General features: G+C 47.8%; 18 protein-coding genes across 28 annotated transcripts; 7 read left to right on the top strand and 11 right to left on the bottom strand.

Annotated features, from left to right (window-relative positions):
• The first annotated feature begins 16,811 nt into the window (after positions 1-16,811).
• On the top strand, positions 16,812-21,502 carry TESK1 (testis associated actin remodelling kinase 1). 2 transcript variants are annotated; one of them, XM_063082281.1, is made up of 10 exons: positions 16,812-17,307; positions 17,446-17,567; positions 17,701-17,749; positions 18,285-18,431; positions 18,766-18,848; positions 19,018-19,108; positions 19,374-19,457; positions 19,610-19,699; positions 19,841-19,955; positions 20,324-21,502. In XM_063082281.1, exons 1-10 carry the CDS (start codon positions 17,089-17,091, stop codon positions 21,208-21,210), a joined length of 1,887 nt encoding a protein of 628 aa, XP_062938351.1. In that variant the 5' UTR covers positions 16,812-17,088; the 3' UTR covers positions 21,211-21,502. The 2 variants fall into 2 exon arrangements, with proteins under 2 accessions (XP_062938351.1, XP_062938352.1); XM_063082282.1 differs by lacking the exons at positions 16,812-17,307; positions 17,446-17,567; positions 17,701-17,749 and adding an exon at positions 17,756-17,847.
• Positions 21,503-23,292: 1,790 nt separating this feature from the next.
• CD72 (CD72 molecule) lies at positions 23,293-28,626 on the bottom strand. The gene is made up of 7 exons (XM_063081686.1): positions 28,539-28,626; positions 28,312-28,413; positions 27,728-27,799; positions 27,152-27,232; positions 26,479-26,814; positions 23,664-23,809; positions 23,293-23,424 (listed from the first exon to the last, which is right to left on the bottom strand). The coding sequence occupies exons 1-7, from the start codon at positions 28,624-28,626 to the stop codon at positions 23,293-23,295; spliced, it is 957 nt and encodes a 318-aa protein (XP_062937756.1).
• Positions 28,627-39,409: 10,783 nt separating this feature from the next.
• Positions 39,410-52,732, bottom strand: SIT1 (signaling threshold regulating transmembrane adaptor 1). The gene is made up of 5 exons (XM_063082470.1): positions 52,514-52,732; positions 40,629-40,764; positions 40,485-40,543; positions 40,314-40,375; positions 39,410-40,228 (listed from the first exon to the last, which is right to left on the bottom strand). Exons 1-5 carry the CDS (start codon positions 52,521-52,523, stop codon positions 39,995-39,997), a joined length of 501 nt encoding a protein of 166 aa, XP_062938540.1. The 5' UTR covers positions 52,524-52,732; the 3' UTR covers positions 39,410-39,994.
• Positions 52,733-53,306: 574 nt separating this feature from the next.
• Positions 53,307-55,758, top strand: CCDC107 (coiled-coil domain containing 107). Its single transcript, XM_063082513.1, has 6 exons — positions 53,307-53,468; positions 53,558-53,709; positions 54,998-55,058; positions 55,148-55,238; positions 55,338-55,447; positions 55,531-55,758. Exons 1-6 carry the CDS (start codon positions 53,363-53,365, stop codon positions 55,728-55,730), a joined length of 720 nt encoding a protein of 239 aa, XP_062938583.1. The 5' UTR covers positions 53,307-53,362; the 3' UTR covers positions 55,731-55,758.
• A 598-nt stretch (positions 55,759-56,356) lies between these two features.
• On the bottom strand, positions 56,357-59,593 carry ARHGEF39 (Rho guanine nucleotide exchange factor 39). Its single transcript, XM_063082634.1, has 9 exons — positions 59,456-59,593; positions 59,155-59,249; positions 58,768-58,888; positions 58,385-58,503; positions 57,761-57,831; positions 57,404-57,532; positions 57,020-57,249; positions 56,697-56,785; positions 56,357-56,410 (listed from the first exon to the last, which is right to left on the bottom strand). The coding sequence occupies exons 1-9, from the start codon at positions 59,591-59,593 to the stop codon at positions 56,395-56,397; spliced, it is 1,008 nt and encodes a 335-aa protein (XP_062938704.1). The 3' UTR covers positions 56,357-56,394.
• Positions 59,594-63,723: 4,130 nt separating this feature from the next.
• Positions 63,724-69,909, top strand: CA9 (carbonic anhydrase 9). Its single transcript, XM_063082398.1, has 11 exons — positions 63,724-64,159; positions 65,153-65,182; positions 65,381-65,551; positions 65,695-65,837; positions 65,927-66,019; positions 67,352-67,418; positions 68,285-68,442; positions 68,647-68,791; positions 68,930-68,956; positions 69,422-69,503; positions 69,700-69,909. Exons 1-11 carry the CDS (start codon positions 63,739-63,741, stop codon positions 69,764-69,766), a joined length of 1,404 nt encoding a protein of 467 aa, XP_062938468.1. The 5' UTR covers positions 63,724-63,738; the 3' UTR covers positions 69,767-69,909.
• Positions 69,910-70,862: 953 nt separating this feature from the next.
• On the bottom strand, positions 70,863-78,549 carry TPM2 (tropomyosin 2). Of its 2 annotated transcripts, none has more exons than XM_063081614.1 (9): positions 78,264-78,549; positions 77,695-77,820; positions 74,672-74,805; positions 74,457-74,574; positions 74,294-74,364; positions 73,750-73,825; positions 73,508-73,570; positions 73,266-73,335; positions 70,863-71,012 (listed from the first exon to the last, which is right to left on the bottom strand). In XM_063081614.1, exons 1-9 carry the CDS (start codon positions 78,375-78,377, stop codon positions 70,930-70,932), a joined length of 855 nt encoding a protein of 284 aa, XP_062937684.1. In that variant the 5' UTR covers positions 78,378-78,549; the 3' UTR covers positions 70,863-70,929. The 2 variants fall into 2 exon arrangements, with proteins under 2 accessions (XP_062937684.1, XP_062937683.1); XM_063081613.1 differs by lacking the exon at positions 70,863-71,012 and adding an exon at positions 71,817-72,141 and having other exon boundaries at positions 78,264-78,543.
• Positions 78,550-83,955: 5,406 nt separating this feature from the next.
• On the bottom strand, positions 83,956-118,060 carry TLN1 (talin 1). 2 transcript variants are annotated; one of them, XM_063081504.1, is made up of 57 exons: positions 117,742-118,058; positions 110,057-110,224; positions 109,722-109,819; positions 109,329-109,458; positions 109,070-109,222; positions 108,688-108,830; positions 108,463-108,590; positions 107,691-107,751; positions 106,951-107,055; positions 106,463-106,618; positions 105,612-105,713; positions 105,356-105,432; positions 104,965-105,145; positions 104,670-104,783; positions 104,449-104,557; positions 104,030-104,238; positions 103,771-103,869; positions 102,578-102,745; positions 102,093-102,387; positions 101,356-101,522; positions 100,359-100,487; positions 100,064-100,180; positions 99,860-99,973; positions 99,521-99,655; positions 98,627-98,755; positions 98,346-98,448; positions 97,981-98,189; positions 97,467-97,586; positions 97,060-97,257; positions 96,726-96,865; positions 96,454-96,547; positions 96,266-96,355; positions 96,029-96,151; positions 94,585-94,728; positions 93,936-94,097; positions 93,562-93,702; positions 93,286-93,467; positions 92,962-93,094; positions 92,620-92,721; positions 92,365-92,535; positions 92,130-92,279; positions 91,932-92,033; positions 91,733-91,852; positions 90,834-90,980; positions 90,497-90,663; positions 90,151-90,334; positions 89,935-90,060; positions 89,720-89,836; positions 86,817-87,002; positions 86,589-86,696; positions 85,992-86,097; positions 85,673-85,797; positions 85,438-85,563; positions 85,242-85,304; positions 84,947-85,129; positions 84,667-84,795; positions 83,956-84,538 (listed from the first exon to the last, which is right to left on the bottom strand). In XM_063081504.1, exons 2-57 carry the CDS (start codon positions 110,184-110,186, stop codon positions 84,413-84,415), a joined length of 7,626 nt encoding a protein of 2,541 aa, XP_062937574.1. In that variant the 5' UTR covers positions 110,187-110,224; positions 117,742-118,058; the 3' UTR covers positions 83,956-84,412. The 2 variants fall into 2 exon arrangements, 1 of the variants encoding a protein (XP_062937574.1); XR_010022095.1 differs by lacking the exons at positions 83,956-84,538; positions 84,667-84,795; positions 84,947-85,129; ... (3 more) ...; positions 85,992-86,097; positions 86,589-86,696 and adding an exon at positions 87,138-87,283 and having other exon boundaries at positions 86,912-87,002; positions 117,742-118,060.
• A 160-nt stretch (positions 118,061-118,220) lies between these two features.
• Positions 118,221-122,289, top strand: CREB3 (cAMP responsive element binding protein 3). Its single transcript, XM_063081508.1, has 9 exons — positions 118,221-118,579; positions 118,675-118,822; positions 118,899-118,966; positions 119,082-119,171; positions 120,372-120,478; positions 120,590-120,658; positions 121,329-121,413; positions 121,510-121,594; positions 121,669-122,289. Exons 1-9 carry the CDS (start codon positions 118,445-118,447, stop codon positions 122,001-122,003), a joined length of 1,122 nt encoding a protein of 373 aa, XP_062937578.1. The 5' UTR covers positions 118,221-118,444; the 3' UTR covers positions 122,004-122,289.
• Positions 121,721-134,023, bottom strand: GBA2 (glucosylceramidase beta 2). Its single transcript, XM_063081505.1, has 17 exons — positions 133,168-134,023; positions 129,762-129,853; positions 129,438-129,553; positions 126,723-126,941; positions 126,154-126,393; positions 125,814-125,916; positions 125,497-125,650; positions 125,280-125,405; positions 124,908-125,080; positions 124,568-124,672; positions 124,266-124,373; positions 124,013-124,164; positions 123,788-123,894; positions 123,498-123,640; positions 123,303-123,418; positions 123,014-123,205; positions 121,721-122,715 (listed from the first exon to the last, which is right to left on the bottom strand). The coding sequence occupies exons 1-17, from the start codon at positions 133,533-133,535 to the stop codon at positions 122,449-122,451; spliced, it is 2,781 nt and encodes a 926-aa protein (XP_062937575.1). The 5' UTR covers positions 133,536-134,023; the 3' UTR covers positions 121,721-122,448.
• On the top strand, positions 133,902-137,824 carry RGP1 (RGP1 homolog, RAB6A GEF complex partner 1). 2 transcript variants are annotated; one of them, XM_063081506.1, is made up of 9 exons: positions 133,902-134,002; positions 134,503-134,637; positions 135,017-135,153; positions 135,412-135,495; positions 135,593-135,742; positions 136,009-136,155; positions 136,368-136,495; positions 136,700-136,889; positions 137,412-137,824. In XM_063081506.1, exons 1-9 carry the CDS (start codon positions 133,986-133,988, stop codon positions 137,633-137,635), a joined length of 1,212 nt encoding a protein of 403 aa, XP_062937576.1. In that variant the 5' UTR covers positions 133,902-133,985; the 3' UTR covers positions 137,636-137,824. The 2 variants fall into 2 exon arrangements, with proteins under 2 accessions (XP_062937576.1, XP_062937577.1); XM_063081507.1 differs by lacking the exon at positions 133,902-134,002 and adding an exon at positions 134,078-134,211.
• Positions 137,825-137,869: 45 nt separating this feature from the next.
• On the bottom strand, positions 137,870-138,871 carry MSMP (microseminoprotein, prostate associated). The gene is made up of 3 exons (XM_063081509.1): positions 138,742-138,871; positions 138,414-138,522; positions 137,870-138,050 (listed from the first exon to the last, which is right to left on the bottom strand). The coding sequence occupies exons 1-3, from the start codon at positions 138,869-138,871 to the stop codon at positions 137,870-137,872; spliced, it is 420 nt and encodes a 139-aa protein (XP_062937579.1).
• Positions 138,872-170,280: 31,409 nt separating this feature from the next.
• On the top strand, positions 170,281-188,222 carry NPR2 (natriuretic peptide receptor 2). Of its 2 annotated transcripts, XM_063081949.1 has the most exons (22): positions 170,281-171,742; positions 172,576-172,781; positions 178,496-178,609; positions 178,915-179,050; positions 179,292-179,386; positions 179,605-179,737; positions 179,968-180,052; positions 180,515-180,635; positions 180,798-180,872; positions 181,077-181,154; positions 181,381-181,485; positions 181,610-181,681; positions 183,883-184,042; positions 184,223-184,378; positions 184,458-184,626; positions 184,785-184,931; positions 185,427-185,550; positions 185,716-185,784; positions 187,056-187,230; positions 187,302-187,400; positions 187,667-187,758; positions 187,884-188,222. In XM_063081949.1, exons 1-22 carry the CDS (start codon positions 171,076-171,078, stop codon positions 187,947-187,949), a joined length of 3,144 nt encoding a protein of 1,047 aa, XP_062938019.1. In that variant the 5' UTR covers positions 170,281-171,075; the 3' UTR covers positions 187,950-188,222. The 2 variants fall into 2 exon arrangements, with proteins under 2 accessions (XP_062938019.1, XP_062938020.1); XM_063081950.1 differs by lacking the exon at positions 180,798-180,872.
• Positions 188,223-188,432: 210 nt separating this feature from the next.
• On the bottom strand, positions 188,433-190,613 carry SPAG8 (sperm associated antigen 8). The gene is made up of 7 exons (XM_063081685.1): positions 190,576-190,613; positions 189,647-190,472; positions 189,350-189,524; positions 189,109-189,154; positions 188,910-189,024; positions 188,725-188,787; positions 188,433-188,612 (listed from the first exon to the last, which is right to left on the bottom strand). The coding sequence occupies exons 1-7, from the start codon at positions 190,611-190,613 to the stop codon at positions 188,433-188,435; spliced, it is 1,443 nt and encodes a 480-aa protein (XP_062937755.1).
• An 846-nt stretch (positions 190,614-191,459) lies between these two features.
• Positions 191,460-193,761, bottom strand: HINT2 (histidine triad nucleotide binding protein 2). Of its 2 annotated transcripts, none has more exons than XM_063081951.1 (5): positions 193,635-193,761; positions 192,124-192,264; positions 191,923-192,027; positions 191,762-191,834; positions 191,460-191,641 (listed from the first exon to the last, which is right to left on the bottom strand). In XM_063081951.1, exons 1-5 carry the CDS (start codon positions 193,713-193,715, stop codon positions 191,550-191,552), a joined length of 492 nt encoding a protein of 163 aa, XP_062938021.1. In that variant the 5' UTR covers positions 193,716-193,761; the 3' UTR covers positions 191,460-191,549. The 2 variants fall into 2 exon arrangements, with proteins under 2 accessions (XP_062938021.1, XP_062938022.1); XM_063081952.1 differs by having other exon boundaries at positions 191,574-191,652.
• Positions 193,762-196,805: 3,044 nt separating this feature from the next.
• Positions 196,806-205,484, bottom strand: FAM221B (family with sequence similarity 221 member B). Of its 2 annotated transcripts, none has more exons than XM_063082607.1 (7): positions 204,868-205,484; positions 202,596-202,748; positions 202,309-202,452; positions 197,967-198,077; positions 197,552-197,749; positions 197,243-197,362; positions 196,806-196,874 (listed from the first exon to the last, which is right to left on the bottom strand). In XM_063082607.1, the coding sequence occupies exons 2-7, from the start codon at positions 202,726-202,728 to the stop codon at positions 196,837-196,839; spliced, it is 744 nt and encodes a 247-aa protein (XP_062938677.1). In that variant the 5' UTR covers positions 202,729-202,748; positions 204,868-205,484; the 3' UTR covers positions 196,806-196,836. The 2 variants fall into 2 exon arrangements, with proteins under 2 accessions (XP_062938677.1, XP_062938678.1); XM_063082608.1 differs by having other exon boundaries at positions 197,676-197,749.
• Positions 205,485-205,783: 299 nt separating this feature from the next.
• Positions 205,784-230,379, top strand: TMEM8B (transmembrane protein 8B). Of its 4 annotated transcripts, XM_063082064.1 has the most exons (14): positions 205,784-205,803; positions 206,319-206,397; positions 211,003-211,192; positions 211,569-211,776; positions 218,115-218,248; positions 218,581-218,849; positions 219,571-219,896; positions 222,901-222,994; positions 223,170-223,293; positions 223,375-223,517; positions 223,767-223,945; positions 228,825-228,971; positions 229,137-229,253; positions 229,514-230,379. In XM_063082064.1, exons 7-14 carry the CDS (start codon positions 219,618-219,620, stop codon positions 229,847-229,849), a joined length of 1,419 nt encoding a protein of 472 aa, XP_062938134.1. In that variant the 5' UTR covers positions 205,784-205,803; positions 206,319-206,397; positions 211,003-211,192; positions 211,569-211,776; positions 218,115-218,248; positions 218,581-218,849; positions 219,571-219,617; the 3' UTR covers positions 229,850-230,379. The 4 variants fall into 4 exon arrangements, with proteins under 4 accessions (XP_062938134.1, XP_062938132.1, XP_062938133.1 ...); XM_063082062.1 differs by having other exon boundaries at positions 205,795-206,397; XM_063082063.1 differs by having other exon boundaries at positions 205,795-206,397; positions 229,474-229,741.
• Positions 230,380-234,347: 3,968 nt separating this feature from the next.
• On the bottom strand, positions 234,348-235,325 carry LOC134365585 (olfactory receptor 13C7-like). The gene has a single exon (XM_063081684.1). The coding sequence runs from the start codon at positions 235,323-235,325 to the stop codon at positions 234,348-234,350; it is 978 nt and encodes a 325-aa protein (XP_062937754.1).
• Between the last annotated feature and the right edge of the window lie 6,548 nt (positions 235,326-241,873).

Here is a 241,873-nt window from a genome sequence, read left to right as displayed (position 1 = left end):
CCCAGCAGAGTACAAGCTGACCAGAAAGGTGGATCCCCGGAGAAGCCCAAGACCCGAGGCAACCACACACACAAGACACTAGAGGCCAACTGAGCAGTCACGGCGGGAGCCATACCAAATTAGCAACCACAGCAACATCCTAGTTAGTCATTAGTCTCAAACCGGTGGACTGTGAAACCCCCTGCCACAATGAATAAACACCAAAAAAAAGACACCAGAAATACAAAAAATCAAGAAAGTACACCACCAAAAGTTAATAAATCTCATACTCTAGATCCTATAGAACAAGAAGCCCTTGAAATAACTGACAAGGAATTTCGAGTGATAATTCTAAGGAAACTGAATGAGATACAAGAAAACTCAGCTAGACATCATGATGAAATGAGGAAAAGTATACAGGATCTGAAAGAGGAAATATACAAGGAAATCAATGTCCTGAAAAAAAATGTAGCAGAACTTGCTGAACTGAAGAAATTATTCAGCGAAATAAAAAACACAACGGAGAGTTTAACCAGCAGGCTTGTCGAAGTTGAAGAGAGAACCTCTGAACTTGAAGATGGGCTGTTTGAAATAACACAAGCAGACAAAAAGAAAGAAAAAAGAATCAAGGACATGGAAGAAAATCTGAGAGAGATATCAGACAACCTCAAGCGCTCAAATATCCGAGTCATGGGTATTCCAGAAGGGGAGGAAAATGGAGATTCCATTGAAAACATATTCAACAAAATAGTGGCAGAAAACTTCCCAGGTATAGGAAAAATCACAAATCTTCAGATCCAGGAAGCTCAACGATCTCCAAACGTATTCAACCCAAAAAGGCCTTCTCCAAGACATGTCATAGTCAAATTGGCAAAACTCAGAGACAAAGAGAGAATCTTAAAAGCTGCAAGAGAGAAGCGTCAAATCACCTATAAGGGAGCCCCAATCAGGTTAACATCAGACTTCTCATCACAAACCCTAAAAGCTAGAAAGGAATGGGATGATATTTTCAAAATACTAAAAGACAAAGATTGCCAGCCAAGAATACTCTACCCTGCAAGGCTATCCTTCCGAAATGAGGGGCAAATAGTATATTTCTCAGACAAACAAAAACTGCGGGAGTTCACTACCACAAGACCACCCTTACAAGAAATCCTCAAGGGAGTACTGGGTTTGGTTCCCGAAAAATAACTACCACTGCCATAAAAACCTAAGAAAAATCTAAACCCGCTAGTACAATAAAAATGGCATTCATGAAGAGAAAACAAGCTAACAAAAACACTATCTACAACCTAAGGAACCAACAAACAAAGAAACCAAACAGTAAATCAGAAAGCAAGGAACAAAAGACACCTAAGACAACCAAACAACCAATAAAATGCTAGGAATAAATCAACACCTTTCAATAACAACTCTTAATGTTAAAGGCTTAAATTCCCCAATTAAAAGACACAGACTGGCTGACTGGATCAAAAAGCAGGACCCAACTATATGCTGCCTACAAGAGACCCACCTCACCCATAAAGATTCACACAGACTAAGAGTGAAAGGATGGAAAAAGATTTACCATGCAAACAGAAAAGAAAAACGAGCAGGAGTGGCTATTCTTATATCTGACAAAATAGACTTTAAACTAAAAACCATAAAAAGAGACAATGAGGGACACTACTTAATGATAAAAGGACTGATCCATCAAGAAGACATAACAATCATAAATATGTACGCACCCAATGTTGGAGCAGCCAGATTTATAAAACAAACTCTATTAGACCTAAAGAAGGAAATAGACACTAATACCATAATAGCAGGGGACCTGAACACTCCACTGTCAATATTAGACAGATCATCTAGGCAAAGAATCAGTAGAGAAACACAAGATCTAAACAAGACTCTAGACCAATTGGAATTGGCAGATATCTACAGAACATTCCACCCAACAACCTCAGAATATTCATTCTTCTCATCAGCACATGGATCATTCTCCAGGATAGATCACATATTAGGTCACAAATCAAGTCTCAATAAATTCAAAAAAATTGGAATTATCCCATGTATCTTCTCAGACCACAATGGATTAAAACTAGAAATTAATAACAAACAAAACTCTGGAAACTATGCAAACACATGGAAATTAAACAGCATTCTACTTAATGACATATGGGTCCAAGAAGAAATCAAGCAGGAAATCAAAAAGTTTATTGAAACTAATGAAAACAATGATACATCATACCAAAACCTGTGGGATACTGCAAAAGCAGTATTGAGGGGAAAATTTATTGCATTAAATGCTCACTTCAGAAGAATGGAAAGATGGCAAGTGAACAACCTAACACTTCACCTTAAAGAACTAGAAAAACAAGAACAATCCAATCCTAAAGTTAGCAGACGGAAAGAAATCATTAAGATCAGAGCAGAACTGAATGAAATTGAAAACCAAAAAACAATTCAAAAGATCAACGAATCAAAAAGTTGGTTTTTTGAAAAGATAAATAAAATTGACAAACCATTAGCATGGCTAACAAAAAAAAGAAGAGAGAAGACTCAAATAACAAAAATTAGAAATGAAAAAGGCGATATTACAACTGATTCATCTGAAATACAAGGAATCATTCGAGACTACTATAAACAACTATACGCCAACAAATTTGAAAATCTGGAGGAAATGGATAAATTTCTGGACACACACAAGCTCCCAAAACTGAACCGTGAAGACGTAGAAAATTTGAACAGACCAATAACAATAAAGGAGATTGAAGCTGTTATCAGAAGGCTCCCAACAAAGAAAAGCCCAGGACCAGATGGATTCACAGCAGAATTTTACCAAACATTCAAAGAGGAATTGACACCGATTCTTTACAAACTATTCCAAAAGATTGAAACGGACGCAAATCTCCCAAACTCATTCTATGAAGCAAACATCATCCTGATACCGAAACCAGGTAAAGATATAACCAAAAAAGAAAACTACAGGCCGATATCCTTGATGAATATAGATGCAAAAATCCTCACTAAAATACTAGCAAACAGAATACAGCAACACATACGAAAAATTATTCATCATGATCAAGTGGGATTCATCCCAGGGATGCAAGGTTGGTTCAACATACGCAAATCAATAAATGTGATACACCATATTAATAAACTCAAACACCAGGACCATATGATCATCTCTATAGATGCTGAAAAAGCATTTGATAAAGTTCAGCACTCATTCATGACAAAGACCCTCTATAAGTTAGGTATAGAGGGAAAGTATCTCAACATAATTAAAGCCATATATGACAAACCCACTGCCAATATCATCCTGAATGGGGAAAAGCTGAAAGCTTTTCCTTTAAGAACAGGCACTAGACAAGGATGCCCACTCTCACCACTCCTATTCAACATAGTGTTGGAAGTACTAGCCAGAGCAATCAGAGAAGAGAAGGAAATAAAGGGCATCCAGATTGGAAAAGATGAAGTCAAACTGTCCCTGTTTGCAGATGACATGATCCTATATATCGAACAGCCTAAAACCTCTACAAAAAAACTCTTGGAATTGATAAATGATTTCAGCACAGTAGCAGGATACAAAATCAACACACAAAAATCAGTAGCATTTCTTTTCTCCAATAGTGAACATGCAGAAGGAGAAATCAAGAAAGCCTGCCCATTTACAATAGCCACCAAAAAAATAAAATACTTAGGAATTGAGTTAACCAAGGAGGTGAAAAATCTCTATAATGAGAACTACAAACCACTGCTGAGAGAAATTAGAGAGGATACAAGAAGATGGAAAGATATTCCATGCTCTTGGATTGGAAGAATCAACATAGTGAAAATGTCCATACTACCCAAAGTGATATACAAATTCAATGCAATCCCCATCAAAATTCCAAAGACATTTTTCTCAGAAATGGAAAAAACTATTCAGACATTTATATGGAACAATAAAAGACCACGAATAGCCAAAGCAATGCTCAGCAAAAAAAATAAAGCTGGAGGCATAACACTACCTGACTTTAAGCTATACTACAAAGCTATAATAACCAAAACAGTATGGTACTGGCATAAAAACAGACACACTGACCAATGGAATAGAATAGAGAATCCAGAAATCAACCCACACACTTACTGCCATCTGATCTTTGACAAAGGCACCAAGCCTATTCACTGGGGAAGGGACTGCCTCTTCAGCAAGTGGTGTTGGGATAACTGGATATCGATATGCAGGAGAATGAAACTAGATCCATACCTCTCACCGTATACTAAAATCAACTCAAAATGGATTAAGGATTTAAATATACACCCTGAGACAATAAAACTTCTTAAAGAAAACATAGGGGAAACACTTCAGGAAATAGGACTGGGCACAGACTTCATGAATACGACCCCAAAAGCACGGGCAACCAAAGGAAAAATAAACAAATGGGATTATATCAAACTAAAAAGCTTCTGCACAGCAAAAGAAACAATTAAAAGAGTTAAAAGACAACCAACAGAGTGGGAGAAAATATTTGCAAAATATACATCTGACAAAGGATTAATATCCAGAATATATAAGGAACTCAAACAACTTTACAAGAAGAAAACAAGCAACCCAATTAAAAAATGGGCAAAAGAGCTAAGTAGGCATTTCTCTAAGGAAGATATCCAAATGGCCAACAGACATATGAAAAAATGCTCAACATCACTCAGCATCCGGGAAATGCAAATCAAAACCACATTGAGATACCATCTAACCCCAGTTAGGATGGCTAAAATCCAAAAGACTATGAACGATAAATGCTGGCGAGGCTGCGGAGAAAAAGGAACTCTCATACATTGTTGGTGGGACTGCAAAATGGTGCAGCCTCTATGGAAAATGGTATGGAGGTTCCTTAAACAATTGCAAATAGATCTACCATACGACCCAGCCATCCCACTGCTGGGAATATACCCAGAGGAATGGAAATCATCAAGTCGAAGGTATACCTGTTCCCCAATGTTCATCGCAGCACTCTTTACAATAGCCAAGAGATGGAACCAGCCCAAATGCCCATCATCAGATGAGTGGATACGGAAAATGTGGTACATCTACACAATGGAATACTACTCAGCTATAAAAACGAATGAAATACTGCCATTTGCAACAACATGGATGGACCTTGAGAGAATTATATTAAGTGAAACAAGTCAGGCACAGAAAGAGAAATACCACATGTTCTCACTTATTGGAGGGAGCTAAACATTAATATATAAATTCACACACACACATACACACACACACACACAAATCGGGGGGGGGAGGGAAGAAGATATAACAACCACAATTACTTGAAGTTGATACAACAAGCAAACAGAAAGGACATTGTTGGGGGGGAGGGGGGGGAGGGAGAAGGGAGGGAGGTTTTGGTGATGGGGAGCATTAATCAGCTACAATGTATATCGACAAAATAAAATTTTAAAAAATAAATAAATAAATAAATAAATAAATAAATAAATAAATAAATAAATAAAAGTAAAAAAAAAAAAAAAAAAAAAAAAAAAAAACTAAAGGGCCGACCCCGTGGTGCACTCGAGAGAGTGTGGCGCTGGGAGCGCAGCAGCGCTCCCGCCGCGGGTTCAGACCCTATATAGGGATGGCCGCTGCGCTCACTGGCTGAGCGTGGTGCGGCCGGTCACAGAAAAGACAAAAAAATAAAATAAAAATAAAAATAAAAATAATAAATAAAGATGCAACAAAACTTCATAAAAAGGAAAGCACGGGAAGGATAAACACGGGTTTCAGGTGCTTTCCTTGAGACAAAATGGATTGGAAAGGGGGAACTGTATGGCTAGATAGGTTATTGTCAAAATTTCAGTTTCTATGTGGGATTGTGGTTTCATAAATGCTTATTATCACTCATTATAACAAATAAAGCATGGACCAGTGATGAGAGTGTGTCATAAACCAAAGATTATGATAACCCAACACTATGTGTTTGAGGTCCAAAGAGGTGGGAGTGGGGGTGGAGGGAATCCAAGTAGAAATAATCGAGAACAGTAGGATATGGCTGGATCGAAGGAGTGGCACAGTCTCTTTTGGCCTTTTTAGACGTATAACATTCTTCAAATCCACAAGGGTCGGTATTCATTTATTCACCCTACTAACATATTAAATCTCTCTGCTGGGCAATAACCTTATGGTGGATATGGAAATGAACAGATGAATAAGACATAATTCCTGACCACAATGATTTTACAATTTTAAAGACAAGACAGAGCTACAGAGAAAGGAATAATAAAATAAAAGCCACAATGGAGATTTAAACAAAAACAACTGACCTTACAACAGGCCACAAAGAAAAATCTCAATTCTAACAAGCACAAATTAGCCACATTTTCTCACACAAACACAATAAACCTGTAAATGAAAAATGTAAAAATTAGGTTGAAAAACAACACAGACATTTTTAAATGTCCTCTTACCTATTGGGGCAAAGAAAAATATTGCAGTTACACACCATCATTTATAAATAACATGAAAATTCAACCAAAGCTGAAGTCAGAGGTCATTTTTAGCCTCAAATGCATACAGCAGTCCCCACTTATCCTCAGGGATCTGTTCCAAGACCCCCAGTGGATGTTTGAAGCCATGGGTAGCACTGAATCCTGTATACACTTTTTCTTTATACGTGTATACCTGTGATAAAGTTCAATTTATAAATTAGGCACCATAAGAGATTAACAATAACTAAAAATAAAATAGAACAATTATACTGTATTAAAAGTTATATGAGTGTGGTCTCTCTCTCACAAAATACCTTATTATACAGTACTCACCCTTCCTTTGATGCAGTGAGATGATACAATGCCTATGTGATGAGATGAAGTGAGATGAATGTCGGAGGCATGGTGACATGGCCTTAGGCTGCTATTAATCTTCGGATGATAAGTCAGAAAGAGGATCATTGTCTCCTTCAGGTGATCCTGGATCACTAAGCCATGACGATGTCAATGGTTGGCTGTTAGGAACACAGGAAGTCGATGACTAAGGGTCAGTAATGTATACAGCCCCTTAGATACATGGGATAAAGGGATGATTCATCCAGGACTGGATGGAGCAAGACATGCCGGCATGAGATTTCACCATGCTACTCAGAACAGAGAGAGATTTAAAACTTAAAAACTGTTTATTTCTGGGATTTTCCATTTAATATTTTCAAACCCTGGTTGACTGCGGGTAACTGAGATCACAAAAAGTGAGACCATGGGTAAGGAGGGACTGCTCTACTGGCATTGTGATTAAGAAGGTTGATCCCGGCTCCATCCCTTACTAGCTGTACAACCTTGGGCAAATTAGTAAGCCTCTCTGTCTCTTTTTCCCTCATCTATAAAATGGGAATAGTGATAATGTAAGGATGAACTTAAATGGTATATGTAAACCAAAACGGTTGCTGGCCCCTAATGCACTGTCAATGTTATTATTAAACAAGTGTCTAGTGGGAGCTGTTTCGTTCTAAGAAACAGTTGCCTACTCTTGCTGGCCAAAGTGGAGACAGAGGGCCAAGAGTGGAAGGAAGAGAGGATATCTTTGGGATGAACAGACTTCATGGGTATCCAGGGAAGGAACTATAGCCTGCTGTACAGCCCGGCCTCGTGAAAACTGGAATTGAGAACTTGAGTGCTAACAAGAGCTAAGGCTCTTCACTCTCACCCCAGGGCCATGTGCTTCTCTCTACTCATCTGCTCACTCCTCTGTCTGTCGCTGTCTCTGTCTGTCTGTCTCTTTCTCCTTCTCAAATGGATTTGTCACTATTAGTTTCTACTCCCTCACAACTTTGGTGTACAAGTGGCTCATCAGGAAATCTCTGCGCCCACCCCCACCACTTCTCCACCATCTCTACAACAGTGATGTCTTAAGCAGAGTGTGCTTCAGAATTACCCACAGTGACTTTCCAAAATATCCGTGCCTAGTGTTTTTGCAAATTATTCTGGGAATCGGGCCCTGACATCTGTATTTTTAAATCTTTTTAATGTGTAAGAAAAAAATCAAACCTATAGAAAAGTTCCAAAATATAAACATCACTAAGATTTACCAATTGTTAACATTTTGCAACTCAGAAGTATAGTCTTCCATGTGTCCAGGAAGAAAGGAGAAGCAGATACATGTGCGCAGGGAGGGGGTGGCATGTGGTGTAGACTGTGATGGCTTCTGCAGAATATGCTGCCGACAGCCTGGCTAGGCAAACAGGTCTAAAACCAACTAGCCAACTGACTAAGTTAATTAGCTAATAACTAAGCAGTCAACTCAAAAAGCTAGAAAAAGAGGAACATGATAAAGCTGAGGAAAACAGGAGAAACTTATGAAGCTCATGACAGAAACCAGTAAATCAGAAAACAGAAAGACGATGGAACTGATTATTATCAGAGCGATTTAAAACATCGAAATGAGCAATCTGCTGGCAAAGCTAGCCAAGAGAAAGACGATACAAACCCCCTAATGGCATGAGGAAGTGGCTAAAACAGGCAGGTGGGAATTTTTTCTTAATTGTAAAAGAATACTAAGTGAAACTATATAATTAAACTAGAAAGCCTCTGTGAGACTGACTATTGTCTAGGAGAATATAAATCAAATGTAACCCAAAATGATATGGTACACCTGAACAAAATAACCACAGAAGGAATTGAAAAAGTGGTCAAATACATGCCGCCTACCAAAAGACCCACATTCCATTTAATTTACAAAATTAGCATAAACTTAATTCAAGACCTAACAAATTCAAGGCCTAACAGACCTCACACAAGTTGCACAGATGAAAAATCCTAAATAAATAAAACATCCAACCAACAATAGCAACAGGAGGATGACTGCTGTCATTGTCCTCTTTCCTCCAGCCCATGGCAGATTCCCTCTTTCTGAGATCTTCCAAGACAGCACATTTTGAGTGATTTCTGCCAAAGGTTCAGGATGAGGGGAGTGTGGGCAAATGTTCAGCTCTTTATCACCCCCGAATTCAATACCACCCCAATAAGGGCAGATATATCATGTCTCTATCCTATTCATGACTGTATCCCCAGCATCGAGCACAAATGTCTGGCGCATAGTATGAACTAAACAAGTCTAGCAATATTGTCAAAGAATAATATACATTAAGACTAGTGGGATTTATTTCAGATTTCAACAATTATTGAATAGAAAATCTATTAATGCATTTAACATATGAATAAACCACAGGAAATAAAAGCCATTTGGTCACTCTGACATATACTGGGAAAATACTTTACAAATTTAAATATCCACTTATAATTCTTTTTTTTTTTTTTTTTAAAGATGACCAGTAAGGGGATCTTAACCCTTGACTTGGTGTCATCAGCACCACGCTCAGCCATCCCTATATGGGATCCAAGCCTGTGGCCTTGGTGTTATCAGCACCGCACTCTCCTGAATGAGCCACAGGCCGGCCCTATAATTCTTTTTTAAAAAATGATTTTTAGTAAACTAGGAATAGAAACATGTTAAAGAATATTTTAAAAGAATACTTAAAATGAATATTTAAAATAAGCCAATATCCAGGAGAAAAACCACAGCTAGGACTGGCAAATAGATCTCACCTTTTGTACCAAATCCAATTGACTGTGGTCACTTATGGGAATGTTACTGGGGGGTTTCTGAAATAGGGTCATGGCTTAGCAGGAAAAAATGCTAAGAATAATTAATTACGTTTGTCATGGATGCTTGCATGTAGAGGTGACAGTCCTTCACTTCATAAAAGAACCAAGAAAAGATCACTATCACCTTTATTACACAACATTATTCTAGATAATGCATGAAACAAAAATAAGAACATAAATATTAGAAAGGAAGAAAAAAATTATCATCTGCCTGACTACAAAATTCTGAGAAGCAGGTGGCAAACAAGGAGAACTGATGAGTACTGTAAGATGGCTTATTAAATGAAAAATATATTCAAATATCAATAGCTTTATTAGCCAGCATTACCAGTTAGATGGCACATTGGAAGACATCCACTTCTGGCATTATGGCAGAATAGGTGTTCAGAGAATTATCTAAAGCAGTCAAGAATATGTTGTACAGGTCATTGAGGTGTTGGTGGTCTCATACAGAGAAGGGAGTCTTCAAGAACACAACTTCCCCTTAAAAACAACACAAACAAAACAAAAACAATAAAATGTGATTGGGGCTGGAAGGACAGGCAGCATGAAGGAGAGGAGCTATTCTGAGAGCACCCCTTGCTTTGGTGATATTATACCAATAAATGTGCATGGAGGACAATTTGTCCCTAAGGGGTGATAGCAGTCATATCATAAGAGGGGCAGCCCCTGCCATGAAAACACAGCAATTGTCATCTCCTTTAGCCCTAGGATTTGACAATGGCCTCTCCTAAGGAGCTATAACAGTCAGGGAGTGGACTGAATCTTAGGCCAGGGGTGCGGTGGGATAACTGAAGCTGGTATTCCCATGCTAAATTATAATGCTTAAAGAGGGGACTGGGTAGTCCTGGTAGTGGTAACCCCAGTCTACAGCAGAATCAGAAACAAATCCTCCCTGGAGGAAAACTTCCCCAATTTAGACATACAAGACTCCCACAAATTAAAATCAAACAATCACTTCACAATCAAAGATTACCTTACCAAAAAAGCAAGCCACCATGCATGCATGAAGCAGCAGAAACCTCAAACAATAGATTTAGAGCTCCCAAGAACGAAAGATATTACAATGGTAAGATGCAGAATATAGAACCATTTGTATAAAATGTTTTAAGAAATAAAGGTCATAATCACAAACATACACAAGCCCCAAGAAATTATCAGGAATAAATAGGCAAATTTTGAGGGGGAAAAGATCCTTCTAGGAATAAAATGTTGAAATAAATTGAATGCAAGGGTAAAACAGCAGATCAGACTCAGATGAAGAAAGAATTACTTAGGGCCGGCCCGTGGCTCACTCGGGAGAGTGTGGTGCTGATAACACCAAGGCCACGGGTTCGGATCCCATACACGGATGGCCGGTTAGCTCATTGGGTGAACATGTTGCTGACAACACCAAGTCAAGGGTTAAGATCCCCTTACCGGTCATCTTTGAAAAAAAAAAAAAGAAAGAATTACTTAACTGGAAAACAAATCAAAAAAATAACTCAGAATGCAGCAAGGAGATAGAAGGATATAGAAGATACAAAAACGAAATGATGTTAACAGACATGAAGGGAAGAATGAAAAGTTCTAACACATATCTAACCAGAGTCCCAAATAAAGAGAATAGAATTAAGGACAGGCAACATACAAAGTGAGAAGGGGTGTACATCTGCTAGAACTCAGGTCCAAAACATTGTAGTGAAACTGAAAAATACCAAAGGCAAAGAAAAGGTCTTAAAAAAGCAATAGAAACTTCCATTTCCAGTATTGTAGTTTAACTAATTAGCTTGACTAATGCTCTCACTGAAAAATGAAAATGCTGATAAACTAGTTATAAAATAAAGTTATAACTGGTAAGATAATTATAAAATATCATAAAATATTTTTTAATGCATAGATGAGCTTTTAAGAAGTAGGAGACCACACAGATGAACCTGAAGCACATTAGGATAAGTTGATAAGTGAAACAAGCCACACATAGAAGAACAAATATTACATGATGCCACTTAGATGAGGAACCTAAAACAGTCAAACTCATAGAAGCAGAGAGGAGAATGGTGATAACCAGGAGCTGGAGAAAGAGAGAAAGGGGAAGGTGTTAGTCAAAGGGTACAAAGTTTCAGTTATGCAAGAAGAATAAGTCCTAGAGATCTACTATACAACATAGTACTTATAATTAACAATATTGTATTGCATACTTAAAAATTTGCTAGAGAGTAGATCTTTTCTTTTTCTCTCCCTTATGATCTTCTAAGATGCTAATAAACTAAAAGAGGATAGATCTGATGTTAAGTGTTATCACTAAATAAATTAAATAAATAAATAGTGCAGGAGGAAACTTTTGGAGGTGATGGATGTGTATATAGCATTGATTGTGATGATGGTTTCATTGGTGTATACTTTCCTCCAAATTCATCAAGTCGCATACAAGAAATATGTATAGATTTTTGTATGCTGATCATACCTCAATAAAGTGGTTTTTTTAAAAAGCAGGAAAATCATCAGAAGCCAAAGTCTAGGCAAAGAATGGAAGCCAGTTTTGTCTCAATGGTGTTTGCAAGTCACATGAACTTTAGGTTCATTTTCACAGATTCATGAAGTACAGAAAAAAGGAGAAAAAACTCAGTGGCCACCCAAGGTGGAAAGTCTAATAGAAAACTTCCTGCATAAATCTGGCATGCTCAATGACCTGCCTCTTAGTCTTAAGGTGAAGTAGAAATTAACCTGCACCCATCCCCTTTGTCAGGGGACTACAAGGAAAACTGCCTATCTCAAAACTTGGAAGTGGAAAAGAGGGGCATATCTCTCCTGAAAATACATAATTACAAGCTGGCTCGTACATGATTTTGCAGATGGAATTTACTCTACCTGAGCAGTATGAAGTACTATCAAGATAAAATTTCAGTTTAAAGTAATTCTAAACTGGTAATGTACCTAAGGACCCTGGAAAATGTAAACAAAAATCCTCGCTGGAAGAACCCAGCTTCAATTCAAGGCAAAAAAAAAGAATTCCAATAGATAAAAAAAAATTGCAGAACATACAAGGAAGCAAGCACATCACATATGTGTTAAATTATGAGTTCATAATTGTACTAAAAATAAGCCCTTATTGGTCAACTTTGGAAGATGCTAGGGAACAAACTCCTTACTTTGAAAGCTAGTAAAATAAAAGAAAAACAATCAAACTTTTATCCTGCCTTTCCTGTGAAATACAGCTCTGGTTAACAAATAGTTAATGTGGAAACGTTTCTCTTTATAGAAGTATTCTACCTAATTTAAAAGAAAGGAATGATAGAATAGGAATGTTATTTCCTAACTCTTCTATTAATGAACCCAGATCAGTGATTCTCAATCAGGGACAATGTTGCCCCTTCTCCCAGGGGACAATTGGCAATGTCCAGAGGCATTTTTGTTTGTCACATGAGGAAGATAGGCTGCTACTGGCACCCAGTCGGTAGAGGTTAGGGAGGCTGCTAAACATCCTACAATGCACAGGACTGCCTCCTACAATAAAGAATTATCCAGCCCCAAATGTCAATAGTGCCAGGGTTGAGAAATCTGGGTGTAGACAATGATCACCATAAATTACTAACATCACAAAAATACCCACCATTGTATACCTCCTGATAGAAGTACTAAAACCAAATATAAATTAGTTTTACCAAAATAACCAAATCTAAATCTGATTAAGCCTCTAAACACCAATTTCCATGAAATAGAGGGGACTGTGGGACATGCTAAATTACACCAGAAGGAGCTCAGCAAAATTCAGACTTTGAGAAACTCCATAAGACAAATGACCTGGTTTCTAAGAAAAAAAGTAAGGGAAAAAAGATGAAGGATGGACTTAAAGACTTAAAAAGATTTAAAAGACATATCAGCTGCAAAATATGGACCTTATTTAGATTTTGATTCAAATAAACAATTTTTAAAAACCAAACATAAGACAACAACAGGGAAAATGTGAACAACTGGATACTTGGTGATACTAAGGAATTACTGTTCTTATTTTAGGTGTGACAATGATGCTGTGATTTTGTTTTAAAAAAGAATCCTGAGGGCCGAGCCCGTGGCGCACTCGGTAGAGTGCTGCGCTGGGAGCGCGGCGACCGGTGCACTCACTGGCTGAGTGCCGGTCACGAAAACGACAAAAAAAAATAAGTAAATAAAATAATTTAAAAAAAAAAAAAAAAAAAGAATCCTGAGGCCGGCCCGTGGCTCACTTGGGAGAGTGTGGTGCTGACAACACCAAGTCAAGGGTTAAGATCCCCTTACCGGTCATCTTTAAAAGTAAAATAAAATAAAATAAAAAATAATCCTTATCTTTTAGAGATAGCATAATGAAATATTTACTAATGAAATGGTATAATGTCAGAAATATGCACCAAATAATTGGGTGGGGGGAGTGGACAGTGGTATAGATGAGACAAGACTGGCCATAAAGAGCTCATTGAAAAATCACTGACATAGAAGGTGCATAAAAGCAGGTACTTTCACCTTGACCAGGTCACATATGGCAATGGTACAACTGAGACATGGGTAAGTGATTCTGCAATATGTGTCATCCATAAAATCGATTTACTAACCCAAGGTAAATAAGGCATCATTATCCTATTTTCTGGTTTTTTTATATACATATGTGTGTGACATCTTCCATCACAAAAAGTTTTAAAAACAGCAACAACAAAAGGATCCTCTAATAGCTTAATTCAACGGACATTTAAAACTACTTATTTTAGCAGACATCCCCCCCGTACTGTTTAATGCTGTTCTTTACTCCACTTTTACTAAACTCTCAATTCCTTGGATTCCATGGTACCACACTCTTCAGATTCTCTTTCTACTTTTCAGCTTGTTTCTTCTCAGTCTCTTTCATGGACTTCTCTTGCTCTTACCCACCCTTTAATGTTGGTGTTCCCTGGGACTCCATTGTCAGCCTATGTCTCCCTCTATATATCCTACCTGGATGATGGCATCACCCCTTTCCTTATGACAATCATCTATCTTCCACCCACCCCAACCTTTCCTCCTCCAGGATTTTTTATTTTGGTTGATGTCACCCAGTCATCTAAGCTAGAAACTTAAAAACTATCCTAGCTGATGCACTTTCTCTCCATAGGGATGACTGATTTCGGATACTATCAATCAGCAAGACTTCCCATGTTACCTCCCATATTAGTTGAGTGTTTCCTCTTCTTTATTATCCCTATACCAGTTCAGTCCCTCATCCTCTCCTGACTGACCCACTCCTAATTAGTCTCCCTGCCTCCATAGAACCACCACAATGGTCTTTCTAAGACAGACAATAGCTCTTCCGCTTGGAATTACTATCACCAACTACAGTAATTCTCAAACTTGGATAAAGCATCAGAAATCAGTATTGATTCTCAAAATGAGGCATAAATTCCTAGTATTTATAAATCTTTTACAACTAAAGAAAACAAATTCACAAATTAAATACTTGTAGATGTTAACGTGAACTTAATGTGATGAATGAACGTGCACAGAGAGACCAAATGCCTCTGGAAAAATGAACATGATGCACGTGCCTCAGGCAGAGGTTGTTCTCAGATGGGCCTGTCTCCACTGGTTCTGGAAGGACTGAATGTCTCCCGTTCTTCTCTCTTCTAACTTGTGCCATACCTTCCCTTGTACGGTGCACAGCATCTCGACCCTAACGCATCATTTACTAGTTAAGACCGCCTTTATCCTTTTCTCACTAGCCCTTGACAAGTAAATATACTTCTTTGTTCCAACTCTCATAAACGCGTGACAGGACTCACGCAATGCGGACTATGCTTATATTAATTTTCTTTTTAGCTTATCACAGAAATAAAAATACAGCACTTTAAAACTCCTGAAGAGAACTCAGCCTTGCTCCCTCCAGCTCGCTCAGCCTGTCTCCGCTCCCGAGGCCCGCAGCTTCCACTCCCGCCGCTCTCCATTCCGCCGCTAGGTGGCAGGGCGGCTCACCGACCCCCGAAACCGCTGGCCCGGGAGCCGACCTCCGGCATCCAGTGACGTCACCCACCCGTGGCGATGATTGGCTATTTCGCCGTTGACCCGGGGGGGAGGAGCCAGCGGCAGAACCCGAAGCGTCGGGTACAGCGGCCTCATAGTGTCTCGAGACTGTGCGTGCGCATTCACGACCTCGCGCCACCTGCGGCTCCTCCTCCGGCCTGAGGGGGCAGACCGGGTTCTTAAGTGATGGAGGGCGGAACCTGCTGAGAGGGGTCACACTGATAAGGGCTGGGCCACACTCAGGGGAGGAGTCACCTTGAAAGGTGGGGTCACAATGACTGTTGGAGTCACTCTGAGAGGCGGGGTCTCACTGCGTGGGAGGGACACAGAGGAGGGGGTACAGAACTGAGGGATTCTGGTACACACTGATGGTGGCAATGTCATACTGAGGAAAGTCCCCCAGAAGGGGAGGAGTCTCACTGAGGAAAAGGGGGGTCTTAGAGGGAAAACGTTCCTTGAGGGGACGGGGTCTTGCTGAGGGGTGGGGTCTCGCGTAAGGAGGGGCTTCCCTGCAGGTGGAGGCCTCTCTCTAAAGAGAGAGGGTCATTTGCACAAAATAGAGGGGGGTCCGGGTGGGTGGTTATGGGCGGAGGCACTGCAATCTGCACTTTATTCGGGGCAGGTGGGATGGAGTGAGGAGTCGGGGCCAAGCCAGGGATGGGCCGGCAAAGGGCTTCCTACAGCCGTCGGGTGTCATAGCCGTCCAGGAAGGCAGGAGGTGTTTGAGCGTCCAGAGGTTTAAGGTGTAGGGGTCCAAGAGAGCTGGTAAATGAGCAGGCTGGCCTGGGGCGCAGGCCGACAAGGTGGACAGGCTGCTGGGCTACCTCCGACTGCAGCTGGGCCTGGGCTTCCCAGGCCCGGGGCGGCTTCCTGAGCCCCGCCTTCAACGGACTGTGACCTGAGTTCTCCGGGGGCATCTAAAAGACGTTTAGAGCTTCACGTACGAACAATCAGCCCTTAACTCCCGTCGGTTATTCAAGCGCGGGCCTGAACTTATTTGACCCCGGCGCCCCGGACTCGCTCGCCTGGGGCGTCGGGGCCTCCGGTGGGGTGCGTACCTGAGGGGGCGTGGCCGCTGCCCGGAGGCCGGGCTCGAAGGAGTTAAGCCGAGGCCCGGCCCCGCCCCGCCCCCGGCAGGCCGCCGAGCCTGAGCCCCAGCGGCTGAGCGGAGCAGCCGCCGCCCGCCCGCCTCCGCCCGCGGGGAGCCCGCCCGCCCGCCCGCCGGCGCCCGGGAGCGCCGCGGCCGCCACCTCCCGGCAGCGGCCCAGGCCCAGGCCCTGCGCAGAACGGAGTGGAGCGGCGTCCACCCCGGCCCAGCAAACCGGCGCGGCGGGGGTGGGCCCAGGACCTTCCGCGGATCTTCCATTCTCAGGGCGGGAGCGGGAGTCCCGGTGCCCCGGATCGGGCTGGGCCCGCGCCCATGGCGAGCGCGGCCTGCCCGGGCCCTGGGGACCCTGCCATGTGAGGCAGGCTCGGGCTGGGGGCCCGGCCATGGCCGGGGAACGGCCCCCACTGCGGGGCCCTGGGCCGGGGCCCGGAGAGGCGCCGGGGGAGGGGCCCCCGGGGCCGGGGGGCGCGGGCGGAGGCCCAGGCCGGGGCCGCCCCTCCTCCTACCGGGCTCTCCGCAGCGCCGTGTCCAGCCTGGCGCGTGTGGACGATTTCCACTGCGCCGAGAAGATCGGGGCCGGCTTCTTCTCTGAGGTCTACAAGGTAGGACCCGCAGAGAGGGCAGAGGGGCGGGACCGAGTTTTCGACCGGAGGCTGTAGCTAGGGGACTCGGCTCGCTCGAGGGGAAGAAGGCCGAGACCCGGGCCTGACCTGCCAGGCACTCGCCCCTGCCGCCCCCAGGTTCGGCACCGACAGTCAGGGCAAGTCATGGTGCTGAAGATGAACAGGCTCCCCAGTAACCGGGGCAACACGCTACGGGAGGTGCAGCTGATGAACCGGCTCCGGCACCCTAACATCCTAAGGTGAACGGCCCAGCCTCTTGCTGGGCAGCTTGCTGCACGGGAGGGAAAGGGAGAGATCCCGCGGGAAAAGTGGGAACTGAGGGGGGGCCTGGGCTCTTACAGCTAACCCTCCTATCTTCCCTGTCTCTTCCAGGTTTATGGGTGTCTGTGTGCACCAGGGGCAGCTGCACGCTCTTACAGAGGTGAGGATAGGCCAGGAATGGGGCAACCCCACCACCACCAAGGAGAAAGGGGGTCAGCAGGCCTGGTGGATCTACTGAAGAATTATGAGAGGCAGCAGGTCCTCCTCCCTGGGGAGGCTTACCTGAACTTCCCTTTGGGCAAACCTCATATAAGAGGCCTCAGCTGGTCTCATTCTCTGTATCCCCTAGAACAGTGCTAACTAGTAGAACTTTCTGCAGTGATGGAAATGTTCTATATCTGTGCTGTCCAATACAGTAGCCACTAACCACATGTAGCTAGGCTAGAGCATTGGAAATGTGGCCAATGTGCTGGGGAACTGAATGTTTAATTATATTTAAATTTAAATAGTTGCACACAGCTATTGGCTACTGTATTGGACAGGACAGCCCTAGAATATAAATGGAGAACTCTAGAGCACAGAATCACCCTTCTGACCTTTGCGATCCTCCTGAGTGATCCTTGGCTTATAAGTGGAAGACCTGGAATACAGACTGAAGCCTTGACATTCATTCCCCTTCTCCTCCTATGCCCTAGTATATGAATGGGGGGACCCTGGAACAGCTGGTCAGCTCTCCAGAACCCCTGTCCTGGCCTGTCCGGCTCCGCCTAGCTCTGGACATTGCTCGAGGCCTGCGGTACCTACATGCCAAAGGTGTATTCCACCGAGACCTCACATCCAAGGTAGGCTGGCCAGATGGGTGAGGGCATGAAAGTGGGGGTTGAGACTATTAGGTTGTAACTGGCCCATGAATGTTGGAATATAGATAACAGATTATATTAGGATGTTGGAGTGGCAAGGCATTGCCGGGGGACTGCAGTGAGGGAAGTGCCCTAAGGGATTGGTATCACACTGGTTTGGAGTGTTAGATTATGTTGCAATACTGGGATGCATTGAGAATTGGGAGATCAGAGAGGGCTGGGGTTATGCTGGAGTGACAGGGCATTGGGGCCGTATATCAGGAGACCAGAGAGCAAAAGGTGATGTGTTTCTGGGGATGCTGTATGTGTGTGTCAGAACTGTCTGGTCCGACGGGAAGACCAAGGCTTCACAGCTGTCGTGGGTGACTTCGGGCTGGCTGAAAAGATTCCTGTGTATAGGTGAGGTGAATACCCCTGTTCCCCCCAAATGTCCTGGGTTTCCCCCCAGTTTTATCTGAGTAAATCCCCCAGGGACGTTTCCCTTGGAGTGGGGAGGGAGCTCACCTCATCCCCTTTTGCCTGGGGGGGATGCCTGAATGGGATGTTTCTAACCACCCTGCCCCTGCAGGGAAGGGGCAAGGAAGGAGCCATTGGCTGTGGTGGGTTCCCCATACTGGATGGCTCCAGAAGTGTTGCGGGGTGAGCTGTATGATGAGAAGGTAAGACATCAGTCCTTCAGATCCCCAAGGCCTTCCACAAGACCCTTGAGATACTCTCATAAGGCCCCATCCCAACAACAACCCTACCAGATATTCAAGAGCCCTCAAGATCCCCCTAGGCCCTCACAGGCACCTTCCAACACATGAAAACTGTCTGATCCCTCCACCCCACCCACCCCCAACTAATTCTGACATATTCTAGCAAAATTCTGAAATGACAACTGTCGATTTCTCCCCCCTAAACATTATTATCTCCTACCCTCAGGCTGATGTCTTTGCCTTTGGGATTGTCCTCTGTGAGCTCATCGCCCGAGTACCTGCGGACCCTGACTACCTACCCCGTACAGAGGTAAACGTCTCTAGGTTTTAAAAGGAAGGAGAACTCTGTACTAGGTGGCTCATAACCAAGGAAGGTTCTCTGCAGGTTGAGGTCCTGATTGGGGGGCGGAAAGAGAACCCAAGGAAGGCTGACTTGGAGGCCCCTCCTCTCTGTCCCCACAGGACTTTGGCCTGGATGTGCCTGCTTTCCGAACCCTGGTAGGGGATGACTGCCCACTGCCTTTCCTGCTCCTGGCCATCCACTGCTGCAGCGTAAGAGCCTCACTCTCTGCCCCTGTCCCCACCCCATCCATGAACTGACAAGGATGCCCTATGGGTCCCAGGTGACAGGAGGAAAACTCAGGAACCCTCTTTCCGAGCACTGAATGAAACTGCCCTGTCTCTGCCCATCAGATGGAACCCAGTGCCCGTGCCCCCTTCACCGAAATCACCCAGCACCTGGAATGGATCCTGGAGCAGCTGCCTGAGCTAGCCCCTCTCACCAGGACTTCCCTGACCCACAATCAGGGTAAGTGAGCATGACCTTGACCCAACTGAAGTCCTTTTGCCTCTCTCCTCCTTAGAACTCAGAGAATTATCTGGGGGAGGCTAAGTATATTTATTAGTAGAGAAGGCTGAGCGTTGGGGTGGGGTGGGGTGGGGTAGGGTGGGAGGACATGTCAAAGAAGGTAGTTTTCTAATGCTGGAGCCTGAGGGAGGGGAGAAAGGAAAGGAGAGGGGAAAAGGGCCTGGAAGTGATATTCCTTCTTTCCAAAGCACCCTGTGGGACTCCCTTTTCTAAGCTCTAGTCCCACCAGTCTCCTGGAGAATAATGAGGCCCTCAATAAGTTATGATCAAATGCTGAGAACAGTGATCACAGACTTCTTTGTCTACAGGGTCTGTTCCAAGAAGGGGTCCCTCTGCCACACTTCCCAGGCCAGACCCCCGGCTCTCCCGAAGCCGGTCAGACCTCTTCCTGCCCCCATCACCAGAATCACCCCCCAACTGGGGGGACAATCTGACTCGAGTCAACCCCTTCTCACTACGGGAAGACCTCAGGGGTGGCAAGATCAAGCTTCTGGACACACCCAGCAAGCCAGTCATCCCCCTGCCCCTTGTAGCACCATCACTACTGCCCTCTACCCAGCTGCCCTTGGTGACTACTCCAGAGATGCTGGTCCAGCCTGGGACACCTGCCCGCCGCTGTCGCTCACTACCCTCGTCCCCTGAGCTCCCCCGACGTATGGAGACAGCACTGCCAGGTCCTGGCCCTCCACCTGTGGGGCCCTCGGCTGAAGAGAAGATGGAGTGTGAGGGCAGCAGCCCTGAGCCAGAACCCCCAGGACCATCTCCCCGGCTGCCCCTGGCTGTGGCCACAGACAACTTCATCAGCACTTGTTCCTCGGCCTCCCAACCCTGGTCCCCTAGATCAGTACCTCCCCTCAACAACAACCCCCCAGCTGTGGTGGTAAACTCCCCACAAGGTTGGGCTGGGGAGCCCTGGAACCGGGCCCAACATAGCCTACCCCGGGCGGCAGCCCTGGAACGGACAGAACCCTCGCCACCCACTTCAGTTCCTCGGGAGCCCGATGAGGGGCTGCCCTGTCCTGGCTGCTGCCTGGGCCCCTTCAGCTTCGGCTTTCTGTCCATGTGCCCCCGCCCCACACCAGCTGTTGCCCGCTACCGCAACCTGAACTGTGAGGCGGGCAGTCTCCTCTGCCACCGAGGGCACCATGCCAAGCCACCCACGCCCAGCCTGCAGCTGCCTGGGGCACGCTCTTAGCAGTGGGGCCTGCAACTCTGGCCTTCAGGACACCCCATGAGGACAGAGCGCACTTGCTGGACAGTGCCAGCCCCAGATGGGCTGACTGACTTCTCTCCCCAACTTTTCTCCCCGTATATGGGAGCCTCAGCATGGACTCGAGAGACAGAGCACTTCCTGTCCAATCCCTGGGCTCGCTCTTCTGTGGGGATCACTGAACCAGTCACAGCATTGCTGACACACAAGACTAACACGTGCAAATTATTTAAAAATATTTCAATAAAACTGCCTGGCTGGCTCCGGGCTGCCCCTATCCACTCAGCCCATGCGCCCTCCTCCCCCCATTCCCATTCCACTATGGGAGGTTCTTGGGGGAGGCCAAAGTCCCTTATAGAGGCTTCTTCACCCTTTTCCCAGGAGCAGTCCAGTCTCTGGGACAGGGCTTCATGCAGGCAGCAGGCTGGCTAGAAGTGTCAGGCATGGATCAGCCCTTGGCTGGGCACTGCCCAGAGTGAGGGACTCCTGGGGGGAGATGATCTTAGGACCTGTAGACCACAGGTTAGGTCTGAGGGATGCAGGTACTTGCTGGTATGAGTATCTGAAAGAGTAAAGCATCGGTGAGCTCCACAGTTGATTGTCACTAAACCTTCATCCAGCTCACCCCTTCTCCCCAATTCTCTGAACAGCCACATCACCAGCCTCCCTTCAGTTCTGAGCTTTACCTGCTCCTCCCTCTGTCCAACCCGCCTTTACACAAACAGCCAAGCCACCAGAGGCTGTGGACATGACTGTCTTCCCCAGGAACAAGTTTTCCCTCAGACTCTCAGCCGCTGCTGTGAGTCTCTCTGTCCCAGGACTCCCCATGCCTCAGCCCATCCCTCACACTTACCTGGTTCAGTGCAAAGGGTGGTCCCCATCTGGAAACCTGAAAGCTTCCATCTCACAGATGCAGGGAAGAAGACTTGTACACATCTCTTGTTTCACTTCTAACCATGACCACCTTTTTTGTACCTTGGCACATTTTGAGCTTTGATTATAAATAAACTTAGAGTAGTGAAGTAGAACTGGGATACGCTCAAGACCCCTCCTCGCCCATCCTTTTTTCTTTCCCCTTGCCCTGGATAGAACCTAACCCAAGTCCTAACTCACCTTGCCTGCCTAAAACCATGTCTGGGCATGGCTCAGGGACAAATGTCTGGACTCCAACTAGAAAAACCTTTAGGGCCAGGGGAGGGAACATTCACCTGAAGTCTTAAAGATGAAAATTCCAGTTAGGGAACATAAAGAGGTGGCCACCCTGTTTCAGGGTCCCTGGGGGTTGATCCTTAAAGCTACCCCACTGCTCCCTTGCTCACTTCCCTGGGGCAGCTCTAGTGCCCCAAGTGGCCCCAACTAAGAAAGTACAACCTCAGTTTGGGCAGCCTTGTCAAGGGATGGGGAGTTAGAATGCCCGTGTTCTTCGTCAGCTGTGAATTCCTAGCTAAATCCTCAGCTTCTCCCTCTGAAAGATGACATAGGTCCCAACCTAGTAATTATTTTTTTAAAGTATGTGCCAGAGACTTCTAGGTACTGGGGATAGAATAGAGCATAAGACTGCCCTAAAGAGTTATTAAGCAGAGGACAAATAGGCAATTACAATATTGATTTATGGAAGAGTTTTGGGAGCAGGACCTGGGGAGGAAATCTCATTACTATGTCTTTTTGGAGGGATCATGGAATTGAAAATACCCAAAAGTCCTAACAAACTTACCTAGAGTATTTTGTATTATCAATCCACTTCCAGCTCTTATTATAGCTGAAGCTAATCCAATATGTATCATCTGAACCAACATGTGAAGACAACTCACTTAACCTGCTGGAAAAATGCTGAGGGAAGATTCGAAGAGACCATAGGTGGGTGGAGAGTGATGAGAAATATGGAAGAAAATAAACACGCTAGGGAGGACTATGAGCTTTGGCAAGAGGGCTGTGTCCATCTTTGGTACATGCCAGCTCATCGGTAACTTGTCCCTGCATCCATCAGGTGCCACCCTGCAGATGCAGTCTCACCCTTTAGTTCACCTCCCAGCTGGGTAAGAATTTCTGCCAGCCATTGGAGGGGAGTCATTCTGTGGGCTGTTCTGGTGCTAAGGAACCAGCCCCTACAATCCAGCCCACCAGGTATGGCACCTCTCTGCCTGAGAGGCTACGAGAGTCAAAGAACCTGTTGAGCAGCCCAGAGAGCTGATCAGCAAGCTGAGATGAGACATAGATTAAAGTAGAGATAGTTTATAAGTTTCAGCTCTCACGCCAACTCCAGTCAGTTGGTAGGGGCCACCTGGAGCACTGTGCTGAGAAGATGCAGAGGCTGTTTCCAAGCACAGTGGTAAAGAGTATTGTGATTGATTATTGGTATCTGCAATGTGTGCAATTGATGACATACATCCCTTTACCTAACAGTACCCACTTCAGTCTATAGATAAGGCTATGCTTACTGAATATTGAAAATTTTCACTGACTGTGGCCAGGTTGGAGGACAGAGATCGACAATAGGTTTGGCTCTCCTCCCAATTTTTCTGAGTAAGTGAGAAGTAAAAGCATCTCTTCTGGCTCAGTATCCATCCCACTGGACAGCAGGTGTCTAAAAGGCAGAAAGAATGTGACAGCAGCAACACTTGGGATGAAAGTGACTACTCAGCAATCTGGTTGCTTACAATATTCCCTTAGGTCTAATCTCGGCACCTTCATAGACTTCTGGTACTGATCTTTGCAATCTTTCTTTCCTTTGCCTCCCCTGAAAGTGCCATAGCTGTGTATGTTAGTAAACGGCTTTAACATTCACCAACATTACTTCTTAACAATCTGGGAAGTTTATTTTAATTGGGCCCAACTTCTGAATGATTGTAGTCCACCCCAACATTTTGGCTAACCTCACCTGGGCCCCCATAACTGTTCCATAGGCCTCTCATTCATCTCCTACCCTCCCTACAGCATTCCCCACTGCACATCCGAGGCGTCCCCACACTCCTTCAGCCTCTGGCTACCTCCTTCCCTCGCCACTCTTCCATGAGCAGACAACCTTGGTTCCTGTTTTGCTGAAATTGTGAACGACCTCCATTTCCCTCCTGTCCACTTCAAAATTTCTGTCTCTTCTCTGTTCCTCTTTTCCTGACTATCCATAGGAAATAAACATCCCTCTCTCCTTAACATCCCACAGCTCAGTCTGCACTCCTGATCCCAGCCCACCTCCCTCCATTGCTTTGTTCCATCAGTCCCTATCTCCGTCACTCAAAAACCATTCCCTCTCCACTACCTCCCTCTCTTCTGTCTACGTTTTCCTATGTTTCTGCCCAGCTACGCCCTTGAGCTACTGTCCAATGGCAACTTAAAGGAATAAAAAGAAGTTGGTGTGGCCAAATCGAAGAGGGTGAGGCGATTAGTAGCACACCGAAAGTAGGCAGGGGCCTTGGAAGCCATGTTAAGTTTTTTTTTTTTTTTTTTATCATGAGGAAGAGAAAATCAATGTAGGGCTTTACATAGAAGAATTTTGTTCACTAGCTATATACCAAGTGCTGGAACACATAATAGGTACATAATTGTTTGTGTAATTATTTAACTGGAATGAAATGATCAGATTTTTGTTTTTAAAGGGTTACCCTGGCTCCAACATGAAGAATGGACTTGGGGTGGGGGGGGGATAGGAAAAACATTCAGAAAGCTGTTGCAGTTAGCTTGCAAAAGATGGGGATGGGCAAAAATACACATGAATGTATAGACTTAGTGATGGAAAATGGAGGGAATTCCTCTCTGATGGAGCAGGAGAGGACATGTGCTGAAAGTGAGGGGGGAGGTGGTGGGGAAGGAATTATTATGGAGAACAAGCCGACCACTGCAGAGGTTGCCAGGCAGTGCTGAGAGACTTGAGTTCCAATGGCATCATGCAGAATGACTGCATGACTTGTCACACTTTGGTGCAGGCCTGGGCAAAATGGGCAGTTGGGTTCATCCAGAGTTGAGATTTTTTTTGTGTGTGTGTGTGTGTGTGACCGGTAAGGGGATCGCAACTCTCGGCACAGTGTGGTCAGCACCACGCTCAGCCATTGAGCGCACCAGCCATCCCTATACAGGATCCGAACCCACGGTCTCGGCGCCGCACTCTCCCGAGTGAGCCACGGGGCCGGCCCAAGAGTTGAGATTTTGCCAGTCAGGTGCACCAGGACAATGGAACAAAGGAGTGAGTGGTTGAAATGATGGACCCCAGAACCCATGATGAGTAGGGAGAGAAGTGAGGACAGGAGACGGCTGATGGGAAGGGTGGAAACAGGGGAGTCAGCAGGTTGGAGGCCTCAATGAGGTTGAAGAAGAAGTGCGGGGAAGCTGGAGGAGTGGGTAGCTGTGATCAGAGTGGAAGTCTGAAACTGTCCTTTCAGTGCAGGAGCAGCTTGGGATGCTGAGGTCTAGGGAGCAGCTGTGGGAATGGGTGGCAACACTGGATTGGAACTGAGAGTCATAGAGAATAAAAAGGTTAAGGAAAGGAGGGCTGGGGTGTCTGCACGTAATCTTGCTGTCTTAAGCCTGCAGGGAGCTTCCAGATGCCCCCTGAGCTACATAGAGCCTAACCCCAACCACAGTCCATAAACACTCCAGTCCCCTCAGGCCTGGTACCCTACCTAGAACCTTAGCCTACTTTGGCCCAGCATTTCCCCTGTTATGTGTCCCCTTCTCCCATCTCTACCTGCTGACTGGGCTCCTGCTTTCAAAATGGATGGACACCCCATCCTAGTTCCCTAAACCACAACACCCCACCCATCTCATTGTCAGTGCCGTACATGCTTAAGACCTTCAGCTGCCTTGCCCCACTACCAGATTGCACCTCGTGTCAGTCAGTAATTCTTAACCTTCTGGGGGATCTCAGACGTAGTGAGAATTCATGCAAGCTGTGGACTGTGTCTTTAGAAATATGTGCAAACAACCAACTTCACATCCAAATTCAGGTGGTTCCCAGATCCTGAAACCTGAGTTTGCCATACTGCTTTGGACAGTGTGATTTGGATTGTGGGCTGCCTCCTCTTCTCTCCCCGGGGTCTGCCTTAAAGGTAGGTGAGTCCCCTAAACCCAGCATGCAGCTCCATCCTTCTCCCTGTTGGCCAGGGCTACACAGCTCAGGTCAGCCACCACTCTGGTTCACTGCCCTTTCCTGAATGACTCACTGGCCCCTGAGAGACAGACAGACCCCTGCCACTAGTGCCCCTCACTTCAATACATCCCTCAAGCCCACCCTCCCATCTCTCCTTTACCCGGAGCAGATACCTTGTGAAGGGCATGTGAAAAAGCACTTCAGTGTGTCCTGCATGCTGTTCAGCCTCTGCTCCAAGTCCCTCCTCTGCACCTCTTCACTTCGCAAGATCTCCTTTGCCTCGTCTCTGTCTGACTGGCAGGCCTGCAACTGCCCTTTGGCAGCCTGGTGATCCTTCTGTTCCACCTGAATTGCTTCCTGGCTCTGGGCCAGCTCTCTCCTGGACCCCTGCAGAGCCTCTTCCCTCTGCCCCAGCTGCGTTATCGTCAGGTGGAGCTGCTGCCTCAGGCTGCTGTTAGTGGCTTCCAGAATGCTGCTCACCTGCTGGAGCTGCTGAGATGCCTGCAAATCTGTTTGGCCATAAAGAGAGATTTGGAGGGCATCTTCTCCAGCCATGCCCTGGTCTCCCGAGCCTGCAGCATCAGCCCTTTTTCTGCTTCTTGCAACGTTTCACATAACACACTGAAATATAAAATCTGACTGCCTAAAGATTAAGGAGGTGCCAGATTAGGTAAAGACAATTTAGGAAGACAGGGCACTCTAAAACAGACCTGGCTGGAAACTAGACCAAAACCTAAGGATGTGGTAGTAGTGACTATGGGCCCTGCTGAGGAAAGGCAGCTTTGGGGGAGAGGAGGGAGAAAGTTGTTTGGGGTAAGTAGGAATTGGGGGGGCAGCTATACTCACAGCGCACTCCCAGGCAGATGGTGGCCACCCCTAACAGCAGGCAGGAGAGGAGCAGGCCGAGCAGGAGGTATTGCAAGCAGGCTGCACGGCCTTCGGCGGGACAGTGGGATAAGGACCAGTCAGGCCCAGGAAGGAATTTGTACACTGAGGAGATGGCCGAGTGGGGGAGACTCCTGGGGAAAGCTTTCCTAAGAGGACGACGGTGCGGAGTTGAGGCAAGCATGGGGTGTTTTGCAGGTAGGGGAGGAAGGGTGTTCCAGAGTAAGGGCTGGGAATTGTGACCGGTAAGGAAGATTGAGGGTATTACCTGGGAGGAGAGGGAACTAAATCTCAGACGGAGAGAGGGGAAGGATGGGGAGGTATGTGAACTGGAACCATCCGAGGGGGCTGGGGGTGCGATCTGGGTCGGCACATCGGAATCATCTGGGCATGGGAGAGCCGGGACGTTCCGAAGGGCTGCGCCCGGGGCTCATATCCGGGCAAGAATTGCACGCCGCGGGGCCCAGCACCTCCCCAGCCCGGGCCGCCGCGTGGGGCAGCTGGTGGCGCGCGGGGTGGGGCGCGGACAGTACTCACAGGGCAGGATCCGCCCGGCAGCCGGTGGCGTCACGGAGCTCCAGGACGCGGTTGGCTGCTCTGACTTGATCCCTGCGGAAGGGCAGCGTCCAGCTGAAGACGGGAAGCCCCGGGTAAGACCCGTTCTGCCCACGGCCGCCCCCGCCCCCACCACGCGGAGACCCTCCGTCTGCCCCAGTTGCCCTCTCCGACCGCTCCGGGACCCTACTCTCCGGAGTTCCTCATCTCCCCCGGGAGCCCTCGATTCCCTGCTGGGCCTCCCTTTATCATTTCCTCTGGGACCCCTTATCTGCTGGCCCCAGACCCCCTCCCTGACTGCCCTCGTCCCTCTCCCATGGTTCCCCATTCCCCGTTAGGACGCGTCAGCCCTGCCTGATTCCCCCTCCCCAGCCCTCGTCTCCACTGGGGTCTCCACCCTGCCCATCGTTCTTCCTCCCCGGCTCCCACTCATCCTGTTCTCACTCCACTCTCTCCTGAGGACCGTCCTCCTCCTTTCCCCAAGGGCATTGTCTTCCCAAGAATACTGTGGACTCCGCAGCTCCAGACAGCCCCCCACAAACACATGTCCCCAGGGCCCACCATACCTGCTTTGTCCCTTAGTCCAGAGGAATCCAAGCTCAAGGGCCCGCCTGGCCCTGGGGGCACTTGTATGTTCTCATAGGTGAGTTCCCCATCGTCGTCAGCCTCTGGGTCCGGAGAGAGAAAAGGCACCAAGGTGGGAGTCAGGAGTGGGATCTGTGGGGTGAGGGGTGAGGTCACAAGGGAGGACGGGGATGCAGGATTGAGGAGACGCCTGCTCTGCCACATCCACCTTTACCCAGTCCCAACTGGCTGGAGACGCTCTTCCTCAGGGGAGCCTTCACAAACCGCAGGTCTGCATAGGTGACAGCCTCAGCCATGGTCCTGAGCACTTCTGTCCCCACCCGTTGCCCCCCTCATCCACCGGCCCCAAGCCTCCCTAGCCACTCTCTTCTCTGTCCCTTCACACTCTTAGGCTCTGTGTTCCCTTCTGACTGCTCAGCTTAGTGCTTCGCTCTATGACTTCCAGTCACGAAAGAGGAAGATGTCTCAGACAGATGGGCTCAGTGAAGCAAAAGGCATCCCTGGGCCTGGGCCAGAGGAGCAGGGGAGGGAGTGTGGTCCAGAGCTCAGAGGCAAGGGCTGGGCCTGTCCTGGTGACCTGCCAGTGCTCCCCTTCATGCATCCAAGACCCACTTTGGCAATGCCAGCCTCCAGCGCCATCCTCCTGGTTATCCACCCTCACGTGCCCCATCCTCCCCTCCTGACTGTGCCGTCCACTGGGGCTTATCAATGTGCAGTCAGATCTCCTTGTGTCCAACTGACCTCAGAAGATCTCCCCAGCTCGAGGGTGAGGCTCCATGCCCCCCATCAGAGTGGGGGGTCCTAGCATGGAGCCCTAGCTCCTCATCCTCCTGGGGTTTCCAATAGGTACGGGTTCCCAGAAATGGTTCCCTGATTTGGTGGCTCCTCAAATGGGGCTGTCTCCCCATCAGCTTGGAGGCTTTTGGGGTGGACCCAGCTCCCCTCCTGCTTAGCCCCACAGAACTGCCAAGAGTGAGGCTCCCACACACTGGGAGGATCTTACTCAAAAGCCCTTCCTGGATGTGGCAGCCAGCCCTTTGGAGGATGCAAAGGACCTGGGACCAAACCGTTTCTTCTCCGCAAGCATCCCCAGACTCCTTCTTCGCAGCCTGTCCCTGGTCCCTCCACCCTTGTTGACTTACTGATCACACCTGTGGCCATCAGCCCCTTCCTCTTCCCGCCCCACCCCTGCCAGCCTCATGGTGTCCCCTGTGTCCCCACACATGAGCCGAATCCAGCAAGCAGAGCCCAGGAGGCAGAGGCTCTGGACTAGGCCTGGGCTGGGGGTGTGAGTGAGGAAGAGCCACAGCTGGCACACCTCTGGGAAAGGCTGCAGCTGCGGCACCACCGCCCCCTCATGCGCTGTGGGGGGGGCCAGGGAGCAGGCGGGCAGGGGAGTTGCACAAGGATTAAGAAGGGCTCCAGCTTCCTAGACAGAAGTGAGGCAAGGACAGAGCAGAGCCAGATGCTGAGCGTGCAGACTGGGCCAGCTGAGGCTTTGATATTGTCTTGGTTTGGTTTTGGTTTTCCTCCTACTTTTCTAGTAAAGTTCCTCCTTTAAAAAGCCCCAACATTGCCCCTTTACACCCAGGGGCACTTGTCGGGGAGAACCCAGGGACTGAGAGGCCCCCATGGGTGGTGAGGGCCTGGCTGATGAAGGAGAGCAGGAACTCCAGGGAGGGGTGAAGGGGGCTGCTGAGCAATGGTGCCTGAAGGTTCTCCCTAAGGCTCTTTTACCAGGAGGTGACCCCTTACAGGAACCCCAAAAGGGCCTATATCCAGGGATGGGAAGGAGCTGGGACAAGACAAGGTATGGAGGTGGGAAAGCCCCACCCCCTTGCAGGTGACTTCTGCCCCCTCAGAAACCCCTCCTGCAGCTGCGTGGAGAAAAAAGGAAGAGGGAAATGTCCTCACTGCGCACTAACAGCTGGTATGATGGGCGGTGTGTGGTGGGTGCTGTGAGGGGCCCTAGAGCTGTGCCCACCGGCACCGCCCAGCCTGCCCCAGAGAAGGTGACCACTGAGGCAGAGGAGCACATTTGTCACCTGAGGAACGTGGCTGAGGAGGGGCGAGTACGTGGGTGTGTGTGCGTGTGCACATGCACCTCCAGGACTTTGTGGTCTGGTAGGGGTGTCTGTGTGAGGTGAGCGTCTGTGTCAAAGCCTGCCGGGAGGCTGACACACGAAGGAGTCTGTGGGCTAAAGGGTACCTATGATAGCTGTTACCTTTTTCCACGGCAGGGAGTGATGGGCCATTTTCAGAAAAGTCTTCAAAGGTTATGGCAACACATTCACAAGCATTTCCTTTTTAAGGCTCACTGTTTTCTAAGGTGTCTCTGCAGCTGTTAACGGTTCCTGCTTGATTAAAGTTTCCAGTGACACAGTACCCTCCCCCCAGGCCTGACCCTGTCAGGTCCTCCCCCAGATACAGACAGTGGTGTGTGTTGGTGACTCCCTGGGGGCCTCAGGGGCCTGTGAGAGTGAGTGGGAGTATACAGGGCAGCTGGTGGAAGGGATGGGTGGGGACAGCAGGGTACTTGTACATGCGGTGTACGGGGGTAGGGGTGGGCGGTGAGTGAGTAAATCATTTGCAGGAATTCCATAAACTGTAGATCATGTGCCAGTTTTCAGAACCAATACACAGGTGAACATTGACCTGGATACCAAAACCAAGCTTCCAGTATGCACTCAAAAAACAAACAAACAGGGCCGGCCTGTGGCTCACTCGGGAGAGTGTGGTGCTGATAACACCAAGGCCACGGGTTCGGATCCCGTATAGGGATGGCCGGTTGGCTCACTGGCTGTGCGTGGTGCTGACACCACCAAGGCAAGGGTTAAGATCCCTTTACCGGTTATCTTTAAAAAGAAAAAAAAATTAAAAATATTTTCCCCTGTCTATTCTTTGAGATACTAATTGGAGTTATATTAACTATACCCTTTAATTTGGGGAGAACTGAGTTTTTTATATTTTACCTTCCCATCCAAGGATATGGTTTATTTTCTGTTTGTCTTGATCTCACTTTATATCTCTTAATAATATTGTATAACTTTCTTCTTAAGAGTACTATGTGTTTATTGGTTAAATCTGTGTACCAAGAGTGGTCTCAGTGCCAAACCGCCAGGATTCAGTTCCAAACTCTAAGATGTTCCTGGTTAGTGATCTGTCGTAGATCACTTAATCTCTCTGTTCCTCAATGTTCTCTTCTGTAAAATAAGAATAATAGTAGTAATCTATCTCAAGAGGGTGTTGTGAGGGTTGACTGAATTAATACAAAGTGCTTAGAATGGTGCATGGCGTTATAGTGGCTATAATTATCATCCTAAGAATTTTATACTTTTTTAACTGTAAATTGAAATTGCTCCCATTTTCAATTTGAGATGCTTATTGCTAGAGTAGAAAAAAAATTAGTTTAGTTTTATTTATCTTGTATCCAGTCAACTCTCCAAATTGTATTGTCTTGTGACTAGAGTTTTTTACTAGTCTTTTGGATTTTTTGGTAATATAATCATATCAACAGTGAAAAAAGATAACTTTATAATTTCTTTTCAGATGATCATAATTCATTCTTTTCCTGCATTTGTCTTGTCTTACTCACAAAACTTCCAAGATATGTTAAATAATAAGAATAATAGCAGGCATCTGTCTAAATTTTTATTTTAATTGAAGTGATTTTAGTGTTTCAACATTGAGAACAATATTTGCTGTTAGGTTTTAGTAAATAGTCTTCATTATATTTAAGCAGGTTTCCTCTTTTTCTTTTTTTCACTTGGAGTTTTTATTAGGAGTGGTATCAGGTTATACTGGCTTTGTATGTTAAATGGCATAGAAATTATTCTTTAAGGTTAGATAAAACTCAACTCTGGCGCCAGTCTTTTCCAAAAGTGGATTTCTCATCATCTTTCTACTTCAGTCTTTTCTAAGTTAAGTTGAGCTATTAAGCTTTCCTCTCTCTCTTAGGCAAATTTTGATAATTTATATTTTTCCTAAAATCTGTCCATTTCTTAAAAATTTCTTTTAAATTTTCAAATTGATTGCTGAGGAATTTTAAGTTGTACTTTTTAATAATTCTTTAATTTTTTCTTATATCTATAAGGATGTTTTCTTTCTCATAACCAATCTTGTCTATTTTTACTCTCTTTCCTTTCTTTTATTGGGCTTGCAAAAGGCTTATCTATTTTATTAATCCTTTAAAGAACAATTTTTAAAATTCACCATTTTCATTTAGTGAACACAGTAATTTTGTTCTTTTTTTCAACCAGCTTTATTTCATTGTAATTTAGATATAATAAAATTGATCGGTTTTGGGGGGTTTTTTTTGTTTGTTTGTTTTTGTTTTTTTAAGATGACCGGTAGGGCCGAGCCCGTGGCGCACTCGGGAGAGTGCGGCGCTGGGAGCGCAGCGACGCTCCCACCGCGGGTTCGGATCCTATATAGGAATGGCCGGTGAGCTCACTGGCTGAATACTGGTCACGAAAAAGACAAAAAAAAAAAAAAGATGACTGGTAAGGGGATCTTAACCCTTGACTTGGTGGTGTCAGCACCACACTCTCCCAAGTGAGCCAACCGGGCCATCCCTATATAGGATCCAAACCTGTGGCCTTGGTGTTATCAGCACGGCACTCTCCCAAGTGAGCCACGGACCGGCCCTAAAATTGATCAGTTTTAAGTGTAAAATCCTATGAGTTGTGAGAGATGTATTCAGTCCTGTAACCACCATCCAATCAAGATACAGAACATTCCTATCACCCCAAAGTTTCCCTCCTACCCCTTTGTGGTATCAAACAAATTCCCTCTGTTTGATACCAGTGTGACCTCTATTATGTTTATTTGCCTGGTGTCTCTTTCCCACATCTTTATTTTGAAACTTTCTTATCAGTTTGCTTTAAGTGTGTTTCTCTTAAGTAGTACGTACCTGAATTTATTTATAACAAAGACTGTCAGTCTTTTAATGGAGGAATCCAGTCCACTTCTACTTACTGTAATGTGATGTATTTGACTATTATTTCCATTTCACTTGTTTTTAAAATTTTTAACATTGTTGTTAACTCTTCTTTATCTTTGCTGGATTGAATGAATTGCTATTCATTCCATTTTCCCCCTCATTAATTTGGAGTTTGTCATTCTGTTAATAGTTACCATACCTGTCCCTGCTCTCAGACACATGTCTCTTCTGGTTTATGTAAACAGAATAAAGCTATTTCCACAATACTCTAATTATCCTCTGCTTCCTCCCCACCCCAATAATATGTGATCTTTAGATTACTCTTACTTCCCTTTCTTCCTCCCCTTTTTCCTCCCCTCCCCCCCAGCCCTTAGATATCTGGAACACTTTTACCTTCCCCTTGTCCCCTTCACCTGATTCCAGAGGCTTATTCCTATAATTTAGTTCTTATTAGAATTTCCCTTACGGTTTGCTACATCTGTTTCAAGAGTCCTTATTTAGCATTTATATTATACATGATAAATATATCTATCTATATACAGAGATAGATATAGATGTAAATATATAGATCATGGTTCGTTGCTCCCCACTGCTTTCTTTCCTTTTCTCTTCATCTTCCCCTATCTTGAAGTCTCTGTTCTGATTCATTTGTTGTTTCATTAGAGTATTTTCTCAAAAGTATTTCTCAGATGTGACTTCTGTAAATCTTCAAATGTCTTTCTTCCCTTCTTGGCTGGGTCTAAGTTGCAGGCCTTTTCTTCCATGAGCCCACATTCAATGTTGCTGTCTTTTAACTTCCAGGGTTGCAGATGAGAAGAAAGTGTTTGCTTTCTGCCTGAAAGTGTGTAAGATTTCTTATATCCTTTGAGTTTTGGAATTTTTGCCTGTATACAGCTGAGTGTGTATCTTTTCCTATAGGTTGGGTCTGGAACTTACGTCTTTCTTCAGCTCAGAGAAATTTCATTTATTATTTAATTATCATCTCTCCTCTCCTGTTCCTTTTTCTCCTGGAACCCACAGCATTTGCAGGTTGTCTCCTGGGTCTATTCTGATCTCCCATATTTCACCACAGGATTTGCATCTCTATATTTTTGTTACATGTTTTGAGATATTTCTTCTATTTAATTTTTTAGATCCATTTTTGGGTTTCAGCATTGACTAGCCTCTCCTTTGATTCATCTATGAATTTTTTAGTTCTGATATCACATTTTCTAGTTCAAGGAAATCTTTTGTGTTTGAGCTTCACACATATCTCCTCCAGGCACTCATTTTTTCTGTCAAGGATTCATCTGTCTCTGCCAGCAGGTCTCTCTACTCTCTGGTTTATCTGCATTCTCCTGGCCTCAAAGACTGAGAAATTTAATCCACCATTAGTTTTGGGGGAGTGTGAAGGAGATCCAGCAAAGTCATTGATTGTCTTTGGGAAGCATGCTGTTTCTGGGATTTGCTGTCTTCCTGAAAGTCCTTGCTCTTGGCCCTGAGGCTGTTTTCCAGATCTCATCTGCCAGGAGTTCAGTACAGCCCACTTAACTCCTAGTGCATAGCTGGAGTTGTCAGAGGGGTTGTGAAAGAGAGAGCCTCAAAGGGTTGCCATATGCACAGAATCTCCTCTCTGAGTAGCATAAGTATTATTGACAAATACAATGATAATCACCAAAAGACTTAGAAACAGAAGCCATTAATAGTAAGTTGCTTCTGGGAACTACGACTGGGAGTAGGAAAGAGGTGGAGGAAGAGAGCCTTTTACTTCTAGGATTTCTCAACCTCAGCACTGTTAACTTTTGGGGTGGAAAATGATCTGTGCATTGTAGGATGTTTAGCAGCATCCCTGGCCTCTTCCCACTAGCACCTCTTTCCCCGTTGTGACAACCAAAAATGTTTCCAGACATGCCCCCAAATGTCCCCTGAGGGGCAAAGTCATCCCTGGCTGAGAAGAACTGTTTTATACCCTTTGGTTCTATTTGAAATATTTTTTACCACGTGCACCCACTATTTCTATAATTAAACATTTAACAGAGGTCATAAGACAGAGGAGGAAATATGAAGCTGTTGTGAGGAAGCAGAAAAATGAAGTAGAAAACATGCAAAAAAAAAGGACAGGGAAACAAGTTAGCAAAATGGGAAGAAATTTGGATTAAATAAAAAAAGCAGAGATTGAGTATCTGAGTCACAGGACTGGAGTAGCAGGAGCGTGAAGACCCACACACTGCTGTCACTGAGGTCTCCAGCACTGCAGAAATCCCAGATCCAATAACAGTGTGCAGGGGTCCAGTCATACTAGCCACTGTTCTGGGATTCCCATTTCATTAGGCCTCCTAATTGTCCCAAGTGTCCTTACAATAAACACTCCTTCACTTAGAGTCTATTCCTTACAAACAAAGGCCTCATAGACTTAGTGCCCAATTGAAGAGATGGGTCCCCCACTGTGTGCTGTCAATACTATGTTCACTTCTTAGCTCCACACTTTAATAGGGATTCTGATCAATCAAAGCAATGGGACTGATGAGTAGGCTGCACATAAGGTTTGTAAAAGAATTGTAGAAGGAACTTTAGAAAGCTTTTCCTGGGAAGAAAAAAAAAAGTCTCAGGCTATCCGTGAAGGCTGCCTCTCACCTCCTCCAAAGAATGATTGTATGATTGTAGCTCAGGAGGCAGAATCAGGGAGAAAAGTAACATGGAGGCAGATTTTGGTTCCAAGTAAAAAAAGTTCTATCAATAAGAAAGACTGGAAACGAGTGCTTGGTAAGGTAGTGAGATCCCCACCTCTGGAAGTGTTCGAGAAGAGACTCGTAGGGTGGTTCCTGTAGTGGGTATAAATTTGGGCCACATCTGTCAGCCTCCTTCCAGCTATATAATTCTAGAAATGTATAAGCTAGGAAAGAGACCAGTTTAACCCACACATTAAGCAGAAGTATCTTAGGGCCAAATTGCATGATGGAGCATTTAAGTCAGAGGAGTGCGGCTCATGGAGGAACTGGGCAATAAATGAATGTATTTATTGCAGGTTCAGTGTTTTCAGCTGGCCCTAGTCTGCTGGTCTTTCCCCACAGAATTAGTCAGAACTCGTGGTTGCAAGAGATAGAGAACCTAACTTTGATTTAGGCAAAAAAGGGAATTTATTAACTTACATAATGGAAAAATTCAGAAGGCAGATTTAGCTCCGGGCATGGCTGAATGCAAAGTTTCAAATGAAGTGGTTCAAATCATACCCCGCTACAGTCACACGTGAAAACATGAAAAATAAAATCGTTTTACACAAACAATTTACAAGCGGCAGTTCTGGCGCAGTCATGTCACCCTGCTCCAGACAGGACGAGTCCGCTGCGTTCCGCGAAGTCGGGAGACAGAGGCTGGGGAGCGGCGGGGCGGGAAGCTTCGCACCGCTCGAGGGGTAGACCTGGGGCGCTTCGAACCGTCGGGACTACAACTCCCAGGATGCCGTAGAGCAGGCAGTCTACGCCTGCGCAGAGGTGGTGGCGGCGCCGCGTCTCGCCAGGTGGGGGCGCTGTAGGCTGAGTCCCAGTCGGGCGGAGGTGGCGAGGGACGTGGGTCCCGGCCGGCAGAGCGAATCTGGGTGCAGAGGTCTACGGCCTGGGGTGGGAGCGTTTGAGCCCTCGGCTCTGGTTCCTGGCTCGTCCCAGTGGGTTGGTGGGACCCAACCCCCGCCGCTTCCAGGGCAAACCTCTCACGTCCCCCTGGCGCGGACACCCGGAGCCGTCTTCAGAAGCACAGCAGCCCTCAGAACCCCATCCCGCCGCCGGTGGTTCCCCGCATCCGGTGTCCTCCCCCAGAACCACCGTCCCTCCCACACAGCCCCAGCTGCCTGCCCTTAACCGCGACTTGGGCGTCTCCTGGGAAGGCCCAGTTTGAGGTCCTCAGAGACCCAGGAACCCGGCGACATTGGGGTTTTTCGGGGGTGAGGGGGGTCCATTATCACCGGGACCACCAGACCAGAATCAGGAGTACAGTTCCCTGCTCTGTGGTTTTCTCTGGGATTCTAAGTGGCAAAGAGACGCCTGGAAGTGAAAGCCTCAGCTTCCCCTTTCTCCTGCCCCTCAACCCTCAGAAAGGCCTGTCAAGCCGGACCTGCCTCTACAGAGGCCCTAGGACGAGATGGCCTAGACCTCAGGCTTAGAGTGAAGTATTTTTTTCCTGTCTCCCATGCAAAGCTGAAGCTAAGAGAGGGTTCGCCAGGTTGGAGCTATTGCCAGAACGAGGAATGGGTCGTAGACGGGCTACAGGAGAGGTGGGCAAGGCCAGGGAGGGAAGGGCAGCCAATGCAGTGTGAGGACTAAGGGGTGTGAGTGTGTGTGTTATTGCCAGGGTGATGGAGGTGATGAGCTGAACCAGTTTGGAGCTATGTTGTGTTATTGTGATGGGGTTTGGGGGTGGGGGGTGTTTCAGGCTCCAATCAGAAAGATGGAGGGTGTGTGATAGGTGGGGCCTTTTTAAAATAAAACCTCGTAAATATCTTTCTAATCCATCCCTTCCTCTCCATCCCCACTGCCACTGCCACCATTTTCTCTCACTTAGATTTTGCAGCAGCTTCCTAAAGGCCCTGCCTGACTCCAGTCCTGCAGGCCTGCAAATGAACACAGCAGCCAGTGGAGTTAAAGCCCATATCTGACTGTGTTCATCCCTTGCTTAAAAACTGGCAGTGCGTGGTGCTGATAATACCAAGGTCAATGGTTCAGGTCCTGCACCAGCCAAAAAACAAAAACAAACAAACAAGCCAAAAACCCTGAAATGACTCCTCACCTGCAGGATAAAGTCCAAACTCCACAGCACGGCTTACAGGCCCAGTGTGATCTGACTTCTGTCCACCCCTCCAGCCTCATCCTGCCATTCCCCCATTTCACTATAACTGCCAGCCAGGCTGAAGCCACTTCCAGCAGCTCCTCCAAACAAGCCTCCCCTTAGCCTTGTGATTCCCTCTGCCTGAAACTTTCTCTGTCCTTCAGTTCTGGCAGTTCCTACTATGTGCTGTGTCCCTGCTTACAAGTCACTTCACCTATGGCTCCTATAGAGGATCCTATATTTCTGTTCTTTTAATAATAACCAGCATTCCTGAGCACTCACTGTATTCTAAGTGCTTTACATATGGTAATTCACTTGAACCTCACAACAACCTTTTTTTTGAAATAGACACAATGAATATCCTTCCCATATTACAGATTCAGAGACTGAGGGCCAGTAGCTCAAGAACACACAGCTGGTATGTAGTAGATCTTGAATTTGAACTCGGGCAGGCTGGCTCTCAAGCCCACAGTTCTTTTTTTTTTTTTTTTTTTTTTTTGTGACCGGTTAGGGGATTGTAACCTTTGGCTTGGTGTTGTCCCCACCGCACTCAGCCAGTGAGCGCACCGGCCATCCCTATATAGGATCCGAACCCGCGGCCTCGGCGCTCCCAGCGCCACACTCTCCCGAGTGAGCCACGGGTCCAGCCCTCAAGCCCACAGTTCTGATCCCTATGCTAACCTGCCTACTGTGTAGAATGTTATACAGTGTAGGAAGCTGGGGTTAAGAATTAAACAGGTGATGGGGGAACAGGCAGGGCAGATTGGATAGGGATTAAAACAAAAGTGGTGACAAGCAAAGCTGTTGCCAGGATTGTAGGTGACAATTGAGAGAGTGAAGTGGAGATGGAGTAGACTGTTGCCATAGTGATGGTGTGAAGAGAAGGCCAGTAGAGGTAAACAGATGACAGAGTGAAGACAGGACTGCTGATGCTAAAACAGGGTGTATAGCAGAGACCCATGGGGGACAGGGGGGAAGATTGATGGGGGAACCAACGGAGGGGCTAGACTGTCAAGTTGTAGGGGGGTAGTGGCACAGTTATAGAGGTCATGGGTAGAGTAGTTCAGGAGCTGGTGAGCTTGCAGACCCTGGGGGGGAGGGGTGTGGTGGCTCTGAGTGCAAATCCTGGGGCTGTTCTAGCAGCATCAACAACAGCGGGGAAGCTGGGCTCCAGCCCTCCACTCCTAGTACCTGCCTCTGCAGTGTTGGTGCAGCAGCCCCTCCTGGCCTCTCTTCCCCCAGAAGCTAGGCACCCCCAGAAGTGCTCTGTGCAGAGACAAAGCTCACACCCCACCTGGGAGGCCTGTTGCAGGTCTGCAGCCCTCCAAGTAAAGTTTAAACACTTTTTGAGAAGTTTTATTTGAAAACTTGGGGACATGACAGAGACAGCAGGATGGAGACTGTATTTTCCTGCCAGAGTTCTCAGGTCAGAAGCCAGGCTTGGACCCCTTAGGTCCTTCTGTCCCAGGACCCCTCCTCTAGCCTGTGGGCTCCCAAAGACCATACCCACCCGCATCCTCTCTGGCTCTTGCCCCTCCCCCACTGCCCACTTCCTTCACCTGAGGAGACACTGAAGTGTCGGGGGAAGACTGTGAGGGAGGGGACGGAGGAGGATCTGGTTAAACTCCGGAAGGAGGAGGAAGTGAGAAGCTGGGAGTCTGGGGGCTGAGAGGAGCAGAGAGTAAAGAGAGGTGGGGAGGGGGCCACTGCCTTTGCATCCAGCATCCTCAAGAAACGGAGCCTGTTGGTCCCCTGAGATGTCTCCTCGCAGCTCAGATAGGAAGTTCAGAGTAGGTCACGTCCTGGGTGGCAATGGCTCCCCGTCTTTTGGGTTGAGAAACAGTCATGCCTCAGACAGGGTAGCAGTAACCCTGCCGCAGGGGAGGCTGGGGCAGCGCATGCCCCACCACACCGCGCCCTGGGCCTCAGCTGGCTGCAGGCTGGCTGTTGGCGTAGGCCTGATCTGGGAAGGAAGCCCGGGCTCTGCGGGTCTGGGCGCACACAGAGGCGTAGAGCTCCGGATTGGGGCCCGATGCCTGGGGCTTTGGCTCAGAATCCAGCACCACCTCCGAGTACTTGATGGGGGTCCCAGGGTTTGGGACCCGGCCTTGAGGAGGCCGCAGCTGCAGGCTGGTATAGCACATCACCTCCTCTGCAGCCTGGAGATGCAAGGCTGTTAAAAGTTCACCGGACCCTCGTAAAAGCCCCCATTTTCTTCCCTCCCCTGTTCTTCAGCTGACTCACCCTCGTAGGTCCTCCAGTGGTTGGATCCTGCTGGTCTGGCCTTGGTTCTTGAGACAGTCGACCTGGGATAGGGAACAGGGATCTGATCAGCTTCTTGTTCCTCCTCCTGCATACCCCCATCTCACCTACTCAGGACCTGGCCTCTGTGCCCTCCCTGCTGCAGCTCCCTACCTGTCTGTAGATAATGCAGGTTCCCATACAGGGGCACCTCTTCCACAGACCCTCCAGAGCTGCAACACAGAGTTTAGGGGATGAGTGGTGACTTCTTGTTAGAGGGAACTCTCCACCTACCCATCTCTGTTGTCCCTCACTCACCTCCCTAGCCCTGGATGGCTCCTGCGCCGGCCACTGGTCCACTGGGACAAGTGTGCAGCCAGCGAGATGAGAAACAGCAGCGTCACAACCCCTAAGAGGGCCCACAGTCCCCAGGCTTGGGTTATGGAGGGGATTCCTGTAGATGCGAGAGGAGAGGGGGAGGGGGTGTTACTGCCCAGCCCAACCCCCATGGGGCCACATGACCTCTCCCCTAGGAGCCCCTGCCCCGCCCAGCTCACCATGCACTAGTAGATCAGTGCAGTTGTCACCTCTGGTCATGACTGCCGATGTGAGAGCTGAGTCCACAAGCACACTGCCCTGAGCTGAGGGTCAGCCCGGTTCATGGCCTGACAGCTGCCACAGCCCCCCTTACTCCCACCTCTCCTGGGGCCTGGCCCCCAGCTCATCAATACTGGTGGTGGCAAAGTCACTGGTTTCCGGGGAGGAAGGGGGATGAGCGCAAGAACAAAGACCCCGCCCTGTGCCTGCACCTGCGCCACTCTGGCAGCTCTGAGCTTCCTCCAACCCTCTGTAGCCTTGTGCCCCTTTCCATCTGAGAGAAGAGAAGCAGGTCATGTACTGTGCCATGTGCAGATGAACCCATGAAGACTCCAAGGGGAGGCAGAAGTGGCAGGACCAACAGGAACACAAGCACCCCTTCTGCCACAGGATGCCCACCCTTTCTCTCCAACTCTTAGTCCTATAAAGGAGGATGTAGTCCTCAATGAGCATGCTACACAGTGGAGTGGTGTGGGCACGCCTTGGTTCTTGAGACAGCCGACCTGGGACAGGGAACAGGAATCAGGGTACCCATGCCTCTGCCACGCCCGAAGGCTGACCTGAGAGGAAGTGTGGTCATTAGTATTACTAACACTACAGTTTAGGGGATAGAGGAAGGCAGATTTCCTGCCTCCCAACCTCTTCATCCAAACGGTCCCTAAGAACTCTCACTGTCAAAAGTTAATCGCATTAGAGAAATCTCTGCCCCGACTGTCCTGGGAAACTGAGTCCTATCTCTCTTTGCACTCGTTCACTTCAGGGAGTGAAGTGCCTGCTGAGCCTTGACACAGCCCCATCACATGGGGGGCTATTGATGTGGGAAGAGGGATTTTCAATTCTGAACATAAACCCTAGGACAGAGGTCTGAGATGTGTTTTGTCCAGCCAATAAAACACTTTTTTTTTTTTTTAAATTTTATTACGTCGATATACATTGTGGCTGATTATTGTTGCCCATCACCAAAACCTCCCTCCCTCCTCTCTCCCCCCCTCCCCCCAACAATGTCCTTTCTGTTTGCTTGTCGTATCAACTTCAAGTAATTGTGGTTGTTATATCTTCTTCCCCCCCGTTTTCTTTTTTTGTGTGTGTGTGTGCGTGTGTGTGTGTGAATTATATATTAATTTTTAGCTCCCACCAATAAGTGAGAACATGTGGTATTTCTCTTTCTGTGCCTGACTTGTTTCACTTAATATAATTCTCTCAAGGTCCATCCATGTTGTTGCAAATGGCAGTATTTCATTCGTTTTTATAGCTGAATAGTATTCCATTGTGTAGATATACCACATTTTCCGTATCCACTCATTTGATGATGGACATTTGGGCTGGTTCCAACTCTTGGCTATTGTAAAGAGTGCTGCGATGAACATTGGGGAACAGGTATACCTTGGACTTGATGATTTCCATTCCTCTGGGTATATTCCCAACAGTGGGATACTGGGTCGTATGGTAGATCTATCTGCAATTGTTTGAGGAACCTCCATACCATTTTTCATAGAGGCTGCACCATTTTGCAGTCCCACCAACAATGGATGAGAGTTCCTTTTTCTCCGCAACCTCGCCAGCATTTATCGTTCAGAGTCTTTTGGATTTTAGCCATCCTAACTGGGGTTAGATGGTATCTCAGTGTGGTTTTGATTTGCATTTCCCGGATGCTGAGTGATGTTGAGCATTTTTCACATGTCTGTTGGCCATTTGTATATCTTCCTTAGAGAAATGCCTACTTAGCTCTTTTGCCCATTTTTAATTGGGTTGCTTGTTTTTTTCTTGTAAAGTTGTTTGAGTTCCTTATATATTCTGGATATAAATCCTTTCTTAGATGTATATTTTGCGAATATTTTCTCCCACTATGTTGGTTGTCTTTTAACTCTGTTAATTGTTTCTTTTTTTTTTTTCAATGTTCTTTTTTTTTCTTTTTTCTTTTGGATTTCTTTTTTTTTTTTAATTTTATTTTGTCGATATACATTGTAGCTGATTATTGCTCCCCATCACCAAAACCTCCCTCCCTTCTCCCTCCCCTCCTCCCCCCCAACAATGTCCTTTCTGTTTGCTTGTTGTATCAACTTCAAATAATTGTGGTTGTTATATCTTCTTCCCCCCCCCCCGTTTGTGTGTGTGTGTGTGTGTATGTGTGTGTGTGAATTTATATATTAATTTTTAGCTCCCTCCAATAAGTGAGAACATGTGGTATTTCTCTTTCTGTGCCTGACTTGTTTCACTTAATATAATTCTCTCAAGGTCCATCCATGTTGTTGCAAATGGCAGTATTTCATCCGTTTTTATAGCTGAGTAGTATTCCATTGTGTAGATGTACCACATTTTCCATATCCACTCATCTGATGATGGGCATTTGGGCTGGTTCCAACTCTTGGCTATTGTAAAGAGTGCTGCGATGAACATTGGGGAACAGGTATACCTTCGACTTGATGATTTCCATTCCTCTGGGTATATTCCCAACAGTGGGATGGCTGGGTCGTATAGTAGATCTATTTGCAATTGTTTAAGGAACCTCCATACCATTTTCCATAGAGGCTGCACCATTTTGCAGTCCCACCAACAATGTATGAGAGTTCCTTTTTCTCCGCAGCCTCGCCAGCATTTATCGTTCATAGTCTTTTGGATTTTAGCCATCCTAACTGGGGTTAGATGGTATCTCAGTGTGGTTTTGATTTGCATTTCCCGGATGCTGAGTGATGTTGAGCATTTTTTCATATGTCTGTTGGCCATTTGGATATCTTCCTTAGAGAAATGCCTACTTAGCTCTTTTGCCCATTTTTTAATTGGGTTGCTTGTTTTCTTCTTGTAAAGTTGTTTGAGTTCCTTATATATTCTGGATATTAATCCTTTGTCAGATGTATATTTTGCAAATATTTTCTCCCACTCTGTTGGTTGTCTTTTAACTCTTTTAATTGTTTCTTTTGCTGTGCAGAAGCTTTTTAATTTGATATAATCCCATTTGTTTATTTTTCCTTTGGTTGCCCGTGCTTTTGGGGTCGTATTCATGAAGTCTGTGCCCAGTCCTATTTCCTGAAGTGTTTCTCCTATGTTTTCTTTAAGAAGTTTAACTGTTTCAGGGTGTATATTTAAATGCTTAATCCATTTTGAGTTGATTTTAGTATATGGTGAGAGGTATGGATCTAGTTTCATTCTCCTGCATATGGATATCCAGTTCTCCCAGCACCATTTGCTGAAGAGGCAGTCCCTTCCCCAGTGAATAGGCTTGGTGCCTTTGTCAAAGATCAGATGGCAGTAAGTGTGTGGGTTGATTTCTGGATTCTCTATTCTATTCCATTGGTCAGTGTGTCTGTTTTTATGCCAGTACCATACTGTTTTGGTTATAATAGCTTTGTAGTATAGCTAAAAGTCAGGTAGTGTTATGCCTCCAACTTTATTTTTTTTGCTCAGCATTGCTTTGGCTATGCGTAGTCTTTTATCATTCCATATAAATGTCTGGATAGTTTTTTCCATTTCTGAGAAAAATGTCTTTGGAATTTTGATGGGGATTGCATTGAATTTGTATATCACTTTGGGTAGTATGGACATTTTCACTATGTTGATTCTTCCAATCCAAGAGTATGGGATATCTTTCCATCTTCTTGTATCCTCTCTAATTTCTCTCAGCAGTGGTTTGTAGTTCTCATTATAGAGATTTTTCACCTCCTTGGTTAACTCAATTCCTAAGTATTTTATTTTTTTGGTGGCTATTGTAAATGGGCAGGCTTTCTTGATTTCTCGTTCTGCATGTTCACTATTGGAGAATAGCAATGCTACTGATTTTTGCGTGTTGATTTTGTATCCTGCTACTGTGCTGAAATCATTTATCAATTCCAAAACTTTTTTTGTAGAGGTTTAAGGCTGTTTGATATATAGGATCATGTCATCTGCAAACAGGGACAGTTTGACTTCATCTTTTCCAATCTGGATGCCCTTTATTTCCTTCTCATCTCTGATTGCTCTGGCTAATAGTTCCAACACTATGTTGAATAGGAGTGGTGAGAGTGGGCATCCTTGTCTAGTCCCTGTTCTTAAAGGAAAAGCTTTCAGCATTTTCCCATTCAGGATGATATTGGCAGTGGGTTTGTCATATATGGCTTTAATTATGTTGAGATACTTTCCCTCTATACCTAACTTATAGAGGGTCTTTGTCGTGAATGAATGCTGAACTTTATCAAATGCTTTTTCAGCATCTATAGAGATGGTCCTTGTGTTTGACTTTATTAATATGGTGTATCACATTTATTGATTTGCGTATGTTGAACCAACCTTGCATCCCTGGGATGAATCCCACTTGATCGTGGTGAATAATTTTACGTATGTGTTGCTGTATTCTGTTTGCTAGTATTTTAGTGAGGATTTTTGCATCTATATTCACCAAGGATATCGGCCTGTAGTTTTCTTGTTTGGTTATATCTTTACCTGGTTTTGGTATCAGGATGATGTTTGCTTCATAGAATGAGTTTGGGAGATTTGCGTCCGTTTCAACCTTTTGGAATAGTTTGTAAAGAAGCGGTGTCAATTCCTTTTTGATGTTTGGTAAAATTCTGCTGTGAATCCATCTGGTCCTGGGCTTTTCTTTGTTGGGAGCCTTCTGATAACAGCTTCAATCTCCTTTATTGTTATTGGTCTGTTCAAATTTTCTACGTCTTCATGGTTCAGTTTTGGGAGCTTGTGTGTGTCCAGAAATTTATCCATTTCCTCCAGATTTTCAAATTTGTTGGCATATAGTTGTTTACAGTAGTCTCGAATGATTCCTTGTATTTCAGATGAATCAGTTGTAATATCGCCTTTTTCATTTCTAATTGTTGTTATTTGAGTCTTCTCTCTTCTTTTTTTTGTTAGTCATGCTAATGGTTTGTCAATTTTATTTATCTTTTCAAAAAACCAACTTTTTGATTCATTGATCTTTTGAATTGTTTTTTGGGTTTCAATTTCATTCAGTTCTGCTCTGATCTTAATGATTTCTTTCTGTCTGCTAACTTTAGGTTTGGATTGTTCTTGTTTTTCTAGTTCTTTAAGGTGAAGTGTGAGGTTGTTCACTTGCCATCTTTCCATTCTTCTGAGGTGAGCATTTAATGCAATAAATTTCCCCCTTAATACTGCTTTTGCAGTATCCCACAGGTTTTGGTATGATGTATCATTATTTTCATTAGTTTCAATAAATTTTTTGATTTCCTGCTTGATTTCTTCTTGGACCCATATGTCATTAAGTAGAATGCTGTTTAATTTCCAGATGTTTGTATAGTTTCCAGAGTTTCGTTTGTTATTAATTTCTAGTTTTAATCCATTGTGGTCTGAGAAAATACATGGGATAATTCCAATTTTTTTGAATTTATTGAGACTTGATTTGTGACCTAATATGTGATCTATCCTGGAGAATGATCCATGTGCTGATGAGAAGAATGAATATTTTGAGGTTGTTGGATGGAATGTTCTGTAGATATCTGCCAATTCCAATTGGTCTAGCGTATTGTTTAGATCTTGTGTTTCTCTGCTGATTCTTTGCCTAGATGATCTGTCTAATATTGACAGTGGGGTGTTCAGGTCCCCTGCTATTATGGTATTAGTGTCTATTTCCTTCTTTAGGTCTAATAGAGTTTGTTTTATAAATCTGGCTGCTCCAACATTGGGTGCGTACATATTTATGATTGTTATGTCTTCTTGATGGATCAGTCCTTTTATGATTAAGTAGTGTCCCTCATTGTCTCTTTTTATGGTTTTTAGTTTAAAGTCTATTTTGTCAGATATAAGAATAGCTACTCCAGCTCATTTTTCTTTTCTGTTTCCATGGTAAATCTTTTTCCATCCTTTCACTCTTAGTCTATGTGAATCTTTATGGGTGAGGTGGGTCTCTTGTAGGCAGCATATAGTTGGGTCCTGCTTTTTGATCCAGTCAGCCAGTCTTTATCTTTTGATTGGGAAATATAAGCCTTTTACATTAAGAGTTGTTATTGAAAGCTGCTGATTTATTCCTAGCAATTTATTGGTTGTTTGGTTGTCTTAGGTGTCTTTTGTTCCTTGCTTTCTGATTTACTGTTTGGTTTCTGTGTTTGTTGGTTCCTTAGGTTGTAGATAGCGTTTTTGGTTGATTGTTTTCCCTTCATAAATGCCATTTTTATTATACTAGTGGGTTTTGATTTTTCTTGGGTTTTTATGGCAATGGTAGTTATTTTTCAGGAACCAAACCCAGTACTCCCTTGAGGATTTCTTGTAACGGTGGTCGTGTGTTAGTGAACTCCTGCAGTTTTTGTTTGTCTGAGAAATATACTATTTGCCCTTCATTTCGGAAGGATAGCCTTGCAGGGTAAAGTATTCTTGGCTGGCAATCTTTGTCTTTTAGTATTTTGAATATATCATCCTATTCCTTTCTGGCTTTTAGGGTTTGTGATGAAAAGTCTAATGTTAGCCTGATTGGGGCTCCCTTATAGGTGATTTGACGCTTCTCTCTTGCAGCTTTTAAGATTCTCTCTTTGTCTTTCAGTTAGGCCAATTTGACTATAACATGTCTTGGAGAAGGCCTTTTTGGGTTGAATACGTTTGGAGATCGTTGAGCTACCTGGATCTGAAGATCTGTGATTTTTCCTATACCTGGGAAGTTTTCTGCCACTATTTTCTTGAATATGTTTTCAATGCAATCTCCTTTTTCCTCCCCTTCTGGAATACCCATGACTCGGATATTTGAGCACTTAAGGTTGTCTAATATCTCTCTCAGATTTTCTTCAATGTCTTTGATTCTTTTTTCTTTCTTTTTCTCTGCTTGTGTTATTTCAAACAGCCCATCTTCAAGTTCAGAGGTTCTCTCTTCAACTTCGACAAGCCTGCTGGTTAAACTCTCTCCGTTGTGTTTTTTATTTCGCTGAATAACTTCTTCAGTTCAGCAAGTTCTGTTACATTTTTTTTCAGGACATCAATTTCCTTGTACATTTCCTCTTTCAGGTCCTGTATACTTTTCCTCATTTCATCATGATGTCTAGCTGAGTTTTCTTGTATCTCATTCAGTTTCCTTAGAATTATCACTCGAAATTCCTTGTCAGTCATTTCAAGGGCTTCTTGTTCTATAGGATCTAGAGTTTGAGATTTATTAACTTTTGGTGGTGTACTTTCTTGATTTTTTGTATTTCTGGTATCTTTTTTTTGATGTTTATTCATTGTGGCAGGGGGTTTCACAGTCCACCTGTTTGAGACTATTGACTAACTAAGATGTTGCTGTGGTTGCCAATTTGGTATGGCTACCTCCGTGACTGCTCAGTTGGCCGTTAGTGCCTTGTGTTTATGGTTGCCTCGGGTCTTGGGCCTCTCCAGGGAGCCACCTTTCTGGTCAGCTTGGACTCTGCTGGGCTGCTGGATCACGTACCACAGTGTGTGTGATCTCTCTTGAGCTTTCACTTCCCGTGCAGGACTTCTCCCTGTTCCGTGTGCTCTGGCCCGGGCTGTTGGATCATGCAGTGGTGACCCCACAGGGTGTGTGGTTTCTGTCGAGTCTCCGCCTCCCTGGCCACATGTCTCCCCTCTCTGTGCGCACTGGGCTGGGCTGGGACGTGTCTTCTGCAACCCTCGTCTATCAGCTGGGCCTTCAAGACCCTACTCGGCACTGCCTCGCCCAGGAAGTCTACCAGGTTTCTGCTAGGCACAGACGACCGGTCGCTCTGGGTGCCTTTGTAGCGCTGTGTAGATCTTTCTCGGGACTTATCACCTTCCTCCTGGTATCGCGGTTATTTGTGTACTTGTCTTATCTCCCACACCAGAGCGTGAGCTCCTGGGGGAGGAGCCTGCAGCACACAGTTCACCTTTGTATCCCCCCGGCCCGGACGATTCCAGTGCCCGCCTGTAGTCAGCTCTCCAGCAGGTTCAAGCGGACTTGGGAACTCTCCTACCACACTATTCCCAACCAGAAATTGGTTAGGCGTTTTTCCGAACTGGTGGCAGCAGAGATGGTATCTGCCTCCCAGTAACAGCAAGTTTACTGGGGGCCGGAGTCCAGGGTGTGGTGGAGTGACAGTCGGCCCCGCCCGTACTTCCTTGCCCTCCCGACACTGGCTGGGGACGCCCCACGCCACCAGCCCCGCCAGAGAACCGCGGAGGGAGTGGGAGGGGAGGCCAGCCTGCAGGCCCCGGGAAGCCCCACGCCCGGGCAAGCAAGTGGGAAGGCTCAGTGAGGAGCCGAGCCGAGCCGGGCCAGAGCTGCCACACCTGAGAAAATGGAGGCAGCCCCAGGGCGGTGAGTGGCCTGGTGATGCAGGTGGAAGCCGGGTGGGCGTCAGCCCCCCGAGCAGGGCCGGGCCAGGGGTCACTCACAGGGCTGTGCCAGGTCAGGCACTCACTCTCTGCCTCTGGTTTGTCGCCTTCCCCGTTCTCGGTTCCTGCCGCCTTGGGCTGCTTGCTAGGTCCCGCGGTGCGGCTCGGGCGCTCCCAGGAATCTTCTTTTATGCCGGCCTGAAACCTCGAATCATGAATAGGGCAGCTGGCCGCCTTCAGCGCGGCCCCGGCCTCCGGGATCCTGTCTGCATCCACAGCAGCCCTGGCGCCGTGTTCCCTCTTTAGAGACTTGCTTTTGCAGCTACGAAACAGTTCTTTTTCTGCTCCATACTTCAAAGCTGTTGCCTGTAAATGAGGCAGCCTCTCCTGCCGAGGGCATAGTGGCAGTCAGCCCTCACAACCGGCCACCAGCAGCGGTCCTCCCTTAAGAGATGGCGAGAGGAAGGTCCACAAGTTTCCCGGCTGCCTGAGGCCCAGTGGCCGCCTTTTCCACCTCAGCTACTCCGCACCAACCACCGCAGCCACCGCCATCTTGAAACCCTCCAATAAAACACTTTTTAAAAATTTAAATGTATGGCAGTGTGTATCAAGAATGGGGAGAAGTCCTTTTTAAAAATAAAATCAACTGAGGACCGGCCTGTGGCTCACTCAGGAGAGTGCAGTGCTGATAACACCAAGGCCACGGGTTCGGATCCCTATATAGGGATGGCCGGTTAGCTCACTGGCTGAGTGTGGTGCTGACAACACCAGGCCAAGGGTTAAGATCCCCTTACCGGTCATCTTTTTTTAAAAAAAAAAAAAAGATCCCCTTACTGGTCCAAAAAAAAAAAATGAAATCAACTGACAACCAGTCTCCTTTTCTTTTGGCAGCTGGCTGGTATGGGGATCAGAACACTTGACCTTGGTATTATCAGCACAATGCTCTACTGAGTGAGCTAACCAGCCAGCCAGCCAGCCCCCCCCCCAGCCAGCCCCCCCCCCGCCCCCCCCCCCCCCGTCTCCTTTTTCCATATTCCAGCAATTCTTTTTTTGTTTGTTTGTTTTGTTTCTCTTTTTTGTGACCGGTAAGGGGATCGCATCCCTATATAGGATATCGGCCATCCCTATATAGGATCCGAACCCGCGGCGAGAGCACAGCGGTGCTCCTAGCGCCCCTGCGCTCCCAGCGCCACTCTCCTGAGTGAGCCATGGGGTCGGCCCCATATTCCAGCAATTCTGGAATAAAATACTCCTCTCTGAAAAATCTTTTGTAGATCTTAGTCCTAAACTGCTGTTGTCACTAATGAGTTTGAATAACATGTAAGCTTCAAATTAACACATTTTTATTAGCTATTTTTAAAAAAACATTGTAACATACGTGAATGTTAATCTGGAGAACTCCCAGTTATACAATAGGCCCTTGACAGAGACAGATTAATCTATATGTCTTTATATCTAGAATTAGTTTGTAACAGTTTGGAATTGTCAAATTTACATTGGGAACAATTTCGTCTCTAACCCCAATAATAACTACATATTTCTGCGTTTAACCAGTATACTTAAAATAAACAATAACAACACAGTGATTATAAAGTAAAAGAAACTGAACTTGAGTTACTGTAATTCTGTCATTCTAAGTGAACACTCGGAAGCTTTTAATTTATATTTAAATTTTCTCTAATTTATTGTGAAATGGGATTTCTGTGAATCTTTATCAAACTTATCTTTATGTTTAAAACTTTTCCTATTTGTACATCTATTGCCTCATGTGAAAAAAACTTTTTGAAATGAAATTTAATGAAACTTCCTTTAATCAATTGTGCATGAAGATTCACAAATCTGGTTTTATTCTCTGTTGAATATGAATGTGCAAAGATTACTTTTGACAAACTTGCAGAGGTTAAGGATCAAAAAATGAAATTGTAACACTATTCATCACTCAGACAGATCAATATATAGATATGTTTTTGGCCCTTTTTCTCAAAAAATACAATAATGTACTTAAGAAGTATTAATCCATTACCTATTGCTTTCTTGTTCTGTAGTATTTAATCAAAAAAATTTAACTATATATTTTTTTATACTGGTATGATTATATCTACAGAGTTCAATAAAAGAAAATATTCACTGAGTTTCTTTTCTAGCTCTTACTATTTGTTTCATTTCATGATTATTACTGAAAATTATTGTCATATAGAAGAGAAATTTTAAAAAATGATCCACTCTAGATCAAATATGTTAAGTATGCCACTGAATCGACACTTGAAAATTGAGAGATTTCCAATTTAAAAAATCCTGATTTGTCGATTCTTTTGAAAAAAAATCAGAAGATCTGGCAATAGTGGGCCCGAGTTCTCTAAAGGCAACAGTAGGTTGGAGGGCCACGTATCCTATTATTCCTGGCCTGAACCCCTTCTTTACATAGACTATGCCAACTGGCTGTTTGGACTACCCTGCTCTGCGTACCCAGGCTGCCTCCACAGTCAGCTAGACTATGACAACTCCCCTGGGGCGAGTCTCTCCCTGCTTGCCCTTCCCCCTCCCTTTCTGGAAAAACAAGATACAACCTCATTTCATTAATTTATTTAACATACATGTACCGATTGCTTGCTTATGTGTCAAGCTCTGGAGATAGAAATGTAAGTGAAACTTGGTTCTTTTCCTCAGAGACCTCTTGGCCTAGTTGGGAAGACAGCTGTGTGTATCCGAGACAATTAAAAGACAATGTGGAACAGAGGGAGGCATGCCTGTCTGCCTGAAGAAGTCGTGGCAGGCAGTGGGGACAGGCAGAAAAGTGTTGGACTCTCCACTCTGCCTCTTGCGTGATTAATAGCTTACTTAAACTTCTGAATCGTAGTTTCCTCATTCTTTAAAAGAGCTTAATTATATTTACCTTTTGGGTATTGAACATTTGAACATTCATTAACTTCATTCAACAACGATCCATTGAGTGCCAGGTGCTGTGCTAGGCTCAGGGAGTAAAACGGTAAGGAAAAAGAGACGTGGTCCCTGCTCTCGTGGAATTTCAGTGTAGTGGTATTGAAGAAAGTAAAACAGTTGCACTACGGAATAAATTAGAAGTTAAGGGTTCTGAATGAAGGCAACACACAAGCTGAGAAGTGAAGGCTGTGTCGAAATTAACTGTGCACAAAGGGAATGTCGGCGGAACGTCCAGGAGAGAGGGTCAATACAATTTCAACTGCCTGGCTCATAGTAGCTGCTCAAGGCAAAATCACTAATAGCTAGGCACGGTTCTCAGCACTTAGATTACTTAGATTATGCCATATAATCACTATAGAGACTCGAGGTACATAGAATTCTCACCTCCATTCCTCAGAGTGAAAACTGAGGCACAAGGAGAAATTAAGTAAACTTACCCCAAGTCATCTGTTCTCGAGTACTGGAGGCAGGATTCTAGGAGTCCATACGAGTATTCCATTGTGTACCATGCTACACAATAAATGGTGGCTATCCTGGCACTGGCCACCTGGAGAGGACAGTAAAAGACAAGAGAAAGTTGTCTGGCCGGTGGGGTTTGTCAGAAGTGAGCTTCCCACGCAACACCAAAGTTACAGAGCACAAAAGCAGCCGCGCCGAGAATGAGCCCCGTGTGGTTAGTGCGTGAAGCAGCGCACTGCCTGCGTGACTAGGACAGCTGACGGATGACCCCCCCCGCGCCACGCCGCTCAGCGGCCAATGCTTCTTAGCGGGCTCAGCAGTGGAAGACGGGGAAGGTCTACGTGCGCGCGCACGTGGCACTCTCTGCCTCAGGTCCGGGGACTTTCCCCTAGGCGGAAAGGCAAGGAACCAGTCCCCCGTGTGTAGCCTAGGAAACAGGCCTTCAGCACGAACTGCGGAGGAGTGCAAGTCCCTCTCATTTTAAAGGTCTCCGAAGAATCTTGTCTTTGGGTTAGGGCGAGAAAGCTGATGATGTGAGATCTAAAAATAAATCACCTTTAGTCATAATTTTCTAAGACTGTAGGGTTCTGAACGCACTCAGGCTAATAGAATAGCCAAATAGATAAGAAAAAACTAATTTTATAAAGCCAGACTGAGACGGGCTTATGCAAAACACTTTGACCCCGCCCCGCACTGAACGGGCGTGGCCTCCCTGAGAGGCCTGGTAGGAGACCAGCTCCGCGGCGCGGCTGCGCGTGCGCGCTGGGGCGGGAGGCCTGAGCTGGGACGCCTCGGCCCTGTGCGGTCCGTCTGTGTGTGCACCAGCAATGGCGGGCGCGGTCTCTCTTTCGGTTGTTTTGGGGCTGCTACTTGGGCTTGCTCTGCACGGGGTCCTCGGAGACCGCCCCAGTCCTGACCTCTGGGCACACCCAGGTATCAGCGAGGGCTGCTGGGCGGAGGCTGGGACTGCCCACGGGTCCGGGCCCCGGCTCTGCTCACCCGCCTCTTCCCTCCCTTCGCAGGGGACCCCGCCCAGGTCGGCCTTGGGGCCACGGAACCCCGGCGGCGGCCGCCGCCTAAGGACCAACGCGAGCGGACCCGGGCCGGGGCGCTGCCTTTGGGGGCGCTGTACACCGCGGCCGTCGTGGCTTTTGTGCTGTACAAGTGTTTGCAGGTGCGGGACGGCCGGGGGTGGGGGTGCCCTCAGTCTGAACCCACCATGGGGGCGCCTTCGTACCAGCAACTAGTCGCATTTTCCCGTCTGTAAAATGGAGACAAGTAGTTCCTTAGCTTTCCAACAGTATGGGGTTATTTTGAGGACCCAGCGAGGTAGTGGAAGTGAAGGGCGCTTGGTGAATTGTAAGTAAGTTATGACCATCACATTCAATCACCCCACAATGCAATGAAAGGCGATACCTTGCTTGAGGTCACCTAGAGTTGGTAACTGGTGGAGTTGGGGTTTGAACCCAGCCAGTGTCCATACTATAAAAGTGCAGTTCCCGGTGAGGAAAGTTTTAGCACAAGGTGTGGCAGCTACAGTGTTACTAGAGTTCAAGACCCTAAGCAGTCTCATTTTTTTCTTGGGAAGGGGGCCCTGAAAGGTAAGCTGACAGTACATTTTGATGGACTGAAACTGTTTAAATGAAAAGTAGTATCTCCCAGGACTGTATCTTCAGTCCTGTCACTTACTTGCATTAGGAAATAGGGGACTGAATCGATTTGGAAATATGAAACTAGAAGAGATAATAATGATCCCAAGTGGACTTGACAGGCTAGGATAAGGGACTGAATTTAATGATGAAATTTAGCAAGGAGAGATTAGCATCAGCATCTATAAAAGAGACTCAGGCATTTCTGTTGGCTAATAAATTCATTATATGATGTTACATCCTACTTCCCAAATCAATTACAGGGACAAGGTATTGTGCTTTATCTGCTGATCAGAACACTTCTGGAGAATCTTATTCTTATTAGGACACTGCTTTAAGAGTATTACATGCTTGCTTAGTAAAGCAACCAGAGAAAACCGTGTGAAATGAGCACTGACCAAAAAGATTGAAGATATTAAACCAGAAGACATGGGGAAGGGGATGGGAATATGGCCATTGTCGTCATATTCCTGAGGGGCTATCATGTTGAAGACACTTTATTTTGGAAGGCTCTAATCAGCAACGTGGAAAGAAGATAGATGAAGGACAAATTCTGACATTTTATACGAACCATGTAACAACCAGAGCTTTATCAGGCTGGAAAGAGTTGCTCATTCCTGGAGGGTTTCAGCAGACTCAATGATATGTGGGGCATATTGACAAACTGGTTCATGTCCTGGGTGAGGAGCTGGGCTAGAAGTGATTGTGATTCTCTATCTCAAACTATGTTCTTCTCCTTACTGGCTTTGGAGATCGAGGTGATGGAGCAGAACCGTACTGCTGCAGTATTGCCCTTTCCTTCTTCCACAACAGGGGAAAGATGAGGCTGCAGTTCTCCAAAAGGAGGCAGGCAAGAAGGAATCATTGCAGTCAGGTGGGTTTAGCAGAAGTCTGTGCTTGCTGGGGGGAGATTAGAGGTCAGCAGAAGGTAAGTATTGCACCCCTTTTCTCCCTTATCCCCAGAGCAACATCTGGCCCAGTTGACACAACAGGTGGCACAGACAGAGCAGCATCTGAACAATTTGATGGCCCAGCTGGACCCCCTTTTTGAGCGGTGAGGAGAGCAACAACCCTGTAAATTTGTGGGGAGCTTATGGTAGGTGGGAGGAATGGGAGCACAGATTGGGCAGCCCCTGAGTGAACATTTCTGCAGAGTGACTACTCTGGCTGGAGCCCAGCAGGAGCTTCTGAACATGAAGCTACAGACTGTTCACCAGCTGCTACACGATAGCAAGACCGACAAGGGTGCGATTCCAGAACCAGGTAAAGGTTTGGGAGGTGAAAGTCTGATGGAGGTGGGGACAAAGTCTCTGAAACTGGAACATGTCTCATCTTTCCCCTCACAGAGGCCAGTCTACCCTTTCCTGAGGACTTATGTATAGAGGAAGTTGAGGAGGAGGCTGGTGACATTCAGGCCTGGAGCAAAGAGACACAGAACCTAGCTCCTTCCTGGGAGGTGGAGCAGGGGCTAAGGAGAAGATGCAGCAAGGCTGCGGCAAAGGGCCCCCAGTCACAGCCTTGGCCGGGAAGGAGGGACAACAGCTGAGGGTTTAGTAAAACAAAGTCCATTCTTATGACTGGATGCTCCTGTGTGCTTTTTCCATCCCAGCTGGTAGTACACACACCCACACTAGGTGCCTAAGGACAACTGGGCCTTCTTGAAAAGCTTCCCTTATTAGGACAAAGAGGCTGCTGTCTAGTGTAAGAGCAGAGAAAATAGAGGGAGCTCCAGTTCTTTTCCTTGTATTACTGAAGTCACCAGTATGCCAGCCTTTAGGGCACAAAAATCCCTCTACTCATATCAAAACTGAGACAGAAAGCTCTTTCAAAAAAACCCCACGAAACTTTATTAAAATCCAGTGGGAAAATAAATTATAGAAACTATACACAACATAAAAATAACCACGCTTACGAAGCTGCAGGCTTAACAAACGACTAGCCATAGATACAGCACCAAGCTTACCGTTCCCAAATCCCCTCATCTCTGTTAGAGAAGCTGGTTCAGACAAGGTTCAATTAGGTCAGACTTGGTTTCCTTATTCTTAAGAGCTGGTCACATGACCAAGAGTAGCTTGGTCTTAGGCAAACACAAAATGACCCTCATCAAATCATGGTTCTGTGTTTTGTTTAGTACCGAAAAAGATTCCTTTGCACTCCTGGCTCTAATCCATCCCTGAAGTATCCCGAATTCTGGAATTTTTAAGATTCCTCTACTTCTTCTGGCTGCTGTGGAGAGAAGACAGTTCAGGCACTAACACGAGTACTCTAGTCAGACAAAATCACCCACATCATTGGGAGGGGAGTCCTGGGCAGATGTAGGACATGAGATAGGATCAGAACTGTTCATTTCTGGGGCTGGCCAATTAGCTTAGTTGGTTAGAGCATAGTGCTGATAACATCAAGTTCTGGGGTTCAATCCCTGTACCAGCCAGCCACCAAAAATAAAAAATAAAAAACCTCATTCCCAGTTTGTGGGCCTCATCTCAGCACTCTCCCTGAGAAGCACATTTACCTGATAGCTGAAGTCAGACTGAGGTACCAGCGTGACAGCTCCTCCTGGTCTGTGGACATAAGCAGTAGCTTCTCATGAGGGAAGGACAGCTAGAGAAAGACCACCTCTTAGTTATGGCTCAGAAAGTTCCAGGCTAGGTAATTCAGGAATGAGATGAGAACTAGGTATGAAGCTCAAGCCCCAACTATCCTCTCTTAATGTAGACAGTTCCATTCCAATGAAAAGAGACCCAGGAGCTAACAAGGAGCTAAACCGGTCTATAACATTTAAGGTATATTTTTGGCCTCTCCTAACCTTACCTAGGGTTCCCACCTATTACTTACGCTGAGCAATCCACCACAGGGGCCTCCTGAGTGGCCAAAGACCCTGTGGAGTTGACACTGGGCCATGGGGTAGAGGGCCCTGCAGACAAAGGTGCCACTCTGCAGCAGGTGCAATGGAGGTCGAGGCTTGGCCATGAGGAGCACATCAGAGAAGAGGAAGAACATACGAGGCTGAGGCTCCCCATGGGGAGGCACCACCAACAGCCAGCCCTGGCGTAGGAACCACCGCCCTGGGGGAATGGGAGAGCTGTCACTCTGGGCAGCTCCAGGATCCATGGGAATGGAAGGAAAGGCAGGCTGAGAAAACAGGGTGTGTGCTGGCCCTATAGAGAAAAAGGGTAAGAAAGCAGCAGTTGAGGATTGAGGGGGAAGTACACAGCCTACCTGAGGTAAGCCCCTTTGCCTGGCGTCCACTGAGCAGAGCCTGGACACGCCGGAGGTGCTGATCGTTCTTCTGTTTCTGACCAATGATGTAGACTCTCTGGGCAGTCTCACTTATAAGCCGGGCAGCCCCTAGAAGAACATTCCCCACCTCACTCCCATCACAGACTTTGGGTGACTGGTGGTGGTGAAAGGCTATTCTGGAGGGGATCAGGGTCAGGGGCTAAGTTCATGAAGAAAAGGCAGAGCAATAGGGACGCTGTATACATGTCATTGGAAGATAGGAACATACCAGACACTGTTGGAGGTCAGAACCAGAAGGGAAAACTCTGCCTGAGTTACAGAGGAGCAAGAACCTACGTGTGAGCTGTTGGTGGTCAGGGCGGTTGGGACTTGTGTTTTCAGCCAAAGCAACGACGAGATTCTCATACCTAGAAGTGCACAGTGGGAAGTCTATGAGGGGAAGTAGAGCTGGGCAAAATTTCCTCTGCCTGACACGCACATCACCCCTGACCCATACTTCAGTTGCAAGGCCAGGAGAGAACTGCTTCTGGCTGTTGTATCCCCCTTTCATCTCAAACTCACAACACATGGCCCTCTTCCATCCCACACTGAAGAGTCAATGGCAGACTGACTGTAGGTGAAAGTTAACCCAAGGAGGATGCTACAGACAGCCAGGCTATCAGCTAGGCCGGCCCGTCATCTCAACAAACTTTTCTAGACATTCTGTCTCAGGCCCCCTTGCCTCAATGTAAAGTTCTACAGTCCCAATGTAAAGTTCTACAGTCCCAATTAAGGGCCTGAGGCTGAAGAACCCTAGGTACTCCAGTGAACTCACATTTACTCTTGAAAAAGGTTTTTAGGAGCAATATGACCCAGGGGAGAGGAAGGGGACTGGGATAGACACCATGGCATCTTGCAAAGCTGAGGGCAGCAGTCAGAAAGACCCGAGATGTTGGTTTGAGTCAAGGAGAGTTCACGCACTGCTGGAGCCGCTGCAGAGGCAGAGGGAGCAGGTCTTGGAGCTGAAGGCCCCCAAACTCAGGGCGGCCTTCCTGAAGCTGCACGAACCTCCGGAAGCGTTTGTTTTTCTTTAGGTTCTCCTGGAGTGAGGGGGAAAGGGCTTGCAGCAGGGAGAGAAGCCTCTCCTTTTATTGCATTTATCTGTGTACATCCCCAGCCTCAGTAAGATGTATGCTACTGAGAGAAACCCTGTCCCCCTACATGGACCTTAGCACACAGCTGGGCACCCAGAAGGTTCTATAAGTGCAGGAACTTTATGAATGAAGTTTGGGCCTCCAGATGAAGAGATAATGTAAGGGGCAAGAGAGAAAGAGGGGGCTGATTTGAGGTCATCTCCAGGTTACCTGCAGGGTGGTCCAGGACCTCTCTGCGTTGGCAGCAAATTGGGTGTAGAGCTCCAGGTGGGGGCAGAAGCTCTCTAGCCCTTGTCCCCAGTGCCCTCCTTCCAGGTAGGGAAGCAGCTCTCTGTATGGGTGAGAACAATAAAAGGCAGCCCACGAACTACTCAAGCACCACCTCATTTAATTACTCATCACCCTTCCACGGAGATAGTTCTACTATTACCCCATTTTACAGATGGAGGAGCCGGGGCAGGTTAAGGCAGTGGGCCAAGGCCCCAGGTGAGGTAATTGGCAGACTCCGAATATAAACCTGAGGCTCTCCGACTCCGTGCACTGCCAGAGGCCAGGGCTCTCCCTCCTCCCCTCCCTTACCGCGCCCCTTCCACTCACTGGCTGGCGCCGTAGATGAGCTCCCAGGGCCCAAACAGGGCCTGGCGCTCTGGTGGTGGCACAGTCCCCTTGGCTTTCAGGATCCCCAAGAAGTACTGCGTATGGAAAGAACAGTGGTATCTGAGTCTGGAGGAAGCGGAGGCCAATGCCAAGACGCGGCCAGAAACTGTAGAAGTCTACCCGAGCTCCCTACATGCAGGCGGACAGTCCAAGACCCACCATACTTGGGGTTACCGACCACGCAGAGACCCTCCACACTCGAGTCCCCGCCCCAAACGGGGAGGGTGCGCCCGGCCCGCACCGTGGCCACCAGCCCCAGCTGTTCATGGTAGCGCCGCTCGCTCTCCAGCAGCTCCCGAGCGGTGCGGAGGCGTTTCCGCTCCCAACGGGCTCGCTGCTCTTGCACCGGGCAGCGAGCGCCAGAGCCCGGGCTCTCCATGCTGGGTTGAGTCCACGCTTCCGGCTGCAGCCCGCCGGAGATTCAAATCCCAACCGCTCCGGGGCGGGGCCGCGCGGCGGGGAGCGCGCAGGACGGAGCATGCGCGGAGGCCGGCCGGACCAGCTGGGTCTCCTCCCACTTGGCTGCGCCGCACCGACAGGGCGAGTGTGCGGACCTCCTCTGAGTGGCGCTAAGTTGGGGCAGCAGCCTGGGCTTTGGGTCGTAGACTTGGGATGCAAACACTGGCCTCAGTGTCCTATCTGTAGAATTGGGAAGGGGGCGGTACTTACGGTACATATTCTGCTCTGGTACCACGCCAGATGCGAGGGAAGTCAGTCATTCCCAATGCTTTCAGTACCAGGAACCCTCATGGATCACAAGGTTTGAAATATTGTGGCTCCTGGACAAAAATTTATAGGTTTTAAGTTACTAACTCGTTTTCTGTGGACTTTATTGAAGGGTCTTTTGCAGGGAGTGAGATGATGAGATGTACATTTTATAAAGATCGTACTGGTTAGCTGGACTCAGCAAGACCCATTAGGAAGCAGTTGCAGTCATCCAGGTTAGAGGTGAGGCAGTATGGGCTAGGATGAAAAATGTGAATGAAAAGCTTAGAATGTAGAATGCGTAGGGCTTGATGATTGAATGTCACAGGTAAAGGAAAAGATGAAAGCAAAGATAGCACCAGGTTTCTGGTGGAGGGTGGTGTTATTCACTGAAGGAGGAGGAAGAGGAGGTTTGTGGAGAAGACAAATTTTGCCTCGGACCTGTTGAACTTGAGACACTTGTGGGACATCAAAGTGGGGATGTCTTGTCCTCTAAGCAGGTAGTTATGGGTTGATGTGGGGGAGAGAGTCCAGCCTGGGGATACTGGGCTGTCATCAATTTATAGAAACCATGGGAGTAGATTAAACTGCCTACAAAGAGTATGAGGAGGGATAAGGGCAGAAGGCATGAAGGTCTCCAACACAGACTCATCCCATCTCATCCTGGCATCCACTTCAGTTCCACTATGCTGATGGCAAACTAAATGGCGGCCTCCATAAAGACATGTCCATGTCCCTGCCAACAGGACACCTTGACTTCAGACTTCTGGCCTCCAGAACTGTGAGAGTAAATTCATGTTGTGTTATACCACCCAGTTTGTGGTAATTTGTTAAAGCAGTCCTAAGAAACCAATGCAGATGGTGAGATGGGCCAGAACTACAGCAGGTCAGTTTCAAGGCCCCATAAGGGCTTTGACCTGTCTTTGCTCCCAATCCATAGCTGGGAGAAGGCTTTTTCACGTTCTACCACACCAATGAATAGCTCCCTCTTCTGCAACCCTGGGGTAAGCAGACACACGTTTTAGTGACACAGCTCCTCAGTGTGTGAAGACACAGAACTCAATGACCAAAGACTTGGCCTTAAACAATCACAGAAATGTCCTGAACCTGGCAGGGGTGCCCCAGTTGGTTAATCCTGAGCTCATTCTGTTCCAACCTGGGGAGACTCAGGAAACAAGAACTCTGGGAGCTCAAATCTGTTTTAGGGTTTGGCAGAATCCCAGTTGTAAAGGCATGATCTAGGTTCAGAGTCCACATTCTACACCCAGTTCACACAGAGAGACAGAAAGCTAAAGACAGAGAGCCATAAGGAATAGCATTTGGAAAATTAGTGAGCTGTAACAGCAAGCGAGCCACACCTACAGGCAGATGTGTGCTCCAAAATACTTAGAGAAAGCCCTGCTGGCAGGGAGAAATCCACAGAAATGCAGGGACATAGAGAGTGCTGCAGAGAAGTGTACAAAGAGATCCTGACAGATCTGAAAAAGAAAAAGACTGAAATGTTCAGAACATTTGGAAAGAGGACAAATGAATCAAACCTGAGATTGGTGTTGGAGAAAGATGCCCAGCCACACAGCCTCCAGACTCCAGTTAGCATGGCACTTCTGTCCTCTATGTTCCCATGACCTCTTCCACCTCAACTAGATTAGTCATTGCCACATTCTATCCTGTACATGTCCATCCATTTCAGACATAACCATGTATCTTCCATGTGTCGGAGTCCACACAAGGTGCTGACAACACAGCTGACCAGGACAACCGGCTGACCACCCAGAGTACACACTGGGTCAAACCACCATGGATGGCTCTGAATTAGGCTCTAGAAATGGCAACCTAGATTCTTAGGCTGACTACCTCCTAAGATAACTGCTTGGAAGACAGCTGCTATTCAGCCATACAAGTTTTGGTTACAATATGACAGTCACTCTTCTGAGGCGGATCATTTGGGGTGCCATAAAAATGTGATGTTATTGACAATGCTCTCCCTGAGGGCAGGGAAGACATCTTAAGTCAATGTGAAATTTCTCAAGCACGTGGCAAGTTGATCTGAGAGAGAAAATGCTCAGTAATGGCTGTTGAATAAAAGACTGGCTCAATCAAATACGGACCCTGCCCTTATGAAGCACAAGGCTGCTAGAGCAGATAAAGTGTCATAAATCACCCTAATATGAGTTAGATGGTGCAAGGCTATCATAGAGGGCAGACAAAGAACTGTCGTGGCTCAGAGGCACCAGAGATCTCTTCTGGACTGGTGGTAGATTGGTTAGGAAAGACTTCCTGGAGAAGGTTGCCTTTGAGCTGAGCCTTGGAGAATAATAGGAATTTAGACAGGGGAGATAATAAAACTACTTAACTATTTAGCACAATAGCAGGTGCACAAGCACCAATCTGTCAGTTGAAGCTGGCTGAGGCACTCAAGTGGGGTCCTGGAGACCCTGCTGTGCCAGGCATTTCCTCTTTAGATAAATGCTCATGAAGTGTGGAGGGTCTCCAGGGAGGAGCTGGGATAGCAAGGGCACTCTGGAGCTAGGGGCCATGGCTGTATGCCAACAGGATTAGAAATATTTCAATATACTTAGGGCTGGCCCGTGGCTCACTTGGGAGAGTGTGGTGTTAATAATACCAATGCCACGGGTTCAGATCCCTATATACTGATGGCCGGTTAGCTCACTTGGAAGAGCGTGGTGCTGTCAACACAAAGTCAAGGGTGAAGATCCCATTACCGGTCATCTTTAAAAAAAAAAAAAAAGAAGAAGAAGAAATGTTTCAATATACTTAATTACCCTATACAACAATACTGGTGTATGCCTACCAAATATTAGCCCCAGACCTGGACCTGAAATGGCTTTATTCTATTCTGGTTTGTCGAAGCCATAGGGCGTCACTAGACTGGGAACTCCTCAGAGAAAGGACTACATCTTGTTCAACTCCATACTCCTAGTCCACAGCCTAGTGCCTGATATATGGTAGGTGCTAAATAAATATTTGTTGAATGCAAGGGTGAATGGCATTTCAGGCACTGAGAACTAGATTAACAAAGGTGGCAAAAAGGTTTAGAGAAAAAATAGTTTCATTTCTCTGGAGTATGAGGGAGAGTAGTAGGAGATAAGATGGAAAGATCTCTTGAGTAAGGATTTGAAGGGACTTAGAAATCAAATAGAAGGACAAGATGGGTGTACTTTGGTAGGTGGTCAGGAGCCAGTGAAAGTTTTTGAGCAGGGAAGTAATATGATGAAAAATAAATTTAGTTAAAACCATCAGAGTCCCTCTCATACATATACTCAGATTTCCATTCATACTCAAATTTGCCTCCCACATACCCATCTATCTACTCACCCTCAGGTTTCCCCAGCAGCTTACCCTACCCCTTTACCTGCTCTCTGGCCGGGCCAGGGATGTATACAAAGGATGCTTTCCCCCTCAGCCAGAGGACGTAGGCCCTAGCTCCCGTCTTTCCCCTTCCCTGCCTAGAGCTGGGAAGCAGGCCAGGTTTAGATGAGGCTGGCTGGCAAGCAGCTGGGTGGAGCCAGGGAGATGCTGTATGGTGCCAGGTGGAGCCTTGGGTTCCAAGCTGAGCCCGTGACCTCGATAACCTTCTGCATACATCAGCCCCCCACTCCACACCCATCCAGGCTTTGGTATCGGGGAGGGGGCACAGAGCCAGACAGACCTGTGGGACTTTGGCTCCATCTCTACAGAAGGGCACTCTGTGAGTCAGCCAGCTCCCCTCCAGGCTTGCTCCTCCCCCACCTGGCTCCTGTTTCCAATGCACGTACAGCCCGTACACACTGTGTCTTGGGACACCCCACAGTCAGCCTCATGGCTCCCCTGTGCCCCAGCCCCTGGCTCCCTCTGTTAATCCCAGCCCCTGCCCCAGGCCCCACTGTGCAGCTGCTGCTGTTGCTGTTGCTTTTGGTGCCTGCCCATCCCCAGAGCCTGTCCCAGATGCAAGAGGATCCCCACATAGGAGGAGATTCATCTGGGGATGATGATCCACTGAGCAAGGAGGATTTGCCCAGTGAAGAAGATCCACCTGGAGAGAAGGATCTACCTGGAGAGGATTATCCACCTGGAGAGGAAGAACTACCTGGAGGGGAGGATCCACCTGGAAAGAAGGATCCATCTGAAGTTAAGATTGAACCAGGAGAAAAGGACTCTCTGAAGTTAGAAGATCTACCTACTGTGGAGGCTCCCAGAAATACTCAAGGCCCCCAGAATAATGCCCACAGAGACAAAAAAGGTAAGTGGTCATCAGCCCTCCGAATCTAGGCTACAGGTGGTTTGCGCCTCCCCTCTCCATACCCCAGCCCAGGCAGGGATTATTCAGGGAAGAAGAGGAGCCCATACTCTGACTGTAGCCCTTTCTAGGGGCTCTCATACCACTAGACCACCCTCCTTTTTCAGAGCTAGAAGGGGATGGATGGAGAGAGAGATAAAAGGGGCACAGATGGAGAGAAGTGAGCTGGAAAAGATGAGAAAGAAGAAAGGGGGAGGCTGGAGAAGAGAAAGAGATGAGGAATGTGCACAGAGAAAAAATAGGTGGAGAGGGAGAGAAAGAAGAGTGTGAAGGGAAGAGAAGAGGAAAGATTGCGGGGGAGAGGATGGGTACCAGAAGAAGAGCAGAAGGGCTCGTAGAGATAACCTCATCTCGTGCTTGTCAGTTAGCTCAGTTGGTTAGAGCGTGGTGCTGATAACACCAAGGTCCAGGGTTTGATCCCTATACCAGCCAGTAGCCAAAAAAACAACAAAAACCAATATCATCATCTCATCTTCAGTCTACATTGAGGAAATCGAGACTTAGCAAGAAGAAAACAGCAGGTAGAGAAACCTGGTTATCCCGACTCCCAAGCCAGGAACTTCGGGAAAGGAGTTGGAAACCAGAAAGGGCAGAGGGATGACTGGGAGGGAGGGATGAGTAAGGGAGAAAGGAAAGCTGGTCTACTGATCTAACCCTACCCCCCACTCACTTTACACACCCTACGACAGTGGTTGCCAACTGGCATATCCTGGGCCAGTAGCGCTGCTGTTCCGCCCACCCAGCTGCGGTGTTATGTTTGGTTGCAGTCCACTGTGCTTTACGCCTGCCCTGCTTCAGGCATTTCTCTTACCTGCTGTGCCCTGTAAAGCATCCGAGTTTGTCAACCCCTGTTGGTGAGGGGGATCCACCTTGTCCCGGCCCCTGGGAAGGGACTGGGCTCTAAGATCGGCCTGTTCATTTTTTTCCTTTATGCAGGGGATGACCACAGTCATTGGAGCTATGGAGGTGAGACACCCACCCCCTGCACAGACCCGCACGTCTGCGGGTCCCGGACACCGCCCGCTGCCTATTCCCGCCCACATCTCTGATTTCTATTTCCCGTTCTGATGCCTCCTGACTCCACCCCCTCACCTTTTCTACCCGGGATCCCTGAAAGTTCCTGACCAAGTCATGAGACTTCCTCACCATACTCTCCCACCCCAGGCGACCCGCCCTGGCCCCAGGTGTCCCCAGCCTGTGCGGGCCGCTTTCAGTCCCCGGTTGATATCCGCCGCGAGCTCGCCGCATTTTGCCCAGCCCTGCGACCCCTGCAACTCCTGGGTTTTGAGCTCCCACCACTCCCAGAACTGCGCTTGCACAACAATGGCCACACTGGTGAGGGGGACTCCGGGTAGAGCCTCAGGTAAGGGGCGGGGCGGGGCCGATGGAAAGGGGGCGGTCTGGGAGGTGCCTCGGGGTTAGGCTGCCCTCCCCTACCCGGCGAGGCAGGTGCAGCTCACCCGCCTCTCCTCCCGCAGTGCAGCTGACTCTGCCTCCCGGGCTAGAGATGGCTCTGGGTCCCGGGCGGGAGTACCGGGCCCTGCAGTTGCATCTGCACTGGGGGGCTGCGGGCCGCCCAGGCTCGGAGCACACTGTTGACGGCCACCGTTTCCCTGCCGAGGTGAGCACGGAGTTGTCCAAGGAGGGACGAAGGGGCGGGGCGGGGCGGGGCCGGAGAACTGGACACTCTTACCCCCGTGTCCTCTCCAGATCCACGTGGTTCACCTCAGTACCGCATTTGCCAAAGTTGAGGAGGCCTTGAGGCGCCCAGGAGGCCTGGCCGTGCTGGCCGCCTTTCTGCAGGTACCAGACATGGGCACCCCCCACTCTCTGCTTCCTCACACCCTGGGCTCAGTGTATCTTGTCCTGAGATCCATCCCAGCACACTCACCCGGGCCCCTGGCTGTCATCCTTCACTCATTAGTTCCTTAGCTCAAATCCCACTATGAACCTGTCGCTGGGCCCCCAAAAGGATTCAGAAGCTGCGAGTCCTTGCCTCCAAGGAGCCCACAGCCAGTGGGGCAGGCTGACAGGATAGACATAGGAAGGACACAGAGTAAAAGAGATGGTCACAGAGAAGGTGAAACTTGAAGCCTTCACTACAGGGGAAGAGAAGGAAATGTTCCATGCAGAGGGAACAGAATGTGCAAAGGCTCACAATGTGGCCCATTCAGAAACGGCAGATGCAGTACACTGGACATCAGGATGACTCATCATTTCCCCTTTGTGAAATGCAGTATTTGGTGACCTCTTTGGACCTGTAATGGTCAAGGATACATACACAATGATTAGAGGAGGCCAGCAAAGTGAAGGGAATGGTGAGATACCTGATAGGCTCACCCACTGATTCCTTAATACCAACCTCTCAGGACAGAGTTCAGAGAAGTGCCTCAGAAATAGCATGTCAGGGCCGGCCCCATAGCGCACTTGGGAGAATGGCCAGTGCACTCACTGGCTGAGTGTGGTGAGGGCGACACCACACCAAGGGTTGCGATCCCCTTACCGGTCACAAAAAGACAAAAAAAAAAAAAAAAAAGAAAAGAAAAGAAATAGCATGTCAGGACCTTACTCCAAAAGTCAAACACATGATTTATTAAGGTGAATGCAGAACTAACAAGAATACGAAGGTGTTTTATGGTTTTCTGGAGGGAGACCATGGAGTGTGTGTGGAGGTAGTGATGAGAAAGACTGTAAAAGTCAGTGGGACCCAGGTCATTCAGGGCCTAGTGTCCTAGTAAAGTGGCCCCTCTTCCTCCTCTGCCTCCAGTTTGCCATTGAAATCCAGTCCACCAAGCTTGTTAGTTTGCAAAGCAAGATTAAATAGACTTTGAGTAGGGCCGAGCCCGTGGCGCACTCGGGAGAGTGGGGCGCTGGGAGCGCCGTGACGCTCCCGCCGCGGGTTCGGATCCTATATAGGACTGGCCAGTGCACTCACTGGCTGAGTGCCAGTCACGAAAAAGACAAAAAAAAAAAAAAAAAAAATAGACTTTGAGTAATAATAGAAAAAAAATTTTGTTCTCCAGCATTCTCAGAGCTGAGGAATGGGGGAGGACTATGGGACCCCACCTCATCTTCAAGCCCCCAGTCATGGGCCTAGATACATGTATTAGTCTGTCTCGCACTGTTATCTTCCAGGAGGGTCCAGAAGAAAACAGCGCCTATGAGCAGTTGCTGTCACATTTGGAAGAAATCCGTGAGGAAGGTCAGTTTGTTGGTCTGGCCACTACCTTCTATACTCCAGTTCATGAAGAATTGCCCTTCGGACCCTCAGGTCTGAGGATGGAGATAGGTTCCCTCCCTTGTGGGAGGGGATTGAGGTGTGAACTGGCTCTGATCTTGATAATAACTGTGAACCTGACGGGGGTAAACAGCACAGGCCAACTACTGCTCACAGGCTTTTTGGTTAAAAACCAAGCAAAAAACAAAATTAGACAAAAAAAAAAAAAAAAAAGATAAAAAATTGGTGTTTGGAACTTTCAGGGGGGTTGAGTCTGGAGAGCTAAATTTTTTCTGAGAACTATTTCTCTTTCATGAGCACCAAATATTTTAAATTTGTAAATAATTTTGTTGGAAATCTTTCTCTTTTCAGTGACTCCTCACTGGAAAGTCATTTTAAATCTTGCTGTCCTGGACTTTTAGATTTTTGCTGCACTAGCAAGAACTGTGCCTTTGTAGTTTTTGTGTCTGTTTTTTATAGTAATAAATATCTATATTTATTTCCAAGTGATTCAGCTCATTTTTCCTTTTTAATTCACTCTGGGCTCTGTGGCCCAGCACATTATGACAGCCTGCAAAGCAAGAGTGAAGACTCAGGGGAGGACCTGAGTAGCATTTCTCTCTCTCTGTAAGGTCTCTCACAGTTGCACCAAAGCCCTTGACTTTCTTTTGAGTTATGTCTTGTACTGAGTTCTGGGAAGGGACCACAGTTAGTGAAGAAGTGGTTCCAGGGAGTTGAGTTAACTTGGCTTCTGGGAGATGAAACTGTATGCCTATACCCTGAAGACTCACAGGGTGGGGAGGGGTGGGGCGGCAATCTAGGTGAGACCCCAACACACATCCTCTCCACAGGCTCAGAGACTTGGGTCCCAGGATTGGACATATCTGCTCTGCTACCCTCTGACCTCAGCCGCTACTTCCAATATGAGGGGTCGCTGACCACACCACCCTGTGCCCAGGGGGTCATCTGGACCGTGTTCAACCAGACAGTGAGGCTGAGTGCTAAGCAGGTGAGGCTGCGGCATGGTGTTGACATAGGGTGAGGGGAAAGTGGATGTAGGATGAGACAAGAGAGAATCAAAGAGATCAAGGCACTGTGATAGGGATGTGGGGAGAGGAGGGTGGAGCTCAGAGGTGCTGGCTGAGTAGGCCTGGGACCCTTTTGTTTCCTCTTACTCCACGAGCCCACCCGCACTGTTTACTGACCTTACTAGCTCCACATCCTCTATGGCTCTCTGTGGGGATCCGGTGGCTCTCGGCTGCAGCTGAACTTCCGAGCGACACAGCCTTTGAATGGGCGGATGATTGAGGCCTCATTCCCTGCTGGAGTGGACGACAGCCCTAGGACCGTTGAGTCAGGTGCAGCTTTATCTGTGTCCCATATTGCTATGACCCCCCAGCCACAGGTCCCTCATCTTCCCATGTGTCTTCCTTTGTGTCAGTCTCTGTAACTGGTGGTCACAGTCCCCAGCTCTAATGTCTCCTTTTTCTTTTCAGTCCACCTGAATTCCTGCCTTGCTGCTGGTGAGTCTGTGCACCTCCTCTTGCTCCTGATGCTTGGGGCACACTTGGCACTGTTCATTCCCAGGGGCTAATCAGGACCACCTCTGCTCCCTCTCCTTTTCTGCAGAAAAGACTCCCAACCCCAGTATGATACAGAGTCAGATAGACTCCGATCGATCAGGAGGATTCCTTCCCCTCCTCGCCCCTACTGTCCCCAGGGCTTAGTTGACCAGAATGAAGCTCCAGAAATCTCCTGCATCTCCCTCCAAGAAACCTTTTACTCAGCTTTTGGGGAGGGAAAATGGTGCTTAGCTTACCCCTTCTTATGTATCCACCCCAACTCTTGGCTGGCTTCTTCTGAAGATTGAGGCACTGGGGGCTGCCTGAGAACTCAGGGCAGGGGTGGGGAGACACTAAAGCAAGCTTTGAGGGAGGCTGTGGACCCCTCTTCACTCCCTGAGGAGTCCTCTCCTCTCTCTCTCCCAGGTGACATCCTGGCCCTGGTGTTCGGCCTCCTCTTTGCTGTCACCAGCATCGCCTTTCTTGTACAGATGAGAAGGCAGCACAGGTATTATACTGACTCTCTCCCTCAGGCATAACCTCCCTCCCCGTCCACCCCACGTTGAGCCCGGAACACCAAGTTTCACTCAAATGAACTCATTCTGGGCCAGTTTTTTTTTTTTTTTTTTTTTGGCAGCTGGCCAGTACTGGGGTCCAAACACTTGACTGGGCCAGTTTTCTGATTAGGCTTCCCTGTTGTGCAGACACAGAAGTGGGACCAAAAGGGGTGCTGGCTACTGCCCAGCAGAGGTTGCCGAGACTGGAGCCTAGAGGCCTGGAACTTGGAGAATGTGCAGAGAAACCAGCTACAGGAATCTGAGGGGGAGCTGGAAACTTTGTTCTGTCCTGCCCATTATACCACTTCCTTTTTAACTGCCAAAGAATTTTTTTAAAATAAAATATTTTTAATAAAATATGTGGAAGTCACCTTTGTTCCCCAAACCAGAAGAGCAATGTATTAATTTCCTATTGCTGCTGTAACAAATTACCACAAACTTAGTGGTAATGAAAATTTATTCCCTTATAGTTCTGGAGGTCAGAAATCCAAAATGAATCTCATGGGCTCAGGTCTAGGTGTTGGTAGGGCTGGTTCCTTCTGGACCCTCTGAGGGTAGAATGCTTCCTTGCCTTTTTCAGATTCTCAAAGCCACCTGCATTCCTTGGCTTGTGACCCCTTCTTTGCATCAGTCTAAGTTCTTGCTTCCATTATCATATCTCCAACTACTGCCTTTGACCTTCTTGCCACCCTCTTATAAGGACCCTTGTGGTTACATTGGGCCTACCCAGATAACATCCTCATCTCAAAATCTTAGCTTAAACACTAAGTCCCCTTCTCATGTAAGATAACATCTCACAGGATTAGAATGTGGACTTTGGGCAAGGGACATTATTCTGCCTACCACTGATATTATCAGGAAGGGGACAAAAATGACTGATACTGTTGGAATGGCCTGTGTGTGTGTATAGCAGCATATGGGCGGGGGGGGGGGGTAGGGCAGGCTGCAGCCTCTAGGTTCAAAATCCCATTGAAGCTTTTGGCTTTCATACTGCTCAAGGAACCTCTGTGCTGTTTCTTGTACTTTTGTCTTCAGAATGCACTGTCTGGCCCTCTTGCCTGTTGGAGTAGGGCAGAGCTGCGGGTGGCAGCTGCTCCACCTTGCGGGGAGCAGAGGGCCAGGGTATTCCCCTAGACCTGTCTGCTTCACACAGCCTGTTCACACCCCTCCTCAATAAGCCCAGCACCCCCACCCCACAGCTCTCACTGAAAAGGAGTTCCTGTTGCAGAGCAAGGACCCAGACCCTGCTCATCCAGGGCTCCTTCCACCTCCATTGCAAACACCCAGGAAAGGCTTAAAAGGCCCTGTGATACTGGTAACATCAGTTTTATTGGGTTGAGGCAGCAACTACAGCCTGGCTGGGGGCAGAGCTGGCCATCACAGGTTGTTGAGTTCCAGAAGGGTCTGGTCCAGGGTCTGGTGAATCTCCACATTTTCCTCCTTGGCACTGGCCAAGGTCTCTGTGAGGGGAAGCAGCAGGTGAGGAACGGGAAGCAGCAGGTGAGGAACGGGAAGGAAGGCAGGAGGGGGGAGACACGACGAGGTATGGACAGAGGAAGGTGACATATAGACATGGAATGGGTTAGGAGACACAGGAAGACATAAACATTCAGGGACCTAGGGGCACCATGGCAGGGGCAAATGGATGGACTGACTAGGACAAGGGGAACAACACAGACATGGAAACCTCACTCAAGGCCTCGGGTCATAGAGGTGGGATGGGGAGGCCTGAGTCATAAACTATTTACCCTCCTTCTTTAGAAGGTTTAAGAAAACTGTAAACAGAAGGAAAGACAAAGGCTGAGCCAGGAAAGGGGGGGCCAGACAGACAGACTTGAGGCAGAAAACAGACCTTCAGCTGCAGTGAAAGCCCCATTTTGCTGATCTCCAGTGTTTTTCCAAACTTCATTCCAGACCTTTCACAAGCTTCTTGCCCTCCCCTGCACCTCGCCACCCCACTTCCCTTCCAGTCATTCTGTTAGGTCCTGGAACCCCAGCTCAGCACTCCAAGGTCAGTGGCGGGTGCCAGTGCGGGTCATGGCGCTAGATAGGGTCACCCATGCCCACATGCAGCAGTGACAGTCAGAGTGGCAGACTGAGAGTGCCATGCAGAAGGGTTTCAGTGTTTGTGGGTGGGCTCAGTGAGGGGGATGGGGTGTCACAAGATTGGGGTTGTCAGTAAGAGCCAGGGTCTCAGGAGTGAACCAGTGCTCATGATGAACATGCTCTCTGGGGGAATGTGGGGCAGGAAAACAGCACGGAGACCAAATTCAGAGTTTATTAAGCAGCAGAGAGGTGGAGGCCAGCAGGTGGAGAGGGGTGTAGATAGAAGGGTGAAGCCAGAGGCAGAGTGGGCAGCGGGTAGGATGGTGGCTCTCCCTAGGCTGCTGCCAGCATGGCTGTGTGATGTTGTCAATGTTTGCTCCTCTGGCCTGTCCCTCTCCCCACTGAGAGAATGGAAAGGAGAGGAAAGACGGGGGCTGAGGCCGCCACACTGGTGTGGGGCTCAGAGGGAGGTGATGTCGTTGAGTGCGTTGTCTAGCTCCTCGCTGATGGCCTTGTACTTCATCTTCTGTGCATAGACTTCATCTGAGGAGTCCAGGGGAGGAGGACCAGGTGGGAGTGTGGGGAGAGGGAATGGAGGGAAAGAGGAAAGGAAGGAGAGAGGGTAACGGAAAGAGAAAAAGAATCACAGAGGTGAAAAAAGTGACAGAGAAAGGACAGAGAACAGGCCGGACAGCTGGCAGGCTCCTTCCTTCTCCCCTCTCTACTTCTGTCTCTTTTTCACCCATCTCTGTACTCCAAGTTGGTTCGTCTCCCAGGAGCTCCTGCCTCTGGATTGGGGACACAGTGCTTTGGACAAGCAGGAGTGCTTGCTCAAGGGGGAGAAGGGGGGTGCTTGATCAAGAAAGGTCTAGGGCCGAGCCCGTGGCGCACTCGGGAGAGTGCAGCGCTGGGAGCGCAGCGACGCTCCCGCCACGGGTTCGGATCCTATATAGGAATGGCCGGTGCACTCACTGGCTGAGCACCGGTCACAAAAAAAAAAAAAAAAAAAAAAAAGGTCTAAAGTCCTAAAGTTGGAGATAAAATTGGTGCTTGCCTGAGAAGGCTGGAAGCAAGAGATGTGGGAATTATGAAAGTTCAAAGGTTATCATAGAATAAAAAGGAAAGGCAAATTTAGGCACAATATTGTTGATAACAGAAATAGCCGTGGACTAGCAAATATCAGGATGTTTGGATCTAGTTTAAAATAGTATTTTCCATTAATGTCATGTAAACCTAGATGTTAAACCAATAGCTCTCTATTTAATAAAGAAGTCTCTGTGATATAACTCTGTTGTATTGCACTTGGAGACAGAATAAGCTAGATCAGTGCTACTCAAGGTGTGGTCCGAGGACCAGCAGCATCGGCATTAAGCCCAAAGTCAGCAATCACTCTGAGGTAAGGCCCAGGAATCTGTGTTTTTAAAACTCTCCAGGGGATTCTCATGTGTGCTCAAGTTTGAGAAGCACTGGCATTGATGCGTCATAGCCAGCAACAACTACTTGAATTGTAGGCATAGCCCACCCCAGTTTGTGGAGCCCTAGGTGGTCCAACCCCGGTTTATCGGTGGCAAGTGTAATGGGATAAGAAGATAAGGGGCAGACTGCTAGTCAAAGGGGTGTGGACCTACTTAAAAACATTTGGGGGTATGAGGGAGTATCCCTTTTACCTTCCAGGTCGTCGATGGTTTTCTCCAACTTTGCCACAGACCTTTCGGCAAACTCTGCTCGGGTCTCAGCCTGCGAGCAAAGGCAGAATGGGGCAAATGGCAAATAATTAGGCCCTCCCAGAGGCTGTCGCCTAAATCGAACTTCTCTCCCATCCCTATCCCCAAATTCCCTGCCACAGGCAGTCTCTGGTGGGGATTAGGGTGGTGTGAGGGGAGACTGGGAACTGGAAGAGGGCTCTCACCTCTTTCAGCTTCTCCTCCAGCAGTTTGATCTCCTCTTCGTATTTATCCTCCTTGGTGGAATACTTTTAGGGACATACACACGCCATCAGTACATGGCCTTCACGAATCCTTCTTTCTTTACTAAGCCCCACAGGCTCCTCATGATCTTGCCTCTGATGAGCACCCGCCCCCTCCCTGCCTGAGCCTGTCACCTCCCTCCCCTGCAGGACCCCATCCTCACTGTCCCTCTACCCCCCTCTACCTTGTCCGCTTGGGCCTCCAGGGATTTCAAGTTGTTGGTAACAATTTTCAGCTCCTCCTCTAGGTCCCCACATTTACTGTAGGGGTTGTGTGGCAGGGTGGGGTGTGAGGGTACAGTGAGGTGTGACAGTGGAGAAGGCACAGGGGGGAGGGGCGGAGGAGAGAAGAGAAGAGCAAAGTGGTGAGAGTGACAGCAGGTGGAGTTTGGCAGCAGCAGGCCCTTCCCGACCTCCAGCAGGGGAGAGAGAGCAGCCCAAGATGCTGAGATGGAGGGGAGAGTGAGCTGAGGGAAGGCGCCATTGCCCAGAAAGGTCTCGAGAGGTCACTACCTCTTCCTCTGAGGCCATCAGGGACTTGAGGGCCTGGTCCATAGTTCGGAGTTCCTCCTCCAACTGCCTGGCTCGGCTGGAGGCAGCAGGCAGGGGTCAGAGGACAGGACATGTCCTTGTGGCCCCAAACCTGGGAAAGTGCCTCCCCGCTGCACAGAGTGTCCCATAGCCACCGGCTCACATCGAGTCTCACTTGCCACCCTGGGGCATCTTTACCTCTCGGCCACTTCAGCTCTCTCTTCTGAGCGCTCCAGCTCTCCTTCCAGGATCACCAGCTTCCTGGCCACCTTGGGGGAAGTGGGAGCAAAAAGTAGATCAGCGGTGAACGACCTGGGGTGTCTGGGGCTTGGGAGGAAAGGAAGTGGGGCAGGGCTGTCACCTCCTCATATTTTCGGTCTGAATCCTCAGCGATGTGCTTCGCCTCCTTCAGCTGCATCTCCTGCAGCTCCATCTTTTCCTCATCCTTCATGGCCCGGTTTTCGATGACCTTCATTCCTCTGAGAGGCAGGGAGAGGGGTGAGTGTGAGGTCAGAACCTGCAGAGACAGGCTCCCCTCACCACTCCCTGACCCTCTACCCCAGGGCCCCTGCCCACCTCTCACTCTCATCAGCTGCCTTCTCGGCCTCCTCCAGCTTTTGCAGGGCTGTAGCCAGGCGTTCCTGTGCCCGGTCCAGCTCCTCCTCTACCAGCTGGATGCGGCGGTTCAGGGAGGCAACATCTGCCTCAGCCTGTGGTCAGAAGTCAGAGGTCAAAAAGGCTTTGTCTGACTTGGATGAGGATCAGAGACGCTCCAGAGGATGGTAAGATTCTTCTCACAAAGAACTACGCTTTCTGGCTTCCAGACTTTCAACCCATTTCTCCCTCAACCATCATCAGCCTAAACTCTGTGCTCCAGCCAAAAACATGCATTCCTTGACAAGCTCCACTCCCCTGATACAGGACCTCTTCTGGCACTGTGCATGGTTCTCCTGATGGCTATCTGCATGTAGGTCCCTCTGTCCCCTGTGAGAGCATCCCAAGTGCTGGGACGAGGTCTTGGGCAGCCTTGATTCCTACAGCAGAGCCTGGCCCAGGTAAGGGGGTGGGGAAGAATCAGGCCAACGTACTTCACTGCTGCTAAGAATAGCCAATCACAGAATCAAGCTCAGTGATGTTACTGGCTGCCAGGCAGACTCCCAGCAAAGGACCCAAGGGGCAAGCCAGGCCTATAGGGGCCATCCATGGTTGTAGCAAGGGGCTCCCTGCCAAGGCCAGGAGACAGTTGAGGGTAGTACTGGGGCAGTGTGAGGGATGGATACTCAGCTCCTGGCCTTGCAATACGGAGGGAAAACAATGGACATTTTGGAAAAGGTCCATTAAAACAAGACAGGCTCCTGAAAAGAATGAGAGAAGCAGTGCACTTTCATGTTTAAGAGCATCGGCTCTGAATCAGGCTGTTGTCTTTGAGTCATGGCTCAGCCACTCAACACTTGTGTGACCTTGGGCAACTTATTTAGCCTCTCTAAGCCTCAGTTTCCTCCTTCATAAATTATAGTTAACAATAACAGTTCCTGTTCTGAAATAATGCAGTGCTACTCAGTTAATCAACAGGACCATAGGGAAGGCTCATAAAACTAAACAGATTCCCTATCTCCATGCTAGATCCACTGAGCTGAGATCTCCAAGGCAGGGACTTGGGAATCTTCCTTTTTTTTTTTTTAAACTCCTAAGTGATTCTGATGACAACCCAAGTTTGGGAAATAGTACAATAATATGCAGAAAGCACCGCGCACATTGCCTGCACAGAGCCCACACTCCATAATGTTAGATTTTCCCTGTCTCTCCATCAAAGACAAGGACACAGAGACCCTGAGATGTAAGACTGGAAAAGAGAAAGGAGCAGTGTAGGGGAAAGAGTGAGTGGAGGCAGAGGAGCTAGGTGACAGACAGCACTGGGGGCAGAGGGTGTAGAAAGCAGGTCGTGAGTGGCACTGCAGGGCAGAAGAAGTACAGCACCATATATAGAAAGTGGATTATAGCTTGTCCTCCAGGTGCCTTTAGCACCTGGAGCTTGGCCACCTAGAGTGACAAGAGCCCATCACGGGCACAGGGCCAGATGACTCAGTGTGGAAGGATTGTGGGGACAGCAGTGGGGGTTGGGAAGAATAACTCTGGGGGACTTTTGGGGACTACCCTAGAGAGAGATGAGACTCTGTAAAAGGAAAACTCTCTTCATGGTGGTGGGGTGACAAATGACTCTGGAAAGTCAGGGAAGTCCCAGGGTCCTCATCAGGGGACTGATATTTGCCATTTCCTGCTCCTCAAGCTCTTCCTAGTTATGGATGCTGCTCTCTAACCATGGGACAGGCACTTCTGTCCCATTGGACAAGTGGGAAGCAAGAGAGAAGGGAGCAACTAAAGCACTGTGTAGGTTAAGTGCTGTGTTCAACGTCACGTGATAAGTTGGGGCAGTGATTCCTATCTACCCGGCACTGCTGTCCTGCTTCCCCAGCTCTGTCCCTGTTCCCCCCTCCTCCCCTCCAGTCCCACCCAGCTCCTTGGGTTTCCAGTCCTGACTCCAGCTGCACTGGGCCCTGGTTATTTATAGAGTGTCAGATGCCCAGGGTTGTCTTTGCTAGCAGCTGCAGGTCACTTCCCTCCCAAGTGCCAGGGCTGGTGGAGAACCAAAACTGCAGGCTGGAGGTCAGAGAAGCCTAGCCCTGGGGGGTTGGAGAACATGGAGAATGGTCAACACAAACAGTTAATGTCATTTTTGATGTTCAGAGCATGCTTTGTGTGAATCCCCCTATACACCCCAACTACAGGCTCATCTTAAAACAATCCTAGATAGAAGGCAGATGGGGAAACTAAGGCAGAGAATGGTGAAAGTACCATGTCCAAAGACCATTCTCCTACCTTAAGGTGGGGGTTGGGAATGGCAGGAAGTGAAGCAGTCTGGTTGGGTGTGGGGTTGTGGGGTGGGCAGAGAGATCTCAGGGTAAGCAGAAACTTCCAAGGTGGCTGCTTTGGCACTTGTGGCCCTGTCCCTCTGCCCTGTGGCCTGGCATGGTCTTGAGGCTGACAGCTTAATGAGGGTAAATGAGGAGCCATTAGAACCTGAGCTGGAGCCCCAGTGCACAGCAGGGCACACAGAAGCCAGGGATCAAGGCCAGGGAATTTCTAGTGGCCCACAGGGGTGCAATTCAAGTCAGGGCCTCATCTTTAGATCCCTCTCCCTCCTCCTGCCCACTAACACCTCACACCCCCACCCCCACCACCCCAATGTAGTTGCAGTCTCCTCTCCATTTTCAGCAGGAAGATTCACTGAGGTAGGTAGTAAATTCTTATACTACCCACCCCCACAATGACTCACTGCTTGATCACTGTACATTCTAAGAGCTGGAACCAAATGAAATTACAAGGCTAAGTCCTGCGGGGGAAGAGGTACGTGGTTTTGATTTATCCACTGCCTTGGATTATTTATGTCAACTTGCCCTAAACTGGCCTGCGGTTACTGAGAAGAAACCATTTCTGTCCTGGTGCTGGGGATATCAGGGTCCCCTTCTTCCCTCATCCCTGTGCCCTGGGTCCCTCCCCCATTCACTAACTCCTCGTACTGTCCCCCTAAATCCACTCACGTCGGTGGCCTTCTTCTCGGCCTGCTCCAGTTTCTCTTGGGCATCCTTCACTGATTCAGAATACTTTTCCACCTCATCCTCTGTCCCCTTCAGCTTCTTCTGGAGGGCCTGCTGCTCCTCCTCCAGCTGGGAGAGAGGAGACTCGGTCAGCCAGGACTGGGTAGGGGCCCAGGCCCAGGCCCAGAAAGGAGGCAGGGGTGTGCATAGGGGAGTACTAAGAGATATTTGGAGACCGTTGGGGAGAAAGAGGGGTAACAGAGGAGGGACAGTCCAGTCAGGGTTGTTGGGGGAATCCTGTGTGCGTAGAGAGGAAGTTTCAAGCCCCAAGGAGCAGGACCCATCATTGCTCTGCAAGGGCACGAACACTAGGGAACATCTCACCCACCAGGCTGTGGTGGGTGATCTGAAGTGTGGCTCTGGCTAGGGCCCGAAGGGTGCTGTGAAGGACCATCCCTATGCTGGGTGGTTGAGAGCACTGGAGAGCAGGCCCAAGGCTGGGGGACCCAGGGCAGGAGCGCATCCCACCCTTGGTGGGGGAGGGGAGGATGCACAGGACCCAGGGCCCCCACCTGCTTGCAGCGGTCCTCCGCTTGCTTCTTGTCGGCTTCAGCCTGCTCGGCACGGTCGATGGCATTCTCCTTGTCCAGCTTCAGCATCTGCATCTTCTTCTTGATGGCGTCCATGGCTGCGGTGGGGGGCGGGCCTGCCGGCGGGCGGTAAGGACAGGCGAACTGGGCTGGCTTCGCGGCCTGGGCGTACGGGTGGCGGGTGAGGAGGACCGAGCGGGACTGGGATGTCCCAGACGCGCGGGCGCCTAAAAGGCAGGGAGGGACCGGGCGGAGCCGAGGACCAGGACCCTCCTCCACCTCGGCCCAAACCTTGTAGGGGCAGAAGCACTGCCCGGCCGGGGGCGCGGCCGCCCCCCGCGCCCACCCCCTCTGGTCCGCTCCCCTTGGGGTCCCGCCCCCCTCTCCCCACCCCCGTCCATCCAGCCGTCGGAAGGGAAAGCAGCAGACAATCGGCTGGAGAAACCCTGGCGCTGCGGAGGGGAGGGGACCCTCGGGCTGGGGGCTCCGCGCTGAGTGACAGCCGGGCTCAGTGGCAGCTGCGGCTGGGGCCCCTGGGGCTATTTCGGGGCGTGAGCTCACGCCAGCTGCCCGGGCGCAGGGACCGGCTTGCCCCCCTCCCCCCCAGCTGCAGCAGCCGCTGCCCTTAATTTAGAAGTTTCCTGTAAATACCCCCGGATTAAATGTCTCTTGGGAGGCGGAGCTCCTCTGCGGTTCCAGTGCCTCAGTTTACCCTGAGTCCCAGACTAGGTCTGCGTTACCGACGTGGTGGGGGCGGCGGAGTCTCACCGGGGGCGTGGGGAAACTGAGGCAGGAGGGGAGCCCAGAGCCCGGGTCGCAGGCGGAGCGCGGCCCGGCTTGCTTGCCCCGACGGAGGGCGGGCCTGACCTCTCTTCCCCTCGCTTCTCCTCCCAGCCCCAGCCCCCGAAGCCACGGCCTCTCCTCTGCCCGCTCTCGGCGGCGGGCGACCCAGCGCCTTGCCCGCCTGCCCCGCCCCCACGTGCCCCGCATATTTTCCACGCGGCTACTGCCCGGCTGGACGTGGCGCGCTCCCCGCCCCCACTACCACCCGGGACCGGTCCCTCTCCGCCCCTCCCCGGCCCCTCCGCGCTGCGACAGCCCGGCCGCTCCCCCAAGCCCGCTCTCGCCTCTCCCGCTTTCCCCCGCACCCCCTCCCCTCCCTCCCCTCCCCCCAGCGGACTCTCCTCCCTCCCCCAGTGGGCCAGCTTTACGCCGAATTTCTTTTCTGCCCTTTTTTGGGATGTTTTCCCGTGGGGAGGCGGGGCCGGGCTGGGGCTGGCAGGCAGGGGCGACGGGAAGAGTTACTGAGCTGCCGGGCGGCGGGAACGCGGGTCGAGGTGCCCCCTCCGACCCAGGCCGCAAGAGACAGCTCCCGGGGCCGGGGCCTCGGGTCGGGAAGTCTGAGCGCCGGGAGCCAAGCGGCTTGTGCTTACTTTTCCTTGGGGTGGGGTGGGGGGACAGGAAGTGGAGAGCCGCCCCGGAGGAGGAGGGGAGGAGAAACGAGGCGGAGGAAGCCGGAGAGCGGTTCGCTTCGCTCCCCAGGCGCAGATGGGCCGGGTGGTGGCCTGGATTTTGCTGGTGGGCTGGGTACCGTGGGAACCATGGGCCGCGGGGAGGAGGCGCAGAAATGCATTCAGATCTGCTTAGCTGCCTACTTACTAGACATGGAACAAACCTGACCTGACCTCGCGGTGCTCACTACAATCCATCTCCCCGTGTTCCCCAAACTCCGTGAAAAGACACCTCATCCACCCAGTAGCCTACGCTAGATACCTGAGGATATCCCCTGTGCTTCACTTCTCACATCCACTTAATCCTGGAGATGCTACTTCCTACAAATTAGGTTCCTTCTGGAAATCGACCTTGGGCTTGCCTTGGACAGCTCCTTATGCTACCTCCAACCTATGTCAGGTTACCTCTGTTGTCTTATTCTTAGTTCCCCAACTCATTCATTCATTCAACTGGCCTTAGACATTGCTGCCAAAGATCTTTATAAAGTTGATGCGAATAGGATCTAAAATCCTCCATAACCCCTCCTTATTCCCTCCCCCTTTGAGGATTAAAAATCCACATTTCTTAATATGGTATACAAGGTCTTTGTTTGGGCCCCTGCCTACCTCTCTAGCCTCATTTCCTTTCATTTCCAGCCTGACTCCCAATACTCAGACTTTCACTTCAGGCTGTATTCATTCTTACTGAGCTATGTGCAGGAGCTGCAAACAGCCATACTTTTCTTAAAGCTTCGACATTTTATGCATTCTGTTCCCTTTCCCTAAAATGCCCTTCCCTGGGCTGATTCCTGGTGGCCTTTAAGACTCAGAGCAAGTGTCAGCTTTTCTGGGAAGTCTTCCCTGGCCACTACCCCTCCCACCCTCTCCACCTAACAAGCTCCTGTTGTTCTCATCTTAGTCCCATGTTATAACTGTTCTCCTACCTGTTTGTCTTCTCCTCTGGTCTGTGAGTCCTCTAGAATAAGGGACTATTGTTTTCAATTCTGAATCACCAATGCCTAGTACAGCACCAGGCATAGAGTTGGCACTCAATAAACATTTTTCAGATGAAAAATATACCAGGTTCCAGGTACACAAATATACTATATGGTGTGGATCTGGAGGAACTCATGGTTTAGTGCAGCAGTTCTCAAACTTTTTGGTCTCAGAATCCCTTACACTCTTAAAAATTGTTGAAGACACCAATCGGTCTTTTTTGAAGTGGATTATATCTATCAATACTTGCCATATTAAAATGGAAACTGAGAAAAATTTTAAGTATTTATTAATTCATTAAAATAAGAAAAATAACCCTACATGTATGTACCATCAATTATATTTCAATTAAAAATAAATAAAAATAACAAAAATAAACCCATTGCACATTAACCATGTTAATATAAATAATGTTTTAAATAAAAATAACTATATTCACCCTTCCCAAATTAGTTGAGAGTATGGCAATGATTTTACATTTTTTGCAAATCTTTTTAAAATCTAGCTTAATAGGGGGCAGCTGGAGTCTCAAACTCTGCTTCTGCATTCCATCTGTTGCTATATGTTGGTTTGTTTTGAAGTACTGTACGTGAAGAAAAGCCTCACTCAGGTATATTGGAAGAGAGAGATGTATTTTCATAACCTTTTCTGATAATTGTGGATATTCTTCTTTGATTCTACACCCAAACTTGACAAATGGTAATTTCTTTTCTTTTTTAAAAATTTTTGTTGACAAATGGTAATTTCTCAAGGATTAGTTGCAACGTGGAGCCTGAAAACATATTAATGACCTTTTTGTACCCTGCTACGTTAAAATCCATTAGGCTGTATTACACCTTGATGAGATCTTTTACTCATGTGTAATTTTGCAACATCATGCATTAGTCATTTGAAAAATATTGCTTCAGTGAGCTATGCAGACCTTCCAAATATTGATGCACTCACTATACATTATCAAAAAAATCACATTCCTTAATATCATAATTGGTTTCAACGGAAAAGTCGTTAAGTTTTAAATTTTGGAAAAGCTGTGAAGCTCATGGTGGCAGATAAAAGTTTTCCAAAATTCAAATTTTCACTTGAAAGCTTGAGTTATATCATTGTCAACAAATACTATCAGCTTCTTCCCTGAAGTGACAGACTCACTTTGTTTCTTTTCGAGACAGTCTGCCACATACTCAAGTCTGATAACCATGGTTTGTCTGTTAGTCATACATTCAAGTAAATGTGGTGTTCCATGAAAAAAGCAACTAATTCAGCTTGCAACTCAAAGAATGGTCTAGTGGTTTCCTCAAGGAAATCACCATACTTTGGTGTGCAGCAGAAATGCTTTATGCATACTTCCCAGTTCATCAGACAGAATATTGAAAGGACTTTTTACTCAAGGATTAAGTTTTAATACAATTAATGAGTTTTTACTTACTTCATCAAGGACATTCTTAAGTGAAGACAGCATTTGTTTCTTAAATTGCTAATGAATGAATGGTGGTGAATAATACAGTGACTATTTTGGGGAGACTGCCTTGATTTGTGCTAAGACAGTTTTACACCAATATTTTTGCAAATGTTGACGCTTTGAAAAAGGAAAATAATGTCTTGGTATTATTATAAAAATAATTTTGACCTACGGGCACGTCTTGGGGATCCCTAGGGCTCTGAGACATTTGAAGAACGGCTGTTTTAATGGGTGTTAGAGCCTCTCCTTAGAAGGCTCCCTAGGCATCACTAGAGATATGTGATTGGTCACAGTTCCCGAGGACAAGTCAGGGAAGTGGAAGCAGCTGTCCTGGGCTCGCGGCTGGAGGAATTCAAACAGAGCCTGGACTACCACTTGTCAGAGAGGTTGTAGAAGGGATTTTATCTCTGAGGTCCTCAACTCACAATGCTGACATTGAATCTGGGGTTAGGGGGCCACAGCAGTATGTACTGGAGTTGCCAGTCCTCTGCGTCAGAGAAGTGATAATACATCTTGATTTTCCAGTGCTTAGCACGGGCATGACTTAGTAAATATTGAGTGAATAAATCACAGGCGACAGGAGCGATGGTAGGAAGTTGGCACCATCCCATAAGGGCTGCCCTGGGGAGGACAAAGTACTGCCATCTACTTTTTTTTTTTTTTTTTTTCAAGAGATGACCAGTAAGGGGATCTTAACCCTTGACTTGGTGTTGTCAGCACCATCCTCTCCCAAGTGAGCTAATAGGCCGTCCCTATATAGGGATCCGAATCCGTGGCCTTGGTGTTATCAGCACCACTCTCCCATGTGAGCCATGGGCCGGCCTCTCCACCTGCTTTAAACTTACTCTAATGGGGTGGGACTAGAAGGTGTTAGGTGCCCGGAGTAGTAGCAGGTGGGCAGTGTTTGCTTTCTGTTTAAGGGAGAAGTATTGAGGAATAACGTACTAGGCAGCACCATTGACTAAAGAATCATGCATGAAAATAATGGCCAAATTAACAGGACTGACAGAGAGTCCACCCAGTGTGGGCAGAGGAGGGTGAGTGTGGAAGGAAGTGGAAGCACAGAGCATACACCTCCCTGACGGCTTCCCTCCACGGAACCTCCAGATTAGCCGGGCAGCAGGTGCCTGGCCACCAGGGGAACTCTGCCCTCTAACTATAAAGTCTCACCCCTGGTCAAGCTTTTTCATTTCCTTTCCTTCTAATGCCGTTCTAGGCAGGAGAACCCAATCAATAATCGTACCTACCCAAAGCAGCCTCAGGTTGGATATTTTGCTTGCTAACTCCTTCAGCTTATTCTGTGACCACAGTTCTCTTGCTTGGACACTTATATATAGGCTTATTATTTTTAGCAAAGCTGCTTTTAAAAACTTGAATTTGGCCAGGGACTGGATTTGTTCATATACTCTGAGTAGTTATGAAGAACAGAGTGTCCCGGTAGCCACGAAAAGCAGTGGCAGCTGCTGTCCCAGCAAAAGAAGAATGATACTTGATGAGGCTTAGACGCTGGCCACTGAGGTGGGGTACAAAGAAGAGGACTTCTCAGGCGCAGCTTCCCTACTGGGATGATTTTTGGGATCTGGTGCAAGGAGAAGGAAGGAACCTCAGAGGGTAGATTGCTAGTCTCCACCACTCCCATTCCAAGCCAGATCAGCCTGGGTGACAACTCAATCCCACTCCCCCCCACTGCCCTGGGAGGAATCTCCCATCTCCTCATGAAGCCAGGCAGAGGTTGTAGGCAGAATCACCTTTATTGGAGCATGACTTGTTTGGGGCTTACAACCCTGCAGCCCCCATAGATAGCTGGGGTAGGAGATAGATAGTATCAAAAAAGGATGAATTAGAGCTGATGTGGCTGTGGGGATTGGCTGGAAGCTGCTGGCAGGGTGGAGAGGGCTGGGGCCCTGGCAGGTTCAGACTGAGGTACAGCAGCGTTAATAATAATACTCTTGGAGCGTTAATACTCTGGGGAGGGGCAGGCACTTAGGGGGCCTTATGGCATGAAGGCACTTGGAGTTGGGGAGGGGAGGGAGAATGTGCAGTGGGACTGGGAGGGGCCAGGCCTAGGGTTTGGCAGGCACTTGGGGAGTGCTGGGGTTGGGGTAGGTTGGGCCCTGACAGCCCAGAAGGCTTTGGTAGTGGCAGGCACAGTCTCTGGGCTGGGTCTGTGTTAAATAGAAGCGGCTTCCCTAGTGCTCATCTCGAAGCTCTGAAGGCAGGAATTTGTACTGCTGCTGCCGGATCTGGGCCAGCTTCTTCCGTGCCTCTTCTAGCTCTCGTTCCTTCCGAAGCATCTCTTCCTGTGCTGCAATGATCTGAGGGATAGAGATCAGGGAATCAGTTCAGCAAGTATGCGCATTTGGAGTGTAGGGTTGGGACCAGCACAGGCAAAGTGACTGTCCTCCTGACAGTGTCCTTCAAAGTATTTGGGGCAAAAGCTCACCTGCGCAATGCCCCCGACCATCTTCTCCTTCACCACCACTGTCTCATTCTCCTGGTCTTCAAAGGCTGCAGCCTTCTGTGCTGCTTTCACCAGGTTATCTGAGGCTCGTTTCACTGCGTTGCCAGCAGCCTGGGCACAGAGAAAGCAGCATGAGTTGAGAACTCAGGTAGGGTCCCAGTTAAGAGGCTCCCTCACAGAAATACACATCTTAGTTTGTGGTGGGGAGACAATTTAAAGCAGTACAGCCGAAGGGACAATGTGATGCGTCAGTGTTCCTCACCTGAAGTCGTTTCATTGCCTCAGAGTCCTGGTCAGCCTTGACCTTGCAGGCCACAAGGAGCTGTGCTGTGGAGGCAGCTACCTGCTTGGCTGATGAGATGAGCTTCTCCTGGCTGGCATGGCCTTGCACAGCTGCATTGGCTGCCTCACACAGATTGTTGGTGGCTGCGGCCACCATCCGGGCCTAAAGTGGGGAGAGTTAGATTAAAGTATACCTCTTGCCCTGGTCCATTCCCTCTCCAGCCTTCTCAAGGCCCCCCAAACTCAGTGAGACCTAGTGGGTGTTGTACACTCACAGCAGAAATGAGGCCCTGGGACCACTGCCCATCATCCAGTGCATTGGCTGGAATGGCACCCACCTGTGGAGGAAGGAGAGCCTGCTTAGACCTGTTCTCCCCTTACTCAAAGCCTCTACTTCAAAGTCTATGGATATAGGTGTGAACAACGAAGCTGCTGCCCTGCCCCTATTCCTCCGGGTATTTAAGTACTTACCTTCCCTTGGGCTACCAGTTCCCTCTGGGCAGCTGATGCAGCCTTTACCAGTGCACTGGTGGCGGCTGCAATGGACTTGGCAGCTTCCAGTATCTGCTCCTCAAAGTTCAAGGACTCATCTGCTTCCTGCAATGAAGAGACAAAGGTTGCAAAGAGAGATGCAATCAGAGAGGGGGCTGAAGGTGGGGACATTCTGCCATTTTGAGGGTGAGGGGAGGGAGCAAGCAGGACTGACCTTGGGTTTGGCCCGGGGCTTTAGCTGCTCTAGCTTTTTGGCTGCAGCCTCAATGGCAGCCGCAGCTCCCAGGAGCTCATTCTCAGCAATGACTGTGGGGTCCTCTGGGTCCACCCATTCTGTTCCTGGTGCGATGAAGAGGGATGAAGAGGGATGAAGAGGGATGAAAGAGGCTAAGGCAGAGCAGGGATAGTGTCACCAGGCCCTAGCATCTGTGGGGACTATGTGCAGAGGTTAGCTCAGAGCCACCAAACCAAGAAGCAGAGGTTGCGCCATGACAAAGGTTTCCTTTCCCTCTCTGTCCCTGGTCGTCCCTCACCCTTCATGGCCTCAGCAGCCTGGATGAGCTCAGTGACTGAACCAGCCACACGCTTTGAATGTCCCGTCAGTTGCTGCTTCAGTTCTGGGCTTGGCTTCTGCAGGATCTGGGGAGAGAGGGCAGGGAATGAAGGGCATCAGATCTTAGGTTTTACCCTGATCTACATAACAGGGCAGACCATGCCCCAAGCCCCATCCTTAGAGCACTCCACACCACGGCTCTCAAACACCCTGCTGCCTATCCAATTGCACTGCACACACGGCGAAGACAATGGGGCTGTAGCACTCACCGGCTGATAAGGAGCAAGGAGAATGATGAAAGGAGAAGAGGTGATGAAGGCAGAGAAGGAGAGGTCAGGTGGGAAGAGAGAAGAGAAAAAGAGGAGAAGGAACAGGTGAGTGGAAGAACCAAAGATAGTAAGAATGATGGGGCCCCAGAGAAAGGGAGACTTGGAAACAAGAACAGATTTAGAAAACAGATGGTGGAGTAGGGAGAAAGATTTGAGCAAAAACTGAGAGAACTGGGTCTGAGGCTTCTGGGAAAAGGACTATGGATTCAGGAAGGCTGGTATGAGGACCAAACAATTCCTTTCCTTACCAGTAGCACATGGTCCAGCAGTTCTAGGTAGCCATTGGCACATTCCCGGCCATAGTGCAGGGCTCGGAGGCGCACATCAGGGGCCACTTCTGGGTGGTAAGCTGCTTCCTGTCCCCCAGAGCAATAGGTTAGCTTTAGGATCCCCAAGAGCTCTAGGTCTCTCAAATCCCTGCAGTTTCTCCCTCATCATGTTCTGCCCCAAAGCTGCCTCACTACCAGCATTCCTACCTTGCAAGCCCGAAGCATATCTGCGATGGCACGACGGCTCAGATTGGCTGTAGCAATGACATCTTCCTGGCGACAGGAATTGCCAGCGGCAACAGCCTTGGCTGTTGCCATGGTGATACCCTTGGTCATTCGGATGAAATCTTCTGGGGTAGAGGTCTTGGCAGGTGGCTCTGGGGAACAGAAAACCTGTTGGGGCAGAAGAAGAAAGATTTTTACAGTGACTGAGACTGTACTTGCATAATTTGGTTCATTTATCCATGTGTTCATTCCACAAGCATTCCCTGAGTACTTATTGTAGGTCAAGCCCATGCAGATGCTCACACATCACAGCCAATATAATAGAAGGCAGTTGGTCATCTTTTTTTTTCCTTTTGGTGGCTGGCTGGTATGGGAATCCGAATCCTTGACCTTGGTGATATCAGCATCTTGCTCTCCCAAGTGAGCCAGCCCCCTGGTCATCTTTCTGACTGAAGGAATAGGGGAGAGTTTGTTTGCAATTAAAGAAGTAGCTTTTGGCTGAGTTTTCATTCCTAAACTAGAGAGAAGCTTTGAAGGAGTGAGTGGCAGAGGTGGGGCAAGAAGGAGGTGGGTCTTAAGAGATATAGATAACAGGAGGGCATCTTAGGTTAATGGTAGGGCATGAATAACCAAGTCATCAAATAGGAAAGAATCAAGGAATATTATAGAATATAGGAATGTGGAGAAAAGGTTGTTGGGGCCTTGGACATCAGACTGAGGAACTTGGAATTTTACATAATATGTAAAAGTCATAAAAACATTTTGGTGTACGTGTTCAATCAACAAATATTCATTAAAGACCAGCTAGGTGGTAGATTGTAGCGAGGTACAGGGATGTAATGGAATGAGGTAGACAGGCCCTTGTTCTCATGGAGCTGATGTTCTAGTTTTGGATAGAGACAATAAAGAGGTAAACAAGCAGAAAATCTAAAGACTGATTTTGACTGTGAGGGAAATAAACAGAATGCTGTGATGAGAAATAAAAATGAGGTCCTATTTCAGATAGGTGGTCAGGGAAGGCCTCTCTGGGAAGGTGACACTTAAGCTGAAGCCTGAAAGACTGAAAGAAGCCAGATGTTCAAAATGCTGGAGAAAAGCAAGTGGAAGGACCTGTAGCAGGCGAGAGCTTGGCATGTTCTCAGAACTGACAGAGTCCAGTGGGATGGGGGCACAGAAAGCAGAAGAATGAGATGAGACTGGAGAAGTAGACAGGGGCCATCAATAACAGGTTTTGAGAAATGAAGTGACATAATTTAATTTATATATATATATATATATATATATTTATTTACTTACTTACTTTACTTACTTACTTACTTACTTTTACTTACTTTTACTTACTTACTTACTTACTTTTACTTACTTACTTTTACTTACTTACTTACTTACTTACTTTTACTTACTTTTACTTACTTACTTACTTTTACTTACTTACTTACTTTTACTTACTTACTTTTACTTACTTATTTTACTTAATTACTGTTACTTACTTACTTACTTTTACTTACTTACTTTACTTACTTACTTACTTACTGGCAGCTGGCCAGTACGGGGATACTGGTGTTATCACCTAACCGGCCAGCCCTAATTTATACTTTTAAAAGTTAATTCTGGCTACTGTGTAGAAAGAATGCGTTGGAGGGCAAGTACTGGAGCATGGGGATCAGATACAGACTATCACATAAACCCAGGTAAGGGCTGATGATGGTTGAGTGCGGTGGTGGTGATGGGAGAGATGGGGAAAAAAGAAAATGAGATCTATCTGGAGGGAGAACTAACAAGACTCGCAGATGGGCTTAGATTTGGGGAATGAGGGAAAGAGAGATGCTTAAGCAATTAAAACTGAATTTCCGGCTTTAGGAACTGAGTTACTAAAAGGTGCCATTTTACTCAGATGGGGAAGATTAGGCAAAGACCAGGTTTGGGAGCCAGGCAGTTAAGAGTTCCAATTTGAACACCTTCAAGTAGAGGAGAAAATGGAACATCAGAAAGATGAATTTAGAATCAGAAAGATGAGTAGGAGAGAGGAGAGTGGTAGAAACTGAAAGCAAAGAGTCCAGAGAGAAAACTAGTCCAGCAGCCACAGTGAGGGAGAGCTAATGAAAGTCTGAACTAGAGTGTTGACGGTGGGACTAGAGAGGAGGGATGGAAGGAAAAGAGAATGGAGAAAGGTGGTTGAGAGAACTTGGCAATGGCCTGGATATGGTGAATAAGACAGTGAAGTCAGAGGTGACTGAGGTCGAATCTTCAATGAGTGGGGGTTGTTACCACCATTAATAGGAAGTAGCATGTCAAGAAGAGCAGCTGGTTTGGAGGCAGTACATCTTGGTAGTGATGTCAAACAGACAGCTGAAAATAACTAAACTCAGAACTGAAAGTCAACTTCTTAGAGAATGATAAACTCACCAAAGGAGAGAATAGAGAAAGAAAGCTATTTGTACAATTCTGGAAAGGCCTCTCCATTTACTAGGTTGAGGGTGATTCAATGATGACTACAGAAGAGATGTTCGAGAAGCAGGAGAAAAGCCAGTGTCAAGAAAGCCAAAGGAAGAAATAACTTCAGACAGGTTTGTTAACAGAGCCAAATGCTTTGGAAATTGTGAAGAGGATGAAGGCCAAGAAGAGGTCACCAAATGTGGTAACTAACAGGCCACTGGTAACTAGATAAAGTGGGAGGGTGGTGGTGAACAAAGATATTGTCAAATGCTAAGGAGTGACTAGGTGAGAAGGGAAAGACACCAGTGAAGCTCACCTAAGGTGGGCAGTGAGAGAGAAGAATGCGTGTGACTATTTATGTTTCTTGAACACAGGTGGAGTACAGGTTCACAACCTATCAGGCTCTCTCTCTCTGATCCTAGTCCCTGATGCCCCAGACTTGTGCTTACTGCCAGTTCCTGTCGTATGTGCTCTGTGGTTGCCTCCAGGGCCCGTGTGCCTTTGGTGGCCTCATCTTCCACAGCTTTCACTGTCTTCAGCAATGATGTCACATTGGTCACCATCACCTGGGGGCATCAGAGGAGTGGGGAGGGGATCATTTTAAGAGATAGGAGGATAACATTAATCTGCTCCCCCTCCTGATATTGCTCTCATTCCCTCTAACCTTGGCAGAGTTCTTAAGTTGCCACACAGCAGGGTCATCCCCAACTTTGCCAGCTGCAGCCTTTGTTGCACTGATGAGGTCTCCCAGGGCTTTGGCTACATCTTTCACTGCATTGATCAGCACCACCTATGTGGGAGAGAGGAAGCTCTGCTCTGCGGGAGGAAGGAGGAGAACAGGAAGTGGTTCTGGCCAGAATTAGGGGTGTCAGGTAGATACCTGGGTCTCAGGGTCCTCGGCTCCCAGGCTGGCTGCACCCAGCTTGACCACATCAGCAAGGCGAGTGATGGTGGCCACGGAGGACTGAGCAGCCTGTGCCAACTTCTCCTGGCTCCCAGCTGCATTCTGCACCAGGACCTTGGTGTCCTCCACCAGCACCTTTGCAGTCTTCAGAATGCCTTCCCTGAGGGCGGGCTCAGCCTAGTCAGCTCTCCTAAGATATCCCCTATGCCTCCAGTCTGTCCCAGGTTCGCGATCTAGGTCTTCCCCAAATGAGCTAATGATACCCTACCTCTTCTGGCCCCATGCCCCAACCTGCCTCCCTCAGGCCCAGTTCCCTCCTTACCGGTGGTCAGCGAAAGTCTCAGCACCCTCACGATTAAGCGTGCCAGCGGTAGCAAACATGATGGTGGTGTCAAGGTCAGCAATGATACCAGACACAGCACTGGCTGCTGTGATGCAGGCCTGGGTGCCACGATTCCCAGCCTGGAGTGCAGCCAGGACGTGGGAGACCTGAGGCAGGGAAAGTAACAAGGTGACTTTGGTAGGTGCCATGTGAAAGGGAAAGGTCACCCATGTCTGGGAGAAGGGACAATAGGAGAGGGCTGGGAAGGCTGGAGGAAGATGGGAAAGGCTGCAGGGTTGGGGAGCCAGCCCTAGCCCACAGGGATGAGCACAGTCACCTTCTCAGAGACTCTCCGGGCACACTCTATGAGCTCCTTTTTGGTGTAGGCATCACTGGGGCTGCACTGCAGGGCGCCTGCCTTGGTGACCAGAGCAGCACAGCCATGGCCCAGCTCCTGTACCCGATGCTTGATGTGGGCACCTATCTGTGAGCAGAGGAAAAGAAAGGGATTTTATAAGAGGCACTCAGGGCACCTCCACTGTGTTTGGAGGAATCACTAACGATGTAGAAAAAACATGAATCATAGACTAATACAAGTGTGAGAAAAAGTTCCCAGCACGTAGACTTTTCTGGTTTCAGATCTTTTAGGCAGGAGGTCACCTCCTACACATGGAAAATAATAGCATGTAGGCACCAACTGGTGAGGATTGTGTTAAGCATAGTGGGCAGGAGAGAGAGGAGCACTTTATGCTTGGGCATTTGAGTCAAAGGGCCATGGGTTACATTTTGGCTCGTATGGGGCTGTGGAGGGTTTTAGGGTTGGGGATTAGGTGTGTCCTGCTAAGATCCAATTACTTGCTTCTTGGAAAGTCAGGAGCTTAGGGAAGGAAGAGCTTCATGGGCTTGTAACAAGGAAGAACTAAGAAGGGAATATAAAATAGACTTGCAGCATAGCAGAAAAGCAGCCATAGGCCCAGATGAGGTTCAACAGATGCAAGAGAGGCAGAACCAGGAAGTCTCTAGATCCTGAGCTGTCTCCTTTATCCCAGTGACTAAAGGCTTTGATCCTCTGTCCCTACGCAGAGCCCTGATCACTCTTTAGTGGAATGGCCCTGAGGTGTGTTCCCCTTTCTGTGAAAGACTAGAGTGGGGTGAGGGTGAGACAGCCCCAGAGGCTGACATGATGGGATTTCTCATAAGGGGTACAGGGAAGGTCAGAGCTGCCTCTATATTTACCTCTTCATTTTCAGCAGCCACAGCTGCAGGCTTGGCCTGTGAGGCCAAACGGCCATAGTCACTGGTCAGCTGGTTAGCAAGAGGGCCCAGCTCCTCAGGGCTGGTGTTTGACTTGGTTACCTGGTGATAATGGAAGAAGTGAAGTTATGTCTAAACTCAGCTCTTCAAGGGCAGTCCCCTTATAATTTCCCAAACTCACCATCTCCTGAACAGTGACTGCAATAGCCTTGGCGGTCCGCACCATAGTTGTCTGGTAATCCACGAAGGAACCTTCTGGTTCACCCATTGGTCCTTCATCTAGCTGAGGGAGGAGGAGATTGTCAGGGTCTCTGCCACTGTGCTCAGATGCCCTGGCCCAGGGTAGCCTCAGTGTCCACAGGTACCCCAAGACTCTAACCTGGTTGATGGCCTGGGTGATGGAGTCCACCATGCCACCAACCACCCCAGCAGCACTGGCTGCCTCGTTGAGGGTTGTTGTCAGGTCCTCTACAGCCTCTGTCATCATCTGCACAGCCTCGTCCAGGGCTTCCTGCGTGTGAGCTGCTTGCTGTGGGGCAGAGTGAGTGAGAGGAGGTAGCAGCAGTAACCTTGTACTAGTAGCAGTACTAGTCCTCCCATCCAACCTTCAGTACCTTGGGGTTACCCCCAGCCTCCTTTGCAGTGTACAGCAACTGCAGGGCAGACTCTGCCAACGTTTTAGTCTGGTCCAGGAGCGCCATCTGCTGTGGATGGCTAAGGGTCTTGGAGGCAGCACCCACTGCAGCCAGGGTGAGCGGCTCAAAGTACTGGGCCATCTGGGACACCTGAAGCATGGGGTTGGAAAGGGTGTCAGGTACCCCCTTCTCTTGCCCTACCCCCTGTGATTCCCCACATGTTTCCCTAAGTACCTTGTGTCCCAGCTGGGAAGCTTCAGCCCGGGCAGCACTGGCCAGTGGCTCAATGAGATGGGAGATCTCCTGCACTGCAGTAAGCATCTGAGTGTGCAAGGCCTGGGGAGGAAGTGGACGTTAGTCTGATTGTGACCTGTAGTAGGACCCTCTGGTGCACAGAACTCCCCCTCTTCCTTCCATACTGAACTACCTAATCCCCCTTGGCACACACTCTAGTCTTTTGATGTCCCTATGAAGCCCACTCCCTGATCCCCCATGTTCTTGGAGTCTGACTTCTTTCTTCCCCCTCACCTCTTATTTGAAAAACACAACCTTTCATATAACCCTCTTCCCCCTCACCTCTTGAGAGATTCCCTCACGGGGAGCAAGCTGCTGGCTGACTGCCGCAAGGGAAGCCTGGTCTAGGTCCCGCAGACAGCTGTTCAGAGCTGCAATGGCTGCCTCACACTCCAGCTGCCCTGGGGCCTTGTCCCTGCAGACATATCACAGGCTCCAACATCAAGAACATCCCCTTCAAACAAGGTTGGCCCATCTTTCCCCTGTATCCCCCAAATCTTGGACAGCAGTTGTCCTAGTCTATTCCATTGCACCACAGTGCCCACCTTCTCCATTCTGTCACCAATGCATGTCCCCCAGCCACAGCTGTTCTCAACCCCTCAATACCTCATGCTTGTAATGAGTTTCTTGATGGAGTCTGAGACAGTACGGGAGTGGCCAGCCAGCACTGACCAGCGCGGGGGGTCCCGGGGATTGACTGCTAGGGCCCGGGCTGTCTGGATGAGTCCTCCAGCACTCTCCAACATTGTCTTGGCAGAGATCACAATGGGCTCCATGGCAGCCCGGCCCTGGGGAGAGGGGAGGCAAGGAGATAAGTCTTGAGACTCCCCAGAAGTTAAGGTGATAAGATAGCCCATCAGCTCTCCCTTCACCTTGCCTCACCTCAGGGCTGATCTGGGCAGGAATACTGGAGAACTCAGGGTTGGATGCAAAGGCACTCAGATTGTCGACAGCCTCCAGCAGAGGGGCTGTTGCTGCTCGGCACTGAATACGGTTCTCTTCTGTGAAAGCCCCATCTAGTGCCTGGAAGTGACAGACAGGCCCTCAGGACTCAGACTGCAAGCATATGAAGTGGGGCTCAGGTCTCCCTCCCAGGGCTTAAAGGATTAGGGGAGAAGCTGGCGATGGTAAGACTGGATAGAAAGGGCTTGGGCTCAGGCAGATGCAATTTGGTAGAAGGCTTCAGGAAATGACTGGAGGACTCAGGGGAGAGGAGATCGGATTAGGTTAGGCAGAGTAATTTAAACACTGGGAACCTTGATGGTCTTGACAAGATTGGCAGTGCTGTTGGCCACCTCCTTGGCTGATTGTACAAACTGGCGCTTGGCAGTAGGATTGGAGGTACGGGCAGAAGCCAGGCGGCAGCTGTTACACAATGCAGAGGTGTGCTTGGCCACAATGGTGGCTGCAGAGAGCACCTGAGGAGAAAGACATGTGGAAGAACCATGTTGAGGGTAGAAGGCAAGTGTGCACACCCAAGGAGGAGACATTTTAGGATTGAGGGATGCAGAGCAGTCTATTTTTAAAAATAGGAAGTCTATTTTTTTTTTCCTGGAAAGTTTAAATAGGAAAGACAGAACCACCTGAAAAGTCAACATTTGGGAGATGAAGATGCCGAAAGATGAACTCGATGTGAGAGAGGGTAGATGAAAGACATACTAATGGAGAAATCACAATAAGGCAAGTAGGAGAGTAAGCTCAGACATCTATAGAGAAGTTGTGAATTTAGGAGATTGACAAAAGAATGATGAGAAATATGACAGGAGAAGACAGTTAACTAAAGAGAAGGCTGGAGACGGGTCCCTGCCCTCTCCTTCCCCACGTGTGCCACTATCTCCTTACTTCCCCATAGCAACGTTCCACCCTTTCCCAGACTTGCCTGTGGTACCTGCTCCCTTGAGTTACCTGGGCCTGTGTACAGCCAGGCTCCCCCAAACTCTGACAGGCCATCTGAATTGCCTGGTTTGCACGGGCAAACTGTGTGGGCTCCACCAGTCCTTGCTGTCCAGCTTGGCTATTGGGGTCAGAGACACCAACCAGATATGCAGCCTGCAGAGAGAAAAGGAGGTGGGCTGAGGAATAAAGATTGCAGGTGGGAAATGAATGATAGTGATAGTGGGGACAAAGGGGAGCAGGGGTAAGTTTAGAGAACAAGGTTGATTTTCCTGAGTTCTATGTATGTGGAGGTATATTAACGAACTACAGTTTATACTGTAAAAAAACACTCTCCTGTTTTGTTAAATAGGTTCAAACCTTTCAGAAAATTTAAAAAGTTAAAAGAAAAAAAAAGGGAAAGCCACACAGCAAGGGTTTTATCTAACTTCTATGTAGATATTGTAACTGTGTATGCTGGGGTTTAGGGTGAAAAGTATAGTTTACTGTGAGTAGCAGCAAAAAAATTTAAAAGCCACACACATAGACCACAAAAGCAAAACCTGTTTAAAAGACAAGATATAGCTCTAAAACTATGAAGGCTCCTAAGCTAATTAACATTTACAGCACCTTCAAGCTTGAGATTTGGAAAGAGGGAAGAGATGGGTCAGAATGGCTGCCTAAAAACTATTTTTATGATTGGAAAACCATCATAATGTTTGACTCACACTTCAATCAACACATGGCAGCCTTGCTTTTTCCTCTTTATGCTTTTCCAGAAATATGTGGTTAAAAAAAAAGAAAGAGGTTTAAAAAAGTCAAGCCATAGCTCAGTTAGTTAGAGCGCAGTGCTGATAACACCAAGGTCCAGGGTTTGATCCCTGTACTGGCCAGCAGCAAAAAAAAAAAAAAAAAAAAAAAAAAAAAAGCCAAGCCATTTAGAGCAGTGTACCCAATATAACAGGGCAAAGGGAGGTGGGGGAGATTGAAGGAGTAGGATAGTAGGCTTTCAGGGCAAAACAGTCTGAGATAAACTCTCAAGCCAATTTGTTTTAAGGATTCATTTCCTGGAGCAAAATACTCTCAAAGCCAAAACCTAGTTTTATGTTTGATAACTCAGGAAAAGACAAAGTTAAGTGGTGACTCGAGTCACCAAGGAAATTTCGTCACTGGTACTATTTTAATAAAGTAATAATTATGTGAAAAAATGATTTGTATACACTAACCAATACATACTGAGAAAGCCAGGGTTGGAAAAGACCTCATGGATGGACAGTGTAATCATAACCAAAGAACCAGGGTTCAGGTGTTACAGCAATTGAAATTGTTGGTGTTAAATAACTGCCGACAAACATCTCCATTTGAGGAGAGGGAATCCCAGTTTCCACAGAGCTGACTTTGCAAACATAAACTCCTTGAGACGAGGTGGGGTGGGGAAAGCAGGGGTTACTCCAGGAACTCGCATCAGGAAAATAACCTGTGCAGCAGCCTCGGTGAAGCCACAAAGTGCCTTGGAGGCTGTGGCAATGGCCTCTCCAAACTCCGGCAGGTTTCCGTTCTTGGCATTTTGGGAGATGCCAGTCATGGCCTCACCCAGCACCTGAGGAACAGAGGATATTAGGAGTGTCATATTGTATTCCCAGAACAGTAGAGTAGTACCTGGTTAGCTCCATCTTCCTGCCTTCTTCCCTCCTGGGTTCCTGGCTACACCTACCTTTGAGTTCTCCATTACACTGTCCAGGCAGCCAAAGTAGGACATGTCATTGATGGGTTGGACTGGGTTCTCCAGGAGTTCCCGGACCGTCTGTGTAGGGAGAGGGTGAAGTGAGATCCCAAGACACTTCCTTCAGCCCTCAACACAGAACCTCAACCTCAACCTCATCTAGCCTGCCAAGTGCCTACCTCCAATTCCCGCAGGGCATTGTCACATTCCTTTTGGCCAGGTGCCTGCTGGGTGCACATGGTGATGAGCTGGTTGATGCTGTCAGTCACTGCCCTGGGAGAGACAGAAAGCTGAGTGAATAGGTGAAGAGGACATCCTGGGTCCTGTATACATGGAAGTCTACAGATACTTCTCTTTTGCCTGTAACAGCTCCTAAGTTGGAAGCCTCTCATGAAATGCCTCCTCCTTAGTCCCACAAATTGTAGGCCTGGGCTTCCCAGCTGCTATTTACCTGGCTGCTGCGGCCAGCTGAGTCTTGAGGGTGGGGGCAGCAGGGTCCATGGACAGGGCTTTGGCAGCCAGAAGAAGTTTGCTTGAAGACATGGAGATGCCCTTTAAGTTGGACACGACCTGGGCCCGGTCCTCCTGGCTCTGTTGAAGATGAGAAGGTCAACATATTGTCCCTGTTTCTAAAAGGGATCTTCTTTCTCAAGCACTCAAGTACTGATAGAGATTGGGGAGGGGAGGGGAGGGAGCCAGGTGCAGGTCAGGACTCTGTGGTCACCCAGATGCTTGCTATCTAACCCTCGAAGAGGACCATGCAACCACTCTCTGCCTCTTCATACCGGAGCCTGTCCTGCCATCTCCACGCCAGCTTCCAGGAAGGTGCTGAAGTCCTGTCCAAATCGACCTGAGGCTCGAGCCAGGTCCTGAGGGGTTCCCCGAGAGGCCTGCACCAGTTCTGTGGCTGCCTGATTCAACCCAGCAGCAGCTTCATTCAACCGGCTCTGAGCTTCTTGAAATGTCCCAGTGCTGGGAGGAAGCTGCAGGGTCACAGGAAGTCAAACAGAAGAATGGGGAATGACGCAAGGGAGAGTTTGGTAAAGGAGAGCGGGGACGGTGGCACATAACCTGGAAGTAATGAAAGTGGACAAATCCGGGGAAGTCAGGGTCAGAGGAGAAGCCCAGAGGTAGGAGGGAGAGGCTTGGAGTTCCCTGACTCCGATGTTCCCCACACCCTTCATCCTCCTACCGAGTCACTCAGGAGTCGTTTGCTGGCGTCTCCAACTGTTCTCAGGGCATTATCCACATCTCGCTGGCCAGGCAGGCAGCTGACACAGCGGTTCAGTGCCTGGGTCACTGCTTTAGCTACCTGAGGTGGGAAAGGAGATGGGGTTGCTGAAGTGGAAACAGTTTGGGAGATCCCCTCGTCCCCTCATGGGACATGGGAGATAACCAGCTCTACAGTCTCTGAAAGTGAAAGGGGAAAGGGGGTGTTGTAGCCGAAGGTTAGGGTATCAAATGACAGTGACTAAACTTCCCCAATCTTGGTGTTTGGCTAGGCCCATGCCTTAGTCCAACTGAGACACCTGTACCAAGACTGACAGAAAGAAGGGTGGGATCCACAGAGGAGCTCTCAAGAGCAGATCTGAGAAGATGTCTCTCTGGCACGGCAGATGAGGCTCAGGGACTTTGGCTACATCAGGATGGGCCTTACAAAGGGCCTTGGGGGATTGTGAGGGAGCAGCCCCTTCCCAGCACTTGACCTGGGCAAGCCGCTGCTGGCTCTCAGGGTCCCCTGGATGGCCAGCTGCCTTTTTTGCCTCCTCGATGAGGCTGCTGGCCTTGTCCAGTACATCACTTGCTGTGTCAAGCACAATGGCCTGCACTGCAGGATCTGACGTCAGGGCAGCTACGCCCCTAGAGGCCTGGGCCAGTGACCGCAGTCCAGCAGCCACATCCCGAGCTGCAATACCTGGGGGAGACAAGGAGAAAGGAGGTAAGGGGAAAGGGGCCTTCACTGCCAGGCCCTGATCCCAGTGGTGTCCTCTGTCAGCCCCATCCCTCATTCAGCTCCCATTTCCCCACCTCCCTCACCTTACGCCCTGTTCCTGGCCCTCTGCCCACATACCTGCATAGTTCTCATTGCCCTGAGCCACCTCTCCCAGCAGCTGGGCAATGGCAGAGCTCACTGCTTTGGTGCTGTTGCCCAGGTCCTGGGCACACTTCTCCATCTAAGGACCAAGGGGGAAGACTCAGGGGCTCAGGGGAATGAGGAGGTGAGGAGAAGGAACTTGGGAAGGTATGTGGGGACAGCTGGCAGTTTAAATTAAGGTTTTGAGCAGTTCTGGGGCACAGCTGGGAAGGTAGACTTCAGTATTTGAGTACAAATGAGATCCTAAGAATACTTACTGTCTCCCCAGGTAAGGGTTTAAGCTTGCCATCTCGAGCTGCTGCCTTCACCTCCTGCAGGTCTCGCTCTAGATTCTGTACCACACTCAGTGCAGAATCCATCTCTAAAGGCCCACATGCTTCCTGAGCCTACGATGACAGGAAAATTCAATGTAGAAGGTACTGCTGTGTTTCACCAACGCCTCAGATTACACAATTATCCTGGTTTTAGGTTACATTAGTCCCCTCTTATTCATGGCTCCACTTTCTGTGGTTTCAGTTACCTGTGGTCAACCATGATCCAAAAATATTAAATGAGAAATTCCAGAAATAAACAACTCATGTTTTCAATTGTGTGCTATTCTGAATAGCGTGATGAAATCTTGCGCTGTCCCACTCCATCAGGCCTGGGACATGAACCATCCCTTTGTCTAGAGGATCCACGCCGTATGTGCTACCTGCTTGTTAGTCACTTAGTAGCTGCCCTGGTTATCAGATCAACAGTCACAGTATTGCAGTGCTTGTGTTCAAGTGACCCTAACTTTACTTAATAAGTGCCCCAAAGCACAAGAGTAGTGATGCTGGCAATTCAGAAACACCAGAGAAGCTGTAAAGTACATCCTTTAAGTGAAAAGGTGAAAGTTCTTGACTTAATAAGGAAACAAAAAAATTGTATGCTGAGGTTGCTAAGATCTATGGTAAGAATGAATCTTCTATCCATGAAATTGTGAATAAGGACAAAGAAATTCATACATAGTATGGATAGGGTTTGGTACTATCTGTGGTTTTAGGCATCCACTGGGGGTCTTGGAACACATCCCCTGAGGGTAAGGGGGGACTACTGTATTCTGCACAGATTCCCAATCAACCCAGGACTCCACCCTCATCTTCCAAAGCCAGAGCCAGCTCTCATACCTTCTGGGCAGCAGTACGGAGTTCAGCCAGTGCAGTGCCCAGGTTCTTAGCACACTGACTCAGCTGCATGGCTGAAGCCTGATCCTGAATCGTTGGTACTGAGGCCTTTGCAGCTGCCACCATCTTCCCACCTGGCTGTTGGGGAGCAGGGAGGCAGATGAAGTGTGCCATCTCCCATCTAGGCTTGGGGATAGGGACTAATGATGGTCAAGACATGGTGAGCACTAGAGCTCAGTGTTGGGAAAGAGGCTATTGGCAGAGATTCAAATTGTGGGAGATGTAGGGGTTTTAGAAAAGTGGAAGGAGTCTAGTCTGAGAAGTGGGGAGAGGATGCCTTGCCTGCAGGAAGCTCTGGCTTGCAGCAATGAGGGCTAGCTGAGCGCTGGGGCTATCGGGCTGAGCTTGGCTCCCTCGAACACCCTGTACCAGCAGCGGAATCTGCTCTGCCACTGCCTGTTGGTGAAAATGTCATGAAAACCACCTCCCCACAGGCTGGGGAAAAGGCTCCCACTTCCCACCCCCTCATGCTTCCTGGAGTCTCACCTTGCAGCTCTGCACTAGCAGGGGCTGGGGGCCAGCAGAGGCCTTGGGGGTGGAGGCTGCATGCTGGGCCGCAGCAATGGTCTGTGTAGCTGAGGCTGCAGCCTGCTTGGCTGCATGCTGTGAGGACAAAGTCATCAGGACAAGCCCCAGGCATTCTCATGCCCAGTCCCTAGCCTACCTGCCCATGCTATCCCCCAAGGAAATGTTAATTGAGTCTCTCAGCACGTCCTTCCCAGTTCATTCCTCCCACAGCACCCACACTCTCCCTTGCTCCTGGTTTATCTTCCATCCTCACCTCCAGGCGCTGCACCAGCTTTTTCTTGATGGCATTCTGCGCAGCCGCATTGGTGGCCATGCGGAGCCCTTCAGCTGCTTCCCGCAGCCGCTGCTGCTGCTCCTCACTGTCAGGGTGGGCGGCTGCTCCCTGAGGGAGAGGTAGACAGTCATCACCCAGCATCCCTGTGAATCCTAAACAAGCTCTTCTCTGACACCTCTAGACTCAGTTTAAAATTCACTTATTTTCCTGAAGTCATTTCTAACTATCCTCACTGAGAGATAATTTCTGTTGAGAGGAACTGCCCATGGAATGCAAATGGGAAGCCTCAAGGGTGCTAGGATCCCCCTGGGACGCTAAAATCCCTTCTTTAGGTGAAATTGTTTCTTCTTCCCTCCGTGGGGAAGGGGTCTTGTTTCTTCTTCCACTCCCTAGAGAATAACACAAGTGAGTGGAGGTAAGTAGGGCTCCTTGGGAAAAGAAGAACTCAGTTTAAAGCAGGGATCTCAGGAATACCAAAGCAAGGGGTCTGCTTACTCCTGCAGACTGAAGAGCTCCAGAGCCCAGGGGGCCTGAGAATCTTTTGACCTTCCTTCTGATGCTCCTCTGCTCCCTTGTGTCTCAGTGTTCTACTGCCTTGTCTTTCTCTGTATGGCTGGCAGGGGAGACCCTTGGAATTGAATGCTTACGTGCATTCACAGGAGAGACCAGAAGGGGAGGAATCCCAGGCAGAAACAAGGTAGGGAAAAGCAGGAATAGCAGACCTTGGACTTAAAGGAAGACAAAAGATATGGTTGCTTGCCATAGTCAAAGAGGACTCTGGCAGTCTCACCGGCTGAAAGTCTGGGCCACCGCCCACCTGCAGTGTTGGGAGTCATTTGCTTCCTAAGTGCTTCTATATTTGTTCTCTTATATTTCCTGCTTTTCCTGGATCTCTCCATCAGATGAGAGTGACCAGCTAGACCTCTCTACTTCCCTTCAGGGCAAGGTCTGGAGGTGTGCACAGAAGGCTTTGTACCTTGGCAGCCTCCACCATCTTGGCTGTAGCATCAGCCAGGATCTTTGCAGCACTTAAGAGCTTGCGTGAGTTTTCCAGATCACTCTCCCCTTCAGCGTCGGCCTTGATGGCATTGACCAGGTCGGACGTGGCTTGGGCCAGGATGCGGGCCTGTCGCACCATCTCCCCTGAAAGCACAGGGCACAATGATGTAAGGAAGCCAGAGACACTGAGAGGGAGGCAGGGTGGAGACAAGGTTACGGAAAGTGGCACAAACAAGGCAGACGGGGCTTTTGGGGATAGTAAAGACTGACAAAAGTTCTTCAGTGATTTCTTTGGGGTTATTTTTTTCTGAGTTTAGGATCTTGGAGAACAGATTTCCCAATGGGTTCTTATGGGAGGGAGGACAGTCTCCAACAGGTATTTTTAGCAAATAGTCTTGAGAAGATGAGACGCTCTTTGCGGGTGGGGGGTGGAATGTGGAAGGCTATCTCTTAATCACGCCACTTTCTGTATATTTTTTATGTGTACTTTGGCATATTCCTTAAATGCTCCAAGGAAGGCAAAGCAGGGCTTATATTCCTGCTTTATACATGGGGAAGCACAGGTTTCAGAGAGATTCAAAAATGAGCCTATACGTGTGAGGATGGTGAGAAGGCCACACTGTGCTGAGTCCTTAGGGGTGAGGTGTCTGCAAGGGAATGTCCAATGGGTTTGGGGAACCTCACTGGGTTGTCTTCCCAGGTGGGTGTCCTTACCAGCATCACCCATGGAGCTGAAGATGTTCTCAGTGACAGTAAGGATGGTGTCAGTGGCCTGGTCATAACGGCCAGCAGGCCCAGCCCCTGTGGCATGGGCTTTCACGTGCTGCAGCAGCTCATTCAGGGCCTGGGTGACAGCTGTGGCTGCTGCTCCTACCCCTCGCAACAGCTGTCCATCCTCTGTAGCTGCCTGGGAGGCAGACACACAGCCCTCCACAGCTTTGGCCACCAGTCGTCCGGCCTCCACCAGCTGCTCTTGGCAGACAGGTGAGCTGATGGTAGGTGCCACCACCTGTGGGCAAACGGAGTGTCAGAGATGTAGGCAAGGGAAAGAAGTCATGAGGTGGAGTATTTGTGATGTTCACAATAGTCCTTGGGATGGCTAATGAGGCCTCGGGAGCCAAAGAGATAAAATGAGAGGCTCGTGTGTGTGTGTAGCACTGTCACCCCTCAGCACAGGCTAGAGCAAACTTTGGGCTCACCTTGGTACAGGCCACCAGTTGGGAGGTAGACAGAGCACACTGCGTTGCTGCGGCAATAACTTGGGTCTGAAGCCCTGAGTCCTCTGTCCGCTGGGCCACACTCTTGGCCTTGAGGACCAGGGCTGCTGCAGCACTTGCCACTGCCTTGGCTAGTTGCATTAGCATGTCCTGTTAGAAAACAGCAGTTAGCATGACCTGAGATCAGGCTTGGGATCCATGGACACTTCTCAGAGGCGTAAGCTGCTTCATTATTCCCATTGACTCCAATCAGAGGACAGTATATGCAGAAGCAACCAGAACCTACCCCAAGCCCCTGCCTTCAGCGCCCAGCAGGACAGAACCCCCGCCAAAGAACAAACCTACACCAAGAGAAATGGAGCCTACACCAAAGGAAGAAATGCATGAGACGGATACACTCGGACAGTGATGGGGAGGGAGGGGCAGTACTCTTATAATGGGATGGAGAGAGGATTCCTCTTGTGATCCCTCCCCACTCCCAGCTTCCTTTCCCCACTTCTTCTCAATCTTGGTTTGGAAGTAGTCATCCTGGAGTCTTGGGTGCAAATCCCTGTACAACTCTACCTGATCCTATTTCCCAAACCCTGCCTTTGTCAGGCCTCCCCATCTCCCATCATGTTCTGCTCCCCCAGGAGGAGGCTGGGGGAGAGGTGCAGAAACGAGTGTATGCGGCTCAGAGAGGACAAAGCTGGGAAGGCCCAGGCCAGAGGCTATTACCGTAGGGGTATCGGGGGGAGATCGAACCCCAGCCCCTCTGGGTGCACATATCTGCATGGGAAATCCAGGATGAAAAGTCAGCTGAGGAAACTGGCATGGGGTGGGGAAGGGGGAGAGCTAGAGGAGCACTGTTCTCAGGATGCATCAGAGGGTGGGTTCAAGATACCCTCGAGTTGGAGCAAGGGCCATGTACAGAGAAGGCAGGGAAAAGATGACAAAGGGATGAAGAACACCACCAGTGCGGGCCAGGAGTGAACTAGTAAGTTTAGTTTGGATTCAGGGGTTCTGAATTCTCACTCTCAAATAAGAGATTGGAAGTTCCCAGTGTCATCCCCCCGAAACAGAGGTTCAGGTCAGTTTTGAGGGTCAATTCATAGAAGCAGAGATGAGGAACTGGATTCAGGATCAGAGGTTATCCCCTAGAAACTGGGGTTCTGGGGGTTGGGTAAGTCACCAACCTGGAAGTGGGGGTCAGTATCACTTTCCCCAATTTGCTGCAACAGCTCCCCACTGGCCTGGCCCACGTTCCCAGCTGCTTGCAGCAGGTTCTGACGGGGCTGTGGAGAGTGAACACCAGTCAGAAGCTGCCTAATTCCTGCCCACAGGCCCAAGGGTCTCACAGGCCCATAGGTCCCACACTGCCATCCTGCAACTTGGACTGCCCCCGCTCCTTGGGCTCCTAGTCTCCACCCTCGCCCCAACCCCATGGCCCCTGACCTCGGCACTGGCTGGTTGGGCACTGCGCAGCAGTTCTGACACTGCTCCCGCGAGGCCCTTTGCTGCCTGCAGCAGGGGCCGGCCACTGCTGCCTTCATCCTCCAGCAGGGCGGCCAGCAGCTTTACTCCACGGGACATCTCCGTCAGGTTGGAGGAGATTGTAGTGACTGCACAGCCCACTGCAGTATAGTCTGTTTCTGCAGGGTCTCCTGAGGGAAAAAGAGGAGCATGAGAGACAGGGCAGGCTAGACAACCGGCTAGGGAAGGAGCACCGTCATGCCCAGTTAGTCATATGCGTGTCTGAGAGAGACGTACACACATAGTCCCTTCCATAATGAGTCAAGATATAGTCACATGCATGCTTGTGCATGCTCGCTCTCCCCTCCCCCATCACACACAAAGGTTGTCATCCAGCCTACCTGCTGTCAGGTTCACCACGGAGGCAGTACCAGCTGTGATGGCATCTACCTGGGAGTGGATCTCATGCTTTGATTCATCCATCTTGTTCTTACGCCAGGCCTTAGAGGCCTGAGAGAAAGAGGATAAAACTTCAGGATCTGCTCTGGTTTGGTTAACCCCATCCCTATCCCAGAGTGTCCCAGCTTCAGTACTGCTGGCCTCGCCTTCATCCCATACTCACAGCATCCTGGCCAAGAGGGGGCAGGGTCTCAAAGTCATCCAGAGTGGCCTGGGCAGCCTGTACAGCCTGCATGCTGGAGTTAATGGTTCCAGTGAGTGCCTGCTGAGCTGAAGTCTAAAAGACAAGGGGAACAGTAATAGGAACCGGAATGAAATGTGTAGAGGAAAGAGAAGGTAAAAGAAAACTGGAGTCTAGGGAGAGGAATACATGGGAAAAGACTGCCTAACTTGTGCTAGGCCCAGCTGAGGGTGGGAGAAGGGCTTGGGCACTGTGGTGGAAGTGGAGACACTCTTACCAAAGGAGGCATGTGTCCTCGGTGCATCTGGCCACTGGTAATCTGCTGCTGGGCAGGTGGCATGCTGCCCACCTGGAAATTCTCAGGTCCAGAGGCTCCAGAGCGCATGATGGCAGGCAGGGCCACAGAGCCATGCTCCACTTTCCCCACCCGGTTATACTGCTGCTGAAGGACTGTTGACCTAGAAAGGGGGAAGACTATAGAGTACTCAGAGGACTTCCTCATCTCTACCCCTCCCCACCCAGTTATACTAACTTTGCAGATGTGAGTGATCTTATTACAGCCTGGCAGTAAAGAACTGTCCCAAGGATTCCCCACCCCATTAGTCTTGGGAGCCAAGTCTTGCCCTTCGTACCCCAGAGGGATGGGATAAGCCCAACCTCCTTCATACTTTTTGGGGGACACCGAGTCCTCCAGCATAGTAGACTCCTCGTCTCCCTCCAGCCCAAAGTGATCCTTGCTTTTCTTCTGTAGGAACAAAAAACAAACAAGGGTTGGGGCAGTTAAAGAAGAGGGAAGAGGGGAAAAGGCAGCCTTTTCTTTTCCCAGTCGGTCATTTTCCAGGACCTGGGTCTCCATTTCTAAAGGACTGGCCTGGGGAGAGGGTAAGGGAAGATGAGGAGAAGCCGGGGGCAGGCAGTACTCACCTTCTTGAGGATGATGTCTATGTAGCCGGCAATGAGCTGTGCGATCTGTTCCCCCTCAGTAGTCTGTACCGAGTAGTAGCCATCTTGGTAGTCCCCGAAATCCTAGAGTGACAACATGGGAACTCAGCAGGAAAGCTTGAATCTACCCAGGATGGAAAAGGGTAGAAGGGGAGGCCCAAGGTTGAGCTACTGAGGGTGCTTTCCCGTGCCAACAGTGCTCCAGGAAGTTGCCCACCTTTCTTCAACTTATTTCTTTATATTCTTCCTTGGAGGGAAATATTTTATTTCTAAGGAGTGGGCTTTGTGCCACACAGATTCAAATACATGTCATTTGGGAGATCTCTTTTACTCTCACCCTGATGAAAAAATTAGGAGGACATAAACATTTGTCATTAAATGACCGTACTTAAAGGCTGGCACCAGTATCCAAAATAGAAAAATAGCGTTTACTATAATTTCTATTTCTATCATGGGAGTACTTTATCAAGTTGGTATCAGATTTCAGTTCATAATCCCCAAATATAATTCCAAGAATTCCTGTGATCTCAGCTTGTTGATTACATTTTTGTTACGTTGATTTTATCAGCACCGCACTCTACCGAGTGAGCCACGGGCCGGCCCAGACCGTTACGTTGATTTTAAAGAGTAAGTCCATCAGCTGTTTCTTTTAAGGATCACTCTCCAGAAGGGAGTTTCGCTATCTACTCTAAACTCCATTGCAACAGTTCCAAAATACTTTTTTTCTGCAGTCACACTCAGTGTACCTACCCCAAGGCAGAGGGAAAGACCTCTGCAGCTGCTCCTTCTTTGGAAATCCCAAAGCCCTTTCTTGACAGAGCCCCCAGACTCACCAGGGTGAAGCTCTTGGGAGAGGCAGCCCAGCGTTTGATGTTGGTGAGGTTCCATTCCTGGATCACCTCCTTGGTCTTCTCATCCACTCGCATCACACACTCCTTAGTGATGCCCAGAAGCCTGGGCACTAGCTTATTCTTCCCTTTCATCTTTTCCTGTGAGGCAGAGGTTGAATGAGAGGCAAATGATCAGATCAGCTCTAGACCACAAGGGGATGCTGAGGTGGCGAGGAGGGATAAAACTAGGGAGTCCACGGATGGGCCAGGAGACGGCTCTGTTAGGGATAAGGGAAAACGCAGGGTAGGGAGGGAAATGGAGGTGGAGGACTGACAGCAGGCAGGTTTTCACAATACCAGAGCAAGGTAGAGAATAGGACTAAAAGGGAAAGGTGGGAAATGTGGCTGAGGGCAGGGTCAGAGACTTTAGAGAGAAAGAAAAGGGCAAGAGTGGGAAGTAAGGAGGGCAGTGAGAAGGGTCTGTAACCCACCTTAACCAGGAAGAAGGAGACACCATAAGTCTTGAGGGAACGGGCTAGCTTCACGTAGCGTACCTTGGCTTCAATCTCACTCATCTGCCCACAATTCTTGTGTGCCTTAGAGTACGAAATGGGGAAGGATTTAGCAAAATATGGGAATAATATCGCAGCTAAGGAGTTAAGATGGGATGTTAACTACAGCAGGAGAGTATTATGGGGACACAGGAAAGGTTCAAAATACAAGATATGAGAAATGAGCGGGTGATGGGATGGGGGCTGATCAGGGAGATGCAGAAGCGATGATTCAAGAGATATGGTTAAGGAACTTGCAGACATTCTGGAGACATGAAGGTTAGGAAGGAGAAGGTGAAAGAGAAGGTCTTTTGGGCTTAGTACTCAGAGTAGGGGTAACACCTTACATTTGGACAAAGATTATACTTTCACAGTAATTTTAGGTATACTATCTCATTTTGTTTTCCTGTCAATTCTATGCAGGAAAGGTATTGTTATTCCTTGTTAGAGGTAAAGAAAAGAAAACAAGAATATTGAACTGAATTCCACAGCAAAAGCAGTGACGATGCTGAGACAAAGGCCAAGTCTTCTGCTTTCTTGGCACAGGAGAGGTGGGAGAACAGCTTGGTGGGCAGAAGCGGGGTGCAGGAGATGGGGAAGAGGCAGGGTCCATTCAGTCAGTAGGATGAAGCAGCAAAGCTCCCCGGTCATCCCAAACACTTTCCCCTACCCCCATTCACCTGGAAGATCTTACGCTCTCCCTTCTGCTTCACATACTCCTTGGGCAGGAAGTCCTTCAGGCTATACCAGAAAAGGGAGGGTCAGCATGTAGTGGACAGCATCGGGGGACAAGTGGGCCATGAACTGTGGGCCTACAGGTGTGAGGAAGTATCTAGGACAGTGTTATCTCTGGGGAGAAGGAAGACTCTGAGGGAAAAGAGCCTGGAATGTCTTCTGAAATAGAGGTGATTTAGCATGAGCTCTTGAATGTGACCTGTGTCTCTCCCTGCAAGGGAAGGGATTGAGGGAATTTAAGTTGGAGGCTCAGTCCCTGAGGGTCTAGAGCACCATTTCAGAGAACCAGGAGGAGAAAGAGCTCCTGCGAAGGATGACCACGCACTTAGAAAGCTGAGAAAGCCATACCAAACTCTGCATTCTGAGAAATAACAGCGGATGAGACTTGTGAGACCGCCCTGTGAGGAGAATTTTACCCTGTTTCCCTCTGGCTACTGCAGCAAAATTCTTCAGAGAATCTCAAAAAAAAAAAAAAGTTACATGCTTGCTTCAGGGGTAGGGGGCAGGGGCAGAGATACTGAACCATGTTCATATTCTACACGGGGCCAGTGAGGAGAAAAATGGATGATGGCAGCTAGAAGGTACCCATGTGGGTCAAACCCTGGTACCTCGGAAGAGGAAACAGGGAGAAAAGGTCTGGGATGAAGACAGGCCTGTTGGGGTCACAAAGGCAGAAAGAGCTGGGTCCTGACAGGATACAGGATGTGGGTCACTCACTCGAGGAAGCCAGCCTTGTGCTTCTGCTCATTGTGGGGCCCAAACTGGATCTGGCATTGGAAGCCAGCAAACTCACAGGCCTTGTCGAAGGAGACAGGGTGGGAGCCATTCAGGATATCATCTCGTGCCTGCAGAGCACAGGCAAAGGTGAATGCTGTGTGTGGGTGTAGGGATACCCCCTACTGTGTTTCTGCCCTCCCCGCCCCAAGCCAAGTCCTCTTCTACCTGCACATAAAGAAGGTTCAGCTGTACAGGGTCTCGGGAATCCACATTCTGGTCTGAGTAGAAGAACTTTCTCCGCAGCAGCAACGTCTCATGCTCCTCCACTCCCTGCTCCCTCAGTGTCCGGCCGTGGTCCAGCCAGTTCACTGGGACAGAGAAGCCCCTCAATGCCAAACCCCCATGGCCCCTGTGCTGTTTGGTGTCTGGGTTTTTATTTCTTCATCTCCTACCTTCCCTCACTAAAACGTAAGTTCCATGAATATAAATTTATTACTGACGCATCCCCAGTGTGTAAAACAGTGCCTTGCAAAAGCAGATGCTGAATAAATAATGAAGTGGCTGCCCCCCCATTTCCAAGGCCCTTCTGTTTTCCAGTTCTGCTTACACTCGTCATCTGTGTGCAATTTCTGCTTTAGTTTCTCCATCTTCTTTTCGTCTCGTAGCAATGTCTTGTCCTTTCGTAAGGTCCCTGTCACCTCCTCCTTTTTCTCTTCCATCAGCTCTCGAACCAGTGAATATTCATCATGGTTAGTGATGCCTGGGGGAGGGGGATGGTTTGGTAGCTTCCCAGGCTCTGCATCCATGTCTTTTGGCAGAGCTGGAGCTTCCCTGCCTGGGCCATCAGCCCTACTGAGACCCCTTACCAATGCGGGCACAGATAGTCATGAGCATGTCAGTGACGGTCTTAGAGTCATCCACCATGATAGTCTTCACAGTTCCATCTAGCATACGGATCTTCAGGGGTCTCTGTTTCTTCCTATACTCCATGGTGTCCTGTTGGGCAGGAAAAGGAGGTAGGGACCTACTTTAAGCTAGGCGTATTACTTACTTTTTATACAGCAAGAGGGGAGGAAAGTGAAGTACTGAAAGGAAGACTATGGTGGTTCATTCAAAAGCAGGGTATTATAACTGCCTCTAATAGAAAGCAAGCATGGGGGAGGGGTCGGAGACAACAGATGTGAGCGCTGAAAACAGGAGGTAAAATGGGAGAACTGATGGAAGAGGATGCTGGTGGCCGTTGACGAAGTGATACTCACCCCATTTCTGAGCATGTAGTAATCCAAAGCTTTCCCAGCCTCCAGCCATATGCCCTTTTTAGGGTCATCATCTGACAGAAACAGCCCAAAGTCACTGGCTAAAAGAGAGGATGAATGACCTTATATTTATGAAGGCCTCAGTGTGGCTGGACAGCTGCACCACTGCCCATCACTATTTCTCCCATGACCTTGGCCTAAAGGGGAAGGAGAACCATGGAGAATAGACTTGAGAGGTGGGTAGCCTTAGGGGACAATGGGGTCATCCCTTAAGGCCTAAAGCCTGGGGACCAAAAGGGACTGAGGACTCCCTTCCCAGCCACTGTAGTCAGACTCACGAGGGCCAGCCAGGGCCTCTGGGATACGCTCTCGAATGATGCGGCAGGCGTCGTACACCATGGTAGACGGCTCAAACTGCATTGTCTTCACCACATTTCCAATGCTGATCTTCAGCGAAAGTGCAACCATGGTGGCAGCTTTTCCTCTCCAGCCTGGCTTTACCTGGCCTGAGGCATCAGGGCATTAGAATACACTCTCATTGGAGAAGAGGCCCCCCAGACAGCGGAGTCCCAGGGAGGAGTATTTTTGAAAGGAACTCACCAAAGCAGATAGTAATAAGGTTGTTTTTGTCTTATTAAATAATTTTAAAGAGTAAAAGCTCATTTACATCGAAAGAACCAGTCCTGACCATTTAAGAACTCTGAGGGAGAGGCTGGTCTGCAAGGTACAATAGAAAGTCTGAAAGGCAGTGTTACCTGAGGACGATGCTCTGCCCCCACCACTGGAATCTGTGCCTCCCTTCTTTCTTCCAGGTGTCTCTCTTGCCCTTTGTCCCTGCTCACCTCCTTTCCCAGCCCTGCCCCTGCCTTATTTTCACTTTGCCTGGTTCAGTATTTTTCTCTCTTTGTCTCCCACTGAGTCCTGCTGGCTTATCCCTGTCTGGGATTTTCAGAGCTCTGACCCAATTCATCACATGACCTTTCCTCTTATAGCTTTAGCCTCCTCTGCAAAATAAAGACATTATATTAGATAATTCCCAAGGGCTCTTGAAGCCTGCAAACAAACTCCAGCTAGCCTGGCAGGGAGACCAAATACTGGCTGTTCAAACCATCCAGGTCCCCCTTGCCTCAGCTTTACTCTAACCTGAGATGTTCAGGGCCTCCCCAAAGAGCCTAGCCCCATATTTGGCTTCCCTGACAATCAAGCTAGAATTATGATTCTGTAGTCCAAAGGGATCTCAGAAATTATCTCGTCAACTCTTCAATTTTGCAGAAGGGGAAACAGACCCTGCGAGGTGAGGATAAAGTTTCAAGACAGGTCAGAGAAAGAGCCCTGTCCTTCTACCTCATTCCTTACTTCTTCCAAGCTACCAAGTCAATACTCGGTCCTCCTATGCTCTTTCCAATTAGGCAAGTCCTTCTCAAACTCTTTCCTCCATCTCAGCTGCCTCCCCTGACAGTATTTTCAGTGCAGCTCAGCATACTAGTCCTACCCCGGCTTACTCCACCCTCCTGGTACCAACTCTCAGCGAGCTGGAGGAGACACTAAAGGTGGAAGGTGGCCCACAGGAGGTGAGAAGACAAGCCTGGCAGCTAATGATGCAACCCAGTTTGGTAAAGGGATTGGGTGCCTTTTAACGAAGAGAATGATCAAACCCAGGCTATCCATTCCTCTGCTGGCAAACTGCTAGTCCCAAGGGGGAAAAAGCAGGACTAGGGGGAATGGTTGAGGAGCAGATGTGGGGGTGTTAGGATTCAGAACCAGGGAAGTCGGGAGGAGGCAGAGGGTGAAGGGGTTTGAAGAGCTGAGTTGGGCATACACCTACAGCCATCTGATCTTTGACAAAGGCACCAAGCCTATACACTGGGGAAGAGACTGCCTCTTTAGCAAATGGTTCTGGGAGAACTGGATATCAATATGCAGGACAATGAAACTAGACCCATACCTTTCACCATACACTAAAGTCAACTCAAAATGGATTAAAGAATTAAATATACACCCTGAAACAATAAAACTTCTTAAAGAAAACATAAGAGAAACACTTCAGGAAATAGAACTGGACACAGACTTCATGAATACAACCCCAAAAGCACGGGCTACCAAAGGAAAAATAAACAAATGGGATTATATCAAACTAAAGAGCTTCTGCACAGCAAAAGAAACAATTAAAAGAGTTAAAAGACAACCAACAGAGTGGGAGAAAATATTTGCAAAATATACATCTGACAAAGGATTAATATCCAGAATATACAAGGAACTCAAACAACTTTACAAGAAAAAAACAAGCAACCCAATTAAAAAATGGGCAAAAGAGCTAAGCAGGCATTTCTCTAAGGAAGATATACAAATGGCCAACAGACATATGAAAGAATGCTCAACATCACTCAGCATCCGGGAAATGCAAATCAAAACTACACTGAGATGCCATCTCACCCCAGTTAGGATGGCTAAAATCCAAAAGACTCTGAACGATAAATGCTGGCGAGGTTGCAGAGAAAAAGGAACTCTCATACATTGGTGGTGGGACTGAAAAATGGTGCAGCCTCTATGGAAAATGGTATGGAGGTTCCTCAAACAGTTGCAGATAGATCTACCATATGACCCAGCTATCCCACTGCTGGGAATATACCCAGAGGAATGGAAATCATCAAGTCGAAGGTATACCTGTTCCCCAATGTTCATCGCAGCACTCTTTACAATAGCCAAGAGTTGGAACCAGCCCAAATGTCCATCATTGGATGAGTGGATACGGAAAATGTGGTATATCTACACAATGGAATACTACTCAGCTATAAAAACGAATGAAATACTGCCATTTGCAACAACATGGATGTACCTAGAGAGAATTATATTAAGTGAAACAAGTCAGGCACAGAAAGAGAAATACCACATGTTCTCACTTATTGGTGGGAACTAAAAATAAATATATAAATTCACACACACACACACACACACACACACACACACACACACACACAAAACGGGGGGGGGCGGGGGAAGAAGACATAACAACTACAGTTCATTGAAGTTGATACGACAAGCAAACAGAAAGGACATTGTCGGGTGGGAGGGAGGAGAGAGAGGTGGGAGGGAGGTTTCGGTAATGGGCCACAATAATCAACCACATTGTATATCGACAAAATTAAAAAAAAAAAAAAAAAAAAAGAGCTGGGTTGGGGAGAATTGAAAAGCTAGGTAGAAACGGGAGACAGGAGGCAGATGTGAGAAAGGTCTGTCTGGATCAGGGGTATGGTAACCAGTGGCTGGCAGACCATTTCTGACTTTATAAGCAGTCCAGAGTGTCTAAAAGAACCACATCTTGCTCTCTGTCTTTACTTCCAAACAAGGGAAGACCCTCCCAGACTCCCCAGTTCCAGCTCTCTGCCCCCTCCCCATTCCTGGGGCATCTCTCCCAATAGCTGGACAGACCTGACTGTGGGACTGCTGATCACAAAACAGTGAGGGCTGGAGGGTCAGAGAGGCTGGTGGAGTCCCAGGAGCTGAGAGCAGGACTGAAAGGACCCTTCCCCCTAAGCTGAAATGCATGTCTCCCCCCATTTCCTCCGGGCATATGGACTCCCCCTTATTCCTCAAGCACGGAAGCCTCTGGTGAGACCCCGATAAGGCAGCTGAGTCATGCCTACCCTTACTCCCAGGCTGGTCTAGAGTTGACAACCACATTGCTACGAGAGGGTGGGGGGAGGTGAGGGAACTGATCAGTGAATTGGGGGTAGTGGTGGCAAAGAACAAGGCCCCTAGAGGTATGAGTAGAAGCTATCCAGTTCTTGCTCTGGTCTGAGAACTTTGCTCCCCTTTCTGTCATGTTTTATGGAACAGCAACAACGTCCCCCCCACAACTGTGTCCCCCTCCCAGGGAACTCCTCCTCCCTCAATACATTCCTGAGATGCATTCCAGAGGAGTTGGGCAATTGTAGGGGGGGAATGGAGGACAGGAGGTCAAATCCCAGCAAGGAATGGAATGTAAGTGTATTGGGGCTAAGACATGAGGGGTACGTAGAGAATTGTCAGAGCAGATACCCACAAAGGGAATTGCAGAAAGATACGGAGTTACAGAAAGGAACAAAGGGAAAGAGAAAGCTGAAGATAGAGTCAGAATGTAAGAGGGTTGGGGGAGTAACACTCAGTCTGTTACCAAATTTGGCCTCTGAGTCCGCAACCACGGGGAGGGGAGGAGGGGGGGCCGGTTTGTGGGTGAGACTGACATATCCGGCCTCAGGCTGCTGGAGGCTCATTTAGGGCTGGACTGGGCAGCTGAAGGACTACCCAGCTGAAGAAACTTTCCCCAACACAGCCTCTCCACACCTACACATACACACTCATTTGTCCCAAATACACTCCAGCCTGTGCAGAGCTCTTTCCCACAAAGCTACCTACATTGTCTTCACATACACACTATCTCAATCACATAGTCCCTACATAGATCCCCTCGTGACTGCATCATCTTCTCGTGGGGATCCCATTCCATGCACACAGTTTCCCCACAAATACACCTCCATCACAAGCAGACCATGCCCCAACCTCTTTTCTCCCATTACATACATATTCTCCCTCCATTCACTAGCAAGCACTCCTTGAGGGCCTGTTGTGGGGAAGGCTGGGCCAAACTTTCAGTGGCTGGGAACCAAGATGAGTAAGACCTAGCCTTTGCCTTCCAGGTGCTCCCACTCCACAAGATGAGTAGATGAGCTAAATACAGAATTACAATAGAGGGCAGGATGTAAGGTGCATGCTCAAACGAGAGATCCCTTTAGGTTAGGGAAGGCGGCCCAAAAAATCTCGATCAAACTTGTCACTTGAAGTTAGGATTTTAAAGAATAAAGCTAATAAGAATTAATAATGATCTGTCATTTATTGACTATATGTCAGTTGCATTGTATACATAATTTCACTTAATCCTTACAATAACCTTGCAAGGTAGGTGTTATTATTTCCATTTTTACAGGTTAGGAGGTTGAGGCTCAAAGAAGTTAAATACTTGTTCAAAATATTTGTCCAAACAATAAGTTGTGAAGCCCAGATCCGAACCCAGGTTCTCTGACTTCAAAGCCCAAGTTCTGTCCACCATGCTAGCCGTTGATGAGTCAGGGGTAGCATTCCAGGCAGAGAGAATAGCATAAGCAAAGGTGGAGAAGCATGAAATCACGGAGGAGCATTCAGGGAAGTGAGCAGGCAAGCTGGTTGAAGTACAGGGTACCTGCAAGGGAGCAGTGGTGGGGAAGTCAGGTTTAGGATGGAAAGGCAGGGGAGGATTAGAGAGGACTATGAGGAATTTTACCTACTGGAGGGCAACAGGAGGCTTTGAGCAGAGAAGAGACATAATCAGAACTGGTTTTTAGGAAAATAACTCTGGCAGTTACCTTGGAGATTGGTTAGAAGGACATAGTATTAGTATGAGTAAGAGGTAATAAAGCCAGAGTTAGAAAGGTGGAGAGGAAGATGTCACTCAGAAGAAATTTTAAGAGGTAGAACTAACAAGACCTGATGACAGTCTATTCTGTCAACCCTCAGGGACCAGAGCCCAAAGCTGGGCTGGGATCCCTTAGCTTTCTATTGCCAGTAGCCACTTAGTAGCTGGGGCAGCTTGAGTTTAGGTAAGGAAGTGGGAAGAGGGAAAAGGATCAGGTTGGGCTGGGAATGTAAAAATGAGGCCATGGTTAGGAGATGTGGTTAGGCTGTGGGAAAAGGGGATAGGGGGCCGGCCTGTGGCTCACTCGGGAGAGTGTGGTGCTGATAACACCAAGGCCATGGGTTCGGATCCCATATAGGGATGGCTGGTTTGCTCACTTGGGAGAGCATGGTGCTGGCAACACCAAGTCAAGGGTTAAGGTCCCCTTACCAGTCATCTTAAAAAAAAAAGGGGGGGGGGATAGGTATGTGATCAGTAGTCAGGGAGGGGCAGATAGAGTGACATTAGAGACCGTATCAGGCTGGGAACAGGGAAGACAAGGTGCAGAAAAAGACTAAGGAAGATGATGGTGATGAGCAAGAAAAATACATATATGATCAGTCACTGGGTCAGGCTGGGGGAAGGGGGGCAATGATTCCACGGATGATGACTAAGTCACGGAATAATGGAGTGAGGTCAGAGGCCAGGTTAGGCTATAGGGAGTTGAGAAGAGATGGGGCTGTGGTCAGTGGCTAAATTAGGCTGGTTGGGGGAGGGGAGTGAAGGGACACTGGCAGTGTCTAAATAAGTTGGGGTCAGGGATAAGGGGTATAGCCTGTGGCTGGGTCAGGCTGGGTAGGGAACAGTGCTGTGGTCAGTTGCGGGGTCAGGCTGGGAGTGACATGGAGGTGTGGTCAGTGGCCTGGCTAGGCGTGGGATCAGCAAGACCCAGTTTCCTCTTTGGGTCTCATTTCCTCTTTTCTGTTGGGGAGTGGGGGAAGGGAATCTGCAAGTGGACCAAGAAATTAAAGGAGGCTTAGAACTAGGGGACAGCATATAGCAGGGGCTGAGAATGTGGTATTCAGCAGATGATCAGGGGGTAAGCAGATGTATGAGTGTGTGAAAAAGGTGGGAGAGTGCTTTAAAATGATGGGAAAACTCAGATGTGGGAGAGGGTAAATTAAGGAAGGATGTGTAGATTAAGGGGTAGGGAGAGAGGCAGAACTGAAGACAGGAACAGACAGTAAGAAGGTGAACATGGAGAGTCAAAGGCAAGGGAAATATTCTGTAAGAGGGTATGCATGAAGGATGTCGAATGCAGACCCAGGGATGGGAGTTGGAAAGGAGGGCTTAATATCTAGGGAGCGAGGGAAGTGGGAGACAGTGGGGTTAAACTCTCAGGGGAGTCAGTCATCCTCTTTGCCCACAGCAACTGTGTTTCCTTGGTCTCTTTCCCCCTTAGTCATTAGAGTCTTCCTTAGGCATCCCTCACTTATGACTAGGCCTTTTGCATCTCCTGAGTCCCTATCCATTTCCCACCTCCCATCTTATAATAGACCAAGAATCCCTGCCCCCTCAACTGTGATGGCCACAGCAAGAGCCTTGGGCTTAGAGAGTGGAATAAAGAAGCTGGGATCCCAGATGCCTGCAATTCTAGCTGAAGCCCAGAACCCTAGTCTGAAATTAATTTGTCATCTCTCTGAGTGAAAGAAATCCCTGTGACTACACAGGACTAAGGGACCTCCTCACAAAAGAAGGGCAATTACTTCTGCCAGCCTCTTAAATTCTAACTGCCCGAGGTCAACTACCCCAGCCTCAACCACTACCCCTAAATCTGTCCCTAATTCCTAACATTAACCCGACCCTAATTTGTTTCCTGATTCCCACTACTGGCTTTGACATTCATCCCTTTCCTAGCAGAGACTTGTATCCAATCCCTGATCCTTCATACTGACATAATTTTTACTTTTAGCACCAAATCCCCTGACTTTAACCCTTAATGTTGACCCCTAAACCTCATTTCTAACTTGATTCCTAACTCACCCTTTTCACTGTTAATACTGATCATGTCAACATTCTTTAATCCCTTAAACGAACTTCTAACCTAATTCTTTTGGCTGACCCTTAACTCAACCCTGAACTCTCACTTGACTTATGCTGGCCATACCAGAAAACAAAATAATGACCTTAACCTAAACCTTACCTACACAAAATGGATCTCACACTAATAACTCTTAAATTTTAACCCGGGCTTTGTAACTCCTAAAGCGACTCTTGATTCCTAAACTCAACCCCGCCTAACCCCAAACTCACCCAGTTTTCCTACCCATATACCCGCTATCAGCTAACACCAAAACCCATCCCGCCCTGCGCCCCACTGCCACCCCACCCGTCACCCTCCCCAAAACCTATCCCAGGCAAAAGACTGCTCCCAGGAGGGCCCTGTCTCCGGCAAAACGTACTACTTAACTCTGAGCCCAAGCCAAGATAACCTGGACGCTGACCTCTCCAACGAGACCCGAAACAGAAGACGCCGCGGAGTCAGCGGCCCCGCCCGCTTCTCCGGCCGGGCCTCGCGGCCCCACCCTCGGCCCAGCTCGGCCCGGTCCGGCCTACCTGCGCTGCCCGGCTCTGTGCTCCGCCCGCCGGCCCGCTACCCGCTCGTTCTCCCGGTCGCTCTCCGGCTCCGGCCTCGCCCTCCCTTCGACACTCTCTCGGCCACTTCCGTCCCTGGAACGTCCCCCACCCGCGGGCGGCGCCCTGGGCCCGCGCTCTATGGTTGCGGGGACTGCAGGAAGCTGCTCTGGCCCGAGCTCTCGATGCTCGGGAGTCGGCCGAAAGCCGGCAGCCCCTCCCCGACAGGAAGCGAGAGTGCGGCGCAGTCTGGAGAAAAACCTCCGAACTACGCCAGAGTTCCCTTTTAGACTCTAATTCTTCCTTTTTCTAGCTGGGGGCGAAGGCGGAGCCGGATCCCCAGAATCCCCGCCCTCAGACTGTGAGGAGGCAGCGGGGACGCCCTCTTTATTTGCATACTCCCCAGGACGTGGCGCGGCACCGAGGCCACTTCCGAGTTGGAGGGAACTACAAGTGCCAAAATGCCATGGGGCTAGATGCGTCACTTCGGTTGTGTTGGAGGCTGAGGAGAATTGAGTCTGGGAGGCGGCTCCGGCTTGGGAGGGACGACTAGGGAAGTCCGGCGGAAGGGGCACAGCGGATACGTGGGGGAGACCGACTATTGGACTGCGGGTCGTGCCTGGCACTCGGGGGTTGGAGCCGGGTGGAGGGGTGAACCCCTTATGCCTGCCCATCCTTTCCGTTGATGTCCCACATGGAGCTGGCGTTGGACCGCGGTGACCAAGACCTGGGTTTCCTGCTAGAGGAAAGCGGAGATTTGGGGGCGTCGCCCGATGAGGCCGTGGAGGCCCTACTTGACTGGGACCTGCCGCTTTCTGAGGTGGGAGGGAGGTTCTGAGTAGAGGGGGGCGCCGGACGTCCAAGAGGCCAGGGGGTGGTGGTAGGTTAAAGCCTGTTAATTGGAACCCTGTCCAGGTACCGAGCAACTGGGAGGTAGAGGATTTGCTGAGTTCCCTGCTGAGTCCCCCACCATCGTTGAACGTTCTCAGCTCCCCCAACCCCTGTACTGTCCACCATGATCACACCTACTCCCTTCCACAGGAACATGTCTCCGTGGATCTGGGTGAGTCTGAAATAAGTAAAGTTTGGGGGGAGGAGAGGGTTCATGGGCATGATTATTCATACTTTCCCTTTTGCAGATAGTGGGAGCTATGGGAAGGAGGGTGCCCAGATGAGTCCATTGCACGTGGAGGAGTCGGCAGAGCAGGTACTTGAGTTGATTTTCGGGAAGATTGTTCCCACATTGCACGGGTGGGGCAGGCTTCCCCATTCCTCTCTGATATCCCGGTGCAACTCTGCTGCCCACTTCCCCATGACCCTAGGAGACGGCTAGGCTGATACTGACAGATGAGGAGAAGAGGCTGTTGGAGAAGGAAGGGCTTACTCTGCCTGGGACACTTCCTCTCACTAAGGTAAGACTACCATTGGTGGAGCAAAGGCTGGAGGGGGATTGTGAGTCCCAAGTAGGCCAATTACATTGATTTTATATCAATAACTTAAAAAAGTATTGAGGTGAGAAGTTTAGCAAGTTTGTTGCTAATAGTAAGCTAAGGCTGGTAGTTAATATGCTAGTTGTAAGGGCTGATCTTGATTTTGTGGAGCTTATACAAATTTTGGTGTTCTCTTTAAGGAATTCAAAATTATCAGTGTAACATTAGTATAGGGCCTTGGAAAGAACTGTGCAAGTAGAAGGCCCTGAAACTTAGATTTCTTTGGCTTCATGGTAACTCACCTCTTACTGAATGGTGGAATTGAGTTCAACATGGTTGGACCAAGCAGTATAACAAGAATAAGTGTAAAAATCCAGAGTTTTAAGTTTCAAGCAGTGAGTGGCAACTTCACAAGCACAGTATTGTGATACTATGATGAAATCAATGTTCATTGACAGAAAGTTTAAGGGAATTTTAATTTCTTAAAAGTACAAGATGAGTCAGCAGTGTGATGTAATTATTAGCAAAGTAAATAGAATTTGGAAGATGTATCTATAGAGGTGTTGCCTCTAGAAGGTCAGTGACTGTCTTGCTCTCTTTTGTACTGGCCAGAGCACATCTTAGTGTCCTGTTTTGAGCCCATATTTTCGACAGATATTAAGAGGATGCAGTCCATCCTGAGCAGAGAAAATGATGAGGTAAAAATTTTGTCCAGGGTTTTTTTTTTAGCGGCTGGCTGGTACAGGGATATGAATATACACTTGACCTTGGTGTTACAAGGTAGTGGTCTAACTGAGCTGACCAGCCAGTCCCAGATTTTTTCTTTTTTAAACTCTGAGGAAGTGTCAAGTGCCTTAAAACAGCCAAACAGTGTTTGTTCTGTATGGCTACAGAGATACTAGGTAAGTCCAGTGGATAGAAATTATAAGGAGGCAGATGTTAGTTCAGGATGGAAGTTTTTTTTTGTTTTTTTTTTTGTTTTTTTTAAAAAATTTTTTAAAAATAAAATTGTTTGGCTTGTAAGGGTGTTAACACCTGGTTCTTGGAGGCATTCAGACAGCCACGGAATGCTGTAGAAAGGATTCCTACATTGGGAAGAAGAGTGAAATCAGTTGCCTTCCAACTCCTTGGTGGATATCCTCTTGGTTATCTCCTGATACTCCTTTGCTGGTCTTCTCTCAGATGGAGGAAAAAGTTCTGAAGAGAGTGCGGAGGAAGATTCGAAACAAAAAATCTGCTCAAGAGAGCCGCAGGAAGAAGAAGGTGTATGTGGGGGGTTTAGAGAGCAGGTATGAAAGGGAGAGGGACTCAGGAGTGGGGGGAACAGAAATAGTTGGAAGTGTTAGATTCTTGAAGGGAGGATATAGGCTATATCCCCATATCCCTGTTATTCCCCTCAGGGTCTTGAAATACACAACCCAGAATCTGGAGCTACAGAACAAAATACAGTTCCTGGAGGAACAGAATCTGTAAGCAACCCTCCAAATTATTCCCTTCCTATCCCTCCCATTTAATGCTTTCTCACTCTTTCCCCTGCCCTGTGCTTGAATTCTAACTGGGCAGCTTCCAAATGCAAGGTCTGATGCTTAGCTTTTACTGGATCTCTAATTCCAAGCTCACAGTAATGGGGAATAAATTTACAAGTAACTAAGGATAAGTTAAGTACCAAGAAAGAGAAAGGGGGAATAAGAAAGACCTCATGGAGCAGGTAATATTCGACAGTGGTTAGTATTCTGGGAGATGGGGTTGGGCGGGGAAAACATTCTAGGCAGAGACAACACAACATAGTCTGGTTTGGCTAGTATCTTAATACAAGTAAGTTGGGCCAGAAGGTAGAGAACATAGAGAATGCCTGGGTGAGTATTATGTGTATAGCTGATCAAGCAATAGAGAACTATTGAAGGTATTTACAAAGGAGTTTAAGTCAGGGCAGAGAAGTTGTTTTTGGTTGGTTGGTTGGTTTTGAGGAACTTCATGCATTTTGTTTACAAAGAGGAAGAAATCTTTTGCAAGAATAGGATGAAAAGCAAGAGAGGATCCAGTTCTTAGACGGAGAAAGTGGCCTTAACAGGAGGGTTTCACTGTGTCTCAGGGTGCCAGACCAAGGGGTGCTCACCACTGTCCCCTCTCTTTGTCTAGGTCCCTTCTAGATCAGTTGCGGAAACTCCAGGCCATGGTGATTGAGATATCAAACAAAACCAGCAGCAGCAGCACCTGTGTCCTGGTGAGGATGGTGATGGGAGGAAAGATCCTGTTCTCAGGCAGTGGGGATGGGGATGCAATCCAGAGCCTTTCTTCATCTCCTTTTCCTGTGTTCTAGGTCCTACTATTCTCCTTCTGCCTCCTTCTCATACCTGCTATGTACTCCTCTGACACAAGGGGGAGCCTGCCAGCTGAGCACAGAGGTAAGAAGCTTAAGGAAGCACATCTTTAAGGGGAGAAGCCTGGGCTGGCCTCTGAAGATTCTTTGTCTCCTCAGTGTTGTCCCGCCAGCTTCGTGCCCTCCCCAGTGAGGACTCCCACCAGCTGGAGCTGTCTGCCCTGAAGTCAGAGGTACCAAGGGTCAGCGTAAACCAGTTGCTGAACAGCTCAGACCATGTGCTCCAGGCCCCTGGTAATTCCTGCCTGCCCTACTATATGCCTCAAGTTTCTGGTACAGGACCTCCCCTGAAATGGCCACTCCTGGACTTCTTCTCACAGCCTCCCTGCCCAGGTCCCATCCTTTTCCTGCAGGCAAATCTCACAAGAAAGGGGAGATGGTTCCCTGCCCACAGTGCCTCATCTGTCATCTTGCAGGGCAGATACTCAGGATAGATGTAAGGATAAGGGGCAGGGTGTCTTAGCAATAGCCTGGGGGGGGGCCCACCAATCTGTGTCCAGATAAAAAGGAGGGGGAGAGGGCTGGCTTCAGCTCCTATGCCCTGTTAGGAAGCCAGAGGGTTCAAACACACCACACTTACTGGCTTTCTGGGTCTTTTATTTGTACCCATGTGTGTCTATCACCCTATGAAGGGACCTGGGAAAATCAACTGACCTCCTCGAATTTCATGCGTTGAGGGACGGGATGAGGAAAGAAATAAATAAATGATTCTAACACCTAGGTCACCCTCAACCCCTCTTTACTGGCACAATTGGGTGGGGAGAAGGGAAAGGGCATGATTGTCCTGGTGGCTCAGGGCTGCAGGAGGTTTGGGGGAAGGGAGGAAAGGCCAGGCTGGAGGCTGGGCTGTTAGGGCCTCCCTCCCACAGTTCAGAGAGCTCAGTCTGGGCTCAGGTTTGCCATGGCTTCTTTTGGTCCAGATTCAGGCCCTGTGCCCTGTTTGACTATTGGCCTGGAGGCCTTTTTATGCTGCTGCTGTTGAAGGGCCAGCTGCATGGCCCAGATGCTCAGTGGCCGCATGTAGGCCAGCGAACGGAACACTTGCTGCTGACAATATGCCTCCGGAGTCTGGAAGGCCAGGCCCAGGCGCTCCCACACTGTACGGTAGCAGCCTTCAGCTGTCCGGAAGCCCTCCCAAGTCAGGCCCTGTGGGGAGAGATGACTGTCATACATAAAACTTGACACCCCCTAAATTTCCACTTCAGATGGACAGATGGAGACAGTAGGTTGTCTGCCCTGAGGGAGCTCCTAGCTAGTGGGGGAGATAAACTTGACCCACAGGCAGAAGCCTGAAGGCAGGAGCTAGAATGCATACCAGAGAAAAGGGGGAGGCTTTATGGATGGATAAGATGGCATTGGGTTATGCCCTGAAGAAGTTTAGTGTCTGCAGTTTTCTGGGCCAAAGGACAGACGGTGGAGAGAGATGGGAAAGGGAATGCATTACCTCTTGGATCATAGTGGCTGCCAGCCCGTAGACCACACCCACCCAGACTTCATCAGACTGCACACTGGATCTGTCAGGGACACCATGGGGCTGCATCCCGTTCACAGCCCCCATGGCACCTCCTGCAAAGGCCTGAACGTTGAGCTCAAAGATTGTTTGGAGCGCACGGACCACATGTCGGGTAGGAAATACCTGGAGAGGCAAGGGTGAAAACAAGGTCTATTATACTTGCTTCCTACCTCCAGGGAAAACCTACCTTTCTATCTGGCTCCTCTGTCTAGTCTCTCACCTCAGTGTTTCCTTCTCCTAGGCCACAGGCCTTCAGGAACCACTGTCCAGCACACTGGTCAGACATGACACTACGAGACTGAGGCTGAGAGCTGCTATCATAGTTGTAATAGCGGCCTGGAGTAGAGGAAGGGCAAAGTAAGGCTTATGGTGTCCCCACTGCTGCCTTAAGTCTCCTTAGGTACCCCCACCTCACCGTTCCACAACAGTCTTTCGTAGGCTTCTTGGCCCCGGCTGAGGATGGAAGAAAACTTATCCTGGATGTCCTGTGCCCCGCACAGAGCAGCCATCTGGACCATCACAGCCACAGCTGCCAGCCACAGCCCTCCACAGTAAGCACTGATCAGGGACATGGGTTTGAAAGTCAGACTGGTAGCTCCAGCCACTCCCATGCAATATAACAGACAATGAGTCATTCTTGAGTCCTACAATCCCTTGGTGCTCAGTTCCCCACCTCAGGCCTCCTGGAAACCCCGACCCCCCAACCTGGGGCCTGTGGTGACCCATGCGTCATAGGTGTGGTCTGCATAGCCTCCATTCTCAATGAGTCCATCATGGTCCTTGTCAAACTTCATTTCAGACTCCATCACAGCCTAAAGAGGAACCAAATACTGAAAACCTAGGTACTAAGGAAAGAGAGTAGCCAGCTGGGCTCTCCCCAAACACCCGTCATGCCCCTGGCACACTGGCCACTGCACATGCATCCCTTACTAGACAGACATGCCACATGTCCTTCAGGAAACCTTGGTCACCCGTCAGGTAATAGTCTCGATAAACCTGCAGCACAAACTTCAGGTTCAGGTCCTTCCATTCAGCAGTATCATGGATCAAATATGCATTGACCCGGAGCCACGGCTCATCATCTGCAGAAGGGGAGGGCACGTGATTTACGTGCATTGGTGCATAGGATGGAAGGTACAAAAGTTGGGGGAGGAAAGCTGACCTGGGGTGGAGGGACATTTACCTGGGTCCCCAATATCATGGGGGATAACATTCCTCCTTTTCACAGGTGCCATTACCCCACTCATCAGGTACCGTCGCCATGTCAGGTCCTCGCTGAGAGTGGCCAGAGCTGGGGGAGCAGACACACAAGTGGGTGGGATGAGGCAGGGAACGGGCAGGCTTGGAGTGGGACACAGAGGTGAACCAGTAAGCAGGATGCAGATATGTTTGAGGAAAAGGGCAGGAAGAGATAGTCCGAAGGACCACACAGGTTCAAGGGACGGGAAGCTAAGAGGGCGGAAACAGCACAAAAGGGACCCTCACCCATGTCATATTGTAGGCTGAGCTCAAGTTTGGGCCAGAGCATGATGAGGGCAAAGGAAGCATAAAAGTGGACATCATATGTGTTGTACATGCGATACTCCTGGCCTGGAGGAATGAAAGAGACACACTGTTGCCAGAATTCCTGCTTTCCCTTCATAGCCCCCTCCCTTGCTTGTCCTCTAGAGTTGGAAGTGGGCACTGTCAACAGTCCACATCTGCCACTCCCTCATCCCAACCAATACACCAGGATAGGCAAAACCCATCATCATGCTTTGTGGTAGGACACTAACTGATCTCAGGGTTATGGCCTGCCATACCCCAGTCCACCAAGAGCACACACCCTCAAGGTAGCCAAATCGGCCGTAATCCCGTAGGATGGGGCGGAGCTGACACATGCTTCCTCCCAGCTCTTCAGGTAGGGAGTCCTCGGGAACTTCCAGCCATACTGTGCCTCCATCGGCCAGGAAGTACAGTTCATTGAACAGCGCAGATTTATACCAGGCAGGCAAGGATCTGGGAAGTCAGGAGGAGGGAATGATTTAATGTGTGTGGACCTCCTAGGGTAGAAAGGATTCTGAAGTTTAGCAGAGTGGGAGTACCCGAGTGAATCTCAGCACAACTTTACTGACTTTGGTGGGTAGAGAGTGAAATCAAGGAATCCCATTTGGAGTGAGTCCCTGTGAGAAAGGCAAGAGATGGCCCCCACTGGCACCTGTCGTCCAAAACTGGGCTCTGCCAAGCTGAGATCCTCTCTTCCCAGTTGGTGTATCGGCACAGTGCATAGTGGCTAAGGGCAGGTGCTGCATCACCTTCTCGGCCAAAGAACCTTGTGTACCGCCTGGGGTAGAAAGAAAGGAGAGGGATCAGAACACAAGCTCCAGGTCAGAGCCCCAGTGCCTTGGATCCCTGTACTTTCCTGGTCCCCTCACCTGTAGTAGACTTGGCCCTTAGCTCCAAACATGACTCTGGGCATGTCCCAAGCCAGTGAAAACTCAAGGCGGCACTGGCCTCGAGGAGGCAGCTTGCTGGAAACACATACGGCTCCAGCGATGCCTACTCCTTTCTGTGAGGGGGTGCTTCGGCCTGAGAGAAGCACAAGAGGAATCAGCACAGATAACCCCTTCAGCCCCAGGGATAGGGATTCCTAACATGGAAACAAGGCTTATTCATTACCAGGCTTCCCACCCCGGGTCCCAAGACATGGACAACCTCTTCCCATCACCTCCCTGTCAGGTCCCCCCATTACCAGCAGGGGAGTCCAGCTGTCCATCCTGAAGTAGGTCCTGCCACACCTGCTGCCCAGTGCTGTCAGGGTCAAAAGCTGTGATGTGGGTTACCCTGGTATCTGCCTGTTAAGGGGCCAAAGACTCTGTGAGGGCAAGCTCCATAAGTACACTGGATTCTGATACCTCTCCAGCTCCTCTTATGTACTCTCATCTCCAAGTTCCAGAGACTTAAGGACTGTGATGAAGGTGGGGCTTAGGACTGAAGAAATGAAGGGACCATGTTGGGGTGCAGGTGGGTTCAGGGGCCGAGCTGAGGATAGGGATTCAGGGCCTAAGGTATAGGGCAGGCTCTTCCATTACCGTGAGTCGTGCAGCCATAGCCATTGTGTAGGGATTCAGAAGGGTTGGATGATGCAGCAACAGCCCCTGTACAGTCTCCCCATCACGTTCCAGACAGAAGGGCTCATTCCACAAACCCCCTAGGGAATCGTCTCTACCCCCCAGTCCATTCCGCATGGAGAACATGATGGACACATCCAGAGCTTCGTCCCCTTCATTTTCCACATCCCACACAAAGACTCCTACAGGCAGGCTGCTGTCCTGGGGGCAAAAGATTGGACTCAGATGGTCTCAGTGTAGCCCCTCCCGGCTCTACCCCCCAGGATCAGTCCTGGGCTCAGAGGACCTGACTCAAATACTCCACAATATACTTTCTTCTGTCTTCCACTTACATATTTCCATATTCCCAGGCAAGCTGCCTACCAGGGGACACAGAAGATAGGGACCAATTTGGTGGTGGTCCTGGGAAGCCAGTGTGATGTTCATGGCTCCACCCCCCACTCCCCACTTTCACAGCTTATGGAATTTCCAGCAGAGACAGATCCCAGGAAAGGGAGGGCAATGGAGGAGACATAGAAGGGGAGCCTCACCTGGTAGTCATGGGGCAAGATGGGTGTGATCTGGCGGCAGGTGAGGGTGACATTCTGGCCAGGAAGCTGATAGACAGTCCAGGCTCGGGGATAGAGAGCATGGTAGAAAGCAAAGTACCCACAGAGGCCCCAGTTCCAGCTGCGCAGGGCACTTGGCCGCTCCAGGGACAGGACTTGCTGGTACACAGTTTGCCCTTCCCGACGCAAGCATACTGTGAACTTAATCAAGAGGGCAGATAGTCTGGAATGAGGTAACCCACAGGCATCACAAACTAGTCTCCATCCCCTCAAAGAAACTCCTTCCCTTCCAGAGCCTGCAGTTGTTATAACTGCACTACAAGCCTCAAGTCATCCCCCCAACCCAGTCACAACCAAGTCCTGCTGCCTCCCCCTCCATGTTCCCAGACTTCCCAGACTTCCTCTCCCTTCTTCACTGCTGTGGCCTTAGCACCCTAATCTAGGCCCATACCCTCTCTGCTTCTCTCTGCTCTTATCTGGGTAGCAGAGTGACCTTTCTTACAAGCAAATCAAGAAATGTTAGTCCCTGCTTATAATGTTGTGGTGACTCCCCATAGTTCTCAGGCTAAAGTCTCTTTTACCTGGCTTTCAAGGCCTTTCTTGATCTGGCCTCTCCCTGCCTATCAGACTTATTACCTGTTCTGGTCATATAAAACACTCACTGTTCCTTGAGCACATTACATTTCCTCCTCCATGCCTTTGCTTCTGCTCATTCTCCATCTGGTGAAACCCCTCATTCTTCAAGGCCTAGGTCAAATGCCAACTCCTCCTCCTCTTCTTCCTCCAGCAGTGAGTCATTCTATGTGTCCCCCTGTCCTTCTATTCTAGCATTTGGTGTATCAAGTTATAATGTACTTATTTACCATTCTGTTTCCCTGATTGCCCTATGTGTTCTTTTGAGGTAGTGACCCTTTCTAGTTCATTGACATACTCTCCAGAGTTGGCATGTGTGTGGAGAGAATAAGCAATGACTGCAGCACTGTCCCTTTTTTCTCAGTATACTAACTGCCCCTCTCATTTTGGCACTGAGGGGGGTCTCACAGTCTGCATTTTCTTTTTTTTAAAAAATATTTTATTTTGTCGATATACAATGTGGTTGATTATTGTGGCCCGTTACCGAAACCTCCCTCCCTCCTCCCTCTCCCCCCTCCCTCCCAACCTGCATTTTCTCTAAGTCCTATTTCCCCCATAAAAATCTAAGCTCCTAAAGCTTAGGTAGGAGCTGTGAGGGATTATTAGCTCTAACCTTAATTCAAATTATGCCTGTATTTTTACTGTATATAAAATAATTTTTCATGTTGTTAGAATAGTACATAATGGTTAAGACGGTAGGCTCTTCACTATAGAGAACTGGTTTTGAATCCCAGCCTTTAATTTACCAACCATGTGACCTTGGTCACGTTACTAACCCTTTCTGGACCTTAGTTTCCTCATCTGTAAAATGAGCATAAAAATGGTACTTACTCTGTAGGACTGTTTTTAATATTAAATATTAGACAAAAGACCTAGCACAGTGCCCAGCACATGGTAAACAAGTGACCATTATTTTAACTGTAGAGTCATGGTTCTGGAAGCTATTACCCTCAGGATACCTAAGGGATGAGGAAGAGAGGGATCTTGGGGCACTGGGCAGGGCTGATACACCTATCTGGGAAGGACATTTTCATTGGACTTAAGATGTGCTAGTCATTTCTCTTTTGAAGATGAGCTGAAAGCTGGAGGCATCCCCCTGGCAGTAAAGAGGAACTTGGTGGACAACTCAAAGGGAGATCACTTAAAGAGATAAGATGAAAGGCAGGCCACATCCTCTGGCAATTTAAGGCCCAGATGTGATATAAGAGCAGAAGGGAAAAAAGGGAAGCTTCAGAGAAGGGAAGAAAGCTAGAGATCTAAGCCTGGGCGAGGAGGGCTTTTTAAGCCCTAAGTCAGAGAGACCTCCAGTAGTAGAGGAGTTGAGCTTTGGCTAAAGGTTTGTAAATCAGGGTGAGGAGCGATTGCAAAATGCATTTTTTCCCCTATGAATTTGTAGACCTTTAAGTGATCTGGGAATTCTCTGCATGTTCTGTGTTCTGTGGCTGGGTACTCGCTCAACTAATAGAGTTGGGGCAGTGAGGTAGGCAGGAGGCATTTACTAGAGAAATGCCAGGCCTGTTTACTCTTTCAAGGAACGTGTGTTCTGTGTGTGTCTTATTCCTATAGTACATCCTAGCACAGGGCTGGGCACCCAGAAAACATCCTGAAAGGACACTGGATTAAATTGTATACAGTTGGCCCTCCGTATCCATGGGTTCTGCATCTGTGGATTCAACCAACCACGGATCCCAAATATTTGGGAAAAAATAAAAATAAAAAAACATAAAAACTAACACTACAACAATAAAAAAATACAAATAAAAAAACCAATACAACTATTTATGTAGCATTTACATTGTATTAGGTATTATAAATAATCTAGAGATGATTTAAAGTATATGGGAGGATGTATGTAGGTTATATGCAAATACTATGCCATTTTATATCACGGACTTGAGTATCCATGGATATTGGTATCCATCGGAGGACCTGGAACCAATCCCCCCACGGGATTCTGAGGGATGACTGTATACCTCTAACTGCCACATCTGGTACTAGCCAAGAGGCCCTTCTTGGTCTGGAGAGATACTGTCCTGGGCCTCTCATCTACCTCCTGGCTCTTACTTGGTCAGCGATGACTATCCGGTGCTGATACATTCCAGGGTTAAGCTGCCAACGACAGAATTGGCCTCTCCAGCCACGGGTGATAGTGCCTCCCCCAATGCCACCCAAGGGACAACCTAGAGAGAGAATCATGATGGTTAGTGGTGTATAGGGAGATGAAAACAAGTCCATTTTTCACTTTGTAGACTGTAAATATTAGTTCTTCTAAAACCTACGGGATGGAGCAGTGCTATTTGCATAAGCTAGAAGCCTCTTTGCCTAATTCTGGGATAGACCAAGAGGCTGGGCCCTCTGTGAGCAGGGCAGAGCTGGGGTAAGGCTCACCGTAGATCTGTCTCAAGGGTACAGAATTGATCATGTCAATGAAAGGTGTCTTCTTTTCCACCTGGGTCTTCTGGTACCACCACTGTAAGTACCTGAGGAGCAAGCAGCAGTGTTAGTGGAAGGGGGCAGTTGGCAGTTCCTCATAAGCTGTAGTCACCTACCTGTCTCTGGACACCCAGCTATGACCTCCCATTAATGTCCCAAGGACCCATCATCTTTGCTTCCAAACCTCTTCTCCTGTTGATTTCTCTACAGTTCAGAGTCCCTTCATCTTTCCAGCTACCCCAGCTCAAGTGTAGGACTGCCTTTGTTTCTCTTCTTTGTTCTTCTCAGAAGGGGCTTTCTGAACTTTCCTTACATCTGTAACTCTACTACCATTGCTTTAGTTTAAACTTCAGGAGCTTTTATCTGAGTTGTTGAAAGGGCCGTTACGGTTTTCTGGCCCACATTCTCCATCTCACTTCCCTATGCCCCAAACAGGCATAGGCTGCTAGGGATAACTTTCTTCTCTTTAAAATTATTATTTTCCTTCCTGATTATGAAAGGTGAAAATTTGGAGAATACACCAGGTAGAAGGGGGAAAAAATCATCCCACCCATAGACAACCAATGTTTACATTTCAGGGCATTTTCTCTTAAGTCTTTTTTTTTTTTAGGTTCAGCATTTAAAGCTTTCTGATCTTGCTCTTTCATAATATCCCGGTAAAGCCTTCTAAAAATTCCAACATTTTCCTGATTTTGCCACAGCCCTGTATCCAATAGGCAAATGATTGGGGCTATATCCAGTAGACAAATGATTCTGTTTTCAAGGCTCTGACGTCTTCCTCAACCTACCTTTTAATCTTATTTTCTACAAACTCTCATTCAGGATGGGTCCTCACTAACCAACCCCTGCCCTGCCAAATTCTTTCCCACTTCCACTTTCCTCTCTACCCAACCATTGTATACCCATTGTTCAGTTATACCACTTCTAACCAAGCAATTGGGTAAATAAGCCCTTGAGCCTCAGTTTCCTCATGTGCAAAAATGGGGATACCTCCTGTCCTAGGCATCTCATAGAATGGTTGAGAGATCAAATGACATAATAGATAAGAAAGCCATAAAGTTTCTACTTTATCTGTGTTAAGTATGATGATTACTTGTATATATACTATCTAAATTCCTAATCAGACACTACCTTGTTCTTTTTTTTTTTTTTGTCTTTTCCGTGACCGGCACTCAGCCAGTGAGTGCACCGGCCATTCCTATATAGGATTCAAACCCGCGGCGGGAGCGTCACTGCGCTCCCAGCGCTGCACTCTCCCAGTGCGCCACGGGCTCGGCCCTACTACCTTGTTATTTCAATGTTCCTCATGTGAGTCTAACATATTTTTAAGTTCCTTGGGGAAAGCGACAGTGACAAAGAGTAGTTGAATGTTACCCTCAGCTTCAAGCACTGGGCAGGGCACATGGTCTGCAGTCAAATATTTGCTAAATTTACAAATGAATGAATGTACAAACAATGGGGCATAAGAGAGATGGAAGACAGACTGGAGAAAGAAGAGGAGAAATGAGATTAAAGAATAGGGACAATACATTCTGGGAGTAGGGGGAGAGGGAAGGAAGACAAAGGATGAGATGATGGGAAGGCAGAAGATCTTTTCTGCCAGTTTAGAGAAAACTGGACTTTGTCAGCACAATGCTCAGCCGCTGAGCAAACCGGCCATCCCTATATAGGATCCGAACCCGTGGCCTTGGTGTTATCAACACTGCACTCTCCCGAGTGAGCCACAGGCCGGCCCTAAAACTGGACTTTGAAACTAGAGGCCAGAAAAGATTGGTGGAGGGAGAGAGTGCAGCAGGGATTAGGGCAGCCAGAGAGAAATGCAAGATATGACAATAGGCAGAACAAAGGACTATCTGGCATAGAACTAGCACTCAATAAATATTTATTGACTGGACAGACTCTGGCTGGAGGGAGAGCAATCGAAACTGAGTTCTTGCCAAGCTGAGACCCAGAGAACTTTATCTTGCTGAAGCTCCTGCTCAGAGTGTCCCCAGGTCAGCTCTCTTAGGAGTGCTCTCTCTCCCTTAATTTAGCAGCTGTCAATTCCTGACCTATTTGGCGTTCTCCATAATTTCAACCCCAATTCAATAATTATCATTCAGAATTCTAACTTGTCTCACCTCTGCTTTCTCAGTGCAGGACCTCATCTCATTCCAAAACATGCCCGTGTGTTCTTGACCTTATTGTCCCCACCACATACAACCCACTGTGCTTCTCTGGGTAACCTAGAACCTATTTTGACTCAAAGGTTTCTGAGGTCAAAGTTGGACTGGGTCAGTTTCAGAAGCAGCCTGGAGGGATGATTTTTCTCTGATACAGGCCACCCACAGGCACTAACAAAGGAGCCAGATGTCCAGGAAGTACCAGGCCCTTCCCACTGCCCAGGGCTGGGGTTCGGTAAATAGTCTCCCCACCATAGCCCCACAGCATTGACTGGGGAAATGAAGGGTCCTCTACTTTAAGAAGCTGTCAGGGCTGGGTTTCCCAACCTTTAGGCCTCCCTTCCCAGCTCAGTGTTTACTGTGTGGACTGACTCAGGATGACCTCAGGGTGATGCTTTCTGTTCTTACATCCACCTGTTGCTGTTAATAGGTCTGGTTCCTCATCACTAGCTCTTGAACTCAGTGGGGATCTAGAGGGGTTCTACAGCCCAGGATAAACACTGGGGGTGTCTGTAGTCTTTGGGGTCGGGGAGAAACCAGGGCAGGCTCTGGAAGGCTATTACCAAGAGGTCTGGGGAAATATATGGCAGTGCCTCTCTGGTCAGAGGCATTCACTTTTTATATCAGAAGCTGTCTATCCCAGAATAGAGTGAACAGCACCTCTTATCACCCTTTCCTTAGAGTTGAGAGCAGACAAGCCCTCCCCTACTCCCTGGAGCTAAAGCTTGAGGAAAGAAACAGATGAGTGTTGGGTGTAACATGTTGTGCCTAAATGAGGTACAGAGAATGCTCCAGCTGCTCAGGTGAATCTGTGGTTGAGGACTTCCTCCTCCCAAATTAAACAACATTGTGTATCACAGCAGCCAGGCTATCCTTTCCTACCTTGCTGCAAAGTATAGCTAATCCCAAAGGGAAGTCTTTGGAAAAGGGGAGTATGTGAGAAGGAACCTAAATGGGAAAGGGGGACTGCAGGACCAAGTATTCCTACCCTTTCCTGCTGAAAGGTCAAGATACTGGGAGGAAGGGGGTTGCAAAGAGATGCGACCTGGTCTCACCATGAGCCAAAATATGCTGGGTATAGGGGCCACTTGACCGGGACAAGGAGTCCACCTGCTTTCTCACCCTTTACCACCCTGCTGGAAGTCTTGAGCTGGAATAAAGCGAAGCTGAAGGCATTCTTGGCAATGGCATCTACTCACCTCAAGCCCATGCCCAAATGCTTTATCAGGTTGCTCAGGGAGATGTTGTTAGCCCGAAAGGGTTTCCTCTTCTCTGAAAACTCATGAGCCAGGCAGATGCGCCAGCCAAAGGGAGGGACCTGGTAGCCCCTGGCATTACCCTCATAGGAAGCCATCAGCTGCCCAGAGTCCTCCGGATTGCAGTAGCCCGGCTTATTTGGGGGTCGACTGTCCTCAGGGCTCTGGCTGTCTGTGACCTGCACAGCCTCAGTGCCTCCAGTATCTTCAGAGCAATCAACCTGTGGATTCCCTCTGGCACAGCTTATCTGCTCCGAGGATGGGACACCGGTTCCCGTGTTCCCTGGATTCTGGGTCTCCACGACCTCCATGGCTCCAGATCCCGAGCCTTCTGATATAAAGTATCTCGCTAGCCAAGTCCAGACGCGGGCGCTGGTTGTTGTTAGGTGCCGTCCCGGAGGGCCGGACACTGGGGAAAGCTGACGTGAGCTGGTATCTCTCTGAAGCCGGGGAGCTCTTGCTGCAGCGGCGGCGGCGACAGCAATGCAGCCGCTTCGGGCCCCTCTTCAGTCGTCTCTCTAGGTTCTGGGCGGGAAGGATCGGGCCTCGTCGTCATTGGGCCGCGGTGACTAGCTCGCCCGGCCAAAGGGCGACTGGGCCCGCGGAGAGGGGAGGAGCCCGCGGGGCCAGCCCGCAAGGCACCGCCCCCGGGACCGGCCCGGGAGCTCGCGGCGGCCTTGGCCCCGTCCCCGAGCCGTGGCACCGGCCCCCCCAGGGTTGGGCGCCAGGTCCCGCCGGCCGGGGGCAGTGGCCACGCCCAGATGCCAGCCGTGGGAAGGTGACCCAAGGCGCCGGGACGACCCGAGCCCCTTCCGGTCTGGCCAGCCGACGCTTCCGGCCGGAAGGGGCTCCGTGGGAAGTGGGGGGACTGAAGGGAAGTCCCGCCTCTGCCGCGTCGCCTACGCCGCCGAGCATCTGGCCGGGTCCCGGAGGGGCGGGCGGGTGAGGGCGTTCGTGCGCCGAGACCCCCAGTTTCGACCGTGCGAGGTGACGGGCGGCCGTGGTCTTGGGCTGGGACGTGGAACCTTGAGGGAAGGGGGGTGGAGACCAACCTGGGAGTTCTGAGGCTAGGGGGAATAACCCGCCGCTGAGGGGGGCGGAGGGCTGGGGCCCGGAGCGACGCCCTTCCCCTAGGCAGCCCCCCATCCCTGCCATCTGCTTGCCCGTTCCCCGAGTCCGGGCGCTTCCCTCTGGCATCTCAGTCCTCACCCCTAGTGCTCGCCTCAGACACCCCTCCCTGCCCTGGTGCTGACCTCCGACCTCCCTTTTTCCTTCCAGGTCTGACTCCGGAGCTGCCATGATTGAAGTAGTGGCAGAGCTGAGCCGGGGGCCCGTATTTCTGGCGGGAGAGGCGCTGGAGTGTGTGGTGACCGTCACCAACCCCCTGCCCCCCACGGCTACTTCTGCATCCAGGTGGGAATGCTGGTACTGAAGGTGGTGGCCCTTTCTGGGAGGAAGCCTGATACCTCTGGTGCTAAGTCAGAGCTCAGGTTGTCCTGTAGCTACACCACCACCTTCTTGCTCATTGTGCTTTCATTGTAGGAAAGGGCGGTTAACAAACGATGTGGATAACATAGCCCTCCACTCCTTTCCTCCCCCTCCCCCAGTCTCGTTTTTACCCACAGTATACTTCTCTTTGTTTAATGGTTTCTCTTTGGGGTTCTGGATTTCCTGGTCACTAGGATAGCCACCTAACCTTGATGGTCTTGTCAGACAGTGTGGTAGAGAGTTTGGAAAAGCATTTGTGAGGTCAGGAACTATCCTCTGATGCCTCCTTTTCCTCTTCCCACAGTGAGGCTCTGGCTTGGGCCAGTGCCCAAATCCACTGCCAGTTCCATGCCAGTGAGAGTCGAGTAGCCTTGCCTCCCCCTGACTCTAGTCAGCCAGATGTCCAGCCTGACAGCCAGACTGTCTTTCTGCCACACCGAGGTTAGAAATGGAGCATTTGCCTTGGGAGGAGGGTGGATTCATTGTCACCCAAAGGTGAAGTTGTTAAGTTGTTCTTGTGCATCATTGTCGTCCCTGTCACATTGGGGATGTGGGGGAAGGTAACTGTTGCTTTGCGGTGTTTCTGTTCACAATAGAAAAAGGGGTTGGCAGCTTTTCATTGCTGCCACTTGCTGTGCTAGTCTTATCCAGTATTGGACAACAGGATCATTAAGTTGCAGTCTTTCTTAACTTTTTTAGGTGAGAGGGGTCAGTGTATTCTTTCCACTCCACCAAAAATTCTATTCTGTGACCTGAGGCTAGACCCTGGAGAATCTAAATCATGTGAGTGACTGTCCCCATCCCTGAATTGCCTTCTGTGTCTCCTGGAGGGAGGACTCCTCGTTGCGTCTGGCTGCTCTGACTACTACTTCCCAACCAGACTCCTACAGTGAAGTGCTGCCCATAGAGGGACCACCCTCCTTTCGGGGTCAGTCAGTCAAGTACGTCTACAAACTGACCATTGGCTGCCAGCGTGTCAACTCACCCATCACTTTACTCAGGGTCCCTTTAAGGGTTCTTGTACTGACAGGTAAGTAAGGGTTCCTGGAGGGAAAGGCTGGGGAAGAGCCTTGCCAAAACGGAAATAGTCTTAGAGGGCTTGTAAGATGGGCTGCAGGGAAGCTTCTGGTCTTAGTGAAGGTTCTAGGGAGTTGGGGAGGAGGGAGGGAGGGTTCTGGAAGTAGGAGCTGTGACTCCCCGTACTTTCAGCCTTCTCAGGTTGGAGTCTAAAACCCTAACCTTTACTCTCATCTCTGTTTTCTCCCAGCGTTACTTCTCCACTCATTCTCTCTTTAGGCCTTCAGGATGTCCGGTTTCCCCAGGATGAGGCTGTAGCCCCATCCAGCCCATTCTTGGAGGAGGATGAAGGTGGAAAGAAGGATTCATGGCTAGCTGAGCTGGCTGGGGAGCGTCTCATGGCTGCTACATCCTGCCGCAGCCTCCGTGAGAATCCTTTCAGAATTTCCCCACTCCATCTTTCCTCTCATAGTATTCCTGTCTCAGAGACGGAGTCTCCTAACTGCCACATACTTCTGTGGATCCACCGATATCTCACCCCTGATTATAAAGAAAAGGCACACCTTTTGGCTTCTGGTGTCCTGTCCTAGACATTCCCCAGTGTAGTTTCCAGGCTTACATTGTCTTATTCTCCTCAGATCTGTACAATATCAGTGATGGCCGAGGGAAAGTTGGAACATTTGGTATCTTCAAATCTGTGTACAGACTTGGCGAGGATGTGGTGGGGACCTTAAACTTAGGGGAAGGAACCGTAGCTTGTTTGCAGGTGAGAGGGGAGCAGAGTTTCTGGGGTGCTTGGCCTGAAAGGCTAGGGTTGAAGAAAGGCCTGTATAAAAAGGGGTGGTATGTAGAAGTGGATAGTGTGGTCACCCAGGGTCCCTTTGGTAAAGCAGCTTGAAGTTGGGCTACCCTTTGAACTGCAGTCAGCACTTCTAAATGCCTGCTAGTACATAACTCTTCTTGTTCCCAGTTTTCAGTAAGCTTACAGACTGAGGAACGTGTACAGCCTGAGTACCAGCGGCGCCGTGGGGCAGGAGGTGTCCCCTCTGTGTCTCATGTGACCCACGCCCGGCACCAGGAGTCCTGCCTACATACAACCAGAACCAGCTTCTCCCTCCCCATCCCTCTCAGCTGCACCCCAGGCTTCTGCACAGCTATTGGTGAGACCCTGACCATTATTGGAGGAGGCAGGGGAGAGGGCAGTAAAATGCTGTATTTAAATAGAATGTAACGGATCCTGATTCCTAACACACTCCTGGACATACCTATGTCCAGCCTCTGACCCTTAACACTTTCTTAGACCTTCAACCTTTGTCCCTGTTTCTTAGATGCACTGACCCCTAACTCAAGAGATTTGCAGAACTCCCTCCCACCCTTACCTACTGGGACTCTGTGATGCACTGCTCTCTGATTCCCCAGCCCTTTTCTTGAAGCTACCTAGTCTTGATTGTCTTGGGTTATTAGGTATTTGACACTGCTACCCTCAACTCACATCTTTGGCTAACACACTAGATTTCTTCAGAAAAACCCTTGATCGTTGCTCCCTGCCCGTGACTTCTCCCTCTCTTCCTGAATACAGGTGTTTTTTTTTTTTTTTTCTCATTCACAAACCACATCCTGTCATTTACTGGCTTTTATTCCTGTTGGCTTCTAATGCCTCTACCTTTATCTTTTTCTTCAAGTGTCCCTGAAGTGGCGACTCCATTTTGAATTTGTAACATCTCGAGAACCAGGATTGGTACTCCTACCCCCTGTGGAGCAGCCTGAACCTGCCACTTGGACAGGTCCTGAGCAAGTGCCTGTAGACACCTTCAGCTGGGACCTCCCCATCAAGGTGCTGCCTACAAGCCCCACCCTGGCCTCATATGCTGCCCCAGGCCCCAGCACCAGCACCATAACCATCTGAAACTGGCCCACTTGCCCACCATTGGCACTAGTTTCTTCATGATGCTGAGAGCTCAGCACTTGGACTCTAGTAGGGCCCACTTTTTCCACGTGGGGCCCAGTGGCATGGACAATGAGAGGCAGGCTTTCAACTGTAGCATTAATTTATTTATTCAGAATAAACTGGCAGCTGCTAGTGGTTTCCCTGGAAGTGGCAGCAGCAGTGAGCAGTCAGCAGATGGGTGATCAGCTGGGTTTAGCTTGAGTGGGGAGCAGGGGCCCCAGGAACAGGGGTGATAGCTGAGCCCCACTCTGGGTCAGGCCCTCCGCCTTTGCAGGGCAGCCGAGGGTCAGATTTTTGCACCAAGGAGAATTGGCAGGTTCCTGCTTCCAGACGTACCTCACACCCAGCGGGGAAGTCGATGGGATGCTGGGACCTAGGGAACCAAGAATGGGGAAGGAGTCAGCACAGTGAAAGGATACCTTTATCCCTGCCGCCCATTCCCTCTCTCATAGCCTTCCCCCTATATACTCTTTTAATGTCCCCTTGGTCCCCCTAATTAAGCTTTTATCAACCATATAGGGACTTTTTGTTTTACAGCAAGAATATTCTCCCCCTAGATCCACCCTGACCTCCCTCACTTTGTAGTCTGAAACCTTATCTTTCACACTCTTGTTGGTACTTCAGGTTTGGCCAGTCTCATACTTCTGTTCGTTCTCATGTCACAGCAAATTAGTCACTCCATGGCAAACCCTCAGTCACTCAGAGTCATTCCCTCTGGCCATCCTTGGTCACTCACGTGTCACAGCAGCCCACACCAACGGGATGCAGACAGGTGCAATGGAAACAGTCCTTGCGGAGCCAGGACTCACCGAGGGTAAAATATTTTCCCTCATAGTGACAGGGGGCTAGGGAAGAATGGGAAATGTTAGTGGGTGTGGGAGTAATGGTGACAGTTTCTTCTGGTCTGGGGTAGGAGAGAGTAAGTGCACACTACCCCATAGTTAGTCTTTCCTTTTTTATAGCTCAAAGGAATCTGGGTATTCAGACACAGGGTCATCTCTAAGCCCCCCTCCTCCCAACTCCCTCTGCTCTTCATCCTTCCCTAATGCCACACCCCGCTTTACCTTGAGCTTGGAAGTAGCACTTGCTGTGGACTCCTGGATGCTGGAGGAATAGAGACATCACCAAACAGATGATCCCCCAGCCTCCCAGGATCCCTTTGGCCTGTCTAGCCCAGAGCATCCTTAGGGCCATTCCTGCAGCACAGCCCTCTCCGACCCGGCTTGGCTTCTGTCGGGCTACTCTGGTCTCGACTCCTTGGCTTCTCTTTGCTTTGTTCCTTGAGTCTTAGTTTGTCTCTTTCTCCCTTGGGCTCCTGTCTCACACCATCTCCGTGCCCTCTGCTCTCACAGGCTGGGGGTGTTTATAAAGTGAGGACCCTGGCCTCCTGCTGAGTAGAGCTGGAAAAGCTGTAACTCTGTTTCCTGAGATGAGGGCATGAAAACAAGAGGTCTAGCTTTAACAAGCTGTGAGAGCTGATTCATGCCCCGGTACAGCTAGAGGGAGGGAGGTGGACATGGAAGGGGCACTGCACTGGGCATTTCTCCAGCAAGGAGTTGGGAGGGGTAAGGGCCCCAGGTGGTCTCCAGATCTCTTCCCTGACCTGAAGAGAAGGAAGCATTCCGCCACCCCCCCCCCACCCCCCAGCAGGGGTGTGTATGCTGGGATCCCTGCCTGAACCGGAGGGAGGCATTTCCTGGGGATGGCTAATCCTGTGACCCAGCCAAACCGAGGAGCTGCAGTAGGGTGCGACAGCCAGAGGCTCCAGGAGAGCAAGCAGGCACCTGGAGTGGAGAATGTGTTTCTCTTAGACCCCAGAGCAGGGTTTCATTGATGTATCCAAGAAACAGGGCTGCTCCTCAGAGATGGGGGAGAGGGCTTTCTCTTTTCCTCAGGCATCCCAGAGATGTTTAACTCCCTCAAACATAACAGCAGGCACAGGATCGCCCCATACCGGGGGATGGTTCTTACCTCCTTTCACAGAGGAGCATCTCCTCTAAATGCCCTAATGGAATGAATCACTCCAATTTCACAGAGGTACCCCTTCTTTCCTCCTATACATGATGGAATGAGGTTTTAGGAATTTATCCTTCGGCATCCTCCTCTGAGTTTCCCGCAGGTTCTGGAGGACCCCAGCACAGGTGATTAAGAGCATTGGCTGTAGAGACAGACTACTTGGATTCAGATCCTGACTCTAACTTACTAGCTGTGTAACCTTTGGCAAATTACTTCACCTCTCTAAGCCTGTTTCCTCATCTACAAAGGATATAGTAATGCCAACTCACAAGGTTGTTATGAGGATTAAATGAGATAATGCATGTAATGCTCTTAGCACTGTCTCTGGCACATAGGCTTCAGGAAATATTAGCTACAGCAGTTGGTGCTAAAGCTCAGAGACAGAATGGGTGACATCTTTCCTTTGAATGACTGAGCAGCTCTGTGTGCACAGCTGAGGGCTTCTGTTGGGGACTGCTCTCTCCTGGCACAGACTTCTGCCCCTTTCACACTCATGCTCTGTCATCCCTACCACTTCTTCAAAAACAGATATATCCAGGAGCATTTTGGTTTCAATCCTTGTACTGAATTCCGAATGTCTGGTTTGATTCTGAACAGTGTAGCTGATAAACCTGCTTTCCCCAGATCAGTACCATCACCGCTACCCTGGGAAGAGGTGTTTTCTCATCATCCTTACAGCTAACTTTATGACTCCTGCTTTTTCTCATTAGGATTCTGATCCATCTCTTCCCATCCTCACTCATGTGAACTCTCAAGTTCTCCTTTCTGACTACTCTGCAGCCATCTTTTTGGTACTAAGGGCCCTGGTCAAACTGGATTTCTTTTGTTTTTCCACACTTCAAAGACCCATGTTCCAGATATTGCCCTCCTACCCACAGGGCCAATCACTTTGGAATTTGTTCTGGTTTTCCTTCTAAGTCTCCAGTCCCATTTACTCCAAGGCTCACTCCCTGTCATCTAGTGCATCAGATACAACTACTTCTGGCAGACTTTTTCAGAGGGCCACCCTGCCTGTTACCTCTTCACCATTCAGAAATGACTTAGTCAGAGAACCTCAAACTTCCTAGCTGTCCTCTTCCAAGAAGAGAGCTTAGGTGGATTGAGATGCAGAATGTATACCACACGTTTGCCCTAGTAAGGTCTAACACACTTCCCACTTCAGAGGAGTTCCAAGAAAAAAAAAAGGAAAACTCGGTTGAAGCCTACCCTGAGGTAGACTGGTGTGTGGGAGGCCTGGCCTTGGACTGCTCTATTGGTTGGAGCAGGTGTGTTAGGAGGCCTGTCTAGCACAAAGGCCTTGTGAGTGGTCAGTGAGTAGCTCTGCTGCTGCCTTTCTGGGGGAGGGAAGTGGTCAGTGAGCATTTCTGCTGCTGCTCCCTGGAAGTCTGGGCCTTAAGACTACCTTCTGCTCCTGCGACCTGCACCCGTCCCGTCAGGGGGCCGACGTGAGTGGGGAGCGAGAGCCTGACGGTGGTGCTGGAGGTGAAAGGGCCCGGCGGGGACTGGTGTGTGTGAGGTGATAGGGACGGGAGAGGTAGGGGTTAGCCGCCTGTAATGAAGATGAGGTAGGCATACAGACGAGGGGCGGGAGTGGGGGGCTTCTGGAAAGAGGCCAGGCTGAGCCAGGATTCCTCTGCCCGAAGTTGGGGGGCGGCGTGGAGGTGTTGGTCGAACCTGCATGCGCGTCTGCTGGCGTGCGCGCTTCGTGTGTGTGTGTGTGTGTGTGTGCGCGCGCGCGTGTGCATGCAGTGTTAGGTCTCAGTCCTCTGAGTCCTGGGCGAGCGGTGGTTTGGGGCGCCAGCTGCAGGGGGCGCGGCAGTTGGCCTGTGCCGCCTGCGCGGGGACCAGGAAAACATCCGCCGGAGGCTCGGCCGGGCGGCGCTCCAGCAGCTCGGGCAGGTGCGCGGGGTGAGGAAGTGAGCGCATTCCGGCCCCCCGGCCGGCCAGCCCTGCGGTGAGTCACCGCCGACCCTGGCCCGCCCGCCTGTCCGCCGCGCTGCCAGGAGGAAGAGAAGAGCGGCCTTGGTGGGTCGCGGCACGGGGACACTTGGGGGGCCGGAGCCCGGCGAAGGGCGGGGAAGAGCCCGGGAGAGCTTATGGGTGGAGGGGTCTCTGAGGGGGCTTCTGTCTTGGGGTCGCCATGGGCGGGAAACGCAAAACAGACGCTGAATACATAGCGTGTGACTGAATGGAGGCAGGTGGGGAGGCCCAGAAGGGGAAGGGAAGTTCTGTTGATTGGAGTAACAAAGGAAGGAAGTGCACCAAATTAGGCCTTGGAGAAGCTGGAAGGAGCGAGATCCACATCAGGTGGGAGGGTGGAAATGGCCAAACTACACTGTCCAGAGGCCTGTGTAGGCAGTGAAAGGAAGATTTTAGGGAGTAACAGAAGTTAGAGTCATTGTACAGTTGTGGCTAGGTCATCAAAGGCTTTGCCATGGTGAGGAATTCGAATTAGGTAGAATGGAACCAACGTTGGTCGCTGAGCAGGAGGAGTAGAGAGTGGCTTAAAAGCAAGGTTTTCTGTGTCTGGCATTACTGTCTGCCATTCAGTCTTTGCCAAAAAATTAGGCACTGATCTAATTTTTATAGTCATTTAAAATTGCATGACTACATCTGTCAAATTATTTAAGTAATTTTTTTGAATTTTTTAAAATAAAATTTAAAATAAAAATAGAAAAGTTGAAAAAATCTGATTCAATGTTTGACTTAAAACCCAAACAAAGTGAGGCTATCAAGATGAGTTATATGGCGTTGAGTCTTTTCCTTTGTCTTGCTTTTGTGCCATATTTCCCCTCACTAAGTTGACTGAATTCTGTATCAATGCCTCACTGCTATATCAGTAGCATAACACTTCTACTTTTCCTCTCCCTCCTCTTGTCTTTATTTTTAACCTTAACTTTTTTCCACATAGCCCTTTAATCTTCCCTATGTATTCTGAACCAAGTGAAACATTTCTTGGGATGGGAACATTGGGTAACAGTATACAAAGACAAGCGAAACAGTTTTACCATATATGCAAGGTTACTTACTATCTTCTGTGGATGTATATGTAACTATGGAGTTTCTATGTTTATCCTGTGGCTGATAGAGAAAGCTAAAGCTGTTTAATTCAAGGTAGTATTTTTACAACATAGCAACTTATTAGTTTGATTTGTGTTCTAAAATCAACTCTAAAGTGGTATTTGGTATTTGTCTCAGAGACTGACAATAATTCTGTCACAATCCTTACGATTTGTGTTATTGGGCCAAAGGCAAATTGCAAGGATTGGGATCTTTCCAATTTATTTTAAAGATCCTTAAACCCTGCCATTGCCTTTGGTCCCAAACAAAAAGATTTTGGTTAGTTAATGAAAAAAGAAAATAATTTTCTACTTTGGGCCCTGTTGCTTTCTCCTGTGCTGTTTCAGCCCCAGCCCTACCTTATTCCCAATGGCCTTTGCCTTCATTCATTTTTTGCTCTGCTGGGCATCTTTAGAGGAAAACTTCACAGCAACTTCCTCTACTATAAATTTTCCCCTCCCCTCAACTCTACACTTCTGTTTGCCAACATACACCACTACTTCTTCACTGATTTATTTATTTATTTATTTTTTAAAGCCCACAGCCCTTTCTGGCTCTTTTCCATCTTTAACACTCTCTTGTTGAAATCCTCTATTTTTCCTCCCTTCTCTTTGGTACAACTTCAGATTTTTTCAAGGCTAGTCTTTAGTAATTTATTCTGCGTGGTTCACTTCTGCCTTTCTTCCTCTTCTATCATCATTTTCTTATTCTAGACTGTTTATAAACTCCATTATGTTTGCTTTCACCAAAGCTTTAAACTTTTCCTGTGATTAAACATTCTTCCTCTAGATATAGTAAAAGATACTTATGTTTTCATTATTTTTCCTATAAGAAAAAAAGTTCTGAAATTCACATCTACTTCAGTCTCTTCTCCCAAGTTTATACATCCAGACACATGGCATGGCCATTATCATAAAGTCCATTGAGGCACCATTTAAGCTTGTCATTGTGCTAGGCACCATATAGTAAATTTCATAATCCCGGTGCCAGGTTCCTAAATGCTTATAGACAATAGATGCTATCACGTGTGTGCATGAATGTTGTCATGTACACACACACACACACACACACACACACTAAAGTGCACAGATAATAGAACCATGAGCCAATATATGAATAAGTATATATATTCAGTATATTAAGTATAATCGAGGCAAATACATTTTGGGGTGGGGGAAGATGAGGGTGGGTAAATTCATAGCTAGTATAGAAGTTTAACAGTATTCTTTGGCATGCTGTATTCAGACTGGAGAATGATGAGAGAGTCATTCCTATGAAGATCAAGAGACCTCATGAAGCAGGCTAAGTTTCAGGAACTGAGAAAGATAACTTATAAGGCTGTGGAGAATGGCAGGAGGATAGAGGGCCAGAGTTCCAGGAACCTACAATTGCTATGCTCAAACAGCCCAACATTCTGTCAAAGATTATAAAAGATTCTTTGGTTGTGATTGTGATTTCAACTATAGTCAATTTTCCATTAATAACCCATACTGAAGTTTTTCAACCCTGTCTCTGCATCTTTGGAAACATTCTTATTAAATTTTCTTTATTATTTTTTTCTGCTTACAAATTAGTACATTCATGATAGCCCCCACCACCAATAATTAATCCCCAGCTAACCACCATTAATTTTGACTAAATTTCCTATCTTTATATTCTTGCCTTTATCTCATTTGTAAATTGTTCCTTTCCTAAAATTATGGACTTAAAGGTATCTAGTTTTTTAACCAAGTAGCTTTTTGCTGGACTGTCTGTATTGAATGGGTTACTTTTTCTTGAAGTGGAGGCTGCCTATTCTGTTATCTAGCTGTAGTTACTAGAGAGATGGTAAACTGAAATCTGTCTTGCTAATCTACTCCTTTTTTTGCTTACTTCTGCTCTTTGAAACAATATGGAAGAAATCTTTTTCAATGTGGCAGCTCTTTAAAGATTTGAAAAGGGTTTGTTTTTTGTTAGCTAGTCATCTAAGCTTTCTCTTTACTTCAACACTGTCCAATAGAAGTTTTCTGCAATGATGAAAATGTTCTCTACCTGTGTCATTAGCCACATGTGGCTACTGAGCAGTTGGAACACAGTTAGTGAGGTTGAGGAACTGAATTTTAAGTTGTGTTTAATTTGAGTTAATTTAAATTTAAATATCCAGATGAGGCAAGTGGCTACTGTGTTAGACAGTACAGCTCTAAACTCGGATTTAGTACCTTGTCACATGGCTCTTGGTTGCTTCAGAAATGTTATCATACATGGCAAAAACATGTGTAATTGTGCTCTTGGATCTGTCTGGAGGCAGTCTGACATGTCATAACTGCGAAAAAGTCCAACCCAACCCTCAGAGTCCTGGTGAGTAATATCAATTTTTTTGAAGGTTTCTTAGAGGGGATAGAAGATGAGGGTTATATCTCACATCCCATATCCCTAAAGCGGAACTTTTTATTTTTTTTAATTTAAAAAATTTTTTTTATTTTTTAAAAGATGACCAGTAAGGGGATCTTAACCCTTGACTTGGTGGTGTCAGCACCACGCTCACCCAGTGAGCAAACCGGCCATCCCTATATGGGATCCGAACCCGTGGCCTTGGTGTTATCAGCACCGCACTCTCCCGAGTGAGCCACAGGCCGGCCCCTAACGCGGAACTTTTTAAACTGTCTTCATTTAATCTCTTTCCCTAAAGTCTCTCTCCCTAGTGGCTACCATAGTTACTACCAAATCTCTCCCTTCTCTTTCTCCCTCTTTCTCAAATATATCTTTCCTCTTCTTTGAGCCTTCCTCTTTCATTCTCTTTGAGTACCACCATCTGCCCTCTTCCCATTTCAGAGGAGTTCTTAGGTGGGCTCTTGCTTCTCCAGTTTCCCTTCCCTTTCATTATATTTGCTCAGTAAAACCCAGGAGCATTTTATGGGCCCACCTCTTTTGAGGGTGGTTAGGGCTAGAGGGTCATAAATACTTAAAATGATTTTTCTCTCTCACATAATTCCTGACCTCCTTTCAGATATCCTCTTAACTTCTTTTCTCATCTTTGCTGGAGATTCTTTATTCAAGCATTCTTTTGCAGAAGAATCTCTAATGTCTTCTTTTCATTCCAGATCTACACTTGACAATTCCTAAAGCTACTTCTACATAGTTCCTTTATCTGTTTTTTATTTTTTTGTTGTTGTTTTTCACTTTTTGCTTCTATGCTATTTTTAATAGGGTTATCATCTCTTTACCAGTTTTCTAGGCATAAATAGGCTATATCCACTGAGGGAGCAGCATTTATTTCCCACTGCTGTCGCCCACTGCCTCATCCTCCCTTTGTTCTTTTTTTGGCTCACCATTATTATCCGCGCTTACTTGCCTTTACTGTCTATTGTTCTCATCTCCTCCTTACCCATCTCTTTCATGAAATTCACTGTTTAAAAAAAATCATTTCTGGGGGTCTCAAATTTTTTTTCCCGGAGATTTCACATAAGTCTGTACTGTGACCTAAAACTGTATATGTAGAAGTGATTTCCTGGGCATTGAGGGCAATGGGGTTGAGGGGACAGAATATCCTTTAATGCACAGAGTTTCTCAACCTTGGCACTGTTAACATTTTGGGCTAGATACTCCTTTGTTGTGGGGGGTTATCCTATATATTGTAGGATTGTAGGATGTTTAGAAACTCTCCACTAGATGCCAATGGTACCTGCTCAGTTGTGACAACCAAAAATGTCTCCAGACCTTGCCAAATGTCCTAGAGGACAAAATCCACCCCCCTCTACCCCCATCCAATATTGAGAACTGCTGTATGCTAGAATATTAGCTTTCTGAAATTGATTAGATGGTAATACTTTTTCTTCCCAACTGCTGATTTGTTTGCTTAGCCTGGGTTTTAAAGGTATGGTCTTTGACTTACTTAGTAGGAGGTAGCCTCTTAAAACTACAGGTTCCTGAGCAAATTTCTAGACTTACTGAGTCAGAAATGCTGGAGGTGGACTCCAGAGATCTGATTTTTATAAGACATTACCCCCTTACCCCCAACCAGGTAATTCTTATGCCTTAGGCTTGACCCTCCTGTGGCATAACTGCTGCATTACCCACATTTTTTTCCCTGTGAGTCTTCCTGGTATCCCAGCTTTGCTTCCGCTCTTGGCCCCATGCTGCCAACACAAATAGGGAGGCTTCAGGTTACCAGGACAACTGGAGCACAGGAAACCGTAAAGGTTCAGTGCTCCCACAGGCATCACGGACTGTGGCTATGCTGGCTTGCTTTCTCCTTAGGGACTCAGTCGTACTTCCTATTCTCCATCCCCCAAACTACCCAGACTGGCAGATACCCAGGCCCAAGCCACAGACCCCCTGATATCACAGACTTGGTAGTGGAATATGGAATGAGTAGGATGAGCAATGGTGAATGAAGCCTTTGTTCTAACACTGATATTCCATGTCACCTTGGTGGCAATTGAATTTCGTAATTATGAGAATGACATTTCTCTGAGAGTTGGTTAGACTGCAAGCTTTGGAGCCAGGATGCTTCTATTTATATACATTATTTGTACCTGCTTCATTGTACCTCAAGTCTTGGATGTTTTTGCATCCCCAGCTAGATGTTTTCACAATTTGCTTTGGGCCAAAAGGTTTAGCAATCTACTTCTGAAACACTGGGAGCAGATAATGTTTAGCAAGAAAAGAATAGTTACCAAATAATGAATTTGTGTTCCATTTACACATAATTATCAAAGATAGCTGTTTGTTTAAGGAAGATCGTCTGGCCCAATTAAGTTTCTTTAAAGCCATGACTAAGTGAAAATCTACTTATACTTAGATGCTTCAAAATATTGAAGTGATCCAAAACTGGAACAGGTCATCTTCGTGGAACATTCATGACAGGCCAGAGCAAGGGAGAATAAGGGGTAGTAAAGCAGACTTGATAGCTCTTTTCAAAGAGCTGGAGTACTGTCATGTGCAGGAAGGATTAGGCTTGCTTGGTTTAGCTCCAGAAGGTGGAAAACGAACCTTTATTTAGATGACAGTGATAGGGGAACAAATTTTGGCTTATAAGGAAGAACTTTTGAATTTGAGGATCCCAAATTGGAATGAGCTAAATTCTTAGGTAGTAAATTATTTGTGACTGTATTGTTTAGAGTTTAGATTACCATTTGCAAGAGGTTTGGATGAGGTTTTGAACATTAAATTGGTTTTGATCTGTAAGGAGAAGCAGGCAAACTTAGCAAAAGTCAGGTCACCCTTTCTTTCTATTATATGATTCTGTGGCAGCTATTAAAGTCATTACTATTTTTCTAAGCACCTATGCCAAGTATACCCCTTGAGTCATTGAATATTAGAATTGGTAGTAAGGTCTTTAGAGATTTCTCAAATTTTGTTCCTTAGACCTCTGGAGATTTTTCAATAATGCCTGAGAAGTGGCTGAGAGGGGTTATATGAAAAATAGCTGGGGCTCTGAGCCTTTTACCTATGCTTCAGCCAGAACAATCTTGCTTTTACTTGTTTTACAAATTAGATTTGCTTGAAGATTTTTTTCTTTGTTTTTACAGAAAAAAACAAGGTTCTGCTGAAAAAAAAAGTTTAAGGCTCTGATATTCTAAGATCTTCATTTTATTGGCAGGGAAACTGAGATATGGAGTAGGGAAGTATCTTGCCACGGGTCACACAGCTAGTAAATTTCAGAATTAGGATTCAAATCCAGCTCTTCTAATTACAATAATTTATTTCACTCTTCTAGTCTTATCTTCTTATAATTCAGTAAAAGATTCTCTCCATTTCACTGGCCATCACTATAACCCATAATTTTATTTCTTTAGATCTAGTGTTCTGTATTAGCTACTTAACTAGTCTCCTTGCTGTCCAGTCTCTCCTTCTTCTGACCTATAATATATAAACTGTTGCCATTTAATCTTTTTTGAAATACCATCTTCCTCCTGAGGTTTCCCTGCACAAGAACTTTCTCCCTGTTGCCTATAAGAACTTTTCAGCCTGACACTGTTACCACTCTTTAGGATCTTCATTGTTTAGCTGATTGAGAGCCTAAATCCATTCTATTATAGGTAATTAATGGGCTGTGTAATAGGGAGACTAACTGAGTCCCTCCTTTCCCTTTGACTCTAACTTTGGCAGGATTTTCATGTATACAGTTTTAATCAGGCACAGTGAGAAGGTACAAAAGAGATAGAAAGTCACAGCTCATTAAAAACCAAGTTGCATAACAATGTGTGTAATATAATTCTATTTATATCCACATGCATGCAGTTTTTAAAACAAGAAGATGTATAGAAATTGTCTAAAAGAAAATATATCAAACTGATAACTGACATTAACTCTGATGAGAGGGATTGAGAAAAGTGCGGGGGTAGGGAAGGAAGAGGGACTTAAAAATATTTATTTCTTCACTGAGGTGATGACTCACAGTATAAGAGGAAAACCTAAGGCTTGGAACTGACAGATAGAGAAGGTCTTCATAGCAGGAACTGCTCAACTGTCCTGCCTGGCTCCACTGCTAACCATTTCCTTGGTTCTTCTATCACTCTGCTAAAGAAATGGGTAAACTCCCAGCAGATAATTTGATTGGTCAGGTGCCAACCATGGTTCCCTCTGGATGTAGACAGAAAGGATCTGAGGAAAGGATCCCCTAGGAACCCCCTTGGTTTCTGTTGAGGGAGGGCAAGGCTGTACACAGAGTGACTGTACAATTTTACAATTACCAGCATTGTACACAAAGAGGGAGAATTAATTGCCTGAAAGGACATCAGAGTACAGTACTCTTAAGAAAGGGACATGGACTCTGAGGGCTAAAAAAGACAAATGTCCAGTCTACTGAATCCATCTCCCTCCTCTTCTCACTTTACTTCTTTTCTATACCTCGATCCTAGGCCTTTCTCTACTCTTGGTCCAACCTAAGCCCTCTGGTGTGATTTTAACACTTACTGGGGATTGAGAGGCAATGAGTTAAGAGGTAGGGGAGAGAAGAAGAGCAAGGTGGGGTAGGTAGAGAGGGCAGTTAGCAGGTTTTACCTTTGCTTTGTCCCCTTCCTGTGCTTACACAGAAAGCCTTTTCAGTATGTGACAGCTAAAAGTGATCATAATAAATATTTGCAAGTTGAGTCACAAATAAAAACCTTATCCATCTGGCTGTTTTAACAACTTGCTCCTCTGATAGTAGAGCCATTCTTCCCTGTGCCATACAGAGTGTGGCCAAGGGGGCATTTCTGCCCATTTCCTGTGTGTGTATGTGTGTGGGAGGGGTCCTGCTGGTACATATTCCAGATGATTCTCTGCCTTTTTTGGAAGGTCCAGGCCTCGATCAGATTATGTACTAGAAGTGTTCTGTTTTCCCATGAAGGAGATTCTTCTTTTGAAGCATTAACCTTCTAACAAAAAATGGCTTATTTCAACTCTTATCATAGCCTGGTCCTGATTTTTTAAAATTTAACTTAGGTTAATCATGAGAGGGTGTGCAAATACACACTCTAAATCCTGTGGATTGGAAAACCAATTCCCTAACCTATTCCATTTCTACTGGACAGAGAACCCCTTCCTCTGGCATGTTTCAGAAGGCTGATGAAGCAAGGATGATCTTATTCTACTAATGGGCTGATTAACCTCTGTTAAGCCAGCTACTTTTGATAACAATAGTAAAATTGATAAAATAACTCCTTAATTATTTCAAAATAATATTTTTTCAACTTTATTGAAATATAATTTACATTCAAGAAGATGCACCCATTTAAAATGTACAATTCAGTGAGTTTTGATACATGTGCACACCTGTGTAATCATCTCCTCAATCAAGATTTAGACATCTCTGTCATCCCTTCCCCAGATTCCCTTATTATTATTTGCAATCATTCTCCTCTCACCCTACCCCAGATGTCCACTAATCTGATTTCTATCACTATAGATTTGCCTGTTGTAAAGCTGTATATAAATGGAGTCTTTGTCTTCTTTCATTCAGCATATTGTTTTTAATATTTATTTATGTTTTTGTGTATATTAATAGTTTGTCCTTTATTTATTGCTGAGCACTATTTCATTGTATGGATATACCACAATTTGTCTATGCATTCATCTGTTGATGGACATTTGTGCTGCTTTCCACTTTCTGGAAGGTGCTGTGAACATTCATATGCAAGTCTTTTTGTGGACATATGTTTGCATTTTTCTTAGAGAAATACCTAGGGATGAAATCTTAGGACCTGTGGTAAGTGAATGTTTTACTGGATACAGAAAAAAACTGCCAAATTGTTTTCCAAACAGACTGTACAGTCTTACACTTACTAGCATTGTGTGAAAGTTCCAGTTGCTCTGCATCCTTGTCAGCACTTGGTATTGTCAGTTTTAAAAAATATTATTCTAGTAGGTGTATAGTGGTATCTTGTGGTTTTAATTTGCAATTTCTTAATTATTAATGATACTGAGCATCTTTTCATAAGTTTGTTTGCCACCAGTATCTCATATTTGATGAAGTCTATTCAAATTGTTTGCCATTTTAAAAATTGGAACGTTTGGCTTCTTGATATTGAGTTTTAAGGGTTCTTTATATATTCTGGATACAAGACCTTTGTGAGTATATGCATTAAAAATATTTCCCTCCAATTGGTGGCTTGCCTTTTTATTTTTTTATGGTGCCTTTCAAAGAGCAGAAGTTTTAAATTTTGATGAAGTCTTATTTCTTACTTTTTTCTTGTATGGTTAGTGCTTTTTGTGCCCTGCATAAGAAATCTTTGCTTACACCAAGGTCACAAAGATTTTTTCCTATAACTAGAAGTTTTATAGTATTAGCTTTTATGTTTAGGTCTTTTAATGTTTTTGATCCATTTTGATCACCTCCTTAATTTTGTTCTCACTGCACAACCAACACAGTAGGAAAGGAAGAATCTGGAATAAGGATGACTAACTACCCCTCTCAAGAACAGACAGATTGCAGAATAGACATATTAAACTTTTGTTCTGTATATGGTTATCTTCATCTAATATTTATTAAGCATTAACTGCTCATTAGTAAAATATATTTTGGTTACCTACAATGAATCAGGCACTGGAGACATAGTAATGAAAACACTAGAGAATATCCTTCCTCCTGTAGAATTTATATTTAAGGGGGAGAAGATGTGTTTTAGTGAGCATCCATTCTATGAAGTGCTTCAAAAAGTTCATAGAAAAATAGAATTAAAAGATAATACAAATCTTTCCGTGAACTTTTTGAAGTGCCCTTGTGGTAAAGTCAAGAAAATGTTACTAACGCTATTTGTAATTCTCCAAATCTTCAATTGAAGGAAGGATTTCAGATCATTGGTAATCTACTTAATCTTATTATATGATAGAGCAGGAACCTCTTTCCACAAAGGTCACTGATCTGTAGGAAAGGGGGAATCTTGGGCTGCCTACAGCCAACTATAATGCAATGAGTACAGGATGGAGAATCATATTAAGTGATTTCATGCTGCTGTTACTATTGAGGTATAATGACCAGACTTAATGTTCTCTTCTTTGATTTAAACAGAATAGTTTGCTTTTTGTTTTCAAGAATGTGTTTTTGCTAATACTATCTTCAGAGAAATTCTAGAGCTCTTTCCTGATAGCCAGAGGACCAAATATCTCCTATAACTAACCATTCACATGCTCCAGCTCTGCTGCGGTAGAGTGAGGGAGATGGAGAATTCATGGATGACTGAGGTTATTGGCTTGAGCATCTAGATGGATGGTGGTGTCCTTTACCAACTAAAATGGGGTGGGAAGATGTTTGGGGGGGAAATCATGTGTCTGGTTTTGGATGTTGAGTTTGAAGTGCAACACTGAGTGAAGAGATCCAGTAGGCAATTGGATATATAATTTTAGAGCTGACAGAAATGGACTGGTGGTTCTTTCTTGGTATGTAGAAATGGTGATTTGAGTTATGAGCATAGATATAATTGTAGGAAGAGAGTTGAGTGGAGAAAAAAGAAGATCTAGAACAGAGCATTGAGGAATACCAATCAACCAAAGGGCAGGTAGAGAGGAAGAGTTGATAAACTGAGAAAGAGCTGTCAGGTGGTTGGATAGTGTGGTGTCACAGAAGATGTACCACTACAGTCAGCTGTTGAGAAATGTCAGAGTGTTTGGCTGGACTCCTAGTGGTGCCAAATTTACCTATAATACTCGATGGACTGGATGGGCTACAGAGGATCAGAGCACACCTGGATCTCCCAGCCTACCCTAAGTATCTCCCTAATAACACTGCGGCCTTTTACCCGTCAAATCTGAAGAAAACCTGGACTCCAGGAAGTAGAGGGGTTCAGAGGAAGGAGAAGGTGCCTACACTGGTGTATTATCTTCAAGGATTTGTCTTTAATCTGGTAAGGTTCAGTAGGGTTGGAGCAAATCCCAGGCTATGGACCTGAACCATCCCACAAATTTTGTTGCCCTCCTGCCATTTCTTGGAAACTGATCTTCACTCTTTTTTCTGTCTTTGCCACTCTGATTCACATATTCAATTGATTCCCCTTGGCTCTTGATCTTAGTTTAATTTGGCTAGCTTTCCTTTTCTGCGGAGTAACTTCCATATATAAATATTTATAATAACCCCTCTGCTTGGCTGGCAAGCGCCAGAACCTGCGTCCTTATGCATTGCTCTAATAAGCAGTCACCACAGAGCACGGCCCAGATTTATAGGCCTAGAGACTGTGTAGATGCTTCTTTACCCCTTTTGGAGGTGTTAGTAGTACTGAGCCTTGGAAGTTCTGTTCTTCTCCCAAACCATCTTCTTCTCTCCTGTTTTGCTTGTCTGAAGATATTTGTTAGGTAGATATTAAGGCTGGTTCTACCCTTCAGTGAGTGTTGACTAAAAATTAGCCCCAAATTTCTGCCTTTTATTCCAAAAGTCTGTAATTTCTATGTTCTGCGTATTGGGTCTGAGGGATGTCTCTAGCTCTTAGCTTATTTCAGAACCTGTGATTAATATACCCTGAGTCCAAATAATGAATCTGCAATCCCAGTGGTGATTTGTAGTTTCTGTACAGAAGTTTAAGGGCAGAAATCTGATCGGAAGGGGAGGGAGATAGTTGGAAGATTTGCCTTGGAGCTGAGTCCATAAAAGTAATGTGACCAGCTGACTAGGACTGACTGCCATAAAAATAAAAAACAAAGATGTGATTAGTAAAAATGTGTATTTCATTCACATAAGTATGTTTTATAAATATAGAATCTAGGACTTTTTTTTTTTAACCTTCCATTGGCCAATATTACATTTCCTTAGTTTCTTCCTTTCCCAAACAAGGTACAACACCATTAACCTGAGAATTTTAAATACGTGCTTTGCTGACCTTTTTCTATTTACATATTTTTTCTTTCAGGGTGGGGGTTGTTTTCTGGGAGAGGGGAAGGAGTTCACTGCCACTGATGCCAACAGTTCTTCCTCAAACCCTCCAAGCAATCTTTTCCTTGGGAAGTTGTACTGTAAAATTCTAATCATTGCTGTTGTGCAATATCAAAATACCTTATATATGTAGCAACAACAGCACTCATGCCACACCCAGTGAAACAAGGTCATTTTCTACCAGCAGTTATGTGCATTGAAGTGATAGGTGATGCCATGATTGTGGATGAACTCACCAAGGAAATGAGTCTGGAAGGAAGAATGTAGACATCTTAGAACTAGAGCTTAAGGGAAAAGCCCGCAGTTCGGAAAAGGAAGAGGATCTTCACCATGGTGAGAAATCAGTTGGACACTGAAATGGAATGATGACTAGGAGTATGAGGTGTCATAGATGCCATGATAAGAGTTTTAAGGAGGTGACAGTCAGTGTCAAATGTGATTGAGATATAACTGGAGGAACTTACTGTCATCTGTAAACTAGTAGCTTTACTGTGTTCTTCCTCATCTAGATCATTTATAAAATTTTTACACTAGATTATTCAATTCTACTCAACAAGTATTTATTGAGCTGAATACTAACTGGTGGGGTGGTATAAAAGAGATATAAAGTTATGTTTTAAGGTAATATATCTTTATAAACAAATACATTGGTAATTTATACATAAAAACTCTATCAATTTTTGCTGCTATACTTGTTAAATGGAAACTACAGACCTATTTCAGTGATATTTTAAAAAACTCTTGAGCTGGTCAGTTAGCTCAGTTGGTTAGAGCACAACCTTGTAACACCAAGATCAAGGGCTTGGATCCCCTTACTGTCCAGCTGCCAAAAGAACCCCAAACAAACACAACTCTTGGTATTCTTTCATCCATGTGATACCTTTAAAAAAACCCTCATATAATTTTTCTTCTTACAAAAGTAATACATAATAATTGAAAATAATATTCTAACCCATACTATGCTCAAGTGTTAGCCACTTTTAATATTTTGATTTATACTCTTCCAGATTTCTACTACGTATGTGTGTGTGTATATTTTTAATAAAAGTGGGCTTGTTCCATACATTTTTCATCCTTCTATTTTTACTTAATGAAGTATGGTGAACAATCTTTGATATCATGCATCTCTGTAACAATGTTTTCTGGGCTGCTTGGATTTTAATGTATGGGTGTAACATAATTTAATTATACAATGCCCTATTAGAAATTTATATCATTCCTAATTTTTCATTATTATAAGCAGTGCTGTGATGAGTGTCTTTGAGGCTAAATCTATGACTGTTTTCTTTAGCTAAATTCTTGAAGTGGAATTGATGGGTTAATAGTAAAACTGTTTTAAAGGCCTTTGCTAGAGATTGCCAAGTTGCTCTCTAAAGCTGTACTGGATTGTGCTCTCACTAGCAGTGTATGAGGGTATCATTTTCCTGTATATTTGCTAGCATTAGGTATTATTATTCCTAAAAATCTTTTTTATGGGTGTAAAAAGAGTCCTTCATTGTTATTTCAAATTTATAGCCACTTTAAAAAAAAAAGTATTTATTGGTGGCAAACATTTGTTTTTTGAAGATAAATTTTGTTAAAACAGCCAAAAATTATTTTAAATTGGTTGAATGAAGTGATGATTAATCTGGATAATGTTTTCAATTGAATGTAGATGTAACTCTGAAATGGTCTATCCCAGTTCTATCACTTACTAACTGTATACCTCACCACCAGCAGGTGACCCTACATATCCTCTTGCTCTTCTAGAGAAACCCCTTAGGGCCAACACCCCAGCACACCTTTCCTTCTAAGGCACACGGCCCCTTCTGGGCCCGTGTGAAACTTAAGAATCTCTTTTTGCCACTCTTGGGTCCTCAGGAGACTCAGCCCCCAGCATAGAAGCATATGTACCCATTCCTGAGAGGCTGACTATGGGGGTCTGGACAGGGCAGGCTGCACAGTTCCATCCCTGGGTGGCTCAGTAAGCAAACTAAGTGTGCCCTAAGGCACCAGCAAAGCAGATGTATCAATTAGATTTGGAGGAAAATATTTTGATATATATTTTAAAACATGAAAGTAGTTACTATGGAAAAACATCAGAATTTACTGTATCTCTTTACACTTATTTTAGTTTAGGATTGATTTCATTTTTTATTTATTTTTTGGAGGAAGGGAGTACCATAATCGTTTCAGTGTTTCGGGTTTTTATACAGGTCCATTCTACTTTTTGACTCATCCCAGATTTTAAGGGGGATTCAGTCATGTTCTCATCCTTGTCAGCAGCCCCTTCCTCATATTATCCTGAGGATGGAGGAGCAGGAAATCCATGATGTTCTTTTTTCTCTCTTTTTCTCAAATGCGTGTCCTCTTGGGAGGAGAGGGAAATTAATTATGTCCTTTCACTCCTCTGTATAACTCGGTCTGGACTCACACCAATAGCAGTGAACTTTGAACTTAGCAATTTTGGAGCCAGGTCTTTGCTCTCAATACAGCAAATTGTGTGTGTGTGTGTGTGTGTGTGTGTGTATACACACACACACACATACATAGATACGTATATATACACACACATATATACATATATATGTATATATATACACACACACAGCAAAATACATGTATAATTTGCAGGGGGTGGGTAGGCATCACAGGGATCAAACCTTGGACCTTGGTGTTACAAACACCACACTCTAGTCAACTGAGCTAAGCAGCTAGCCCAGCAAATTTGTATTTGGTTTAACTGCCAGATTTAGGTTCCAATCAGGGAAACAGAAATCTCTGTAAGTATTTATTTATTTATTTATTTTTGTCCTTTTTTCGTGACCGGCACTCAGCCAGTGAGTGCACCGGGCAGTCCTATATAGGATCCGAACCCGCGGCGGAAGCGTTGCAGCGCTCCCAGCGCCGCACTCTACCAAGTGCGCCACGGGCTCGGCCCCTCTGTAAGTATTTAAACCAGAGGGAATTTAATCCAGAGAACTGGCTAGTTGTAAAAATGATGGAAGACCTGAGAAGCCATTCAGGGGAAGGTGAGGCAATCCAGAAATTAGCATTAGCAGGAGTCTTCTATCATTCCTAGGCTGAAAAAAGGAGAGGAAGCTTGGGGCCAGGATAATTTAGAAGCTAGAACTTTGGAAGGCCTATCCAAGGCAAGCTGGAGCCAAAGAACTTCTGTCTGAGATGCTGGCCAAGGCTGAGAGAGAAGGGGAAGAAATACTCTGGCTTCTCCCTTCCTTTTGCCTCCCAGTCTTCTGCCAGTGCTTCCCATTGAATTCATCAGGAAGTCATCTGACATGGGAGCCAGGGATTCAGTCTGTGAGGGTCAGAGCCAGCCAGTGGGAGTGGGATGGGGCACAGTCATTTACTACTTCATATAATTACTCTGCCACATAAACTTACTTTTGTCTCTTCCTAGTTATTACACTTCTCAAGGGTGGGCAGAGCAGGAAATTATATTCTGTTTTCTCTTTGTATCCTCTGAAGGCCCCTCAATAAATATTTGTTATATTGAACTTAATTTAACAGTTTCTCTTTGGTCATGTATCACTGATCATCTCCTCTTATTAGACTTTTTAGTGAAGAGATGAAAAATTTGGAAACTTTTACACAGTATTATAAAAGTAAGCAGACTCTTTTATTTTTTGACTGGTAAGGGGATCTTAACCCTCTGCACGGTGTTGTCTGCACCACACTCAGCCAGTGAGCACACCGGCCATCCCTATATAAGATCCGAACCTGCGGCCTCGGCGCTAGCAGAGCTGCAGTCTTCCAAGTGAGCCACCAGGCTGATTCAAGCAGACTCTTTTTTAAAAAAATTTTATCCTTCCAGAGATGACCTCAAACTACTGATGGTGGAATCTAGTTCATTTTTGGATAGGAAAGACCCGTAATAATTACCATAATAATTAACATTTATATAATGCTTTACAATATACAAGGTGCTTTTACATTTATTTGCATTGTAAATAGGTTTTAATCTGGGGATCCTGGAATCTGTTTATTTGAACTCTGTCAAGTTAATTTAAAGCCTAGAAGTGAGAGAAAAACATTAGGGTTTTTTTTCTGTTTTCTTCTGAACAACAGATAATGGGAAAACTTATGTGACCTTTTTGTTAGACGGTATAGTTGCTGTCAGTAGTGGGTGGGAGATGTTCTCAGCTGTCACTTGGTGGGAGGGGCTGGCATCACATTGCCAACTCTTTTTTCTTCTCTCTGTGACCTAGCAGGTGTTTGAGGACAGTGACTGAACTCATCTACTCACATGGAATCTTTGCAGTGACATAGATCATGCCTGTTGTTTTTAGAGCCCTATCCTCATCGGAATAAATATTTTATTTGTTTTATTTTAAAATTATCACTCTTAGGTGCCAGCCTGTGGTTCACTCAGGAGAGTGTGGTGCTGATAACACCAAGGCTGTGGGTTTGGATCCCATATAGGGATGGCCGGTTAGCTCGCTGGGTGAGCATGGTGCTGACAACACCAAGTCAAGGGTTAAGATCCCCTTACCGGTCATCTTTTAAGAAAAAAAAAAAAAAATTATCACTCTTGGCCCTCAAGGAAGAGTCTAAGTTGGCCTTACAGTTCATCTTGTCTTGTGTTTGGACAAGATTTGCTTTGTGGAAAATCAAAATAATTGAATTTATTGTTGGTCCAGCGATACCCCAATCAATCTTAGCCTTGTTTTTATGACATTATATATGAAATTATCTAAATCATGTTTTGTGGAGGTTTTTTGGGGGGGGCTGGCATTCCTATTTCTTGTAAAATGTTATAGTCCCAATTCTTTAGATCTAATAATCTTGGATTACACTTTCTGTAATACTTCATTATTATCTTTTGGTCCCAAATTACTTGTTTTCAGAAAAACCCTGTTAGCTCTGAGGCCACCATTCTGCCCTCTGATGTTTTTAATCTCCCTGGTGCAGCTATGAAGGATCATCATGTGGGTTTATCTATTTAAGGAAATTCCGTCTTTCCCTTTGAGATCCCATTGCCTTCCTTTAAAACATTCAAAATATCACGTACCCTATATCAAGTATATTTTTATACTTTCTTGTTTATGATTAATATTAATTTTTAATTAAAAAATTTGAATAGGTAATACTTGCACACATATTACCAAATTAAAGAAATACAAAATGATAAATAATGAAAAAACTCTCTCTCCCATCTTGTCCCTCAGATACCTCATTCCCCTTCAGGTAGCTAATCGATGTTACCAGTTTCTAGTCCAACATCTACATTTTAAGGTATAATCAAATTTCTGGCCCCTTCTCTGAAGTCCCTCAATTATTAATCATATTTACTATGTAGTAGGATATATCATGACATAATACTGAAAAATAAGTTGAGTATATAAAAATGGTCAAGCAATCAGAACACTCTGGATTAGAACATTGCCTTTAGGGCTGAGCCCGTGGCGCACTCGGTAGCGTGCTGCGCTAGCAGCGCGGCGACGCTCCCGCCGCCGCGGGTTCAGATCCTATATAAGGATGATCGGTGCACTCCCTGGCTGAGCGCCAGTCACCGGAAAAAAAAAAAAAAAAAAAAAACATTGCCTTTAGAAAACTGGTGTCTGGCATGGACTGCCTTTGGTTGTCTGCGTGTCCCTGAATGCCCGAGCTTCCTTCCAGGCATTTGCTTTGCCAGTTTAAATACCCACTCTCTCTTCCCACATATGCAAATGATGAACTGCCGCCTTCCTGCTTGCTTTCTCTCAGCCTGAGGCTTGTTAATCTAGGGTCCTTTGGCCCCTTAGAGGGTTTCAGAGGATCCTGGATCCATGTGCACTTGAAATGATATGCAAACTTTTGGTGTAATATGCATATGTGCCTTTTTTTTTTTTTTAATGTAGAGAAAGTAGACATGGCTTTAACCTGATGTTCTATCCCCAGCCTGTCTCTGTCTTCTTGTTTATTCTGCCTGAACCTTCAACTCTTGGTTCTTTCTCTGACTCAGATGATCTTGCCTCTTTGTCTGTTTCTGTTGCTTATAAGAAAATATCTGAAAGTGGGTGGTTTATAAAGAAAATGAAATTTATTGCTTACAGTTTCTAAGACTAGGAAGTCTAAAGTCTAGGGCACACAGCTGGTGAAGGTCTTGGTGGTGGTGACAGTGATGGCAGGGTATCACATTGCAGAAATGGGGGAGAGAGACAGACTCTTTATGCTCCTTTTATTTATATTTATTTATTTATTTAAAAGATGACCGGTAAGGGGATCTTAATCCTTGGCTTAGTGTTGTCAGCACTGTGCTCTTCCAAGTGAGAGAACCAACCATCCCTATATAGGGATCTGAACCTGTGGCCTTGGTGTTATCAGCACCACACTCTCCCAAGTGAGCCACGGGCCAGCCCTTCATGTTCCCCTTTTAAAACCCTCCAAACCATGCCCATGACCAGCATTTTAAAAAAAATTTAATTTATCAATATACAATGTAGTTGATTTTTGTGTCCCTTTACCAGTTCTTCTTTCCTCCCTCCCTCTCTCCCCTCCCCCCATCGACATCATATCTGTTCACTTGTCTTAACAAGTTCAAGGAATTGTTGTGATTGTTGTGTCTCCTTTCCCCCTCCAATGTTTATTTGTTTATATATTTATTTATTTATTTATAGCTCCTACAAATAAGTGAGAACATGTAGTATTTCTCTTTCTGTGCCTGACTTATTTCACTTAATATAATTTTCTCTAAGTCCATCCATGTTGCTGTGAATGGTAGTATTTCATTCTTTCATATAGCAGAGTAGTATTCCATTGTGTAGCTATACCACATTTTCCGTATCCACTCATCTGATGATGGACATTTGGGCTAGTCCAATTCTTGGCTATTGTAAAGAGTGCTGCAATGAACACTGGGGAACAGGTATACCTTCGACTTGATGATTTCCATTCTTCTGGGTATATTCCCAGCAGTGGGATAGCTGGGTCATATGGTAGATCTATCTGTAATTGTTTGAGGAACCTCCATACCATTTTCCATAAAGGCTGCACTATTTTGCAGTCCCACCAACAATGTATGAGAGTTCCTTTTTCTCCGCAACCTTGCCAGCATTTATCATTCAGTGTTTTGTATATTAGCCATCTTAACTGGAGTGAGATGGTATCTCAAAGTGGTTTTGATTTGCATTTCCCAAATGCTGAGTGACGTTGAGCATTTTTTCATGTGTCTGTTGGCCATTTGTATATCTTCCTTTGAGAAATGCCTATTCAGCTCCTTGGCCCATTTTTCAATTGGGTTGCTTGTTTTTTTGTTGTAAAGTTGTTTGAGTTCCTTGTATATTCTGGATATTAATCCTTTGTCAGATGTATATTTTGCAAATATTTTCTCCTGCTTTGTTGTTTGTCTTTTTGCTCTGTTAATTGTTTCTTTTGCTGTGCAGAAGCTTTTTAACTTGATATAATTCCATTTGTTTATTTTTCCTTTGGTTGCCTGTGCTTTTGGGGTCATATTCATGAAGTCTGTACTCAATTCTACTTCCTGGAATGTTTCTCCTATGTTTTATTTAAGGAGTTTTATTGTTTTAGGATGTATATTTAATTCTTTAATCCATTTTGAGTTGATTTTGGTATATGGTGAGAGGTAGAGATGTAATTTCATTCTCTTGCATATGAATATCCAATTTTCCCAGCACCATTTGCTGAAGAGGCAGTCTCTTCCCCAGTTTGTAGACTTGGTGCCTTTGTCAAAGATTAGATGGCTGTAGGTGTATGGGTTGATTTCTGGATTCTCTATTCCATCAATCTGTGTGTCTGTTTTTATGCCAGTACCATGCTGTTTTGTTTATTACAGCTTTGTAGTATAGTTTAAAGTCAGGTAGTGTTATGCCTCCAGCTTTATTTATTTATTTTGCTCAGGATTGCTTTGGCTGTTCATGGTCTTTTGTTATTCCATATAAATGTTAGGATAGTTTTTTCCATTTCTGAGAAAAATGTCATTGGAATTTTGATGAGGATTGCATTGAATCTGTAGATCACTTTGGATAGTATGGACATTTTCACAATGTTAATTTTTCCAATCCAAAAGCATGGGATATCTTTCCATCTTCTTGTGTCCTCTTTAATTTCTCTCAAGAGTGGTTTGTAGTTCTCATCATAGAGATTTTTCACATCCTTGGTTAATTTTATTCCTAAGTATTTTATTTTTTTGGTGGCTATTGTAAATGGACCAGCTTTCTTGATTTCTTTTTCTTCATGTTCACTGTTGGATTATAGAAATGCTACTGATTTTTGTGTGTTGATTTTGTATCCTGCAACTTTGCTGAAATTATTTATCAACTCTAAGAGTTTTTTTGTAGAGGCTTTAGGCTGTTTGATATATAAGATCATATCATCTGCAAACAGGGACATTTTGACTTCATCTTTTCCAATCTGGATGCCTTTTATTTCCTTCTCTTCTTTGATTGCTCTGGCTAGTTCTTCCAACACTATGTTGAATAGGAGTGGTGAGAGTAGGCATCCTTGTCTAGTTCCTGTTCTTGTGACCAACATTTTTTTAATCAATTCACTATGGCATGGTCCTACAATCTAATCACTCTTCAAGGCCCCATTTTTCAATTACCGTAATAGGATTTCCCACACCCTCAACAGTCACAGTTGAGATTAAGTTTTGGGAGGACATTCAACCCAAGGCACTCCTCATTTAGGAATCCAACTGAGCTCCTTATTTCCTATAACCTTCCCTTTACTTCAATATATTATAGAAGACATTGAGTGGAATTTTTCTTACTGCCCTGAATTGGTGACTAGGGTCCAAAGCTGGGGACAAGGAAGCACTAAGTACCACACATTCTAGAGAGAGTTGCTAGTAATTTGGGTTCAGACACTCTCTCCAGGGTTTACAAAGAGGTAGCAGAACTGGCCCTCCTACTGCTAACTCAACCCATCTGTCACCACCCAACCTCCATTCCCAGTCTACGTAAGATACAAGATGACTTAATGGAAGGAGTCATGAGCCTGGCAGGGAGTACTTTCCCCTCTTCTCTCCCCAAATCAAGCAAGTGGGTATCAAAGAGAACCTACATGGAGGAGAGACTGTTTTCTCGTTCCCTGGTTAGACTATCTGTTTAGACAGTGGACTGTTCGTCTGTGTATCTGTCTGAGAAGAGGAAAGTTTATTAGAGGTGGAAATACAGAGTGAGGGAATAATGGTAGAATAGTCTGTATCCTTCTGTTTGGCTTAGCAAGTATATGTGAATTCTGAGATCAAAGGGACATTGAGGAAGATAGCTGGGCTTGAGCCATCTTGCTGGTAATCCATCCAAAAGAATAGAAGCTAGGAGAGTTAAAAGAGATGGCTTGGAGCAGGATTGTCTATATTAGAGCACAATCAGTGGAGAGGCCCCACAGGACCTTCTAAAGAACTTACGCAAGTGCCCCATAAGAAAGACAGCATTTTCACATCTGCCAAACAACAGCCTGGGATGGCCTGTCATCGACAGAAAACAGTGGTTTCCAATAACTACCCTATTAAATAAAGAGACAGTTGTCCCTTTCCTGCCTGCCCTCCTCCTAGTTCCCAACCACCAAAGAGCTAGAGCCCTTCTAGAGAACCTTCCGGAGAACTAGAGGAGGAAGAGGAGAAGCTATAGAAGGGATTATATTCTCCTCCCCACTTCAGGTTCCGTAAGCTGTGGCTTAAACCTGGACTAGAAGAGGGGAGGAGATGAGCTCTGCATTGGATCTGAGACTGAAGTTTTAATTTGGATTGGGCTGTGTTTTTAAATAACCGAAAGGGAGCAGTACATATGGACTCTGTTCATGATGTTGTGAAGAGATGCAATAGAGACAATTGTCATGGCACAGATGAAGACTGTGATGGGGTGGGAGATTACATTTATACCCAACCAAGTTCCATGCTCAACAGGTAAGTTAAATTTATCTATCACTAAATCCATCCCCGAAACTGTTGTCGCATCTCCGAAGAATTATTTCTTCTCCTAAAGTGAATCCCTTCATCTGCGCTCTTGTTTATCCATTGAAAAAACATTTATTTGACATCTAAAATGTACTGCCAGTGTTTAGGTACAAAGATTAAGTGTGATAAAATTCCTTCCCTCAGGGAATACACAAAGACAGTGGGGTAGGTAGAAAGTAAGTGCCTATTTTAAAACCAGTTAAGGATTAAAACTGATTAAGTATTAAATTAAGGATTAAGAAAAGTACCCTGGGAAGAGTAATTAGAATGCAAAGAAGAGTAATAAGAAGGCAAAGCACATCAACAGTACAATAGATAAAGTATTGTATATTCACACAATGAAACACTGTACAGGAAGTAGAATTAATAATCGACAATTACACAAAGCAATATAATCTCACAATATCATTGAGCAAAAGCCAGACACAAAAGAGTACTATTGAATGAATCCATTTAGATGTTTTAAAAACAGGCATATCTAATTTATATTTTTAAAAGACAAGATAGTGGTTACCCTTGGTGTATGTAGGGGGTGGCCAGTGACTGGAAGGTAGCATGTGGGAGGCGAAAAGTAGGAAAAAAAAAAAAAAAAGGAAGGCAAGGGGAGAGGCTGGTTGGTTAGCTCAGTTGGTTAGAGCATGGTGCTGATAACACCAAGATCCGGGGTTCGATTCCTGTACTGGCCAGCCATCCCCTCCCCTTCCCTCCCCACCCCACCAAAAAAAAGAAAAAAGAAGACAAGGCAAGAGGATCTATTTCAGGTTGATGGGAAACCCAAGGGCATGAAATAATATGGCTTAAAACAACAACTACAAATAGTTCTGTAAGTGTAGAAGCATATGTAGCTGCAGAGGAAGTGGGGAGGAATGCCACACAGAGCCAGATCCTGGTGGGCTAAGGTTCTTGTTCTCTATCCTGTAGGCTAGTGGCTTTAACAACTTCTCCTAGCCTACAGGATAGAGAACAAGAACCTTAACACATCAGGATCTGGCTCCATCTGCCCTGTTGTGAGCAGAGGTCATTGTCAGGCAGATCAATTTTAGGAAAGAGTACATATGGAAATTGAGGGTCTGAAAATCGATTCCCTTAAAACCATCTGTACATACATACCCCTTGGAAAATCTTTCTGTGCTACCCCTGTTTGAAGGCTACTGCCCAGAGGTTCCCTGAAGATGACTCAGAAGCTCTGTTTGAGAAGGTGATAAGAGGCAGTGGGGGATCTGGGCTCACCACTGCTGCTTCATCTGGAGCAGTTGGATTTTTTTTTTTTTTTCTTACATGTAAACTTTTATTTGAAGGAATAGTTTTGCTGCTAAAAATAACAGTCCGAAAAATATAGCTTCCTGGGGGGGGGGGGCATTTAAGCATTTTAAGCAGGGAAGTGACATAATTAGGTTTTTGTTTGGAAAGGTTGCTTTGGCATCTGAACACATTGTGGACGCTGTATTGGAGGAAGGTGAAACTGGAGACCTAGAGAGAATCCAGAGAAAGAACTGGCAGCCCTGGGCTCCATTCCAGAGTGGTAGCATCCATTTTAGATGGACCAGGGGCTTCATGGTTTGCTAATCCCCACCCAGCCGCTTCTCCTATTTGCATTTCCTGCCTGGCCTATGAGGGCCTTTGCCTTTTGCAAACCCTGCCTTAGAGTAACCTTTGACTCTTTCCTCTTCATCCTTAGATCCAGTCTACCACCACGTCCTGTTGTTTTGTCCTTCAAATAATCTCAGATTTGTTTCTCTCTCTTCCTTACTATTCTATCATCCTAGACTAGGCACTTAGCATTTCAGGCTTGGATTTCTCCAGAAATTCTTAATTGCTCTTCCTGCTTTCAGTCTGTCTGCCAACCAACCCTACGTTACCACTGCTTAGCTACTCTTATTTCTCAGAACATATTGTAGCACGTGCAAAATTTTGTCAAATTCTGCTTCAGATTTCTCCTCCTCTTCCCAGTCTTTGACTTCTCTAGAAAATTCTAAGCAGAGCAAAAAGATTAAAATGGGGATTAATAAATTTCCTTTTTCTAGAAGCTGTGGTGATCATGTTTCCTTTGCTTATTTTTATGTGAGATATTTGTGGATTTAGCAGGACTTAAAAGGAGAGGAAACACCTTTCTCTCCTGCCATTTGCCTCCTGCCACTTTTTCTCAACAAAAGCTTTTGTGAAGAAAGTGGAATTTTAAATGGAGTGGGGTGGTAAGTAACTATTTGGGTTGGTAATAATGGTGAAGAGTGGTATTAAGAACATAGGGAAGAAGTATATGTACCTGGAAAGACAGGCCAAGTGTGGGAGAGCAGAGGAGACTGCTAGGACCTTCCTGGATACTCACAGAAGTGCTGGTCCAGGTTCGGATGGAGCAGATGGGTTTAATATGGTTCACCTGGAGCTTGAATCATCAAGAAGATAAATGCACGCGGTTGCTTTTCTTGACAATTCTTTTTTTGGCGGCGGGGGGCGGGCAGCTGGTCTGTACGGGGATCTGAACCCTTGACCTTGGTGTTATAACACTGTGCTCTGACCAACTGAGCTAACTGGCCAGCTTGCTTCTCCTGACAATTCTTAAATTCCTCCCTTAGGAATCACTGGCTCTCTATGAAGCAATTTCCCTTGGAAAACTACTTGTCTGGACTGTGTTTTTACAGTTCATATTTTAGAACACATATCTGGATAGGTAAGTTGGAAGCTGGGATCTGACTTGAAAATATTTTAAATTTAAATCCTTTTTAACTTACAAAAGAAAAAGATGTGTGAATTCAGATTAAAACAAGGGTCAAGCAGCTCTTTGAGGATGTTTTATAGAAGCTCTTTGAGGAGGCTGAATATTTATGAGAAGCTGAACTGGACCCCAGGTCTAGAATCTCCTGTGCACAGCTGTGTGGTGAGGGAGGGGAACAGGAGGCAGAAGGGAGTGGACACATGAGCGGTAACAGTTTGACCTGTTTTCAGGATTCTGTCTCTCCCTCACTGGGGCTAAAAGAAAGAATGCAGGGGGTTTGTTGGTTAGCTCACTGGTAGAGTGTGGTGCTGAAACATCAAAATCAAGGGTTCAGATCCCTACCTGCCAGCTGCCCAAAACAAACAAACAAATAAAGAATGCAGAATTTTAAGTCTTTCTTTGCTTTCTCTATGCTTTACTACGTTTTTCTTTTTACACTGCCTTTCCTTTCCCTTACTGAAATGTGTTGTGTAAAATGTATCTTTTCTGCCTTATTTGAGCTTGCTTTCCACGGCTGCTCTCTGCCCTCTGTTGGTAAGTTCTCTTGCACCTGTCTGTCTTGTGTGCCAGGGATAATCACATATACTTTTTCTGCTGGTCTGGTCAGCAGAGTGAATACTGGAAGATAGTTTGTTTGTCTGGAATCCTGCAGGCCTGGGAGGCATGGTCTGCTGTAGAACAAGCCTGAAAATCCAAATTGAGCTGCAAAATCAGGTCAGGTACAAAACTGTTCAGGGCTGTCAGTTTGGGGCAGCAAAATCTGTCATGGGGAAGATCAGTATGAGTCCAAATCCAGTGGTGGTCCTAGAACTCAGCTATGGTCTGGAGGGTCCTTTGGCCTGAGTGTAACTGGGGTTAGCTTTTCTTTCCACTAAGCAACAGGGCAGCTTGGAAACCACAGCAGCTTCTAGAAGCTGGCCAATTTGATGCTCTGCAGTTTAGTTCTGGATTAGAAATGAGGTGTTTGGGCTGACCTTGTCCAGAGGAAATTATAGTTTGTGTCTGTAGAGTAGCAGGAGGCCATATAACCCTACAGAAGGAAAGCTAGACCCTAGGTGAGTGCTGTTTAGGCCAGTAGAGTCTGTAGATTTCCCAGGCTGTGTATGAGTTACAGTAGGGTCACCAAATACAGCCAAAACCTTACTGTCCATATCAGTAAGAGCAGCGATAGCTTGGATAATTGGAAATATAGATAACCAAAGTTCTCATTTAGCTAATATTTTCAGCCTGTCTCCCCAAAATAAAAAAACAAAATCAAAAACCTTTCACTGGACGTTAATTAAAAAGTCTCATTAGGGGATTTAACTTTTGTCTCCCTGCCCCGTCCTACTTTCTAGTGTAAATAGCCACTTGGAAGGAAGAGGAAAGGTGCTTGAATGTTTAACTCCTACTTTAATGAAGAATTGTCTTTTATTTTTATATTTTAGTGGCTGGCTGGTACAGGGATCAAACCCCTGGACCTTGGTGTTAACAGAACCATGCTCTAACCAACTGAACTAACCGGCGAGCCCTGAGTTGTTAATATTCATAATAATAATATATCATGTACTTGAACTTATCTAGTAGTCTGAATAACAGTGGTGGCTGGTCTTCACTGGAGTTTGCAGGTGTTCCAGAGAGACTTGTCTGGGTCTTTGGTGGCCATTACACTGTAAACATGGTTTCGTGCTGTCAGTCCTGTGAATCAGCAGAATATCTGTAAAGAGCTCCACTTTAGAGATCAGGAAACCTGTGTTCTAGTCTCTGCTCTGCTATTAAAAAGCCGTGTGGGGTTAGAGGAGAGGAGCAGGAAAGAAAGCTGTGTGACTTCCTTCTCTGGGAATCAGTGTTCATTTATTTATTGCAGCTGGCCAGTACTCAATGATCTTTAAATGAGTGGATTGAAAAATGTATTTATAAGATTCTACCTAGCCCTGCCATTCTGTGATTCTTTCAGAGATGTTGTCATTTTGGATTTGTTTGTCTTATAAAGCTGTGTGTATTTGCTTAAAAGGCAACTATTTGTTTGAGTCCGTCTAAAGTCTCTTTCAGGTTGTCCTGTCAGTCTTTGGACTGTTCCATCCTTTGATTTGCTGAGATAGGATGAAATTCCTTTTCACCAACAGTCGGGGGCCAGGAGCTAGAGTTACCATCCCTTCGTGTTAAAGAAATGGCTGCTGTCCTAAGGCTTCCATTTCTACTGGGCTTGAGGCAAGAGACATGGTGGTGGGGCTGGGGGGATGCCATTGGCCTCTGTGCCCTAGGGAATCCAACTGTACGTTTCTCAAAGATAAGGGCTGTATCATTTGGCTTTCTTTGTATTAACTCTTAACAGCTTGTGCAAGGCAGCCGGTATACAATAAATAAATACCGTGCCTAAGAATAAAATGGCATTGTCCTCAATTTCCCCCTTAAGACCACTAGGTGTCGCTTTCATCTCAGAGAAACCGTGCCCCTCCTCACCCTACACTCACACCCTCCTCCAGAGCTCAAGGAGCTCTTAGCTTTTGGCATCTTGATTTCTGTAGAAATGGCTTGAAGAGGGAGAGAAATTATGGCTCTTAGCATAGGGAGGAGAATGGGTTTATGTGCATGTCCCTTTATGACAGTTTGAGAAAAATCCCCAGGGTCCCATAGCAGTCCCTCCCAGCAACCATGAAATCATCCCTCACAAGCTGTTCCTCAAGATCAGATCTGCACTCCAGATGTCGGGTTCCTAGGGAGCACTATCTAGGTTGGGAGCTTGAGAGCAGGGTGGACCCCAAGATGGGGGACAATGGGCTTCAATCGCTGGGGGAATGTTCTGCTCAGTCTGTAAGCTTTTTTTTTTTTTTTTTTTTTTTTTTTACTCTATAAGCTTTTAGCAGGCGCTGACCTGTGCTGTGCAGGGAGACAAAAGAAAGAAGAGGCCCTGGAACAGATGGTGTGGTGGAAGTTGGGTGGGCCGCTGAAGACATGGGGAAGGCACGAGAGGGGCATGGAGACAGGGAGAGGAGAGTGGAGGGTTGAGTCCCAAGGTAGAAAGATACTCATGGACTTTATAAGAACTCATGAAAAACGGAACGTGGAAGCCCCTTGGTGCTGCATGGGCCTGTCTTCCAGTGAGCAGGCATCTCTTCCTAGCAGAGGGAGACGTCCCTGGCAATTAGGAGGGTGGTATGGTTTACTAGGTGGGAGACTGGTGAGGATACGAAATGTTTGGGGATTCCCGGAGACTGGAGCGATTGAGGGTCTCAGGGAGTTAAGAGAGGGGACCCTAAGAAAAGCAGGATAAGAGCGTGGGGAGTAGACAGGCTCTGGGGTCGCTGGAATGTCTGAGATGGAAAGAGAGCGCGGGGTGGACCAGGGGCTTCGGGGGAGACGGGGGTAGGCCCTTAAAATAAGGGGACCTCGCCGGCCTGCGAGGCTCTTGTGCGGAGCCCCCAAGTGCTCCCTGGCGGAGCCTAAGAACTGGGAGGTCCCCGGGCACCCAGCTGGGGGGAGACAGCAGGCGCCGGAGGGTGGGGCCGGGAGGGGGAGGAGGAGAGGCGCGGGGGAGAGGGCGGGGGCAGGCGCTGGGCGGGGGCGGGCGGCCTGCCGGGGGAGTCGCACTCGGCCGCCGTCGCCGGCGCAGGGAGCGGAGACGGGCCGGGCCGAGGCGACCTGACCCGGACGAGCGGCGTGCACGGTGGCCCAGGCGGGGGGCGGGAGGAAGCGCCGGGCAGCGCCGGCCGCCGGGGCCCAGGAGCGGCAGAGCGGAGCGGAGCGGGGACACGGGCGGGGCCGCCGCAGCTCCGGATGGGACCAGCGCCTGGGGCCCGTTAGTCCAAGCAGGAGCTTCGGGAGAAGCCGTCACAGGGAGCTTTACCCCTGCCTTTCCCTGCCCTCTGGCCCAGGCCTCGCTTCGCTCCCCGCCTGCCCGTGGTCCCGGTCCTGCCGCGGCGCGGGCACCCTTCCACCTCACCCGCCTTGGTCCTGTTTTTCGCAGCTCCCTGTCCTCTCAGAGCCTTCAGCCGTGAGGTTCCCCCAGACCGTTTCTTTGTACCAGTCTCTCCCCCACCACCCACCCCCACCCCATCCCTGTCTCAGATCCCTCTTTCCTTCTCAGCTTTGGATTCATCACGCTACTTTACCTCTCACTGTCCCCATCCCTGTTGCAGGCCCCCTTGGTCTCTCCCTCCTTCTGTCACCCTGCTCTTAGTCCTCAGTCCTGGCCCTAAGCTGGGAGCCCACTCCTTACCCACCCCGGGGGCTTCCTCCAATCTCCTCCTCTCCCCAGTTCCCAGCACTTTTCGTATCCCAGCCTACTTAGCTTATCCCCACTTCTCTTCCTGGCCCCTTCCCTAAGCTCCAGGCTGGGTGGTGCTCGTGCCTCCCCCTTAGGCCAGAGCAGCCTCAGATTCTGGGGGCGGTGGGGCTGCTGCCTTATCCCCATGGCAATGCCATCACTCCTGCTGTTGGTGGCAGCCCTGGCAGGTGGGGTGCGTCCTCCTGGGGTGCGGAACCTGACGCTAGCAGTGGTGCTGCCAGAACACAACCTGAGCTATGCCTGGGCCTGGCCACGGGTGGGTCCTGCTGTGGCACTAGCCGTGGAGGCGCTGGGCCGGGCACTGCCCGTGGACCTGCGGTTTGTCAGCTCTGAACTAGATGGCGCCTGCTCTGAGTACCTGGCACCACTGCGCGCTGTGGACCTCAAGCTGTACCATGACCCTGACCTTCTGTTGGGCCCCGGTTGCGTGTACCCTGCTGCCTCTGTGGCCCGCTTTGCTTCACATTGGCACCTTCCCCTGCTGACTGCGGGTGCTGTGGCCTCTGGGTTTGCGGCTAAGAATGAGCATTACCGTACCTTGGTTCGCACTGGCCCCTCTGCTCCCAAACTGGGTGAGTTTGTAGTGACGTTACATGGGCACTTCAATTGGACTGCCCGTGCTGCCTTGCTGTATCTGGATGCTCGCACAGATGACCGGCCTCACTACTTCACCATCGAGGGCGTCTTTGAGGCCCTGCAAGGCAACAACCTCAGTGTGCAGCACCAGGTGTATGCCCGAGAGCCAGGGGGCCCTGAGCAGGCCACCCACTTCATCCGGGCCAACGGGCGCAGTGAGTGTGGCCCGGGCTATTTTAGGGTCAGGGGAGGAGGGTCACTGTCCCTGGAGTTCAGCACTGGGAAATTGTAGATAGAGATATAGGCATTGTAGATGTAGGTATTGAGGAGCTGTATGTGGTGGTTGAGATCCAGAAGCACGTGTGGACAGAGCACCTGAGAAGAGGGCCCAGGAATTATGAGAGGAGCTTGTGGACGTCACAGGCAGATGTAGACAAGTAATAAGAGAGCATGAGGGGTGAGGCTTGTATCAGGGGAGAATGTGGGACAGGGGGGTTGTTTCAGTTTGGGGAGCAATGCAAGAGCCCTAGAGTAATGAATATGGTTGATGGCCACTCTGAAATGGATGTCTGTGAGCAGAGACCTCCCAGACTGGGGCTCCAAGACTCCTTGATGATGTAAAAATATCAAGGACCCCATGAAAGGGCTCAGGGATCAGCAGATTTGGTTGGAAAAGACAGGTAAAGCTCATACAGAAATTCTGAGCAACTGGTGCCTTTTAGCCAAGGGAAAGGCAGGGGTAGGGGAGTGAGGAGGGTTGGGTGAGGAGCAGCAAGTAAGGCTCTGGAAAGGGGTCTTGAGAGTGATCGCTCCCTTCCTCTGGGGTCTGGAGTCAGGCTCTGACTTCTGCCAGATGGTGCATATGGCCCCAGGGTACTTATGACATGGACTCCAAGGGGGAGGGATGGGGAGCATCTGCTGGGTGGTCCATAGGTTAGAGCACTTGCTTTCTTGCCAAAGAGGGAAATGCAAATGATTTAGAAAGGGTGCTGTTTGGGGGACCTGGATACTTTCTCAGGGTGCTCCTCTGTGATGTCCCTGCTCCCAGTTGTGTATATCTGCGGCCCTCTGGACATGCTGCATGAGATCCTGCTTCAGGCCCAGAGGGAGAACCTGACCAATGGGGATTATGTCTTCTTTTACCTGGATGTCTTTGGGGAGAGTCTCCGTGCGGGCCCCACACGTTCTACAGGCCGGCCCTGGCAGGACAATCGCACCCAGGAACAGGCCCAGGCCCTCAGGGAGGCCTTTCAGGTATCACTTGAGCCAAATCTGAAGAAGGAGGGGGAAGAGATACTTTGCTGATTTTCTGTCTCTCACAAGACCCCAAAGAAACCCCAGGAACAGGGCAGGAATTGTGAACTATGGGGGTGAAATGAACAGAGGCTTTCCAAGTCTAGTATCACCCTTTCTTACTTCCCCACCTTTGTGACTCTTAGTGTGTTGCTGCCAAGACTGATTTTGGCTACCTCCAAAGATGCTAGAATACTGACTTTCCTAAGTGCCAGTAGTAGGCTATGCTGTAGGGGAAAAAAGTTCAGGAAAAGATCTGATCTTAGCCCCTGGGAGGGCTTCCGCCCTTTCTGTTGAGGTGAGGCCTAATTGTGACACAGTCAGATAAAGTTCGAGAAAGGATATGATTATATGTCCCTGAGAACTTGAGTGGGTCAAAGGAGGAAGAGTCAGTGTGGGCTGGGTTTAAGGAAGTCTTTTATGAAGGAAGCAAGACTCTGTTGTGACTTTAACATAGCTGTCATATTCACAGTCAGAGTGGGAGAGGGGATCCAGGCTGCCTGAGCAAAGAGAAAAAGATAGGAATGGGCATGTTCGGAGCATGAAGAAGATACTGACCTGACAAGAAAGAAGGGTTCATTAAAAGCAGATATAGGAAATAAAGTTGCAAAGGCATAGTCAGATTAAGCAGTGCTCTAAATCTTAAGGCACTAGGACTTGAATTGGGGGTCCTTGACATTTTTTAAATGAAGATATAGTGAGAGAATTCAGGTTGGATTAGAAGAGGAGGAACTAGAGGCAGTGAAGCCAACTGTAATGGGTTAGAAAGGAGTTAGGTGATATAGCTTGAACTAGAGTGGTGACAGTAGGAATGGAAAAACATGGATTTAAGAAAAATTCGATTTGTTGGGAAGGCTGGCGTGACTGTTCATTTCACTTCTCTGCTCAAAAGTTTCAATGACTTCTTTCCTACGGAATAGCATCCTGACTCCTTATCATTACTGACTCCTTATCATTATTTCTCCTCATCCTGACTCCTTAAGACCTTCGATGGCCTGTTCTCAACCCACTTTTTGAATTTTACCTCCTAGTGTCTTCATGCTGAGTACTCCAGCCAACTGTACCTCTCTCAAGACACCCAACCCCTGGGCCTTCCTGCCCCCATGCCTTTGTGTTCTTCGCTCCTTTTGTCTGGAATGTTCTTCCTTCCCTCACCCCAAATTTCTGCCTCTCAAAATCATACCCATGAATCTCTCCCTGATTCCCCAACCAATTTTTCACTAACTTATGTTCATAAGTATTTTCTATTTATTTACCCATATCATCCCTCCTTTTCTCCAAAAATTATTTGAGGTGGCTTATTGGATAACCTTAAGTTCCTTTTAACCCTGAGATTCTTTGGTTCAAAGTAGATGTGTATAAGGGTTGGACCTGGGTGGCCATTCTTCTCCAGTGAGTAAGGTTTTATGTGGCTGTGATTATATATTTGGTTGTGTCTGACGAGTGTGTGTCTGACGAGTATGTGTCTGACTGTGAATGATATACCTGTTTGCATGCCTGAGTATGATTCTGTGACTGTCACACTTGAACATGGGCAGTGGCAGGTTTTATTTATGCTGTTAATTTGTCCTAAAACAACCTTCTCACCTTTGTCTGAGCAATGCTTCTCTATTCTCTAACACTCAGACCAGTTATTTTCCCCTCTAGGAAACAATCCCTGAATCCCCAAGTGGGACTGGGTTTTCTACTCTTGTGCTTAACTCTGTCTCCCATAGAACTTACTCAGTCAGTGTTTGATTTGTTTGAAGATTGACTCATTCCATTGGTATTTACTGAGCACCTGCTATGTCCCAGTCACTGTGCTGGGCACTAGTATATAGCAGAGAACATAATAGATATAGTCCTTGCCTTTTTGGAGTTTACATTTAATAGGAGAGACAGACAATAAACAAATAAGCAAATAAATACAAATATAAGAACATATTGTGATAAGTGTTATCAAAGAAAAAAAATGTGGTATGAGAAGAGAATAATGAGGGGATTGCACTTTAGCTAGTGTGGTCAGGGAAGTTCTGAGACCCTCCCAGATAGGAGGCCTCCACAGCCTTCTGGGCTGTGTTCTTTTTTCAAAATTTATTTGTTAGTATTATTATTATTTTTTACATTCTAAGATGTTATTGCGGAGCAGTTGGGGGGAGGGGAAGGGGGAAGGAAATAGGGTGGGAGAAGGAGGAAGGAGGGGGGGCGTGAGGCCATGACACCCCCCTCATTCCTGCAGGGGAGACCAGGGGGCTTCCAGTGGTGGTTCGGTCATTGCTGGGCTGGATGCAGATGTCAGGGGGTGTGGCTGAAGCCCTCATCTCCCCACTGCCCCGGCTCGGCTCGGCTCGGCTTGGCTTGGCTCGGCTGCCCGGGGTGTTTCAGGAGGCAGCTTGGAGGTCATTGCTGGGCTTGTTGTGGGTGTCAGGGAGTGGAGGGGAGTGATGCCAAGGCCCTCAGCCTCCCACTGCCCTGGCTTGGGAGCCCTGGACTGTATTCTTTTTGTGGAAGAAAAACCTCTTTCTTGTGTGAGAATTCCTGCTAGCCAAGGGTTACCAGCACTTAGGGTAGGGAGAAGAGGATCTAGTCAGCAAGCAATCAATTATATCAATTAATTCTCAGTTCTCCCCCTCACTTTAGGCCTTATTCTCCCCCTCACAGACAGAAAAATAAGGAGGAAGATTTTGCCACAACACAGGAGAAGGACACTAGGCAGTCACTAATATGCTGAGGGGAAAACCGAGGCTTTGGGTGGAGTAGGGGGTAGGGGGTGATGAAGTGTGCTCTGGCAAAGCTACTGTCTTCCTTTTCTAAGGCTAAAGCAGGGCAGGGGCTGGGGGAGTTTGGGTGGTCAGCTCCAGCCTAGGATCAAAGAGCAGAGAGCTCTTCCCCCAGATAGACTTGGCCCACTGGGGTCCCAGGCCAGGCCAACCTGGAAGAGGTAATAGTAGAGGCGAGGAGACCCTGACACAGATGCCCAAAGTTTTCCCAAGAGGGGTCATGCTCAAGGCAAAGGTCCCAGCTCATGCTGGATCCCAGCTACTGGGGGAGAGGGCTCTGATATTAAGTATGTCGGTAGGATTTTTTGCTCCTATTCAGCCATAGCTGCTCGAGGGCAGGGATCATGTTCATCTTTGTATTCCATGTGTCTATCACATAGTAGATGTTTAATACATATTTGTTGAATTGAATTAAGGTGTGTGTTGGGGAGAGGAGGGTAGGACTAGGAATCTGTCTAGACAGGAGTAGAGCTGGCAGGTACTGTAAACCAAAATGATCAATCAAGATAGGGAGGAAAAGTAGATAGAGCGGAACTAAATAAGCAAATGACCAGGCTCTGAGGATCCAGAGGCCCAGGCTGGGCAATTGAAGACTACAGGGTTAGAAATCCAGGTTAGAAATCACAGCCTAGGTGACCAGCATGAGATTGAGTAACAGATGGGAAAGCAAAAATGGAAGAAAGCACTAAACTGAGGGCTGTGTAAGGCAGAATCTCTTCTCAGAGACCATTCACTGTTCAGGACACTGTTGACAGCACCTTCTGCTGCATCCAGAGCAGGTCTCAGAGTTGGTTGGCATCTCAGGTCTCAGATGCCTTCTTCCAGTGCCCATTTCCTAGGTGCACTCCTAGCTTCTACCCCACCACTGAACTTATTTTTGGCAGCCTTTGCTTGTTTTTCTCCACCTGGGGTCCACTATGAAATGGGACACAACTAATTAATTTTACCTTCTCTCTAGCCCCTGAACAAGCACAGAAACTGTTTGGAGGTGTTTTATTTCATTTTGTTTTGAGTACCTGGAGACCACAGCAAAACAGTCTAGCATAGCAGTTTTCAAAGTGTGGTCTTGGGATCCTGGGGGTTGGTGAAATCCTGTAAGGGGGACCATGAGGTCAAAATTATTTAACAAATCACACTAAGATGTTATCTGCCTTTGTCACTGTCATTCTTCCATGATTGTGCAGTGGAGTTTTCTAGAGGCTACATGACGTATGAGGATGGATGTCATCATTCTGACAGCTATGGACGAAGGCATGCTTGTGTATTCTTGTGTTTTCAAAATTTATCAGTTCTAATTTCTAGATGGTATATATTGATAGATATAATCTATGTAAACAAAAGTTCTTTGGGGTCCTCGGTAATTTTTAAGAGTGTAAAGGGATTCTGAGACCAAAAAGTTTGATAACTGCTAGCCCAACATACAAACTAACTTAGAGAATTACTAAATGTTAGAAAAGTATCAAAAAACTATCATCAGCCTTTATTGGAAAACAAATTGTGTTAAACTTGATCTTTTCCAGCTCTTTTGCTGACGTTTTTACATTGTTTGTCGACATTCTACGTTTTTTTTTTTTTTTTTGGCAGCTGGCTAGTATGGGGAGCTGTTGGCCTTGGTGTTCTAACACTGTACTCTAACCAACTGAGCTAACCAGCCAGCCTCTCTTTGTCAACAATGTCCTACTTCTCTCTCTCTTTTTTTTTGTTTTTGGAATAGGTATTACCAATGAACCTTTCCAACCCTATCCTCAGTCCCCCTCTCATTTTTCCTGAAAGTGGGAGAATATTAGAAGTGTGTAGTCAAGCATGTGAGTGCTCCAGGAAGAAAAATTACATCTTGATGCAAACTACAGCTTAGTAGTGGAGAAATTGACTTCATTATTTCCTACCTGGAGTGAATTGACATATAATAGATCATATGTGATGTATCTAGTATTTCTACAGTCCACATGTACTTTCTATGATAAGAGTGAACAAAACTGGCAGAAATGATTAGATTTTAATCTATCATTCCACAAAATATATTGAACTGAAGACTTTCCTTGAAGTTGTGATGCCAGTTTCCTGTCTGAGCAGTGGCTGGTCTCAGTGACTGTGTGGCCTGAGGCAGAAGCAGAGACCAGAAGGTCCAGCAGCTAAGGAAGGAGAAATGTGAGAGGCTAATAGGAGCTGGGCAGGCACTTTGGTGAGAGACAGAGACACACTGACTCATGTGCCAGTGAGATGTGTGCATGGCAGAGACCACATGTGTTGTTTGCTTATCTATGAAATGTGTGTGGGCATGTGACTGTGTGCTTGTCCCTGTGACACATGTCTGTTACTTAGTAAGCAAAACACATTAAATGAATGAACTCGCAGCTTATCACATGTGTAATCACTGTCTTAAAATATTTCCCCCAGTTGGCATCGGGCCTGGAATCTCTTTAATTCACTGGGTGGAGGCACTGTGTTTAAGTGGCCCAAATGAAAATGTCAGCATTTTACTGATAACATTAACATTAATTAACACCTCAGAAAGGAGTTGTTGATCAGTGTGGTCCTTGATAGTGAACAGGTACCCAGAAAAGATGAGACAGAGGAGCTGTGGGATCTATTAGTTGGCAGGAGGCCTGGGTGGTGGTAAGGAGTTCAGGAAGAGGAGGGGCTGGATTTTGGGGATGGAGTTGACTTCATCTATTATTTCTGAGTTCCACCTTCCCAGCCCCAGCCCCATCTACCTTACATGGAGGAGTGCCACTCCGTCTCCCCGGACTTACTAATCATAACACACTCAGAGTTTAGTACCCTTTCAGCCTTCAGACTCACCCTTGTATATTTTATATCATGTATATTTTACAAAGTTTCCCTGTCTTGCCTCCTGTCTTCCCCTAATGCCCATCTTGAATCCTGTTCACTCTTCCCTATGTGCTGCTGGTACAGACTGTGTTGGTGATCACTTACCGAGAACCCCCAAATCCTGAATATCAGGAATTCCAGAATCGTCTGCTGATAAGAGCCCGGGAAGGTTTTGGTGTGGAGCTGGCCCCCTCCCTGGTAAGTAGGTCTCTCTCCCCTGAGAGTCAGGCCAGGCTTTGAGGAAGGGCTCCTCTCCTTAACTCAGCATCAAGTCTTGGCCATGGAGCAAGCCCTACTTTGGGGACTGTCCACTTCCATCGAGGATATTTCCTTCTGCCCCCAGGGACTGGTTAGGTAAGGATGGCACTTTAGGAATGAGAGAAGGGAAGAAAGTAAACCAGAAGAGGGAAGAGGTAGAAGGAGACCCCAGAGATGGGAAAAGGGGACTGGGGCTGGGGCCTTGTGGGACATTTGGAGATCACTACTGAAGTTGCCACCCCCAGATGAACCTCATTGCTGGCTGCTTCTATGATGGGATCCTGCTATACGCTGAAGTCCTGAATGAGACAATACAGGAAGGAGGCACCCGGGAAGATGGACTTCGAATTGTGGAGAAGATGCAGGGACGAAGATACCATGGTAATGAAGAGGGGCAGATGGAGCCCTGAGGGCTTATATCAGGCTCAGGAGTGGAGTAGGCAGAAGGAGAAACAGATACCAGGGTCAGCAGGGAGAGTAAGAGGGGTCAGAGAACACAGCAGAGGTGGAAACACATCAGGAATGGGGGCAGGGACAGACTCTGAGCAGTTGGAGGGATTGGGAGCATAGGAGAGGGTCCTGGGGTAGATCTCAAAGGAAGGCGTACTCTTTTCTGTCTTAGGTGTAACTGGACTGGTTGTTATGGACAAGAACAATGACCGGGAGACTGATTTTGTCCTGTGGGCCATGGGAGACCTGGATTCTGGGGACTTTCAGGTGATGGGGGAGGAGGCAGGGAAGAGAGTGTGGCTCTGCAAAATCAAGGGTTCAGTGGGGGCAAAATCAAAGGTATTTGAGGTAGGGACTTATTTTCTCTGCTGGAGCTGCATCCTGGCTGGGTGGTAGGTTGGGGAGAAAAGCAGCAAAATAGCTGGGGTCTGGGGAGGAGGTTGGTGGGAGCAGGACTGTGGGCCCAGTTTTCTGCTTCCTCACAGCCTGCAGCTCACTACTCAGGAGCAGAGAAGCAGATTTGGTGGACAGGACGGCCTATTCCCTGGGTGAAGGGGGCCCCCCCCTTGGACAATCCCCCCTGTGCCTTTGACTTGGACGACCCATCCTGTGATAAAAGTGGGTGTGTGCAGGGACTGGGAGCAATCCTTCCTCCGCTTACTTTCCATTCTTTACCTCCACCCTCACTGACTCCCTGCTCTTAGCTATGTTTTTACCTCTATGTCTACGTCCCTCCCTCCCTACTTTCCCTCAAGAAATCTGTCTACTCCCTGCACCTAAGCATCACCCCCCCTCTATTCTTACAACCCCACACACAGTCTTTCTCAGGGTCTCTTTCTTTCCTTCAGCTCCACTTTCGACTCTTGCAATTGTGGCTCTGGGCACAGGAATCACCTTCATCATGTTTGGTGTTTCCAGCTTCCTAATTTTCCGGTGAGTTCTGAGTTTTCCACTGACTTAGTCCCTACCTCCTTATTGCCACCCAGCCTCTGGCTGAGGCCATGTGGTCCCTATAACATCGGGTAGGGGTCTCTTAATTTGGTGGTTGTCTCATAGTCCTGACAACGTCTTTCTCTTTAGCCTTTCTCTTTAGTATTTTAGCTTAGGTGTTTGTTCCACTTTTGGTTATAGACTGGATATACTAACTAGTGATTTTGAGAGGTTAAGGTCAAAGGTGACCACTTTAAGGGAGAACTTTCACCTCCAACCTCAGTGTTTGTAAGTGAGCATAAGGCATGTGCCAGATATGTAGAGAAGGCATCCTTATCTTGCAGTCCTGTCTCCCAGGTGTAACAATTGCAGAGCTGCAGGGAAGTCTCTGCAACCCCACCGTTGGCTTAGGGGGGCATGGCAGGATTGGGCTTGCCAGTCAACTGAGATGTGCAGTCCTTACAGAAAACTGATGCTGGAAAAGGAGCTGGCTAGCATGTTGTGGCGCATTCGCTGGGAAGAACTGCAATTTGGCAATTCAGAGCGTTATCATAAAGGTGCAGGCAGTCGCCTCACACTGTCACTGGTGAGCCCTTGTCTCAGCTGTCCCTCTGCTTCCCTCTGAGTTCCTGTCCTTTCTTACCCTGGACCTTTCCTAACACATTGGCCTGTAATGATAGTCCCTGCACTACCACCATCATCTAATATTCCTTTCATCCTTCCGCCTCCATGTTGCCCTTGGCCCCAGCGGGGATCCAGTTACGGCTCACTCATGACAGCCCATGGGAAATACCAGATCTTTGCCAACACCGGTCACTTCAAGGTGAACAGTCATCCGCTTGTTCTGGTCCCCACCATTTCATCCTGTCTCATCCCCATCTGCCACCTCTGCCCCTGAACCTCTGCCCCTCACAACCCCCTCTATGCCCAGCTGAGCTCCTGATGCTTCCATAGTACTCTAGTATTTCTTAGCACCCAGAAACTCCTGATATTTCTTTTCCTTTTCCCCTTTCACTCCCACCATCAGGGAAATGTTGTTGCCATCAAACACGTGAATAAGAAGCGCATTGAGCTGACCCGGCAGGTTCTGTTTGAACTCAAACACGTATGTAATGGAGTATGGGCTGAGGGTGAGGGGTTAGTAGGGATGGGGAAGAGAAAAGGGGAAGACTGTGGAATAGTAAAATTGGGTAGGAGGGCAGGGGTTTATTTATAAATGATTTGAAGTTGTAGGTACAGCTAAGAGAAAGATCCTTATATGGTCGTAGGTTTCTGTATCTAATTTTTAGCTCTTTCAATTCTCCTGTCCTTCCCATTGTTTTTTCTGCTAGATGAGAGATGTACAGTTCAACCATCTCACTCGCTTCATTGGAGCCTGCATAGACCCTCCCAACATTTGCATCATAACTGAATATTGTCCTCGTGGGAGTTTACAGGTGAGGGATAGGTGTAGGAGATTATGGCAGGGGTGGGGGGGATAGGCCCAAAGTTACGTTGACTCTATGCCAGGTGAGAGCTAGTGGGACTAGGACAAACAATCTATTCCATGTCACTTACCAGGATATTCTAGAAAATGACAGCATCAACTTGGACTGGATGTTTCGTTATTCACTCATTAATGACCTTGTTAAGGTGAGTCTTCACTACTCCTTAAGAATTCATCCACTTTAAAATGCCTCCATCATTGTCTTTGTTTACAGTTTGTTTCCTTCTAGTTCTCTGAAAGTCCTGTTCTTTCCATCTCCCCTTATTCCTATGTTTGGCTAATAATGGGTACACAAGGGGAATGGGGTTTATAACTGGGGGGAGTGAGTCCTGTGCCTGTAGAGAATTTTTGTCTTCCTGCCCTAGATATCTCAGATCTCTCTCCATCATCTCTTTTGCCTCTAAGAGCTTATATTAAGAACGCTTACCAGGGAAAAGATGAGTAGGGTCTCCGAACATATTTATCTACTGTTTTTCCTCTCATCATTTTCCTCTCTGACCAATATTTGACATCTGTGCTCTTTTGTTCAGGAAACTGAAATTTAAAAAAGAGCATTGACTAGTAAAGCTAAAAGAAACCAAGGAAAATTGTACTAAACCTTTGGTATTCTTCTGATATGTAGTCGTTCCCCCATATTCATGGGGGATTGGTTCTGGGACCTCCCATGGATACCAAAATCCATGGATGCTCAAGTCCCTGTTAAAAAATAGTATAGCTGCATGTAACTTACACACATCCTCCTGTATACTTTAAATCATCTGTAGATTACTTTTAATATCTAATACAATATAAATGCTATGTAAATAGTTGTTATTCTGTCTTGTTTTAAAATTTGTATTATATTGTATTGTTATTTTTTTATTGCTCCTCCTTCTCCCCCACAAATATTTTTGATCTGCGGTTAGTTGAATCCGTGCATGTGGAACCTGCGGATGCAGAGCCCATGGATACGGAGGGCTGACTGTACTAGGTTTCAGCTATTTTCAAATGACCCAGAGGCTCATGGATTTGTGGAGGCTTAAAATGGAATCTTGCATGGGTTGGACAGGTGTTTAGAAGCAAGTCTCATAGCCAGTGAGCAAGCCTAGTGGATCACCCCACACTATACCTGAAGCTGGTTTTCGTTCTCTGCTAAATTCTCGTGAAGTTATTAAAAAAATTTTTTTTGTGTGCATGAAAGTTTGCCATCAAATGAGAGCTAAAATTTTGGTAAAGACAATGTAGTGTTCAACAAGAGGTGTGATGATAAATATAAGAAAAACATGACTCTTGGGAAAACAATGATTTGATGGAAAAGTGATTTAGAACAAAGCCAGAAGCCTAATCATTAGTGTGATTTTGGAAGGCATCTTTTGCAGTTTCCACACAAGTAGATCCAAGAATTTGGAGATTCCTGAAGATTTTTTTGATACCAAAAGGAATACTAAAGAAGAGTTCACAGAGACTAGAGTTATAAATTGTTTAAGTCCAGAGTTAAACATTTAGACAGAGGTGATTTTGGTTAGCATACAGAACCCTGTATCCTCTTTCTGTCCACCTGAACTGACTTGAGTGGGCTCCTAGGGTTTCATTTTTGGGAAGCACCACTGCCCTCTTAGGACCTGTCTCATAGTTCTGAAGAGGCAAAGGGTCTCTCCTCTCTGGCTCCATGGGGCCAGCAGTTTCAGGCTTCTGCATTGACTTGGCAGTCGTTTCCTACTTTTGTCCATCTTCCAGGTTTTTCTAATTTACTATTTTCTCCACTCTTTCTGGTCCAGCATCCCTTCTAGTAGATCACATTCCTCCTCCACCCTGTCTTGCCTGCCTACACATGGTTATGTGTTAAAGTTTACAGCTGATTAGTCTTCCTCGGTGCATCTAGCTACTCTTCATACCTGGGTCTCAAGCCATGTCTTCCGAATTAGCAGACAGTCATTTGAGGCCACCATGGATGTCATATCATTCTTGGAGTTCACTCCCATAGTTTTGTCTTTCCAGAGTAATTGGTTGCTCCCCTTACCCCTCTTCTTAAACATTTTTCCTATCCCTGGTGCCTGGGTGCTTACATCCTGCTTATGGTACCAGGAAGGGATGACTCTCCTATTCCGCTGGCTTCCTTGGGTAGAAACTGTGCAAAGAATACCTTCTAAAATCAGCTTATTTTTTGATATGTTAATTAGATTGATTTAATTACTCCACATTGTATTCATAAATCATGACATCACTTTGTACCCCATAAATACATACATCAGTTTATTGTTTTTATGGTCCTAAGATCTTTAGACAGCTAGCTAGTGCCTATCTCATGGAGAGGAGGTATTCTAAGCCAGAGATGATCCAGTCCCACGACTTGATCTGTATCCTGCAGGGCATGGCCTTTCTCCACAACAGCATTATTTCATCCCATGGGAGTCTCAAGTCCTCTAACTGTGTGGTGGATAGTCGTTTTGTGCTCAAGATCACAGACTATGGCCTGGCCAGCTTCCGATCAACTGCTGAACCTGATGATAGCCACGCCCTCTATGCCAGTGAGGCTTCCTTCTACAACTCACTTTGTATATTGCTCCTCTGGCCCTGATCATTTCCACCTAGGGAGGTGGGAGACGGAGATGGAGGATAGTAATATGGGGAGCGTTATGGGAATGAGCCCAGGTGGGTTTGGGGATGCCTTATTTTGGGGACCTGGCCAGCCTGTTCCCTTTTTTCAGAGAAGCTGTGGACTGCCCCAGAACTGCTTAGTGGGAACCCCTTGCCAACCACAGGCATGCAGAAGGCTGATGTCTACAGCTTTGGGATTATCCTACAGGAGATTGCACTTCGCAGTGGTCCTTTCTACTTGGAGGGCCTGGAACTCAGCCCCAAAGGTGAGAGTCAACCCACTGTTTACAGCTTCTTCTTCTTGGGGGTACCCTGTTCTTCATCTAAACCTTTTATTACCCTCAGAGATTGTCCAGAAGGTCCGAAATGGTCAGCGACCATATTTCCGACCAAGCATTGACCGGACCCAACTGAATGAAGAGCTAGTTTTGCTGATGGAGCGATGTTGGGCCCAGGACCCAGCTGAGCGGCCAGACTTTGGACAGATTAAGGGCTTCATTCGCCGCTTTAACAAGTGAGAGGGCCCTCAGGGGTAGGGGCTCCCCAGGGATAGATGCCTTATCAGTCTTAGTGGATGAAGTGGAGCTGGTAGGGCCAGAGGGTGGGTTGGGTAGGAAATCCTGGGAGTCTTGAGAATCTTGGAATAGATATCATATCCTGGACTCCCCACAGGGAGGGTGGCACCAGCATATTGGACAACCTCCTGCTGCGCATGGAACAGTATGCCAATAACCTGGAAAAGCTGGTGGAGGAACGCACACAAGCCTATCTGGAGGAGAAACGCAAGGCTGAGGCTCTCCTCTACCAAATTCTACCCCAGTGAGACCTTTGTCCCCCTTCCCGAATTTTCCTTTGGGGTTCTGCTGTGCTGCCTTCCTGGCTTCCCATCCCTTCTCACCTGAGAACTCACTTGCCAACCCTTACAACAGTGCTTTGTTACATCTTGCCTCAGTGAGCCCTCTTGACTATAAGCTTTCACTCTGTCTCCAAATGAGTTGTGCTGCCTTCCTGGCTTCCCATCCCTTCTCAGGATGCTGTTGTACTATGCCCTTGCTTCAGCAAGTTTACTTAAAACAATTCCAACTTGAGACATATAGCCCCCATGTGCAAGGATCCCCACGTGACCACCCCACCACTTGTGCATCTTACCTTGTGTTAAACTGTGGAGTCTCGCCAGCCACTTTCCTTTTCCTCCACTCAGCTCAGCTTTCCTGTTGCAACTCATCTCCTCTGCAGGCACATACCACCTTCCTCTCTCTCCCCCTTCCACCCTGTTTCTCGGAGTTTGGCTCACACTGCACCCTTGCTTCCTAGTTCAGTGGCAGAGCAGTTAAAACGGGGAGAGACTGTACAGGCGGAGGCCTTTGACAGTGTTACCATCTACTTCAGTGACATCGTTGGCTTCACAGCGTTGTCAGCAGAGAGCACCCCCATGCAGGTGAGAGCCATGGGTGAGGGCATGGGATAGGGACCTGGAGGAGCTTCATCGATAATAAAGATTAGTGTGTTCCAGAGTTCTCACATCTTGTTATGGCTCGTGGGTTAAGAATTTTTAGAAAGTTGGGCACAAGTCTCAGGGCCTCTGCTTTCCCATCCCTGTTAGGTGGTGACACTTCTTAATGACCTGTATACCTGCTTTGATGCCATAATTGACAACTTTGACGTCTACAAGGTGAGAGTTGGGGCTGCCCTTTTACTGAGACTCCTTTAAAACCCAGTCTCCCTGAACCCCATACACCTTATCCACTCCATGGTCAGTTTTCCCTTCAGGGTCTCCAGCCAGCATCCTAGAGCTGGAGTACACTTTGTAGACAGATGTGGCTCTGGCACTGTAATTGTACACTTCAGTCTTATTTCTTGTGAATCCTTAGGCTTCCCTAATTAGAATCATCACAAGATTTATCCCCCATCTCCCTGAGGGCATAGATACAGTCTATCCATCTTTTCTTTCCAGTCTCCTTGACATGGAAGAATCACACAGGATGTGGGTACAGATTGATTTAGTGGGGTGAAAGGCAAGATATGAAGAAATGTTGTAAAGTTTTTTGTTGAAGTTATTGAGTTGGCAGAGGGTTGGCTTTATTGTCCTTGGGAGTAAAAATGATCTGGATTTGAATACTGGCTTTGTCGGTAACTGTGTGGCCTTGAGTAAGTAACAGAATCTCCCTGAGCCTCAGTTGTTTTATCTGTAAGATGGGAATAATAAATTTGTTGTATGGAAAGTGCCTAACATTGTGTTTGGCACATGGCAGATAATATCCATTCCTGTCCTTCCCCTTCAGACTTACCCTACCATCTCTGTTGTTTCTGTAACGAAGAACTCCCATAAACCCTTTACTCAGATTCATCAATTGTTTCTATTTCCTCCCATGTGCTTTATTTTTAAAAATCTATCTATCTGTATCTAATTATTTTCTGAACCATTTGAGAGTAAGTCTCAGACATAGTACCTCTTTATCCCTAAATACTTAGTGTGTATTTTCTAAAAAACAAGGACATTCTCTTACATAGTTTTGGTACAGTAATCAAAATCAAGTGCCTGCTTTCTTACCCTCTGACAGTTTGGACTGTCTGGCTCATTTTATTGGGTCTGATTCACATCCTCACCAGTCTCTGAACTCTTCAGTTTAGCCTGTTTTCTTGCTTCCCATTTCCTGACAGCAGAGCCCATTTTTCCATGTTCTATTGCAGACAGGGAATCCATTAATTCAGTAAACATTTACCAAGTGTTCACCAGGTGCTGGGGTGGGGAGGGAGGATTTAAAGATTCCCTTGACTTCCCCTTTCCCCCAGACTCTCAGGACCAGGGCACTCATTTTCTAGTCAAATGTGCTGGTCCCCAGGCTGTCAGGATGACTCATGGTGGTGTCCAGCTTGTCTCCCTGTACTCTTCCCCATCCCCACTGATACGACAGACGTGACCTTAAGCCTCCTCTCCATCAGGTGGAGACGATTGGGGATGCCTACATGGTGGTATCTGGCCTTCCAGGCCGAAATGGTCAACGCCATGCACCGGAAATCGCTCGTATGGCACTAGCATTATTGGATGCAGTTTCTTCCTTCCGCATCCGCCACCGACCCCATGACCAGCTAAGGCTACGCATAGGGGTCCATACTGGTAAGGCTGATCTTCACCCCAGCCCTAGTCTCCACCTTTCCCAGGCTCTCTCAACCTGTTTCTTCTTATAGGGCCAGTCTGTGCTGGGGTTGTTGGCCTGAAGATGCCCCGCTATTGTCTTTTTGGAGACACGGTGAACACTGCTTCTCGAATGGAGTCTAATGGTCAAGGTAAGACGCTAGCCCTCAACCCTAGTGTTGGCCTCAATTGTCTTGCCCTTTTCTTATTTTCAGAGTTCCTCTAAATCTCTCAATCTGAGTGACTACAGTTTCTAAGTGTCCCTTTTTTGGGCATATTTTGGTTCTAGTGAATGTGCATTGGGAGGACTGGGAGCCTTCTGAGGGCTGGTTGGGTAAAGCTCTCTCCACTACCACCAATTCTTCTACTGCCGTTCTTTGACTCTTCTTTCCACCATCCCCCTACTCCTCTCCCCCAGCCCTGAAGATCCATGTTTCCTCTACCACCAAGGATGCCCTGGATGAGCTAGGATGCTTCCAGCTAGAGCTTCGGGGGGATGTGGAGATGAAGGTGATGGCAGGCCATGGGGGGGTCATGGGAAAGGGAGATGAAGGTGGCTGTGGGGTAATGGGGAAGGGAGGGAGATAGAGACTAACATAGGAGAATCTGGATCATGTCCCCTCCTTTACTTCCAGGGAAAAGGAAAGATGAGAACTTACTGGCTCCTAGGAGAGCGGAAAGGACCTCCTGGACTCCTGTAAACCCCACTTCTTCCCAAGTCAGACAATCTCATGCTGCTGGTACCTGGGTGGGCAGTGGCCACCATCTCTCCACACACCAGAAATGGACATTGTCACATGAGATGGAAAATATGCACAAAAACCCTACCTTATATGGAAGTTGTAGCCCTCTGCAGCTCAGCCTTGTACATATACCTGCCCCTCTCGGGCTTGGTCCCTTTCCTCCCTACCTTCTGTAAATATCTGTATCTAAACCAGAATATTTTGGCCAATATAAAACAACAACAACAAAAAGTCATGGTTTCATAGTCTAGGGGAGGGACAACCCCAAGAAAAGGTTATGGGGTATGGATATAGGGATTCACAGAATCAGTGAATTAGCAGTCTTAGGATGAGAGAGAACTCTTTATATAAAGCCCCTTCATCAAATAGAGAATGAACTTCCTCCTCACCTCTCTAGTACAGACAGAAATAGATTCTATATTCCATATCCCATTGCCCTCCTTAACCCCCTCCACCATCCTGCCCTCCTCCCTGGCAGGCAAGGGAAGATATTTCTCCCCATCGGTGGGGGTAATTCTCAGGTTCATAGGGCAAAGGCTGCCCCAGAGACAAGGGCACTGGCGTTGAGAAGCTGCAGTTCTTCCGGAATGGTGTGTCCAGTGTCCTGATGTTACTGACACCCTGGAGGAGTGCCAGGATGAGGACAAGATCCCTCCCACCCCCAAGCCAGAACACAGCAGCCTCTGCCCAGCCTTTTGTCTCTTGCCCCCAATACCTAGTCACCCTCACACACCGGTAGCTGTGGTGCCCTCTGTATCCAGAAGGTTTCAGGCTGCTCCTGATGGTAGTCATGAGGCTGTGAGGGAGAGATACTGAATAACTCCTGGCCTTCAGCCCTTGCTCTCAACCTCTGGGCCTGCTGCTTTCCCACAGCCTGTCAAAACCTAGCTGTGCAAGTGGGGTGGGATGGGTTCTCACCTTTGTTGGGGCAGGAGGTCCTTCTTGTACCAGCTCCATTCGGTAGTCATGGTGTGTCACAGACTTGACCTCACAGAGCTTCCTTGTGGGTTCCTGCTCTGCTTGCACCTCTTTACTACGCAGCCCTGGGGGATGTCAAGGCCAATCTTCCCCAGTTTTCCCCCTCCCCCTCCCCTTTCTCCTTTCCCCAGTCTCTCACCAGATCTGGTGGTGCAAGAGCATCTCCAGCATGGCTTCACGCTTCCCTGTGGGGGAACAGGAGTGGGCAGAGTAGGGGTTTGGTTAAGAAGCAGGCCCAAAAGAAACAAATTTGAGAAAGGAAGGAAAATCTTGGGGTTTTGCCCTTATATCCACCGGACAGTCCACAGTCCCACCAGAAATTCCTTCCTCTCTTTTTTTCTCTAATGAACTCATCTGGCCCTCTCTCTCATGCTTCACACCTCGAAGTGGCTGACAGGGGTTTCTTGGGGGCTGGTATGAGTCTTTTTGGGTGGTGCTGGCAGGCATGGATGACTGCAGTTGCATGGTCAGCAGTCCCTGGTGTCCATGTCGGAAGAAGAAACTCTCAGAGCCATCTTGTATGCATGGGACTCGATCCAGGTGATTGGTGGCTCTCTGTGGGCCCCAAGTTGAATGAATATGATACCCCTCCTGTTACCCACCCTCATCATAAACTACTGCCTCCCCTAGGAAACTGGGGGTAGCTTTCCAGAAAAGGGATGCCAAAACCTAAATACCTCTTCCTCCCAGTTGTAGAGGAGGCACTGGCCCCGAGGCAATGTTTTATAGAGAACCTCAGACTTCTTTTCAACCTTTGAGGGCTTCCTTAGTCCTCGGGTACCAGGTTCTGAGATTTGCAAAAATTCCCAGGGTGGTTGTTTCTGAGGCTCCCAGTGGAAGGAGGTATAATTAGGGACCAGATCTGCCCCAAGCTTTCTGAACCTTGTAGGAGTTTGGGGGCTGAGCTCAGGGCTAGGGCTAGAGCCTGGATCAGGCCCAGAGGCAGGACTGGAGCCTCGACCAGAGCCAGGAAGAGGGCCAGAGCTGGAGCCAGGAAGAGGGCCAGAGCTGGAGCCAGGAACAGGACCAGAGCTGGAGCCAGGAACAGGACCAGAGCTGGAGCCAGGAACAGGACCAGAGCTGGAGCCAGGAACAGGACCAGAGCTGGAGCCAGGAAGAGGGCCAGTGCTAGAACTAAGGTCATTTGTAATATGGGGATCCCCAGCAATAAAGGAAACACAGACAGGATCAAAGCCAAGACTCTCATGGCCTATTTTGTGAGTAAAGCTGGGTCCAGTGCAGGACGCCCCAGGAAGACTGAGGTCAGAAGAGGGCTCCGTGAACTCAGAATAGGGTGCTGGGGTCTTTGTAGATAATGCAGCTGCTTTGGCGGTGGTGGCGGCTGCAGAGGCTGCAGCAGCTGATGCAGCCGCTGCAGCTGATGCAGCCGCTGCAGCTGCTGCGGTGGCGGCTGCCAGGGCAGATCTAGGACCGCCATCCGAAGAAGGAAACGGTTCCGAAGAGGACCCCAGTCCTTCGGAGCTGGGCTGTACGTCTAAAGATCTGAAAGAAAGCCAGTGCAACAAGGTTGTCAAAAGCGCAGCAAAGGAAGTCCGCTGACCTTCCTTGTCCCCTTACGCCTGCAGCCAAGAACTGCTGCTCTCACCGCGACCGCGATTCCTCGGTAGACTCGTTGGTCTCCATCTTCAGACCCCAGCTACCGGGTTGCCATAGAGACGGCAAATAATTCCTGGAGACTGCGCAGAACTGAAGCTGGGCAGACGTGGAGGGTGGGGGTGGAGGCAAGACCTCTGCGGGGCGGAAGTCTTACACCTGGTGCGGTCTCGAAGTCGCTTTCCGTCCCTACTACCTTCCGCCTCAGCCGGGTTCTTAAAGTTCCGCTGGCCTAACACCTCGCCCTCCGTGCCCAAGCAGGATTCTTTGCGGCTTTCTAAGGTGTTTCTTTATGGGGATACGTTGGAGACAGGCACGGGGTTGCGGCATCAGACAAAAGCCTAGGTGGTGTGTTGGTGGAAAAGCAACAGCAGTTTTTCCTTAGTTTGCTTCATTCTCAAAAGTGAGGGTGGGGGGGGTCTTTAAACAAATTTAAAGTATGAAAATACATGCACTGAACAGCTTAAGAGCAAAACGGTGAGACATAGAGGTAATGAAAGGGTAGCATCATTTTTGGGGTGCGTGTGTGATTACTTCTCGAATAGAAGGCCCTCATTGACCACCTTCCTCCCAATCCCCCTTAGAACTTGGTTTGGCCTCTGAATAAGGGCTAGGATTGAGCAAGTCTTAGACCTGGTTTCTGTCTCTTTCTACTCATTCAGGCTTATTCCTACTACTTTTCTAGAAGCTTGACCTGGGGTGGACGACTAGTCGTGAGGAATCACAGATCTGCAGGCAAGTGCTCCTTTAACCACAGGATGGGCCTCCTCAAGTGTCTCTTACTCAGACTATAAGCAAGAGGGATGGTAGCCCAGAATCAGTTTTCTTTCCTCTTTGTGGTATAAATCTTTATATATTTAAGACAGGGATGCAGAATTGAGACAGCAGATTTATTATCATCCCAGGTTTCCTTTTCCCTTCCCCATCTAATCATCCAGGTCCGGGGTCCTTGGTCAGTTGGCAGGTTCAACCTGGGGGCCACTGAAGCTGTCGGCCCCCAAGTACGTGAATGTGCAGGTGGTATACAGACTGTGCGCCAAGCTTGCCATCGTTGATTACTGAAATAGAGCTTGGGGTTAGGGGTCAGGATCATGGGAAAGGTCAGGGACTGAAGATCATAATGAGGATTAAGAACAAGAATTCATAGGTGAGGGGCCCAAGGGCCAAATGTCACTCACCAAGTCGATATCCATTTCTTAGGCCCTCAGCCTTTGCTACCTTTTTGGCCACAAGGAGTAGGTGTCCTAGAAGCTATAGAGAGAGGGGAAAGACATATGTGGCTTCATTCACAGGGAGTAAAACCTCTACCTGAATCCAGCTAAAGCTCTGTTCTTCCCACCTGCTGGTCTTCTTCTTCAGCCTGGCTAATCCGAGGAATGGGCTTCTTAGGAATGACCAGGAAATGCACAGGAGCCTGAGGGGCCACATCACGGAACACGAGGCACTGGGAGCAGGAAAAGGCCAGAGGCTACCATGTTACTTCCATAGGCTGATGGCATCTATGAAATTCCTAAGGGGATGGGTACTAAGGGCACTACACCTGCTGGTCCTCAAATAGAATGTCAGCTGGGAGGCTTCGGTCCAGGATCCGGGAGAAGATGGTTGGAGCTGCTCCACCAGGAGCTGCCTGCTGGGCCTTGGCCACTTCATTCCCATCAGTCACACCTGCAACTCCTCGGACCTGAATGTGGGTCAGACACACCCAAGGGAAGCAGTTGGCAATCCCTCTCCCATGTACTTAGTTGGGGCTGGCAGAAGCTGGGCTCTGATAGTTCATAACTTTGTCCTAAGAACCTTTTAGTGGTTCCCACCCAAAGGAAAAGTTCCTGAATTTCAGAGCATCAGCAGCAAAGAGTAGGGCCAGATGGTGCTGCGACCGGTTAAATAACAGGCAATATTACCATGCAGGATTCAGCAGTGCAGTTGATTCCTGCTAATGTGTTTATAAAGTCTAGCGCTGTTCAGGGGACAGGATCCAGAATGAGAGATTAGAGATTTAGGTCTCAGTTCCTATTTTACCACTGAATTACCTCAAATAAATCTCTCGGCTTCAAACCTCCAGTAAGGGGCTGGCCTGTGGCTCACTTGGGAGAGTGCGGTGCTGATAACACCAAGGCCACGGGTTCGGATCCCATATAGGGATGGCCGGTTTGCTCACTGGCTGAGCGTGGTGCTGACAACACCAAGTCAAGGGTTAAGATCCCCTTACCGGTCATCTTTAAAAAAAAAAAAAAAAAAAATCCAGTAAAGGTGTGGTTTATGTCATCTCTTAAAATGGCTTGAAGCTCTTTCCATTTACTCTAACCTTGTTTATCTTTCTCCATTTATTTCCATTACTCATTTTCTGATCTTTAAGTCTCGTTACCTGTTTTATCTAGGTTTTAATGCAATTGCCCTGTTTGACACGAGTTGATCTCTCGTGTGGGTGTCACATCCGACTTCTTACTGTGGATTTTAACCCCTGTCCCTTCAATCAGTGAAGGTAAGAGTTCAGGAAAGGAACTCAGCTCCCCCAGCTTCAGGGGATTGGGGATACAGAAGTCCCAGTTACCCAGGGGCTAGAGAAGGCTGAAGTCAGTATGTCACATTGGGGGAGAAAGGGACGGGATGAATTAGCCTTCTCTGACCCCCGAGTCACTTCTGGCAAGTGGGGAAGAGGAGACGTTAACAGTGCAGCAGTGCTTATTAAAAGGCCAGAGCGGGCAGAGGACAGGCTCCGAGAAGAGACCGCACACGCTTCCTGCAGGGGGAACTGAGGTGGCTGCCCGGAGCAGGCGCAGGCAGCCGCCGCTGCAGTGACCCTGTCCTGACCTCGGCGCCCGGGCCTGGGCAAGGCAGCGGTCGTCTTTCGTTCACTTCTTCTGCGGCCACCAGTCTGACCTCAACGCACTGCCCCGGAGCTTGCACCTCGGGAAGGGCAGCGGCCACAGGCGGGCACTCCGACTCAGGCCCCCGCGAGGCTGCAGGGAGCTGGGAGGAACGCGGTCCCCGGCCCCGGAGGGCGTCAGAGCCCGTGGGGACCCCCTCTTCGTCCCCGCGGCCACTTCTCACCTGAGCCCCCCGTGACCCCGCAGCTGCGACGGCTCTGCGCGCCGCGCACAACCCGGCGACCAGCACCACGGCCGCCGCCATCTTCCCGGAGCCGCGGGAACCTCTCCCCGGGGTCGGCGCACGGTTCTGCGGCCGGCCGGAGGCGGGCTGTCGGGCAGCGGGCGAGCGGCGGCCATTGGCTCAGTCCGTGGCGGGGCGAGCCCTGCCACCCCATTGGAGCGCGCTCCTGGGAATTATTCACCCCATTGGATCCGCCGCCATTTTAGAGGCGGGACCTTTCATCCCATTGGCGGCTTCTGCCAAATCAGGGCCAGTTTTCCTCCCCATTGGCTTCGTCGTCTGGTCAGGGTGCAGGTTCCTTTCCCATTGGATCCCCTAACCAGTTTCGCTGGGAGATAAACTTCACTCCATGGGAAGGGCTACGGGAGCTACAGGCGGGATCTTCTCCTAGTTGGACCTGGTACACAACATTGGCCCAGCTTAGGTTGCGGCTCCCGACTCGGTGGGGCTTTTACGTCTTTGGCTAGTCCTATTCAGCTCTGGGCGCTACTGGTGGGCTGGAAGGGGGCAAGGCTCGGTCACCTGCTGCACGAAAGACTAAATACTTCGGACCCTTCCACCGCGCTGGCCAGGAGGCGGGCGGGCTTCTGAGGGCACTGGGCGCTTACTGGCTCCGGGACGCACCCGGGAGGGCTAAAGGTGATCTGGAACAGGGTCGTTTTTCCAAGTGGTGGGGTCGATACCCAGCAGTTTCTCCACAAAGGCAGTTCAGTTCCTCCAGCATGTTAAAGATTTTAACTTACTCGTCCAAGGGCAATCCCTCCTTAATTTTAGGTTCTTAACACATTCACTCCAGTTTTCAGAGCGATTTTTTCAACTGGCGGGGATGGGAGCATCCTGTCTTTGTCGTGTTGCTAATAAGCAAAGGAGTATTTATCCAATTTTCTTTTGTAATCAGAAAGGTGTGTGGTACGGTTAGCTTGGTGCCTGGCATTTTTGGTGTCAGGTTTGCTTTGCTGGACTATATATTTTTGACATGAGAAACATGAGGTTACAAAATACTGATATATTTAGACACATCAAGTAAGTTTTAGTCTGACCTTTAACACATAGGACAAGTTACCACTGTATTTTTAGTTTAGCACGTGGTGTGACACATATAGGTGCTCAATAGTTGTTAAATGAATAACATTTGGTGTTGTCTTTCATAATATGTAATAATATGTATTGTATATTATATTATTCTCCCGCTTACAGTTTTTCATATTATTACATAGTCTATGTAAATATACTTTGTAATGGTTGTGTAATATTTCCTTGAATGAATTTATCATAGTAACCCTTCCTCTGTTGCTGACTATCAGTTGAATTAATTGTAAGTGATTGGTTATCATGGGTCATATAACCAGTATTGAGGAACTCTTTACTTCCAAAGATAGTACAATTTCTTTTGGATAGCTATATTGTTATTAGAAAGTGTTTTCTCCTCCAAAGGTCAGACATCTAATCCTGCGATTTTCCCCAAGGGTCTTAGCAGTCCAGGCTGCATTCCTTCCCTTGGAGGACAGATGGCCTCCCTAAATGTGAGGAAATGTAGAATGGCCTCTTCTCTGTGCCCCAGAGGCTGCAGTTCTCTGTGGTGAACTCCAGGATGCTGGGAGACCCTAGAGCTACCCTGGAGAAGGCAAGAGATAAGTGCAGCTCGGATTTAGGAGGAGGAAGGAAACCAGTTGGGAGGGCTTGGTGAGTATAAAGCACCTTGAAACTGGTATTTCCTTGGGTTTTCATAGAGAGCAGGCAACACAGAGGTTATTCCTGTTTTATGGATCCAGAAACTGCAGCCCGAAGAGGGAAAGTGACTTGCCTATGGTCACAGAGCCTATTAGAGTCAGAATCTCCTACTCTCATAAGAATCATCTATAGATGTCCTAGTCACTCCCCACATTCACTGATTTTGACCCCTGGCCTACAGTCTTCTCTACTGCATGCACTTGTTTTCACCTGCAGCCGCTCTCATTTGAAAGATGCAAAGCTCTGTAGGCTCTGACTGCTGTCTCCTATACTTCAGTCCCTGCCACTACATCTGCTACCAGATGTCATTAGAGACTTCTATTTCTTTGACTGCTCTTTTTTCAGTCTGTTGATTGCTTCCTGGCTTTGCTTTCTTTCCCTGTTTGTGTGGTCTGCTCTCTCCTCCTCCTCATGCCTTCTTCTTTTGCCTTATTTTCCTGATTATCTTCCTTGACACCTACCCATCACCACCCACTAATCTAAATATTTTGTTTCTCTGCTTCTCTAACCAGGTTCTCACTTCCAACTGTATCTGAATCTTATACTACCCACTGATCAGGTTTTCCTCCAATTCCCCACGTAAGTCTTCCCAAACCTTCACCTTTCTCTATCTCCTACTCCCCACTCTTATCCCTTTTCTTTCCCACCGGCAGTTGTCCTTATCTCCTGCTTCACAGGGAATATAGAAGCTATCAGAAGGGAACTTCCACAAGATCCTGTTCCCTGAAGCTCAGTGGAGGCCCCATCCTTTCTTCCATCCTCTTGGTCTTAGGAAGTGGTGTTTCTCCTGTCCTCTCTTCACCTTTGCCTTGATCTCATCCCCTCCCTCCATTTCTGGGATCTCATCTCACCAGACATCTCTCCTCTCTCTCTCTCCTGTATCTTTCAAGGTCTTTTTGTCTCCTGGCCTCTTCTTCTTTTCCTTCCTAAAAAGTGCTTCCTTGACTCCACATTTCCCTCCGGATATTGTCTGACTTCTCCCCTGTGCTTTTCATCCAAGCTTCTTGAAGAGACTCCTTCAAACTGACTGCTGTTTGGCTTCTGCTTCCACTGCACTAGTGTGAAACTGCACTCTCTGCAGTCCCCAAAGACCTTCCAATTGCAAAGTCTAACGTATACTTTTCAGTCTTTATCTTACTGGAGCCACAGCTGCATCTAACATCACTGCTCACTCTGTCCTGGAAATTTCCTCCCTCCTTGGCTTCCTTGAAGTTACTCTCCTTCTGATGTCAGAGCCAGCAGCTTGAAAGTGAGCATGATGGAGACAGATAGCTGGATCCAGCCTCTGTCCTGCCCTCAGTAGGTGCTGACTCTGAGGTCTTAGGGTGTCTGTCCCTGGGCTGGGCTTACCCACCCCATACAGAACCAGGTCAGATTTCTGTGACTTCTTTATTGCTGATCTGGTCCAGGCTCACAAAGGCCTGCGCCAGTTGTTGACAGTGTCTGTCCCTGGAGGAGGGAAGAGCAAAGGTGAAAGGGTCAGGTTCGGGGGTCAGATGTGGGGTCAGGGTGGAGGCTGCATGGGCCAGGGAGCCCAGGGGGAATAAGGTGGGAGCTGGGATGGCCAGAGGGCCCGTGCATCTGTAGGGCCACGAAATCAGAGTTGTTGAGTGTGGCTTCTTGGAGGACAGGCATCTCTGCAAAAGGCACATAGTCTGCTCCTGGGGGTGAAAACCAGTGTAGGCATGGGACATGAGGGGTGGTGGTGACGGTGAGGGAGTTGGCCTGGAGAGGATGGTTGAGGGGGAAGTGCCTTCTTGCCTGGTCTTCTGACTACAGACCCTGGAATGGCACCCTGTCCCAGGTTGCTCCCTCACCTTGAGGCCTTCCTCCTCGTCGCCGGGTCTCCTTGGTCTCAAAGAAAGTCTCATGTTCCTCCCAGCACCGGTCACAGGCCGCACAGAGGAAATTAGACTCAAAACAGTTGCAGCAACAGCCTGGGGCAAAAGGAAGCCCAAAACAGTACAGGTAACTGGGTCATCCCGATGGGCTGACTACATGCTCACGTCTTCCTCACCAATCACATGCCCAAGTCTCCTACCAGCTCCCCATCCTCATCCCCAAACTATTTGTATCCTATCCCCACTCCTCCCCTTCCCCTATTCTCCACTTGCCCTAGAAGGTACCATGATGCCTGCAGGGATGGGGCCCAGTGGCTGCATGGTCTTCATGGCTATGTTTGCAGCGACATTGGGCTCTCCAGGCCTTGGGGTCGAAGGTGGCCCGTCTCTTGAGCCAGAACTCACCCACCTCTTCTGGGCGTGACGGGATAAAGCAGAACATGAGGCAGCGGCACTGGCTCACATGGCAGGGTACGGATATGTCTATGGGATGGATGGTGGGGTTAGACCAGCACTCGATAGGGCTTGGCCTTCCCGTGCTTACCACCCTCCCATGTACAAACACACACACACACACACACGCACACACACGCACGCACACACACGCACACACACACACACACTTTTTGTCATACGTCCCAAGACATGACGGAGTACAGTTATCCCTCCACACTCGATGGTATGGTCAGTTGTCCCCTACCTGAGATGATCTGGTGCTCTCTCAGCAAGTGACCACAAAAGCACTTGGACTCATCCCCAATCCGGAAACAGTCCCATAGGTAATGGGGGCAGCGCCAGCCGATGTAGAGACCTAGGTGTGGAGGGATTGAGTAATAAGGAAAAGTGAGGAGGAAAAAAGTCCTAAGCTCCCCCAAGGTATTCTCACCTATCCCATCCAGGTGAATTTATCTCCTCCCATGAGTTCACACCTCTACCCCTTTAGACTTTTTTCCGCAAGGTTTTCTCATCACCCCACAAATGTCTGTAGTTCTCTTCCCACCCCAGGATCCACACTCCATCTCTGTCAGACTGTCAGAGAGACTAAAGGTAGTCTTCAATTTCTGAGCAGGGAGATTATAGATGAACTTTTGTTTGAAGATGAACATGAGTCTCGCTGAGTTCTCTGTTGGGATTCTCATTTCCTCCCCTCACCACATTAAAGCTCAACTTTGCTTGTTTCCTTGAAGTGTCTGCGGTGAGGGAAGATGATTGGCTAGGCATACAGTAGATGATGGGGATTGGCTCCTAAGGAGCATAGTTATTGAAGGTACCTGAAGAGGAGGAGGAGGTTGGGCAGCCCTGGTGCCAGGACATAGGAGGAAGGCTTCCCCTCACTTCTCCAGGGTGGTACCTTTATGCTTTCCTTCTGTGTTTCTGGTGTTATTGAGCCTACGAAGGGCTGCCTATGGCTAAGGGTTGGGAGAAAGAGGTAGGTCCAAAGTCATGGGTGGTAAGGACCAAAAGTAATAAGTTGTGAGGCTAAGAAGGGAGACATGGAAAGGAGGGTAAGGCCCAGTACCCCTGAGAGAAGGCACTAGGGAGAGGCCACAACCCTTGAGAGCCTGTGTTCAGTAGTGGGATCTGAAACGGTCTGGCTTCATGGCCAGTCTCACCATGAGGCAAGGGTGGTGCTGCCTAAATGTGAGAGGAGAACCAGACAGCACCTCCCACTCAGATTTTCACATCCTTCTTGAATGCTGAGAGTACCTCAACTTCTAGCCAAGAATCCTGTGTGAGCCTCCTTGGAGTGGGACCTTTAGCTCTAGGGCTCTTATTCTCACTTAAAGGCTCAACTGAAATGTCTCCTCCACCAAAAAGTCCCAGCCTTCACCTGTCTGTTGGGCCCCTCTTTTGCTTTCCATAGCTCCTTGTGCTAATTCTATCACAGTATAGTGCATTATAATGGACTGTTCACTTGTGTTTCCATTAGTCTATGAGTTCCTCAAGGTAAGAGCCTGTCTTTTCATCCATATCTCTAATCCTAGCACAGAGATTGGCACAAAATACATGCTTAGAGAATATATACTGCCAGACTGAATAAGTGAATGAGCAAATTCCTTCAGGAGGCAAGAGAGACCCAGTATTCCAGACTTAACTATGAGAAAGAGTTGGTGTCCTCTGGTTTTTGACTCTGGCCAGGATCACAATCCACAATTCTGTGCCTCAGACTCGGTTTTCTTGTCTTACCCATAGTCTCTTAGGATCTAAAGCCTGTCCAGATGTGGCTTTTGGCTTGGTTGCTTCTGTCTTGACACTGAGAGCCTGTAGTGCCAGGGCCCTGTTATACCATTGAGAGAGCAGGGTACAGGCACAGTCACAATGGAGGTGGGTGGGAGCCAAGATTCCACTAGAGGAATTCTGAACTCTCTCTGGAGTAGCAGGACATATTGGATGAGCAGATGAGGTGCAGAGGTGAACCAAGGGTCAGTGCCCATAGATAAAGGCCTGGGCTGAGGGCCTGGGTGAGTCAGGTCCAAGAACTGCTGTAGTAATCATGCCCAGAATACAGATGAAGAAGAAGAGAGTTTGAAAAGAGAGACTGGCAACTACACCTCAGATTCTATTACAAGTGTCAGTGCTCTTAAAGTGGGACAATTGGCATCTGGCTGTGGATTCCAGTGTGGGACTCTCCACTCTCTGCCATGATACCAAACCCCCTTCTTGTTATGAGTGGACAAGGACTGGCAGGGGAGGAGACATTATCTGAGACACTGTTTTAATTCCACACAACACAGTCCAATTCCACAATTACATTTACATGATAACATCTCTTTATGACTCTATACAAAATATAGCACAATATAGCTGTCTTTACATGAAGGATGTCTCGGCATAGACCTCTCTCTTGAGCTTCAAACACATATAGCCAGCTGTCTACTAGACTCTTTCACCAATTCCATAATTACTTCAAATGTTTTATATTCGATTATTCCTTCTAAATCTGGCCCTCAGGCTTTGTCGTCTGTTCATCCAGTACATACTGATCAAGCATCTATCCTCTTCCAGGCGTTCAGTTAATGGTACTGTCATCTGATCAGTTACTTAAGCCAAAAACCTAGGTGTCATTCTAGGCATTTCCCTCTCTCTTACTTATTCTACACATCCAATAATCCAATGGTCAGTTTTCCCTCGTTAGCATTTCTTGAATCTGTCCACGTTTCTTCTACCTGCACCCAACCACTTCTTACCTGGATTAATACTAGTGCCTCACAATGTAGTCTTCTGGTCTCCAGTCTTGTCTTTCTCCAGTCTATCCTATTTCCAGAGTAATTTTTCAGAAACACAAATCTATTCACGTTATTGTCCTATTTAAATTTTTTTTAGTGATGCTCAGTTGCCTTAAGGATATAATCCCAGCTCTTTAGCTTGGCACACAAATGCCTGCACAATTCTGCCCTTCTAGTGCTGAGCTGGGCTACTCCCCCCAACCCTCTATGCACCATGCAGAAAGCATTGCTATGGTTTCCTGTGGTGCCTTGCCCTGCTGTGTCTCATCTTACCCTACTCTATACTCGACCATCTCTTCTTACTCATCTTACAGAGATCAGCTGTGAAGCCATTCCTTCCAAGGTTGTTTATTCCTCGAGCACCCCAGATTGAGTACCCTTTTTCTTTACTCATACAGCACTTTGGGCTAACCTCAATTATAGCAATTGTTAGAGTGAATTATTATTACTTGTTGATGTCTCACATTAGAGTGTGAATTATTCAAGGGATTTTGTCTTTGAAACCCCACCAGCACCACCACCTCCACAGCTAGTTCAATGCCTGGCACTTAGTTGGTGCTCAATAAATGTTTGTTGAATGAATAAAAGAAAAGCTTACACTTGATACTTCTCTACACATCACATATACGGTTATGGAGTCCTGACTCTCCAGGGACTCAAGATCACTGGTGTTAGAAGGGGACCCCTAATATCTTTGTTCAGGATCGAATGACACTTAAATTTCTGTATAGAACTGCCTATTTAAAAAGAAAAATGAAGATGTTCAATTCAAAGGAGAAAAAATGCAGTGGTCTCGAAGAGTGAGGAGAAGACAGGAGGTTCTGAGAAGGGGAATGAGGGGACTGAACAGACCCTGCATTTGCAAGAAAATAAGAGCAACAGAAGATGTTAAAATGAACAAAGCTGTTTCAATGCCAGAAGTGAGACTGAGAAACAAATGAGATCACTGTGACTTTCTTGACCAGGGGTGGAGGGGGAAGGGTCCCTGGATGGTAATGGGGAAAGTAAATTACATGGAAGAGGAATAAGGATATAGACTTATTTGGTTGTCTAGGCATTTTGACATAGTTCTGTTCCCATCATAAGGGAAAGGAAGTATAAAAGACCAAAATAAAAGGCAATGATATCCATTGAATTCAGTTTAGAAATCCCCAAGTTCACATAGCAGATCAGGGTGGCCCTCTTACTGAAGGTGACCCCTATAGATATGAAGTTCAGTAACACAGGTAGACATGCTTACACACAGGATGACGTGTTTACACGGTTCATCTGCACACAGCATGCCACTGTCAAGAGTACTAATTCTGGGCTGAGATGTGAAATCAACAGGGCTAGAGGACACAGCTCTTCTTTTTGGTGAGAAGACTCAAAGATTTTGGGTACCCAGGTAATGAAGGGCTTGGCATGCAGGGGTGACAGCCTTTTCATCAAGTTCCACCAAAGTCTCCAAGGCCTTTTGCCATGTCAGAACAAGGCTCCTGGAGACTATCCAGGGTCCTGGGCCATCTCTGCCTTAGGGTCTGTCTGGTGCAGGCTCCTTGGGTTCTAGATTTGGGGTTGGCCTTTGGCCCGTCTGTTTTTAGTAATTTCAGGTTAGCTACCTGTCCCTACCTGAGCTTTATATGAATATCCTCACTTTTTGTCTGTCCACCCTGGTTTTTCCTTGGCCCACCTGCCTGCTCCCACTCCAGATTCCAGGCAGGTGGCATTGCCATTTCCACAAAGGGTCAGCTATCCATTGAATGGGGAGGTTCCCAGATCCTTTTGCGTTGCCATTCGCCTGTCACAGGCCTCTGAAAGGCCATTTGGGCTCACCTGTCTGGATGGCATTGAGGGATGCATTTTTCTCCCACTGGAAAAGATGATTCACCTGAGCACCAAACTGCTGTCTGTGCACTGCTTTAGCCACTTCCACCACCTCTGCCTGCTTAGCAGGGATGTCTGGGTGGACTGTGTAACCTGGGAAGAGAGGGGCTGAGTTACCAGGGGGAAGTAAAACTTAGAGAAGGGGCCATGTGCAAGAGTAACTCAAGCCCCTCCTTCTGGGCAGGTCAAAGACAGTTGACAGTGATGAGAACAGGGGAAAGGGCAGGAACAATTACAGCTAACTCCTTTCTTCCGCTTCTCTTTGCCCAGCTGGTGTCCAGGCTGGGGTGTGTGAGCAGCGCGGTGACTGGTTTCCATTCCATCCTCGTCCTCTCCTGCTTCTTCCTTCTGCTTTGCAGATGTATCCATGTGGACTTGGGCTGAAGGGCCTGAAAAGGAGTGCTTTGGAAATCTCTCAGATTCAGGTACCAGAGTGGACCTCCTTGTCCATGGGACCTCACTGGAAGAAGACTCAGAGGAGAGGTCTTCCCCCAAAGTGTTAGAGGAAGACACAGAGACCTGACCTGCTGTTAAGGGTTGAAAAATAAGGTGTTTCTCAGGGACCTTAGAGATGTGAGTCTCCAATTGGGTCTCAGAGATAGGGGTCTCCAAAGGGATCTCAGAGATGGAAGGCTTGAAAAGGGTTTCAGAGGTGTGGGCCTCTAATGGGGTCTGGGAAAGGTTTAGCACCAAAGGTGTGTGGGACTCTAAAGGGGTCTGGGAAGGGGAAGGCACCAAAGGGGATTCAGAGGTGCGGGGCTCTAAAGGGGTCTCAGAGATGGAAGGCTGCAAGGGAGTTTCAGAGATAGGGGACTCCTGTAGGTCCTCAGCAGAGGAGTCCTTTGAAGGAGGGTGCTCCTTTGGATCCACGATGGTAGGAGTCTCTAATGTGACCTCGTCTGCTTCCGTCTAATGGCAGAATAGGATACAGGCTTTATTAGGTAGAGATTGGAGTGTCTGCAAGTCAGGGCAGAGTTGAGGGCTCACAGGGGGTTGTGAAATTAGGATTAGGTTCTTAGTGCACCTGAGATATAAGAGGGAAGTAAGAGGAGCTCTGGGTCTTGGGGTTTGATGCTGGAGGTTCACCCACGTTCATGTGGTATGCTGCTATAGGTTGTTAGGGAGGGAGCTGGGACTTAAAGTTTCAAAAGCTGAAGTAGTCAGAATCCCATCAGTAGACAGTAGCAGGGGACCATGCCCCCCAGGAGGGAACCTGAACACAGCTGCTTGGCCAGTTCAAGAGCAGGGCCCTAGGCATATCTTAGGGTGCTAAAGGTCAGGCTACAGAGCTCCAGAGACAAGGGATACCAAGCCAAAGTTGGGGTTGGCTCCCAAGAGTACAAGAGAATGCCATGTTGCATAAGGCAGGACCCTGCCCATAGTCTGGTTTGTCTAGAGACCACACATACCCTCCCTTGATGATGTTACTTGTGTTAAAGGCTTCAACTATTTCCAGCTGTATACTGATGACTCCTAAATCCGTATTTCCAGCTCAGACCTCTTTTGACCCCTGTATTTCACACTCATACCAAACTGCCTGCTGGACATTTCTAACTGGATATCCCACAGGCATCAAAACTGAGCTCTGGGAATTATCCTAGCCTTATCCTTTTCCCTTAGCCCCCCACATTCAGATAGGCATCAAGAACTATATTTCCTATCTTCTGAATATTACCAAAATGACTTCTCTCCTCTCTTACCCCTCTGATTTTGTTCAGGTTCCCGTAATCTTCTCCCTGGCTTGTGTAATAACTTTGCCTCCCACTGCCATCCCCAGTGTATTAATTCATTCACCCATTCTTTCATTCATTCAAAGAGCCTAATCTTACACTTTTACTCAGGCACTGTGCTCAGTGCTGGACTCAGCTGGGTCGGAGAGAGACAGGTTAACCAACAGTGACAATACAAATGAGCTGATGTTGTGCTTGTGGTGAGCCCAGTATGCTGTGGGGAGGAGGGTATGCCTAATTTATCCTGGAAGGATATCCAAAAGAGGTAGTCCTCCCTCCTGATCAAGATCTTTCTAAAATGTAAACCCAACACTGGCATTCCCTTGCTTAAAAACATTCAGTGACTCAACCTAAAGAATTAAATCCAAATTTCTTGGCCCTGACATTCAAGGCCTGTCATCATCTGCAACACTGACTGAGGATTCCTGCCTTAACTTTCCCTGCTCCCTACTTTCTCCCCATGCTCTGGAGACACTTGATATATCACTTGTTAAACTAATCAGAGCCTTTCTGAAGACAAAGTTTGGGAAGGGAAGTAAGGGCAGAGGTAGGATGATGGGGAGAAAGATGACCAGAGTCAGCTAGAAGGAAAACCAGAAGATGGGAGGAGAGGAAGGAGAAAGAAGGGGAGGAAGGAATTGGGAGGAGAGGGAGGGGAAGGATGAAAAATAGAGAATGGGAGGGGTTTGGATGGAGGGGTCAGAGAGAGACTGAAGGTGGTAGGAGGAGGAACAGGATGAGGGTTTGGAGGGAGAGGGCCGTTGGAGAAACTACATACCTCTGAGCTTTGGCTTGGTTGTTCCAAGTCCTCAGGTCGGAATCTTGCCTTAGGATGGTAGGGCAAATGTTGGTCCCGAGAGAGGGAAAGGCTCTTGGTTGTGGATGAGCCCCAGCTGCAGGCGCTGAGTGGTAAAAGGCCTTGCCCGAGACTCTACTATTTGGGGAGGGACTTGGACATCTGCAGATCTTTGCAAAGGAGCTCTATGCTGGCCTCGGGAAGGGAGGGTAAGGGGCGGGGGGACCACGGGGTCCAGGGCTTGACTGAAGTGAGGGGCTTGACTGAAGCCTCTGGAACCCGGAGCGGGGAGAGGAGGGATCGGTCACCGGGGCAACCAGAACGCCGCCGCGTAGTCTCCATGGCAACAGCTCTCCATGGTCACCTCCCCGGTGGGTGAGGTCTCCTTGAGGGGCTGCACTGGACCGGGAGGGGACGAACCCAGAGGATTCACTTCTGAAAAGGGAGAGTTGCGGGATCTCTGTGAGCGAGTATTTGGGTAGAATCTGAAGATATCTGTGGGAGTCTGGGTTTGTGAGGGTCTCTGCCGGGTTCCTATGAGATTTCTGGGCAGCGGTCAATGGAGGCTTTGAGGATCTGAGGGGGGCGTGGGGACTCTGGTTGGGTTGAGAAAGGCAAGGTCTTAGGGGGCTGGGGCTGGGCGGAGTTTGTCCTCGAAGCCCAGCAGGACGAAGTTATAGACCAATGGCATAGGGCAGGGGGCGGGCTTTACTGAGAGGGACCAATAGAACTGGTTGGGGGCGGAGCGTCATGTGGACGTCAGGCCGAGGCCGAGGCCGCTGCCGCGGGGCCTGGTTATCGCCGGTTCAGCGCAGCCCGGAGTCGCCCAGGCCTGAACTCCCACCCAGGTCCCCGCCCCGGCCCCGACCCGCGAGGACACCGGAGGCCACCCCCTGGGGGTGGGGAGCGGAGTCGCGGGTCAGCTCTGCGAGCGCCCCGCGCTGGCCTGTCCGGCCCCGCCCCCGCCCCGGGCCATGGCCCAGCCCTTGTCCCGGCCCCTCGTCCTATCCCGATCCCGGCCTTGGCCCCCGGCCCCGCCTTCGCCCCGTTTCCCAAATCGGCCTCAGTCCCGGCCTGGGTCCCAGCGAATGCCAAGGTCCGGATCCCTACCCAGGTTCCCCCTCCGGTCCCAGTCTCTGCCCCGGGCCTGGCCCCTATCCCCGCTTGGGCCCTCGTACCATACCCTGTCACAAATCCCAGCACAGCCCCTGTCCCAACCGCATTCCCAGTGTTTGCTTAAGCCCCTGGCCCAACCCCAGCCATTGCTCCAGTCCCCATCACAGCCCCTCCTTCCATCCCATGCCCTGCCCTTGTTCAAGCCCCAGTGCCCAGCACAACCCAACCTCTTATCTCAGCCTTTGCCCTCATCTCTGTGTTTACACAAGTCTCTCCCACTAGCTGCCCCCCTCTCTCATACTCTGCCCCTCTCCCAGCCTCGGCTCAGGTCTGGGCTCCAGCTGCCGCCAGCTCTATTGCTGCTGTTGCTGTTCTCTGTCCTTGGCCCAGCGGCTGGTGAGTGCAGAAGCAGGATAGACTGAGGCAGGGGATGGGTTCCAGCAGGGAGGGGTGAGCTGGAGAGATTCAGGAGAGGTGGGACCTGGGGAACTAGATCATTGGGGAAGAAGTGGGGGGAAATAGAGAGGAGAGAGGTCTTACACAGCAGAGGAATTGGCAGGGTCAAAGAGTGGTAACTGAGTTTGAGGCTCAGCAGGTGGCTAACAGTCGCTAGGATAGAAACTCCTGGGTTTTCTTTTCTGGTATCCATCCTGATCCCACTGTGATTCTTGCTTTGCCTTGAAGGCTTTGCTCCTGCTCTCAAAGTTTGATGGGGTAACATAGGCCAGTGTGGGAAAATATAGCCTAAACCTTTGAGATATTGGGCATGCATTCAAACAGGGTTAAGAAAATGGTTTTGAAGATAACATGTAGCAACAGAAGAACATGGATTAGTTGCCATTATAACGTGTTTTCTTCTTGTAATGAGTCTTGTTCCAGGGAAGCTTGGTTTGCCTAGGAATAATTCCTGACACTTTGGGAGCAGGGTTGAAACTCAGAGGCCATTTTACAGATGAGGAAACTGAGGCTCAGTGAGGTAGCAATTTGTCCAAGGTCATAAAGCTTGCAAATGGCAGTGCTGGGGCTAGAAAAGGGTTTTCCTAATTCCTATCCCATACTATTTTTTTTCCTCCTCACTGCAGTATATGCTTAATAGAAAAACAGACCCAAGTTGGGAAAGGCCCAAAGTACACCTCTCTTCTCTCTTGTTTGCCCACAAGGAGACTTCATCCACAAACTCTTCCTCATTTGCCAGTTGTCAGCCCAGGGTCACCATCCAGTGAGGAAGGGATTTGGATAAGAGAGGGAGAGGTTCAACTTTTTAATGGATGGAATGTGGGAGGAGGAGGAGGTCCTGGCCTAGGGAATGTGCTATAAAGATGGTCCCATCATGAAATGACTATAAACTTCATGGCTCCAGCCCCTGCCACCTCCAGGGGGGGTACTCTTGATAGGATGGATTCTTTGGCAATAGCAGGTAACAGAGCAGCTGGGGGGTGGGAGGTGGATTTCAGTGACACTGGGGGCCTGGTCTAGTTTACAAACTTGAGGAGATCCATACACACCAAAGGTCACAGCCCCTGAAGAGGTGTCTGGACACTTAAGTGTCTGTGTGTGTAACTCAGGGACCTGTGGGAATGCTGGCATGTTCAGCGTAAATACATGCTTGTGTGTAGGTGAGTGTAGGCACATGTATGTTGTGTGGGATGCATGTGAGCCAGTTTGTCCTCTGAGTGCCCATGTTATTGTGTGAGGGGGGAGGGACATGTGGCCCACGCACATTCCTCTTCAGTTCTGCCTGCTCCTCATACAGATAGATCACTGAAGTGTTACCTTCAGAAGTGGGTAGTTCCTAGGATGAAAGCAGTGTTGGGTGCCTCCCACAACACATGTTTTTTTTTTTTTTTTTTTTTTAAAGATGACTGGTAAGGGGATCTTAACCCTTGACTTGGTGTTGTCAGCACCACGCTCACTCAATGAGCCAACCGGCCATCCCTATATGGGATCCGAACCCATGGCTTTGGTGTTATCAGCACCACACTCTCCCGAGTGAGCCACGGGCCAGCCCCCACAACACATGTCAATAATCCATCCACCTCCAGCCAATCTCCTTGAAGGAAGGAGCCATGGGGGACTCAATGTTGATTATTGCTGCTGACAAGTTGGGCACTCAGCAGAGGCAGTAGCCAGTCAGGTTTTGAGCTCAATTTATAGCTTCCATCCCTGCCATTATGGATTCTTTGTTATGGGGCCCATTGAGCCACTGGGCTGGCTAGGGGAGAAAATGACAGCCACAGAGTGTACAAAGCTGAAAGTTGTGGATAAAAACTCAATTGCCTGGAAGCAGGTTTAGGTGCTTTGGGGAGAATTGTAATGAAGTTGGAAAAGAGCACCGAATAGTGCCAACTGCAGGTGGAGCTGCCCTTAGTGCTGTTAATAGTCAATATCTTGGCAACTGTGGCCTGGTGTGCAGGGGTGCTCTGTGACCTGGTGGTAGTGATGGGTTTTGTCTGAGGAGAGGCTGGCAGTATCACAGGACCATCACAGCACAGGGCTGCACAAATGCTTCTTGTTGGCTTCAATCTCATTTCAGGAATGGAAGTTACCTCCTAGCTGTCCTCATCCCACCCCTGATCCTTGGATCTTTTCCTTGGGCTTAGCTGTTTGCACTTAATAACCCAAGCATGCCTTGCCATTTCAAGAAATGACCTTTTATTCTGTCTAGTGCTATCACTAGCAGGGTAAGCCTCAGCCTGTGTGTGTGTACCGCAGGTGTGTGCGTGTGTGTGTGTGTGTGTGTGTGTGTGTGAAAGCATGTGTATGTGTGGTTTGTGTGATGGTGGGGAACCACCCTAGCTACATCATAGAAGTACTGAGACATCTAGGATAGGTTCATCTGAGCCTGGCTAGAGCGTTGCTCATGCCTGGCTCTGGGACACAGCCCTAGTAGGGCCTGTTCAAACTCTAAACCAAAGCTTGGGGTGAAGGGGCTGTGGATCCTTTCTCAAGCATCTGCCTTCAGAACGTCTAGGTTCCCCCCAGCATTCCCAACTGCTGCTCACTCCCTTTCCCCACCACCTATTCTGTGACATTTATAGCCCCTGGCCATTTTGGGGATGGCTTAGCTAGGTCCCCAGTTCTCCAGGCTACATCATGGTCTTTTGAATCACAGGGCTCTTTGTGCGTATCTGTTCATGCTTCCCAAAGGTCATTAGTTGCTTTTTAACACTAGCTCTCTGAGGGTCTACACTAAGGGACTGACCAACATTTCTCCTAACAATAGCAATGGCTGATCAGATGTCCTATCCCTGGTACTAGCTTTAAGGAGGAGCAGCCCTTCCCTACCCCAGCAGAGGGTGCTCCAGAGCTCTGATTTCTTGTAACTAGTATCCAGACTGTTCAGCTCTTGCCTTCTTCCTCTCAGTTGTCACAGCCAGGTCTCCTAGGAAACCTATCTCTCCCTTCAGTTGTGTGCATTTCCCTTCATCCCTCTCAGATACTTCTCCACTGCTTTCTGAATGCTGTTCTGCGTGCCTCTTTGGGTTCCTGGGTAGTGCTTAGCTTGCAAGGTGTCAGGTCTTCCTTGCTGACAATTGAGACTGGTCAGGTGGTCTGAACTGGGCAGACTAACTAGTCCTTGGGTGTAATCACTGGCTTTGAAGAAGAGCACAGGCCAATCTAGGGCCTATGGTCTCCACTTATATAGGGCAGCTCTCTGAAGGGCCAACCTTAACCAGGGTTCCCTCCTTCAGCAGCCTCCTTTCCCACATGCCTCTTTCTCTGTTATTTCAAACTCCTCATTTTTGGAGTTGTCTCCCATCTTCAGAGAAGGGGATCATCAGACTAGGTAAGCCCTGTTAGCATTTCCTACTTGGTGGAAAACTTCCCTCCAGAGTCTCTCCTACCTCCAGCTCCTACTCTGTCCTGAAGCTCTTGAGTTCCCCAACTTCTCACCTGCCTTGGAGGCATCCTCCTGGCTTCTCTGGGGCTGGTCTGAAGTCTACAGAGCAGTCAGATTCCCCAGAGCTTTAAGCTGGGGGACCTTGCCTGACATTTGTGATCCTCTTCTCTTATCCAGCTGAGTGGCGGATTATCTTTACTAGTACAGCAGTCCTCATCCCCATATGTTTGCCTGACTAGTTGCTGACACCAGACTTTCCTGCTCACCTTGGCTCTACTCCTGACAGTCATGATCAGGTATCTCAGCATTTCAGCTAAAGATGACCACTTTCTCCCCACCTCCCAACCTGGCCTGCTCTGAATATTCCCAAGGGGTTTGAGATTCCACTGGGTCACCAATTGACTGCTTCCCTGGGTCTCCCTCTGGGGAAATGCTCCCTGGCTGTTCATTCTGACCCTAGAGGGCTTGATGACTCTCCTTTTCTCCTTTCCTGGGGACTCTTGTGGTGACCTGCCAGCTCTTGTCCTTGCCTCTGCCACCCAAGCAGGCCCCTTGAAGCTTTACCACACTTTCTCCTCCCCTCTCCTGCCCTGAGCCAGTATACAGACAGCCCTTGTGAAGCTTCTGAGGGTTTTTACTGCTTCTAACCACAAGGGAACAGAAAGGGGAAGAAAATAAACAAGGAAGTTACACAGTTCCATGCTGACTCCCAAGCCCCACAGGTGGAGTTCCAGCCTGCTTAGTGGCTTAAGAGCCTATGCCAACACACACACATACACACACGCACACACACACCCTTCCACACCTCTGTTTTGTTAGGCTTGGCAAGAGGAGAACAATGGTTCCTAAGTGAGGTGCAGCTGTGAGGTCATATAAAGGGTCCTGGTTTTTGGATGTAGACAAAACTACATTTCATCCTCAGTTTGATCTAGGTTTAAGCCTCAGTTTCCCTATCTGTAAAAAGAGTTTTTTTTTTTTTTTTACAAGGCCACTGTAAGGATTAAACCAGATGATGGCCAGGGCAGTACGAGACCTAGTTGCTGGCTCATAGGAGAGTGTTTGTTGAGTTGGTGCTATTGGTGAGGAAGACTGCATGCCTGTTGCTTAATGGAAATGCCCTCTGTCCTGCCCTGCTCCTTTCTTTTTCTCCTGCTTCCCAGGAGGCCTTTTCCTGACTGATTACTCCACCTGCTCACCCCGCAAGCTGAGTCCTTTCCGCTCCTTTGCCAGCACCGAGCTCTTCCACTTCCATGTTCCCGAGGATACGTTTCTGGCTGTTTGGAACCTCATCATCTTCAAGGAGCAGGGGGGAACCTTTGGGGACCACTGCCCAGACCAAAGTGTGACTGTGTGAGTGTCTGAGTTAACCTCGTGACCCCCACTTCCAACCCCAGACCACTTTTCAAACTAAAGTGTGACTTTGTGAGAATCTAAACTGACCTCCTGACCCTGACCCTGACCCTGACCCTGACCCTGTCCAGATTGAAGTGTGACTGACTGAGAGTCATGACTAATTCCTGACTACTGTATGACTGTGCGAGTGCCTGAGCTGACCTCTCACCCCTTTATAGCCTGACCCATGACATGGAACCACTTTGTTGTATGTGTCAGTTTAGAGAATCCACTTGTTTTACTAGTGATGAGTGACAGTTCTCCTTTCTTTTCCCCATTTCCCACCTCCCACCCCATTGTCTGCTTTCCTCCTCTCCTAATTCTGGTCCATCAGGTATTTCCGGTCCGGGGCACCCCCTGTCATCAATCCCCTGCATACACATTTCCCAGGGGACACAGCTGTACCTGGGGTTTTCTCACTGACCCTCAGCTGGACACTGCCCAACCGCACCTCAGGCATCTTTAACGTCAGCAGCCCCTTGCCTGGGGACTGGTTCTTGGCTGCCCACCTTCCCCAGGCCCACGGCCACATCTCTGTCAAGGTGGGTTGATGCTGCCCAGGGCAGGAGGGGCCAGAGCTGCCTCTTCATCTCTGCTGAATTTCCCCCACAGGGTACCTGGCACACCAGCCTTGTGCCAGGATGGGCAACAGTACAAGGGTGGCTGGGGTGGGGCATGGCTAGAGGTGTGCAGGTTTCCTGGTAGGCCAGAGGCTACGATCTGCAGGAGGCAACTTGGGAGCCTTAGGAGGATGTAGTGGGTACAGGTAAGGTGAAGGGAAAGTCGAGAGTCTGGAATCAGGGTCTCTGGTACTGGGGAGTAGTGTTCCTTCCTTTGGAAGTCACAAGGGTAAATCAAGGTGACGAGAAGCCAAGTAGGGACTGGTCAAATCTGCTGCACAAACGCAGGACTGGTCATGTTCCACGTCTTGATTGACAAGAGTCCTGATGACCCTCTTAGGTCACAGCCCAGTCTTTAGTCCATCTGGGAGAACACACTCCTCTTCTGTCGTCATGTCGACAGCTCCCCACACCCCATGGAAGACCATCAGAGGAGCCCTTTCCTGTTAAAGGAGGCGTAGGGCATCTGGTGTCCATTTTGACTGTTGCCTCCCTTTCATCTAAATATCAGCACTGATTTCATAGAGCAGAGGTTGTTAGTCTGAAGGTCAGGTTCAAAGGTCAGGAGGCTTCTCTGGTTTGGAGGAGAAGGAAATGCCACAATGTTTTCCTGCCACTCTCACATGTTAGACAGGCCAGACTTCCTCCTTGTACCAAGGGGATCTATAGGTTTGCTACTTCTGTTTATTGGAGGAGAGGGAAGGTGTGATGAGCTGGCCATTGTCAGAATGGATGACCATGTGTGTGGGGCCTGTGGTAAAGATGAAGGACTGAGCATGAGCAGAACAAGGATTTAAAGAGCAGGACATGGTAGAATGAGAAAGCTGGGGGTTCAGGGTGCATTTGTCATTGAGAATTGGGAGTGGCAGAAATTATCAATCAGGTAAAGGTTTGACTCAGATGTGTAACTCCAGATTGAGTTCCTTGAGGGTAGGGACTCTGTGACTCACCTCTCCTCCTCCTGCTGCAGCCCAGCATTCAGAGCAGGTATTAATAATGCCTTCAAATGAGCTGAGAATCACACAGGGACAAGTGCACTGGCACTGCTGTTGGCAGAGATGGGAAATAGGGTTGAGGTAGCATCTCTAGGCCTCAGTGGTAGGTCTGTTTTCCTGAGAGTGATATCAAGTCCTGGGAGCCCTCTGGATAACAGCATATTAGGAGCTCTCCTGGAAGAGGCTCTGGGTTCTAGGTAGGCCTTGACTTTCATCAGAAATAAGGGTTCTTCTGTTAGGAGGGATATCTTCATAGGTCTTTGGCCAAATCCCAAAGATCCTGTCCTTGATTTCAACTTTGATCCAGGGGCTGGCTGGTTAGCTCAGTTGGTTAGAGCGCAGCCTTGTAACACCATGGTCAAGGGTTCAAGGTTCAAATCCCAGTACTGGCCAGCCAACCCCCCCCCCCCCCCCAAGAAAACTCAACTCTGATCCTTGGCTCACCTTGTGAGAACTGACAGGGAAAATCCTCCTGAAGCCCTGCTCTAATTATCCAAAAACCTGTCTGGGTGAGTAAGAGGAACCTGGGGACTAGGCCTGGGCTGGGATTATGGAAGCTGAGGCCTGGTTGGGAGTGGTTAGGGTTGCTTATGGCTACAAGATTGGGACAATGGGGACTCAGAGAAAGCAGTACAGAGAAAGGATGCTCAGAACCTAAAGGGTGATTCAAAGTGCCCAGATCAAAGGGAGGTGGGCAGTGAGAAAAGGACTACACCTAACGTGCCCATTTGCACCTAGATATAGCAAGCATGGCCTGGGGGACTTGGTACTGCAAGTGGAGCTCTAGCCAGCAGAGCTCCCCAGGGATGTGGCGAGACTAGAGAAAAGAGGGCACAGTTGCACCTTGCCCATTGCCCATGAGGGGCAGCAGGTCTGGACACCATGAGAGACATAGCTCTTCAGCCAGGCCTCTTCTAGAGGTTGATGGGGCAAGGATCTTGTGTCTTCTAAGAATTTGATTAACTTCTGGCCTTGAAGGATTCTTAAGCTCTGCACACCTTGGTTAATTTCCCAGACTTGACCCTGTGGGTTCATTGCCCAGGGCATTCCTGTAACTTGACTTCCTGTGAGGACTGGCAAACATAGGAAGTTAGGTGGGTTCAGGGATATCCTTTAAGAGTCCCAGCAATAAGAAGGCAGTGCTGTTTCTAGGGCCCTCCTCAGTTTTGGGGATGAGCTTAGATCTCCCTATAGCCCTTAGTCTTTTAGCACTTGCTTTGTGCCAGGTCTTGGGTTGGGTGCTGGGAACAGAGAGATAAATAAAATGCACATTAGTGAGATCCAGGAGATGTTTTAAGGGGATAAAGGAGAGATGGCTAACTCACTTGGTAACATGGCGGAAGTGATATTAGGAAACTGTTAGGAAGTGAGGCCTGAAGTTGAGAAGTCAGGGAAAGGTGTTCCAGGTGGTGGGAGTAGCATGGGCCAAAGCTTAGAAGGGAGAACTGAAGTGGGGTGGGTGAAGGAGGTAGAGAGGTGAGCGCAGGCCAGATCCTCAAGGGCCTGGAAGTCCTGAGAATGATAGGGAGCATGGAAAGGTTGTAAAGGAAAGTGACTTCTCTGGTCTAGGCCACTGTCCTTGAGTGCTAGTCCCATACTTCTGCTGGACTCTGGGTCTGTGTTATTACAACATATTCCTAACACCCAGCACATAGCCTGGCACATGGGGGCTCAGCAGATTTTTGTTGCCCTCCTCTCACCTTCTCAGACTCATACTATTCCACATTGATTTCATTTCTCCTCCTTTCCTTTTCCCCTTCTTCCTATCCACCACTTCTGTCTTGCCCCCATGCCTCTGCCTCTTTGCTTTTCCTGTGTTCATTCTAAGGTGCCCAGTTGCTAGTCTGTCCTGACGGGCTGTCCTTTGGCTTGTGGATACCATTGCCACCCAGGTGGCTCATAAGGGGAATGGTCTCCCGAATGTCTAGGGCACGAGTTCTCCTTGAGCACTTCCCCTTCCCAGGTCTAAGATTTGAAAGTAAATGAAAGTAGGTAAAATAATGAAGGCAACTACATGGAAAGCAAAGAAGCAGATTATACATAACAAAGGATTCTGTTGAAACCACCACCTAGGACCAAACATTACTCAGTATTTTAACTGAAGTGGTGAAAATCTGCTAACAGTGCTTCTTCTGCTTTTCCTCCTCCTCCTAATTTTATTTGTATCTAGAATAGGTAATATACGCACCCGCTACAACATTTGAAAGGTACAAAAGGCATACAGTGAAAAGTAAGTCCTCCTCTTCCCTTCTAGTCCTTCCAGTCCCCGATTCCCCTCCCCAGAGTTAGCTAGTAACTAGCTGTTAAATAGTTCCTTGTATTACTCTTTCTTTCTTAAAACACTTTTTCCTCATGGCCTTTGTGAGTTTATGGAACTGCCCTGGTTTTCCTCCTGCCCTCTGTGTCCTTTCCCGACTTCTCTGCTTGATCTATACATGTTGTAGTGGCTCCATGTTTTGTCCTGGGACAACTCCTTTTTTATTTTTCCATTCTCTTCTTGGTGTCTCCAGCACAATAGTTTTAAATACCATTTATAAGTTAATGCACCCCAAGAGTTTTCAGCCAGTCCTAATTTCTTTGAATCTCAAACTTTATATGCAACTGCTAACTTGACATCTCCAATTGGATTTCTAAAAAATGGCTCAAACTTAGTAGGTACAAATCAAAACAAAGCTAAAAGTAAAAAACTCTTCGATTCCCATTTCACTTCTCGCAGTTCAAGCCTCTTTTTTCTCTAGTCATCTTCTTTTTCTCAGTAAATTGTATCATCATCCACCAATTGCTCAAGCCCCAAATTTAGGTGTCATCCTTGATTCCTCTTTTCCTTTATTTTCCCACATCCAATCCAAACAAAAAAAGTCTTGTTGACTCTACTTCTAAAGCACGCCCCGAATGCATCTACTTCTCTCTGCTTCACTCTCAGCACGCCTTCCCTCAGCTTTCTCCTACACAGTCTCCCTGCTTCCGCTCTTGCCCCTGCAGTCTCTCCAGCACTCATTTACTTCCATGTTGATTGGTGCTGACTGACTGTGGGCCAGGGCTGTGCTAAGTACTGGGGTGTTTCCATAGAGAAGGCTGGGTCTTCGGGCATCTTCAGTTTGTAAGCCTCACCCAGAGCCTAGTACTGGCCACCTCGCTCAGGCCTTTCTAAAGACACCCAGCCAACCCATACAAGGACATTCTAGGAATCCCTCTACCTTGCCTTCTACTCCAGGATCTTTCAGAATGTATTCCTCCACTTTGCAATCCTGGCTCTCCTCCTTTCTCGAGCTTCCTTGCTTTAGCCCTCTTCCTTTCATGACTGCTGATGTTGGTTTAGCCTGTTGACTCAGTTTGGACTCTCTCGCTTGGCTTCTGCTTTGGCAGCTCTTGAGGACCTGACTTCTGGTGCCCTTTCTCTGGCTGCATTATAGGGAGAAGGTTCCTATACCTTCTCTGGTCTCTGCTGACTGAACGCTCCCTCCACATGAAGGGATGGGGATTAGATGTTCACGATATATAGTATAAGGAAGGAGTACATCTTAACCAGAAAGTTCATGTCAGCTGATCTTTTAGTCAAGTCAACAGCGAGCAAAAGGTGGAGCAAAGTGTTTCTTCCCCTGGACTGTCTAGCAAGGAAATGGATCACCTCCTGATCATGAGCCCCCCCACCCTTGGGACTCATTCACTGCAAAATTGTTGTGGCGGTGATTCCTGCCTTAGGAGGTGGGGTGAAGGAAATGACTTGTGAGAGTATTTCTGGTCCGTAGGGTTTGACACCAAAGATGAAGGACATATGCTTTGGATTTCCTTCAGACATCCAAAACATCCAAGACATCAGAGATGGAAGTTTCTGAGCAACTAGGTCAGTTCAGGAGCTTTCTGAAGGGACCCTCTTTTTGTTATCCATTCTTTAACTCGATAGCTGTTTTGTAGCACCTAGTGTGTACTAGGTGGTGTGCTAGGCACTGGGGATGCAGTAATGCCTAAGGCACAGAAAAATTCCAGGCAGAGGGTAATGAGATCTTCTGGCCGGCATCTATCAAGGCCTCCTTCCTGCCTTGTGGAGCATGCTGGAAGTCATGCTGTGGCTGGCTTGCTCTATGGCATGGAACTCAGTGGGATGTCAGGGCCTGGAACTTTTGACCAGAGCAGGATTTGGACGTATGTCTTGGTCAGAATAACCACGTAAGTGAATGGTGGCTTTTGGTTTATTGGGCCAGCATAAAGCCATTTGTCCAGAAGGTCAGAGAAGACTAATTAGGAGCTCCTCCTCCCCTGAACTGTTAGGTTTGTAGGGCTTTTGTAGTTGCAAATGCTGCAGAAGAGGAACCACGACAAATGGGCCTGTGCTCACCAAAGAGTGATAAGGCCATGCAGGCCAGGGGTGGTGTCAGTGAAATAGAGAAGAAGGGCCTAGAGATTTTATCCAGGGGAAGAGAGCTGGGGGAGATGTGGTTGTCCTCTAGTAACAGAAGAAACACAGTCTGAGGCCAAGAGAGCAGATGTATCTGAGGGGCCCCTAAGGGCAGAGCGATGGGAGATGAGTCAAATGACAGGCATTGGCTTCATAAAGGACAAAACTGCCCCCAGCTGGGCTCATTCATTTATTGATTCATTTATTCAGCAAACATTCATCTGTAAGGCCCTGTGTTAGGCCCCGTGTCTGGAGGAACAAAAATAAAATGAGATAAGGTTTCTGTTCTTAAGTTGCTTATAGTCTAGAGGTTGCCTGGGAGGTAATGAGTGGCCCTTCACCAGGGTTATTAAAACAGAGGCTGGATGAGCACTTGGGAAGGGACAGAGTGGGGAATAAAGGAAATTAAAGATTCCGATTGGTGGTGGTGGTGGGGTTGGACTGGAGGCCTTGAAGGAGCTTTCTGACCCCCCAAAAGAGCCAGGGTTTTGAGTTCCTGAGGGCCTGGTGGGGGAGTAGGTGGTTTGAGATTGCAGTGACGTGGGGCTAGCCAGGAACGTCCAGGAAGGCTTAGACTGGGAGAAGGGGCAATTAAAGCCTGATTGTCAGGAGGGCCTGGGTTTGAGTCCAAAAATCTCAGCCAGTGCTAAGGATTACAGCAGACTGTGCAGTCATAAGTAGGACAGGGGTGATCAGAAATGACTGCTTAGACAGGAAGGACCCAGAGCTTAGAGAGACCTCGGTAAGGGCCCTGGGAGTGGGAGGCCGGAGGAGGTTTCCCCCTGACCTGTCCAGCAGGTTCTGTTTGCCTTGGTTTAGTAGTGCTCCTGCTGTGTCCCTCCCTCCCGCCACCCCTGCTTTTGTCTCAGGGTCTCCAGGATGAGTGTCAGTACCTCCTTCAGCCGCAGCTGATTGTCCGGCGTTTGCTGGACGTTGCAGTGCTGGTTCCTGGCCGTCCCTCAGAGCAGACCCTCTCCCCCCACAATCGCTCAGCCCTGTACAAGTAAGTCGAATACTCCCCCAAACCTGGTCCTTTCTCTCTTCCTTCTCTGGCTTCAGGCAGGTTGCAGGGTTCTCTGTTGGCTCTTCAGCCTACCTGCCTAATCCTGCTCTCCCTCTAGCCAAACTGCACTGCCAGGTGACCTAGAGTCCTCAGCATGTGTCAGACCCCTGCCTCCCTCTCTCCCAGCACAGAGGGAAGACCTAAAATGGCTCCTGTTCCCCCTGTGTCTCTTGCCCCCTCCATGCCCCCTTCTACCCAGAGTTGCCCTCCTTCTGGTGTCCCTCTCACCTCTCTTTTTCTCCTTTTTTACCCCCAACCTTTCCTCTTCCCAGGGTCTTTGTGCCTAGCTTCACTTACAGGGTTTCAGCACAGCTGGTGTGTGTGGGGGGCTGTGGGGTATCTGCCTGCCCCCTGACACTGCGCCTACGTCCTAAGGCCCCACCACTGCACAACTCAAGCTCTGTGACCTGTGGAAGTGCCTCACTATGCCAGCTGGAGCTGGCACTGCCCCCCTGGGGGCACTGGGTCTACGTGCGTGTGGAGACACCATCCCGGGGCCCTGGAAGGACCATCCGCTTCCAGCTGTGTGTGCAGTTGCAAGGTCAGAACCCCCACATCTGCTCCAGCCACCCAGCCTGTGCAGACGTCTGTGGCTGGGAAGTGACCTGGGTGGTGGTGTGCAGTGGCCCTTTGTCACGTCCCTGCAATCTCCTCCACTGCACCTAGTCTCTTTCACACTCCCTGAAGCCCTCCCACATGGAGCTCCAAGTCATTGGAAGGCCTTCAGGCACCTGACTTGGGACAGCTAAAGGATCTCATTACTTTCTTTGATTTAATCTCTCAGTTTCCTGGGGGTAGGCAGGAACAGCCAGGACCTCTGGGACAGTGTCTGCCAAACCTCTTTCAAGCTAGTGAGACAGCCTGTCACACTTAGTTATCTCTTTCAACAGTGTCTTCACTGCCTTTGGGAAGGAAGAGATGACCTTGATTCCCTCCAACATGACATTCCATTAGCTTTGACCACTAGGAAGCTCCTGGACTCTGTTCTGTCCTGTGACCCTGGATGCCCCACATTCCCAAGGGACATCAGATTCTAGCTGTCACCCCTCCCCATCCTTTGCTAAATCCTGTCTGGCTCAGATCTGTTTTCTTTGTTTGTTTATTTTTTGTTTTTATATTTTAACATATACATATTTATGGGGTACAGTGTATTGTTTCGGTACGTGTATATACTGCACAATGATTCACTTAGGGTAGAGAGCATTCGGATCTGGTTTGTGGTGGGGCTGTAGGCCCTAGCTCTGGTTTCCTCTGCCCCACAGAGTGCCCACGTCCCAGCTTGTCCCGTGCCCTGGTTCCTGGAGCTGCCATGAACATGCCCCAGTCACTGGGCAACCAGCCACTGCCCCCAGAGCCACCATCACTTGGGACCCCTTTGGAAGGCTCTGGAGCGACATCCCCACCTGAACACTGCTGGCCAGTACGCCCAACTCTGCGTAATGAGCTGGACACCTTCTCTGTCCACTTCTACATCTTCTTTGGCCCCAGCGTGGCCCTCCCCCCTGAGCGCCCAGCTGTGTTTGCCATGAGGCTGTTGCCAGTACTGGACAGTGGAGGTGTGCTCAGCTTGGAGCTCCAGCTCAATGCGGTAATCTTGGTTGGGAGTGGGGAGGTTTCCCTGCGGGGGAGCTCGAAGGGGAGGGTGTCAGGGGTGTGGGGTCCCTTACTTCCTCCGGGAAGTCTGTCCAGGTTGCTTCCACCCATCCTTACAGTTAGGGACCATCTCTCAGCTCAATTCTGGTCAACAAACATGCTCTGTGTATTGACTCTGCAACCTATGGGCTGGGTCACCCAGGGCAACCCAGAGTGGTCTAGGATCTCCCAGTTTTGTAGGCTACCCTCCTGCTCACTGACGGCCTCCCTCTATGGCATTTGTTCACTTTTTCTTGCATGTCTCCTGTGATGAGGAGTTCACCATGTCCTGAGGCCATGCAGCCCATGTTTGGACAGCTCTGATTGCTAAAGGCATTCCTGAGAAAATTCCATCAAAATCTGCCTCCATGAATTCTTTCCCACTGATCTTTGTCTTGCACCAGAAGCCATATCCAGTAAATTTATCCCTGTCCTTTTTTTTTTTTTTTTTTTTTTAATTAGTAGACTTTATTTTTTAGAGCAGTTTTAAGGTTACAGAAAAATGGAGGAGAAAGTACAGAGTTCTCATACATCCCTTCTCTGCGCACCGTGTCCTTATTATCAACATCTTACATTGATGTAGTGCATTTGCTACATCCCTCTCCTATTTTAACAGCCCTTCAGATGTTCCCTTGACCTCCCAAAAGCTGAACAACCTTGGTGTCTTAGGGACCTTGGTGTTTAGACCTCTCCCCTGCTCCACTCTCCCCTCTAGTCATACCTCTGCTGGTCATCATGTCCCTGAAATATATGACCAGAGAGCGTCTGACGAGGGTTGCAGGTGACAGGATTTGTATTTGTGCAGCCTGAGATTTACCTCCTGCATCACTGTGGGTTCCACTGGGGCTTGTGGTGAACTAAGATCCCTGCATCTTTTTCCTTCATTTTTATTTTCTTCAAAACAGTTGTATACATTTACTTTTTTATTATAAAAGTAACAGCATCACATAAAAACTTTGGGAAACAGGAGAAAACAACCCCCTAACAAAACTGTTTAATTTTTGGTTCATCCTCCCAGTCCTCCACATTAAGTGCTTTGTTTATCTAGTTGCAATCAAAGGGAATATACATTTTGGGGCCCCAAGCCTGTGAACTGCTGCCAGTTCCCATCTTGTATTTTTGCAGTGAATTTTTGAACCTGAATGGAAGAATTTATGTCCATCCTTGGGGCATTGCCTAATACTGGTTTGAGCCTTGGGCCTTCTCCACTTCGTGTAATTCACACACTTGCAAAGCCAGCCTTCTGTACCTCTTAGGCATTATTGCTGGCATTCCAAGAGTGGAATGAGGGCAGAGCCCTGTGCTGGGCCATTCGAGATTATCTTCAGCTTGGCTTTGATCCAATAACTTATGTACTCTTTCCCCAGCCAGGAATCTATTTGACTCTACTATCTTCCAGCTGTGAGGGCAGGGACCACTTCCCAGTCAGCCAGCCTGAGGCCTGGTCTGTGGCTTGATGTGGCCTCTTAAGAGGCATGGCTCAGGACTTTCTAGTGATCCTGCTAGTCAGAACAGGGCTGATTTTCAACCTGAAGATGTTCCTTATTTTCGAACTTAAATTCTCTCTCATTCTGTTCTAAGACTGTATGTATTTTGTGTTTGCTTATTGCCATGCCTTTGGGCAATTACAGTGAGGTCTTGATTTGACCTTGAAACTGTTGAGCTCGAAAGGAGGTCAGCCCCACCCATACTTATTCTTTCTTCCTCAGTACTCTGAGGTTAGAGGCCCAGCCCCTCCCCAGCCCCTTACCCCCTCTCTCTGCATTCCTGTCCATTCACTCTAATGAGCACCTGCTTACATTCCACCCACGTGCGTGTTGTGACACTTGCCACACACCGCAGATGGCCTGTTATATTTACTGTGAAAGGTATATGGGCACATCTAATCTGATCTTTCCCTCCAGATATTTTGATTTTTTCCTTGGATCAAGAACTGGACATATGGATCAGAGAACTGAATACCCAGAGGACATTTTTTCATTGGCTGCCTTCACTGGCTTTCACTGAATGATATTTTGGCATATTGCCCTGGACTTGCATTGAGGGAAGTTATAAGCAAGTTGTATGAAACTCACGCTAGCAGTTGTGACAGCACTCAGTGCTTGTTTGGTGACAATGTATCTGAGAACCGCCCCTTTGATGCTGTGCTTCTTCTGGTTAACTTTGTTCTTACTGACTCACAGATCTCGAAACTCATCATGTTTCCTTCTTTGCTTTGGTCGCCTGGAAGTCGGTGTCAAATATATGGCCCACATCTGGGGACAGAGTTTATTTTCCTATCTAGATTTAAAATTATTTCCTCATGCATTTTATCCTGTTTTATGAATTTAATACATAATGCCCAAATCCTCCTTGAATAAAGTGAGCTTATGGCATTCATTCTGTTACATTTATTCTTGTGGACAACCTCTTACATTTATTCCTGTGGATATCCGGTTTCCTTTAATCCAGCCAGGTTGCTACATTTAATCTCTCGGGCATTCTGTTATTTCAGTACCCAGGATCATTTCACCTGAGGAGGAGGGAGTTTCTTTGCATGCTTCCCACCTCAGGTCCAGGTGAAGATGACTGAAAACCTTACAATTACATTTGTCCATAACTAGTTTCTGCATCCGGCGACAGCCCCTGCTGCCCCCAGTAAGCTAGATGGGACTGAAAAAGAGAGTATTCTCTCTTGCTTGGACAGAATTGAAACAATTCTGCCCAAAGAAAAGATTCAGGATGGGGTCTTGCCTTCTCATCACTCCTTGAAAGCTTCTTGCTGTGGAGAATCTGGTGTTTGTTACAGAGGGTTCAGTCCTAAGATGGAGGTGAGAGAGCAGGTTTGGTGTGCAGAGGTCTGGAGGAATGGGCTGTTTGTCCATTGAGGGCGTGGAGGGCTTAACAGGTGCAGGAGTCTGGGGGTGGGGCGGGTGCACCGGGAGGGCTGACAGCCTCATCTTCATACCTGCCCTTCCCAGAACTCTGTGCGCCAGGAAAACGTGACAGTGTTCGGATGCTTGACTCATGAGGTGCCCTTGAGCCTGGGGGATGCAGCAGTCACCTGTTCCAAAGGTGGGGTGAGAAATGGGGGAGGAGAGGATGGGGGTGGCAGGGTGGGGGGAGGGATGGTATGGAGGAAGGGCAGGCTAGGGTCTCTAGGAAGTGGGGCAGGTGGGTGAGGGTTCTTGGGTCCTGACTCCACATTGACCCCTCTTTCCTCTTCCTGACCCCTCCCTTATCCTTTCAGAGTCCCTGGCAGGTTTCCTCCTCTCTGTCAGTGCCACCTCCAGAGTGGCCAGGCTGCGAATCCCTTTCCCGCAGACGGGGACCTGGTTCCTGACCCTCCGTTCCCTGTGTGGGGTGGGGCCTCGGTGAGCAGTGGTGGGGTGTTGGGGGCAGGGCCCGGGGTGGGAGCAGCCTGGGACCCTAGGTGACCACGAGTGTGTGTGCAGGTTCGTGCAATGCCGCAATGCAACGGCCGAGGTGCGTCTGCGCACCTTCCTGTCCCCATGTGTGGATGACTGCGGGCCCTACGGCCAGTGCAAGCTGCTCCGCACACACAACTACCTGTATGCGGCCTGCGAGTGCAAGGCTGGTGAGCGGGCTGGTGAAGGAGCGGTTGTGGTGGGATTCCTGGAGGGGGTGGGTGTGCAGGCCATGAGTGGGGATGGGGTCGGGGCAGCATGAATTGGAGATGGGTTTGGAGAGAGTGGGAGGCAGAGCCAGGGTGAGACACCCTCCACTAGCAGTGGCATAGGGCTTGGTAAGAGGCCATTCCCAGAAGTGTCTGCTGAACCCTTGGCGCCCTCTCTCCTTTTCCATCCTGTGCCCTCCCCACGTGCAGGGTGGCGGGGCTGGGGCTGCACCGACAGTGCCGATGCGCTCACCTATGGATTCCAGCTGCTGTCCACACTCCTGCTCTGCCTGAGCAACCTCATGTTCTTGCCACCCGTGATCCTGGCCATTCGGAGCAGATATGTGCTGGAAGCTGCTGTCTACACCTTCACCATGTTCTTCTCCACGGTATGCAGTGGCATCTCTATCTTCACAGTGTCCTTGTCTGTGGTGGTGGGTAAGGGTCTGTGTTTCCACCATGTTCTACACAGGTTTGGGGATGTCTGTACCTTCACTACGTCTTCTACAGCAGTACTTCCCAACCTATCATGGCATGCATAGAAAATGATAATTTTTGTAAGGAACATTGGGGTAAATGAACAAGGCTGTTTGCAACTTAATGTAACAAGCGTAGGTCCAGCCGCCCCACACTCTGTCCACTAGGAGGGCTGAGGAGACCTTTACTCAACACACTGGCTGAGAAACTCTGTCCTACAGTGTGGAATTGTGTCTACATCTGTATCATGTTCTCCTCTGTTTGGGGCAAGAATCTGCACCCGCATCCACATCTCTGCGTGGAGAGTGTTCACCTTCATCACGTTCTTTCATGATGTGAGGGCTATTTACTCTCTGCTCATGTTCTCCATTATGCTGGGGATTTCTCCATCTTTAGCGCGTTCATTCTTATGGTATGAATGTGTCCGCATTCAGTCACCATGGTCTCCTTGATTTCTCATGGGAACTTTTGGAAGACAGAGGGTATTTCTATATTGGACAATTTAGAGAACAGGCCTGGCTTTCAGAATCCTAAGACACTTTACGGACTCAGCTATGTCCAGAGGCACTGTGGGAAGTGGCGATGCGATATAAAAATCCAGCTCAAAGGAGAACAATTTGATGAAGATTAGTACAGTTTTAAACCCCATTACAGAAACTCCACAATCCTTTCCCTGTGTCTTTCTACTCCTTCATAGTCAGAAAGCTTCATATGACAAGAAGAATCACAGATATAAAGAAAGATAGAAAAGTGAGTCTGCGAATGTGACTTAAGCCCCAAGGAGGTTTTTTCCCCTCAGATGCCACATCTAGGGATCTTTTCATCTCATTTCTGGGCTCTTGACATCTTGTGACATACAGTGCCTATGAGAACTGCAGAAATCTTAGATGGACTCGCTCTCCTCATGTCTTGGCAATAAGGATATCAAAAAAGAAAATACATGTCTCCCTGGTGTCCAGCATTACTAGATCAGACATATGTCAAAGTTATGGAAATCTTACTTATCATCTGGGGCAAATGTGCTGAAACTGAGGTTCACGGGGTCCTCCTGGACACTCATCCCCAGATGAAGAAGAGTAGCTGTAACCATTCTGCATAGAGAGACCTTGGCCATATAAGCTGGGTGAGAAGCATGTACCCCAATTTTGCTTGAGTGGCTCTGTTTTAGGCCTCCTCTGACAGTGTCTCATTCTATTTTTATATTAGACACTGTTTCTCTTTCTTATTGCCAGATGCCCTTTATACTGTTTCTTGCCAAATCCTGTAGCAACAGCTGTTCTATCAGCCCACTTGTGGCTACGTGCAGATCTAATGTCATTCACAATTATTAAGAGTACCTTAGTGTATCAGGAGCCTGGAGCATGTGGGGGGAGCATATGCACTCTCCTGGGGCTGGCATAAGCATCCTGGGCATTGGCCCCAGTGTGTTCAGTTTTAGATAACTGTTCATTATCTGGATACAATGGCATGTCAACCTGAAAAGAAAAGACCTTCCCTCCAGTAGGAACACTGGCAGAGCCTTAAATGCCTCCTCAGAAAGAGCTCCTTTCTTAAACAAGGGAATAAGCAAAAGAATAGGGAAACGCTACTAGTTTTGAGGTGTTGCCTAAAGTCTTGCTCTCACTCCTGTTCTTTTTCCACCAAGGCCAAAATGTAGACCATTTTTCCTGGCAGGTTCCCTGTTGTCCCCCTTGTCCCATTCTTTACTTAGTTTGGCCTTATTTTATGCTGCAGCAGTGTCCATTTAAGCACCCACTGGTCATACTGCAGTTGACAATACCAGGACAGTAGATGACAGTCATCTTCCCTATCTTCAAATTCAGGACAGTCTCCACTTGGGAGCAGCACATCAATTCCTATCCAGGGCATAGGAGCAGACAGTAGGTTTATGATTCAGGAGTTTCAGATGTAAAATATGTTTAAAAACAAAAACAGGCCACAAACCTAGCACTTAATTTTGTATATAGTCAAATAGTTCAGATCATGGTAACAGCAAAATAACATCTACTGAACACGTGCTGTGTGTCAGACACTGCTAATTTAATCCTCACAATAGCACTATAGTAATAGATAGGTACTTTTATTATCATCCTTTTTTGCAGGTGAGGGAAAGTTAAGTTCTTTGCCTAAGGTAGAAAGTGAGCAGTAGAGCCAAGATTCTACCCTCACCTGTAATCACTGACGTATATTGCTCCCCTTGCACCAGTGCAGTGAGCATGCACTGATAAATGTCTAACTTGTTTTCAGTTTCTCCGAAGTCCTGGAGTATGTAGAGAAATACATGATTTCAGTTTAGTAGTACTCCCCAAATTCTTAAAAGATAAGAGCCAATCAAGAGATCAGAAAACAACCACACCAAGTATAAAAAATCAACAGGGAAAATATATCAAACACTGGAGCTGTACAAGTCTAACCCATACAGTTCAAGCCACATACCCTTCACAGGGCTACCTGTGTCCTTACAATCAGATCCCCAAAGACTCAGATGGATGTGACATCCCGGGTCTGTGCAGCCTTCCTCGGTGATTGCTGTTTTCCTAGCTGCAAGCCTGCTGTCTCCTCATCTCTTCGGTTCCTCACACCATCACACATAATTCTCGGTAGCCCTTGGCAAAATCTCTTAGCTGTTTCCAAGAGGAAATGGAAGCAGGAAACAAAAAATAAGAGAGCAACATTAAGTTCCATTTTATCTTCAACAGGGTCAAAGGAAACGTTAGCAATTTCTTTTTCATCCTTTGTCCCTAGAGACAGACTTTTGAGTATATTTTCCCATTCTGTTGGTGGCAACCCTGCATGTGGGCTGGATTCCATTTTCACAGCCAACCTGGTTCAATTTCCCACCTTCTTTTCCCCAAGGGGGGATGCTGTTTGATTTAGGTTGGGTGTCATTGTTTGTGATACGAATTTAGGACATGACACTCCTTTTCCTGAATCATTCTTCCCGACCCTTGCCTCCACCTTCTCATTCTCAGCTATAACTCATTCAAATAGGAGGTTAGGTTCTCTCGTTTCCATTCTTCCCAGAGATTACAGAGACCCCATTGCTGCCAGTGAGTGAAGGACTTGGGGTGTTGCTCCGCTATTTTCTGAGCTGTGGACTGCATATCCTTGCCCTCTACCCACAACCCAATGACACGGCTCTAGAGGGCCTGGTGGTCTGTCTCACTGAGGTCTATAAGGTGACCTGTTTTTTGGTGCACAGAAATCTTGTAACTTAGGGTTGCTTTTTAATAGAATGATAAAGAAACTGATCTGGGCAGAAAGCAGTCCCTTCTGTCTCTTCTGTCAATGATCAAGCCACTTCAAAGTCTGTCTTTGGATGCCACAACACTTAATTTTCCTGTCCCAGCTTCATTTCAGCCTGATGTACTGTGGTCCAACTCCAACCCTGGCAGCTACACCAACTTGTTTTTCATGTCACAAGATACCCTCAGTAGCATGGATCCCAGAAGACCTGGGGTAATATGCAGGGGACAGAGATCAAGACTGAGTCACAGAAGCTTAAGAAACTTTTTTGATCTACTGACATCTACTGGCATGGCTCAAGCTCAGCTCCAATGAGTAGATTTTGGTAAAGTTTATACAGGCAAGACCCTTTTTTCTCCAATATAGCCTTTTACTTTTTTTCTTAACCCTTCTTCCATCCCTGCAGCACAGAGCGGGGATGATAGAAGATGAGAAGAATGAGCATGTCCCTAGGATGTTTGTTCTCAGTCTGGAGCTGCTTGTCCTCAGAGGTCCCGCCCAGTGTCTTTTCTTTTGGTGGGTTCATGAGGCACATGAGCACTAGAAAAATCCACAGAGGGAAACGTGTTCTCATCGACTTCGCACCAAAGATGTTCTTAAAACCCTATATATTCTTAGTGTCTGGCATCAATAAATACTCAAATCACATGAATTCTACATAGAAATTCTGAGGAATGTGACAGTAAATGTTCTAAGATAAAGGGAGCTCAGGTCATCCCTGGATAACCCTTTTCACAAATAAGGGAATGCAGGATGCCAGAGGCTGTGATAGCATTGCCCAGAGAGACACAGGGTCTGGGACCACAGACCAAGGAGGGCTGATGGCAGACCTTGCTTCCTTAGTTAGGATGCCCAGTATAGCTTGATCCAATTCCACTTGTGTCCCCTGCGTCCTCTTTGAACCTCCTCAGTAGCCTACTCTTTGCTGTGTTCTCTGCAGGTAGGATAGGTGGACACTGTCCCTTCCCCCGTGTCTTCCTCATAGTGTGAAGTGCCATGCTTTTCTCCATGGCCTTAAAAACTGCCTTTTTTCTTACTGGCATTGGGTAAGAGGGAATGAAAAGGATCAGTTAGTGCGAGTCCAGAGAGTGAAGCCCAATTCAGAATCTGGGCTATCGGGAAACTGGGACATGCAGGGGAGGTTTGGAATTCGGGTTGGCCAAGAGGCCAGAGCTGGGCCCCAGAGCTTGGGCCAGGTATAGGGGTTATAGGTGAGACCTGTGGTGAGCACCAGGAGATAGGGAAGGGATTGGCTTAAGCTTGAGAGATCTGGACCCCCTGGCCTGGCACTCTATATAGTACATTCCAGAAGCAGGAAGATTAGGAAGGCAAGGACCAGGATCAGGGCTTCCAGAAACACATGGCTTATGAAGCAGACCAGGCCTCCACCACATTCTTCTCAGGAGTGGGGGAGTCAGGCATTTCCCAATTCTGCTCACTTGTGACCTCTGACCTTTGCTTCTCTGACAGCTGCACACCACCCCAGTTTCACAGACCTGGATCTCTGCCCCAAGTTCTCTCAATGCCTGTCATTTCTTCCTGCAGTTCTATCATGCCTGTGACCAGCCAGGCATTGTGGTTTTCTGCATCATGGACTACGATGTTCTGCAGTTCTGTGATTTCCTGGGCTCCTTAATGTCTGTGTGGGTTACTGTCATTGCCATGGCTCGTTTACAGCCCGTGGTCAAGCAGGTCAGTCCAGAGTGGGCCCTGGGGGACAACTATGATCAAGGTCTACTTGAAATCCATCCCTGACCTTTCCCTAGGGGCATTTCAAGTGCCTCTCGCCATCCTGGCCCAGCCCCTGGAGTGCCATCCCCTGGCTCTAGCCCAGTCCCTGGAGTCCTCTTTCTTTAGGTGCTGTATTTGCTGGGGGCTATGCTGCTGTCCATGGCTCTGCAGCTCGACCGGCATGGACTCTGGAACCTGCTTGGACCCAGTCTCTTTGCCCTGGGGATCTTGGCAACAGCCTGGGTAAGGGTGGAGAGGACAATGGCAGGGGGAGGGGGACGGAGAGTCCAACTGGACTTGGGTGCAGGGTCCTGGGTATCTGGTCCCAAATTTAAGGTGGGCTTGGGCTCCATCATCATCACCTGCTGCTCACAGTGCCCACTCTAGTCTTGGCATGTACCTTTAGGTCACAACCAGGACTCAGGTGAAGCCTGAGAGTAATTGGCTCTGGTTTGGGTTCTAGGGCCTCACATTCCTGAGCCCCACTTCTCTGCCTCCCCCAGACAGTACGCAGCGTCCGCCGCCGGCATTGCTACCCACCCACATGGCGCCGCTGGCTTTTCTACCTGTGCCCGGGCAGCCTTATTGCAGGCAGTGCCATCCTACTCTATGCTTTTGTGGAGACCCAGGACAACTACTTCTACATTCATAGCATTTGGCATATGCTCATCGCTGGCAGTGTGGGCTTCTTGCTGCCCCCTCGTGCCAAGACTGACCACCGGGTTGCATCTGGAGCTCGCGCTCGGGGCTGCGGTTACCAGCTATGCATCAATGAGCAGGAGGAGCTGGGCCTTGTGGGCCCAGGAGGGGCCACTGTCAGTAGCATCTGTGCCAGCTGAGAGGGGCTTTGGGCCTGGCCCTTGGGGGATATGAACGCTTCCTAGTTTTCTTCCTGGGGGCATGGAGCCCTCCCAGGGATAAGAGACAAGCTGTATTTTTTGAGGACATGGAGTCTTTCTCAAGGACACAGAACTCTTCCAGGGACCTGAAGCCCTTCCAGGACATGGAGAACTTCCCGAGGGGCTGGAGTCCTCCTGCATCCATGGAATCCTTCTTAAGGACTAGAGCCTATGCAGGGCACAGGGCCCCATCAGGACCGAGGAGTCCCTCCTAGGGGTGTGGAGCTTTTCCCAAGGATATGGAGCCCTCCTAAAAACATGGATTGCTTCTCAGGGAGACAAAGCCCTGTTGGGAACATGGAGTCATTCTAGAGGAAATGGAATCCATCTTGGGGAAATTGAATCTCCAGATTATCCCATAGGCTCAGCAACTCTGGCCTTAGGCGTCCTTCCCAGAGCCAGTGTCTGGGCTGTGCTATGCTGGGGAGGGTGGGTTGCAGAACAGATGGAGCTGGGACTGGAGTTGCGGTGGCTGGTATCCTGAGTCGATGCAGGTGGAGTCTGGTGTGTCTCTAATGAAGTATGTGCTGGTTCAGTGCTGCCTTTGTTTCTTGGGGTGTGGGGAAGGGAGGTTAGGAGGGAACCTGAGGAAATCAGCAGGCGTGATGGGAGCCCAGCCTGAATGAGCTGCTGGGAGATGCTGGCTAAGACTTTTGCCCCAACATGTACACACCCGTATCTCTCTCTTCTGGTTCCTGCATTCATTTCCAAACACTTCTTAACGCCTGTTTCTCAATTCCTATTGAGCCCAGTCTGCCATAGCTGATAGAGGTGTGTGTGTGCTGAGAGGGTTGAAATCAGTGAGACAGGCCTCCCTCATGACAGCCACCCCAACAGGGAAGGAAGCCGAGGTCCCAGGAAATTGGAGTAGCAGGCACAAATCTCTGATGTGCGAGAAATATCATGAGAATGTAACTTCTATTTTAAACACCCATTTTTCCAGAGTGCTAGAAATAATCTTTTGTCAATTTGAGATTTCTTCTTTTTTCATAAGGGGCATAGCTGAATTCTGAGGGTCTTAACTAATGCCAAGGTGTTGGGAGAATGTTCTTTCTGGTCACCAGGGTCCATACTTCATCCGTCCCCTGAGATTTCCATTATTCCATCTGGTCCCCAGTCAGTGGTCCAGACAGATGATGTGGGATGCAGGGAGGTTTCTTGTTCCCATCTGCGTAACCCTCTCAGTCCTGAGGTTCTCTCTACCACTTCTGTGCCGCATGTGGAAACCTGTGAGGTTGTCTAAGGCCTTGGCTACCCAGACAAATTTTGAAGCCATTTCTGCTCTGGGTTTCTGCTCTGGGTTTTACTTGACAAACAAAGTTGCTCCGTATTTTAAATCCTATAGACCTATCCAGGGGTGCGGCCTGGGGAGTGGGACCTAGGGCTTCTTCCTGTTGGGACCCTTATGTGCCAGTGCTCTCACTACATTCCCTCCTCCTCTCTCTCTTTCCGCTTTTGTTAATCTGGTTGGGGGTGGGCCTTACTTATTTTGCTTCTCCCAAAGCTTTTATATATGCCTTAAGTCTTTTCTGTTCCCTTCAGGGCATAGGCTTTAGAAGCCCCAAAGCCAGGAAAACAATCCCCTTGTTCTCTGCTTTCTGCAATCACATCTGTTCCTTAGGGCACTGAGAGAACGATGTGGCCAAGTGAACGGTGAGCAGGAGTGAGGGGTGTGGGCTAGGTGTCTGCTCCTAGATCAGAAAAACTGTTCCTGTATCAGAAATATTATTCCATCACATTGAACCTTACAAAGCCAGGTCACTAGAATGGTTGAACCCCAAAAGCTGGGGTTCGGGACAGTGTCAGCAGAGCGCAGAAGGCACTGAAGAGGGAGACAGAGCTGGGACACATCCCACCCAGCTAGGAGGGGTTAAGGGGGCTTCCTGGAAGAGGGGGTTTGAATGAGGATTAAATGAGCTGTCATAATGCCAAGATGTTGGGGAGAGTGTTTTCTGTGATCACCAGGGTCCATATTGCATCCCTCCCCTGAGATTTCCATCATTCTGTCTGGTCTCCAGTCAGTAAGGCCCTCAGAACACTTAGTATCGTGCCTAGCCAGTTACACGAGATGTGTCCAATTTATGTTAGCTAGAGCCACAAAGTGCTTCGACCTGGGGAAGGAACCATAAGGGGGAAATGCAGAGGCAGGAAAGACTGATACTTAGGGAACTGTGAATTGGGCCTGGATGTGTGTGTGCGTGTGTGCGTGTGCATGTGCGGTAGAGTCACCACTGGAGGGATTTAAGCAGGAGAGAGAATGATTGGATAGGTGTTTTGATGGCTGCTGTGGAAGACGGATTTTGGGGAGAGTTTAGAAGACATGAGTGCAGTGACACAGCTGTTGCAGTATTAGAGAGAAATGGTGAAGGCTTCTTAACACAGTGAAAAGGTGAAAAGGAGGGGACCAATTTCAGAGCTATTAGGAGGTAGACTCTGAAGAACTTAGTGACTGATTCGATGTATGGGGTGGTGAGGTATGAGAGAGAGTCTAGGATGACCTCCATGTTTCTGACTTGAGGGTGATGGTGCCCTTCCCTGACACGGTGACACCACTTTGGGGGAGGGGATGATGAGTTCAGTTTTGGACAGTTTGAGTTTGAGGTGCCTATGGGAATCTAGGTGAAGGTGGCCAGCACTAAGTGCTGGGCATAGCAGTGGAATCAGGCCTGGAACCCTGGTTTCCTGGCTCCCCAGATGGGGATCCTTGGTTGTCTTCTGACTTGTCTCAGTGGAGGACAGCCCAAAATCCAAACAACTCCTGCCAGCCTTGAATACAGGGCCGTGGCTGGTGGATACGCTGCTGCCTTGCAGTATCTGTTCATACAACCAGACTAAGACCCCTGAGTACCTACAGCTGCCTGGAGCACATTTATCAACACAGAACTCAATCCCCAGTTGGTGACATTGTGAGAGCTGAGTGACAGCTCAATTCAGCAAATCTATAGGGAAAGCTCTGCGGGAGCTGCAGAGATGAGCCAGACCTGGCTGAATCCTGCCTTGAAGGAGCTCCTGTGGTGGTAAAACGTCACAAATGCAGTCATGATGGGAAAGGTCCTGACAAAGTGCTATAAGATGTGCAGAGAATAATCTCGAAGTGCATTGAGAAAGGATGGTGTCTAAGCTAGCTATGAAAGCTAGTCCTAGGTGTCATCAGAGACCAACATAAGCAAGGACCTGGAGGTGCAGGCAGTACGGATAATGTAGTGAAAGGATGGCCCAGGTGAAGGGTGTAGAGGAAAATCAGGCCAAGGAAGCAGGTGGAGCCAGATTCTGGAGGATTTTGAGGATTTCACTGAAGAATTTGGACTTCATGCTGTGGTAGTGGGGAGCCACCAAAGGTCCTTGATTGTAAGCGTGATGAATCCATCAGGGTTTGACCAAAGTGGCAGCACCACTAGGAGTGATTTCAGGGATTTATTATAGAGATTAGGCATATACACTCATGGGAGCAGTTGGAGAAATCCACAAAGCTACTACCTCTGCATTTGGTGTTGGGCCTGTAGCTGCTACAGGTAAGCTGCACTGATAGTGGGGTGCAGGAAAGTTGAGTGTAAAGTGGGAGAGAGAGTAAGGGTGATCTAGAACCTGGGAAGACAGACTGGAACCTGTGTCTGGCTGTCACTGCCTTCAATGTCAATGATACTGGCAACCTGCAGGAGAAGCTGGCACCTTTTTTCCATGGAACTGCAAAAGGCCCTGGACTCAGAATAGCTGGAGGTGATCTGGTAGGAACCGGATGTGCTGTGCCAACAAAGTGAGCCAGCAAATTTGTGACAACATGTGAGTGCTCCTGCAGTGTCTGGTACTGCTCCACTTTTGCCTTCAAAATCTCACGCAAATTTTTGTTGTGGTCAGCCCTAACCCAGACCCATGCACGGAAAGAAATTCTGGGAAGCACACTTCCAGCCTAGTTTGATCAACCCAGTACAAACTACCATAAGTGAGCTAACCAGAGCTTTCTTGGGATATTAACCTGGCAGCACCCTTTGAGGAATGGTCAGGGAAAAGGAGCCAAATCTCTAGTAGCTCTTGTGTTGACTCTGTAGGATGGCATGTTAGTCATTAGGCTCCTCGTGCATCTCTCAGTCCTCCCTTTCCTTCCAAACACATGATAGCTGTGCTTCTCCCTCTTCATGTTCGATGTGGCCATGTGCCTTGTGTTGGCCAATGAAATATAAATGGAAGTTACATGTCACTTCTGAGTGGAAGCTTTAAGAGTCAGTGTAGGCTTTGTTACTTCTCTTTGCCTTTGTCATGGTGACTAGCAATGTTCCAGATGGTAGCTGCTTTGTCGTCCTGGGTCCCAGGGGGATGAAGACAATGGTGTATAGCAGAACCCCCAGCCAACCTCTAATGGACCTGCAGCAGGAGTGAGAAATAAACCTTAATGGTTTTAAGCCACTGAAAATTTTAGGTCAGTACCACAACATAAACTAGCCTATGCTGACAGAGATGGAGCGCAACAGTAAAGATGAGACATTTTCCTGGAGAGCAGACCTCCCCGCAGCAGAGCTATGGCAGCAGCTTTCACCTCCGTGTTCCTCAGGCTGTAGATGATGGGGTTAAGTGAGGGTGTCATGACCCCATAGAACAATGCGATAATCTTATCCAAGTTGGGGTCCTTGACCTTGGGCTTGAAGTACATGAAGGAGATGGTCCCGTAGAAAACTACCACCACTGTGAGGTGGGCAGAGCAGGTGGAAAAGGCTTTGTGCCGGCCTGCAGCAGAGGGCACCCTAAGGATGGCAGTCAGGATGAACATGTAGGACAGGCAGATGAGCAGGAGTGGGGCCAGCGTCAGGACAACTGTGGCTGCCATTAATACCAGCGCATTGAGGGAGATGTCTCCACAGGCCAGTTTCAGCACTGCCAAGATCTCACAGAAGAAGTGGTTGATGATGTTGTGGCCACAGAAGGGGAGGCGCCAGGTGAGGGTGGACTGCAGCAGTGAGTTGGCAAAGCCTGTCCCCCAGCTCAGCACTGCCATCCGCATGCACGTCTCTCCACTCATGAGCTCTGGATACCTGAGTGGCTGGCAGATAGCCACATAACGGTCGTATGCCATCACAGCCAGGAGCAGGCACTCTGTAGATCCCAGCGCCAGGGTCAGGTACATCTGTAGGGCACAGCCAGGGAAGGAGATGGTCCTCTGGGTTTCCAGGAAGTTGACTAGCATGAGAGGCACGAAGGAGGAGGTGCCACAGATGTCCAGGAGAGAGAGGTTGCTGAGAAAGAAGTACATGGCACTGTGCAGGCGCGGGTCCAGTGTGCTCAGCCCTATGAGGAGGGAGTTGCCCAGCACATTCACAAAGTAGACGCCCAGGCAGAGCACAGACAGGACCATCTCCAGACGAGGGTGCTCATGGAGCCCCAGCAGGACGTACTCCGTCACAGCTGTCTGGTTCGCCCCATCCATCTCATTCTCTCTCCTTTTCCATATGGACTACACAGCTTTATGGAAAAAGCTCTGGCTGGCCTGGAAGACAAGTGACCTGGATATGGGACCTGTAGCAGGTCAGCCTCCCTCTCAGGAATTTAGTTTCACCATCTGTGTAATGAGAGAGTTGGACTTCAGGTTTGCAAGCTGGCCCTTTCAGCTCTGTAGTTCTACTGACATCATGTAGGGGAGGATGCGGCTCATCCCAGTCTCCTAGGCTCTACTCCCCGAGGTGGGCTCAGAGGAGACAACAGAGTAGGATTTATGTTTGATGTACTCCTTTGGAATCTAACGTGTTCTTGGCTGTTCAAAGGAAGCATCTTTTCTAGGTTATGACTTCACATAACTGAATTGTGCCCATAGTATTTCAGATTCATTTATTCGCTGATTATTTATTGAGTGCCTACTCTGTACTAGGTATTGTTTCAGGTGCTGGGCTATAACAGTAAGAAAAATACATGGACAAAGAGATCCCACACCTGTCACAGGTGCGGCCCCCTTCCCTGAATTAGGTGAGATGAGCTCTGGAAGGCAGGTGGATGATGAATGATGCTCACCTAGTGGTCCTTTGGGCCATGAAAGTTGAACATTTCAGCTCCACAGGATGTGTAAACCTGATTTCTGGTCATCTATCCTTAAGGACTAACAGAGCAGTCATTGATTTTTAAAAGAAACATGCATACAAGAACATACATATCCCAATAGATCTACCAGTCACAGGATTTAACCCTGGCCATGAAAGCCAAGTAACTCACTTCTTGGCCTATATATTGCCTTTTAGGGTAAGTGATATTGACAATGATGCCAAATGAGGAGAGAAACCAAGTGTTAATCTGGCAGAGGTGTTGTTAGTCACTGAGTAGCTTTATAAAGGGAGGATTGGGAAGAGACTATCATTCCCTCCTGGCTACCCTCCATTGTTCTGCTGAGCTGGTCTCACTGCCTCCTTGGGAAAGGCTAGTGTCAAGTACTCAGAGGAGGGAGCCCAAGTGTCCGCACAGCACAGTAGTCTTGTTAGGACAGGAAAGCTATCTTCTGGCCAGGTGGTCCCTGGTCTGAAGGAGAAATAGTAGCTGAGCATGAACTTTTATTGTCCAGAAGATATAATCTCCCTGCCCTTCACTTCACTTCTGGATTGACTGTGAGGCCAGTGTCCTGTGACAGCCATGGAGCCCTGCCTGACCTTTTGGGCTGGATTTTCCCTCTTCAGTTTTCCTGCTTAATTGTATCCACCATTTCTAGGTACTGAATGGCTCACCGTTTCCTGAATAAACCATACCTTTTCCCAGCTCCATATCTTTGCCCAAGATGTGGACATGTCCTCCCTCTCTTCCCCTGGGAGGTGTTTCTGCTCAGTTTTCAGAGTCCATATCTGCATCTCCTCCTCTCTTCTCCCTCCTGCCCCTTTGCAGAGTTATCTGCTCCCTTCTTGTGCTCCCACCGCCCTTGGCCATCCCTCCGTGTTATTATGTGGTGTCTGGTGTCCCTGTCTTCTCTACTACACCCTGAGAGCAGGACTCTGTCCTCTTCCTTCCAGCACCTCATACAGCAAGTGCTGCCAGCTCTACAGATATTGAGTGCACTATTTGAAAACCCAAGTTTGCCTCCCAGCTTCAGCATGAACTAGCTGTGTGGGATCGAACAAGTCACTCAGCCTCTCTGAGACCCAGTTTCCTCCCTGACAATTGAGAATGCTGTGTAGCCCAGAGGAGACATACACAAGAAGGGCGTGTAAACTGCCCAGCGTGGTGCAATAATATGATGCTGAGACTGCAGGTGAAAGGCTGCATCTTCAGCCACAGCCCCCACTGGTTCTGCACTCGCCACCTCCTGGACAAGGGCTCCAGTGTCTTCATGACATCCTCTCCCCTCAGAGCCTGTACAGGCTTTCCTTCCTCTACCTGAGTCAGGGTGATTGTTAAGGGACAGTTTCTGGAACTGGATTCCGGGGGCAGTTGGGTAATCTGGGTTAGTAACCGACCTTAGATCTTATCTACGTGAACATTTAAAGGTAGGGTTTCTCTTGCTGAGGTTTGGCAAAAAGATGAAGAACTGCCCAAGAGTGATGGTTCTTTCACGTACTCATTCAACAAGTAATTACTGAGCACCTACTAGGTGCTGGAAATAAGGAGAGACGGACGTGGCTTCTGTCCTCATGGCATTTATAATCATTCACTCTCTGGGTGACCTTGGACACATCCCTTCCTCTGTCTGGGCTTTAATCCTCTGAGATTCTCTCTGAGTCTGAGGTGTAAAGACAAAGTAAAACCTGAAATCTGGAAAGAAGAAGTATAAGGGCTTGGTCTTTGTGGGGTGTGCTGTTACAAAAAGACCTGTGTTCATTTCAAATTCTGACACTGGACACAGGTGTGGGGGTGCGTTCACGCAGGTGAAGGGCGGGAGACCACCTGACTGCAGTTCTCTTCCTCACTCTTGTCTGAGCAAAGGCCGGGTGGCAGTGGCAGAGGCATCAAGGGCTTCGTGAGCGGGCTCTGGCCTGCTCTCCTGCCTCTGCTTCCTCCATGTCCCTCACGCACACCTGCTCCGGCCTCACCAGACCACCCCCGTTGTTTGGACAAAGCCCGCATGCTCCAGTCTCGTCCCTCTTCTCCTGCAGTTTCCTCCAGCTGGAATGCCTTTGTCCTCCACTCGTCTTCCCACGCTCAGCTCCCACTCCTCCTCCTCCGTGCAGCCTTCTCAGATGCTTCCACAGAACCGACCATGCTGGCAGCAGGATGCTCACACAGCTGTTGGCACAGGTTCATTTCATTCTGCCTTGCACTGTAGTTATTTCATTGTATCTGTCTGTCTGTCTGGACTGTGAGCTACTGAGGTGAAGGGACTGTGTCCGATTCATCACTGTTACACTCCCGTGCCCTGCACCCAGATGTCAGTGGTGACCTTTTGAACTGAACTGACCATTTATTGAGATCTAGTGCTATTCTTCGGCCAGTGTCTACTCAGCCCGAGTGACACTGATCCAATGTCTTACCTAGAGATCAACACCTCCTCCCCTCAATACAACCCCTCCTCCCAACAGAAGGATGCAGCCATTGTGAGCGTGAGAAGAGCTCTGGGGCTGCCAGTCTCCTCCCCGCAGTAACAGCTGCTGTTTCTGAAGCTGTCTCTGTGCTACGTCAAGAGCATGGCAGGTTTCCTCACAGTTCAAGCATCTGATCATAACACATTCATGGAAATTAGAATGAGCCCAAGAGACCACAGGTTTATGGCCTCAAAGAATTAAGTCTGTGTCTAGAAAATATCATGTTGCCAGATTACCACAGTTTTTATTCTGCAAAATGGGCAAGGGGTGGGACATCAGGGAGCAGCTGCTGTCTCTTTGGTGCATCAGAAGGGGCTAGATTATGCTGCAGTAACACACAATCTCATAATTTTAGTGGCTTAACATTACAAAGGTTTTTTTTCTTTCTCATGCTACATGTCCACTGTGGGTTTTCAGGACCCTCTCCTCAGAGATACCATCTGGGACATCTCCAGCTACTAGGGCTGGGCAAGGGCAGAGGCATCTCACACCAGCAGTTAGTGCTCCAACCCAGAAGTGACATACATCGTATGTGCCCACAACCCACTGGCCCCGTGTAATCCTAACAACGCCCCGAAGGAAGAGAACCAGAAATGTTGCTGGCTGTGCAGCACCTCTGCACCTGGCACGACGGTCCGGTGGTCCATAGCACACCCAGAAAACCGCTCCAGCATCTGTCGGCCAGTGTCACATACTCAGTCGTGCCCTGCATAATCAGACTCGCAGAGGTATAGGACATTTGAGAGTCTCTGAAAATAACTACTTTCACTGCCCAGTTTTACACTTCCTGAGAGGCAGGGTGATGCTTGGAACGAGCCCTGGACTGGGAGGGAGGGGACCTGGGTTAGATTCTTGGCCTTTGTTTCTATTCTGCTGTGTGACCTTGGTCAAGTTTCTCCTAAGAAATGGAGCCTTTCATTTAGGGGAGCTCTGGTCCTCTGTAATCTCCAAAACATTTCCCTCCATCTTTCTAGTAATTTCCAACCCTGAGACCTGATAGGCCCATGGTTACTTTGTGAGGTAAATATTGTATCAATCTGATGGGCTGGCAAATCTAATTTTAACCATTTAATACTTATTTTAGGCTTCACAAATTATTTTAAAAGAAAGGAAGGAAACATAAGAAAGCTTCCCTTCAGTCACAATTTTTCTGAAGTGTCCGGGTCTGGGATTCCTGCTTCTCCCCTTCCTCACTATATGGCAGAGGAGCTGAGGGTAGACTTTGGAGTCAGAATGATCAGGGTCTCAGTCCCAGCCCTGCCACTTGCTAAAAGTTTTCTCAGCCTCAGTTTCCTTACCTGCAATGTGGAGGTAGTACTAGCATTTCCTCATGGGGCTATTCTGAGGATCCAGTCAGATGAAGCGTGTAAGTTCTCAGCACAGAGCCTGGCACATGGTAAATAGTCAGTAAATGGAAGGTGATGCACCGTCATCCTGATGTTCCCGTCCCCAAGCCAGTAACCTGGTTTTAAATATTTTTAAAAGATTTCGTGAGAATAATCACCATGCCAGATGAATTCTTACTTACTACCCAGTGGCCCAGTGGCATTAGTGCATGTGGGGAGCTGGAGCCAGGAGAGCTGCCCTGGGCTTGGGAGAGCAGAGGGGGAAGTGCTGAGTTCATTACCACAGGCGCACTGTGCTGGGCCCTGCTGGGCCAAGGGGCCCTGGGGACCAGCCTGCTGATCCCCTGCCACGTACACAGACCGCTTGCTCTCTGTACTCAGGGACCACACATTCCCTGCCCAATTTGAAGTACAAACTCTGAAAAAAAAAAAAAAAAGAAAAGAAAAGAACAACAACAACAACAACAAAAAAGAAGTACAAATTCTGAGACTACGTGAAGTTGCAGGTTTGGTGATTGTGGGACCTGGGCTTCAGAGACTCCGGGTTCCTTGCTCTGCCCAAGGAGGGCCCTGCAGGGGGTGAGGTCGGCACAGCAGAGACACTGGACAGAGAATCTGGAGTCTGGCTGTCTTTTCAGTCCTGCCCCGTGGATACCACGGGTTGCAGACCCAGGACTCTCCTTCCCTAGTCCTGGGTGAAAAGGGTTGTCTCCCTCCAGGATTGCTGTGAGGATGTGGATTCATCAAAGTTTAAAGAAAGAAAATTGCTTTGTAAGGTGTGAGACCTCGAGTACATATTTTATTAAGTCAGGGATTTAGGGGCTGGCTGGTTAGCTCAGTTGGTTAGAGCTTGGTGTTATAACACCAAGGTCAAGGGTTCAGATAGCTGTACTGGCCAGCTGCCCCCCAAAACAGGTCAGGGATTTAGTCAGACACATGAGGTTTTACAGGTTTCTTTTTTCTTTTCCTTCCCCCCCCCCTTCCTTTCCTGTCCTTTCATCATAAAGAAAAACAACTTGACACAGTTTAAAGACTTAAAAAGAGCCTTAAATAAAGCAGCAGAAGTTGCAGATTTTCATATTATACTATGATTTGCGTTCTGGAATTTTTATCCACACAGGTCAATGTAAAAAACTGGAAGATTGTTACCACTTATTTTCTATCTGCTCATTAAACAGTGCCCTCTTGCTACCGCGGGGCTACCCCGAGCTCAGCAGGTCTAAGACAGACTCACCGTCATCTCCCACCCCCATCTGCTGCTCTCATCGGCCAGTCCCAGGGTCGCCACTGGTGGCGCCTCTGTCCACCCGAATAAGCCTGTCCTCTCTCTCCCTCACCCACTTCTATAACCCCAAATATTACATTGCTATCTCCCAAATATTATTTTACATATAAAAGCATACTTCAAAAAGTTCATGAAAAGAGTTGTACTATCTTTTACTTCTATTTCTCCATGAACTCTTTGAAGTACCCTCATATATAATATACATAACCACAAATATTTTATTTCTATCTCCCAAATATTTTACGCATGCAAGGGTACTTCAAAAAGTTTGTGGGAAGATTTGTATTATCTATTACTTTGATTTTTCCATGAATTCTTTGAAGTACCGTTGTATATAATACACATAATCTCAAATATTTTATCTCTAGCTCCCAAATACTATCTTCCTCTGCCGGTCTCTGTCTCCGCGTCTCCCTCAGCTCCGTCCTCTCTCCTCCACTGCCCGCCTGGCCCAGGCGTCGCCTGAATTCCTGTCCCAGAGCAGCCCTCTGTCCTCTGCTCTGGAGCAAGGTGACTTTCCATTTCTTAAAAATGAGTAACATTATTCCTTAGGTTAAAGTCATGGTCATTTTAGAAATATTGGATGACATTGAAAAGACTAATTAAGAAAAGGTACTTATCTATAACCCCATCACTCAGAGGAAAGAATTGTTAGTTAATATTTTGTCATAGTTTTCCAGAATTTCCTACATACGTACTTATTCATATATCTGTGAGAACAATACTTAAAAAAATAAAATTGGGATCATACTAAATACAGTGTTATGTTGTTCTCTTTTTTTCTATTAATTACATTGTGAGCATTTCCCAACATCAAATATTCTTCAAAAAATAAAATTTCTGATGGCCGAGT

This window comes from Cynocephalus volans, chromosome 17 (genome assembly GCF_027409185.1).
Source record: "Cynocephalus volans isolate mCynVol1 chromosome 17, mCynVol1.pri, whole genome shotgun sequence".
In the NCBI taxonomy this organism is placed as follows: domain Eukaryota; kingdom Metazoa; phylum Chordata; class Mammalia; order Dermoptera; family Cynocephalidae; genus Cynocephalus; species Cynocephalus volans.
The sequence above is the reverse complement of the archived record's forward strand: the minus strand, read 5'-3'. Positions and strand labels throughout refer to the sequence as shown.

Bases quoted from the DNA above. Each gene is read 5' to 3' on its own strand.
- CCDC107 (XM_063082513.1), top strand. From the start codon at position 53,363: ATGGCGGGCGCGGTCTCTCTTTCGGTTGTTTTGGGGCTGCTACTTGGG. The intron at 55,059-55,147 runs GTGGGTTTAGCA...CCTTATCCCCAG, and splicing joins GAAGGAATCATTGCAGTCAG to AGCAACATCTGGCCCAGTTG. The intron at 55,239-55,337 runs GTGAGGAGAGCA...ACATTTCTGCAG, and splicing joins CTGGACCCCCTTTTTGAGCG to AGTGACTACTCTGGCTGGAG.
- SIT1 (XM_063082470.1), bottom strand. The intron at 40,544-40,628 runs GTGAGTGAGGGA...TCTGTGTTGCAG, and splicing joins AGCCATCCAGGGCTAGGGAG to CTCTGGAGGGTCTGTGGAAG. The intron at 40,376-40,484 runs GTAGGGAGCTGC...TCCCTATCCCAG, and splicing joins CCTGCATTATCTACAGACAG to GTCGACTGTCTCAAGAACCA.
- TMEM8B (XM_063082062.1), top strand. From the start codon at position 205,860: ATGGCCCAGCCCTTGTCCCGGCCCCTCGTCCTATCCCGATCCCGGCCT. The intron at 206,398-211,002 runs GTGAGTGCAGAA...CCTGCTTCCCAG, and splicing joins TGTCCTTGGCCCAGCGGCTG to GAGGCCTTTTCCTGACTGAT. The intron at 223,946-228,824 runs GTATGCAGTGGC...TTCTTCCTGCAG, and splicing joins TCACCATGTTCTTCTCCACG to TTCTATCATGCCTGTGACCA.
- GBA2 (XM_063081505.1), bottom strand. From the start codon at position 133,535: ATGGAGGTCGTGGAGACCCAGAATCCAGGGAACACGGGAACCGGTGTC. The intron at 126,942-129,437 runs GTAAGAGCCAGG...CTCTTGATTAAG, and splicing joins GGATAGTCATCGCTGACCAA to TTCACAGTATGCTTGCGTCG. The intron at 123,641-123,787 runs GTTGGGGGGTCG...GTCCCTGATCAG, and splicing joins TGGGTCACCACAGGCCCCAG to TGCTTACTGTGGAGGGCTGT.
- CA9 (XM_063082398.1), top strand. From the start codon at position 63,739: ATGGCTCCCCTGTGCCCCAGCCCCTGGCTCCCTCTGTTAATCCCAGCC. The intron at 64,160-65,152 runs GTAAGTGGTCAT...TCCTTTATGCAG, and splicing joins TGCCCACAGAGACAAAAAAG to GGGATGACCACAGTCATTGG. The intron at 66,020-67,351 runs GTACCAGACATG...GTTATCTTCCAG, and splicing joins TGCTGGCCGCCTTTCTGCAG to GAGGGTCCAGAAGAAAACAG.
- SPAG8 (XM_063081685.1), bottom strand. From the start codon at position 190,613: ATGGAGACCAACGAGTCTACCGAGGAATCGCGGTCGCG. The intron at 190,473-190,575 runs GTGAGAGCAGCA...GCTTTCTTTCAG, and splicing joins ACCGAGGAATCGCGGTCGCG to ATCTTTAGACGTACAGCCCA. The intron at 188,788-188,909 runs GTGAGAACCCAT...TCTCCCTCACAG, and splicing joins GACCTCCTGCCCCAACAAAG to CCTCATGACTACCATCAGGA.
- NPR2 (XM_063081949.1), top strand. From the start codon at position 171,076: ATGGCAATGCCATCACTCCTGCTGTTGGTGGCAGCCCTGGCAGGTGGG. The intron at 172,782-178,495 runs GTATCACTTGAG...CTGCTGGTACAG, and splicing joins CCCTCAGGGAGGCCTTTCAG to ACTGTGTTGGTGATCACTTA. The intron at 178,610-178,914 runs GTAAGTAGGTCT...TGCCACCCCCAG, and splicing joins TGGAGCTGGCCCCCTCCCTG to ATGAACCTCATTGCTGGCTG.
- RGP1 (XM_063081506.1), top strand. The intron at 135,154-135,411 runs GTTAGAAATGGA...TAACTTTTTTAG, and splicing joins TGTCTTTCTGCCACACCGAG to GTGAGAGGGGTCAGTGTATT. The intron at 136,496-136,699 runs GTGAGAGGGGAG...TCTTGTTCCCAG, and splicing joins GAACCGTAGCTTGTTTGCAG to TTTTCAGTAAGCTTACAGAC.
- TPM2 (XM_063081614.1), bottom strand. From the start codon at position 78,377: ATGGACGCCATCAAGAAGAAGATGCAGATGCTGAAGCTGGACAAGGAG. The intron at 73,826-74,293 runs GTAAAGATGCCC...CAACCCCTACAG, and splicing joins AGAGCTGAAGTGGCCGAGAG to TAAATGTGGGGACCTAGAGG. The intron at 73,571-73,749 runs GTAGAGGGGGGT...TGTCCCTAAAAG, and splicing joins TGGAGGCCCAAGCGGACAAG to TATTCCACCAAGGAGGATAA.
- TLN1 (XM_063081504.1), bottom strand. From the start codon at position 110,186: ATGGTTGCACTTTCGCTGAAGATCAGCATTGGAAATGTGGTGAAGACA. The intron at 109,820-110,056 runs GTGAGTCTGACT...CCTCTCTTTTAG, and splicing joins AGAGGCCCTGGCTGGCCCTC to CCAGTGACTTTGGGCTGTTT. The intron at 96,356-96,453 runs GTAGGCACTTGG...CTCCCTACACAG, and splicing joins ATGCCCTGCGGGAATTGGAG to ACGGTCCGGGAACTCCTGGA.
- HINT2 (XM_063081951.1), bottom strand. From the start codon at position 193,715: ATGGCGGCGGCCGTGGTGCTGGTCGCCGGGTTGTGCGCGGCGCGCAGA. The intron at 192,028-192,123 runs GTGTAGTGCCCT...TCCTGCTCCCAG, and splicing joins TTCTATTTGAGGACCAGCAG to TGCCTCGTGTTCCGTGATGT. The intron at 191,642-191,761 runs GTGAGTGACATT...GCTCTATTTCAG, and splicing joins AAGAAATGGATATCGACTTG to TAATCAACGATGGCAAGCTT.
- ARHGEF39 (XM_063082634.1), bottom strand. From the start codon at position 59,593: ATGGAGAGCCCGGGCTCTGGCGCTCGCTGCCCGGTGCAAGAGCAGCGA. The intron at 57,533-57,760 runs GTAGGTTCTTGC...ATGTTCTTCTAG, and splicing joins TGACCACCAACAGCTCACAC to GGGCTGCCCGGCTTATAAGT. The intron at 56,786-57,019 runs GTAAGTAATAGG...GTCTTTCTCTAG, and splicing joins CCTGTGGTGGATTGCTCAGC to CTGTCCTTCCCTCATGAGAA.
- MSMP (XM_063081509.1), bottom strand. From the start codon at position 138,871: ATGGCCCTAAGGATGCTCTGGGCTAGACAGGCCAAAGGGATCCTGGGA. The intron at 138,523-138,741 runs GTAAAGCGGGGT...ATTCTTCCCTAG, and splicing joins GTGCTACTTCCAAGCTCAAG to CCCCCTGTCACTATGAGGGA. The intron at 138,051-138,413 runs GTGAGTGACCAA...TTGGTTCCCTAG, and splicing joins GGTGTGGGCTGCTGTGACAC to GTCCCAGCATCCCATCGACT.
- FAM221B (XM_063082607.1), bottom strand. From the start codon at position 202,728: ATGGATACATCTGCAAAGCAGAAGGAAGAAGCAGGAGAGGACGAGGAT. The intron at 198,078-202,308 runs GTGAGCCCAAAT...CTCCACACCTAG, and splicing joins CCTCAATGCCATCCAGACAG to GTCTCTACATCGGCTGGCGC. The intron at 197,750-197,966 runs GTAGGGGACAAC...TCCATCCCATAG, and splicing joins AGAGCACCAGATCATCTCAG to ACATATCCGTACCCTGCCAT.
- LOC134365585 (XM_063081684.1), bottom strand. From the start codon at position 235,325: ATGGATGGGGCGAACCAGACAGCTGTGACGGAGTACGTCCTGCTGGGG.
- TESK1 (XM_063082281.1), top strand. From the start codon at position 17,089: ATGGCCGGGGAACGGCCCCCACTGCGGGGCCCTGGGCCGGGGCCCGGA. The intron at 17,568-17,700 runs GTGAACGGCCCA...TGTCTCTTCCAG, and splicing joins CGGCACCCTAACATCCTAAG to GTTTATGGGTGTCTGTGTGC. The intron at 17,750-18,284 runs GTGAGGATAGGC...CCTATGCCCTAG, and splicing joins AGCTGCACGCTCTTACAGAG to TATATGAATGGGGGGACCCT.
- CD72 (XM_063081686.1), bottom strand. From the start codon at position 28,626: ATGGCTGAGGCTGTCACCTATGCAGACCTGCGGTTTGTGAAGGCTCCC. The intron at 27,233-27,727 runs GTGAGTACTGTC...AAGGCCGTGCAG, and splicing joins TGCCGGGCGGATCCTGCCCT to CCTGCTTGCAATACCTCCTG. The intron at 23,810-26,478 runs GTATCTGCTCCG...TCTGCCTTTTAG, and splicing joins TTTCACATGCCCTTCACAAG to ACACCTGCTGTCCAGTGGGA.
- CREB3 (XM_063081508.1), top strand. From the start codon at position 118,445: ATGTCCCACATGGAGCTGGCGTTGGACCGCGGTGACCAAGACCTGGGT. The intron at 119,172-120,371 runs GTAAGACTACCA...GTCTTCTCTCAG, and splicing joins GGACACTTCCTCTCACTAAG to ATGGAGGAAAAAGTTCTGAA. The intron at 120,479-120,589 runs GTATGAAAGGGA...TATTCCCCTCAG, and splicing joins GTGGGGGGTTTAGAGAGCAG to GGTCTTGAAATACACAACCC.